This window comes from Leptodactylus fuscus, chromosome 5, assembly GCF_031893055.1.
Source record: "Leptodactylus fuscus isolate aLepFus1 chromosome 5, aLepFus1.hap2, whole genome shotgun sequence".
Classification (NCBI taxonomy): Eukaryota; Metazoa; Chordata; class Amphibia; order Anura; family Leptodactylidae; genus Leptodactylus; species Leptodactylus fuscus.
The window spans coordinates 140802516-141090873 of record NC_134269.1 but is presented as its reverse complement, the minus strand read 5'-3'; the positions used below and the strand labels follow the sequence as shown (position 1 = coordinate 141090873).

Here is a 288358-nt window from a genome sequence, read left to right as displayed (position 1 = left end):
ATTGGCACGCAAAACGTTCTATCATTGGAAAAAGTCATTTTTAACTAAGCACATCCTTGCATAGCCTTTAGAAAGGCTATTCCACACATACCTTTTGTATGTTAATCCCCTCAGTAGTCTTTGAATAAGTCAGTTTTTATTCATGTGTTAAATAACTTCTCCATGCATCGGAAGTGTCTGTGATCACAGTTTGCTCTATGTGTATGTACATCAGAGATGAGTCATTAGCACTAGAGATGAATGAGTAGTATTCGATCGAGTAGGTATTCGATCAAATACTACGGTATTCAAAATACTCGTACTTGATCGAATACTACTCGCTATTCGAATGGAAAAATTCGATACAGAACCAGTGTTGATTGGTCGAATGCTATACAGTCGGCCAATCAACGCTGGTTCTTCTCTTACCTTTAGAAGTCTTCTCCGTGCAACGTCCCCGCGGTGTCTTCCGGCTCTGAGTTCACTCTGCCAGGCATCGGGCCTGGGCAGAGCCAACTGCGCATGCCCGCGCTACAAGAAAATGGCCGCTTTGACTGTAAGTGGCCATTTTCTTGTAGTGCGGGCATGTGCAGTCGGCTCTGCCCAGGCCCGATGCCTGGCGGAGTGAATTCAGAGACGGAAGACGCCGCGGGGACACTGCACGGAGAAGACTTCTCGGAGAATCCAGCCCGACCCTCACTCGTGGACTTGGTAAGTTCAATTTGATCGAATGTTGCCTACCCCTGAAACGAGCATTTTTCCCCCATGGAGTATAATAGGATTCGATATTCGATTCGAGTAGTCGAATATTGAGAGGCTACTCGAAACGAATATCGAATATCGAACATTTTACTGTTCACTCATCTCTAATCAGCACAGAAGCCTCTGCTGTACATACACATAGAGAATAGCAAACAGTGCATACAGACACTTCCAGGGTGCACAGAGAAGCTAATTAGCATATGAATAAAAACGGACTTATTCAAAAACTACTGACGCTAGGTTCACACTAGCGTTCAACTGTCCGTTCTGAGCTTTCCGTCTTCTGCATGCCAGAAGTCGGAAGGCTCAGACCGGGTCCGGCTGTGAGCGGCGGTGAGCGTTTTAGGTTCTCTGCCGCGAAACCGGATTTTTTTTATCCAGACACAGAGTACTGCATGTCCAAATCTGTGTCCGGATTATAAAACCCGGTTTCGCGGCGGAGAGCCTAAAACGCTCACCGCCGCTCACGGCCGGACACATCTCTCACCCATTCAAATGAATGGGTGAGAGAGACTCCTGCAGGTTTCCGTCTCCTGCCTCTGTTTTAGGCAGGAAACGGAAACCTGCAGAACGGAGTTCACAACGCAGATGTGAACGAGCCCTGAGGCGACATACAAAAGGTACATGTGAAATAGTCTTTCTAAAGGCGATGTAAGGATGTGCTTAGCTAAAAATGACGTTTCCCAATGATAGAGCCCGTTTAAAGTCAGGACCATTAACCACCCTAGCTCATCCAATATTGTTTTAGTCTATGTCTTTCGCTCTACAAGTTGCAGCTGTTTGTCTCATGTGTATACTACTATTTTAAGAGAGTTCATGGAGCCCTTTAATACTGCAGAATAAAGAACAATTTTCTTTATTTTTGAATATCAAGATATCAATGTAATGGTCACACAATCACCTCCAATAAGTGTGGGGGGCATCAATATTTATTTTATAGCACTCCAAAGACATACCGAGAGGGAATTTAGACTGATTTTAAGTCCTACTTGGGATAGTCATGACTATATCTGTAAAGCTCTACAGAATATGTTGGTTCTATTTTAGTGAGAAAAATAAATAAATATACTACTCTATAACATATGTTAATATAAATTGTAATATCTAAATATGAAACAATTGTCTAACCCTCAGACATTTAGTAATCCCTCTATGTCAGTTTTTTTTTTTGTGCTAGTATGCGGATGTAACACCTGGAAGCCTAATGAACCACAGGAGGTCTAGGTGTTTTGTCCGTAATATGGGTGCCAAAAAGCACCCATATTGTGCCTGCCCAAAAGCAGTCTTACGTATATTCCAGTCTTCAATTTGCTAAATAAAATGTTAATCGCTAATCCAATCTATATTGGTGAATTCATTACCAATTCAGTTGTATTCCCCATACATGCGTGCTTAAGACTGCTTATCTTCACTGAATATTTTGATATTCAAAGCCAAGGCAAGAAAAAGAGAGAAGTGTTACCATCTGGCAATCATTCAATGGAGTTCTACAAAGAATAACATCCAGTGATGAAGCAATGGGACTTTTCAATTTCAGTGTCTGCTGAGGTATACCAGGCTCATTTATCTTTTCTGCTTAACTCTGCATATTCCTTGTGTAGAGGAAATATCAGGATGCTGCTGTACTCGGCTCGACTCTTCTGGTTTGATACTAATACAACTCAGCAGATTTCTAGGGGCTCACTTTACAAATGCACTTAAAGTACCCAGCAGAGAATCTTTCTTTAATGTGTGATATTTTGCTGATCAGTAGGGGTCCCATGTGTCGGTCCCCCACTGAATTTTTTTTTTTTTTTTATTGATGACCTATTCTGAGGACAACTCCTTTATGTCTTATATCAGCAAAAATTACTAGCAGTAAATTATATAAGACTTATAGCAGAGAGCAAATTAAGGATCTTATGTTCGCTGTTACTTGGTACGTTTTTAAAGCCTATTACTGTTGTCTACACTAACTCAGCACAGCTCACTGACTGGTGAGGAGCAGGTCCCTGTCAGTTCCAGATTTGACACTGATAATGGCAGCCTTGCGTTAGCAGGAAAGTCTCCATGGCTAGAAAGGTTGTAGGATCTGTGATGATGTAATCACCAAGAATTCACAGATCCTTCCCTGCAGCAGTGCAGGTGAAGTTCACACTATTGCTTAGTATCCAATTGGGGATTTTGTTCCCTATTCTGCTTGAAAAATGAAATAATGTTTGTAGGACTTTTCTCTCCGCATCTTTTGGGTGGAGACCCGGCAGACCCCATTATTGTCTATCGGGTCCGCTGGTTTCCATGGGTAACTGTTTTTTAAGTGGATTGGACTTCCGTTTTTGGGGACCTCAAGCGGACCCGAAGAACGGAAACCTGAATGCTGGTGTGAACCTAGCGTAAGCCAGAGACTGAAGGTGCGTGCTTTAATATGGAGGTATCATAAACTGGTACTAGAGGTAGAAGGCTCTTCTCTTATGTCCTCTCTCCTCTCAGTGTGGAATTGGGGAATGATTTGCTGTAAGTGTGGAAGGTTTTATGAGGGAGGAAGTGTGGAAGGTTTTATGAGGGAGAATGCTGCTATCAGTGAACTAGAAGTGGAAAGCTGGGGGACTGCATCTGCAGTCAGGAGAGGGGAAGGTTGGGGTGCAAAGCTGCTACCAGTGATACTGTATTGTGATTTCTGCAGATGTATTTTGTGCTGTACTGTAGCATTTGGTTGTAACTAGTCAGGGTATTATGTAGCTTACCATTCCATTTGTTTGGTACTCTGTGGAAGTATTGTTTTGCCCCAGCATTATTTTTTATACCGGTGAGGCTTGAGTCAAAAAAGTTTGAGAAGCCCTGCTCTAGCTTGTGTAGTCCAGGGACTCAAACTTGTGCTTTACCAGTGGCATTCTGAATGACTGAATCTGGAATCACATACACAAAAACATAGTCTATAAGCAGTCACAGTACTGACGTCCACAGAACCCTACATCAAACCAGTCAATGGCTCACTTATTATTTGCAGCACCCTTCACTTCACTACTGTATGGGAATCTTTTCCCCTTCCCTAGAAGCAGCTAAGCTTTCCCAGATAAGTGTAGTGTTCACAAAACTGCTTCCTGTATAGCACTGCTAGTGTAAGACTGTGCTAGGTTTCTGAAGTAGCATGACACATTGCATTTCTCCCTTACCTGAAATAAGCCAGAGATGTCCCATGTCCCCTGTTTGCCCCCTGCCCAACCCACCCAATTTCTCTCTTGTCCTCTGTCCTAATTATGCACTGCTTTTTAGCTGCTTCTGCACTTCTCTGTCTTTTTTACTCTATCTCTTCCCTGCTCATTTAGTAATGGCTCCCCTTTCCTATTTTCTGGGAAAACGAGCGTGCGTGCGTGTGTCTGTGCGCGCGCGTGATATGCAGTAGCATATATGTGAGTGTGGGTAAATGCATATAAAATGTGTTATTACTGTACATAGTGCATAGTAACATTGTATCTATATATAACATTATATATAGTGTGAGGAAGTTAGCTTGGTAGAAGCAGTGGTGCGGACCCAAACAGTCAAGACAGGGACACAAAATGCAGCAAACTGGATTATTTACAAAAAAAACAGGAAATTAAATAAACCTTGACTTCAGGTACAAAATATGTGAACAAAACAAAATACAGCCTTAACTTCGGTAAAACAAAATAAATACCTGCTCGTCTGAGCCACTAGCTAAACAGTAGGTTAACCTAACTATACGTGTGGCTTACTTCCACCCACACGAACCAAACAAGCGCAATTTTGTCTCGCCAGACTCAGGGTAACAGGATAGAACCATACACCTCCTTTTACTTCATGGAACTGCCATGAACTGCAGTGTCTGCAGCATTTTATGGGTCCGTAATGAGCCCAGGATCTACACCTGGGCTGAGGCCTACTCCAGATCCACCCTGGACCACACACATGTCAGAAACCTGGGGCTGATATATCTGGAGACTCTGTCTATCACCTCCTCACTATATATATACAGTGTATATATATATATATATATATATATATATATATATATATATATATTAGCATTACAGATATTAATAGTCATGGGGGGGGCATGAATAGAGGAGGATTAGTTTTAAGGAGCCTAACTGCTGAATAATTCAGTTGATGAATTTTGATAGCCCTGCCTCAAGAGATGCGTCTTTAGGATGCACTTGAATCTGTAGACGATGATTTTCTGGAGTAAAGCATTTTGGAGGAATCTTGGATATGGGAGTCGGAGGTTCTGATAATAGAGGATGTTAGTTTTAGATCATTGGCCAGAAGGAGAGGACAGGTTGGGTGATAGACAGAGATGAGGGAACTATCAGGAGGTGCAGATCAATGGAAAGTGTTGTGGATGAGGGTGATTCATAATGAATAGGCGGCCAGTGCAGTGACTGCTACAGATCAGAGGCATCAGTGGTAGTGTTTAGAATTTGGCAGATTTGTAGTAGCAATGTGCAGTACATTATTTGTGGATCGGGTTCGCAGACCCCCATCCAGAGATGCCATAAGAATTCCACACAGGAGTATGAGCATGCTGCAGATTTTCCTTTTGGTGTTTTTTTTTTTTCTTGACCAAAAATGGTCCAAACCAACAAATTGAACTTTAAATTATTAATTTAACATAGAAGGATTGCACTACCCAGCAAGTGTGACCCTAAGGGTTGGTTCACACTAGCGCTTGTATTCCGTCCACAAGGAGTCCGCATGGAGACTCCCCGAACGGAATACCAACACTAATGCAAGCATTGTGCAGTTAAGCACATGGAGCCCATAGACTATAATGGGCTCCGTGTGCTTGCCGAGCATTGCCCGCACAATTCATTCGTGTGGGCAGTGCGCGGCAAGCACACGGAGCCCATTATAGTCTATGGGCTCCATGTGCTTTGCAAGCACATCACTTGCAATTGCGATTGCATTCCGTCCGGGGGGATCTCCATGCAGACTCCTTGCGGACGGAATACAAGCGCTAGTGTGAACCAACCCTAAAGCACAGCACCAACAGAATATTAAAAAACATGCATGGTTAATAGAATCCAGATTCCCAAACCATAGCATATATAAGCCAGGAATTTACAAAAATATAAGCCATCACCTAAATTTGGATTTTACCATACAGATGCACACCAGCCATTTTGTATGTTGTAATTGTGATTAGCTGTGAACTGTACAAATGGATAGGAAAAGGAAATCCTGAATCTGGATCAGGTACCTCAAATAACTCACCAGGGTGGAATCAGTCGTATAATGAGGTTGCCCTGTATAATAAATTGGCTACATTATATAGGGGACCATACTATAATGCCCTCATACAGAGTAAACCTAGACATCCCTAGATTCATAACTCAGGACCGCAAGCCTAAACAGATGCCATAGTGACTGGAGCCTGATCCTAGATGTGTTAACCCTAAAAGACTCTCTCACCTAGTGCCTCTTTTGAAATAGTTGACAAAAAAAGCCAGAAAAAGATCTGTATTGGTTAGCATTTTACGCCATTTTAATGTTTTTGGCATTTTTTTTTTTTAATTCACACAATATTTTTTACTATCTCTAAGCAGCCTGTTGTCAACTCTAGCTTGGAGACAAGATGAGATATGGTTGGGCGTGAAGGCATACAGGTTTTGTATTGTATCCTGTGGCACATTTGTTTGCAGATACTGCACACTCCTAGATTGCTGAAGCTGGCATCCTAGCTGGTACCATAAATTGATTGGTGATAAATCTGGAGACTGAACAGACAAGGGAAGTGTTTCAGTCTCTTGAAAATGTGTGCTGGCAAGGTTTTCCTGCTTAAAAAAGGTAGTGTGAACAGAGTCCTGTGAGACATCATATGTGGCCGCAGGTTGCACTGTACATATCACTGAGCTGTTAGTGTCCCTTGTACTAGGGGTGACCGACTGTCGTTTGTGATGGCTCACTATTCCATAACAAAAGCAAGATTGAAATGTTGACCATGAGGCCTCCACACTTGAAACCGACCATCATCAGATACCTGGATTTGTTGCTGAAAATGATATGGTTCTAGATTGTAGCGTTACAGATTTTCCTGTTCACTGCAAAAGAATGCAACTGTGGCTGGCTGTCAATAGTAAAAAACCTAATTGGTGGTATGACACTAAATATCCTTCAGCTAAACACCTGGAAATGGTCTGGGCAGGTATAGGGATATGTGATGTAGGTGGCCCCCCGCCTCCAGACATGGAAACTGTGGGAACTGCTTGTGCTTGTTGACTTCTCTACTGGTGGTCTACTGGTTCATTATGCGTGCATATCTTTATGTAGCCACTGTTACCAATATCTACTAACACCTCGGTCAGAATAACCTAGATGGTGGACAGTTTGCCGAAACAACCACCCTACTTCTCAATCTGAAAATGCACCACTTCTCAAAGTCTGTCAACTGGGCAAAATGTCTTTGAGTTTGGATAAGCACTTTTATGCCCTCTGTGTCTAATAAGACCACATCTGGAATAATTTCCATATCTCCCTGAAACATAACTGCACGCCAGGTTTTATAGAAATCCAACATTTCTGGCTGGGCTTGTTGTTGTTGTTGCTATTATAATTATTATTGTTGTTGTTGTTATTATTATTATTATTATATATTTTTGTTAGTCCTTAATTGTGCAGTTTATTTCCGCTAATAGGAAAGTAATTTTCCTGTAAAACAGAATAACTAAATCATAATATATCAATATGCACAAATGAATGAGTCAGCCTGAGTATTATGATATTAGTATGAATACAGGGGTCTTACACAATATCACTATACCTTTGTCATTATTTATTAATGTTCTCTTTCGGCAGGGGTAGTGATACAAGACCTTTTGGTTGGCACGGTAGTGGAAAACTTTACCGACCAAACTTTTCACATTCGTAGAATAAATTCAAAAGTGTAAATATAATATCGGAATTCAGTGGCCTTGCTGTAAAGTGCAAGCAAGCAACCACATTTCTATTGCTGTGGAAAACTTTGGACTACTCTATGATTACACCAAAAACTGTGTTCCCAAATCTGCTTATGCAAAGAATCCAAGTAGTTTAGGGAAACCGCATTAAAAGGTTTGTTTTCGTCAATTAAGATGGTTTATTCTGGCAAGCTGATAGGATACAACTGTAGAAAACAAGATGAGGGGTCTGGAGTGGTGCTGGCTGGGAAGACGCATATATGTGCCAAAAACTGAATGTCAAACCAACCTTTGTAGAGCTGGGTATTTACATTGTATACGCTGTGTGCAATTGTTACATTATATATGGAGTTTTTCAATTGTTATAACAATGTACAAAAACTTTATTTCCTTGTGTTGCATAATTTTTTTTGAAGAAGTACATTTTGCTTGTCATTCCCTCATCCACTCCACCTGAGCTTGTGATAAGTCAAGGGGAACTAGAATATTAGGTCGAAAAAGTTCTAGATTCCTGTTGGGTACAGAACTCCATCCAGTACCTGGTATATTGGAAGGGTTATGGCCCTGAGGAGCGGACGTGGGTCCCTGGCAAAGACCTTCATGTGCCTTGCCTCATTAAGTTGTTTCACTAACAGAACCCTTCTAAACATGGGTTGTCTGATGAGGATCCAGTGGCCCCCTGGGGCTACTGTTACGTCTGTTCGAACTTCAGCGTCATCATGCTGTGGCGCAGAAGGCGTGTTCAGTTTTGATTCTTTGCTTAAGGTTCTTCTTGTGTTGTCTGAACACTGTCCTATTCCCTCGCCTTGGTAATTGATTTACCACTAGAGATGAGCGAACACTAAAATGTTCGAGGTTCGAAATTCGATTCGAACAGCCGCTCAATGTTCGTGTGTTCGAACGGGTTTCGAACCCCATTATAGTCTATGGGGAACAGATACTCGTTAAGGGGGAAACCCAAATCCGTGTCTGGAGGGTCACCAAGTCCACTATGACACCCCAGGAAATGATGCCAACACCTCTGGAATGACACTGGGACAGCAGGGGAAGCATGTCTGGGGGCATCTAACACACCAAAGACCCTCTATTACCCCAACATCACAGCCTAACAACTACACACTTTACACACTCAATACCACCTCTCTGACAGTAGGAAAACACCTTGAAACATGTGTATTTGGCACTTGCAGTGAGGAGAGCTTGTCACCAGCAGTGAATTTGGCCCTTGTAGTAAGTTGAGGTTGGCACCAACATTTGTTTTGAAAATCAGGGTGGATTGAGCCTCTAACCAGCAGAGTTTGGGCAAATTCATGGTGGAGGGAGCCTCTAAAAACCCCAGTTTGGACCAATTCATGGTGGAGGGAGCCTCTAACCAGCCCAGTTTGGGCAAATTCATGGTGGAGGGAGCCTCTAAAAAACCCAGTTTGGACCAATTCATGGTGGAGGGAGCCTCTAACCAGCCCAGTTTGGGCAAATTCATGGTGGAGGGAGCCTCTAACCAGCCCAGTTTGGACCAATTAATGGTGGAGGGAGCCTCTAACCAGCCCAGTTTGGACCAATTAATGGTGGAGGGAGCCTCTAACCACCCCAGTTTGGACCAATTCATGGTGGAGGGAGCCTCTAAACAGCCCAGTTTGGGCAAATTCATGGTGGAGGGAGCCTCTAAAAAACCCAGTTTGGACCAATTCATGGTGGAGGGAGCCTCTAACCAGCCCAGTTTGGACCAATTAATGGTGGAGGGAGCCTCTAAACAGCCAAGTTTGGACCAATTCATGGTGGAGGGAGCCTCTAAAAACCCCAGTTTGGACCAATTCATGGTGGAGGGAGCCTCTAACCAGCCCAGTTTGGGCAAATTCATGGTGGAGGGAGCCTCTAAACAGCCCAGTTTGGGCAAATTCATGGTGGAGGGAGCCTCTAACCAGCCCAGTTTGGACCAATTAATGGTGGAGGGAGCCTCTAACCAGCCCAGTTTGGACCAATTAATGGTGGAGGGAGCCTCTAACCAGCCCAGTTTGGACCAATTAATGGTGGAGGGAGCCTCTAACCACCCCAGTTTGGACCAATTCATGGTGGAGGGAGCCTCTAACCAGCCCAGTTTGGACCAATTCATGGTGGAGGGAGCCTCTAAAAAACCCAGTTTGGACCAATTCATGGTGGAGGGAGCCTCTAAACAGCCCAGTTTGGGCAAATTCATGGTGGAGGGAGCCTCTAAAAAACCCAGTTTGGACCAATTCATGGTGGAGGGAGCCTCTAACCAGCCCAGTTTGGACCAATTAATGGTGGAGGGAGCCTCTAAACAGCCAAGTTTGGACCAATTCATGGTGGAGGGAGCCTCTAAAAACCCCAGTTTGGACCAATTCATGGTGGAGGGAGCCTCTAACCAGCCCAGTATGGACCAATTAATGGTGGAGGGAGCCTCTAACCAGCCCAGTTTGGACCAATTAATGGTGGAGGGAGCCTCTAACCACCCCAGTTTGGACCAATTCATGGTGGAGGGAGCCTCTAAACAGCCAAGTTTGGACCAATTCATGGTGAAGGGAGCCTCTAAAAACCCGTTTGGACCAATTAATGGTGGAGGGAGCCTCTAACCAGCCCAGTTTGGACCAATTAATGGTGGAGGGAGCCTCTAACCAGCCCAGTTTGGACCAATTAATGGTGGAGGGAGCCTCTAACCACCCCAGTTTGGACCAATTCATGGTGGAGGGAGCCTCTAAACAGCCAAGTTTGGACCAATTCATGGTGGAGGGAGCCTCTAAAAACCCCAGTTTGGACCAATTCATGGTGGAGGGAGCCTCTAACCAGCCCAGTTTGGACCAATTAATGGTGGAGGGAGCCTCTAAACAGCCAAGTTTTGGGAAATTCATGGTGGAGGGAGCCTCTAACCAGCCCAGTTTGGACCAATTCATGGTGGAGGGAGCCTCTAAACAGCCCAGTTTGGGCAAATTCATGGTGGAGGGAGCCTCTAAAAAACCCAGTTTGGACCAATTCATGGTGGAGGGAGCCTCTAACCAGCCCAGTTTGGACCAATTAATGGTGGAGGGAGCCTCTAACCAGCCCAGTTTGGACCAATTAATGGTGGAGGGAGCCTCTAACCACCCCAGTTTGGACCAATTCATGGTGGAGGGAGCCTCTAAACAGCCAAGTTTGGACCAATTCATGGTGGAGGGAGCCTCTAAAAACCCCAGTTTGGACCAATTCATGGTGGAGGGAGCCTCTAACCAGCCCAGTTTGGGCAAATTCATGGTGGAGGGAGCCTCTAAACAGCCCAGTTTGGGCAAATTCATGGTGGAGGGAGCCTCTAAAAAACCCAGTTTGGACCAATTCATGGTGGAGGGAGCCTCTAAACAGCCAAGTTTGGACCAATTCATGGTGAAGGGAGCCTCTAAAAACCCGTTTGGACCAATTCATGGTGGAGGGAGCCTCTAACCAGCCCAGTTTGGGCAAATTCATGGTGGAGGGAGCCTCTAAACAGCCCAGTTTGGGCAAATTCATGGTGGAGGGAGCCTCTAACCAGCCCAGTTTGGACCAATTAATGGTGGAGGGAGCCTCTAACCAGCCCAGTTTGGACCAATTAATGGTGGAGGGAGCCTCTAACCACCCCAGTTTGGACCAATTCATGGTGGAGGGAGCCTCTAAACAGCCAAGTTTGGACCAATTCATGGTGGAGGGAGCCTCTAAAAACCCCAGTTTGGACCAATTCATGGTGGAGGGAGCCTCTAACCAGCCCAGTTTGGACCAATTAATGGTGGAGGGAGCCTCTAAACAGCCAAGTTTTGGGAAATTCATGGTGGAGGGAGCCTCTAACCAGCCCAGTTTGGACCAATTCATGGTGGAGGGAGCCTCTAAACAGCCCAGTTTGGGCAAATTCATGGTGGAGGGAGCCTCTAAAAAACCCAGTTTGGACCAATTCATGGTGGAGGGAGCCTCTAACCAGCCCAGTTTGGACCAATTAATGGTGGAGGGAGCCTCTAACCAGCCCAGTTTGGACCAATTAATGGTGGAGGGAGCCTCTAACCACCCCAGTTTGGACCAATTCATGGTGGAGGGAGCCTCTAAATAGCCAAGTTTGGACCAATTCATGGTGGAGGGAGCCTCTAAAAACCCCAGTTTGGACCAATTCATGGTGGAGGGAGCCTCTAACCAGCCCAGTTTGGGCAAATTCATGGTGGAGGGAGCCTCTAAACAGCCCAGTTTGGGCAAATTCATGGTGGAGGGAGCCTCTAAAAAACCCAGTTTGGACCAATTCATGGTGGAGGGAGCCTCTAACCAGCCCAGTTTGGACCAATTAATGGTGGAGGGAGCCTCTAAACAGCCAAGTTTGGACCAATTCATGGTGGAGGGAGCCTCTAAAAACCCCAGTTTGGACCAATTCATGGTGGAGGGAGCCTCTAACCAGCCCAGTTTGGGCAAATTCATGGTGGAGGGAGCCTCTAAACAGCCCAGTTTGGGCAAATTCATGGTGGAGGGAGCCTCTAACCAGCCCAGTTTGGACCAATTAATGGTGGAGGGAGCCTCTAACCAGCCCAGTTTGGACCAATTAATGGTGGAGGGAGCCTCTAAACAGCCAAGTTTGGACCAATTCATGGTGGAGGGAGCCTCTAAAAACCCCAGTTTGGACCAATTCATGGTGGAGGGAGCCTCTAACCAGCCCAGTTTGGGCAAATTCATGGTGGAGGGAGCCTCTAAACAGCCCAGTTTGGGCAAATTCATGGTGGAGGGAGCCTCTAAAAAACCCAGTTTGGACCAATTCATGGTGGAGGGAGCCTCTAAACAGCCAAGTTTGGACCAATTCATGGTGAAGGGAGCCTCTAAAAACCCGTTTGGACCAATTCATGGTGGAGGGAGCCTCTAACCAGCCCAGTTTGGGCAAATTCATGGTGGAGGGAGCCTCTAAACAGCCCAGTTTGGGCAAATTCATGGTGGAGGGAGCCTCTAACCAGCCCAGTTTGGACCAATTAATGGTGGAGGGAGCCTCTAACCAGCCCAGTTTGGACCAATTAATGGTGGAGGGAGCCTCTAACCACCCCAGTTTGGACCAATTCATGGTGGAGGGAGCCTCTAAACAGCCAAGTTTGGACCAATTCATGGTGGAGGGAGCCTCTAAAAACCCCAGTTTGGACCAATTCATGGTGGAGGGAGCCTCTAACCAGCCCAGTTTGGACCAATTAATGGTGGAGGGAGCCTCTAAACAGCCAAGTTTTGGGAAATTCATGGTGGAGGGAGCCTCTAACCAGCCCAGTTTGGACCAATTCATGGTGGAGGGAGCCTCTAAACAGCCCAGTTTGGGCAAATTCATGGTGGAGGGAGCCTCTAAAAAACCCAGTTTGGACCAATTCATGGTGGAGGGAGCCTCTAACCAGCCCAGTTTGGACCAATTAATGGTGGAGGGAGCCTCTAACCAGCCCAGTTTGGACCAATTAATGGTGGAGGGAGCCTCTAACCACCCCAGTTTGGACCAATTCATGGTGGAGGGAGCCTCTAAACAGCCAAGTTTGGACCAATTCATGGTGGAGGGAGCCTCTAAAAACCCCAGTTTGGACCAATTCATGGTGGAGGGAGCCTCTAACCAGCCCAGTTTGGGCAAATTCATGGTGGAGGGAGCCTCTAAACAGCCCAGTTTGGGCAAATTCATGGTGGAGGGAGCCTCTAAAAAACCCAGTTTGGACCAATTCATGGTGGAGGGAGCCTCTAACCAGCCCAGTTTGGACCAATTAATGGTGGAGGGAGCCTCTAAACAGCCAAGTTTGGACCAATTCATGGTGGAGGGAGCCTCTAAAAACCCCAGTTTGGACCAATTCATGGTGGAGGGAGCCTCTAACCAGCCCAGTTTGGGCAAATTCATGGTGGAGGGAGCCTCTAAACAGCCCAGTTTGGGCAAATTCATGGTGGAGGGAGCCTCTAACCAGCCCAGTTTGGACCAATTAATGGTGGAGGGAGCCTCTAACCAGCCCAGTTTGGACCAATTAATGGTGGAGGGAGCCTCTAACCAGCCCAGTTTGGACCAATTAATGGTGGAGGGAGCCTCTAACCAGCCCAGTTTGGACCAATTAATGGTGGAGGGAGCCTCTAACCACCCCAGTTTGGACCAATTCATGGTGGAGGGAGCCTCTAACCAGCCCAGTTTGGACCAATTCATGGTGGAGGGAGCCTCTAAAAAACCCAGTTTGGACCAATTCATGGTGGAGGGAGCCTCTAAACAGCCCAGTTTGGGCAAATTCATGGTGGAGGGAGCCTCTAAAAAACCCAGTTTGGACCAATTCATGGTGGAGGGAGCCTCTAACCAGCCCAGTTTGGACCAATTAATGGTGGAGGGAGCCTCTAAACAGCCAAGTTTGGACCAATTCATGGTGGAGGGAGCCTCTAAAAACCCCAGTTTGGACCAATTCATGGTGGAGGGAGCCTCTAACCAGCCCAGTTTGGACCAATTAATGGTGGAGGGAGCCTCTAACCAGCCCAGTTTGGACCAATTAATGGTGGAGGGAGCCTCTAACCACCCCAGTTTGGACCAATTCATGGTGGAGGGAGCCTCTAAACAGCCAAGTTTGGACCAATTCATGGTGAAGGGAGCCTCTAAAAACCCGTTTGGACCAATTCATGGTGGAGGGAGCCTCTAACCAGCCCAGTTTGGGCAAATTCATGGTGGAGGGAGCCTCTAAACAGCCCAGTTTGGGCAAATTCATGGTGGAGGGAGCCTCTAACCAGCCCAGTTTGGACCAATTAATGGTGGAGGGAGCCTCTAACCAGCCCAGTTTGGACCAATTAATGGTGGAGGGAGCCTCTAACCACCCCAGTTTGGACCAATTCATGGTGGAGGGAGCCTCTAAACAGCCAAGTTTGGACCAATTCATGGTGGAGGGAGCCTCTAAAAACCCCAGTTTGGACCAATTCATGGTGGAGGGAGCCTCTAACCAGCCCAGTTTGGGCAAATTCATGGTGGAGGGAGCCTCTAAACAGCCCAGTTTGGGCAAATTCATGGTGGAGGGAGCCTCTAACCAGCCCAGTTTGGACCAATTAATGGTGGAGGGAGCCTCTAACCAGCCCAGTTTGGACCAATTAATGGTGGAGGGAGCCTCTAACCAGCCCAGTTTGGACCAATTAATGGTGGAGGGAGCCTCTAACCAGCCCAGTTTGGACCAATTCATGGTGGAGGGAGCCTCTAACCAGCCCAGTTTGGACCAATTCATGGTGGAGGGAGCCTCTAAAAAACCCAGTTTGGACCAATTCATGGTGGAGGGAGCCTCTAAACAGCCCAGTTTGGGCAAATTCATGGTGGAGGGAGCCTCTAAACAGCCCAGTTTGGGCAAATTCATGGTGGAGGGAGCCTCTAACCAGCCCAGTTTGGACCAATTAATGGTGGAGGGAGCCTCTAACCAGCCCAGTTTGGACCAATTCATGGTGGAGGGAGCCTCTAAACAGCCCAGTTTGGGCAAATTCATGGTGGAAGGAGCCTCTAACCAGCAGAGTTGTGGGAAAGCAGGGTGGAGGGAGCCTCTAACCAGCAGAGTTGGTGGAAATCAGGGTGGAGGGAGCCTCTAACCAGCAGAGTTGGGGAAAATCATGTTGGAGGGAGCCTAGTATTAGCAGAATTGTGCAACGCTTATGGTGGATGAGTATGAGGATGCGGAGGAATTGGAGAGGTTGAGTACAGACATGGAGTTTCATGTTGGGGTGTTTTACACAGGTGGGCACAAAAATGAAGGCTCTATCCAGTGGTGGTTCATTTTTATCAAAGTGAGCCGGTCGGCACTCTCAGCTGACAGACGGGTGCGCTTGTCAGTGATGATGCCACCGGCTGCACTGAACACCCTCTCAGATAGGACGCTGGCGGCAGGACAGGACAGCACCTCCAAGGCATATAGGGCAAGTTCAAGCCACAGGTCCAACTTCGACACCCAATACGTGTAGGGCGCAGAGGGGTCGGAGAGGACAGGGCTGTGGTCGGAAAGGTATTCCCGCAACATGCGCCTATACTTCTCACGCCTGGTGACACTAGGACCCTCCGTGGCGGCACTTTGGCGAGGGGGTGCCATCAAGGTGTCCCAGACCTTAGACAGTGTGCCCCTCGTTTGTGTGGACCGGTGAGAACTTGGTTGCCTACTGGAGGAACTGCCCTCCCTGCCGCCAACGTCACATGCTGGAAACATCTCCATCATATTCTGCACCAATTGCCTGTGGCAAGCATTGATGCGATTGGCCCTCCCCTCTACCGGAATAAAAGACGAGATGTTGTTTTTATACCGGGGGTCAAGGATAGCAAAGATCCAGTACTGGTTGTCCTCCATGATTTTGACAATACGCTTGTCGGTTGTAAAGCACCCCAACATGAACTCAGCCATGTCTGCCACAGTGTTAGTTGGCATGACTCCTCTGGCCCCACCGGAAAGTTCAATCTCCATTTCCTCCTCATCCTCCATGTCTACCCATCCGCGCTGCAACAATGGGACGATTCGAAGTTGCCCGGAAGCCTCCTGTATCACCATCACATCATCGGACAACTCTTCTTCCTCCTCCTCCTCCTCCTCCTCCTCCATTAAACGCAGTGAAGCGGACAGATGTGTGGACCTACTCTCCAGCTGTGACGGATCGGATGCTATCCCTAACTCCTCTGTGTGATCTGAGTTATCCCTGATGTCAATCAGGGATTCTCTCAGAACACACAAGAGCGGGATTGTAAGGCTCACCATCGCATCCTCAGAGCTCACCCTCCTTGTGGACTCCTCAAAGACCCGTAGGATGTCACAAAGGTCTCTCATCCATGGCCACTCATGGATGTGAAACTGAGGCAGCTGACTTTGTGGCACCCTAGGGTTTTGTAGCTGGTATTCCATCAAAGGTCTCTGCTGCTCAACCACTCTATTCAACATCTGAAACGTTGAGTTCCAGCGTGTGGGGACGTCGCACAAAAGCCGGTGTTGTGGCACATGCAGGCGTTGCTGGAGAGATTTTAAGCTAGCAGCGGCTACTGTCGACTTGCGAAAGTGGGCGCACATGCGCCGCACTTTCACCAGTAGCTCTGGAACATTGGGGTAGCTCTTTAGGAAACGTTGCACCACTAGGTTGAAGACGTGGGCCAGGCATGGAACATGTTGGAGTCTGGCAAGCTCCAGAGCTGCTACCAGGTTCCGGCCGTTATCACAAACGACCATGCCTGGGCCCAGGTGCAGCGGCTCAAACCATATTGCCGTCTCATCGAGGAGGGCATCCCTCACCTCGGAGGCAGTGTGCTGTCTGTCCCCCAAGCTGATCAGCTTCAGCACAGCCTGCTGACGTCTACCAACGCCAGTGCTGCAACGTTTCCAACTCGTAGCTGGGGTCAATCTAACAGCGGAGGAGGAGGCGGTGGCGGAGGAGGAGGCGGTGGCGGAGGAGGAGGCGGTAGAGGAGGAGGAGGAGGGGGGTGTTCTTCTCGTGTCCCTGCCAGGAATGTTAGGCGGGGAGACGAGGTACACCGGGCCAGTTTGGGAAGCAGTCCCAGCCTCAACTACATTCACCCAGTGTGCCGTCAGTGAAATGTAGCGTCCCTGTCCGCATGCACTTGTCCACGCGTCGGTGGTCAAGTGGACCTTTGTGCAAAGCGCGGAACTAAGGGCCCGCCTGATGTTGAGTGACACGTGCTGGTGCAAGGCGGGGACGGCACACCGGGAGAAGTAGTGACGGCTAGGGACGGCATAGCGAGGTGCCGCAGTTGCCATCAGGTCCAGGAAGGCGGGAGTTTCAACAAGCCGGAACGCCAACATCTCCTGGGCCAGCAGTTTAGCGATGTTGGCGTTCAAGGCTTGCGCGTGTGGGTGGTTAGCAGTGTATTTCTGCCGCCGCTCCAATGTCTGAGAGATGGTGGGTTGTTGTAAAGAAACGCCTGATGGTGCCTTTGATGGTGCAGGAGAAGGAGATAAGACAGGACCAGGGGAGGATGAGGTAGAAGTCAACAAAGTGGCGGAGGCAGATGAAGTGGTGTCCTGGCTCGTCCTCTGGAGTGCATCGCCAGCACAGTCAGCAGTGGCAGTGGCAGAGGCAGAGGCAGTGGCAGAGGCAGTGGCAGTGGCGTGAACGGCAGGCGGCCTTTGTCCTGCCGTTGCTGCCTGCCACTGATTCCAGTGCTTGGATTCCAAATGACGGCGCATTGAAGTGGTGGACAGGTTGCTCTTCTCAGAGCCCCTAATCAATTTCGAGAGGCAAATTGTGCAGACAACACTATATCTGTCCTCGGCGCATTCCTTGAAAAAACTCCACACCTTCGAGAAACGTGCCCTCGAGGTGGGAGTTTTTCGGGGCTGGGTACGAACTGGAACATCTTGGGAGATTCCGGGTGTGGCCTGGCTTCGCCTAAGCTGCTGACCTCTGCCTCTGCCTCTAGCTACCCTTTTTGGTGCTGCACCTGCCTCAACATCCACACTACTTTCCCCGCTTGACATCCCCCCTGTCCAGGTCGGGTCAGTGTCCTCATCATCCACCACTTCCTCTTCCAACTCCTGTCTCATCTCCTCCTCCCGCACAATGCGCCGGTCAACTGGATGCCCTGACGGCAACTGCGTCACATCATCGTCGATGAGGGTGGGTTGCTGGTCATCCACCACCAAATCGAACGGAGATGGAGGAGACTCTAGTGTTTGAGCATCTGGACACAGATGCTCCTCTGTTAGGTTCGTGGAATCGTGACGTGGAGAGGCAGGTTGAGGGACAATGAAAGGAGCGGAGAACAGCTCTGGGGAGCAGGGACAGTTTGGGTTATTGTTCTGTAAAGCTTCGGAATTTTGGGAGGAAGGAAGACAAGACTGTTGGGTAATAGGAGGAGAGGAGGCAGAGTCTGACTGGCTGCTGGACAATGTGCTGTAAGCGTTCTCTGACAGCCATTGCAAGACCTGTTCCTGGTTCTCGGGCCTACTAAGGTTTGTACCCTGCAGTTTAGTTAATGTGGCAAGCAACCCTGGCACTGTGGAGTGGCGCAATGCTTGCTGCCCCACAGGAGTAGGCACGGGACGCCCTGTGGCTTCACTGCTACCTTGCTCCCCAGAACCATTCCCCCGACCTCGCCCACGGCCTCGTCCACGTCCCTTTCCGGGAGCCTTGCGCATTTTGAATTCCTAGTTAGAAATTGGCACTGTATACCAGTAGTAAAAATTGTGGGTGCACGTAACCCCAATATATTCTTTGAATTCCCAGTCAGACACTGGCACTATATGGCAGTAGCAAGAAATGAGGGTATTTGTATTCCCAATATACTCTTTGAATTCCCAGTCAGACAATGGCACTGTATACCAGTAGTAAAAATTGTGGGTGCACGTAACCCCAATATATTCTTTGAATTACCAGTCAGAAACTGGCACTATATGGCAGTAGCAAGAAATGAGGGTATTTATAACCCCAATATATTCTTTGAATTCCCAGTCAGACAATGGCACTGTATACCAGTAGTAAAAATTGTGGGTGCACGTAACCCCAATATATTCTTTGAATTCCCAGTCAGAAACTGGCACTATATGGCAGTAGCAAGAAATGAGGGTATTTGTATTCCCAATATACTCTTTGAATTCCCAGTCAGACAATGGCACTGTATACCAGTAGTAAAAATTGTGGGTGCACGTAACCCCAATATATTCTTTGAATTACCAGTCAGAAACTGGCACTATATGGCAGTAGCAAGAAATGAGGGTATTTATAACCCCAATATATTCTTTGAATTCCCAGTCAGACAATGGCACTGTATACCAGTAGTAAAAATTGTGGGTGCACGTAACCCCAATATATTCTTTGAATTCCCAGTCAGAAACTGGCACTATATGGCAGTAGCAAGAAATGAGGGTATTTGTATTCCCAATATACTCTTTGAATTCCCAGTCAGACAATGGCACTGTATACCAGTAGTAAAAATTGTGGGTGCACGTAACCCCAATATATTCTTTGAATTACCAGTCAGAAACTGGCACTATATGGCAGTAGCAAGAAATGAGGGTATTTATAACCCCAATATATTCTTTGAATTCCCAGTCAGACAATGGCACTGTATACCAGTAGTAAAAATTGTGGGTGCACGTAACCCCAATATATTCTTTGAATTCCCAGTCAGAAACTGGCACTATATGGCAGTAGCAAGAAATGAGGGTATTTGTATTCCCAATATACTCTTTGAATTCCCAGTCAGACAATGGCACTGTATACCAGTAGTAAAAATTGTGGGTGCACGTAACCCCAATATATTCTTTGAATTACCAGTCAGAAACTGGCACTATATGGCAGTAGCAAGAAATGAGGGTATTTATAACCCCAATATATTCTTTGAATTCCCAGTCAGACAATGGCACTGTATACCAGTAGTAAAAATTGTGGGTGCACGTAACCCCAATATATTCTTTGAATTCCCAGTCAGAAACTGGCACTATATGGCAGTAGCAAGAAATGAGGGTATTTGTATTCCCAATATACTCTTTGAATTCCCAGTCAGACAATGGCACTGTATACCAGTAGTAAAAATTGTGGGTGCACGTAACCCCAATATATTCTTTGAATTACCAGTCAGAAACTGGCACTATATGGCAGTAGCAAGAAATGAGGGTATTTATAACCCCAATATATTCTTTGAATTCCCAGTCAGACAATGGCACTGTATACCAGTAGTAAAAATTGTGGGTGCACGTAACCCCAATATATTCTTTGAATTCCCAGTCAGAAACTGGCACTATATGGCAGTAGCAAGAAATGAGGGTATTTGTATTCCCAATATACTCTTTGAATTCCCAGTCAGACAATGGCACTGTATACCAGTAGTAAAAATTGTGGGTGCACGTAACCCCAATATATTCTTTGAATTACCAGTCAGAAACTGGCACTATATGGCAGTAGCAAGAAATGAGGGTATTTATAACCCCAATATATTCTTTGAATTCCCAGTCAGACAATGGCACTGTATACCAGTAGTAAAAATTGTGGGTGCACGTAACCCCAATATATTCTTTGAATTACCAGTCAGAAACTGGCACTATATGGCAGTAGCAAGAAATGAGGGTATTTGTATTCCCAATATACTCTTTGAATTCCCAGTCAGACAATGGCACTGTATACCAGTAGTAAAAATTGTGGGTGCACGTAACCCCAATATATTCTTTGAATTACCAGTCAGAAACTGGCACTATATGGCAGTAGCAAGAAATGAGGGTATTTATAACCCCAATATATTCTTTGAATTCCCAGTCAGACAATGGCACTGTATACCAGTAGTAAAAATTGTGGGTGCACGTAACCCCAATATATTCTTTGAATTACCAGTCAGAAACTGGCACTATATGGCAGTAGCAAGAAATGAGGGTATTTGTATTCCCAATATACTCTTTGAATTCCCAGTCAGACAATGGCACTGTATACCAGTAGTAAAAATTGTGGGTGCACGTAACCCCAATATATTCTTTGAATTACCAGTCAGAAACTGGCACTATATGGCAGTAGCAAGAAATGAGGGTATTTATAACCCCAATATATTCTTTGAATTCCCAGTCAGACAATGGCACTGTATACCAGTAGTAAAAATTGTGGGTGCACGTAACCCCAATATATTCTTTGAATTCCCAGTCAGAAACTGGCACTATATGGCAGTAGCAAGAAATGAGGGTATTTGTATTCCCAATATACTCTTTGAATTCCCAGTCAAACAATGGCACTGTATACCAGTAGTAAAAATTGTGGGTGCACGTAACCCCAATATATTCTTTGAATTACCAGTCAGAAACTGGCACTATATGGCAGTAGCAAGAAATGAGGGTATTTATAACCCCAATATATTCTTTGAATTCCCAGTCAGACAATGGCACTGTATACCAGTAGTAAAAATTGTGGGTGCACGTAACCCCAATATATTCTTTGAATTACCAGTCAGAAACTGGCACTATATGGCAGTAGCAAGAAATGAGGGTATTTGTATTCCCAATATACTCTTTGAATTCCCAGTCAGACAATGGCACTGTATACCAGTAGTAAAAATTGTGGGTGCACGTAACCCCAATATATTCTTTGAATTATCAGTCAGAAACTGGCACTATATGGCAGTAGCAAGAAATGAGGGTATTTGTATTCCCAATATATTCTTTGAATTCCCAGTCAGACAATGGCACTGTATACCAGTAGTAAAAATTGTGGGTGCACGTAACCCCAATATATTCTTTGAATTCCCAGTCAGACACTGGCACTATATGGCAGTAGCAAGAAATGAGGGTATTTGTATTCCCAATATATTCTTTGAATTCCCAGTCAGACAATGGCACTGTATACCAGTAGTAAAAATTGTGGGTGCACGTAACCCCAATATATTCTTTGAATTACCAGTCAGACACTGGCACTATATGGCAGTAGCAAGAAATGAGGGTATTTGTATTCCCAATATATTCTTTGAATTCCCAGTCAGACAATGGCACTGTATACCAGTAGTAAAAATTGTGGGTGCACGTAACCCCAATATATTCTTTGAATTCCCAGTCAGACACTGGCACTATATGGCAGTAGCAAGAAATGAGGGTATTTGTATTCCCAATATATTCTTTGAATTCCCAGTCAGACAATGGCACTGTATACCAGTAGTAAAAATTGTGGGTGCACGTAACCCCAATATATTCTTTGAATTCCCAGTCAGACACTGGCACTATATGGCAGTAGCAAGAAATGAGGGTATTTGTATTCCCAATATATTCTTTGAATTCCCAGTCAGACAATGGCACTGTATACCAGTAGTAAAAATTGTGGGTGCACGTAACCCCAATATATTCTTTGAATTACCAGTCAGAAACTGGCACTATATGGCAGTAGCAAGAAATGAGGGTATTTGTATTCCCAATATATTCTTTGAATTCCCAGTCAGACAATGGCACTGTATACCAGTAGTAAAAATTGTGGGTGCACGTAACCCCAATATATTCTTTGAATTCCCAGTCAGACACTGGCACTATATGGCAGTAGCAAGAAATGAGGGTATTTGTATTCCCAATATATTCTTTGAATTCCCAGTCAGACAATGGCACTGTATACCAGTAGTAAAAATTGTGGGTGCACGTAACCCCAATATATTCTTTGAATTACCAGTCAGACACTGGCACTATATGGCAGTAGCAAGAAATGAGGGTATTTGTATTCCCAATATATTCTTTGAATTCCCAGTCAGACAATGGCACTGTATACCAGTAGTAAAAATTGTGGGTGCACGTAACCCCAATATATTCTTTGAATTCCCAGTCAGACACTGGCACTATATGGCAGTAGCAAGAAATGAGGGTATTTGTATTCCCAATATATTCTTTGAATTCCCAGTCAGACAATGGCACTGTATACCAGTAGTAAAAATTGTGGGTGCACGTAACCCCAATATATTCTTTGAATTCCCAGTCAGACACTGGCACTATATGGCAGTAGCAAGAAATGAGGGTATTTGTATTCCCAATATATTCTTTGAATTCCCAGTCAGACAATGGCACTGTATACCAGTAGTAAAAATTGTGGGTGTATATAGCCCCAATTCTATTGCTAGGGGACTTGCAGGGTATTTCTGGGGTGAAGGTGGGGGGGCACACCGTTGGAACGGGTATCGGGGTATATATCGGGTATACGGGAATACACTGACAGTGTATTCCATTCAGGATCCTGGGAAAGCTGGGTTGCGGCGATTGAGCCCGTCAGTGCCACGTTACACTGACAAGCTTCTCCCTGGAATTTAGCTCTTACAAGAGCTGTTGGTTGTCTTCTCCTTCCTATCCTAGCCTGTCCCTGCCTACCCAGAATCTAAGCCCTAGCTAGCTGGACGGAAACCTCCGTCCTCGGTGAATTGCAAGCTCAGAATGACGCGAAGCTGGGCGGCGCTGTTCTTTTAAATTAGAGGTCACATGTTTTCGGCAGCCAATGGGTTTTGCCTACTTTTTTCAACGTCACCGGCGTCGTAGTTCCTGTCCCACCTACCCTGCGCTGTTATTGGAGCAAAAAAGGCGCCAGGGAAGGTGGGAGGGGAATCGAGTAATGGCGCACTTTACCACGCGGTGTTCGATTCGATTCGAACATGCCGAACAGCCTAATATCCGATCGAACATGAGTTCGATAGAACACTGTTCGCTCATCTCTATTTACCACTACACTCATCTCCTTCACCTTGGTTTCCCTCTGCCCCTCTAAGGCTGCATTCCCACTGGATTTTTTGGTCAGGAAACTGAAATTCCTCCTCCAAAAAATGCCTCACTATACAGTCCTATGGTGAGGCGTATTTAGAAGGAGGAATTTGAGTCAGTTTCCTGACCAAATTTCTGACCACAAAACTCTATGTGAATGCAGCCTAATGGTTAATGTTGGTCTTGCCTGTATGATTTGACAGTCCTTCTTCCTATCAGGTCTGGGATGGGTTCTTCCTTCCTATTTGTTTGCTCACATTAATATTGGTACTGGCTATTGCCTTGTGCGTGCTGGCATTACTCTTGTTTATCTGTTACCTGAACTCTTATTATTAATCTTTAGCTTTACTTTAGACTATACTCTTGGATTACGATTTTGTATTGCGTTTCTGGACTGTTACCTGACCCTTTGCTAGCTGACCTCCCTTTTGTTGTTTGTCTTGTCTGTGTTCTGTGTTGTCACATACATAAGAAGGGCTTGTCGACCAGTTGTCGCCTGTTGCTTAGGACAGGACCAGCAAGCAGGAAGGGACAGTGGGGGGTTTCAGCTTAGGGCTCACTGTCTTGTTGTGCCCCTCCCACCAGGGTTCACCAGCAGCTACTGGGGAGAAGGGCACAGTCTATGGAAAGAATAAAAATGTATGTGATGTGAATACCCCTTTAGTGTTTACATTTTATTTTTTTTTCAGTTTTATTGTTATATATGTTATATATTGTTTATTGTTATATCAATCGCATATACTCTCATTTACTTAGTTATTAATAAAGATGAGCAAGTAGTATTCGATCGAATACCTCCATTGCATAGTTATTGGTGTAAAAAGCTCCAGGGAATGTGGGAGGGGCATCAAATTTTTACTGTGTTTAGCACGTGGTATATAACCAATTACACCAATAACTATGCAGGGGAGGTATTCAAATACTACTCGCTCATCTCTAGTTATTAATTGTACAACATTTAGTAGCTGAATTTGCTTGAGTAATTACTACCCTGCCAAACTTGGTATCCATTCCTGCCGTCAGTCTTTCACTGGCTTCCATCAAGTTAATTTCCGATTGTTTTGGTGGGTTGACATTCCCCTGTACATCTCATTTTACTAATACTCTTTGCACTACAGTAGGCTCATGTTATATCCATGTTACGGAATTCATGCATAGGGCCTCAGTGTAAAATACTCTGAATTCTGTGAGAAAAAAAACAGTGTGTACAAGAGTATACAGAGTACCTGAGAATCTATACTGCTGAGTTACTTTAGCTTAAAGGGGTATTCCCATGACGCTTGTTCTCTAACATGCAGGCTGTTGTGCTCTCTTCACTTCCTGCTTTACTCGGCACATAGGTGGGCAGGGTTTCACTTGTACGGGATTGGTTGTAAATGAATTACCACAGTGTGAAGCTGATGTAGCAGAGCTGGATTTGAGTCAGCTTGCATTACATACAGAGGTAAAGGACTCCCTATCTCTGCCCTTATCAGACAAATTCAATTAAACCGACTGATAAGAGCTCAGAAATCCCTCAGAGCTCTCACCTCCCCTATCTGTGTCATTTAAGTAGCGGAGCTTCTCAAACAGCTCAGAGCTGCTCCCAGCCCCTCCCCCCCCCCCAGAACAGGCAGCTACATCACTTGCCAAAAAAGCAGATAATCCCAAGCGCCATAGAAGCGGAGTGTAAACAATGAAGTGAATAAATTAAGATAGCGGCCAAACAAAGCAGTTTTGATAAAGCAATGCATTTAGGAAAAGTCTTAAATCCACATAAACTAGCAGTATAGATAGGATCCTTGTGATGGGACAACCCCTTTAAGACCGTATTTCATAATTGTATTATAAGATTCATTCTGGCGAAGATGCAACCTTCTCTTTATGTATCATAACCAAATGCTGTTGAACAGAACTTTTGGTGATGCAACATACCACAGTCTCATATTTATAGAGCTAAATGTTCACTGTGAATCATTAACCTTGCTTCTCAAAGGACTTACATTATGTGCCTGAAGCATCACTATGACATTGAAGCAATTCCCATATAAAAGTTCATACATGGCAAATTTGATAGGCCTGGTTCACATATGTGTTCAGTATTCTGTTCAGGGAATCCGTTTGGGGGCTTGGAATACCAAACGCATTAAAAAGTGGTGAGCAATGAAAGCACACGGACCCCATAGACTATAATGTGTTTTCTGCCTGGTGTCAACCCGAAACATGCGGAGAGAAAAGTGCTGCTTGACGTACTTTTCTGTCCGCATTACTTGTGCGGACACTGCGCAGAAAACTCCCGGATTGCATTATAATCTATGGGGTCTGTGTGTATCAATTACTCACCACTATTTAATGCATTCGGTATTCCACTCTGGGGTCCCCAAGCGGACTACCCAAAAAAAAAAAAATACCGAACGCAGATGTGCACTAGGCCTTAAAGAAGTTTCTATGACTTTCCTATTCATCTTAATGGAGCTCGAGCACAAGCGACAGCAACTGAATGTACACCACATAAGCTTGTTCTTGCGACAGAGGGTACTGTTTTATGCAGTCAGACCTACAACTCCCAGTATGCTCTACTAGCAGGTGACTAGGTTCACAACAAATGGAGGTAAACAGGATGCACATAGCTATTCTATACCATACCATATATAAATATATATATCATATCAGATAGGCATCAGGCATCTAAAACTGAAATTAGTGACGCCATCTGATGTGAATAGATACATGCAGAAAATAGAGCAGGTTCCAGAACAGTTCATGTCCTAGGACAGATATAAGATGGATTCAGTGTTTCGTGTCCTTAGGAAAAACTGAAACTGTTGTGTCAGCAAGTTTCATGTCTCTGATTTTAAAAGTAAGAATGTCTGGGTGTGAGATTGCTGTTTAATATCTATAATAATAATATGTATAAATACAGTAAATGGTGATTGAACCTAAGACCTGAACGATCTCTGTTCTGTAAAGTCACCTTCCTGTGTAATTTCAGTCTCTTTATACAGCAGTTTTGTTTGTTCAGGCAGTTTTTATATGCCAATTGTGGTGAATGCTTGGTCTTCTAAAAATGGTAGAAGTTTTCCTTTGAGGTTATCTTTTCATTCATGTTGCCAAAGCCACAACTGATGCACTATTCTTTTGACTTTTGTTCCTAATTTAAAGCTGGAACTTGGAATCTCTTTAGCATAAAACACAAAACACACTCTATTCAGAAGCTGCTTGTCTAGGCTACATGGCAGAAATACTTCTGATATTGACATTGGCATTGCCAACCCTATCAACACTTTGTTTTCCACTATGTCGCCGTTTTTACTATATTGAATGTATGTATTGGAATTACAACCAGAATAGTTCAGCAACCCAGCGTCTATTTATCTGTACTTTAGATACCAAAAGCAATATTATCTAGATTTGTACATCTCCTTACAGAATATATTAGGTTTTCAACAAGTTAACCAATTTTTGTCCAAAGTGAATTCTTGGAATCACTGTTACTTTTATGCCATGTACAGGAACTTACAAATCTGTTAGGTAGGTATATTTTAGATGAAATTCATATGAACATTAAATTACATTTTTACAGTATTGCAGATGAGCCCTGTTCACTTGAATATGACTGAGCTGCTACTGTATCATGTGACCGATGAATGTGACGTAATTGGCTTAGGGAAGAGACCATGATGTTATTAAGCACCAGGGCCTCTTAAACAGGTTATGGATTATGGAGGGTTGTTGAATGGTCACCTATCACATGTTGCTGACCTGTCCTAAGAATAGGTTGTTAATATGTAAGTCTCACAATACCCATTTTTTTAAAAAATATACGTCCAAAAAGTATAATCGAAATGCTGTATCTCTGATATGATGGATACCAACAACCCTAAGAAGAACCCCTAATGGAATCCATTGGATTTCTGTCATGGGGCCAGGCATTTTTCTGGACAAAATAGATCTGCAATATTTTCTTCGGCATTTTTTAAGGAATTTGCAACATAAATGGGAACGTAGTTAAATCGGCCTTTAAGGCTGGGACCCCATGTGGCGAATTCCATCCACACATTACAGAAAAATACATGCAGTGGACACCAAGAGGCACCAGCATAGGTATGCACAGAGGAGTGCCAAGCCACAGTGGAAGGGTCCTAAAAAAGAACATGTAACATGTGCGACCACCTGGGAGAACCGTGCAGGAAGCTGGACGGTGACCTTATAGGCACCAGAACTCCCATGAGAGGTGCACAGGGTAATAGGTAGAGTCAGTTAGATGTGACACCAGTTGGAGTAATGAGACACCCGTCTCACCCGGGCTGAGATGGTGGGTTTGTGTCAATGTTCCCCTCCAACAAAGAGCATTTGCCCAGGGCTTAGCTGCAAGGAAGGCAGTGTCCAGGCCATGATCAGTTGAAGTGCTCACTGCTTTATTGTAACAGGCATCTGCTGGTCACTTGTCCTGTAGCAGTGAGCTGTGGCACAGTGACTTGTAGCTGGCTGACACCTTCCAATGCATTAGCAGAGTCTAAGATGTCTGCAGGTCCAGCTTCTGGTCTCCTGCAGGAGTTCAGTTACCTTGTAGAGGTAGGTGCAGGCTGCCAGGGTTGTAGCTCTGCTTAGCCTGATATAATCCTGTCCTCTTAATGATAGTAATGCAGGGCGCTGTCACAGCTTCTCTGCCCTGCTGCTGCTGTGGCAATCCTCACAGCACATAGTGTCTGAAACACAAAATGGCTACTGCCACACTTCTACTTGTTTCTTCTTCCCTGGCTGCTTACAGAATACTACTTCCTCTCCCTGCTATGACTATTTCCTGTTCCAGCTACAGATCTGCCCACTATAATGGGTGGTGCTATGGAGACCACAACTCACCAGGACAAGTGATACCAGAGAACAGCAGCTTGAAAACATTTCACAAATGAATTCAGTATAAACATGACAACTGTTAGGAGTATTTAGGTTCATTGCTTTCTGTTTTTCTTACCTGGGGAGTTTTTGGCTGCGCGGTGTCTGGGGTGGCATCCTGGTGCTGCGGGGTTGTCCTGTCGTGGGTATTGGTGCACACCTTCTGACTTGCACGCGCGCACTGCTGGTAGGCAGCTTTATTTCCTGGTTGATTAGTCTGTCCTCCCATTTGCACCTGGGAGGAGTGGTCTCTAATCTGTATTTAAACCCATGCCTCCCATGGTTCTGTGCTGAGTGTCTCTTTTACAGTGCTAGGCCTTAGCAGGAGGAGTAGGTGGTGATCTGGGATAGAGGAAGTTCCGTGGTTGGTTTTTGGGAGGTTTGGGTGAACTAGTTGGAGTGTGAGTTTTCCCTTCTGTGTTCACCAATCCTTCCTCTGTGTGTATTGACTGTGTGAGTGAATTGCCTTATCCTTTGATTTCTACTCAGTTTCCCTGTGTTTGTTTCCTAGTGTAAGGTACCTTCCCATATTGGTTTGGGGGAATCCTTTCCCACATTTTTCCTGTGTGCTGCTTGTGTTGTTAGTCAGCGCACACCCTTGTCAGTCCCTGTCAGTAGCAGCTTCACTTGTTCGTTAGGGGTGACCCCCTTTAGTCTCCAGTCCCTAGCGATCTTATAGGGCATTCCTTCTCCCACTTCCCTCTAGGCCTACGGTACCAGTGAGAGAAGAGCCGTCGGGGTCAGGCTTAGCCTGAGAACAGCCGACCCACACCCGTGAGGCAGGGACCGGGATAGCTAGTGGGAGTAGTGCAGGGCGAGATTTCCTACTGCTGTTCCTTAGCCCCGTTGCAGCTACCTGGACTGACATAACAACAACATATACAATCAAACATAACATGTAAGGCACTCTTATGGCTAAATAACAATTAGTAACTCCTGTGAGGGGGTTACACATGTAACAATTAAAGATTAAAAAAACCTATAACACAACATACAAGAACAATACGTCCTACACAGTGGCACATAACACAATATCTCCCTATATTATAAAAATGAATTTCTGTCTGTCTTTGTCTGTCTGTCTGTCTGTGCTCTAATGCGAACCAAACGACTGGACCGATCTTCACCAAATTTGGTACAGAGATACTTCAGATATCCGGGAAGGTTTAAGACGAGACTCCAACTCGCTCGGACGTACCGTTGCTGAGATACAGCATTTTAAACACAGTGCCCCCCCTCCTTAGCCAATACAAACCTGCAAGACTTTCACTCATATTCCAACTGCAATACACACGGTCACTCCACATGCACAATACAACACTGATATCCAAACTGAGATACATGCATCAGAGGATTAGATACACAGATCAGCACACAGTATCACACACCAGAGGATTAGATACACGGGTCTGCACACAGTCCCACAAACCAGAGAATTAAATACGCACTTCTGCACACAGTTCCACACACTGAAGGATTTGATAAACGCGTATGCACACGGTTCCCCATACCGAATTGATTAGATACAGGCGTCTACACACAGTTCCACACTCCAGAGGATTAGATACGCGCGTCTGCACACATTTGTACACACCATAGGATTAGATACACGCGTCTTCACACAGTTCCACACTCCAGAGGATTAGATACGCGCGTCTGCACACAGTTGTACACGCCATAGGATTAGATACACGCGTCTTCACACAGTACCACATGCAGTAGGATTAGATACGTGCGTCTACACACAGTTCCACACGCCGAAGGATTAGATACGCGCCTCTTCACACAATACCACACAGGGAAAGATTAGATACGTGTGTGTGCACACAGTACCACACTTTGGAGGATGAGATACATGCCTCTGCACACAGTACCACAAGCCAGAGAATTAGATACGCGTCTCAGCACACAGTACCACATGGGGAGGATTAGATACGCGCGTCTACACACAGTACCACATGCTGGGGGATTGGATACATGCGTCTACACACAGTTCCACACACTGTAGGATTAGATACGCACCTCTTCACACAATACCACACAGGGGAGGATTAGATACACGTGTCTTCACACAGTTGTACACGCCATAGGATTAGATACACGCATCTTCACACAGTACCACATGCAGTAGGATTAGATACGCGCGTCTACACACAGTTCCACACGCCGAAGGATTAGATACGCGCCTCTTCACACAATACCACACAGGGGAGGATTAGATATGTGTGTGTGCACACAGTACCACACTTTGGAGGATTAGATACATGCCTCTGCACACAGTACCACAAGCCAGAGAATTAGATACGCGTCTCAGCACACAGTATCACATGGGGGAGGATTAGATACGCGTGTCTACACACAGTACCACATGCCGTAGGATTAGATACACACGTCTGCACACAGTACCACATGCCGGGGGATTGGATACATGCTTCTACACACAGTTCCACACACTGAAGGATTAGATACGCACCTCTTCACACAATACCACACAGGGGAGGATTAGATACACGTGTCTTCACACAGTTGTACACGCCATAGGATTAGATACACACGTCTGCATACAGTACCACATGCTGTAGGATTAGATAAACACGTCTACACACAGTACCACATGGGGGAGGATTAGATACGCGCGTCTGCACACAGTACCACATGCCGTAGAATTAGATACGCGCGACTACACACAGTTCCACACTCCAGAGGATCAGATACACGCGTCTGCACACAGTTGTACACGCCATAGGATTAGATACACACGTCTGCACAGAGTACCACATGCCGTAGGATTAGATACACACATCTACACACAGTTCCACACACCAGAGGATTATATACGCACGTCTGCACACAGTTGTACACGCCATAGAATTAGATACACGCGTCTGCACACAGTACCACATGCAGTAGGATTAGATACGCGCCTCTTCACACAGTACCACACAGGGGATGATTAGATACGTGTGTGCACACAGTATCACACTTTGGAGGATTAGATACATGCCTCTGCACACAGTACCACAAGCCAGAGAATTAGATACGCGTCTCAGCACACAGTATCACACGGGGGAGGATTAGATACACGCCTCTTCACACAATACCACACAGGGGAGGATTAGATACGTGTATCTGAACACAGTACCACATGGGAGGATTAGATACAGGCCTCTGCATACAGTACCACATGCCAGAGAATTAGATACGCGTTTCAGCACACAGTTCCACATGGGGGAGGATTAGATATGCGCATCTGCACACAGTACCACACGCCAGAGTCATTAGATACGCGCGTCTGCACACAGTTTCACTTACTGGAGGATTAGCTACGCGCTTCTTCACACAATATCACATGGGGAGGATTAGATATGTGCATCTGCACAAAGTACCACACCAACAAGAATTAGACACTTTCATCTAAACACAGTACTACACGGGGAAGGATTAGATACAGCTTTACTCCAGGTATCCATAAGAACTGATCACAGGTTTTTCACTGACATCCAAAATGAGATACACATAATCACATGACGCTTATGGACATACACACAAACCACATACAAAATACATCAGTGCAAAACTGGACAATTCTTATGGGGCCACTACACAAACATAAAATGTAATATACCCGTGCGAAACCGGGTCCTCCCTCTAGTAATAAAATAAAAACATATAAGCAGTGTCCACTGGGGTGCTGCACAGTTCTCTCAAACCACTGCTATGTAGTGGATGAGGCCACAGCTCTGCTTCTAATACTTGCAGCATAGGCCATCTGTATGAAACAAGCATTAGGAATATCCCTTTTAGCTGAGGCTGTATTTTTTGTGCCTGATTTTCTAGGGGGTTTTTGCACCTAAGGCAGGAGTGGATTTAAGAGAAGAAAGACTTGTATATTTATTTCCCAGCCACTCTTGGCTGTAGCTTAAACACCCCCTCCCCAGCTTTTCTGAAACATGTGGCCTTATCCGAAAGAGAGAATTTTGGGATTAAGTCAACTGTTTCAGCATGGTGGAAACCTGAGTTTTAAACCATCTGCAAGGATGTAATTTCTCCCTGTGTTTGTGTGGAGTTTCCTCTGGGTACTCCGGTTTCCTCCGACACTCCAAAGTAATACTTATAGGAAATTTAGATTGTGAAACCTATATGGGACAGTGATTGACAATGTCTACAAAACACTGTGGTATATGATGACACTATATAAGTAAACAAAATAAACAAACAGATTTTTTTTTTTTTTTTTTTTAATGGCAACAAACCATGCCTTTAACCGCTTTGATAAAAACCCCTCTGTGCTGTTTGCTCTCTGAGATCGTGCACAGTCTTGAACTGTACAAGAAAACGTTTGACTATAAAGATGAAAAGGGTTGACAATACTCTAAACCACTTTCTGTAGCTTAGGAGAGGGTAGCTTTACCATATGCTCTTCATGTTCAGAGTGAGAACTCTCATCAGGATGCGTTTATATTGCAGTGACCCCATTCTCACATCTAGATGAAGAGCTGTCGTTACACTTTAGAGGCCATAAAGCACCTTCATGATTTGTTTTTGTACATTTAGACTCTCCCCATGAACTTGTAAATGATCGCTGTGCCAAGATCAACGTGCAACAAAACTCTGCTGCGTTCTGAAGACTGCCTAATGCAAATGGAGCTATAAATTATCATTAGAACAAACCAATGTTTGTTCTACTTTAGATGAGGTTAATGCCAGGACAGATTGTGTGACAGCATATATTATGAAGTCTGAAAAATGTCTGAACTTGTGGAAGCAGTTGATAGATCTTTATTTTATTATGCGTTTCCTTACTTTTTTTTATTTTTGGTTTAATGTCCATCCAGAAGCCAGTAGAAACATGGATCTTACTGAAAGCTCTGCATACTTAGACATAAGCACATCAAATGTGTACTATTATGTTAAGGTATCGGAGTATTTGTGTTTTAAAATCTAAATTTAAAGTGCTACTATGTTTTTTCGCTTAAAAGGTTTCTAAGGAAGAGCACCTTCATAACATGATATCTGATAATTAATCTCTATGGAAAGTACTTGCTGGATCCTTTGTAAAACCTGTCATTGCCCTGCTTGTGATAGTAATGACATCACTGCAGAGAAGAGATCTCAATAAACAGGAAGTGTCAGAATATTATGCTTAGTGATCAGTGTGAAAATTGCAGTAGTATAGGATTTGAAAAAAAAATTAAAATATGTTGAACAGAGAAACTTAAAGGGGTTGTCCCGTCACAAGGATCCTATCTATAATGCTTGTAAATGTGAATGTAAGACTTTTCCAAAATACATTGCTTCAGCAGAACTCCTTTGTTTGTTCACTATATTATATATACTATATACTATATGACCTAGCTGCTCCTGAGTCAAGTGATGTGTCTGCCTGCTCTCAGGAGGAGGGAGGAGGGGCTAAGTGCAGGGAGCGAGCCTGGAGGGGGGGGTAGTTTACCCTTTGGGGGAAGGGGACGCCAATACACTGTTTAGACGCCGGCACAGGTGAAGCCAGCAACATCTCTATGCTCCTGTCCTGCATGAAGCCAGCAGCAGCGGAGGCGATGCTGTTATTCCGGCCGGGGGGGGGGAGGGGGGGGGCGGAGGAGCGGAATAACAGCATCGCTTCTGCCGCTGCTGGCTTCATGCAGGGCAGAAGGTGAAGCCAGCAACATCGCTATGCTTCTGCCCTGCATGAAGCAAGCAGAAGCGATGCTGTTATTCCGCTCCGGGGTCACATATGCAAAGCCAAGCGGCGAGATGCCGCTGACCCTGCGTGCACGCTCATACACCAGTCTAGCCTTCACAATGCAGACCCGGCACCCTGTCGGGTCTGTACTTGCATTGTGAAGGCTAGACGGTCTAAGAGCACGCACGCAGGGCCGGCGGCATCTCGCCGCTTGGCTTTGCATATGTGACCCCGCCCACCAATGACGAGACAAAGCCGGAAGACAGAAGATTTTAGAGGAACGAAGACTGGTAAGTATGTGACGTGGGAATACCCCTTTAACTTAAATGGTGACTTACTTTTCATACAGCATTGTCTCTTTTAAAGGGTCTCTATCATTTGGAAAAGTAATTTTTAACTAAACATTTACTTGCATAGCCTTTAGAAAGGCTATTCCACACATACATTCAAAAACTACTGAAGTGATTAACATACAAAAGGTATGTGTGGAATAGGCTTTCTAAAGGCTATGCAAGTATATGTTTGGTTAAAAATGATTTTTTCCCAATTATAGAGCCCCTTTAAAAGAGCATGTAGTTCTAGACTAAAATGTAATGCACTTTATTTACAAATGTTGCTGTTTCTGCCTGAAAGCCTCTCTAAAGCTAAGGCCTCATGTGGCGTCCCACAGCAAAAAAGGGCTGTGGGAAAAACCCAGTGTTTTCATTGTCAGGGATATATTTAGATGCATTATACCCTATATTTGCAGTCCAGTTTCCCTGCATCTCCTATATTATGCTCTCTTGGCTTTTGTCAGTTATTTGCTTGCTATTTTACAGTTCTTATTGGTAGAATTACATGTTGATAGACCAGTAGTAGTAGTAATAGGTAAGCAAGAGGACAAACTGCTCCTTATTGTACATATCCACATCCTGAGAGAGAAATATGAAATGTGCTGCAGCCATAATAGGGCTAATAGCAACAGAAGTACACACTTCTCAGAATGATGTTGGAGGTATTTCAACTTCTCATGAAGACTCAAGTACATGTTAAATATTTCCAGTCTATAAATGGTTCAGACGTATTCCTGCAATCCTGAAATACGTTGTGCTTTAATATGTTTGATTTGTGATTTGATACGCTGTGAATACTCCAGAACGAGTCCAGTATAGTGACTGGACACCAAACTGATGCCATAGGTAACCCTGTATTTCATCCAGCATCTTGTATTATGCCAAATGGAATCGAGACTGAAGGGCTGGATATATATGAACACCATCACCTGATCGGGCAGTTGTTAAAGGCGGGATTGTTTGCATAAATGATAAAAAATATCAATGGATATCCATTCAATGTTAATACGCCTGAATATTTCTTTTTCGATTAATATTTGCTGCTCAGTGCTACTGTGCTTATGGAATCTACATGAATACTGAATTAATTTAAAAGTAGAAGAATGTGAAATGACATTATGTTTCATTGCTATTGCTCTTCTGTTTTCCATTGCAATATTTCTTCCAATCATCAAAGCTGCCCTTTACTTATATGGAAAAACATTCTGTATGATTATTACAAAAGTGCAGTAACTCTATTAAACACTTAATACTTTTGTTCTCGGGAATAAGTGATTTTCCATCCGAAGTAGCTCCTGCATTTGACGTGATGGATTCAGTACTATAGCTTCTAGCTTTCATACAATTTTTTTTCCTGCTTTTAGTAGTTCTATTTATTAATAAAGGTTTTTATGTTCATATTTAAGAAATTTGAATTTAATATTTGAAATAGAGTTGTTTTTTTTTTATCACAGGCTGTTTTTTTTTTTTTTTAAAGTTTAATAAGAAAAACTGTATTGCAATTATAAAATGTGTTATTCTGTTATAGCAAGTGTAGTTAATGATGTGGACATATTATGTCAGTACATTATTATTGTATAGTTAACAAATCCGGTAGAGAAAAGAATGAATCAAAAATGCAATGCTGACTGCCAGACTTGGTCCCTTATAAGAGTGGGTTCAGTTCTTGCAGGTCTGCTTCCTCTTAACTATATGACTTCCATACAGTACAGCATGGAGGATAGCTAATTTGGACACCAGGTCTGAAAAGACCAATGACGTTGGATTGTTAAACTAAGAATTTTGGTGTTTTGTTTATCTGAATCTGTTCATCCATTCCAAACATATAAGTCCTTTTAGTATTTATGCAAATTAGAGTATTCTAGTGAATGGTAATACCATATGACAACAGCTCACAGAGACCCACACCCCTACAAAAAAAACACATTGGACTGGCTTTCAGGTCTTTTTTTACTTTGTCACTGACAACTTGGGTGACTTGACAGAGCTGGAGTTAGGTTTTCTTGCACCCAGGGCAAATATTTGGTTTTCTGCTTTAGCCATGTATTCAAATACAAGGCAAAGAGGCTTGATGGCTAATCCTCTAGCACTTAGTACCCAGAGAATTTGTTCATGTTTCCCTCAAACTGCACCACTGGACAGGGGAGTGGCCCCAGTCTCTGAATTACCATCCAAAAACAAAAATTCTGCTTGCAGATGCTACACCCAGCGCTATAAGTAATACTGTGAGTGAGTATCTAAACATTTAATTCTGTATAAGTAAGGATTTTTTTGTATTCTTTTTCCTTTTAAATCATTGATGTGCATTCCCTTTTTGCAGTCCGTAACATAGGGGTGTGCAAAAGGTGTGGTTGCATCCTGACCCAGGAGTCTTCAGGAACTCATAAGGTGTGTTTCCTAATTTGGGGAGACCAGTACTATAAATTATACAATATATTTGGAAGGCATAATTCAGATTTTGTATGGGAACCCAGGAGCTTCCGCTACACCTTTGTACATCTGTAGTTCTAGATAAAAACAGAATAGTTAAGTAATGTAAGGGAGCCTTCACACGAAGTATACGCTCCGCTCATTCTGAATGTAAAACTCGTTCAGAATGAGTGCATAAAAACCAGCTCCCATTGATTTCTGTGCTTGCCGGCATACGTGTGCGCCCCATTGAAATCGATGGGAGGCTTTTTTCCCTATTGCTTTCAATGTGATACGCGCATATGCCGGTATCCATAGAAATCAATGGGATCTAGTTTTTATGCGCTCATTCTGAACGAGTTTTACGTTCAGAATGAGCGGAGCGTAACTCCGTGTGAAGGCTCCCTTAAAAATGTACACATATTTTCTCAAGGTAGATCACAATTTCTATGGAATCAATCCACGTCCAAGGAAATTGTTGACTGATTAAAGTGACTACAAACTATTCCCGTATGTTGTGTATTTTTATTTACCACTTATTTTCCCGTGTTACAACAATGTTGTTTTTTTTTACATGCAACAAAAGACTCTAGTCTTTGAAGTATTTATATAAATGATGGAGGGAAACATAATATACGTAAAAAAGGGTAATTTCTTTTACCCTTTTAGTAAAGCCTGTGTGTGTGTAAATATATTTACAAATATATATTATATGATATAATTTTTGGCAGAACTCAAAATCATTGTAATTGTGCCACACACACTACAACTCTATGTTCCTGTTGGGTCCCTTTTGAATGTAGATACATTCTTTTGTAAGCTAAATATATAGAGTTTTGTACTAAAAAGAAAAAAAATTTGGTTTCAGTGTTTTTTTGTCTGCTAGGCTAAACCTTATTCAGAATTTTGTTTTACTGTACTGTAGTTGCCTGACTTTAAATCTGCAATTTATCATTAGGAAATTTGTTGTAAGAGGACATGACCAAATCTAAAAAACATAGAAATAGAACTGGTATGTTTGTTTTTCTGACATATGATAAATTCTGACACTGATGGTCATCCAGCATTTCCTACAAAATTATGTTTTAAGGCTGTTTTGCTTATATCTCAATTCAAGACATTGTTAGAGCAGGAACCAGTTCCTGCTATAATGATAACCGGTTGTACTCCCATCTCAAGGATCCTATATATTCAGCTAGCATATGTAAATTCAAGAGTTTTTTCTAAATACATTGCTCCAGTAATGCTGCTATGTGTTAGGACTGTGCAACAGGTGCGGCCATGGTATCAGGGTTGCAGCCTCTTCCGCTGCAACTGTGCATTCCAGCATGCATTGGGTTAACCCCCTTGCAGCCGATAGGCGTGGTTGGTCTGCTAACTGACATTGGTGTCATCCTATCAGCATTCGGCTTAAGCACCTGGGCTGGCTGATCGGTCCCGCCTTCCCTCTATTTAAGGAGGCTGATTTGGACGCCCGGCGCTCTAGCCTCAAATCTCATTCCAATGAACTGTACATGCAGTGGACATGCTGTGATTTCCAAAACCATTGCGATTTCCCTATAGGTATAACGGGAGCAGAAAATTTTCCTCTGTGGACTTTCTATGAAAAGCACTGCAAGAAAAACCGTGATGGGTTGCTGCCACATTTTTTCCCATAGTTTTTTTTGCTGCAGCCTGCTACATGGAGCCTTAGCCCTAAAGAGGTTTTAAAGGACTTATAAACTGATGATCTCTCCTTAGCTAAAGTCATCAATTCAAGATCCATGTCAGTCCGACACCTGAGACTCCTACTGATCAGCTTTCTTTTAGTATTCATGTACATACGGCAGTCCTGAAAGTCCAATGAGATTATAAAGATACCTTGTTCAATGGTGATATGGCTGATGGATAGAATCGTAAAACTAATTGAAAAGTAATGCAGCTATAATTTAAAGCCTGATATCTTTTTGTTTAAAGCCTCATGCACATGACTGTAATTTGTACGGAGAACACAGTGAGCCATTCATTTACATGGTCCCATGGACACGACTATGTACTTTGTATGGGAACATGAGCACGGGGCAAAACTCAGGACAGGACAGGTCCTATTCGTGTCCGTTTTCTCAGTGATCTCAGTGAATGGGTCCATGGAAGCACGGGCAGTCCACAGATGTAATCGATGTCCTGCTTAATCATGGCCCGGCGACACACACACGGTAGGGTAAGTGTCCCTTAGTATTGTATCGTTTTTCGAGGATTAGATGTGAAACTTGCTAGAATGACAAATAAGCAACAATAGGAGAAATTTGGAAGGGCGCATAAAGTTTTGCACGTCACTGTACCTTTTTAAAACACTTATTCTTTTTTCAGTCTCCAGGCAGCTCAATATCTAGAAAACTAAAGTGAAAATTTGTTATAAAGAAACGTCTGTTGCTCAGAGAACTCTGAGAACTCAGCTATTAGATCAATACTGTGTGGACCTAGTGTACGTCATTGAGTTGGCTCAATTACATATACAGCTTTGAAGTATAACTAGAGCTAGACATTTACAACTTCATAGGATAAAATCTTGGATAGAAATAAAGCAAGTACTTTGTATTATCCTGAAGAATCTGTTTTACTAACCGTCAGTAAAGCTTACACCAAGAAAACGTACAGTTTCCACGTTATAAAAGTCTGTTTTAATAACACTTGCATCATTTGTACATTTACTGCATGTTGACCTTTGTGATCTCTTATATGGTAATTTTTCAGTTATTCTGTATATACAGTGAATCCTCTTTGAGTTGGCCACCCAAAATTTAAATGAAAGGTGGTCTCCTGGGGGTTTTCTCAAATAAGATGGACCTTATGTTTAGTATTAGAGATGAGCGAACACTATTCGACACAGCCGTTTCGAATTGCACACTCCCATAGAAAGGAATGGAAGCGGCAACCAGTCGCTTAACTCCCCCCCCTCCCCCCCGTGCCAGCTACATCCATTCATTTCTATGGGAGCATGCTATTCGAAATGGCTGTTTCGAATAGTGTTCGCTCATCTCTATTTAGTACATGTTGGAATTGAGAAATTGTTAAAATCTGGTCCTGAGTAAAAGGATGGCCTTTTGGAGTAGTTTCCCTATATTATATTTCAGTGTTCAGCCACTTCTCAGGTCCAGGCTGCTGCCTAGCAAAAAATGAATGTATGCTTTCAACCCTTACAAAAGTCTCCAAAGGTCTCTGGACAGCTAAATCTAAAGGGAACTATTCACTAATTTATCTTTTGATTCTCTCAGCAGCATTTGAGATTGTAAAACTCCAACTCAATATGGTCCACTCTATTGGCCTCAGGGACACCACTCATCCTTGGTTTTCCTCCTATCTTTCTGATCGCTCATATAGTGTATCATTCGCTGGTGCTATTTCTTCTTCTCTTGCTTTTGGGGCTCAATCCTAGGACCCCTCCTCCTCTTCTCTATTTACACAGCCCCTATTAGACAAACCATCAGCAGATTTGGCTTCTGGTACCATCTTTATGCTGATGATACCCAACAATATAATTCATCCTGTGACATCACACCTACACTATACAGAACACCAGTGACTGTCTCTCTGCTGTTTCTAACACAATGTCTTCTCTTTATCTGAAACTGAATCTTTAAAAAAACTGAACTACTTGTGTACCCTCCATCCACAAACCAACATAATCCAAATATCTCAATTTCTTTCTTTTTTTTTTGTGTAGATTGTGAGCCCCACACAGAGCACAATGCACATTTTTCCCTATCAGTACGTCTTTGGAATATGGGATGGAAATCCATGCAAACACGGGGAGAACATACAAACTCCTTACAGATGGTTTTTTGCCCTTGGTGGGATTTGAACATCAGGACTCCAGCACTACAAGGCTGCAGTGCTAACCACTGAGCCACCTTGTGGCCCCCCAAATATCTCAATTTCTGTCTGCGTCTTACTATAAAATGAAAGCAGCAAGCCTGCTCTCTTCGGGTTGTATTTGGCTCAGATCTCACCTTCACCCCACATATTAGATACTTGAACACTTTTGCCATATGCACCTCAAAAACATCTCTAGAATTCAATCTTTTCTCTTTGTGGAAACATCAAAACCCCTCATAGTCTCTCTTATTCTCTCTCGTCTTCAGTATTGGAGTTTCCTTCTAATTGGGCTTCCTCTTACTAAACTTTCTCATATACAATTCAGTAGCCAGACTCCTCTCTATGTCAAATCAGTACCCAGATACATCTACTTTATGCCAGTCACTACACTGGTTGCCCATCGCCCACAGAATACAATAAAAAAGTATTACATTCACCCAAAAATCTATCAATAGCTGTGCACCTCCCTACATCTCCTCCCTTGTCACTACCACCCTAACCATCCTCTTCATTCTGCCAATGACCTTAGACTTGCATCCTCTTTTATCCAGACATCCCACTCCAGTCTCCAAGACTTTTTTTCAAGCTGCATCGGTGCTCTGGAACTCTTTACCCTGGACAATCAGATTAATACCCAACTACAGCAGCTTCAAACATGCCCTAAAGTCACATCTGATTAGTCAGGCTTATCACTTGACCTGATCTCATTGTTCTACACCTTAGCACACTACTTAGCTAACACTTATCCTAAGCTATCCTTCCTACTCCATTCCTCAGAACCTTAAAAGTTTGCTGGACCATTATACCAAACAAGCCATCTCACCTCTTGTCTCCCTATTTCCTCATAGATTGTAAGTTCTCGCGCGCAGGGCCCTCGCTCCTATTGCTTGATATATTAATATCTTTGTCACACTGTAATGTCTAATATTATTTATGTACCCTCTGATTTATAAAGTGCTGTAGAATATGTTGGCGTTAAGTTGTTATTATTATTAGTGACTCATCTGGTATGTCACTATTTTTGCATAGAATTAGTAGTAATACCCCTGCATACAAACCGCCCCTTCCACATCTTGGGTGGCATGGCCAGTTGACAGCAGATATAACGGGTATGGTGGAAGAAGAGGGGGCAGCGAGTGGTCACGAGCATTTTTTGCTGCTTAAAAGCATTTTAGGTGGTTTTTAATTCTTACATTTTTACATATTTTTTCTTCATGTTTTTCCAGTCCTATATTGGACAATGCACAAAAAAGGCCACACCTAAAGTGTGCTTTGAAAAAAATACCAAAAAAGTATACTTTTTGTTCAATGTGGTCAAAAAATGTGAGGCTGAACAGGTTACAAAAAAGGCTTTTTTTTTTTTTTTTTTTTTACAGAATCCGCCCATCGGCTGTCTTATATTGCCGTACATTGTTCTATACTACCACCAATTTTTATTTTACCTGCTGTATTATATAAATGAAGATGAAACATAATGCCAAGAATTGAAACTTCCAATTAAAAAAAAGTTCTGAATTTCCATAAATGTTTAGAAGTTAGAAATGACTTAGAATCATAAACCGTGGCGAAACTTTCCTTACAAACCGAACATCTGTCACTCGTTTCTTAATTTATCAGCTGCAAATAACTTGGGATAATCAAAATACGTTGCTGTTAGCTGTTTTACGTGTTTGCCAGGAAACATTTGCTTGTACGCTGTAAGATAATATCGACATTTATGGATCACTTAAACATAATATAGTGACCTAAATGGTTCTTTCCTTGGAATGCTTGTGTTCCAAGGTAATAAAATAAAGATTTAACCAATATTTAGGTTGGCTTTCTTCTACCTCTCTGTTAAAAAATTAATAGGGCATTTATTAAAGCCAGATTGCGAAGGGGCTTTATTTTAAAGGTTATTAACATATGGGAATAAGTTGGGTGATAATTTCCAATATTTGAAGATCTGATGGTGTGAAGACAAAATGATTTGGCTAAAACAAGTCCTTTTTTGTATCAGTGTTTTGATGGACTGTTTTGTGGTGAGTGTTTTCTGTTAAACAAGATACACACGTTCTTATAAAACTAAATGTTTATGAAGGTCCAGCATCTGGGTGCAATCTGCAGTTACAATTTATGCTTCAGTCATTTGTTCTGCCGGGCTTCTAGATGTGTTTTGTGACATATATGTGGGTCTGCTCATAAATCCTGTTTTATCTTAAAAGTCAGGTATGTAAATAGTTCTGTCATCCACAAAAATAATGGCAAGATAACCATCCACCTACCGTGATGAAAAGGAAAATGCTTGAGCCATGACTTTGAGGACACTGTATAATAGACAAGTCATTATGTCTACATGGAACACAAACAGAACTATTTATATGAATTATGGTTCTTGAAATTCATTGTGTAGTTTATGTATTGAGGCGAGGATACAGAATTCTGTCCAGCTACAAATCAAATTTTTATACTGATGACCAATCCACAGGATAGTTGCCACCCGTCCACTAAAAGCTTCTGGCCTTTAGTGATCCCAGCCGCCACCACCCCCAGCTGCTTTTTATAAGGTTCATTTTAACTTGCCAATCCCAACCCCAGCCCCTGACCACTGCAGCTTTCTCTTCTGCCTTTAGCTTCCAGGGACCCACATATTACATCAGCAGGGATTGGTAAGTTAATAACAGCCACTATCTGCTGGAGTTATGCCGCAGGTAGTGGCCTACAATCACTGTATGGGGTTCCTTACTGTATGCACTCCTGTAAATGGGACACTTATTGCATGGAGGCCAACAAAGGGGCAATATGTTTGGGGGGTCAGGAAAGGGTAATGTTATACAACCTTAATTCTATATGGGTACCAGGAAAGGGGCTTTATTCTGTGTGGTGGGCAGGAAAGGGTGCAATATACCTAGTGGAGCCAGTAAAGGCTGTGTTATATGGTGTGGGGGCAGCTATATCATTGCAGGGAACTGACAGGCCAGAAAAATAAGACAAATCAGAGGCAGAATTCCACCTTATTTCCTCTTCATTTTACACCATCTGAACAAACTCTTACTCTTCCCTGACCCTTTGAGAACTACAACCTTAATCATGCCGAAATCCTCAGGACCTGCTGAGAGTTGTAGTTTTATTATTGCCAATAACTCTATCATTATACTGCTGTGATAGTAATTGCTCTAATGGCTTAGACAGCAATCTTAGCCATTTAACCCCTCAGATGGTGCAGTCAATACAGACTGCGACACTGCTGAGTAATATAGAAAATATAAGGCTATGTTCATGCGGAGTAACGCGCCGCTCATTCTGACGCGTAAACACGTTTCAGAGTGAGCACAGTAAAACAGAATCCCATTGACTTCAATGGGTTTGGTCTTACGCGCACTACCCATTGAACTCAATGGGCTTTTTTCCCATTGCTTTCAATGTGATACACACCAGAATGAGTGGCGTGTTGCTCCATTTGAACGCAGCCTTAGGGCTAATTTATCAACAGTAATGTTTTCCATGTGCCATAGTTTGTGCTTAATTTATTACTTAGGTACATCCTCTGGGGTTCTTGCACCTAAACAGAACTCCACACTAGCTCCTTGCTGGTACAGAATTATGACAACATTTATGCCAGACAACTAGCTTAAATGATGATCAATCTGACGGGGCTAGGAAAGTAGTTACAATCTATTATGGACCATTAATAATATATGGAGTCTGAGTATATAGTATATTTAGCTGTTTTTTATTTCTATAGGCCATGCCCCTTGAAAAGGTCACTCCGACTTTTGGTCACTCAGGTTAGTGCCTCTGTGCCAGACATCTAAGACCTGTCTAGGGGCTTTACAGATGTTAGATTATTGGCAAGCTTCACTGAAAAAAGGTGTGTTTATAAATTTGCAAATGAGGCTCATGTCCATTGGGTGTCCCAAAGCTTGGGTAGGTATGTCTTGGGGTCCTGTGGGATTTCAAGGTCTAATACTCTCCGGAGAAGGTAGAGGACCACCAAGCAAAAGGATTGAACTGCTGAACTTTTTTTTAGTTATTTTGATCTGTGACCCCATGGTAGGCTGTAGAATCACATTGCTGCAATAAAGCTCCAGACAAACCCGTAAGTTATATGCAGCTGTAATGCAGCACTCATTTATGTATACAGGGCCATACGGTTCCTTTTTATGCCTCCATCATTTAATAATACTATGACACAGAGGTTCAATTTACATTGAATGCTTTAGAACAAAAATATTTTACTGAGTAGCATACAGTTCCTTTGTAAGGCTAAACTTCCCATTGCACAAAAACACAGGAAAATCTGCAACAAAAATAAAATATTTTTTCTGCAACATAGGCTCCTTCGCCTAATACAGGATTTTATTACACGTGACACACAGTTCCTTAGTACACAGTTAGATAGCCACAGTTATTCGATCAAGGCATACATTTAGTGGCAAGAGTGAGATTGGAACACAACATTCACGTAAAGTGCCCTTCTTTCATCCAATCTTGTTCTTGGCATAAAATATAGGCTACGAAGGAATGAGAGTCGATACAGTATATCCCTATGTAAATAAGGACACAAAAGGTCCTAGAAAGGTTGTGTTCTGTTTTAGCTGTGATTTGTAAAAGTAACAGGGAAATACATGTATTTTTTGTGTAATTTTTACAAAACGTCGTAAAAGTCATAAATCACAACAATAATAGTATATACCATAAAATAAATGCATAAATAAATAATGTCTTAATGCAAGTGGAACATAGACTGTATTGCTATTTCTTGTAAATCCAGATAAACTGTATATTTTTTCTTTTTTTTTTTTTTCTTATGGTAAAGTTGGAAGGGACCTCAAGGGCCATCGGGTCCAACCCCCTGCAAGTGCAGGTTTTCCTAAATCATCCCAGCTATATGTTTATATGTTTAATAATCTATGCTGCTAATCTTGTGTGAACCACAGTGAAACATGAGAATAGTGCCTCTCTAACCAGGGCCTTAAAGGGAGCCTGTCACCAGAACCTAGCATATCAACCCATCCCTGCAGATACATAAGTTAGGGTCACTTTAATCAAAGTGTTTTCCCCTTGTGAATTGGTGCAGAGATGTTGTTTTTGTGAATATACAAGTGAGCTCTTCAGAGCAAGGAGAACATTACCACTTATTTCTTCAGAGCCACGGCAATGCCCTCTTTTCTCCAAAGAGTTCATTTGCATGTTGACACAAATGGCGATATCTTGACAGTGGAGGCACTGATTCATAAGGGGGCAAACACTGATTCAGGTGACCCTAACCTATCTATCTAAGGTGCTGGAGTGATATGCTAGTTATGGTGACAGACTTCCTTTAACATTGGTAAAAGTGCTTCAAATTACCATGGAGAATTGAGTTAAGGGGTGCTTTATGTGTTCCTGGCAGGCAGACTTTATATGGCACACACACACACACACACACATTATTATTTCTGTTAGATTGAAGGAACAGTTTAAAATGGTCACTAACTTTTCAGATGACTTAGGCATATTAGGCAGAGCATGCGATTTCGGGCTAAAATTTATTGCACTTTATTTACAAATTGTTAATCTTTTCTATCTAAAAACCTCTCTAAAGTTCCTGCAACTAAGTGTCTCTCTTTTAGCTAATCTGTTCACTCCCTGTCACAAGGGAAGTTCCTTCCTTGATTATCTTCAAAAGCAAGACATCTTCACTGTGAGTGGTGTGGGGAGGGACTGGTTTTCTTCACGCTGTGAATGGAGAGGGGAGGGGATCCTTATTGCACATGCCCCAGCCTAAGAGAGAAATGCAAAATGGGTTGCAGTCATAATGGGGCTATTAGCAGCAGAAAAGCTTATAGGACATCATGTATGAAGGTTTATACAACTAGAGAACTGCCCAGCAAGACCCTGCAGATATTTCAGCTTTTCTTTGAAAATTCAGGTACCCTTTAAGTATTTGAATGAAAGAGATTATGACAAAGAGCATGGCAATATGTATGTTAAGGACATAGCATATCTATGTAATCTATATAATTTATAACTGAAGCACTGTGGTTTCTTTTTCTTCTGGTGCTGGGATGACTCTTCATAAATCATGTTCTCTGCATCAGGTAGGGGCTTTATTAAGACTAGCGTGCAATCAGTAACTGTTTCACTGACTTTTATTGTTGTGTTTGTTGCTATGTAATTTGGTCTGCATACCTATTTGTGGGGAGGGGGAATTTATTTAAGGATATCTGTTACTAGCAACCAAGCCCTGCAGATAGAGAGGTTAGGGACATCTAAATAAAGTGCCTTATTCCCATTGTGAATTGGTGACTCCATTGCTGAGATATAGACATTTTTGAAAATATGCAAATGAGCTTTGAGGGCATTGCCACTTACCTCTTTGGAGCCACAACAATGACCATATTGCTCCAAAGAGCTAATTTGCATATTGACAAAATCAGCAATATATTGGCAACAGCGGCACCAAATCACTTCACCTTTCATTTCTCTGGGACAGCCAGAAATAGTTGTGTGCTCTACTTCAGCCATCTCCAGTGGTCTCTTGAAATGAATGTAGTGGAGATGCACTTGTACAGCCAAAGCTCAATTTAGAACTGGGAGCAAACTGCCCCTGTCCTCATGCTCAGATGAACCCACAAGACACTGCAACTCTATGGTTAGGGGGTAAGTTGCGAAAATGGAAAAACTCCACCTACCTATGCACTCCAAAGGCGGTAAGCGGCAGCAGGTAAATTTTAGTTTTCAAGGATGTGCTTCACTAATCTACTTTTCCAAAATATTTGAAACTTTGTGAGGATATAAGGTGATATTTGACAGTCCTCAGTCACATAAGCAGGGGTGGAGAATTACCAGGGGCTATGGGGCACAAAGCAGGGGAGGGGCATTTTTATTTTGCAGTGGGCCTTACAGCTTATACGTCTACAATATTGTGCTGGGAGGGGACTCTATTGGGACAATTTATTCCTCTGCATATACGGATATTATTATTTTATATATGATATAAAATTATTTGAGAAACAGCATGTCTAGCAATGTTTGGCCATTTGCAGTCTTTTTATTATCTGTGCCTCTAAACTATGTATTGCTAGGAAGTAACACACCAAGCAGTTTTAAGAGAGTTTCTTCTGGTTAAACCTTACAATTTATGATGCATTCATGTTTTATTTCCTCCCACTATTTCTAGCAGTCATTGACTGTATATCATCATGTTGTTATTTGCGTGTATGCACACATTGACATCAAAGTGTTTTGCATGTCAGATTTTTTTCCTTGTGTTCCTTATGTTACCAGCCTAGGCCAAAAACCTGCTCTTCATGATAACACCAGATGTTACTCTTTCCTTGAGCCAATGGAAACCTTATGGAATAGTTTGTTTTTTATTTCAGTCCAGTAGAAAATGCCAGTTTAGCCGAGACATTAAAAAATCCTCTTTACTGACCCAAATACAGGTTTCTGCCAGAGGTCTCCGAAGCAATGGTTTCCATTGTAACATGAAAGCATTCATTTGCCACTGAGACCTTGCCAGCGGGTTTATGGAACCTGTTAACATCTTTCCCTCGGTGCAGGCTGTCCTTTTAACACTCAGCAAGTGCTACCCACAGGTTCTGCTGATGAAAAAAAATCATTAACTGCTCTTATAGGTTATATGAATAAGCCCGTACAGTCTGATGGAGAAAATGGGAAGGAAAATGGAAAATCAGGATTTCTTTTTTACAAACTTTACATTTGCCATGTGTTACAGATGGAATTACAGTGCAGCTGCTAAAGGAACTTCTTAAAGGTACAGTGCCTAGTCCTTGCAGCCACATTTCAGCTGTAAAAAGCATCTTTGAGATTTTATTAAATATACTGTACAACAAGAAAGTAAAGAGAACAATGGTAATGGTATAATATTTACATCATGAAAATAATTTCTAAGCGATCTTTTACAGTTTAGAGATATTAATCATTATAAGTAACTGGGCACCTTTTACATTTGCAGTGATATTTATTTCCTTTACATATACAGAAGTCTTATGAGTCAGGTCTGTAAGATTTCCCCCATTTCCCTTCACACCCACACAATAATTATTTTACTCATACCAAGTAATTGCAATGGAGTTGTATCAGTGCCAGTGCCAACCATGGTATTACTAAAGGAAGACCGGATGTACCACAATCCTTGTTTTACAAATGCATCTCCAAAACCATTCCCATACTGACTTACTCAGAAGGCTGCAACATATATGTACTGTGTACATTTGGTTATGCATGGTATTGTATGTATAAATGAGTTTATTTGAGACTTTTATTGACCTGCGTATTTAGGAATTTATTTAAGCAATCCATTGATAAAAAAAAAAGCAGTAAATGCAAATTTCTCAGTTAAGATGCCCTGGCCCTACTAATTTTTAACTCTATCTGGCACTGTTCCTCTGATTTAAAGTCTAATCTTCATTTCTGTAAAATGGCAACCAACTTACCAGACTACAGGTGTACTTTGGTTTTCAGTGACAATTCCTCTTGCTATAAACGGCTGCAACCAAGAGAAGAAGAGAGAGTCTCAGGCTACCCTTTGCACACACTTCTCTTGGAGGGAACAGGTACTTTTGGAGAGAGTGTTCCAGATTACTACTGCATGATATACATAGTTTGAGAAGATAGTGCAAGGGGAATCGGTGTCAGAGGAATGGCACAGGAGAGACAAAATAGAAGGGAATAGGTGCTTTAACTGTGTGTTATGCAAGCATTATGAAATGTGCATTGTGAAACAGAGTCGATTTAAAGGTACCCCAAGGCTTTTTTCATAATGGTGACATATCCACAGTGATGGCAAACTTTTTAGAGACCCAGTGCCCAGAACCCACTAAACTATCACAAAGTACCAACTTGGCAATTTAACCTTATCACTGTGTGGATCCACAACTGTGGATAGTTTCAGACCCACAAATTACAGTGGTGTGAATGGGGCTTTACAGAGCTTCTAATGATACAAACAACTTTGTACTGAAAGGTAAAGGTCTCTGCATTTAGTACTTCTGAACAATTAATGTTCACTATTTTACATCACACAGGATCTGTTTTGTAGTGACCATTCAATGTTATTACAGCCTGTAATAATGTCACATGTCTGCTATAAAACAGATACTGTGTGATTTAAATAGTGAAGGGTCTTCATACAGTACAATCTTCCCCACAGTGCCCCCCAGACAGTATTATATGCTCCATAGTAGTCCCTCCCACACAATATTATATGCTCCACAGTATTATTCGCTCCACGGTACGCTCCCCCATACAATATTATGTGCTCAATAGTTGCCCCCTCCCCACATACACAGTATTATATTTACCTGAAGTCCCATGAAAAGCAGTCAGGCCTTTTCCTTCTTCTGACTGCAAGCGCTGATGACTTATGTCATGGCACCTGTGTTGGGGCAGAGGTGACACTCTACAGTCAGTGTAAGCCATGGTTCGTGGTCTACACTGACAGCTTTCAACTGTATGTGCATTTGCTACTGGCAGTAGCTTCCTGTATTGGGCGTCTACACGTTTGGCATGGTGTCCACCTACACTGGGCATTTACATTGACGCTACTTCTTTATTTCTTTACCCTTAATGATATGGGCAATTGGGGTCTGAGGAAGGTCCTCAACTAGGACCGAAAATGTTTACCGTTTTTATGGATTGCATATTCATGGCTAAATAAAAATTGGATTCACTTGTTGCACAAGACCTTTGAGTGTCTGATATAATTTGTTACTAATTCACGTTGATAGATTTAGATACCTCTACATCTACTTCCTAGACAGCATTATTTATTAGGGTGGATGTTGTGAAGCTGTTTTTCTTCACCATGGAAAAGACTCTATGAATCGTGCACCACTGTTGTCCGTGGATGTCCAGGCCTTTTTAAGTTCCTGAGATCACCAGTGCTGTCTTTTTTTTTTTTTTAATCAGTATGTACAAAAATGTTGATTTGTCTGTTATCTCTTTCATTGTTTTCTGCCTTTTTTTTTTTTTTTTTTTTTTTTTTTTTTTTAGCCTAATGGTGGTCTATTTCATTATCATTGAGAACACCTTTGACCACATGTTGTAGGTTCACATCAACAGCTTCCATATGCAAATGCCACACCTGGATATCAACTCCAGACCTTTTACCTGCTTCATTGATGATTGATTAATGAGAGAATAGCCCATGAAGCCCATTAAATAGCTTTTGAGATAATTGTCCAATCACCTTTGGTCTCTTGAAATAGAGGCTGACACATATTACAGAACTGTGATTCCTAAACCCTTCCTCCAATTATGATGTGAATACCCCCAAATTAAAGCTGAGTCTGCACTTTAAGCCCATATTGATTATATAACTGTATCTTGAATATGTTGTGGCAAACAGCTAAAATGCCAAAACTTGTGTCACTGTCCAAATATTTATGTACCTAACTGGATTTGCATATCCATAAAAAGCTGATTTTCTCTGTAATGCTTCATTGTTAGTGGCCACAAAAGTGTTTTTCTGCACCTGTGAAAGACCCTTACACTTCACTGTTATTGGCTTGGGAGGCATTTTTACTTTTAGCGAGTCCTTGTAACAGATGTATGCTTTGTTTTTCTACTTTCCCAGTGAGAGTGATTCTTGTGCAGTAGCTAGCAGTAAACTGGCTATATTACTAATATGTGCCGCCTCGCATTGTCCTAATTGACTGTATAATATGAACATTTAAAACTGAGGATGAAAAGCATTTCACTAACAAAAGAAAAAAAAAATCATTCTCTTGCCCTAAGAAAAGTAATTTGTAATAAATGCGTATGTAAAGGATGCCAGATCTCTCCCGTCAGAATGATTAAGGAATCCAATTACTCCTGTAAACTGATTAGAAACTAGTTTCTTCTTTTCTCTGACTATAGGGGTTTTAACTACATATAAAGAGAAAAATGGGAATGGACTTGGCTGAAGCCCAAAGGTTATTAAGATTGTAATTCAACATATTTAGGTGATGTACAGACTTGAAAGAAAGTCCCAGGCAGCAATACTTCCTGCTCTGGGATCTCCAGACCCTGATTATTCAGTGAACTGATTTAGTGGTACTTTGCAATGGGGAGAGTATTACGCAAGACCTGTTGTTTTGGTACAGTAATTGTACGTGTAAATCAATTAACATTGGAGACTTATTTATTATAAATATAATGTTTGATTAGGAGACATCTGGACACTCGGAGTATCAGCAGTGTCAAGAATGTCCATGCGTTTATCACAGGGCCTTTCCATTGAACAAGACGTTATCAGAGTAACATCTCTAAATGTTGACTTAGATTCTCTAAGTTGATTAGCACTGGGTAGACTATGGTGTGGAATGTAAGCAGTTTCCTCATTTTCCACCCTTAACTCCTACAAGGAGGACTCTCAAGTTGCAGTTCCCAAAATAATCACTGATTGGGTGGCAGTTATGTTGCGCTAGCATTATCAGGAATGGAACTGGGGTAATTAACAGGGGATTTCTGAGTATCTGATAGGACAGGACAAAGACAGGAGCATAGTCGAGAATGGAGCCAAAAGTAGAACAGCAGGAACCAGGCAAGAACCAAATGTAAGGAACAAGACTGATGACAAGATCAGACCTGATCAGAATTAGTAGCACAATGGCCAAGAGCTGGGATAGGGGATGAGCCATAGTCATAAGTTAGCTCATCCTTTAAAAAGGCCACCCGGCCAACAACTCTTTAGGTGCTGCATGACGTGGCAAGTAACCAAACTAGGCCATTGGTTGTAGCTGCAGTCATGTCCGGGGACTCAACACTAAAACTGGCAAAGGTGAATAAGGGCCTTTTTTAGGCATTGGAAAAAGAAGAGGAATTTGAGGTGGACATCCATCTTGGATTCCTGTTCATTTTCCTCACCAGACCTAACTCCTTATGATGGAATGCTGATGTACAGCATCATCTTTCTGTTGAAGCTTTATGCTGCTGATTAAGCACAGATGAATGGGTCTAATTTGGGCAAACTCTCGCCACAGACCCCGTAGCTGAACCAGCTGCAGAATCTACGGGAAGATCGAACAAGACATTTATTTTTGCCAACCTTTTCCAATCTCTTCCTCCCATTGAAAACAATGGGAGGCAGAATCTGCCACTGATTCTGAGGTAGAATCCACTACAAAATTGGTGGCAGATCCCACTGTGTGAACATGGAATAACAGTTACAGTTTATTAAGCATTGCATTATTCAATACATGAAAGCCCACTGTGCCTGACTGAGTACAGTGCTCCCATCATTCTAGTTATCTGTGGGAGTCTCAGTATCCCTTGCCATTTAGAGATGAGCGAACACTGTTCGGATCAGCCGTTCCGAACAGCACGCTCCCATAGAAATGAATGAACGTAGCCGGCACGCGGAGGGATAAGCGACCAGCCGCCGGCAAAGTGTACGTGCCAGCTGCTTCCATTCATTTCTATGGGAGCGTGCTGTTCGGAACGGCTGATCCGAACAGTGTTCGCTCATCTCTATTGCCATTAATAAAGAAAAAGTTAAATGTTATTTTTGACTTTTATCCTGAGTGTGATTTTCATTGGTCATAATAGAACAACACTCATTGGTCAATAAATTATTGGAGCTCCATCTTGTGTAGCTATTCTTGCGTAGGTTTGGGCATCAAATGGCTAGGGGTGCCCCAGTTACCGGTAACAGCTACTGGTTGCATACCCCAATGTTGGTTTCATCATGCATTTCTGGTAAGCCTTCTAGTTTTTTCCCTATATGGTGACTACCCTTGTATAGTATACAGTAAGTGTGTGCCTTCTGGAGAAACCATGAGTCTCTGTGATTTATTACTTCTCAGTGTCAGTTTTTGTCATTTCCCACGTGTTGTCGGTATTTTTTTCTCTGATACCAAGGCTTTTGTGCCTACGTATGGATTGTCTTCGATCACACAATGAAACATGGCATTCATGAACCCTGCTTTCAAGGTGAGGTTGTTTGCAGGAAAAATAAAATTAGTTCTGAAAATGGAAGGAAACAACAGGAATTAGCAAACAGTTTTGCTGAGTGTGTTTCCGGCAGAGAAGCGTGTTTAACAGCTGCTTGTTTTGGCCACTTGCAATGTCCTGCCTTTTTTCTCTAAAGTGGAAACTGAATTGTGTTCGTGTCAGAAGGAATGCGGCTGCCCGTGTGCGCAGTCAGGAAGAGCTGAACTCTCACTGCTATTTTGACAGTTGCAGTAAGAAATCTCTTCATGCCTTCTCTTTCATTCTGGGAAAGCCCATACTTGAAATGCCTGTAAAGAGGTGGAGAATAAAGCTTAATCCCAGACACAGAGATCTGTGAACGTTACCTTCAAACGCCTCACGCCCCAAAGGAGTGTTAATGTTATACTGCAACCGACTGGCTGAGCAGATTCTGTGAGTGTAAGCTAAAAACCGTTTAAGATGAAGCAAATCCTAGACACATTATGAAAGTGTGTATGGTTTCTAATCCCTAGGAAAACACATGGCTGAGACTTTGCTTTGCTGTACTCTAGCAGCCGAGACGTACTGATTGAAGACTATGGTAGAAGAAGGCTCTACTAACGTGTTTTGATTTTGTCTGTAGAGCTAAAAGTCTTCTAGAAACTATGTCTGTGCTTGGTGTTTCGTCTAAGTTAAGACAGCCAGCTGTAGGATCAAAGCCAATACATACAGCCCTACCTATACCACATGTTGGCAAGACCATGTCACAGCAGTATCCATCAAGGTCCCTGGAGCTGATGAAGCCAGAGAAGTCATTGAATTCTTGTCAGCTCATGTTAAAGCCATCCTGTGATTTTGACGAGAAGAAAACTTTTCAAGGCAGCGTCAGAGAAGCTGAAGAGAGAAAGGTGAGTAAAATTTTCTATAAATCCTATCCTTTCTCCCTGGTCCAAAGGGAATATTGATTTGCTACCTCAATCTCTGCACTTCTCATTCATTCCTTCATTTGTCCTCTTGAAGGATGTTTTCGTCTTTGCTGCTTTATAGCCTTCTTTATTAGGAACATCCCATAGCTCATCGTGAGCGTATCCCTGCTGTGTTGTTTTAGGGGGTTATTGATTGACATGGGATGTCCTGCAATATTATATTTCTGACACTTCCAATAAAATCAGCATTTATTGCAATGCATCACATGAATTTATAATATGAGGGTTGGACGGAAATAGAAATGGCACTGCAGTGAATCGATATATAGAATTGGCGAAAATTTTATTACCAGTATATGACAGCATTAGTTATATTACAATGTGGCTACTGAATGTGGTAAAGAAAGTAGTGGTCGTTCTTACAGTGTAGCCTAATTCCATTCTTTATCTGTACTAACAGAGCAAGGCTGAAGGTTAACTGGTTAATTTTTTTGCATATGAACTCTAAATGAATACAATTATTTTCTTAACGAATAATACATGTGACTATTGAGAGGCCTGCCAGATATATAGTAATATTTTCTAGCTGGACATCAGGTTATCCTGATATTCTGGCACTTATTTCCGACATAGCTCTAACTCATCATTTTACATTTAAGATCAAACTCTGTTCCGTTTACTAAGGGTGAAGACACATGCAGTGGTCTCCAACCCCCAGAAACACGTGTTCAGTACCAAGTACCAACCAATAATCAATAAATTTGTCACCCTGTCAAGTGAAACTCCAGTGGCCCCGCCTGGCGTGCGGCCAGAGCCTCTGTGCGTGTCTTCACCCTCAAATAACCAATTAGGAGACTCTGTTTTATATGACTTCTCTTCCCTTACACATAGAGGGTTTTATAAGCATTCAATAACCTAGAATCTCTTATAATCTGGCACCTGTCAGGTTACAATAACCCAAAGAGAAAGGAATTGTGCTGTGCATTTACAAAACTGATGATAAAATGTATTGCACTTTCCTGTTTTTTTTTTTTTGCATATGTAGCTATTTTGTGGAAACTTGCATGGTCATCAGATGTGGGCATTTTGGAATGACTGCAAAAGTGGTAGATGAACGCAGTGATAAGTGGTATAGAAGAGAGTGTGGTGAACCACTGGGACATTATAGATAGTATCCGGTAATCTGAATCCAACACTATACCTGACATAAATTAGTATAGAAATCTTTGGCGTAATGACTTAGTGGTTAGCACTGTTCTTTAGTGGCACTAGGGGCCCTGGGTTCAAATCTTACCAAGGGCGTTATTTGCATGGAAATTTCTCCCTTTGTGTGCTTGGTTTCCTCTGGGTTCTTTGGTTTGCTTCTACTTTCCACATACATAATGATGGGTTAATTAACTTCTTATGAAATTGGGACTAGTGTGTGACTGTGTCTGAGAAGGGAATTAGATTGTGAGTGCAAGTGGGGACATGGACTGATGTGAATAGTGACTTACCAACATTTATATAGCCTAGATCATGACATTTAAACCCAATTATGGAAACATTTCCATACAGGAGGTTTTGGGTACAGTTTGCATAACTTTTGCAGTCAGCTGGATTGTACCAGCAATAATGAGATAAAATGCTCAAAATTACAAGACTGATACAGAATAATAAATAAAGTAGTACTACCACCTAACATGTGCAAGCGAAGGTGAGATGTCTTTAGCATACATTATGCTATTTTCCATTACCTATGCTTAAAGGGGTTGTCCAGTTAAAAAAAATTATATATATATTTTCATATCTGTTGTCAAGGAATACTATGGGGGATGGGTCATCTGTTCAGGATTTTCATCTCTTGTGAAATGTAGAGAGTGTCTGGACCTATCTTTTCATGCATTAACACAGACAACCTATGATTTGACTGGGCACTGTGCAATTCTTATGTTCCCCTGTGGTGGTGCTGCAGAGAAATATTATATTGTGGAAAAAAGTCAGTGTTAGACAGAGTTATCAGTATTCCCATACTGCCAAATCTTACCCTATAATAAATGGAGTACTAGATCATGTTTAAGGTTCCTGACCAACTCCATTATAACTAGTCTTACTGCTATTTTTGTATGGCCGGGGAAAAAAACTGAAGTCAATTGTATCAATGCCATATGCTGATACTAAATATTAGATACAGGATATAGAATGCCCAAACTAGATACATTTGTACCAAATGCCTAGCAGCAAGAACCATTTTTACCACTCACCGGTATGCACAATTCATTTTGTACCTGCATACATGAATAACTTATAGTAGCCATACGGTCAAAGGTGTCCCAGGTAACATATCTGAAATGTCATGCTTGTTTTATGTGGTATATAACAACAAATGAGGGTCTTAAGCAAGGGACAAAGACAAAGGAAAGCAATTGAAATGTGCACAATGCGAGGAATACTAAAGGTTTGTTTGTGCATATTGTGATGCAGGATAGCAAACTTTGTTATATAATGCCGTATAACTCATAGCTTTATATTGATGTAATACAGTGAAACCTGTTTGAGAAGATCATGCAAAATTGCGTTAAAAAATGGTCTCCTAGCGGGGTGGTCTTCTCAAATAAGATAAGATGGTTAATATGGAAAACTGTAAATCTATCACAGAAAATGTGGTCTAGGTAAGGAGATGACCTTCTCAAAAAGGTGGTATTAACAGACTACAGCTGTGGACTGAGGAATAAACCGACTACTGCTGTCTTAATGCTGTGTAAATAATTTGGTCAGTGACCAGCCTAAAATGTGGTGCTAGTGAGTGTACGCTACACAGTGTACTCTACACAGAATATCCACCCAAGATACTGGTGAGATTTTGGCCAGACATGATATGAGTCACATTATCATTTTTTTCCACACCCTCATGGAGCTTGTGTGACTTGGGATTCCCTCAGCACGGCTCATTTTTCTTATTTCCCAATCCATCTGGCTGCTGCGAAATGTTAAGTTGTAACTGCAGCAGAACATGCTTTTCCCAAATAGAACTTTAGCACACATTTAGAAAACTGCTATGCAATGAATAGCTATTGCACGTATTCTAATATAGTAGCCAGGGCATGTGTGGTGGTCATGGCTGGCAACGTGATATCACAGGGATCTTTTAAGGGCGATGTGTATTGATTCATAATCAGGATGCTCTTAAGATACAATAATATGGAGTTTTGCTATTCAGAAAGTGTCATAGTTTGATTTTATAATCTCCCAGACTGACTTCTCTGACTTAGGCTGAGTTCATGCAGAGTTTTTGGTCCGGATTTTGAGGCCAAATTCGCCTCAAAATCCTGACCAAAAAGATGACTCCAATTGAAATCAATGGGAGCTTGTCAATTCTTTTTTTCCGGCTCCCGGAAAAAAGAACGGACATGCTAATTCTTCAGGCGGAGTGCGCAACTGGATGCCGTTATACTGCACTGGCATCCAGTCGCAGCTACCCATTTTTTTGGGCTCGGAAACTGAGGCAGCCTCCGCCTCAGTTTCTGGATCAAAGAACCCTATGAGAGTCCGGCCTAAGGCTTCATACACACGGCCATGTGCATTGTCAGTGCGCTATCCAGGTTTGTTATGGCTAGCACACTGACTCATTATATTCTATGACTCCATACACTCAACTGTGTATAATCATGAATCTGTGTATGGGGCTATAAGCACAGGGCAAAACTCAGGACAGGTTTTATAGCTGTCTGTTTTGCAACCTAGGCTCACTGAAGAAAGTGAATGGTTTCATGGAGGCATGAGTGGCAAGCAGATCTATATGTGCCTTCTGCGCCATTGAACTACAGTACATGAACATGGGTATGTAGCATTAAGGTTAGCTCTATGTAAATGGATGGCCTACTGTTTGCATCAGTTTCCTTGAACGGGTTGTTGAAGTGAGGGCCAGATGAAGTGCACCGGTGCAAGAAACCGTCCTCCAGACGCTGCTGGTGCCTGTCTCCCACTGCTGTGTGTTATCTGCTGTGGAATAAACCTTTTAACATACGTGGTGAGTGCCCCTTCTTTCTTTCTTCTTTTATTGTTAAAATATGATGTCACAAGTCAGAGCCCAGGGGTATGCCTAGAATAAATTTGTCTACAGATCACTGCTGAAAGTTTCATTTTATATAGTATGCATGAAGTCCAGGTAGAATTTGTGGTGGAAGTAATATTCAGATAAAACGTCTTTTGTATAGTCCATAATATTTGTGCCGCCATAATAATTAATTAAATTGCATAGCAATATAACAAAAGAAATAAGGTTTCATGAAGGTCACAGAGTTGACAGTTGTGCTTGTATTGTGTACTTTTCCATTCCCAGTGCCAGTACATAGCTGTACTGTTATTGTTTTATGATGGTGTAAGATAGTTTGGCGCTGCCTGTGTACGTTGGGCTTTGTGATAGATTCTTTGTGAAGAAAAATACCCTTAGGTTATATGAGCAGGTAGCATGAGACACAGACTGTCACTAAATACAGCAGCATTCCTTACTTGACTGGACTGTCAGGATGTGATGTTTGAGGAAATATGACTCGAAACAATAGCCCATTGACATTTTGTAGGTTTATTAATTTATTTTATAACATTCATTTATACTTGAGCTGTAGATTATTCTGAGCGTGTGAAAGGTTACAGATGAATTACGGATGAATTAATAAAAAAAAAGGATAAAATTATAGCAAATAGGAATTGCCCCTATTTTACATGGGGATGGTCTATAATAAACTGGGTGATGTTGGCAGGAAACAATAGGGACTAGGGAGGTTTACAGTCTGCACACAAAAGGGAAGAGACCACATAGTGTATATCCAAGTGAGCCCTGAATTATGATATGGACTTTTGCCAACCAAGACATAAGAGGCTGTTATTTGCTTCTCCCACAACTTAACTCTCTTTTAGCCCATAGTAGATGTATGGTCTGCCTATTTAATAGTGCTGGGCAATTCATCTCAAAATAACCGAAACCGAATGTCAACCCGGATAAACGAAGTCATATCGTGCATGTCAGTGATTATTCATATCGCTATTGATATTCATGAGGTTCCACCTCTGAATCATAACTGCTATCAAGAGTCTCTTCAGACCCCAGAGTATAATTAATGAAGGACTAGAAGGGTGATCAAACTTTAAAAAAAAACAGTGTTACTTACCTCTCATGGGTCCCGGCGCTTTTCCCTGTTCTCTTTGAGTCTTTTGCTGATGTCCGGGACCGCTGAGGCTGGTAATTAGGCCTCAGTAGTCACTTGGGTCATGCAGTGGTGTGATGCTTGTGTCTATACGTCACCACGCCACGTGATCACTGAGGCCCAACCACAGGCCAAAGAGAGCAGGGTGTTGTGCCGGTCTTCTTCTAAATTATACTCTAGAATCTAAAGAGACATCAGAAAACAATAACCGTTTTGGTTCAGACACATTGGGTCTGTACAAAACCGAGTATAAGGTCGCCCAACACATACTCCTACTTTAAAAGGGGCATGAATTTAATAGGAGTGTGACCTAAATAATCACCATTAATCATAATCAAGGTAAAATGCCCGATTCATCACCAGCCTTAAATGACCTGTATGCTGCTAGTTAAAGGTGTGTTCCAATTCCTATTTTTTTTTAACCTGCAGAGGCTTAAATTAACAAACACTGGGATCCAGTGGAAAGTCTCCATTTGGGCCCCCGGTCTTTGTTGATATTTGAACACTTCTGGCTGTATTGTACAAGCACAGGGCAGAGGTCAGGAACACCTAGAACCTGAACTAAGACTCTCCACAGGAACTCTGGCTATATGAAGAGTTGACTATACAGTGTTTATTTTAAGTCTCTGCAGGGGTTAAAATAAGAACTGGCTGGGACATTACTTTAATCCAGAAGTCATGAGGAAATAACATTATTGTATATTAAGTATTATTCTGTAATTATATTATTGAATTACTCCTGTTTGGGAAGGAAGTGTTTCTGGGTATAGAGCATATAAGGAAATGACCGATCATGGAACTTCCAATATTCATGTGCATAGTGATCTTTATGGAGTCAAAGGTGACTTTGTTGTATAAATGTTATGTCCTTTGCAGCAGAAAAAAACTTACTTCTGCATTGCTCTACTGTGTCCTCAGTCTGGAATAAATATGCATTGTAATAAGTCTCTGGGCCAACTTTAACTTCCCAGAAATGTTCCTTTTCTTGTTCCTTCTTGCCATCTGAATATTTTAAAAGCTTTACTATATAGTGATGTAGTGTACTGTCTATATATGCCTATGGTATGCCTCTCTCTGCTACTTACATTTTTGTCCCATTATATGTAAACATTGTGCTATTCTAGAAAGGGTAGGGATAGACAGAGATTTATGTAAGGTGATCATTCTCATGGTTAAAGCTATAGGAAAGGGATAAAAGAGTAATCTCTCTTTTTAGTACTGTCACTATATAAACACACTTTGTTGTGCAGCTATTGAAATCTACCTGGAATTTGTGCTAGGTGGTGAGCAGTAAGGAATGCTTGTCATATATAACGTATTAAAATGGCTTTATTGTTTGGCTCTTACAGGCATTTCCTGCATAGAATATCATTGGTGGGCAAGTCGTGGTACTGTATATATGCAAGATTTATATACAGTTTATTTCTTTTGATTCCCCCTCCCCCATAACCTTGTTTTTAATATATAGGGCTTAGTGGAATTTATGCAGTGAATGCATTAATATTGTGTGATATCCTCCAAGGAAATTGTGATGATACACTATTAGATTGTCACCAAACATTTATTTAGCTACATTCCTAGCATGCATGGGGTGACAACTACTTATCTTTTTAGCCCTGTCTACTGTGCTATTGTCACTGAATTTCCTGCGCCAATTGCACATCACCCTATGAAGGGCTCTCCTAGGTTGACGTCTCTGCTCTAAGGTCATGATATTTAATTCATCCTGAAACCTTTATAAATAAAATCTAAAATCGTGTTTAGTTGTTATTTTTTGTTTGTGCACGTTTTCATTTCCTTTGTCATAAATGCATATGAGCAAATACAACTGACTGTCAAAGGACATCCACAGACTACAGAAGAACAGGAAATCATCTCATTGCTCATAAGTGACTTATTCAAAGGAATATGTGGAATTGCATGTGTTTATGTGTATTACAGACATAACAATAGGATTTCCTGACAAACAGTCATGTCGGTTACATTTCATAACAGCATAAAGGAGATATTCCATTGTGGAATTATGTGATACAGGCTGATTCATCTATTAAATTATTATCTATGTTAGCTGTGGAATTGTTTTAGCACATAACCCTAGGGGTCTGGAATCTTGTAATAAATACAGTCCTTGGTAACACTGATCGAATATCACTGACTGGCATTCTGTGGATTAGAACTTGCCAGTATACACAGAAATGATTAGAATACCTACAGTAAATGGGAAATAAAATGGCATGTATTTAATGTGGATTTCACCTTGGATTTACCGTAGACTTGGTCACAAAAGAGTAGGTGAAATTTTCAGCACATAAAGAATAAGTGTGCATCAGAATACAGAATGCTCTTAAATCAATTTTCTTTTTTTTTTTAATCATATTTTTGTGAATGTTGCTTTTTTTTCTAACCCCCATTACCTGCATTGTACGGTATTTAGTTGCATACTATGTATTATGGCCTAAATATACTTGTACATGTACTATAAATATGATAACTCAAGCACATCGGCCCACTGTTCCCAAGATGCCTGCCCCACAATTCTAGTAAAAAGTGCATCTTCTTTTTCTGGTACAAATCAGTTTAAGCAATTTTACACAAAATCAGAGCTTTAAAAAGCACCAGATTTACTTCTGATTTACTCTGTGGCATAAAGTAATTGACCGAGGTTCAACAACTAAAAATTGGGTCATAAAGAGGAGCAACCTCTAACTTGATGCAAGCTAGTCCATGTTGACACCATTAGACAGTGTTTGTAACTGTGGGCCAAAGTCTTTAGCTGAGGTCTTAGACCTTTAGGCCTCTTGCAGACAACCATGGTGGAGATCAGTGTGCTATCCGTGTTTTTCCCAGATAGTACACTAACCCATTCATTTCTATGGACTCATACACATGAACAATAATTACAAGGTCACTTATACGGACCGACAGTTCGGGACGCAAAATATAGAACAGTTCCTATTCTTATCCTATTTTGTGGCCCTGCTTCCATGTCTCCTATTCTTTTAATGAAAGGGCCATGGAAGCACGGGTGGCACACAGGTGACATCAGCGTTTCTCCCATGCGATGCCCGAGACTTGCTCTCAGTATCTATGCAATACTGTCCTTTGTACATCTGAAGAAGAAACCAGCTTCTGGTTTCAAAACGCGTTGTGTGTGAGGTAAGCGCGGATCCTTTTATCCATTTGATACTTCTGTAGAAGTTGGTTGGATAGGTCCTTTTCTGTATAGTACCATGCATACGTGTTTTCACAGTTAAGATCTGCCAGCTACTAGCCATTTTGTCTATGAAATGATATTTGAGTGCTGTGATCATTTCACAGCGATTAAAGGTGATTATATGTTGAACAATACTTTGTGGAATCGCTTTAAAAGGGTAATGCACAAGGTGCCGCACGGTGCTCTCTCTTGTGTTTTCTTGCCCGAGACTTTAACTCATAGCAGGCGGTAAGCACAGATGACCATGGCTGTAGTCAGTGTGCTATCTGTGTATTTCACGGATAGCACACTGACCCTTTCTTTTCTATGGGTCCGTACACATGACCATGAATTTCACGGTCCCCTTTGCGGGCCAACAGTCCAGGCCGCAAAAATAGAACAGGTCCTATTTCTGTCCAGTTTTGCAGCCCGTGCTTCCGTGGCTCCTATTCATTTAATGAGAGGAACTGTGGAAGCACAGCCAGTGCAGGGGTGGCACACTGGGAACATCCCCGAGTGCCATCTATGCTTTTAATTCACGGCAGCCCGGTCTTCTGCAATCGGTCTAAGACTTATCTTGCTTCCATTTGCCATGACAGAAAGTTACTGACTGCTACTTTTGTTGGACACAATATTTCACATGGTATTTATTTCTCATTCCAGTAGTAGACTAAAAAGTATCTGGTATCAGAGACTATATGTATATTTGTGCATCATATAGTCCTGACTGTAATGTATATCCTATATAAATTTATATGTTTTCTTCAAAGTAGTTGAAACAAACAAAAAAGGGAAGTGTGGTTTACTAGTTACTGTAAGGTGAAAGTAGCTAGCTTCTCCTCTCTTCTGAAAAGGAAAATACTATTGCTGCCAGCCCCAAACCAAACCACATGAATAATAAAGATAAGATAACAAATGTAACAGTTTAATTGAAAAGACAAGGTATACAGTAGCTTGAGACGTTTTTGTTGAAATCTCAGGAAATACACTTGAACATAAAATACAACCTGATGAAAGTAACATTATAAAATACATAAAGCAACCATTGTTCTCTTGTGTTCCTTATAAACGGGGCAAACTGGATTTGTCACAGCACCAAGCTTTAACAATCTGTCAGCTGTATGAAATCTATCAACAGCTAAAGCTTGTTTTTATCATCTATTCTTTCTTCTTTCTACTATGTCCGGTATTGCATCTATTATTTGTAAGGATCCTCAACACTTCCAGAAACTCACACCCACAGGTGTTTATTTGTACAGCAACTTGATGAAAACTTGACTGTTTCTGTTTTTTATCAGATGTCTTAACATTTGGTATATACACACTCCTATGTAAGGATTATGGGTGAAATTCTTTTTGTTTACCGTGGTAACTGATCTTCAATCTTATCCTGTTGGAGTCATATTGGAAGATCTGTTTTTGGACTGAATTGACAGTCTTAGCATCACTTTATCTACTGTAGTTTTGATACATAAGGTTTTTTGCCAGGAAAATAATTGGGTGTCCTTAACAGGGGTTCTTCAGGACCACAAAACTGATGACTTGTCCTTCTATACCATAGATCAGATTGGTGTGGGTCTGTGTGTTGGCACCTTGGCCAGTCAGATGTTACAAAAGCTGTAATGCTCACTGTTTCCCTTTATTATTTGACAGACACAGCTCCATATATTATATACTGGCTGTGTCTGATGTTACAGCTTGGAGTAGCTCAGTCCCATTCAATTGAGCTCAGCTGAGCTGTTACGGCAGACACAGCCACTACAAAAAGTTGCTTGTTAAACACTAAAGAGAACACCAGCTTTCTGGAATGCCATGGTTTCTTCAATAGACTGATCATGAAAGGTGCTGAAAAACAGAGCTCCAAGATCTGATAATGATGGCCTCTCCTAGGGATAGGGCATCCATTGTACAGTTTCCTATTAAGGAGATAGTTTGGTTTACAAAATCTATTTTCAAAAAACCTTTTTGGGGTGTTTTGAGTTAGTAAAGGGGGATCCCTCATTATAACCCTAGAAATTAGTGCATAATGGAGAGGGGCAACAAAGAGCATCCTTTCTCTGGGTGGCAGAGCATGTCTAGACATTATATAGATCATCCATTAGAATGAAATGTGCAATGCTTCATCCTTTGCGGTGGCACTATAAGATAATGCAATACTTCCTGCCAGGTTCCCTCACAGGCAACATCTCATAATAGGGGGTCTCAATGTCGGGAAAAATAGTCTCCAACATAAAGTGAATGACCAAAGTATAGAACTCTTTAAAGGGAGTTTTTTACTAGCTTAATTTTTGCTTTTCAAAAATTGACTTTCAAATACATGTTGCATGTCTTGGACTGTCTAAAGGTACGATGGTGCTCAGCCCCTACAATGCACTGTGGCTAGTTTGAGAAGTCCAGTGTACTGGTAATATACTCATATTAATTTAAAGGGGTTTTGTGGATTATGATATGGGTGACTTATCCTTAGGACAGACCATTAACATTAGACTGATAAAGTCTGACACCTGGAAGCCCCACCATTGAAAAGCTTACAATGCTTGGGTGAGCTCTAGAGATGAGCGAGTAGTATTCAATCGAGTAGATATTCGATCGAATACTACGGTATTCGAAAAATTCGTACCGATCAAATACTACTCGCTATTCGCAGTAAATATTCGATTCAGAACCAGCGTTGATTGGCCGAATGCTATACAGTGTATAGCATTCAGCAAATCAACACTGGTTCTGCAGGGGGCTCGTCCTTGCTAGTCAGGAAGCTGGCAGCTTGCTGTTACGAGGGAGCTTACTTTTTCTCATAGGAATGCATTGACCAGCGTTGATTGGCCAGTGAACAGCATTCGTCCAAACAACGCTGGTTCTGCCGGAGGCTTGTCTGTGAGGAGGCGGAGTCTAAGATCGGACCACAGCAGCCTCCATTGTGGTCCGATCTTAGACTCCACCTCGTCACAGACGAGCCTCCGGCAGAACCAGCATTGATTGGCCAAATGCTGTACACTAGCCAATCAACGCTGGTCAATGCATTCCTATGAGAAAAAGTGAGCTCCCTAGTAACAGCAAGCTGCCAGCTCTCCCGATTAGCAAGGACGAGCCTGCTGCAGAACCAGCATTGATTTGCCGCAGGCTCGTCTTTGCTGGTCGGGAGAGCTGGCAGCTTGCGGTTACGAGGGAGCTTACTTTTTATTAGCGCAACTGCAAGCTCTGTGCAGTTAAAGCACATGGACCCCATAGACTATAATGGGGTCCGTGCACTTTAACTGCACAGCACTCCTCCTAAACACTCTCCTCCTGCTATTCGTGAACTTGGTGACTCTCCTTTAGTCGAATAGTGGTTTCCCCTGAAAGGAGCATTTTTTTTCCCATAGACTATAATGAGATTTGATATTCGATCTAGTAGTTGAATATTGAGGCTCTACTCGAAACGAATATCGAATCTCGAATATTTCACTACTCGCTCATCTCTAGTGAGCTCCACTTCCTCTTCTCACGTCAATGAGACCATTCAGTGGTCACATGGCCACGCTGAGCGGGCAGTACCTTTCAAGTAATAATACCAAGCACAAAGGTGTCGGACCCCTTCTATTGTAGTAGTGTTGCCGTTTCCTAAGGACAGCTGATCAATATCATAGTTCCTCAGAACTCCTTTAAGGCACATGGTTAATTAAAAATCTGCTGAGAGCGGAGGTAACTGGTTGTCCTTTGTCACTACTCACTACCACTAAAGCATTTCCAATACATGAATAGTTGTGAAGCATTATAGGATTGAAATGTGTTTAGTTCCCATTGTACTTAGTTGTAATGATTTTTACTGCCTGGGATAACATTCTACTTATCTAATGGTAAGTGTCTTTGAATATACAGGAAGTTTTCCAGGAGAGAATTTCCAGAGATGTTGCCTCCTGTTCACTATACTAGAGACAGATTGAGAAATCCCTGTTATCTCACAACTAAGTGTTTTTTTCCATCAGAAAACACAACTGTAAAAGACTGAATTATATATACCATTAGAAGTTGTAATAAGGCCATGACAATAAACACAGATTAACTCTTTACTGCACACAGTTTTCTGCGAAGTGCAAATTTAGCCTGTTTTTCAAGAAGTCTTGAAATAGTCAGATTTATCTCTAAAGTGTGTGGCATTATATTTCTCACCTCCAGTCTTTATAGAATGGTGTATGTGGTTAGCCAACAAATTATACTATATTTGTCAAATTATGTTGCTAAGTTAATTTAGCTTTTTGAAAGTATATATAACAATGCATTGCGGTGGCCATGACAATTGCTTGGACCATGATCATAGAAATATTAAGGATTACGAACAAAGCCCTATTACCCCAGCAGTGAAATTATTAAACTGAAACTTCTTATAGTCCTCCATCTGCACATGAGGAACAAAGCAGGGAAAATGCTTTGTGCTTTTATTACATTCATTTTTGGAATGCTTGTGTCCTGAAATTGGCCTAGGGCTGCATGTGCCAGGTCCATGGTAAAACAGCACGGATGGCATGTGGATGACATCAGTGAAGGATATATCTCCTTCGTTGAACCCAGGCCATAAAACAGACAAATATGGGACCTGTCCTGAAGTTTGCCCTGGACTTCGTAGTGTGTAAGTGGTCGAAGAAAATAATAGGCCAGTATATGGTAACATATGGTAAAGCCAGTATATGGAACACATGGTAAAGTGGGTAGCATGTGATTTCTTAAGATGCTGCTCATTTCATACTATACAAGGCAGTAATAAACAAGTATCCACTGCTAAATTATTTGTGACAAAGTTAAAGTAGAGAATGGTTACTTGTCTCTTTGAGTACTTCCATGTAGTCCTCAACTTTATAACTTGGCCTCTAATATGATACTGTTTGGCAGTAACAGTTAATTGGTTCAATGGTGTATTTGAGAAATACAAGTACAAGATAAGAAATACTGTCTGAATAACATTAATTTGACTCTGCCTTTGAGAACTGCTGCTATATCTCGGTAGTTGATAGAGAAAATCCCAAATAAAGCGTTTTCGGTATACAACAGATTGCATAATATGAGATGGCACGTTGTTTAACATGAATTATTTTTATGTAGGAAGTGTTGACAGAAGTAAAGCAGCAGTTATGCCATAAGTGTGCTCTGGGTGAATACACTTTCTGCAAATGTAATTTATCATACTTGCTTCACTACACTGAAAAAAACCTTGCTGCGTTTCCTCCGCTATTACTTACTAATTTGACCCTGAGCCTGCTTGGGTTCACTGGCACAACCAGTTCTAACCCTTGACATTTTTTCTCAGCTTTGTAGCATTGAAACCATTGCAGTGAGCAAAGTTTGACAGCTGTGACTATAGATAGGTGAGGAAAGCTATCACCCACCTTTGTCTTTATGTAAGTGACCACCAACATCGAAGATTTACTTATGTCAGGTTTAGGCAGGGGCGTAACTACCATAAAGGCAGTGGAGGCGGCTGCCACCGGGCCCGGGCCATTAGGGGGCCCGGTGACAGCCGCTACCGCTGCGTTTTTTTTAAAAAAATTGGCCATTACGGGCCCTATTTACTTGCCAATCCTGGACATAATACTGTGTGCATGGGCCACTATGGGACATAATACTGTGTACAGGGCCACTAAGGGACATAATACTGTGTGCAGGGGCCACTATGGGGTATAATACTGTGTGCAGGGGCCACTATGGGGTATAATACTGTATGCAGGGGCCACTATGGGGGATAATACTGTGTGCAGGGGCCACTAATGGACATAATACTGTGTGCAGGGGCCACTAATGGACATAATACTGTGTGCAGGGCTTACTAAGGGACATAATAGAGTGCGGAGGAAGGGGTCGGTCAAGGTCTTCGGTGTCGGTTGGGGGGGGGGCATGTCAAAAGTTCGCCACGGGGCCCCGCCATTCCTAGTTACGCCACTGGGTTTAGGGATAGTGCACACACCAAAGCCTAGTGCCATGCTGCTAGAGGGCAAAACCTCAGTTTATGTAATGTCCGTTGGAGTTTGGCACAATTTTTTTCTGTTGGATTTGACCTCTGTATGTCTCTCTCCACATCTGGTTGTCCTATTGCAGCTCCACATAGAATGGCTTTAGCCATTAAAAATATATAGGCTCTACACAAAGGGTTCAGGACTCCATGTGTTCCTGAAAACAATGGTTATAGTGATACAGGGGCATAACTTGAGGGGGTGCTGTCACAGCAGGGCCAAGGAGCCTTAGGGGGCCCATAAGTACTGGCATCAGTATTGAGATTGCAGCCTCCATCTTGCCCATAAGCCAAGGAGAGCCACAGATTACCCTAATCACACTAAGGTTTATTAAACTCCTTAGCACCCGTAACCACCTCTATCAAGAATTCGCTGTAGGGATGAGGTAGGGGGCCCCATACAAAAAATTGCACCAGGGCCCACAAGACTTTAGTTACAGCACTGTGATATAAATATTTTGCACATATAAAAAAAAATAGATGGCTGCCACATATGATTCCATGCGGAAACCAAAATCTATCAGTTAATCAGTACTACCCCTTTAAATCGTAGTCTCATCCATCTGCTGCACCCTAAATCAGGATTTAATGTGCCAGGTTGTTAATGCCGCCTTGAAGAGAGTAATTAAACAAAATGACTTGCACGCAGTTCAGCGAGCGCTGACATTTTTCCAATTACTGTAGGCTTACAGTATCTTGGCCTGATGTTGCTTTGGTCATTTGGAGAAAGCATTAAAGCAAATTGTACAATATTTAATTATTTTGCCTATTTTCCTGATGTGAAACATTAGACAGCAGGTTCATATTATAATGGCTAAAAAATGCAGATCATTCAACACTGACCTAGTAATAGGCACTATTTTATGTAGTTCTAGTTTCTAGTCATGGTACAAAGCAGCACTGAGATTATTGTAATTTATCATAATATAACCAAATGTCCTAATCATTAGAGAGAATCCTTGGTATGAGGATACATAGGTGAATATACAGTACAGTACTAGGGTGGCTGTGTTATATGTTAATTGAGCTGCAGTATTCTTCCTACTGACCTCGAAGGTGTCTCATTACTTACTGGAGTTGGTTTAGACCGCACAGGTTTAGTACTGTTATAAGGAAAGATCTTGACTATACAGTTACACTACAGTTAGAAAATGTGGGAAGTTAGGACTACACACTGCTGTTATGGACTACATAGCTACATTGCTGTTGTAGAAGAAGGCTCACAATTGACACAACTGACTGCTGTTCTAGGAGGTCCAGACTACACTGCAAGACTCCTGTAAAAGAAGGAGGTCCAGATATCAAAATTGGACTACGGTCACAAGAAGAGCTCCAGACTACACGACAGGACTGCTGTTATAGATGGTCAATACTTCACAGCAAGACTGCTGTTATTGGTGAAGGTCTAGGCTAATCGACCAGACTGTTGTTATAAGAAGAGGTCGAGACTACACAGCCATACTACAGTTATTGATGGAAGTCCAGACTACATCCCCTATGTACCCAGGCTGCACAGTCATTCTACTGTTAAAGGCAAAGGTCCGGACTTTCAAGTTGCATTGCTGTTAGAATAGCATATTCAAACCTGACTCCACAACTATTCATATTGTAGTGTCCCACTGGGCTATATTTATGTGTATGACATATGGATGTTCTCCTGGGGGAACCACTACTATTATTATCAGACACCCCCCCCCCCCACCACCACCTGCATTGCACCAGCCTAGGAGTGTCAGAGGATCTGCTAACTGACCACAATGACTGCTATCCACTGTCCTTGCTCCCTTCCAGGCTGCTGCACTATGGAAGTTAAATACTCTGCCTATATTACCTGACTGTGATAGGAGATAAGGCTTCTGTTATAGGAGATATTCCAGTCTACAAAACCTGGGCAAAAACTCAGTAAATATTAAATAATATACGTTACAAATTTGGCATCTTTAAATATCAAAATGTCGGTCAACTAGTCAGGGAGTAGTTAGTGCAGTCAGGAGGTAGTTAGTGCAGTCAGGGGGTAGGTAGTACAGTCAGGGGGTATTTAGTGCAGTCAGGAGGTAGTTAGTACAGTCAGGGGGTAATTAGTGCAGTCAGGAGGTAGTTAGTGCAGTCAGGGGTATTTAGATAAGACGGGGTAGTTAGTACAGTCCGGAGGTAGTTAGGGAAGTCAGGGTGTAGTTAGTACAGTCAGGGGGTATTTAGTTCAGTCAGGAGGTAGTTGGTGCAGTCAGGGGTATGTAGTACAGTCAGGGGTAGTTAGTGAAAACAGGGGGTAGTTAGTACAGTCAGGGGGTATTTAGTGCAGTCAGGAGGTAGTTGGTGCAGTCAGGAGGTAGTTGGTGCAGTCAGGGGTATGTAGTACAGTCAGGGGTAGTTAGTGAAAACAGGGGGTAGTTAGTACAGTCAGGGGGTATTTAGTGCAGTCAGGAAGTAGTTGGTGCAGTCAGGGGTAGTTAGTGAAGACAGGGGGTAGTTAGTACAGTCAGGAGGTAGTTAGTGAAGTCAGGAGGTAGTTAGTGCAGTCAGGGGGTAATTGGTACAGACATGGGGTAGTTAGTGCAGTCAGGGTGTAGTTAGTGCAATCAGCAGGTAGTTAGTGCAGTCAGGGGGTACTTAATGCAGTCAGTCAGTAGTCAGTGCTTGACTCTCTAATTTTAATCTGCACTGCATTCTTCTCTATGCCAGTTATTGTTTATTGCAACATGCTGAGAAATCCTAGTGATATTGGATGTTTATTGTTTTTTCTGACCCAGCTTCTTTTTTGACCTTTTGTCTCAAAAGCTTAATGTCATTTGGATCCAGGACTTCATGAATCTTAATTTATCTCCTGTTGTAAGACTTTTAGTTTTGGAATTTGACTCCATCCTTGACCATGATATTGGTTTCTTTTTGAGCTTGATGATTTTGCCATGGTTTACCTGTATTAACCCTTGTTACGTATGGCTAAGTTCCACCCTGTTTGCTCTGTTGGCTGGCAGCTACTCTGCAGATGAAGCCTGGGGATTTGCAGCAGTGGAGTACAGATCTCAGCACAGAGGTTAAAGGGTAAAAAAAAAACTCGCAGTCCCTTTGATTCTGCTAACCAGAGTGGCTTTAGCCAACTTTGATAGAAATAAGCTCTGTTATATTGCCGAAAGGCTGAGCATTTCATAGAGACTGAAAAAAAATATTTTCAGATGCTTCCCAGAAAGATTGAAAATAAATAAATTCAGAAACTTATCCTTCCATTTATAATTCATATGATTCATTAAATTAATAACTAAAAATCCCTATGCATTTAGTGAAGTCGTTCCATTTGTAGAATAATCAATGTCTTCTCTCATTGATAAAGATTTCAGGCGTCTCGAATACGCCGTAGGCCCAATGCCAAGCTTGCTTCTGACTTTCTTGCTGAAGGGAAAGGTGCAAAGTTCAGGATAGTCCAAGCTATTCACCGCTGATGTTATCTTAAATCATCTGTAGCCTCTTCCTGAATAGACAATGTGATGTGAACTGTAGAAGAGGAACACTGGGAAAACGAGTATAGCCAGCTGTGCATGTCTTAAGGCCAAATGAAACTGTTGGCAAGTTGTCATTAAAAATATTGTATATTTTGTACAGCAGAGTGTAATGGAGCATAATAAAACGCCTTTTAAGAGCTCAAAGACTATACATCTGTTAAAATCTATAGACTGTATTCAAAAGGGCTTTATTTTCCTGTGTCTTTCTACTAACTATGATAAGAGGCTGAAATTCACAGTACTAGTGATTTGATCCAATACAGCTGAGACCGTATTAGTTATGAAGACATAAAAATCTGCAATTTGAGCCCTATAATTAAGTTTGACAGCCTGCAATGAACTATAGTGATGGTAACTGGTACTGAAATGGTGATATTCTGGTCATGATAGACTTGGCACTGACTTCAGCTTTACTTTCTGGCTCCTCTGGGAATCAAAGAAATTCTTCACTCATCTTGGTATTAGTTGCGATCGCTCCTCAGCCTCAACTGGTGAGGAGGACAGGGAAGAACTTTCACTTTGGTTTCAACACAGAAAGAAAATTGCCCCCCCCCTTTCCTTGGTGTCATATGACCATTGATGTGCTCGAAGGGTGTTTGCTGGCAATACCAGACACAGCCAGAGGACAAGAGTATGAGTAGCTAGAAAATCCCTTTAAGAAAGGGCTGCATGTCATATAAACAGAGTTCTAACCTCATTAAGATGTTTCGTCCTGTTTAGTTTAATTAAACTGAGATATAAGCCCGCAATCATTAAAAGGGTTTTCTGGACAAAAAAGGTTGTTGTTTTTTTAAAAAATTTCTGACAGTGCTACTAATGGGTTGAGTGATTTCTGGGTGTCGCTGGGAACTCCTGGTATCTCCTGCTTTTGTTTCTAAGGTTCTGCTTCCTGCTATGTAACTTCCTTACTATGCCCTCTCACCTTACTCCCACCTCCTTCCTCAATCCCCCCTAACATACACCCCCTCCCTGTGTCTCTAGCTATCCCACCCTTCCCTACCTACTCAGCCCAACCCCCGACCCATATTATATGCTTACCCTTCACGCTTCTTCCTGTGAGACGGCCCCTCTTCCTCCTGCACTGATTCAGTCTGTGCGAGCTCTTCCCCAGCAATGATCCACCTCTACTGTGGATGTGCAGTAGAGGTGAATTACCGCAGCAGTGTGCACATTGCTTGGAGAAAAAGAGAAGAGCACGCACCCTGCAGAATCTGTACTGAAGGAGGAGCCGCCTTGTTGGAAGAGTGGATGGTAAGTATAATGGAATGCACTGGAAGGGGGAGGGGGGTAGTAGTGATGTCCATTTCTGGAAATGGGGAAATAGATTGTCACCAGATAATCAGAAAATGTCCCTGGGGCGGTCACAATTTTGATTACTAATGTTAATTAGAAAGTAGGAGGGGGGAGAGTATATAGACTAGCGTAGGGATTTCAAGTTATCCTGGACAACTCCTTTAAGTATAATTGAGTGGAGGGTAATTTTTCCAGCTCTAGTATAGGTAATAACACATGTCGAAATCTGACTTTAAAAGTTCTCCTTTTGCCCTGGCATCCAACAATCTTTGTATGTAGGGAAAGACCCGTCAATCATAGTAAGCATCCGCAGGATAATGGAGCTGTCCAGAGGACACTTCTCCTTGAACCTGGCACATAACACAGGCCATGATCCAATGCTAAAGCTACAGTATGTTTTCTCTCAAGAGTTAGCGCTTTAGAGTTAAACATAGCTTATTAGGATTGTCAGACCAGTCACTAAGCCATGCTTCCTGCAGCACACAAGACTTATACACACATAATCTCTATCCTACAATAAATATACACTCAAGTGACATGCTATCTCTTAACATATTGTTGAAATATTTTGTTACTTGGCCAACGTACAGTAGGTCAGTTTAGCTAAATTTTATCCTATGTCCATGGAGATCCATGAGGATATAACATCTGGAGAATCCTCCAAAGACTGATAACTAATTCTTTATTGTATTCCACAGACAACATTTCAGAAACTAACAAAGTTCTACTTCCTTTGTTAAGAATTAGACTATACCACACTCATTTTTGTCCATGAAAGATTATGAGGACAGTTTGCATATTTCTAATCCCCTTTTTGTGCCTCCTGGATTTTAGAGTTACTGTAGGTGGGAAGTTTAGTAGACTATGTATATGTGACAAAAATCATTCCTTTAATTCTGTGCAAAGTTTTTGTAGTCAGTTGTGGGAAGCTTTAGTCCAATATGAAAAAATAAATCTGTGGTTGTTTAGTTTGGCTTTCTTTTCCAGTACAGAAGAAAGAATTTGAAAGGCAATTTGAAATTCTTTTTAAAATATGGATTATACTAAGAACAGCAAGGACACAGCACAATCAGAGGAAGTATGCTAAAGCGTGCAGTCTTAATGTCTTGTTTCCTTTACTTATTTTTTGGTGATATACAGTACCGGTTGCAATACTGTTTCAAAGAAAAACAACAATATTTACCTGTGCAACTTCATTCATGAATGGATGTTTTTTACTGTGGCTTTTGGCAGTCTACACAAATGTAACACAATGAACTTTGTAAGAAAAACAGTGTGTCGTGACAAGCCATTGATTGATACAATTAATTTAGTGATCCGTTTTTGTTTTTCTTATGTTTAAGGTGTGTATGTTAAGGTGTGTATGCTAAAGTGCAGTTTCATCGTTATTTCAATCAGGTTGAATCATTTTTGCAAATAAGTAAAATATTTGCAAAAATTTAAACCTAACTTAGTGCAACAGTTTTATTAAGGTCATACATTAGTAATTAATATAATGTCACAATATAGCATATATAACCTAGTGACTGATACAAGAATTATGGGATGTAGCCTGTAAAGCACACGGGCACCTATGTTGATGACAAAAGCTATGAGACGAGGCCCAGAGCTGGAACTAAATACTATATCTGTACTTCTTTTGTCTAGTTAGTTAGTTTTGATACCTGATGTGCTATGCAAGCTCTGTAATGTCAGAAGGGCAGTGTCAGGCAGGGGTGTGTGATTCAGAGCTCCAATCAGAGGCACCCAGTGCCAGATCTCAGAATCACCCCCTTTGTCTGCTCCTGCCTGACACTGCCCACCTGACAGTACAGAGGCTAAATAGTACATGAGGTACCTCAGCTAACAGCATTGATTGCTCGGGAACGGTGGGGGCTAGAGAAAAAATTCCAATTGCACCAGAATAAGTAGAGCAGCACCTATTAATTAACATTAAGAGCTTGAATTGGTGGAGATGGTGATGGGTCCTCTTTAAGCTACAAGTGTAAATATGACCCTAGAGATGGAAAAACCCCTTTAATGTTGCCATATTTTCAAAAGTATATTATGTAACACACATAATAATTTGGCCAGGCATGTAAATTAGAACAGGCTGTTAATAATGAAGGCTTCACATTTCACTGGCTTGTCATATCTGTATTCTGTAGACTTTTCTTTTTGTATTGTACTAAAGATACATATATATTTGACTTCTACTATAATTAGAATGACATTCAAAGAGATCTACATTAATCCACATACAGCTTTATTATATAATCAATATATTGATATGATATGTAATAGATTAAGTTATGTACTGGATGTAATAATTGAAAAGTCAACATCTGGAAATATATCATTGTTTACAGATGTGGCTCAGTGACCTTTGTCTGGCTTTTTTCACTTTCTCAGACTTATTACTGCGAATACTCAATTTTCTCAGACTGGGAACTCTACAGTGGAATAGAAATTGGGTGTAAATATTTTATGCACAGGCCAGTCGTTTTGGCACAGTGAGTTCTAACTGAATACAGGCCGTTTGCACAGCATTTGTCTGGCAGAAGGACCAAGAGTTTTCAGCTTTTCAACTCGGATGTCAGATGACCTTTATTCCCTATTGTTCATGTATTTTTCACATTGAGCAATCGACATTTTCAAATCTAACATTTGCTGGCAAAAAGCGGGCAGAAAGTTAGAATATAAAAAAAAAATCAAAGTGAAAATATTACACCATCTTTGCTCATAATCAAAAACAGATTTATAAAATGTTTTTGTATGCACTAATAGAGAAAGCCCATGCTTGAATTCATATTAAGTATTAAAATAATAACTTGTGTATGATAGTGTAGACATTACAAAACCACACTGAACTAATCATATGATTGTTTGACTGGTGATAACTATGCCATTATAATGAGCACCACAGTCTTTTGTCTGTAACTAGGGTTGAGCGATTGGGATAGGAAAAGACCGGATTCTGATCGACGATCGAGTAAATTTCGCGATCGGAATTCCGATCACAATCTTTTTAGGTGGGATCGAGGTCGGAGGTTATTTCCCACAATGCTTTGCTACTGGCCAAGCATTTTGGGAAAAGCTAACAATGTTAGCTACTAGAGATGAGCGAGTACTATTCGAAACCTCCGTTTCGAATAGCACGCTCCCACAGGAAAGAATGGATGCAGCCAGCACACAGCCTGTGCCAGCGTCTGGCCGCTTAACCCCCTGCGCGCCGGCTGCATTCATTCATTCCTACGGCATAGCAGGGAGGAAACAGAAGAGTAGATAGACAAGTCAATGTACAGTAATGCAGATGTAGCAGAGTCCAGTCTACAGCACACAGAGAGGTAACAGAATAGTAGATACTATCTACTCTTCTGTTTCCTCCCTGCTATGCCGTAGGAAAGAATAGACGCAGCCGGCGTGCAGGGGGTTAAGCGGGTGGACACTGGCACAGGCTGTGTGCCGGCTGCATCCATTCATTCCTATGGGATATCCACTAGAAATAGAATAGTCCACTTACCTGCACAGATCCGCTGCTGCTGTCGCTCCCTGTTCTTCTTGGTCTGTGCACGCCCCTAGCTCCCAGGTTAGTGTTACAGATCTAGGAAGAAGGCGGAGCTTGTGGCTTAGGAGAGTGTGGGCGGATACTGGGAGGGGAGACGTGAGTGATGCACTCATGTCTCCCCACCCTGTATCTGCCCACACCCTCCTAAGCCACAACAATCCCCACCTACTCCCAGCATCAGTAACTCTAGCCTGGGAGGCGGGGGCACATACGGTGCTCTGCAGACATGCGAAGCAGAAAAAAGAGGAGCGAGAGCACCGTGGAGCGGTAGGGGCAGCGCTTCTGTGCAGGTAAGTGGACAGTAGGGGGATTTAAGTAGCAAAGGGATTTTTTTAATCACTACACAGCTTGGAGTCTAAAAATTAAAGCGTTCAATTTTTAGACTCCATGCTGTGTAGTGAATAGGATCGTTTTTAAAATCCGATCTTCGATTATTAAAAAAATTGCATTGGGATCAGGTTCGAATGGAAAATGATCGGAAATTGAATTTTAAAAATGATCCTGGAATCTCAAGATCGGCTCAACCTTATCTGTAGCTACTTTAATAGACTCTTTAAAGAGAAACCATACAGAGTTTTTCTTTATAATTAACTGGAAAACATATGTTCATGGGAATTGAGAAAGTAGGTTTGAATGGGATAAGTCTAGTAACTTTAAAGTCCTCAAGAAAGTGCAGTTTTATATACCAATGTCGGCTTTCCTGATGTGTTTTTGCACCGATATCTCCCCATTGTCACAAGGGCTTTCTCCACAGCTTAGCTCATCGCTGGCCGGTAAGGAACGCCCTCTTCTCACAGTACAAAGCTTTGTTAGGGTACTGTCAGGAGGGAGATGGGAGGGGGGCATTCCTCACAGCTTAGTGATGACCTGTACTGTGAGGAAAGCCCTTGTGACAGTGGGGAGTTATCGGTGTTGAAACTAACAACAGCAATATCTCCACCCCTGGGGCACATACCGGGAAAGCTGACAGTGTGCTGAATTCAGTGCACTGTTGGCTTTCTATCAGTATATAAAACCTTATTTTATGAGGACATGGAAGGTCGTTTTTAAGAATCCTAGACTGTGGAACCTCTTCTGCCCTACAGATCATTAAAAAAAAACAACTAGGGGATATTTATATTATCAAATAGCAGAGTATAATGCCTAGGGAAAAGATTGTTTGCCATCTTGCTCATGTATGTAAGTACCCTGATCAAGGAATAGTGGTTTATTGTTAGGCCATACTATGTAAAATCCTAGACTCAAACCATCTTACCAACTTTCCCCAGCTTTTCTATGTGACAGGGAATAGGCATATCTGAACATGTCCAGCCAAGAGGACAGATAGAGGATGACACATGTATGTTCCTGAACACTGGAATATCCACAATTTGGTTCAATTTATATTGAAGGGCCTGTATGTTGCTTCATTTTATTCAAAAAATGTACAGTGGGGAGAACTTGCACAATTGGTGGCTGACTAAATGCTTTTTTTTTGCTCACTGTATACTTACAAAAATAATATTGTATATAGAAATTTCTGATGTAATGCCATCAAGTAAGATTTTTTTTTATGTTTTTTTTTTTAATGTTCCGCCTCATTGTATAAAAACTTTTAAGGTAAATAGAACATGCCCTTTTTTAGTAAGTGTTCATTATCATCTAGTAAACTAAGCTTGGCCAGCTAGGCTGCAGCATAAACTCAGCATTATTGATTATCCCCATTCATGTGTAAAGCAATAGATGGAATGTAAAAGTTTATGTTGCCACTTTGGAAGTCCATCAGCACTCCATATTAAACTAATATATTGCTTGCATTATGCTATCAGAGTTTGATGGACTTTCATAAATATGTATTACAGTATGTGCCCAGTCTATCATGTTTAGTGTAACACTCATAGGCCATATCTTGGATCTGTATATGGGAGTCTTCACACTTGTTTAGTAATATATTGGCATGCGCTTTCATATTACTTTAGTCCTCCTAACAATGACTTACGACTTGTTACTGCTGTCATGAACTTACTTTCAGATAGAAAAGTGAAAGGCTGAGCTTGTTTGGCAATGAGTGCATGACCTTTCAGCTTTATAGAGACAGTGGATGCATTACGTTTATCCAGTCCCAATAGGTTGATTGAATAATTTACAGTATTTCTATTTGACAGGCGTGGATATCTATAAAGGTCAATTACTTCCATGTGGTCTTTTTCTATTCTAATTTTCTGGAATTGTAACCAATGAAAAAATGTTGGTTCTTTTGTCAGTTTGGATTCTTAAAACTACATGTGTACTGCAGGGTGATATAGGTCTGTGTGTGTGGAGATATATATATATATATATATATATATATATATATATATATATATATATATATATATACACTCACCGGCCACTTTATTAGGTACACCTGTCCAAATGCTTGTTAACACTTAATTTCTAATCAGCCAATCACATGGCGGCAACTCAGTGCATTTAGGCATGTAGACATGGTCAAGACAATCTCCTGCAGTTCAAACCGAGCATCAGTATGGGGAAGAAAGGTGATTTGAGTGCCTTTGAACGTGGCATGGTTGTTGGTGCCAGAAGGGCTGGTCTGAGTATTTCAGAAACTGCTGATCTACTGGGATTTTCACGCACAACCATCTCTAGGGTTTACAGAGAATGGTCCGAAAAAGAAAAAACATCCAGTGAGCGGCAGTTCTGTGGGCGGAAATGCGTTGTTGATGCCAGAGGTCAGAGGAGAATGGCCAGACTGGTTCGAGCTGATAGAAAGGCAACAGTGACTCAAATAGCCACCCGTTACAACCAAGGTAGCCAGAAGAGCATCTCTGAACGCACAGTACGTCGAACTTTGAGGCAGATGGGCTACAGCAGCAGAAGACCACACCGGGTGCCACTCCTTTCAACTAAGAACAGGAAACTGAGGCTACAATTTGCACAAGCTCATCGAAATTGGACAATTGAAGATTGGAAAAACGTTGCCTGGTCTGATGAGTCTCAATTTCTGCTGCGACATTCGGATGGTAGGGTCAGAATTTGGCGTCAACAACATGAAAGCATGGATCCATCCTGCCTTGTATCAACGGTTCAGGCTGGTGGTGGTGGTGTCATGGTGTGGGGAATATTTTCTTGGCACTCTTTGGGCCCCTTGGTACCAATTGAGCATCGTTGCAACGCCAAAGCCTACCTGAGTATTGTTGCTGACCATGTCCATCCCTTTATGACCACAATGTACCCAACATCTGATGGCTACTTTCAGCAGGATAATGCGCCATGTCATAAAGCTGGAATCATCTCAGACTGGTTTCTTGAACATGACAATGAGTTCACTGTACTCCAATGGCCTCCACAGTCACCAGATCTCAATCCAATAGAGCATCTTTGGGATGTGGTGGAACGGGAGATTCGCATCATGGATGTGCAGCCGACAAATCTGCGACAACTGTGTGATGCCATCATGTCAATATGGACCAAAATCTCTGAGGAATGCTTCCAGCACCTTGTGAATCTATGCCACGAAGAATTGAGGCAGTTCTGAAGGCAAAAGGGGGTCCAACCCGTTACTAGCATGGTGTACCTAATAAAGTGGCCGGTGAGTGTGTGTGTATATATATATATATATATATATATATATATATATATATATATATACAGTCCTATGAAAAAGTTTGGGCACCCCTATTAATCTTAATCATTTTTAGTTCTAAATATTTTGGTGTTTATAACAGCCATTTCAGTTTGATATATCTAATAACTGATGGACACAGTAATATTTCAGGATTGAAATGAGGTTTATTGTACTAACAGAAAATGTGCAATATGCATTAAACCAAAATTTTACCGGTGCAAAAGTATGGGCACCTCAACAGAAAAGTGACATTAATATTTAGTACATCCTCCTTTTGCAAAGATAACAGCCTCTAGTCGCTTCCTGTAGCTTTTAATCAGTTCCTGGATCCTGGATAAAGGTATTTTGGACAAACAATTCAAGTTCAGTTAAGTTAGATGGTCGCCGAGCATGGACAGCCCGCTTCAAATCATCCCACAGATGTTCAATGATATTCAGGTCTGGGGACTGGGATGGCCATTCCAGAACATTGTAATTGTTCCTCTGCATGAATGCCTGAGGATTTGGAGCGGTGTTTTGGATCATTGTCTTGCTGAAATATCCATCCCCGGCGTAACTTCAACTTCGTCACTGATTCTTGAACATTATTCTCAAGAATCTGCTGATACTGAGTGGAATCCATGCGACTCTCAACTTTAACAAGATTCCCGGTGCCGGCATTGGCCACACAGCCCCAAAGCATGATGGAACCTCCACCAAATTTTACAGTGGGTAGCATGTGTTTTTCTTGGAATGCTGTTTCTTTTTGGACGCCATGCATAACGCCTTTTTTTATAACCAAACAACTCAATTTTTGTTTCCAAAATGAAGCTGCCTTGTCCAAATGTGCTTTTGCATACCTCAGGCAACTCTATTTGTGGCGTACGTGCAGAAACGGCTTCTTTCTCATCACTCTCCCATACAGCTTCTATTTGTGCAAAGTGCGCTGTATAGTTGACCGATGCACAGTGACACCATCTGCAGCAAGATGATGCTGCAGCTCTTTGGAGGTGGTCTGTGGATTGTCCTTGACTGTTCTCACCATTCTTCTTCTCTGCCTTTCTGATATTTTTCTTGGCCTGCCACTTCTGGGCTTAACAAGAACTGTCCCTGTGGTCTTCCATTTCCTTACTATGTTCCTCACAGTGGAAACTGACAGGTTAAATCTCTGAGACAACTTTTTGTATCCTTCCCCTGAACAACTATGTTGAACAATCTTTGTTTTCAGATCATTTGAGAGTTGTTTTGAGTAGCCCATGATGCCACTCTTCAGAGGAGATTCAAATAGGAGATCAACTTGCAATTGGCCACCTTAAATACCTTTTCTTATGATTGGATACATCTGGCTATGAAGTTCAAAGCTCACTGAGGTTACAAAACCAATTTTGTGCTTCAGTAAGTCAGTAAAAAGTAGTTAGGGGAATTCAAATCAATAAAATGATAAGGGTGCCCATACTTTTGCACCGGTCAAATTTTGGTTTAATGCATATTGCACATTTTCTGTTAGTACAATAAACCTCATTTCAATCCTGAAATATTACTGTGTCCATCAGTTATTAGATATATCAAACTGAAATGGCTGTTGCAAACACCAAAATATTTAGAACAAAAAATGATTAAGATTAATAGGGGTGCCCAAACTTTTTCATAGGACTGTATATATATATATATATATATATATATATATATATATATATATATATATATATATATATATACACACACACAGTATATCGAGAGAGGGAGGCCAAGAAATAAAAACAGATATGCATGACCAAATTATTGTTAAGTCGATGTTGCCATGGTTTTGCCTTAGTTTTATCAACTTGGCATAAATAACATGTTAATTCTGTCCTTGAGGCTGAAGTCTCATATTGCAGAAATGCAGCATTTTCCCCACTGCAGAAATGCTGCAGGAAAAAACGCTGCATTTTATAGCACGAGCCCAGTGAATTCTAGCTAATCCCATCCACACATTGCAGAAAAAAAATGCTGTGGAAAAGCTGCACGGAAAACACATGCATGTCAATTTCCCATTCATTTTCCCCAGGTTTGATAAAGGAAAAAATCTGCAGAGAAAAACTTAAGGCTAAGGCCCCACAGGATGATTTGCAGCTATAAAGCGCTGCGGGAAAAAACGTGGTGGGAAAGCATCGCTTTTCTTCCCCCAGTGCTTTGAACAGAAAGTTCGTGGAGTTTTCCTCCACAGATTTTTTGTTACCATTATATCTATGGGGAAGTTGCCGGCGTTTCCGTAGATATAATTGACATGCTGCAATTTCCAAAACCGTGCCGGTTTTGGATATCACAGTGTGTCCGCACTGCGGTTTTAAACGCAAAGTGGGCATGGGATTTGCATGAATCCCATCCACTTTGAAGTTACTGTAAAACTCCGCGTTTTTTCCAGTGGCGTTTCCACCGCGGGCAAATTGCGGCATTTCCAGCCTGTCAGGCCCCGGCCTAAAAGTCCAGTGGGTGGTCCTACTAAGTGATAAATGGCCTTCCTTGTATGATTGTGTATATAGAGCTAGGGAAGTAAGCCAAGTAATAGGATTGTTGCTGCAGTGTTGCTTCTATTACTTGAATAGGAGAGGTGCTGCATGTGCTCCCTGTCCTTTTGCAGATTCTTGCACCTAGATGCTGCTGGAACAGCTGATCTGTGCGGGGTAAGAAAAATCAATCTGAGGCCAGACAACCTCTTTAACTCCAAGATGCCTCCTAATATCTTATCACTTGTAGTAGTTGGATGCAAATATAAAGAATGCACAATAAACATATGTCCAGAAGGTCATAAATCTGAACTTTATCTCAGTTTTCCATCATAAAATCACTTTATATATGTATAACTTGCCTTGTTGCATTATTTTCATTTATTTTGTGTTACTGCGCCAGTATCTTCCAGGGTTTAACCGAAACTCCTTACATGGAAGTGCTGCATCCGCATACATGGCTCACAAATAATGAAAATTACCATAGGACAAAGACTTCTCTAATTGTGTTCACTAAATGAATCTGCTCCATTCTTCTAAAGCCAAGATTTCTTCTGCCTTACCAATATTATTTCAGCAAATATTTGTTTTAATTTCCATTAGAGACAATGCACAATTGTTTTCATCATTTTGTGAAAATTGATCCTAACCACAATAACTGAATTAGTTTTTGTCATTGTGTGACAGCGAACACTTGCAAGCTGGGAAAATGTTTAGAATAAATATTTGAGTATTATTCTCTTTCTGTGCTTGGATAATGTAGAACTTTATTTTGCAATGAACAATGTAGGGGAGCTTGAGCCCTTTCCCAGAATTGCTAATTCTCCAAAAACAAATACACTTGACCTGTTTAACCTTCCAGGTTATTGCTTTGCTCCTGGCGCGTATTTAAATAACAGTAATACTATGTTATATTTTCTATAAGGTATAGATGAAGTAGATGACACATTGTGGTGACTGGTTACTTTACATGAACCTGGAGTCACGAGAGAGCTATACTATGTCATGAGGCTGCAGTCTAGTCTCTTGTTCTCTGTTGTCATATTTTCCATATTTTTTACATTTCTAGATCTCATATTACGTTGTATACAATCAGATTAAGAGCTCTTCTCTTGTGATATCCCTTTGGTTTTCTGCCGGGTAAAGCCTGCCATGTGCATGGTTATGTACAGTTCTTAAGGGCACACGGGGCAAGTTGGCAGCGGATTTTGACGCGGAATCCGCCTCAAAATCCGCTGCTCCCATTGACTTCAATGGGAGCCACTGGCTTCTTTTTTCCGCTAGCTAGTAGTGGAAAAAAGAAGTGAGCTGCCCTATCTTGCCGCGGATTCCTTGGCTGAATCAGCCACGGCGCGAGGCTCCTGCCCATTTATTTGGGCCTAATCCATCTCGGAATGCCGTGACGGGATGCCGATGCACTGTGAACTTGCCCTAATACTATACTGACATGTGGCATCTTTAGTATAGTACTTCAGTAGTTTCCTCATATGCAGCAGAGAGACCCCTGCATTTGTGGTTTAACATGTGCAAAAACAAGAGCATAACCTACATCGAAGTAATAACCTCACAACAACTCAAATTATTGCAGGAAAATTTTGTTCTATATTGACCTAATTTTTGGCAGGCCTACACAAAAACTACTATGGCAGTGTCTGCAAATATTATTAGAAGGGACAGCCTACTTGTGTGTAGATGGAGAGAGATACAAATCTATCTATCTATCTATCTATCTACTTGGTATATGCATCCACGCTTTTTTCCCCATTTGCTGGAGGTCCTCTTTAAACGTGGTTTTCTCATGTAGACTAATGCGTATGTTAAGATATAGCCTACAATTGGAAACTTCACATGGAGTACTGATTCTGCCACGATTGCTTGCGGCATCAGCGCTGATAAAAAGACTCCCATTGACTTCAATGGGTTCCATTTAACACGTGGAACACATTGAAATCAGTGGGTTAAAAAGCCTCCCATTAATTTCAGTGTGTTCCGCGCGTCAATGGGACTCTTTTTATCAGTGCTGATTCTGTTGCGAGTTATGGTGGAAGAATCAGTGCCACTTTATTCCCTGTGAATGCCCCCTTACCGCAATTGCACTTGCTCAGCACTTGCTCAGGCAAGCAACTCTGTAGCTTGAAAAGAGGCAGCCGTATTAGTACATGGTCTCTTCACTGCATACAAATCACAGTGCCTTTCATTGTATAGTGACCGTACTCAGTATTGTAGCCCAGTCCTTGCATTTGAATCGAATAGGCCATGTGAGGTCACAGTCTTGGGAAGACAAAAGTGCACTCACTTACCAATTCAAACTGATGTCAATGACCTATACTAAGACTACGTCATGAATATAAAACTCCTAGAAAACCCCTTTAGGCTAGGGCCCCATGTGGCATAAACTCTGCGATTTGTGTGCGGCGTTTTACAGTCAGGGCAAAGTGGATGGCATTCTAGTGAATCCCATACCCACTTTGCGGTAAAAACCACGGTGTGGACACGCCACAGTTTCCAAAAGCGGCATTGTTTTGGAAATTGCAGCATGTCAATTATAACTACGAAAACGCAGGCGGCATACCCATAGGTATAATTGAAACAGTCCACATAGGAAACAAAAAAAAAGCTGCGTTCCCACAATGTGAGGCCTTAGCCTTAATGTTACTATCAGTGAAGGTATATTACTTTATTTATATTTTTATTTATTTTTCTGACACTAGAGTTAATATACAGTATATAGCTTAGCTGTTTCTACTAGGAAACCTGAAGAAAGCGAACTGCTGTACTTCCTTTCCTACCCTTAAGTGAAAGAGCAGCACTTAAAGTGTCTGTGTGGAAACCCTTAGAGGAGCTTTAGCTTCTGGCTGCCGTTTGCCCCAAGTGTTGATAATGAACCTGCCGGTGCTTTGCTGCTGCTTTATTCATGGCAGGTACATCTGTAAAATTGTCTCATGGAAAAAGTGAAGTTCTTCATTAACCTGCAAAATGCATTTCATATAGAGAGGATTGTCATTACCACAATTCAGATCAAGTTTTACAACCTAGTTATAAAATACATGCTGTGCTATTTTGCTGTAGTTTGATCTGATTCTATATAGAGTTAGGTCCTGTGCCATACTTCTGGTTTTATCATTAATATGGTTTCCACTCTGCTTTGAAATCCAAAACCTTTTGGGTATATTTTGGTGTCTTATGGCACATCTAAAACATATGTTGTTGGCCCAGAGGTCCAGCGAACCCTATAAAGAATATTGCAGTAATCCTTTATTATTAACTTCTAGGTTATAGTATAGTCATTCATATCTGTAATGTTACAGTACATTAAGCCAATCCTATTGCATTAAATTGTATACTTTATAATACTGGGTCTTTTCTTGACAAGGTTGTCCCTTAGATTTGCTGGCAAGCGTCATAGTTTATCTACGTTCAGTAACAGACCATGCAGACTGATATATGTATAAATCCATATTACGTATGTGGCTATATATTATATGGCGTAGTGGATATGTGACTAATACAATTGCCTAATGTGCAAGCATAAGGTTACCAAAACTGAATCTATGCTAATAATATCTATGTGGCATTTATTCATATTGGTCTTTCAACTATGATAATTGGAAAAGCCAGATTAAAGATGAAATCTTTGAACTACATTGATTTACATTACTGGAGATTAAAGCTAATATTTATTTGGGGGTTGGGTGGAGGTCTCCCTTACTCAAGTTTTCACATCTCTGTGAAATCACTGCGTAAAATAAATATTTTTGGTACAATAGTTAAACATTATTGTTGTTGTTTTTAAGAGCCCATTTTGTAGTCTTGTTCTGTTTTATATTACTTATGTATAACTTTGCAGAACCTGGCAGCCTACATAAATGTCTGCTATAGCAGAATGGACTCAGGAGGTCCTGGAGGAGGAAGGAGGTCCTGGAATCAATTCTCAGCTCTGCTACTCATTATAGTGTGTTATTAAGATTGATCGAATTGGTCAAGTGCAGTCTGACAAATAAACTATGAAGCAGTTACTTTAATTCATTTTAAGGTTGACTGCTATAGCATAGGAGAACAGTCACTGTAGTTGTAGCTTGTAGCCATCCTTCTGCATACCTTTTGAATATGCACATTTTCTCTCTCCATGCTTACTTAAAGCTCTTCCTTGTGTGATTCCTAGTCACTCAGATGTCTCCTCACTTTTGCGTCCTTTCCTGCGTATATCATAGGACACAGAGGCTGTTGTGTCTCCATCTCCATCTATGGCTAGCTACAGATGGGCATATGAGCTAGGAACCAAACTCCAAAAATCATAGTCATTTATGATGCTGGGAATCCCTGCGTCCAACTCTCCGGAAACTACTGTCCCCTACTATAATCATGTTATCAGTTCAGGTCAGCAGCCCTACAAGGAGATTAGTTGATGCTTGGAATTTCAGTGATAGATCTAGGATATACAGCTGACCCCTGTTCCCTCTGGTCCATGGACTACAGTGACGTCTTTGGTACCCAACATGTGACTGTTCAGGCCATTGACTGAGTGCAGCACCACCTGACCCTCTAAACTCAGCCCTGGCAGTCAAGGGGGCTAGATAAGTATAATTTCTTTTTCATTTTACACCATACCCAACCATAACTGAGTTTTTTATTTAACCCAGTAACCCCCTTTATTATCAAGGTGCTTTACATATGAAAAGGGTTTACATACATAATGCAAAAACTAGAACAGTATAATAGACTAGCTAAGGCTTAAAATCTACTGTAGAAGAGGGTGTCTGTCTGTCTACATATCTATCTGTCTATACATATAGAAAGCTATAGAGGTATATATCCCAAGTATATGGCCAGAAGTATATTGATATTGTTCTTAGTGTTATTAACCACCCTTTAGTAAGTAGGGCAGCATGAGGACACATGGCTAGTACTGTTGCCTTGTAGCATGGGTGTACTAAGCTCATTCATTACATAACATGGGGTTTCTATGTTCCCCCTGTGTTTTCTTGGGTTTTCTCTTTCTGCTAGGTTTTCTTGCACACTCCAAAAACATACTCATAAGTCAGGCCCAGTTCACTTCTGCACATGGGTTTCCATTTGGGGAGTCTGCTTGGGGGACCCTCTGAACGGAAAACTGATCCGCATAAAAAGGTGTTAACTCAGGAAACCCGCGGAACCCCATAGATTATATAGGCATTCGTGTGGTTTCCGCACAAAAAATGCAGACATAAAAATGCTGCTTACCTTTTTCATGCAGAGAGGGGAACAGAATGACCCGAACGCAGATGTGAACCGGGCCTTAATTGGCTTCCAATTAAATTGTTCCTAGTATTTGTCTGATGTAGAGTATATAGATTAGAAGCTCCAGTGGTGACATATTATCACTCCTATACAGATTATGGGGATAACATCTATCCTTAGAGAGAGACCACCTTCTCAGGTGTGTGGAGACTTATACAGCCATAGTTGCTCCACTGCAAGGGAACATGTGAAGAATATGCAAATCTGTCTTCCAAGATGTAAACAGGGAGACAGTGCCTCTGTTATGCTGCCCTCTATAGCAAGCACCCTGAACATCATGCCCGACTTTCCCAGAAGTCTTTACTGCATAATGCAGGGTTATAACCAAATCAATTTCTTAGCTACGGACGGCACCATTTCTGTCTGGTTGGACTTCATCAGCGCAGCCTAGAGAGAATTGATTTGGTAGAAGTGAGAGGCTGAGAGACCAGATTATGGGGATAACATCTATCCTTAGGGAGAGACCACCTTCTCAGATGTGTGGAGACTTATACAGCCATAGTTGCTCCACTGCAAAGGAACATGGGAAGAATATGCAAATCTGTCTCCGTAGCTGAGAAATTGATTTGGTAAGGAGTTACAGTAGTCAAGGCGAGAGTGAATCAGAGTAACAATAAGTCTCTTTAATGTATCACTGGTATTCTGGAGATGGTTTTTGAAGTATGGATGACAGGAGCGTGCGAGTGATTGAATATGGGGATTGAAGGAAAGGTCTGTATCAAACACAACCCCGAGGCAGTGGGCATGCTGCCTTGGAGCTATAGTAATGTTTTGCTTTCCACAGACATTTCTATTCTGAACTGCCCCAGTAACTAATTATGTTGGATTTGTCTTCATCCACAAGGCTTTGGTTAGGGAAGAGTAGAGGCCAGCAATAGCTCTGCTACAACTCAGTTGTAATCTATAGTAAACAAATTAGTACTCTATTCCTAGCAAGAAGCCAGAAAGTAGACTCTGATCTTGGAACAGCATAATGGGAAGACGCGTGAATGAAATTTGGCTGTGAAATTCTTTCCAGCTAGCTATTTACTATGGATTTTGTGCATGGTGTTCTTTCCCTTTTAAGGCTATGATGTTTTTTTTTATCAGTTCCTAGATGATATAGTCTTAGATTTTTGCTTTTTTGTGTATTTGATTGTTGTATGTAAGTGTAAGTTTAAGTCTAATAAACTCTTATCATATTCACCTGCACCTACTTATTTTGAAACATGAAATTGTTTTAAGATAATGATTGCGCCAATAGTTGGTATTGCTTTCTGATATGAATTTGTTTTAGATTCCTATAATCAGATTTTCTTCACATAATATGTTAATAGTAAAACCCCCTATCCATGAGTGTAAAATGCTTCTCTGTTTCAGTGTATAGTGATCTCTGTGTCCCTCTAGTGGAGTACAGTGAAACTATCAGTTTCTGGATTTTCTGTTACCTACTAAACTATCCATTCTGCAAATGATTCAGTTACATGTTTATTACTAAATATAGAGCATGGCCTAAAACATCAGCTAGTCTTCACCAAAAAAAAAAAAAAAAAAATCAAATCAGGGCTAAAACTTTGCAAGATTTAGATTTTAACTGACGTTTTTTTCATTCTTGCAAAGGTGTTCAGTTGAAGCAAAAATTTTAATTTGTATATTTTTTATGCCTTCTTATCCTGATGTCTTTTGGAATTTTATGGATCTTCTAGTAATAGGTGGGAACTAATCTGTGGAAAGACAGTTGCATTCATTTTTGTCTCTCTGCCAGCATTTTATTAAATACAGTCTTACTTATGTTTTTCAGTACTATACAGATTTTTTACACATGTAATGTTGAACTGAGTAAAATTAAAGAAAAAGCCTAATGCCAAGCTGCTCATGGTTTAGACTAGAATATATTTGCTCTGATTTTCTGTAAGTTTTGGGATTCTCTGCAAAAAGACAGTATTTGATAATTGTAATGTCAGCCACACAATGAGTGTGCAGTTGTATCACAGATAGTAGTACACTGTAGGCTCCTCCTCTTGTCACTTGTCCAGTTTATGATACAATGAGACAAGGGTTCTCAGCTAGTGTGTTCCTTGGTTTGAGTATAAAATTAATTTTGACCCCCAAAAAGTCTCTAGAATTAATTCAAAAAGGTAATTTCATGTCCTCTAATATTGCGCTAAATTCAGTACACTGTCCATTTTGCCACTGTCTGCCCTTTAATTTTGGCACCGATATCACTGCACTGCCAGAGGGTTGACCTTTACAGCTCAGCATGATCATTGGGTATTAAGCAACACTTTCTGAATAAGACCTGTTCTTAGTTTTGCTCCCAGGTCATGGTCCCATACACTGGACTGTAAAAATCAGGGCCGGCGTTAGGGGCGGCAAAACAGGCAATTGCCCCTTGCCCCATCCCCAAAGCGGTCCCCTGGTATATGGAGCTTGATGCCTCTGGATCTCGGAGTCAGGCCTGGCAACATCGATAACAGAAAGGGGCCCGGCATTATGTGCCACAGGGTCTTTCCAATAGAAGCATGACCAGGGAAGGTCTGTAAGAATAACAAAATTTTTACTCAACTCTCTAGGGCCTCCGTCATTTCTAGCCTGCAGCTGAAGTCATGCGTTCCATGCCCAGAATGCATGACATCAGCCGCAGAGAAGCCAGTGGGAACAGTGGAGAAGCGAGAGAATACCCAGGAGAAGTGAGTATAGCTGTTTATTATTTTCCCTCACCTCCCCTGGGCCTCCAATTATTATACTCTGGGGTCCCCCCCCAGTACAGTAGGCACCCCACAGTAGCCCCTGACAGTATAATATGCTCCCCAGAGGGCCCTTCTAATATAATTCTGCACAGTGTCCCTCTAGTATAATGCTGCACACTGGCCCCACACAATATGATATGCTCTCCAGTATCCAATATGAGCTTCCCCAGTATAATGGCCCCACATAGTATAGTATACTCCCCAGGACCTTGAGCTGCTTCAAATGAACTCCTTGAAATTGGTTTTGAATATTCCCTTTAGGCCCCAGAGCATAATAATAGTACTGAAGAATATAGCAAGGCAGAATATTATATTGTATGGGGCCACTGTGGAGTGTTATACTGTGTGGAACCACTGTTGATTGTTACACCATGTAGGACCACTGTAGAGCATTATATAGTGGGGAGCCTATTATACTGTGAGATTTATTTTTCTGTGCTGTGTGGAGCATATTATATTGTGTCGGGCCACTGTGGAGCATATTATACTCTGTGGGGCCATTGTGGTGCTTAATATTGGAAGGTGCACTGTGGTGAACATATTATACTGTGTGGGACCACTGTGGAGAATTATACTGGAGGACACTGTGGGGAGCCTTTTATACGGCGAGGGCATATTATATTGTGAAAGGCTGCTGGGGAGCATATTATACTGTACAGGGCCACTGTGGAGCATTAAACTTTGTCAGGGATTTAGGGAGCACATTATACTGTTTGGACCGTTATGTACCATTCATATAGGGACACTATGGGGTGCCTAGGGGAGCATTTTATATTGTGTTGGGCCACTGTGGAGCATTATATAACATGTGGAGTATTATACTGTGGGGAGGGGCTCAAAATCCCTGCTGGCAGCCCAATGTGCTATTTTTGCATCCCAGCTGTCTGACTAGAATCTTGCTCATACTAATGCTCCATGTCCATATAGTACTGTGCATAAACCAGCCATGGATCTATTGAGGTCTGCACAGTACCATAGGCGATAATGATGCAGGACACATACCCCATAAAACCGGACTGTTAGCATATATGTAAGATGTCAGTGAAGGAAACACGGGGTAGGCTATTAGCTTTTGGCTGGGCCCACAGAACAAGTTTGTCTGGTAGACTCTAGGCCCTTCAGTCCGACATTGTATACAGGGAAACAATTATAAATAAGGGAAATTATATATGGAGGGGCGATTATTAGGGTGAATTATTATTTATAAGGTGAGGTACTATTTATGAGGCCAATAAAAAGGGGTAAAGTATTATATATAAGGCATCTATTATAAGGGAGATCTATTATTTATAAGATGGGGACTATTTATAAGGGGGTATAATTAACTTATTTATAAGGGTAACTATTATTTATGAGAGTGCTATAGAAAGTTGAAATATGTGCAGGGTCTTGCTTAGGCAGTCTTTTCTATGACTGCACAACTTTCATACATAATGTCCTATCAGTTTTTCTGCTGCTAACAATCACTTTATGGCTGAAACACAGTTTACATTTCTCTCTCAGGGTGTGGGCATGTACAATAAGGAAAAGTCTCCCCCCTCCCCTATCCATTACGGATACTGTTCTGCCATTCTCCCAGGAATAACTGTACAATAGCAAACGAATAGCTGGAAAAGAACCTGAGTGACCTTAAAGGGGCTCTATCATTGGAAAACTCGTTTTTAATTAATCACATCCTTGCATAGGCTTTAGAAAGGCTATTCCCCATATAGCTTTTGTATGTAAATTGCCTCAGATTTATCATTCCACAGATTACTGCTCCATATTCAAGTGCTTCACACCAATCTTTTCCTGGATTGGTGTGAAGCACTGGAATATGGAGCAGTAATCTGTGCAATGATAAATCTACATTTGTGAAATGTCAGGTGAATGCTACCTACTGGAATGTATATTCTTTACTATAAAACTTGGTGGATGAGGGATAGGTATACGGCTGGTTTTCTTATTTCCAAAGAATTGTAACAGTTTTGCTTCATTCTACATCCAAAGACATGTTATACAATTCTATGCTTTCAGACGTAATGTATGGTGCAGTTCAAATGACAGCTGGATGTGTGCTCCATCTATAGAAATAGATGTCATGAAAGAGAATTTGATTGATACTAATGCCAAAATATGATGTGAATAGAGTGTAATAGTGTAATGTTTTCCACTGAAACTATAATTAAATTATATATCCACAAGTATTTGCAGTATGCATCCCCACGATATTCAGTTATAGTTCTGCAAGCAATGAACATTGATCAAACCAAGACTTATGAAAAATTGAATTTTGAAGAGATGCAAATAAAGGATTATACCATCTACATCATTAGAACTACCTGCCTGATACTGTGTAGATAACCTTTTTGCCACCAAAACAGCTCAGATGTGTCAATGCATGGATGCCACAAGCACCTCTATTGATTGGTCTTGTTTTTCTAGCAAAACCCATAGATGCATGCCCGGATTTGGGATATGAGAAATCTGAGCCAAGTCAATACCTCAAACTGTTTATTATTTTCCTCAAACCATTCCGGAGCAATTTTTTTTGTGTGATTTGCGTTTAGAAAATACCGGTGATTAAAACGGGTGATATCAGTACATGGGTTTCTTATTTATCTCCCTTACGTGTATATCACCATCATATTCTGCAGCACTATACAGCTGTTGTCAGTCACTGTCACATATAGGGATCACAATCTAAATTCCCTATCAGTATGCCTATGGGGGGAGGGGGGAAACCAGAGCACCCTGAGAAAACCCACAGAAGCACAGGAGATACATACAAACTCCTGGTTGATGTTAGCCTAGGATTCCAACTCTGCAAGGCAACAGTGCTAACCATTGGGGCAAATGTCAAAGTAAGATCCACACAAGGAATCAAGGTTTTCGATCCAATTACTTGACAGTGCATGTTGGTGCCATCTTTACCCAGACAAACAATATACACATACCTATCTTCCATTGTGTCATTTTCCAGTTCTCACGCTCACATGCCTACTGTAGGTGTTCTTGGCAGTGGACAGAGCTCGCCAGCTACATACACCCCCTGTGAAGCAAGCTTTCTTGAGCCAGAAAGGCCGACTTTCTCTCTATTCACCTTGTTGCCATTTCATCAGTAATTCCTCCTTGTACATCTTTTCGTTGGTATTAACCACTTCATAACAGGATTACCTCACAAGACCTGGAGTTTTTGAAGGTGCTTTGACTGAGCTGTCTAGCCATCACAGTTTGGTTCTTGTCATATCAGTTATAAAAACGTCTTTATTAAAGATGAGCGAGTAGTGAAATATTCGAGATTCAATATTCGTTCCGAGTACAGCCTCAATATTCGACTACGCGATTGAATATCGAATCCCATTATAGTCTATGGGAATAAAATGCTCATTTCAGGGGAAACCACGATTCGACTAATGGAGAGTCACTAAGTTTAGGAGGAGCAAAGTGCAGTTGAGGAGTGTTGAGGAGGAGTGCTGTGCAGTTAAGCGCATGGACCCCATAGACTATAACGGGGTCCGTGTGCTTGCAGCGCACTGCCCGCACGAATGATTCATGCGGGCAGTGTGCAGCAAGCACATGGACCCCGTTATAGTCTATGGGGTCCGTGCGCTTTAACTGCACAGCACTTGCAGTTGCGCTTGTATTCCGTCCGGGGGGGGGGGGGGGTCCTCATGTGGACTCCTTCTGGATGGAACACATAAGCTAGTGTGAACCGACCCTAAGCTAGTGTGAACTGACCCAAAGAACCGTACAGAGCAGGACACGGCGCATGGATAGTATTTTACCTTTGAGTAGCAATCCCCGCATCCGTCCTGCAGAACCAATGTTGATTGGCTGAATCCTATACAGTGTATAGGATTCAGCCAATCAATGTTGGTTCTGCAGGAGGCTCATCTTTGAGGAGGTGGAGTCTAAGATCAGACCACAATGTAGACTGCATATTTAAAATTAGAACAGTCTACATTGTGGTCCAATCTTAGACTCCGCCTCCTCAAAGACGAGCCTCCAGCAGAACCAGCGTTGATTGGCTGAATGCTATACACTGTATAGGATTCAGCCAATCAACGCTGGTTCTGCAGGAGGGACGCTGCAATACTATCTTGCAGGTCTATCATTCTCCCTGCATTGTGTCCTACTCCTTCCACTTTGCTTTTACTCGTCCTGCAGAACCAGCATTGATTGGCCAAATGCTGTACACTGGCCAATCAACACTGTTCAATGCATTCATATGAGAAAAAGTCAGCTTCCTCGTAACAGCAAGCTGCCAGCTCTCCCGACTAGCAAGGACGAGTCTGCTGCAGAACCAGTGTTGATTTGCCGAATGCTATACACTGTATAAAGAGTAGCATATAGATTGCTTGGAAAAATACTGCATGTTCTCAAAGCACCCTGCAATGGGCATGTACAAATTCTAATATTGTACCCAGTAATATATTACATACTATATAATGTATATAAGGCTCCATTCACACAGAGGAATGTTGGCATTTTTTGTGCTTATTTTGGCACATAGCACCGCGTTTGCGCCGTTCAATGCGACCGCAAAATAGCGCGGTGCAAACACGGCATATACGTGGCGTTTACGCGGCGCTATGTGCCAAAATAAGCACAAAATAAGCACAAAAAATGCCAACGTTACTCTGTGTGAATGGAGCCTAATGGTGCTATATAGTGTTGGAACAGAAGCCCCATATAAATGATGTCATACACTGACTGCTCATTGCTGTGGGACTTTAATCTCCAGCAGCCCCATAGCAGTGAATGCAGCATCAGACGAGCAAGTGGGAGAATGCAGGACGACTTTGTCTACTGTTCTCGTAATCGCTGGGGGCACCCAAAGGTAGGACCCCTATGATGTTCCACTTATCATCTATTTTATGGGTAGGGAAAACGTGTCTCTAATGGGACATCCTCTTTAAGTGTAGAACCGCCATGATGTGAATAGTAAAGCTAATTGTTCTGACTGTAATTCTGTATGTAACTATCAGAAAAATATTGCTGTTTTTCATAAAAAGCAAATACATAATTCATTTCTTATCTGGGGGCAGTGGGGAGCATCTCAGTTTTCTCCCAGATTCTGGCTTAATGTGTTTATTAATAAATGACAACTGTTTCATCAAAATTATGTGAAGAGCATTAAAGGGAATTTGCTCCCAATTTTGTGCTCCTCCCCCCATTCCTCAGTAAAAGTTTTAGCACTTCTAGCACCGCAGTGAAAACACACATCTAAAGATATCTGTTTTGCTGATCATACTTGTTACAGAACTGGAAAAATAAAATTTTAATTATGTACTCGGTGAGAAGCCAAATTTCCGGTGGGCAGGGAGGTGATCTGACTTCCCTTTCTACTTTCTCCCCTATGTTAGTGCTACTAGCAGTCTCCTGCATCATAATAGATATAGCCATCACTGCGGAGCCCAGTGGGCAGGCCAGGACACTTCCCTGTCTGCTGGACACTCGGCACTCTCCCAGTTATACGATATTTATGCTTGAAATTGGATTTACTTCACCTACCCAGTTGTATTAGAGCGTTGGGTGGAGTCAAAACTGGTGAAAGATTTGCTTGAATGTAATTTATTGCAGCTTTCTTAAACAATAATAGCTGTTAATACATGTACAATCCTGTTATTTATTAGATAATTGGAATAATTTAGAAATTTAGCTTGCAAATGTAATTACGTAAACTGACATATTCTAAAACTGCACACGATGCTTCCACCACATGTTCTGAAAATATAATAAAGGAACTGGGATACATTTACTCTAACAGGGGTCCCTGGAAAATCTCCTAGAATCGGTTTGTGTAGTAGACAATAAATTAGCCACCCATATAAGTCTGTGTTGAATGCGCACACTTCATTTACATTAGTAGAAAGTCGCATGTTAAGAATGAAAAGGCTAATTAAATAAATTGAATCCGATTATAGCATGTGAAATTTCATGAAAGCTCAGCAATTTTTCATCGGGATAAAAGTCACACAATAAAATCTTGTATAAACTGGACCATAACAGATCTGTATGTAAACTATTAGACTGTTAGATCATTTGTTTCCCATTAATTCCCTGGTATGTTTTACTTTCTGTTGTACTTCCAAATATTACTTCAAAGCAGATGGTGAATCCTCAGCGCTCTGAAATTCATAAAATGCTACATATTCACATAACCTGTCCGAAAAGTAGTTGACTAGCTTGTAAGTTGTGCACAGTGTAGATTGTATAAGTCTAGCTTCACTTTTTTGCAGTATTTTGATTATTAAAGATGATTAGAGATGAGCGAACAGTAAAATGTTCGAGGTTCGATATTCGTTTCGAGTAGCCCCTTAATATTCGACTACTCGAATTGAATATCGAACCCTATTATAGTCTATGGGGGGAAAATGCTCGTTTCAGGGGTAGGCAACGTTCGATCAAATTACACTTACCAAGTCCACGAGTGAGGGTCGGGCTGGATCCTCCGAGAAGTCTTCTCCTTGCAGTGTCCCCGCGGCATCTTCCGGCTCTGAATTCACTCTGCCAGGCATCGGGCCTGGACAGAGCCGACTGCACATGCCCTTACTAAAAGCAGACATGCGCAGTCGGCTCTGCCCAGGCCAGATGCCTGGCAGAGTGAATTCAGAGCTGGAAGACGCCGCGGGGAAGCTGCATGGAGAAGACTTCTAAAGGTAGGAGAAGAACCAGCGTTGATTGGCCGACTGTATAGCATTCGGCCAATCAATGCTGGTTCTGCATCGAACTTTTCCATTCGAATAGCGAGTGGTACTCGATCGAGTACGAGTATTTCAAATACCATAGTATTCGATCGAATACCTACTCGATCGAGTACTACTCACTCATCTCTAAAGATGATCTGTCTTTTTATCGTGATTTTTATATACTCGTTTTTAATCAGGATTTTTACATAAAGAATAATAAACAGTGACATGATAATATTATGCTAACACGGTATACTAAGACAATTACACTTGTTTTATGACTAAATATTATGTTTATCTATTACATCATGCAATTCAATATATATTTTTTTTAATTTAAAGGGAACCACACATAATAATACAGTCTAGTCTACTGGAGGCATGTTACAGAGCAGGTGGATCTGCACAAACTGATACAGATGTGTGGGAACAAACGCTGTAGACCATGGACATAATACATATATATCTGCTTATTGTGTGTTTAGGACAACACTGGCAATTTTTTGTATTCACAGTCGTACAGAAAACTTTCCATACAACTTTATTTGACTGCTCTGGTCCTCATGCCTGCAGATTGCACTGCATTTTCAGTGAGCATAAAATGAAAGAATATCAGGGACGCCATAACAAGTAGTAATAACAGTATCTAGACCAGGGGTCCTCAAACTGCGGCCCGAGGGCCACATGCGGCCCGTCAAGCACTTCTGTCTGGCCCCGCCGACAACGCTGACAGGCGTGCATTTATAATGAAGCTCCTGGGGAGCTCGGGCCAGGCCATGGAGTGCACTTCACTTTACCTATTGGAGGTCAACGCTCCCGTTGTCTGTGCGACCTGCTCTGCCTCTGGCCCACTGTTTAAAAAGATTGAGGACCCCTGATCTAGACACTGGAGCTTTGTAACATTTTCATTTGGCAGAAAAAAAGAGATTCTGCATACAGTACTTTACTAAAAAGGTCATTACACATACATACAGGTCATAAGATGGGGCTAATCTTTGCATTTTACACCCAAAATACATGACAAACCATTTTTCGACCACAGAGTTTTGCCCTGCTGTACTGCAATAAATTTGCACAAAAAGTGTTTGGAGAAACTTTATTTGTATAAATATGGAGTTTCATGGGGATTTTGTCGCAGAATACTTGCTGAAATACACAAAAAATTTCATTGTGTAATTCTGCCCTAAGACAATATATGATTCTAAATTTCTATCCAGTATAGGTAAATAATTTGGAACTGATCTTTAGGCTATTTAATGTGTATTTACTGTTACTTTCATGCCTTATAATGTTATCAAATCTGCATATTTCAGCTTTAATTTGTGTTTCATTAACTCAGTGTTTGCCAATCTTGTCCTTAAGGAACTCCAAGGCCACTAAAAATCTAATGACACTATTGTAATCCGTGACCTAGTGGGGTTTTCTTGAAGCTTAGTTTAGAAGACAAGACTGTTTGCTTGGTTGGATCATAGGTTTCTCCTTCTTTGGGAAAGGGCACCTGAAAGGGAAAGGGCACCCGAAAGGGAAAGGGCATCATAGGACCGTAAAATCTTTCAGTTTTATATTGCTCTTATAACCACTGAATGATAAACTAATGCACAGATTCCCCAATGAGACAATCTGCCACTGCAGGAGTCCTTCCTAGGCCGTATACCATTTTGTCACTTTTTTATACCTTAGTCCAATTTCAACCACAATAGAAAATGAGCCACCATAGAAAATCAGATCTACAAAACAGTAATGAGAAAAAAACATTGCTTATTAATTCTACAACATCCTCATACTGAGACATCAGGTAGAGCACTTGTGCACCTTACATGCCTCCTATTAGGCCACTTTAAGATGACCGCATGAATCGCACACAACATTTTCTATGCTCCGATACACACGGCCGTGAATTCCACAGTCCCATGTGTGGGCCGACGCTCCGGGCTGTAAAATATAGAACTATAGGTCCTAGTCCTGTCCTATTTTGCGGCCCTTCCTTCCGTGGCTCCTATTCATTTAATCAAAAGAGCCACAGAAGCATGGCCCATGCACATCGCGGCACACAGAGCACATATCTGTGTGCTGTCTATAGTTTTAATTCATGGCTGGCCAGTTGCAGCTGGGTCATCTGCAACCGGCCTTACTGTTAAGAACAAGGCTCTCAAACTAGTTCCCCACTTTCCTTGTAAGAGTATGTAGAGTATGTGGTTTTATCAAAAGGTGAATGTGGCTTCATTGTGAGGGGGGACATGGCTTAAATTGGGTCAGAATTTAACTTCCAAATTTGGTGCAAAGTAAGAGAACTGAAAGGTAGTGTTGGAGACATTAGGCAGTGTGGTGCATTTTCAGACTGCCTATCTAACTTTTAGCAAATATGGCTCAGTATGTTTTTCAATATAGTTGTGTGAAGTTTACCCATAAAACAAAAGAATCAACACTGCAGGACATCACCCTGAAGTGCCAGCAACACAAACTGATGGGACCCACTGCTCTGCAATGGAGGAGTCATGAAAAGTTGGCAAATCCTCATCATATTGTACTTACCGCAAATAAATTGTATTATAACAAACTTTCCTCATAGCCAAAATTTTCCATACCCCCTGTTAATTTAGTTGGCTTTCTCAGTACTTTCTCCACTTGAATGAAATCTTGATGTATAAAATAAAACTGTATTTGCACCCTATTGTTTTAATAACTGATAAAATAAGATTTTTTGCTTAGGCCTTAGCAATATCCTGTTGGCTCTAGACGCAGCAGATTGGCATTGTGTGCTATAATTTCAATTGACATTTAATCCATTTTAGGTCCATCCCATTTTTACTTTCTTAAAGTCTGTATTTTGGCTAAGAATGTGTAATGTTATATTTACCAACCGTGAATATCATCTGCCACTTTGGTGCTCTTTCCAATATACCTATGTCTAACTGTGCAGTACATATACAACAATAAGGAACAGAGAGAGCACTATAATTTACATCTTCTAAATCAATTACAAAAAAGCTAGGCTCTAAGACAGACCATGGGATATTTCATCATTGATCCAGGACAGTATTATGCATTTTCCATTATTCATATAATAGCAACTGTGGGGAAGTTAGCTCAGTAGAAGCAGTGTTGTTGACCCAAACAGCCAAGACAGGGACACAAAATTATGCAGCAGTAGGGGCCACACAGTAGCTCAGTGGTTAGCACTGCAGCCCTGCAGCGCTGAAGCCCTGTGTTCGAATCCCCCCAAGGGCAAAAAAAACATCTGCAAGGAGTTTGTATGTTCTCCCCATGTTTGCGTGGATTTCCATCCCATACTCCAAAAGACATACTGATAGGGAAAAATGTACATTGTGATCCCTATATGGGGCTCACAATCTACATTAAAAAAAATAAAAAATTATGCAGCAAACTGGTTTATTTAGAAAAAACTGAAAAATAAATAAACCTTCACTTCAAGTGCAAATGAGCAAAAACAAAATACAGGCTTAACCTCAGGCAAAAATAAAACAAATTCCTGATCGTCCGAGTGACTAACTAAACAGAAGTAATAACCTAACCATAAATGTGGCCTACTACCAGTCACACAAAAAACAAGAACAAACTGGTCTCGCTGGACTCAATGTTACTGGACAGACCCAGCCACCTCCTCACTTCCTGGATCTGTCCAAAAGTGCAGGCTCTGCAACCTTTTATGGGCCAGAAACAAACCCACACCTGGGGTTGAAACCTATTCCAGACCCGCACTGGACAACATATTCCTGTCACCTTCTCACACAACATATAGCCCTATGCATTGTACACTGTCTGTAATCATTCATACAAGTCCCTCTTCCCAACAGGGAAAGGGGGGCACAATCTGATTTAGCCTAAATTTACATTGAGTTTTAGCTTCCACAAAACTACTTAAAGGAATCTATCTTTGGCTCTAGTGATTTTTAACTAGGCATATATTTGCGTAGCCTTTAGAAAGGCTATTCTAGACATACCTTTTATTCATTAATCATCCCAGCCATTTTTTAATTAGCCCACTTTTATTGATATGCTTATTAGCCACCTCAGAGCACTTCACTGAGCACTGTGTGCTATGTGTAAACAGGGGGAGACTGCTGCTGCTTATGATGATGATAACTCATCAGTGCTCTGAGGTGGCTAATTAGCATATCAATAAAAGCGGGCTAATTCAAAAATGGCTGGGAGGATTAATGAATAAAAGTTATGTCTAGAATAGCCTTTCTAGATGAGGACATCCAGGACCTTCGTGTATCAGTAAGGTGCTTATCCAGTGCAGTGAATGCACTCTAATGTATTTAAAGAGGTTATATGGGGAAAAATAAAGCTCACCACTACACTTCCTGCACTGGATAAGCTTTATTTGTAATATATAATTAGGTTCTCCAGAGCCCTCTTTATTACCTTGGCAGAGCACAGCAAGGGAGGCCGTAGGTCTTGTTCCTATACCTCTCCTGCTGTGGCTCCCACTCTGTCACATGATTGACTCTGCTCTACTTCATGGACTTGTAGACAGAGTGAATGGAGTTGGTGACATTACATCAGCTGGCGCGGTAGCGGGAAGACATCCGATGCACCCAGCTTCTCTCTACAAATGTAATAATTAGGGCTAGGGGGGACCTGGCTACATATTAGTAATAAAGTTTATATAGTTCAGGTAACTTTATTTTCCCCTGGATAACCCATTTCATCTCCCCACATAACCCCTTTAAGTTGTGCACCCAGAGGAAACCTGTAAAACCTAAGGTGCACATACACATTAGATTGTCAGCTGAACTCTTGGTTTTGACATGACTTGCCATCATCTTGTGTGTCTGGAGGGAGGGAGGTCATTTGACTCTTCCTTAAAACATAATAACAGCAGGGAATAAAAGATCTACAACCTTAAATTTCAATGCCTGATCTTTTTAGGCGGGAGATATGCCGTCGCCAGAGGTGTATGACAGCAGCTTTGTCATCTCGCCCTATTCACAACATACAGTATACATGCTCAGTTGCACTGATGGGGGTGTAGGGCAAGACAGCTGTTGTCTGGACAAGCATTCAGCCAACCGCCATACAATATAATGTGTGCCCTAAGTATAAAGCAACTTTATAATCACTGCAGTACTGTAGCCAATAATACATATGCTATTATTTTATATATGAAATGAAGAGAAGTAACACTAAGAAGGGTTAACAAATAAAGAAGGCGAATTCCAGAGAAATACTGAATACTTTCTGAGGCAAAAGTAAAATCTGTATTGAAATGCAGAAAGTGTAAAACAATAATTATTTGTGTCATGAGTAGTGCTACAATGTCTGCTGTCAGGTTGGTAGCGGTTTTGTTGAAAGATGTTCATTAAGATTAACTTGCAGCTGCCATACACTTTCATATGTGAGGTATTTGGAGCCAGCCTTGATCAGATTTGCAGATAAAATGTCAGTAAAAGAATATACAACGCATTTCTTAGTACATATAGTCAGTACACAGAGATAAGATTCTTCTAGACGAATAACAGCTTAAAGCATTATTACTCAGCTCATTGGAGCGCAAATGAAGGAATACAGTTATAAGGGTCAAGATCATCACATGTAGGAAGTTTAGTAATGTAGTCTCGCTTATTATGGGAACTTTATAGAAAAAAATTCTGCATATACATAAATCTTATTTGCACATATTTCTTCTCTAAGGACACCTGTGGTTATAGACACTAAGGTGAGAGATGCATAATATATTGGAACATTTTCTGGGTTCCTAGTGCTCTGTTACATATTGATAGCTCTCTAAAGTGAGGCCGGGGCTAGAGGGTTTGTGCTTGTTTATACCGTACACACATGTCTATGTCCTCACTGTAATGAATATAGGTATCCTCTGCAGGTGTATATACAGTACAGTACAATCTAGTCATACATATATGTAAACATTTCCAAAAAGCCTTAAATTCCAATTTGAACTGGATATAAATTCCAGACTGTCAGCGCCATGAGCACTGGAGCGGATGATAACTATTTTCTAATCCTAGACAATCCCTTTAAATAAATTGTGGTCTTATAAAACCGCCTTCAATAGTTTAAGCTGTACTGAGGCTTTTTTATGAAGAAGAGTAGTTTACATTGCAATCTTAATCACAATAATGATTTTTTAATGGCTTTTTCACATTACAATGTATATTTATAAGTATCGGCCATGATCCTAGCGACCATACACATTAGTGCCTACTGTGAATGTAGGAAAATATCAATCTTTTTATTGTTTCCATTCATCTCTATTGATGATACTGGAATAACAGCTAGTCTGAGTCTTGATGCCACCCATCAGGCTGGGAACAAAGATAAGCGACGTAGTGATGGAAATGTCCATTAGATCTTTGGCAACAGTGTTTCAGATACAGGATTGTGTATTGATAGCTTGAGAAATTGTTAATAAAGGGGCTTTAAGTGTCATATTAACTTATATATTATAGTATTATATGGAAAATAATGAGAGTTGTTCACGTTACATAAAGAAATTGATGGGGTTTTAGCTGTGGGATGTGCTATTGGATATATGTTTTGTTTTGTAGTTTTATTACTTTATTACATTCATCTTTGGATAAGAGGAAATTATCTTTATTAAATGAGTTATCCAAATATCAAAACTTACCACCCATCCATAGGATAGATAATATGTGTCTGTCCACACAGACCCCAAGTACCATGTCCTTGTTTGAATGGAGTAATGGTCCTGCATGCTCAGTGTCTTTCCATTTAAGACCTATATAACTACAGAATGAATGGAGCAGCATACATATGTTACGGTTTGTACATTCAATGAAGGGACAAAGGCCGTATTCTTGTTGTCTGTGGGGGTCCCAGTGGTGGGACTCCCAGTGATTACACACTTACTTATTACCTATCTAGTGAACAAGTACTGAGTACTACTAAACTAGTTGAGAATCCGCTGCCATACCAAACAAACCCACAGATGTATGTTACGCTATGACTAATTTAAGTGATTGCTACAATACTAAACTGAACCGAAAATGAAGGGTGTAGAGAAAAAAAAGCCAGTTCCACCTTGTAATCCGGGATAATCCTTTTAAATCTACAAGGGTCTTTTACACAAATGTATTGTTAGATAGAGGAAAAAAGTGGTGCATTAAAGACATTGTCCAACTCATATTTTGCTATCAAATAGTGCTGCTGAGGGTCCCTTAAACATATCAAACCAGTATTATTTCCCTCTTCTTGAGACCTGATTTCCAGCTGTATACAGGTTTCCTGACTGATGTCACCAGTGATGCCCATTTGGGCTAGGAGACTGCTGCCAACCAGTCACAAGGCTCAACTGTGACCTCTTTACAGACGACACGTGACTGCAGTGATTTCAGGTGACCACTGAACCCAACACCTGGTACAAACAGCCCCAGACTGGTATATACACTAATGGAACTGCTAGAACTGGAAATGAAAGCCCAGGGAGAGGTTAGTATTGGTTTATTATATTATTGGGACTCTGAGCAGCAGTATTAAACAATAAAAGGCAGACAACCCCTTTAATATCAGTCCAACAATGAAGTACGTCTAGGAATAGCTGTCATTCCATGGTTACCACTAATAGACCAAATATAACATGTCAAAGATGGCTTAGATGCTAAGCATTCCAGCAAGTGTTTCCCCCATCATGCCACACAGTCCATTCATGTACAAACCATAATCATAATCTGTAGTAATTTATAGAGAATGTCAGATGATTTCTTTTTAGAGACTCTCTGCAGAATGAACAAAAGATTTTTTTTCTCTCTCTCCATTCATTCAGAGGCTTTTGCCAGGTCTTGTCATGAAAATCTCTCTGTATTTATCTATTAGAACTCTGGAGAGTCTCTTGATGGAGCGCATAACTATATTTGGATGTGATACATTGACGGGTTAATGGCTACAGCCATAAAAAGCTATTCGCTTGTAACTCGAGACTACAGCATGAGGTTCCGGATTTTAATGCTCTGTTAAGTAGAAGGAGCTTCGTTTAGTAACCACAAACTGATTGAAAAAGTGAAATAAGAGTTTAGAGAAAGCTAGCTGGGACTGTGCAAGGGGAGCTGGTCTTTGAAGAGTCCACAGATAATGCTCTTCTTATACATGTATCATGGGTGTATGTGTCAGTAGATAAAGTGAAAGCATTTGCAAGGAAATGACTAAGTGTAAGTCACAGTCATTCCGGTTACAGTGAGTAAGACCTAGATAAAATCAGACTATGATGAATTATAGCAGCTCTAACCCTAAACTGTGAGATGTCAGGATAATAACATTGCTGTATATCGCAGTTAAATGAAAAACTCCTCTCCCTTTCTATGTGTGTATATATATATATATATATATATATATATATATATATATATATATATATATATATGCGTGTCTCAATAATATAATAACAAAAGAGGTGGCACTGCAAGTTTGGTGAAAAGTAGGAGTACTTTATTCACCCAGAAACCACAAATCTTGCAGCAGAACCCCGTTTATTTAAAAAAACAGCAAAATAAATCTTTGTCAGGCACAGGATAAGCAAAATAAAATGCAACCTTAACTTCAGACAAAAAGGCAAAACAAAACCTGCTTGTCTGAGTGCTAACTAAACAGATAATACTATCTGTATATGGGGCTTACTACCACCCACGCGACTCAACCAAAACAGTAGCACAGTATCTTCTCCCAGACTCTCAGGGTTCCAAGACAGCCCTGGGCACTTACTCTCCTCCCAGGATCTGCCCTGAAGTGCAAGCTCTGCAGCCTTTTATGGCCTTGTAATGAATCTGGGACCTACACCTGGGCTACAGTTATTAAAGATCCACACTGGACCACACATATGTATATGTTTAGGTACTGTAAATGCTAGTGAATAGGTTCTTTTTATGTCATATGAAAAGTTCAGCTGGAGTGGGTCTTTGATATTGATCACCTATCCTACATTAGGATAGCTTGGCAATATACAGATTGGTGAGTGACCAGCATTAGTCACATAATTATTTTCTAGTATGGGTGTGGGCTAGTGTTTATGTGTGTGTTAATAAAGGCCATTTAAGGGTGTGTTCTTCCTTACGTTTCCTTTTGGCTCATCATACCCACAGATGAGTGGTAAGAAATCGGGATACTCTGCTGGGATATGTGTATGCCATATGTTTCTATATATAGCTACACAGTGATTAATGTATCTTGTCGCTTGTAAATTCGTATTTTTAGAAATTGGACTTTGCATTGGACACATTTTTATCTGCCACCCTGACAACAGAACTGTAAACCTGTGTCACCTTTATCAGAATCTGCTTCCCATTACTACAAACTCAGAGCAGTGTGCAGGTTATTAGGTTATTTTATCCGGTCCTAGTTTATCATCTCTATGTTTCAGTTAATTATTAAGGAGTGAACAATGAACATAGTTTGGTTTGGTCCCAAATACTGTATATTTTATCATCATGAGTTTTATTAGTAGTGTAGCTTAACGCATCCCTCCAGTTCTAAATAACTTTCAATGAATAGGCATTTAAATATTAGAAATTTTGTAATATATCATATTAAGAAGATCTGTTTCCCTTACCACTTATTAAGCTATTCTTCTGCTCCTTATGCTCAGTCTGACTACTTGTTTACATTGTGTCTGTTTCCGTTCTGTGTACTCCTACTTGCTTGTCTACAACCTAGAAGTGCTAAAAAAAGCAATGAATAGCAGAGTATAGCAGTAATAATTTAAGCATCTATTCTATCCCCCCCTTAAATACACTGATATGGAAAGTAACTGGCTGAAAAGTGGAGATTAATAGGTTATAGTACAAAGTTTGATATGTTAACCTGTACTAATTAATTTCTGAAAAGCTGTTCATAACTAGAGGTACACTTTAGGGAAGTGGTAAGCTTTATGTTAATATTTAAAGTGGAAAAATATCCTTTTTGTCCTGTTTAAAGTAATCATATTTTTACTGACATGAGATAGTAGAGTCATACATTTAAAACAACGGGAACTACTGCATAACTTCCTCTGCCAATCCGCAGCTGTCGAACCTTGTCTATATCTCTCCAGTACACTGGGTCCTCACCTGCTCTGCTGGCTTCATTCAGCTGTTACTTAGCCTTAGGACCAGACACTTAATATCCAGGACAGTTATGGTACAGTAAATATCTTTATTCCCAAGTGAAGTTGACTCTTTAATGTATCATATATTGAAGATTTATGTAAATTTACATGGAGCGAGGGTCATCTTTTACAGATGATATAAGTTGGTATATGATCTGTTTCATCTTCAGAAGATCCATATATAAAGTGATCCACATGCATTGACAAGTACACTTGCAGTATGATTTAATGTGGCACAGGAAGATACCGTTACACTTAGGCCCAGGAGCCTTAAGAGGGCCATAAAGTGTTTTTTCCCCAATATGAAGAGACCAGCACTATTAAAAATACATTATAATTGGGGGAACCTGGTATAGATTTTGCATTTGGGTCCAGGAACTTCATGTTCCACCTCTGCACCATGTGTAGCATGGGCAATGCCTAACGTCATTAGGCCAGATCATGGAAGAGTAACAAACTTTTCCTGTGGCGCATACTACTTCAAGATGTGGCACACTAATGCTGATTTCACACAGAGTTTTTTTGGACTGGATTTTGATGCGGAAGCCGCCTCAGAATCTGCCTCCATTGAACGCCTCCTGTGCATTGGCACCCAGTCACGGTATTCCGCTCCAGATTAGGCCCAAATGAATGGGCCTAGTTAGGAGGGAGTCTCGCGCCTCGGATATCATGGCGGACTCAGCCACGGAATCTCTGTCAAGATAGGGCAGCTCGCTTCTTTTTTCTGTGAGCGGGAAAAAAACACTAGTAGAAAAATGAAGTGGACGGCTCCCATTGAAGTCAATGGGAGGCGTGTTTTGGAGGTGGATTCTGAGGCGGCTTCTGCGTCAAAATCCGATCCAAAAAATGCTGTGTGAACTCAGCATTAGTCTCCTAACACTGTGCTCTTGCCACACTCCCTGACTCAGAGGTTTAACCATTCCCAGTGTAATGAACTGTACCACCTTGCAGGATGGTGTCTGGGACATTAGGTGGACATTATACTGTGTGGGGGTACTATACTGCGTGGAGAACACAGAGGAGGCTTCATCACTATATGTTACACAGCAAAGGCCAGTAGATGGAATTTACTGGGGTCAAAGGGAGCACGGGTGGACTGGGCCGGGTTAGATGGTCTTCTAAAACAGGTGGTCTTTTTGGTGGAGGCCCCAGGTTGCCAAAACACAGGGTTTTTTGCTGCAGATTTTTAAGCCAAAACAAAGAATGGCTAAGAAAGGAATGGAAAATATCCAGTGTATCCTATCCACACAATGCAGAAAAATGTGCGCAGCAGAAATGCTGCGATTTCCAAAATCATCACAGTTTTGGAAATCGCAGCATCTGAATTATACCTACAGAAACGTTGTCAGTTTCTCTGTAGGTATAATGACAGCCTTTGTGGGCTTTCTGTGAAAAGCAATGTGGGAAAATAATGCAATGTGTTTTTGCCAAACTTTGGATAGGATGGGCCTCAGAGAATGTCTGCCCTGAATCCTGATATTGTTTTGCCGCATTAACTTGAGTATTTATCGAAAAATGTTCACAATAAAGTCTTGTAAACAATAAAAACAAGAAGTGGCTGCTTGGTATAGATAATTTAATACAAATGTGGATACCACAACTACCACATTAACCATGAAGCTATTTTCTATTCTATATTATCTCACCTACAGCACCTATTGTATTAATATACAGCATACAAAGATCATGATAAAAAGCTAAAGGACCACTATATAGTTAAACGGGATTGTCAGGCATTGCTCATGTCAGTCATGTAACAAATCTGATGCTTCCTTTATTTTCGTTGTGAATGAAGTCTAATAGGACAAGACTTTTTTTATCTTCTATATGAATTCCCTCATAAATGTGAAGTGTGCACTTAATCTAAATACAGGAAGCTCGTGAGTTATTGACAGCCCAAACCTTAACATCATCATCATCACCTGTCCAGCTTGTCATTGAGCATGTTTAGTCTTCGCTCCTGGCAGTAGATGACTGTGTGCTGCTTGTGTTATGTTGACAGCTAAATGTGCGACTATGCTTCCACTCCTGGTCTATAATAGCAGTACTCCAGAATTGTAATAATAATAATCTTCAGTAAAGTACATGTGAAGATGTTGTCATGTCATAAAGATGTTTGTATTTTACTAGGTTATGTAGGAAGAACAATGCGTGTTATGCCCATACAGCATTTGGAGACAGGCTCCCTCTGAACAGCTTTTGACAGAAAGAATACTAAGTTCTAGGTTTTCCTGTTTTCTTACAGGCTTTTATATTTATTATAATCCTTTTGTATGATTGAGATATCCACTTGTCTGTTTCTGTGTCTGTACCCACAGTTATGATTTCATTTTTTTGAGACTGATCATTGTATTAAAAAAGAAAAGTTTCAAAACAAAACGTTATTTCCTAGTATTATCCAAACTGGTCTGGACTACTCACAGCCTGACACTGGTTTAGAAAAGCTGTACTCCCCCTTTCTCTATTTGCTACTGTATTGTTCTTAAAGGGACATGAAAACTCGAAACAAATAAAAAATAAATAGTAAACATGAGACGATATTGCCTCCACTATCAATATGGCCATTTTCTTAAAGTACACATATTGTAGAAATTGAGCAAAGAGCACAGTGCCCTGCTGATCTGTTCACATTTTATCTAAGGAGAGATGTGGCTAAGCTATCTAGCTATAAACATACCAGAGAGGGAGAGGCTCCTGCTGCAGCCAGTTGAGTCACAATCAGGCTCAGGAGAGTGAAGAGGAAGGACATAGCTGAACTCTTGTGACACACAAAAAGGTCTGTTTTATTTTAATATAAGACAGAATAAGATCAAACGGAACAAGTAGAATAAGGGAGGAACTGCTGGGATTATTATTGCAATTCCTTTACTTAAAAGTGGACCTGTCACCAAGCATATAAGCCCAGTGACCTACATAATGGTGTTGTCACCCTGAGTATTTTGGTCTTTTGTGTATTTAAATCCTTTCAGCCATCATTCCTTTAGTGTTGATAGAACTTGTTGGTAGACTGAGGACTCTTTCTGATATATGTCATATCATGACAGCATCTATCAGATGAGGTATGTCATTGGCCTTTTCAGACCTGCCAACAGGTTCTTTACAGACATTGTCCAGGATAAAAAAACAAGCAAAACCATTTTCATATTAGGCTGAGGAAGGTGCAAGTAGGACTTTTCTCTTTGTATTTTTCGGGCAGAAACTGGGGAAAAATCAATAAAGTCAATGGTTTCCACAGGTAACTGTTATTTTGGTAGGCTATTTTTCCACTTTTCAGGTCCCCAAGCGGACATGAAGAACGGAAAGTCGAATGCTAGAGTGAACCTACTGTACGGGGAACAGTGAAATACAGGAACCTGAAATGTAAAAACTTATACTTCACAAAATAATAAAATTTAAATTGGGAGTCTGTCTTTTTAAAAAAAAAAAAAAAAAAAAAAAAAAGCAAACCTCCGTCCTTATACCCTATTAGCAGTAAGTGTACACCTTGGGCTGTATATACAGTTCGTTTGACGACAGACACAATGATGGAAATTGTTGGACAGCAAATAACCAAGGAAACTGTAGAAACACCTCCGCAAGGTACTGGGATTAGGTTTATAAGGACTTTTATTTTGGTCCTGAAAAAAAACGCTTCCTAATTAGGAAGCAGTTTTTTGACCTTGAGGCATTTTTTGGAGGGTTTTCTGGAGCAGTTTTTGGTAAAAACTGCTACAGAAAATGCCAGGTGGTCTTCCCCTCCCCTAAAGTGAATGGACTGTAAAAACGCTAGGTGTTTTCAGTCGCGTGTTTAGCCTCCCATTCACTTCTATTGCTTTCCTCAGGAGGAATCTGCCTGAAGAAAGGTCACGTTGCTTCTTTTTTCTGCTAGCAGCATAAAACTGCTAGCAGAAAAAGAAAAAGCTAGCAGTCTCCATAGACCACCATTGTATGGAGGCAGAATTTGAGGCGACATCTTCTCTCAAAATCTGCCTCATTACCCCCGTTGTGAACTAACTGTAACCAATATACTGCTGATAGTCTCTCAGATGCAAAACTGTGTACACATGTAGCAATGGTAACCTATAGGTACATTCACATAAATTCAACAATAAGGTTACATGCAGTCCTAAAGAAAACAACTGATATCAATGTGAGTTGAGCAAAATAAGAGCCTGAGATCTACAGCTACATCTGTATATTGGCTGCTTTTTTTTTACTCAAGATGTCTGTTTCTTTCATATACTGTAGCTCTTCCAGTCTGCCAACAATGGGCCTAGTTAAAAGATTCTGTTTTACGGTATACACTGATTTATAGTTCTCCAAGATCAACATTATCAAGTGGTGAGAGGAAGGATCTTTGTATGTTAATCAGACAGACATCAAACCTTACATGTGATCCTAGTTGCTGTCTCTCCATCTGTTGTATGTTATGTCTATGAGAACTAAACCTTGGGAAGCTATAAAGACTAGGAAATGGTGATAAACATTACCCTTAAGAATTGTAACATTATACATAATATTCCAGGCAAAACACCTGGATTGCTAGCACTTCATTAGTGAGAGCTGAGTCATGGATCCCAGGATATTGCATCTGCTAACCATAAAGAGGGGGTAACGCTGACTATTTGGGAACTCTATTACCCTTGTATATATTGTTAATAGATCATGGCTAAATTTATCAGAGAAAAAAGAATGCACGACCGTACTTTAATCAACTAGAGAAAAAAGGAACCTTCTGGCTGTCACAATCCGATCCAGATTTCAACACAGTATAAATGCTGAATTATGATTTCTGTTATCCAGGGAGATCAGAAATGTGCAAGGTAAATAAGAAAGTCTGCTGAGAGCTGCAACATGTTTGCCAAAGCACAGCTAGGTACCGAAAACTCATAATATCATTTTATATTCCTCTCCAATATTCCCTTCTAACTACAGGTCCATGACCCAGCAGCCACCACATCCAGACGCGTTCCTGCCAACGGTTAACTGTATTTGTTATGCATTACAGACTGAGCTATCTGGAGGGACATTACACACTTACCTCCACCTTACTGCTCATGTGGACACCATGTGTAGTATGCATTGCGTGACTTGCTGATCAAGAAGCTGTACAATATGCTCTGGAAAGGATAGTATTGTCTGGGTTAAATGGAGTGAGGTGAATGAGACTGTACTGTATGTCTGAGCACCAGAAAGTTGTATTGTCTTAAAGGGACAATTGTAAATTAGTAGACAATTATAAGTGAAATATTGCTGCAAATATAAATAATCCAAAATGTAGCAGAGCTTTACAGATTGTCCTGCGTTCATGGTTGTATCCATTGGCAGCCCGTTAAGACAAGAGTGTCACCGAAAAGATGGTTTGAGAAAATCTTGAAAAATTCAGCAACGTTTTTAAAATATTTATGTTTACAAATGTTTTAATTGTCTATAAATTCAAGTATAGTTACATTATATCTATAATTATTTCATTATTCGAAGCAGAGTGTGGGAAACTAGTTATATAAAATATCATTACATAAGGACTTTACTTTAAGGTATGCCTCACTTTTTGTCTGCACACAATATAAAGTTTACATATAGTGGCATGATTGTTTCACACCTTAGTTTTAACCTTTCTGTGGTACTATTGTATATAGTGGGTTGGCCTAGCCCACCATTAGGAGCGATCAGACCTCTAAATGAATAGGCCACACATAGTATTACTGATGCCACATGTGCCATCCATGGGGGTTTACATAAGTGCTATACCTCAGGAAGTCCAATTAGGACACCTCCAAATGCAGTGTGAATGCATCCTAACACTTACAGCACTTGTACTTATCTACATACAACTTTCAGTTTCTTACAACATCACAAAACCTCATTGTTTTTTATTATGCAAGGAAAGTTGCAAGACTTTACAACATAAAGAAACATTAATTCATACCTCTCAACTTTCAAAGGAAAGAAAGAGAGACAGAATGTGTGGCGCACATAGTGCTTTGTGCCAACTTTATCCTCACCCACTTCTATGTTGACTCCACCCATTCCCATCCATTTCTCCTTGTGCCCCCACACAGTATAATGCTGTTAAAGTCACCCTACCATTATATTACCCCATATTATAATGTTCTCCTCCAATTGCTCTCACACTATAGAGTCCCTCTCCTGTTGCACCCACAGTTTAATGTTACCCTCCAGCTGCCCCTGTTTATTGACACTCTCCAGTTACCCCCACAGTTTCAGGAAAATGGATCAAAATAGAACTCGTTCTGATGTTTTTTTCCACTTCAGTCTGTATGGTGCCATTGAGTTCAATGGGTCTGTGTTCAGGTCATTAGATTCAGAATGCAGAATAGTCATTAAAATCGGGCAATACTTGGTTATCTGCAAGAATCCTTAGTATTGGAGCAGTGAATTTCCATAGGTATTACCTCTGTGGAATATCCTACAATCCTAGCTTATGGGGGGAACTTGAAAACTGGAGTTAACTTGTCTTGGGGAAAAGGTTTGGCTGAAATTAAGATCTAGGTAAGACGCTGGCTGAGAGCCTGTAGGGGTACTAGGTGTAATAGGTGGACAATTCTTTGTGGTCATTGAACCTTGTTTTGTGTAATAATGCTTATGCTTATTTTGTGCAAATTCTCTTCACAATCACCATTGGTTAAATTTCATACCAGAAACTGTTGTTAGAGAGATCTATTTGGGCAAGTTCCCGCTCTTGTGTTTAGCAGATGCAGTTGGTATTTCACCTAGAAAGGAATTTCTAAGCCTTTATTTTAACTTACATTATGTTTATGTGTAGCAAACGTTCTTTGGAAACATACGCCAAGTTTCTATATTATGGGGTAAGGAGGGGGCAAAGTATTAACTGCTGGCTGTAACATATATTTACTTTGATTTTCAAAGCCATTCCATGTATATAAAGTAAATCTAAAATGTGACATAACTTAGGATAGTTTTTTTTCTTGTTCTTTAATGTCCCCTTTATTGTTCCCAGCAGTATACTTCCTCTTTTACTGACCTCCTCACAGTGTAATGCCCCATTATCTCACCCCCAAACAAAATATTTCCTCCTTTTATGGCTCCCACATAGTACATTACCCCCTTTTATGGCTCCCACACAGTACATTACCCCCTTTTATGGCTCCCACATGTTACATTGCCCTCTCTTATGGCTCCTACACAGTGTAATATTGGTCTATATGGCCTCTGCATGTTATTTTGCCCTCTTTTATGGCTTCCACACAGTATAACCCCACATTAGGATTAGAGATGAGCGAGTATATTCGATCGAATACCTCCCCTGCACAGGTTGTTATTGTTAAAAAAAAAAAAAAAAAAAAAAAAAAAGCGCCAGGGAAGGCAGGAGGGGAATCGAATAGTTACCGCATGGTATTCGACCGAGTACACCAATAACTATGCAAAGGGAGGTATTCGATTGAATACTACTATTCGATCAAATACTATTTGCTCATCTCTAATTAGGACATTACCTGTTGGATTATTCAGTCAACAATACCTGTACAGTGACTCCTCTGCTTTGGCCTCCAGGGGGCACCATGCACTGTACCTGGATGCTAACCACCGTTAGGAAATGATGTCCAGATGTTGATGTAGTAACATCCTGGAGAACGAAGTGGATTGGCGATGATCGAGTACAATAGCAGCTGCTGTCTGCTGGAGTAACCCAATAGTTAGCAGACGATTAAATAACAAAAACAAAAAACACATAATACAACCCACTGTGTGGCCCTCTTCCTTATCCACAGGACCACAGGCAATTATGTGGGTTCCTTTATGACCAAATAAATCCCATTGTGATTCGGAGAGGCTTTCTTAAACATCACACTCAAATTGCACACTGATATGATGAATCAACCTTATTTTATTCATATATCCTCACATTTAATGGTGGGTCCTTGGGTTTCTCACATTTTGTGTTTTAGGGCTGTTTGTCCTTTCTTTTATGTCTTTTGAATTATTGTTCTTAGTGGACATTTCCAGTGTTTGTCCTACTACCTACAAGCGTCACTTCAAATTTTGCATCAACTGCTGGATTTCATCCTTGATTACATCATCACACGATGAAGGCTGAAAGCTGTGCGATGATGTAATCAGCAGTGGAATCCAGTAATTGACATGATATTCAGCACGAAGCTTTCATGTAGCAGTACAAGACAAAAATACCTAAATGTCCACAAAGTCAAATTATATAAACCAACTGTAAGTTTATGGGTAGGACTATGGGGAAGATTTACTAATAGTGGCTAGCACCAGATTTATCAAAGTGTCCTGATGCTGTTTGATAAATATGGCATATTGCTAGATTGTCTAGTCTAACATTATACTACTTATTAGATGGCTTAAAAGTTCCTTTTTTTTTGCTAATTTTTGGAGAACAATGTTGCAACTTAGCCCACACCCCTCCCTTGATAGTCTATGCCCTTTCTCGTACAAGTTCAAAGGCCCCACATAGCGGGCTGAATTGAAAAAAGCACTGGTTTTAGAAATTAGAGTATTTCTGCTACTTGTGTTTTTCTGCAATGGTCTTCACTAGAATTCCACTTACTTTGTAGGGACTGTAAAGCGCCAAACTATGGTGTTTATGCTACTCGGGGTCCCAGCCTAAAAGTCTCTAAAACTGTTATCTCTTTCTTATAAATATATATATATATATTTATATATATATATATATATATATATATATATATATATATATATATATATATATATATATATATGAGTTTCTGCCTGCTTGTCCTTTTATGTGTGACCATGGGAGGCAGAAATCGCAACCGGACAAAGAAAAAAGAAGAATCCTGCTTGGTCTTACTGCTGATTCCACAACTGATTCAGCTGCGGGGTCTGCAGCTCCAGACTCCCTCCTGTTAAGGCCCATTAATCCAGGCTTACTCAGGAGTGGGTGTCAGGACCTGAGTAGTTTGTAAAAATATGTGTGTTTTCTGGTGGTGTTTGGCTGGGGATCTGAGCCGGTGTTCTGTGGCTCTCTGGTTGTTTTCTTGCCACTGAGCTATTCATATGGGTGTTGAGTATCTGCCTTTAGTGTACACTAGAGGTCTCTTTGATGTGAACAGGTGTTTGTCATACTCATCAACCTATCAGATTGTTCCGGGGTCTGTATAAGGCAGAGGGCTGGCTTCAGTCTTTGCCGGTTTTCATTCTTACCAATCTGAATTCTTGGCCCAGTTAGGAGGAGTTACTTGTGGAAGTTGCACAGTCTCAGGAGCTGATTTGGAAGGAGTGTGAGTGTTACCTTGTGTGAGAGTCTGTTTTTCCCTCTACATTTCTACTCAACCCCTGTCCTACATTTTCTGGTTGCATGACACTGCCTTGGTATTAGTGAGGTTGTGAGGTTTTGTTTAGGGTTTCAGGTTTATTTTGCCCCTGTCCTGTGTAACCCTTTCCTGACTATTCCACTTTTCCTTCCCTCATGCTCCTGTTGTGCGTTTTTGTCGTGCTGGGTGTTTGTTTTCCAGCACATCCCGTCCTAGCTGTTTCTGTTTGCAGCTGCACCTATTTTTCGTTAGAGGTGACCACTTTTAGTATCCCATTCCCTAGCCTCTTTCAGCTCTCTCCCTACCTATCGTTAGGTCTTCATGTTTAGAGAGCCAGAAGTTGTCAAGGCCAAGCTTAGCTTGGGAACAGCTGACTCTTGCAGGGCCTAGTCAGCTGTTGTAGTGCCAGGGAGAGTTTCCTACCCCATTCCAATAGAGGTGCATGCAGCATTCAGTATTTGGATGCTTGGGCATAGACACAATCGTGGCAGTGGGATACCGCAACGGAATGCTGATGCACTGCATTGGCATCCCATCATGGCTAAACCGTGGCGAAAATGCCGGCGGTGGAAAATGTACAGGAATTCCTCTTCATTTCTGCCATGTAAAAGGGGCAGAGCGCTGTTGATGATGCTTACAAACAGCTGATGATGCTTACACACAGCTTTTCCAGGTTTCCATAACAACCAATCACAGGTTTTTCACTGATATCCAAACTGAGATACACATGAGCACATGATGCTTATGGACCAATGGAAACTTGCAGGTTCTTAAGTCTTCACATGCACACAACTTTACACCAGGTTTCCATAGCAACCAACCTATTCTTATGGCGCCATTACACAAACAAAAAAATAAACTATACCTTTGCAACGCCATGTCATTGTGCTTGTACTTGATAAATGTGGTGAACAGCATGCTACAGTTTTTTGGTGCAAATCACTTCAGAATTCTTGCACATTTTACTAAATAAATCTCCCCCAAAGTATCAGAAACCATTTATTTAGTAGTAAGCGTCTCCAAAGCACATGGAGCCCATAGACTATAATGGGCACCGTGTGCTTGCCGCGCACTGCCCGCACGAATGAATTGTGCGGGCAGTCCGCGGTAAGCACACGGAGCCCATTATAGTCTATGGGCTCCGTGTGCTTAACTGCAAAGCGCTTGCATTAGCATTGGTATTCTGTCCGGGGGGGGGGGGGGGTCTCCATGCGGACTCCTTGCGGACGGAATGCAAGTGCTAGTGTGAACCAACCCTCAGAAATCCTATCTGGATGACAGGTGTAGTTGTACATACAACTCCCCTCATACAAGCAGGTTATTACATTAAGTAAATTGACTATGCTATTTTGCTCCTTATTTTTGCACTAATTGGATGTGATTTACAATCGGGATCGAAGATGTTTGATGCGGGAGTAGGATTGTAGCGAGAGGACGATTTAAGGCTGTACTCTATATAGTCTGGTAGGAAACTGCCGCCCACAGAATTTGTGGCTTGTTGCTATCTTTTTCTTAAATTTTGGCTGTTTTTTTATACAGAGATACCGTTGAGGAAGGTTTTGGTTTTTTTCTAATTTATTCTGGGCTGGATTAGGTTGTTATTGCTATTACTTTACACTGATACCTATGGTAACATCTTTGGAAACTATAGCTATAAGATATATGAGCAAAACAAGTTGGCATTGTAGCTGTAGAATTTGTCTAATCCCTGGTACTTTGAGACTGATAAATCAATTGGTCTTAGTCATTAAGGAGGAAGCAAAGTGACTGATTTGTGACAGCAGTTTCCTTGACATCCATGAAGTGAGAGTGCATTTCTTGTGTGGCCAAAGAACTACGGCGACCCTCATAAAAAAAAAAAAAAAAAAGTGAGTCATTAGAGCTGGGAATAGGAAAGAAATAGTTTCAATAATAGCAGCATAACGGTTTGCTTTTGAGCTGTGACTTCCCCGCTTGGAATGCATTTCTGAATACTTCTGCTATTGAAGTCAAATGCCTTTCTGAATAATTTTTATTATCTTCTCTCTCCCTTATCCCTCCCTCTTCCCTATGTCTTATAGATTTACACTGACTGGGCAAATCACTACCTAGCAAAGTCTGGTCACAAGAGGCTGATAAAGGATTTACAACAAGACGTCGCTGATGGTGTCCTGCTGGCAGAGATCATTCAGATCATTGGTAAGTCTGGGGTCCCAGCTGTGCTATAGAGGAGGAAGTAGGTTAGTTGTAGGATGGCTTTGGACTTGAAAAGGTTAAGTTCGCCATGTGTCTGCCTGCCCTGCACTTACTGACTCCAGAGCTCAGACTTTTGTGTGAATGCTGTGAAAGTATATTTGTATATAAAAGCTGGGAAGTATCAGCCCAACCGTTATATTACAACGGCTTAAAGTGTATCTTCCACATGCTGCAGTGTCAGAGATGAAGACTTGATCAAGCCATATGTCTCCCATGTGTGCATTTTGTTTGCTGGAGGGATCATTCTTTCTAGGATGCCTTGAAACACTATCCATGTCCATGCAGAGACAATTGGGGAGGATTTCATGTCAGCAGTTACTTGGCAGGGGCTGGGAAATTAGCAGTAGATCACATTCACACTTCCACTCCAGTAGGATTGTGTATGTTATATGGTGTGCCTGCTAGCTAGGAGGAGTGGTAGTAGTACTGTAGGTGAGTAAATAAACTATGTCTTAAGTTTCACTTGTATCTTTCTTCATCTTGACTTACACATCTTTTTTTTTTTTGTAAAGCAAATGAGAAAGTGGAAGACATCAATGGCTGTCCAAAGAGCCAGACCCAGATGGTAAGTAAAGTCTTTATTGAAGTGTGTTATATGTTGCATGTTGTTATTTTATTTTTCGTATTGTATAGTTATATGAAGTTTCTTAATGCACGGTATATGTATTATGCTTACTGATATATAATAAAGTGACACAAGTGGGTGAAATGAGGCTGGTGTATATATAGAGCCTTTTTTTTCAGACAAAGGGGCACAATTACCACTACAATAATGTAGTTCTGGGTTAACTAAAGGAAAATGAATTTTATTGCCATATATTTGAAGATCATCACCACTTTTTTGGTACCTATGATGTTTTAACAGTTGTCAAACAAAATGGTTCACGCTTGGTCTATGCTTGAGCTACATGGCGACGTTGGCCAATATTTCCATCATGGGACTAAGGATTGCAGAGTTGCCCTTTGACATTTTCACTAATGTAAGTGAATGGAGTTGCAAGTCGCGTTGTGACTAGTCGCAAGAAATACAGCATTGCTTGATCATTTTGCAACTACAACTCCCAGTCACAGCACCTGCTAACACAGTGTGACTCCATTTACTTACATTAATGTAAAAGTTGTAGGACGACCTGGGGATCTTTGGTTTTGTGACGGTAGGCACAGCAAAATCACTATCTAGTCCGAGCTTAAGTCTTATTCTGTGGGAATTACTTTCTTACCACAATGTAGAAAAATCTATGTGAACCAAGTTAAATCTGTTGGTTTATTATTAAGCATGCCAGCTGTTAATAGATGTATGGTCCTTCCAAATGGAGCTATATCAGTCTGTCCTATTTTAGTGACCTAAAGTGTATGACATCACCCTGGCCATTTTAAATATATACACATTACACGTGTATATTGCCTTCGCAGTCACGTGCAGCCAAGCGGACATTAGGTTTATATTCTGTTCATAGTTGGCCATTTAGGATTGGGTGCTGTGTTTATTTGCTTTTATACAGTTTGCATGTGCAGTACATTAATCTGTAATCCATAGGTATGCCCTTATGTTTATTATTCACATGCAGTGCTGTACAGAGTGTACTCCTTCACATCAGTCTCTGTCCTCTTGTACCACACACAAACACCTCAAGGTGCCAGCTTACCTGGAGTCATACTCTAGAAAGTTTTTATTTTTTTATTTACTCTATTTAATAGGGCAATAAAATTCTCCCCTTGATTTGTGGCTGGAGACTTATATTGAATTTATTGACATGTATTTATGCATACACGTGTTTGAAGCCTACACAAATCTATTGGTATATCATCATATACAGTACTATAAGAATATGAGCTATTGGACTTTATCACATAAGTGTGTCCCTCTTACCTAGGATGTTATAAGTGGATATAATGTTGTGTTGTAGGATATATGTACATATATAGGGGCAGTTCACACGGCGTAACGTGCAGCGCATTTAGGCACGTATACACGTGTCAGACCGTGGCGCTTCAAAACAGATCCCATTCATTTCAATGTGTGTCAAATCAATGGGTTACAAAGCCTCCCATATACACTGTACATATAGTGAGGCACTCATTTTTATAGAAGAAAAGCTGTGCCCTATATGATTATATTGTTCAATTGGTATAGTTGAAGCTGTCTGATCTGCATGCTTCATGTTATAGAACATCAGGAGCTGAGAAGATTGATATACAGGTGATATAACGTTCCATTTATTGATATCATATATTGCTATTTTTGGACTTGGAATCCAGTGGGCCGTGCCACTTAGTGATAGGCAATCCCTATGTAAGTGTGCCTAGCAGAGTAGGACCACCCTCTGGACTCCCAAGTCCAGAAAGAGTAGACTTTTACATCAATATAAGTCAATTAATACAAAATATTTTCCCACAAAACTACCGTATATATCAGTTCTGCTGTCTAACATGCTGCAGAGAAGCATATGGCAGGTTCCCTTTATATTGTAGTGGTCTGTGGGCTTCTGCCATTGTGGCCTAATAGCATGAGCATGAAGCCTTCATACCTAAGATCATGGCTTGAGGACATAGGTTTGATCTCATTCAAACTGAAAGTTTTTGTTGTAAAATTCTACAGTTATAGACCTCTTATAAACATGGAGACTTATTTTGGAAATGAGCCCATGTTCAAGCACAAAAAAGGTACCAGTGCTGAACATTTTTCATATATTTACTTATTCGCCTTAGGAAATAGTATTATTATAGAGGGTAAATCAATAAGTAATTTTATTTGAAGTAAAAAAAAAAAAAAAAAAAACTTTTAGTGTTTAATAGTATATGAACTGTTGCTATATGTACGAGTGTATGCTGTAAGTAATGAAATGGATCACTGCACAGTTATAGTAGATTTTACCAATGGTAAGATAGTTTGCTGTAAACAATGACACCTGCTCATGTGTAAATCTATACAGAGCCATGGGAAATGTTCTTGTTCAGTGGCTGACACTGTGACCTCTGTGGTTAGAATTAACAGGATTACATCAAGGGCACAGCTCAGGAAGCTACTCAAGTTGACCTAGTCATTAAGATGTGAGTATGACATCAGTGCTTGAGTTGACTCATCAGTTACCTTCCATTGTAGAGGCATCTTGAGAGTGATCTCAGATACAGTGATGATAATAGTGGAACAGTAACATACTATATAAAGCAAAATGATCATCTCTATATAACAGTCTTACGCACTGTATTTCTAATACTATGGGTATGTTTCTCAAAGGGGTCATATAAAGTAATAGAATATCACTAGGATATGTATCATTTTATGATTGATGTGGGAGTTCTAAACCACACCATTCTTGAGAATGAAGGGGACACAGTGCTGCATTGGGCTCTGCTGCATAACAGTGTTCCCAGTGACTTAGCTTTGAAGTGAACTATAGCTGGCTACATTAAAGGGGTTGTCTGGGACAAACTTAAATCCCTACAATAATCTAAACACCCTCCACCATGTACTCTTTAAATAATATAATTTATCAAAAATGTATATTTACCCATATCCTTGGGGCGGTTTCATGGTTATCAGATGAAGATCCATTTCCCCGTTTCCAGAAACGGAATGTTACTACTATTCCCCCTCCCCCCATCCACTCCATCATACTTACCTCTCTTCCTTCCAGGCTTCTTCTTGCAGGACAGCTCCTTCCTGTTTTCTGACTGCCGGTGCGTGCTATAGTCCCAGCGCTGCTCTGTGCTCTGCAGCCGTTAATACACCTCTACTGCACAGGAATGGGAGCAGCATCAGAGACCTGCACAGTAGAGGTGGATCGTCGGGTACAGAGCAGGGCTGGGTCTATAGCATGAGTCGGCAGTCTGAAAAGAAGGATGGTCCGCCCTGGAAGAAGAGTGGAAGAAGTATGTATGACAATGGGGGGAGAGGGCTGAGTTAGTTGGGAAGAGCTATTATTGGGTGGGATATCTAGAGAGACAGGGTGGGAGGGTGATAGAAAAGGAGGGGGGTGAGGTGAGAGGGATTAATGTGGAAGGTACATATCAGGAAGCTGAACCAGGTAAACAAATGCATAAGATACCAGGAGCTCCCAGAGACATGCAGAAATCACTCAAAACACTGCAAAAGGAGGTATTTGGGTGCATGGATTAACTTTTTGCCCATAACATCCCTTTAACTTTAAATGGGCTAGACTATAGTTCCCTGCATAGTGGGTGAGTACAGCTGTGTAGCGGAAAGGAAGAGAAAGGCATGCAGCACTATATCAGTGATGCATCCCCTTTATTCTCAGTTTCAATGTGGGTCCCAGAATTTGATGGCATATTCTAGCATATATTGAGGCCCCCACTGATTCAGAATTGATGGCATAGTTTCATAATATTCCATTACTTAGGGACCCCTGCCGATCTAAAAGTGATGGAATATTCTAGTAATCTGCCTTCACTTATATCGAAAAATCCCATATGTTGCTAAATGACTAAGATCACATGTAGATATTAGTATAGGTGCGTGGATCATATTGTCTGACAAAGTGATGTCCTATTTTAGTCAGCAGAGATTTCCCAGGAAGATGACCCTGCGGACTTGCTGTATCTACGCTTTAAGATCTCTAAATTAAACAATAAATGTAATGGTAGTTTTATAGGATATTCTTGTTGTAATAAGTTACAAGAAACATTCTGTAGCAAGGCAGTGTCTATGTAAGGGAAATGGCAAAGCATTTCATGGACATTTAGGTCAAGTTATTTGACAACTGCATTATAAAAATAGAAGGTCAAACTCTGGGCACTCACAAATAGCACAGGCGGCATGATTCGGGTTTTCCATGTTTATTACATTTATTAAATTGCTAACACATATTTAAAGCTCCTTGTTAATATTCATTAAATATTTAGTTACGTCATATTATACATCTGTACAAGAGCCATACCAAATATGATGAATCTTATAATCTTTTTTATTAGGTGTCCTATTGGATCCTATTACCTTACATTGGGTCTGTTAGGTTTCCTGTTCTTTTCTTGAATAGTATTAGGAAGCTTATTATTTTATTCTGGTTGTCAAATATTATTCTGGCTAGCAAACGGACAGCAAAGAACTAATTACCATAGGAAGAAATGTTAGGCATGTCCCTTGCAGTATCACACGTGAGTTTCTTCCTGATGAAGGTGCAGTGTATGGGAGAAGCCATCACCCATTTCTGGGCATTGTTAGAGTTGATGGATATAAGGCCAGAATTAAGCCTGCCTGCTCGGTCAGTTTGATCCATACCTCCCGGGGACCAGGAGATATAGTCCGTGCAATAGAGAGCATCACCTGTGGTAACTGGAGTGATGCCTATCCCCTTGTGGAAAATCTGGGTGATTGAAGTTGTGTGTGAAGAGTGTTGCAATGTTGTGTAAGTTGTATTTTATTTTGTATTTCTACAATCAAGCCCTGTAAAGTTTTGGTTCCAATAAATGAACGTCTGGTGATTTTAATTTAGGACACAACTTCACTACGTCAACAATTTTGTGTGCGGCATATGGTCAGCAGGATGTATCTGGCATGAGTATTACTACTTGTCGAATGTCACTAGGATACCAGAAACTAGCAACTTGGAGAAGCTGCTGTTTATTTGGGTAATAGCAGAGGCACATAGGTCCTAGAGAGAGCACACTACTGGGACAAATGCAACATGGTGCAGGGCTATGTCATTGGTTGTTGATCAGTCTGAGAGAGCTTTGGAAACCCCTGGGGTTCTCAAGGCCTGAGTTTAGTATTACCGGGTTGTAGAGAAGAGAAGTGCCAGAGGTAGAAATAGAGGTAAAGTACAAGTCCAGAGAAGATACCTTGTGGGTCATGTTAGCACATGCCCGTGATAAGTTGCTGAATGGCCCCTGGTTGAGGAAAAGAAGTGTGCAGAGCAACTGAATTGTGACTATGATCCCATTCACTACTCTCATTGAGCCCACACCTGTTCTGAGCTTTGCCCCGGCTCACAAACTGATAATATATATGGGGTCATAGAAATGAATGAGTCGGTATCTGTGAAAAAACATGGTTATTACATTGACAATATGCATAGTCATGCTTGACGCCTTAATGGAAATTTACATGTAGCAGATTTTTTACTGAGTAGTACCATCTTAGTAAGGTGATCTCCACTTAGTAGGAGAGTTGTTAATAGACTGTGCAAATGTTTTTTTTAATTCCCTAATTATTAATAATTCATTTGACAAAAGTTCCCTAAATATCAGAATAACAAAACAAAAACATAACTTGGTGAGACTTCTGGCAAGTACCTAAGGAAGTGAGATGGTGGCTTACTATAATTATTTGGTTTATTTAACAGTAGGTACTTTACACTTCCTAACCCTTTGTCTCTATTGTATTCTAAGCAGTGGCTCTAATATGTTAAGGCTTTGATTCTCAGCTGATTCCTCTTCAAGAGAGTAACATGGATTTGTGCCCTCCTACAAGACATCTGGCTATATTAGGGTGGTTTGACGCACATAATTTCTTGGAAAATGTTTCAGCTGTATGAAGGTTTACATGCAGTTTTTTTGAGCAGAAGCCAGAAGTAGATTCAGAGGAGATGGAAACTATAGAGGAAGAACTAATACTTCTCCTTTGTGCTGGGTTCAAAAACTACAGTGGTATTTTTCTAAAAAAAAGAACCAACCAACCAACCAAACAAACAAACAAACCCATAAGTGAAACCAACCTTAAGGTCCCCCATGCAAATGTGGATGGGATTATGGCTAATCTCATCCACACATTGCGATACAATAGGCACAGAAAATCTGCAGAGGAAAACTCTGCGGACTTTCTGTGAAAAGCACTGTGAACAAAGACGCGAAATGTTTCCACCACGGTCTTTTCCGCCGCGCTTTTTGGTTGTGGCTTGTTATGTGGGTCCTTAGCCCAAAGGAGCATTCTCCTAATCATATTTCAATTTGTAGACAATTAAAAGTTAAACATTTTTGCAAATATAAATTATTTTAAAAAATTGCAGTATTGGAATGGTTGCCAATGGATACAACTATGAATGCTGGAACTTTCTACGGTCTGGGATTCGTCAAAAACCCAGCCGTGATGACCTTATTGGAGTTTGGGTATCAGCCAGGGATACTACATGTATGGGGTGATAACGCTCCACTATAACTGGCAAGTTTCCAAAAAGTCCTAGACCATAGGAAGTTGCAGCATCCATGGTCCTATCCATTGGCAGCTTATCAACACAAGAGATTGTCACGACTTAGATGGTTAGAGAAAATTTCATAACTTCTAATTACTTATATTTTCAAGAATGTTTAACTATTAATTGGCAACAAATTTAAATGTGGTTATGTTTGTGGGAAAACCCTTCAAGGCCTTAGTCAAAGGACATTGATATCAGTTTGTCTATTCATATGTCAGTTTTTTACTGATTGTTTTTCACAGCCTTCAAAAATAAATTACATGCTCTATTCTGTCTGTTTTTACAGACATATGGAACTGATGGAAATCATTAGATCCATTTTAATTGATGTAAAACTGATTGACATCTGCTTTACGCCTGTTATAAAAAGATCAGTTGGTTGGATAGTTAAAGAGGACCTTTCATTTCCTCGGGCACACACAGTTTTGTATACTGCTAGAAAGCCAGCAGTGCGATTCTTATGAAACTGGCCTGGACAGAAATGATGGTACCCTGAAAATAATGTTACCAAAGGGACATGTTAAATTAAGGTGTGCCCACTAATTCGCATCATAGGTGTCTACAATTTTGTAATCAGACAGTGGCCTGTATATAGGACTACAGATAGTTACTGTGCTGTTTGGTGACACGGTGTGTACCACACTCAACATGGATCAGAGGAAGTGAAGGAAAGAGTTGTCTCAGGAGCTTAGAAAGAAAATTATAGACAGGCGTGTTAAAGGTAAAGGTTATAAGACCATCTCCAAGCAGCTTGATGTTCCTGTGACTACAGTTGCACATATTATTCATATGATGCGGAGTTTATTGCCAAATTAGTATTTCTATCCCAAAAGGAACAGATTCCCAGAATCTGTTCCTTTTGGGATAGAAATACTAATTTGGCAATAAACTCCGCATCATGTTAGTAGGCTTATTAACTGAGTCATGCATGATGTTAAGGGGGCTGCCCTCTAGAGAGCAGCATACAGAGGCACTGTTCTCCTAATTACCTCCTGGAGAATAGATTTGCATATTTTTTACCCAGAATCCCTAGCGGAGCAGGAATGACTTGTAAGTCTCCATACACCTGTCTAGGCACACACTCTCCCTAATGTGTATGATTATCCCCTGACCCATATTATTCAGAAATTTAAGATCCATGGGACTGTAGCCAACCTTCCCGGACGTGGCCGCAGGAGGAAAATTGAGGACAAATCAAAGAGACGGATAATATGAATGGTAACAAAAGAGCCCAGAAAAACTTCTAAAGAGAATAAAGGTGAACTTCAAGCTCAAGGAACATCAGTGTCAGTACGCACCATCCATCATTGTTTGAGCCAAAGTGGACTTCATGGGAGTCGACCATGGGAGACGACCATTGTTGAAAACAAATCATCAAAAAGCCAACACAAAGCTTCTGAGAGAATGTCCTATGGACAGATGAGACAAAAATCTAACTTTTTGGTAAGGCACAACAGCTCTATGTTCACAGGCGGAAAAATTAAGCATGTCTTGAAAAGAACACTGTCCCTACTGTGAAACATGGAGGAGGCTCTGTTATCTTCTAGGGCTGCTTTGCTGCATCTGGCACATGGTGTCTTGAATCTGTGCAGGGTACAATGAAATCTCAAGACTATCAAGGGATTGTAGAGAGAAATGTCCTGACCATTGTCAGAAAGCTTGGTCTCAGTCGCAGGTCATGGGTCTTGCAACAGGATAATGACCCAAAACACACAGCTATAAACACCCAAGAATGGCTAAGAGGAAAACATTGGACTATTCTGAAGCAGCCATCTATGAGCCCTCACCTAAATCCTATTGAACACCTTTGGAAGGAGCTGAAATACACTCACCGGCCACTTTATTAGGTACACCATGCTAGTAACGGGTTGGACCCCCTTTTGCCTTCAGAACTGCCTCAATTCTTCGTGGCATAGATTCAACAAGGTGCTGGAAGCATTCCTCAGAGATTTTGGTCCATATTGACATGATGGCATCACACAGTTGCCGCAGATTTGTCGGCTGCACATCCATGATGCGAATCTCCCGTTCCACCACATCCCAAAGATGCTCTATTGGATTGAGATCTGGTGACTGTGGAGGCCATTGGAGTACAGTGAACTCATTGTCATGTTCAAGAAACCAGTCTGAGATGATTCCAGCTTTATGACATGGCGCATTATCCTGCTGAAAGTAGCCATCAGATGTTGGGTACATTGTGGTCATAAAGGGATGGACATGGTCAGCAACAATACTCAGGTAGGCTTTGGTGTTGCAACGATGCTCAATTGGTACCAAGGGCCCAAAGAGTGCCAAGAAAATATTCCCCACACCATGACACCACCACCACCAGCCTGAACCGTTGATACAAGGCAGGATGGATCCATGCTTTCATGTTGTTGACGCCAAATTCTGACCCTACCATCCGAATGTCGCAGCAGAAATCGAGACTTATCAGACCAGGCAATGTTTTTCCAATCTTCAATTGTCCAATTTCGATGAGCTTGTGCAAATTGTAGCCTCAGTTTCCTGTTCTTAGCTGAAAGGAGTGGCACCCGGTGTGGTCTTCTGCTGCTGTAGCCCATCTGCCTCAAAGTTCGACGTACTGTGCGTTCAGAGATGCTCTTCTGGCTACCTTGGTTCTAACGGGTGGCTATTTGAGTCACTGTTGCCTTTCTATCAGCTCGAACCAGTCTGGCCATTCTCCTCTGACCTCTGGCATCAACAATGCATTTCCGCCCACAGAACTGCCGCTCACTGGATGTTTTTTCTTTTTCGGACCATTCTCTGTAAACCCTAGAGATGGTTGTGCGTGAAAATCCCAGTAGATCAGCAGTTTCTGAAATACTCAGACCAGCCCTTCTGGCACCAACAACCATGCCACGTTCAAAGGCACTCAAATCACCTTTCTTCCCCATACTGATGCTCGGTTTGAACTGCAGGAGATTGTCTTGACCATGTCTACATGCCTAAATGCACTGAGTTGCCGCCATGTGATTGGCTGATTAGAAATTAAGTGTTAACGAGCAGTTGGACAGGTGTACCTAATAAAGTGGCCGGTGAGTGTATATCGTCTAGATAAGGCACCCTTCAAACCCGAGACAACTGGAGCAGTTTGCTTATGAGGAGTGGGCCAAAATACCTGTTGAGAAGTGAAGAAGTCTCATTGAAAGTTACAGGAATCGTTTGATTGCAGCGATTGCCTCAAAGGTTGTGCAACAAAATATTAAGTTATGGAAACCATCATTTCTGTCCAGGCCTGTTTGATGAGTTTTATTTAAAAAAAAAAAAAAGTTTTGTTGTAGTGAAAAGCAATGTCTGACTTTCATTTGTTCATTTTCATTGAATTTTTACTTTTATCAGATTCAAGGGTACTATTCCGTTATCGGGCCAGCAGCAGCGCATTTCAGCACCAGCTTTCGGGACAGCAGTTCAGTTCAGCAGCGGGAATTACAATGACATCCGAGGACTGCTGGCCCGATGCTTGTGCCCAGTAGCCAGTACATCAATGACCCCCCCTCCATCTCCTCCTCCTTCCAGTGCTGCCCCCCAGCTCTCCTTACATCTACCCCGTACCCTCTCCCCGCCACATGACTAAGCCGATGCTGGCCCGATGATAGAGGCCGTGCTTGTGTGTAGTAGGCAGTACATCGATCGATGCCCTCATCCTCCTCTTCCTTCCAGTGCTGCCCCCCAGCTCTTCTTACATCTGCCCCGTACCCTCTCCCTGTAATAGGCCTCACCGTAAATCTTGAGCAATGAATGCTACTAGATAGCCGCCGGACGCTGCAGAAAGTTTGTCCCTCCGGCTCGCTGTAGCTCACCGTTCCTATAGTCGGCGTGTTTCTTGTCAGGGCCTGGATTGAGCCCCGGTGTCTTTCCTTTCGGTCTCGGTACTAGCGCTGAGGTGAGGCCTAGTCGTGTGGCGGGGAGAGGGTACGGGGAAGATGTAAGGAGAGCTGGGGGGCAGCACTGGCAGGAGGAGAAGGATGGGGGAGGGGGGTCATCGATGTACTGGTTACTGGGCACAAGCATCGGGCCAGCAGTCCTCGGATGTCATTGTAATTCCCGCTGCTGAACTGCTGTCCCGAAAGCTGCTGCTGAACTGCGCTGCTGCTGGCCCGATAACGGAATAGTACCGATTCAAGTTATTCCTGTGGCCATTGCAGGTTTTTATTCCATTAAACAAGGGGTACCAACAATTTTGTCCACGTGTGTGTGTGTGTGTATATATATATATATATATGCGCCTAGTGACTCGTATCGTGTATTTACTATAATGTGCAAAAGCAGGCAGGTGTGAGGGAAAATGCTACTTAACAATGCTTTTAGAAATAGTTTACTTTTTATCAATTAACGAAATACAAAGTAAATAAATAAAAGAAAAATCAAATCAAAACAGTATTTGCTGTGTCCATTTTTGCCTAAAAGGACAGTATCAGTTCTTCTAGGTATACATGCACATAGTTTTTGAAGGAACTCGGAAAGATAACCACAGATCTTCTGTGGATGTAGGTTCACTCAAATCCTTTTGTCTTTTCATGTAATCACACATCGACTCGATGACATTGAGGTCAGGACTCTGTGGGGGCCATATCATCATTTTTGTTAATTGACAAAAGATACTAAACACTTCAGTTTTTGAAAGCAGCATTACTTTGTAAGGCATGGAAAACATGCTGCATAGTACTAGGCTTCAGGTCTGCCTTCAGAAAAGTCCCATTGAGTTGGACATTTCAATTCCTGCTTTTTAAGATGACTTGAATGAAGTTTTGAAAGCCCCATGAGAAATGCAGTGGGTGCAGAGAGGTTGCAAAATACTGCACCTGTTCAATTAGAAATAGATGGTGTTTTTAAGGAAATTGTATGTAAAATACAAGCACCAGTTGAGATTTACTTTTGCAGGCCCCAACATGTTTAATACTAACTTGCACACCATGCTACATATACTATGGGAATATCCTGAATGCTCGAGAGTATTCCTGATGTAACAGATGTGACATATATTGAACCTCATTTTATTACTCTCTCAGGGAAATTGTGGCCTTCTTGTATATAGTCACTGATCAAGCTCCATGTTTCATTAACTGGTTTCATGACAGCTGTTTGGTTGATCTGAACAACAAGATTATCTGTCTATAATACTGTATTATTATACAGTGTGTCCCACTTGGTCAAAACATACATTACACAATGAAACTGGGTGTGTCCTCTGTTTGCTCATGGACTCAACATATGAGGGGTTCCTGACTCTCATTCATTAAAGTGGTTATCCAATCATTTCTACGATTGATGGCCTTTCCTATGGGGGATCCGACACCTGAAACCCCACAAATCACTGGATTTGAAGCAGCACTGGAAAGTTACTCTCCATACAAATTGTAGCAGCAAGTGCAGGCACTGCAGAGTTGCCCCAATGAAGTCTATGGACTCATTTGATAATCCCTTTAATGCAATGTAATGTTTTGACAAACTTTCATTAATTAGTGTTCCTTACTAGAGATGAGCGAACAGCGTTCGATCGAGTACATGTTTGATCAGATATCAGGCTGTTCAAGATGTTCGATTCGAGTCGAACACCAGGTGGCAAACTCACTAAAAATTCGATTCACAGGAACTATGACAACGTAGGTATCGAAAAAAAAATCGGAAAAAGTAATTGGCTGGCTAATTCAGGTGACCTCCAATTTATACGAACAGTGGATTTAATATCTGGTTCATAAGAGACTGTTAACTATGTGACTGTGAGACAGGGATAGATTTACTGGCAGGGTTAGCTAGGGATTACCTTTATTTAGGTGAGAATGTTACTCAATCAGCTCTTTGGGGCGCTATCTGGTCGGGATCCCTGTCAGCTTGCAATATGCATGAGCTGACTTTTTCCCATAGGAATGCATTGACCAGAATACGGCATTCAGCCAATCAACGCTGGTCAATGCATTTCTATGGGAAAAAGTCAGCTTGCGCATATTGCAAGCTGACGGGGATCCCAACATAATACAGTGACTTGGGTATGTTAGATGCCCCCAGACATGCTTCCCCTGCTGTCCCAGTTGCATTCCAGAGGTGTTGGCATCATTTCCTGGGGTGTCATCGTGGACTTGGTGACCCTCCTGAGTTGAACAGTGGTTTACCCCTAAACAAGTATTTATTCCCCACAGACCATAATGGGGTTTGATGTTCGATCAAACAGTCAAGTATTGAGCGGCTACTCAAATCGAACTTCGAGCATTTCACTGTTCACTCATCTCTATTCCTTACTCTTGGTGTTTTAGCTGATTTTGTTCAGGCCTTAAGCAAGTGTGGAAACCTTGCATTATAAATGATAAAAATAACAATATGTATGTTTTCAAGAGTGTAAGCAATTCTGATCTATTCTACATATCCCAAACTAACAGGCTGCCTGAGTAGCAGCAGTGGAAATAATGAGTGGCCCCTGATATTATTAGACAGAATGTTTCCAACAGATAATAAACAGGCTAGCACCACCCTATGAGACTGTTTGTTTATATCAATGAAAAAGTCCAGTTATCTGAAAACAAGCAGTATGTTCCACCAATGTACCTGTGAACATGTCAAATGTTCACTTTGGGGCCCAGCCATTCCTAGTTACGCCACTGCCTAAGAAATACTGGTTGCTACCGTAAACAAAAATGTGGAATAATTCAGAGTATGTGACTGTATCCAGCTGTGTGTATAAACAATAAAAAAAAAGTTATGATACGGAAGATTTAGATATAAAAAAGCATAGAACAAAACCATTAGTGCATCCAACATCAAACCCATACCAAATGAAAATAGATATAGTCAATATCACCAAGTGAGAACTTCTGCAAGAACAGAATTGTTCAGTAATGTTTCCGTTACTACAATTCTTTGTGTCTTTCTGAATCTTTTAAAAGATATACAATAGATAATGGTTTACCATGAAGCTTCTTAGACATATGTCATTACAGTCCATTGTTTTGATCCACATTAGAGGATCAGAACAATGGGCTGTAAAGTTGACAAAATGCTTGATACAAAGTTAACCCTTTTTGCTATTTGTATCTGTGATCCCTTTTCTTGCTTTCAGCTTTCATACTGTGTTTATTCTTCAGATGAAGGTACCTTCTCTCAGTGATGACAGATACTATAGAAAAGTATTCAATGTATTGATCATTCTGACAGGTTACAGCCCAGTGTTCTGATCTTCTGATGGATCAAATGAACGTACTATAAAACTGCAGTGTAAAGCTATCTTAAAGGGGCTCTATTATTGGGAAAATTCATTTTTAGCTAAACACATTCTTACATAGCCTTTAGAAAGGCTATTTCATATATACCTTTTGTATGTAAATTGCCTCAGTAGTTTTTGAATAAGTCTGTTTTTATTCATATGCTAATTAGTCTCCTCCGTGCACAGGAAGTTCTCAGCCAGCTCTCCTCTCCCTGCTGTGTGCTGTGTGTGAGATCAGGGAGGAGGAGTCAGCAGCCTGTGCTGTATACACAGAAGAAAGTGCACAAAGAGACTTCCGGGGTGCACAGAGAAGGCTAATTAGCATGTGAATAAAAAAGGTCTCATTCAAAAACTACTGAGGTTATTTATATACAAAAGGTACGTGTGGAATAGTCCTTCTAAAGGCTATGCAAGTATGTGCTTAGCTAAAAATGACTTTTTTTTCTAATGATAGAGCCCCTTTAATAGACTGAAAAGGGAGATTTTCTTAATCTGCTCTGTCCAATTGCATTCTAGTTTACATTCTGTTTTAGAGTCACTTTTTGTTTTTCCTAATCTATATCTTAAGCCATAGAATGCACCTTTGAAAGAACTTTTAGATTTCAATTAAATGTAGTTATGTATGCTTTATACTATAGTCAGATGTTTGGAAGGGTAAGTGGTAAGTCAGTCAATATTCCCAAGTTAATCATTCACTGTCGATAAATGTGCAGATTCCTTTGTGTTTTACGGGGTGAATACCCTTATTTTTCTCTACCTGACTGTTAACATAATATTGAGTCATTTGGTTTTGACGACAGGAATGCAGTTTAGCTCACGAGCAGCAAATCTGTATACCTTGTGATGTCTAATGTATACCTTGTGATGTCTAATGTATACCTTGTGAGTGATGTCTAATTCCTGCTAACACCAGTTAGACTCCTTTATGTAGGGGTATGGTAATATAAAGACACACTGTTGCTTATAGTCTCTTGTATAATGAGAGGACAAAAAACATAGCTGGATATTTTCCAAGGACTGCAGCTGCTGTTCCCTACTGTTCCCTGATGCTTTATAACTCCTAAACATAAATTCTGAAATCCCGTGTGGTGCTGAGCTTTGAATAGGGAACCTGCAAATCTGTGGAATAATAAAATTTCAATTTCTTCTTCATAAAAGAGCAATAATACATACAAATGCAAGATATATGAAGAAGTCTTGGACATGTCCCTATGTAATATTTTTTGCAAAGATGTACGTTATTTTGTGTTTCGGCATACTATGTCTCCTTTCGAAGGTGCTCTTTAGTACTTATGTGTTTTCTTTGTTGTTTTTGTATGACAATATACAAGAATAACTGCCTTTTTTGCCCATTGCAAACCAATCCCAGGAAAGCTTGTATTCCTAATATTAAATTAAATTCTTGAAAAATGAAGGCTGCACTAACAGCGGCTACCTTGCTCCGTTGGTGTCCTGGGCTCGAATCCGACCAATGGCAACATCTGCATGGTTTCATCTGGGTACTCTGGTTTCATAATAAGTATCCTGATGGGTAAATAGGCTAAAACAGCTGACCCTGTGGGTGTTGGAGATGAGTACCTACTCCACAACATTCCCTGCACTTTCACTCCCTTGTGTGAGAATAGCACATTACAAATGTTTTTTTTCTTGTCATTGTTTCTTAAATAGCCCCCCATTATGTTTTCTGTACTATATAGCATGTGATGTAATGCTACTTGGAAACTCCCCTGATTTCAGAGCGGGGATGAGAGCCCATAGGAAGCCTAGAATGGGGAGGTAGACTATACAAATCCCTATTGATGAAGCTGCTTAAAGAACTAATGGCATTATACTACAATCAGGGGTGTAACTTGAAGGGGTGCAGTGGTACCTGGGCACAGGAGCCTTAGAGAGCCAATATGGTTCCTGTTTCCTATATTAGGAGAGCAGTACCATAACTGATGCAATATAGTTGGGGGGGAGGTGACTGGTACTGACTTTGCATTGGGGTCAGGAACTTCATTTTATGCCACTGCTTACAGTCAGTAAGAAGTGATCCCTTACATAGATTGTAGTGATGGCAAAAGTTTTCATTAATGGGCCTATATGACTTCTGAGACCTGATATAGAACACTATTTTCCGTTACTGCTGGAAGTTAGCTGGGTTCAAACTCACAGATTGCCTGTCTGACATGTAAGAATATCACTTTTGGTATGGCTGTTCAATCCCAATCTGGGTCAGTGTTTAGGAATTGATTATTCAGGCATAGCTGGGACCTTTCATCCAAGGGTAAAGACTCTGTTCTGACTACTCTCGGACGACAGTATTATACGACTGTACTATATATCTTCAGACTCTTGATTTTTCATTTTGTTTATAGGTAGATCAGTAAATGTTTTTCTCAAAGTTTTTAGGTGTTGGGTCAGTGGTTCTCAGTAGTTGGAAGAATGAACTATATGAATGTAACGGCGCGTGAGCATACAAGCTGCCACTACAATAAGGGACTGCTAAAGATAGACTATCACTACACTCTTCAGCAGTTCCTTACAAATGAATGGAGTGATTATTTTGTGTATAGGTGATGAAGTAAATTAAAAACTTGGCACAACTACTTTAAATTAACACAAAAAACGTGATATTAAATATTAGTTAACTTGAAGGTCTAAGCAAGTTTTAGAACTGTGGGCTATTAGTCCTGCCTTTCAGAGGTTCGTGGACATGTAGTCACACCAAAAATGAGATTTACGAATTAAATACTTGTAATCTGAACTGAATGTGGTATGCTTTTATATATATACAGGGGTTATGTCCTAAAATATGTGAAGAAAGTCTTTTGAGGTATATCCTGTAAAATGAAAGCCAATGTGTTTCTCATTAAAAATTAGTATTATATCAGCATATATAGGGAGTACATTCATTCCCTGTGCTAATGCAGTGTAGAGTAATTTATGACTATGCACATTCATTCCTATTTCTCATGGAAACCCATTGACCTACCAGTATGTTTTTTGTATTACTGGGGGAGCACAAAAGGACAACCTGTAAACCCTATAAAGCTATTGCCTTCATGGCCATATGTTGTAAAGCATACAAGTAATTTCACTTCCTCCATCCAGGAATTTCTCTGAGTTTGGTGCTATGTGTATATACTGTATGTAGAGTACATTCTTATTATCACAATTTACATTTGGTCCAGGGTAAAGCAGATAAGTTAATGTGAACTGAAATCCTGTATGGCACTTCTGAATTTACCAGGCAGTGGTTGGGAACTTGAATATTACTTTTTAAAGAGTGGCATTTCATATATTTTCATAACTCAATAGTGCACACTACTGTAAGGACTTTGTAGTATATTTTAGTTGTGAAACATGTTTTTTTCCCTCCATTCACCATTTCCTCTTCTACTCCTAAACTGCACAATTCACTGTTATAATCTGTTATTAGTAAAGACAGACTGCAGCCTGTAGAAGTCTATGGAGTGGTAAGGAGAGAGAGAACCAAGTGTAAGGGGCCTACCACAGATAATTTGTTGTGTATGTCCTCAGAGTGATATATTCACATCAATAGTTAGTACTGTTAAAACTGCTAAAACGGATTAGCAGCAGCGGCATGTCTGTGTGTGTCTCTCAGCAACTCCTCCTTTCTCCATAGACTTACACGGGATGTTGCCTGTCTTCCAGGAGGCAGATTTGAGCAATTTAGAAGGGAGGAGAGGAAGAATAAAGGAGTTTGATAATTGGAGAAAAAAAACATCTTTTCTAACAGGGTATTTCCTCAAGAAGCCCCCACATAATGCTCCCATTTAATCAATATAGAAAACGCATTGGAAAAAAAAGCCCTATTTCCTCCACAAGAGTTGCCTGCAGGATCTGGTTGTAGTAATGTCTCCAGCTTGCACTCATTGCACCTCCCTGCTGCAGACATAATCAGCAGAAGACTGACTGGTGAAGCATGGTGCTGAGAGCTTCTTGCTCTACCAATGTATTAAACTTTATCTACATCCTAAGGAAATAAAGTTGAAGTGGCTACCTGACATCTGGAACAGCTGGATAGCACCCAAAATTAAGCACTGTCGTGCTTAATCAAGCTTGGCCCAAGGGATCCCTACTGCCATAGATCAGGTGTAGATGGATGCCCTGTTTGCCCTTTGGTTAAAGACAACCTTTCATGTCCTCCTGCCCATGCGGTGTTATATACTGCTAGAAAGTCAACAGTGCGATAAATTCAGCACACCGTCAGCTTTCCAGTTAGTTGCCAAGGGCTGAAGATATTGGTGCCGTTAGTTTCGACACCAATCTCTGCCCACCGTCAGAAAGGCGTTCCTGACAGTCTAGCTGGACTGTGGGGAACGCCTCTCCTGACAGTACTCATCCATAGCCCTGTACAGTCAGAGGGGGCATTCCTTACCACCCAGGAATGACGCTGAGAGGTGAGGAACGCTCCCCTCCCCCTCCCAGTACAAGTCCATAGACAAGTACAGTCAGGAAGGATGTTCCTCACAGCCCAGCTAGACTGTCAGGAATGCCTTTCTGAGGCGTAGGCAGAGATCGTTGCTGAAACTAGCGGCACTGATTTCTCCAGCCCGGGAAAGCTTTCTAGCGGTATATAAAACCGTATTTGCAGGAGGACACGAAAGGTCTTCCTTAAAGCAGCCCTGCACTACTACTTAGCATCAGAGCACACTGAATTTTTTGGCGCTGAGTTTGATACGGAATCCACCTCAAAATCAGTCTCCAAAAATGCCTTCCAATAGAACTCAGTGCAAAAAATCTCAGTGTGCACTGACCCTTAGGTTGTATCTGGTATTGCAGCTCAGATCCTTTGCAGTTGGTGGGATAACCTATGGACATGGTGGATCTGTTTTTGAAATAATGTAGCCATGCTTTCTATTCCTGGACAATCCCTCCATAAAAAACATTAAAGTTAAACCATAAAGGATAAGTTAAAGTTTGCTGCAACTGTTCATTTACTGTTACATTGTGTATGATGCTAAAGTTTGCTACCTCTACACTAGACAGTTTCTGTATTCACGTGTATCCCTCCCACTTTTACATGGCAAATATCTAGTATCTAGCAGTAATTGTTCATTCATACTCTTAATATGTCCATTTTATTTGTTTCATACATCTCATGTAACTCTGTATATGAAGCAAATCTAAAAAATCTTATTCTCATAGAATTCTCAGAAATAATCATTTTTACCATGTTCTTTTTTTATTGGTTCTGGTAAATTTTTTGAATATTTTGGAAAGAAGTGAAAAGCAGTGTTGTATCACATTGTCAATAACATAATAAAACCCCTACATTGTCACTAGGATACATTTTGCATTGGCACACTTCTCATGCAGAGCTGTTCAGAGTGGTCTTTCATTGCAAGTCATGATCTCTTCCCAGCATACACACACACAGTGTTAGGTCCTCTATGGATGCTTTCATAGCTTTCTTGTGCTGTGTAAAACTTGGTTTTATATTAAGTAGGTGGACTGCTGATCTGCCGGCATGCCATTCTGGATCTGGCCTTTATGAATTGTTTTATAAGCCCTACAGCTGACAATAAAAGCTTTATTAGTGTTTCCCAATTAGCAGCCATCGCGTCTGCAAAACACTGAGGATGACTGTGGTGAATGTGAAGTATTCATTGCTTTTGTAACGTAAATTGCAGGCTGGCACATTGTGTAAAGCAACACTAAGTGACTTGTTATTTTCCTTCATGTTGCAGACTGAGAATGTTGATATCTGTCTGAACTTTCTGGCAGCCCGGGGAGTTAATGTACAAGGCCTCTCTGCAGAAGGTAAGACAATCCACAATCCACTAGCATGGTCTCCAGGCTCCATTCCCTCACATTGATAATTTAAAAAGCAGATAATCTACATTTCTAAGCATTGATATTTATCATTTGAAGTAGTATAATTTCATGTTCCTTGAAATCTATACTGGCTTTAACATCAATAATTTAACTTACGTTCTGAAATCTAGACAAGCTGAACTATTAAAATAACCCAGACCTTGGATGACCTTGGAATTCCATTGTTAAAGTTGCCTGAATTAGGTTGTGTTGGCGCTAAACACTGCCAGGTCTTTCACTGTAAACACGGTCTAGGAAGGCGAGGAACATGGCTTTCATTCAGTCCTTTGATAAAATAATCCTTTAATGGTCCCACCGTGGGTATATATGCTGATTATAGGTAAGATAACTTATATGTTTACTGAGCATATACCAATATAAGATGACTACCCAAAGCAATTGTGTATGTGGAAGTTAGCAATATACAAACGTATTAAACCCTTTTCTTGGGTAGAAAATTTCCTACCTAAAATATCATCGTACTGTTAGGTCTGTTGTAAATAGCATGTCCAAGGTGAACAAGTCTACCCCTTCTAAATAATGTCTGTAAAAAGTGTTTCACAGTAGTCAGCACTACATGTACTGTGAATGTTATGTAGGTTCTTTTGACTCGGCCGAGTAGCTGAGAAGTCTCAGGGTAAGTTTTTTTGCAGGTGGGTTTTGAGGCGGAATCCAATTCATAAAATGCCTCCCATACTTTCCCATTCTTTTCCTTAGAAGTCAGTGGTAGATTTTTTTTTGCTAGCTTATTCTTTCAGCCAGATAAAAAAAAAAAAAGTATCATTACCTATCTTCAGGCAGATTTTCAGGCAAAACCCAATGTACTGAAAGAGAGGGAGAAAAAAATGCGATGCCGTTTTTGATGGTTTAGGCACATTTTTTTCTGCCTTCAGTTCAGTTCAATGGGCTTTGCGGGGTGAAATCATCCTATAGATTGGTCATCTGCTATGGACTCCCATTGAGTTAAATGGGAGGTTGCATACTCTGTACCCCCTCAAGCTACACCCCTGCTTAAAGGGGTTGTCCAGAAATTACTTTTTTATGGCTTTCCTGTAGGGGGGCCACTTCCCTAATTCATACTATATAAAACAAGGGACCAAAGCAGTTGGCATGAGTTCTTGTATAGTGGTTGGGCACCATTACTGCAGCTCAGCATCTATTTAAGTCAATAGGAACAGAACTGAAGTATCAGCACGCAACCACTACAGAGAACACAGAGCCAACTGTTCTGCGTGAAGCGTTCCCCTACAGCTGAGCGTCATTGAGAATAAAAGTAGAGATGGGTATAGCTATAAGGGGTGCAGAGTTATCAGTCACTGCTGGGCCCTGGATCCTGAGAGGGCCCCAAAGGTCTCTCTGCCACATAAAATATACCACTATTCTAAAGCAGCCCTATTACAGATTTAGCATTGAAGCACCGCAACACTAAGTTATGCATCCGGGTTAACTCAGGTAGAATAACTTTAAGCCCCTTGGCACCAATACACAATCCCCAATTCTTCACTTCAGCTGCCTTTTAGGGACATTTGCGTCCCCTTATGCACCAGAGTCAAGGAGCAAAGGCTATATCTGAACCTGCTATAATATAGCTATACCTCTGCCAATAGCATAGAATGTGAAACAGAAAAACAAAGCTCAAGATACAAGTTGACATCCACCAGCCTGGTGCCAAATGCTCAGCTGCTGTAAACCAGAGGGTGTGGATACAATTCCCCAAAGACACCAAAGATATGCGATGTAAATGTTTGGCTTCCTAGTGTTTACTAGAATGGGGTTTGGAGTTGTACGTGTGTGAATTTTTCATGATATTTGCAGAGGGGTCCTGCTGTCTTTAGAATGCTGGTATTCAGAGACATACAGTACAATTCAATACATAGAGCAATTGCAAACCATGTGTAATTTAAGATGTGAAAATGCTGTTCACTATTTTTATAGCACGTTGCTATGTTTGTAATACATATGCTAAACAACAATGCTGATTCGGATAGTCAAATATATAGAGAAGTGCCAGTCATTTCTTTAAAATTGTACAGCAACAGCTGCATCTATACGGTGGAGGGGACAGTGGATGTGGCTGTGTTTTCCTTGTGTAGTACCTTTAGCATATACCGGTATTTACTCTGTTGTTGTGATGCAAATACTTGTCTCTTACATAACCCATGCTGATGATATTATTGTAGACATGCTGCACAGTAACAGATGCTAGAATGGACTGATTAGAAGTTGGTTCTCCTTGGTCTGGTGTGGATCCAGTAAGTGGTGCTGTCTCAGTTCAGCCATGTTCCATACCTCTCAAAGAGAGGGAAACGTCTTGTCCACCGTACAAACAATTGATTAAGATTTGTTTGCATATATTTATTCTTGAATAGTTTTTTAAATAAAATATTAGCACAGGCAATAATTGAATATAGACATCTCAAGGTCTATAAAATGCAACAAGTTATGACATATGATATAAATCGGGCTCTAATACATATCTAGGGACCAGCTAGATAGTCTCTGGAACAATATGGTTAAGTTTGTTAATGCACATCTATTTACAATATCAAAAAGAAGAACATTTATAAAACAGGACAGAGTCTCAGATCAAAAGTAGGAATTTTCTGTCCAAAAGAGGGATGTTTGGCAAGTAAGCGTAGACTCCTGTGTCCACATCACGTCCAGTGACTGTTAATATTAGGCACCATCCTGCTGTATCCATGTCAAACCAAGCAGGTTATGGTTGGAGTTGCATTTAGAAAAGGCATATCCACTTTCTGTGACTTCGATCAAATCTGAGGTAGAGGGTATGTTAGCTGTGATATATGAAGCCCACCAGACCACACAACTAACGCACCTTGAGCCAAGGCAGCGCCGTCTACTAGATCCACCCCAGGCGTATGTCTAACCACTCCATTCTACCATTATCCCTGCTCTGTGGCTTGTGTGTCCCAAGTGAAGGCTAGTTTAATTCTCCCATATTGTCTGAATACTGCCACAAAACAGAAACCTGTAATAAAAATAACTAGCAAGACATTTGTTTTAGTATATGTTTCCATTGTAACTCCCTGTCACTTGGATATTAGCCAGTGTAGATAGTTGGCTTGATTAACAGACATAACCTATAGACTGTATCTTGTAATATCTGAAAACTGTGCCCTCAGCAGTCTGTGCCCCACTCTCTGATTCAGAGGACTGTCCAGTTAACTGTTTCATTGCTGCTCTCCTCCTCCTTCTTGGCCCCTGCATGTTAGATCTATATTGGACTGTGCTATACATTTCTCATTTGCCAATGGGGAGAGGAAAATGGAAGGGAAAATGCATGTTCCTGGTGGACCATTCCAGGCCTCAGTCTGCTCACGAATCTGTGGCGAAGACCTTGGAGGCCTTGGACGTAGACCCCCCTCTCCTTCTCTCCAATGGTATTACATATTCAATCTAATGTGGCTAAAAAATTATAGCAGTCCTCCAGACTTCCAGATCCCCTTTGCAATGACTCATGGTGGTCCTCTGTGTCACTCCTTGATGATTCGCCATCTCATCCCTGACTACTTTCTCCTAGAAGTCATCAACCTCACCTCCTACTTTTGATCATTGCTGCAATTAGCTCTTGTCAGTATATGTTTGCTAAATACTGGATCTTGTTTTGTTATTTGTCCAGCATTATGACTTATTGTCCCAGATTTACTATTGTGGCTATAACTGGACACTGATGTAAACCTGACACATCTTTGCAATATCTTTGGCTCATCTAGTTTGGGCTCAATTTTTTTTCTACTTGCTAAAGATGTGGGTGTGGATTTTTAGAGAAATGGGAAGTGGGTTAAATGCACCAGGGTGTATAAAAAATTAGCAAAAAATTTTACATTTTAGGCAACTAAAAAGCGTCATACACATGGACTAGGCAGTTTAAAAATCCACCAGGTTTATCATCCAGCATCACCGTCTGTGATAAATCTGGTGCCAGGTCTCGGTCTGCCTAAGTTTACATTGCCGAACCATTAGCAAATCTGGACCATTGTCTTTGTGAATGCCTTATTCTATTTGCACAAAAGTTTCAAACCACATTTGTCTAAACAAAGATCCCGGAGATTGACATATGATTTACCCATTTGAAGAGAAAAGATAACTCTCATCTGTGGACCAGATGATGGGCCTAAGGACTTCACCACAAACTTTTCATGTGAACATTATAGACCACAAAGCATACTTTAACAATGTCCATGTATATAATATTTGTGTTTGACATAACAGTTTTCATGTGTTAGATTTTTAGATCCCTTCTTTAAACAAAACAGAATAGTAGCAGTGTTATTTATCAATGTTTTACATAAAAAAAACTTTTGATGCTAAACTAATCTTTGTGATGTTTCTCTTGGATAAGAGCCTTGCTGCAATATGTGCTGGAAGGATAACAGAAATCTATGCAATCCCCAATGTGAACTTTTATCTGTACACTACGTAACATAGGAGTGCAGTGAATGGTAGTCGGCGGCTTTTTCTGAAACCTGTTCACCTTCTTTCCAGTCTTTGCTATTGTCTGTTATTGCATTAACTCCGAACTAAAACATAGCAGAGGGATAATAGAATACAATATCAAATCTGACAGCTTTATAGAGCAGTAATGTAGCTGCTAACCTTTCTAGGAAAATGTTCCTACTAGAAAAGTGAATTGCTTTTTTTCTCTGAGGTAAAGGGAGTTTATCTACATGCAGCTGACTTCATGGAGTTTGCAGAAATTCGTGAAGAGGTTAAACAAATATTTCATATAAGTGTACAGTATAGAATGACTTTTGCAGTTGAACTAGTTTCTGTGACCAATACGCATCATGTGAACATACCCTAAGAAGATTTTTTTCTATAAACCGCTCATTGACCCAAAAGTTTACCAATGTGAGGTACTTTAAGTTTTCATGATTTAAAGACGTGGTCTGCTGCTTAGACCTCTCTGGCCTCACCGGATATTACAGCCTCAGGCGCTCTGTGTTCTATATCTCTGTATGATACTTCAGTGTATAGTGTAGGACTACGCATAAAGGAATTAAAAATAGACAAATTAGAATATAATCAAGATCTGTCGCTTTTCCCAACATATCTGATTTCAGAAATACTTTAAGGAATTTTTTCAGCTCTGGAATATCTTTTTAGTGATATAGAGTTTTTAGCATATATATCATTTTTTAACAAATTGATAACTGGTGTTACTAACTGATGTGTCCGCCGGGACCAGGGAGAAGAGTAAACGGGGAAAGTTGAGTAATAGTTTTTTTTTTTTTCTTTGATTATATACAGTGGAGGACGAGAAACTGTGGAAGCAATCTGGGGGGATGGGGAGCATACTGTGGGGGCAACCTGAATGATATATGACACTGTGGGTAGACATAATGCTGGGGGGCAATCTGACAGTGTGGGGGAACATACTGTGGGGCGACCTGAGAGGGACATGATACTGTGGGGGTAACCTGAGTGGAAATATGACACCATGGGAGCAACCCGACATGGACATGACTATGTGAGGGCAGCTTGAGAGGGGGGTACATGACAATGTGGGGGTAACCAGAGGGGTGGGGATATGAATTTGAGAGGGTAGACATGTAAAAGTGTAGGTAACCTGGAAGGTAACCATTCTGAGGGCATAATTGGACCATTAGGGAGGCATTAGCCACTAAGGGGCATTATACTATGTGGAGGCCATCAAGGGGGCGTTCGAATCTGTGCAGGTCACGTATTTCAAGATGGTGGTGATGGTGGGGGCCCACTTATGAAACACTTGCACAAGGCCCACCAATGTGTTAAAACAGCCCTGGCTATACCCCTTAAACTGGAAAATTATGCCATGTGAACACCCTTTTTTTGTATATTGTTTTTTACTGTAGACCCTCTACTGTCTTGCATCACCACAGAGTGCCATGTCCCTTTTTCCTGGCCTCAGCATAATATGTTTAGTCTGGGATGTTTCTAGAATAACATTTCACTCCCATTTGTCAATGCTCTTCAATCAGCGGATAAGCAGGATATACCAGGAATCGGACCTCACCAAACTGAATTTCGCATTCGATCAGTATTGTAGTCTCAGAGAGAGATCAGATCTGACCCTATCTATAAAACTAATGTGGTACAATAGAAGAGATCTGAGTGCTCACTTTTCTTAATGGTAAAGCTAGTATATGATGTCTGCAGTAGTCACAACCGGAAGAAGAAAATTACCCTAATGTTTTTCTTCATATTTATTGCACTTGAACCTCTGCCATAAGGAACATCTATTTCATTCATCTGTGGTCGTTAGTGATGCCAAATAAACTTTAAAGGCTAAAGACACTTCCTTTAAGGACATTCATTTTATAAGGCAGCAGTGCAACAAAATGTTATTCACATATGTGTGTAATATCACATGTGAAAGCATTGCCTTTTCTTTGGCTATTCTTCAAGATGTTGTGAAACGTATCAGCCCCATAGATTGTATGAAAATGTGATCTTTAATCTCATGAGATAATCGGTTTTCACATTTTCAAGTAGTAGAAATTTTTAACCCTTGCAATTGACTGGGTTTCTACAGAACTCTGGACACATGCCACAGTTTCTTTTAAAATGTTCTAGCATTACAGACTTACACTATGGAATATTCCCTTAAAAGAAAAAGGCTGGTATGAAAAAATGTCCTAAGAGGCAGCATACAGAGGCACTGTTTTCCTAATTATATCATGGGAACAGATTTGCATATTCCCTATAATCCCCTAATGGAGTGAAAATGGCTTTTCAAGTTTCCATACGCCTGCAAAGGTGAGCACTCCTCAAGGAGAGTTATTATCCCCTGACCCTAGTCTAAAGTCTCTCAACCAGCCAAACCAGTTTCCCTACGCTGTGCTGATGAGATCCAACCAGATCGAAACAGTGCTGTCCACAGCTGGGAATCTGTTCCTTTTGGACTAGATATACTAGTCTGGCAATAACTCTGCATCATGGTATTAGGCTTATTGAAAAAGTCATGCATGATGTTAAGGGGGCTGTCCTAAGAGGCAGTGTACAGAGGCACTGTTTTCCTAATTACATCCTAGGAAACAGATTTGCATATACCCCATGAAAAAAATGTGTCATAGGACTGGGTTATTCAGTTTAAAGGGGTTGTCCCATCACAAGGATCCTATCTATACTGCTTGTTAATGTGGATGTAAGACTTTTCCTAAATACACTGCTTCAGCAAAACTGCTTTGTTTGTCCACTATCTTACTTTATTCAATTCTTTGTGGCCACAGCCCTGACTTAGCTGCTCATGAGTCAAGTGATGTATCTGCTGCTCTCAGGGGGGAGGGAGGAGGGGCTAAGTGCAGGGAGCGAGCCTATGTATCTAGCTATTCCTGTGTCTACACCACATGACCTAGCTTCCTGCTATCAGATAGAGGAGAGGAGCTGCTTTCATTTCTTCTGTTCTCCCAGTTATCAGGCTAGCTAATTCAATTGTGTTCATTATGGCAGAGACAGGCAGTCTCTGTATGTAACACAGAATGGAGTGGCTCCTGCCTGTACTTCATATTCCAATATGGGTGGGCGGAGCTACATGTGAATTTGGGGGCGGAGCTAAACGGCAGGTTGCATGTGAAACCCCACCCACCAAATGATGCAAGAAACCAGGAAGAAAGAAGATTTTACAGCAGTAAAGACTGATGAGTATGTGAGGTGGGAATACCCCTTTAACTAAAGCCTAGCATGTCTCAGCAGGAGTTTACAGCATACTTGACAGCAATGCCGTGCATCATGCCGCCGTAATCTTGTAGTCAAAATGACAGTATCCTGGCACATATTCACTAGTAAATCTCCCTCAGTATGTCTTTGTACGAATTCAGTGGCATTCAGAGGTACCATGGACCCCTAGATTTCTGTTGTTGCTGCATCATTTGCCTATACAACACATTCATAATACATCTTTGCACATGAGCCTGTGATGCCAGGAATATTTGTAGGTCTTCCTTTATTTCTTTGAGAGGTAAGGAGTTAGTCATTCAGCCATAATGTGCCTGCTTTATTCTCATCTCTTCCCGTCTGTGGTTCTGTCCCAGACTAGCTGTACCGTAGATTCATCCCTGAGATTCAGCTGGTCCACTGCTGGGATTGGATTGTAGCCGTAATACAGCCTGTTCAATACTTCTCTATTCTCTATTCTAGTCCTTAGAGGGAGAACAACATTACCACTTTAGAGAAAAAAAAAACTATTTGAAACCGGTAAATGTAGTAGAAACTTTGGTTGATGCTTTTATCTTTAGTGAGTTTCTATATCTATTATAGTAGAAAATTGACTTTGGAAAAAGGAAGCAAAGCTATATCTCTCCTTACTGGCTTCTATTTCGCAGCTTTGGCCATACAGCATTGTATTGGTATTTATTTAGGCTCAGAGTGCGCCTTCGCTTGTGTTCTCATTGTGATTGAACGGTTCTAAGTGCATAACTGAGGTAGAGGTCTGTTAGGGATTAGAAGTGTTCTGTTCCAAAGTAATGTTTAGATAAAAAGAATAAACGGCGAGTACCTTCACACACCGCTTATTACAGGTCATGTGTGGACAACAGGAGTTCTCCAGAGGATAGACAGTAAACTAATGGGGATATAAGGCCATACAAAGACCTGGAAGAAAAGCAGCTGCAGACAAGACCGGCAGTCTTTTTCTTTTTCCTTATTTTTGCGGAGACTGTTCATTCTCCAAATATTTTGAATATAAATTAGACTCCAATGTGACCCTTCCATAGAGAAGGAGGAGAGAACTTTCTGTTTGATTCGCAGGATGCCTGTTCTTTATCCTGGCCTTTGGCGAGGCTTGATATAAGTATGTTGCTGTCTGGGTTGGAAATTAAATTGACACTTTTCGTACTACACATCTGAACCATATTGCCTTTTTTATTTGAACAGATCTCAGATTCTGTTGTCTATTGGCAGCAATACATGGCAAGCAAGCTTCATTAAGGCTAGGTTCACACTGTGCTTTTTCGTCTGTTGTTATGTGTTTTTTAAATTACTATAATGGCTAGCACATTTTAGGGTGGTGCCACATGGTGTACTTTTGATGTGGCTCAGTATGCCTAAAATTTTTGGAGTCCATAAGCAGGAAAGCTACGGTGCTTGTAGGAGATAAGTACCACTGCCCTCTGGGAACTCTGGAGAGCATGGCAAAGATCATAGAGGGGTGGAGGGATTAGCAATGGCTGGATTGTGAGGGGGTTGAGTTGTGTCTATGACTCATCGAAGCAGAGCTTTATCAGATGTATCCAAGCACAGACATACTAATTATAAGGCGTGGATCTGTCATGTCAAGGTTTATTACTGTAGCTTCTATACCTACTAGGATGCACTGAAATAAGTGCATTGCCCGACTTGCGGCATACAGAGCCTCATCAAAAATAGTCATTTTCAATTAGATGGCCATTAGCTTTCAGGTGAAATACATAGTAACATGAGCAAATGTGTAAAAGAAGCAACATGTAACCCAGCCTGAGATGTTCTTTGCATTATAATGATGAATGTTCTCTCATGATTCTGATGATGGTCCACCTAGTCTGCCCTTATATTATTTTACCTTTGGATATAGATATGTGCCCCAGGTATATTTAAAGGGTCACCAACTGAACAACTTGAACAACTGTAGTGTGAAGGAGCCCAAATGGAATTGTGTTTGAAACAAACTTTTCTGGTGATAAAACATGCATTGCCACCCTCAAGTCATGATTTTGTTTCTCCTCTTTTTCTACAGAAATAAGAAATGGAAATCTGAAAGCCATTTTGGGACTGTTTTTCAGTTTGTCACGCTTCAAACAGCAGCAACATCAGCAGCAGCAGTATTATCAGTCGCTGGTGGAGCTCCAGCAACAAGTGACACATTCCCCTCCACCTGCTGAAGGCGGTCACTCCAAAACGCAAGATATGCAGTCTAGGTGAGCAACTGTTAATCCACTTTGCATGGTCTCTAACAAAATACATTACTGTACGGTCAAGGAGCCTATAACAATAGAACTGTACACCTCTATGGATAGTAGGAGTGCTTGAAAATGTTCTAGGTTGCAGATGAGTATATATACTGTGTTACAGGTGCAACACTTACAGGCAAAGATGAGTGGAAACCATATGTAGTAAGCTTTTAAATATATGTTTACAGGGTATTACTGGGCTATAACATTGATGTCCTATTTGTACAACCGGTATTTAGTAAGGTTGTAATCCATCAGAAATTGCTGGACTGAAAAGTTCTACAAGTCTGACTGTTTTGTATGGCAATTTCAGATAAAAAGGATGGACACTCGACAGACCCCATTATAGTCAATTGGTCCCTTGGGCTAGGTTTGTGTCCATCATAAAACATATCAGTTTTTGTCTGTTTTTCAGTTCTTATGGTTCTCCAACAGAAATACAGATTCAGGTGTGAACAATGGGTAATCTGTGTGCGATTAGTGTAATGAAGGAGACCTGTACTACAGACATTACAAAGGTCCAATCTTTATGCCGATCAGGGGTTGGACATGCACCAGTACTTTAAAGGGACCTATCACATTGAGCATTCAGTCTGATCTGCCAGCATCTTATAACAGAACAGGATTTATTAAGCAGATTAATAAAGTTTTTTTTTTTTCAAAAGACCTTGTATTTTAAATATTTTTAAGAGGTGTGTGATGACCTATCCTTAGGATAGGTTATCAATGAGAGATCAGTGGGGATTCAATAGCTGGTACCCCCGCTGATCAGCTGTGGCAAACTTATGATCACTGTGACCGCTTTCACTGTTTATACCACATGCCATATGTTTCATAGCAGATGCGTGATATAATTACAGTCACTTCCTATAATCTTTTCATGCAAAACCTGCTCAACTCCTGCTGCTCTGTAACTTGCTACCAGAGATTATATTCAATGTAAAGACAAAGAGGACAGCACCAAACGGATCTTTGTGTATTACCTCTGGATATAGCAAATATTAGAAGGGCGAATAGCTTCTCACCTGGTGTGGTTATGAATGCGTCACAACAAGCCTTGATGCATAGAACACTTATATGGTGAGGGGACAGGGCAGCTGCTGTAGACACGCCACGAAGATGTCAGATCAATGAAACAATATGGACCAGTCACCTTGGAAGAGTCGGCAACAGACTGCGCCTACCCAGAGGTAACAGAAAATGCTTTAATGAAGAGTACACACAATGCATTTTGGGTCGTTTAGACCCTTTCCAAGTGTGGGTATTCCTTCCACAGTGGGCTAAAGCATGACCCGAAACGCGTTGTGTGTACTGTTCATTAAAGCATTTTCTGTTACCTTTGGGTGGGCGCAGTGCGTTGCCGAAACTTCCGTGGAGGCTGGTCCATATTGTTCCATTATATTCAAAGTGACAGCTTCCCTACTGGAATCAATGTTATATTCCCAAAAAATGTTATATGGTTTGTCTGGTAATCTTCATTAATGGCCGATCCATAGAAAAGGGTCATATATAGTTGATCTAAAGAGTTGGAAATGTGCAGCAAAATAAGCTATAAAACTTAAGTTTAATGTGGTTTCCTATATTGTATCATGTGCAAAACATCATATTTAACAGAATAAAAAACCCATAAAGGTTTGTTAGAGATGTAAAAATATGGCAAATAATTCATGTGGTTTACTTAATAACTCATTTATTAAAGATGTCAACATTTGTATTGGATGTAGACAGAACCTAAATTGGAAATTGGAGTAAACATTTGCATCATGTATCACTTGTGCCATACAATAATACAGATACATTATTAATATGACAGTGATACGGATGTAGTACCTGTGAAAGGCTCCTAAATGGTTTGGGATTCTGTCACTTTGCATAGTTCATGCTTCATAATAACTATGCAAGTTATGTTTTTCTACCATTGACAAGTCTTCATTGAAACCCCATTCCCAGCCACATGGTTCACTGTTAATGGGAAATATGCCATGGGTAACACTGAGTACAAAACACTAGTACTGTGTAAAACACAAACAAGTCTGCTACGTGGGAGAAATATTTAGTGCAGTCATTTACATTTTGTGCTTTAGAATCCACAAAGACATATTGTAGTGTGTTTTCCTCAGAACGCAGGCTAAAAATGATATTGATTGTAAGATAAAAGCTTGTCACGTGTGTTTGCTGTAGGCTGCGGCTCCACAGCGACTTAGGAAAAAAAGTAGCATGACAATGACTATAGTGGCTATAACTATTAGCACAAGTTGTGACTTTTCCTCAACCATGTGCTACCATGAAAGCCGCGCTATAATCACACAAAAAAAGATGAAAACAAGTCCATGCTAACCGTCAAATTATTTAAGACGTTAAGCAAATTAGATTTATATCTTTTTCTAATCTTCATCAGACTGTGTAATACTATCCATGCTGTGACAGAGAGCCTACGCAGGTTGTATGGCTCACTAGTTCAGAGCTGCATGGCCTCCATGTGTTGCCCATACAAATCTAGTTTTTATGGTAGAATCAGATGGAATCTTTCAAGTTTTTATACAAATACAGGGTAAAGGAAAGTTTTCGCACAGTGACATAACTAGAAGAATAGTTAACTACAAAGCTGATATTGTCATGTCTGAGAGATTACTGATCACATGACAATCTTTATTTCTTATCTTATCTATATGGAAACTAAACCGTTGTCTGGCTTTTTTCAGTTCAGCGAGATAGTTCTAAATACAAATAACTCCTTCACTTCCATAAAATTGTATCTAATGTGTTATTTGGGGAGATTCAGCTAGCTAGGGTTAACTTTCACCCATGTTTTTTGGTATAGTTCATATAAATATAGGTATATAGAGATTTAATCAAAATTGATGGCCCCTTTACATGACATAACTTTAACCATCAATGGCTTGTTGTGGTTTGACATGTCAGGATCTGATGGTTCTGGTCATCTTGTTGCTAGAGGTAAGAACATATGAAAGTCTTACGCTGGGTTCACACCTGCGTCTGGGTCTCCGTACTATGGTTTCCGTCTTCTGCATGGCAGAAGACGGAAACCATAGATCGGGTCCGGCCGTGCGCGGCGGTGAGCGTTTTAGGCTCTCCGCCGCGAAACCGGATTTTTTTATCCGGACACAGAGTAGTGCATGTCCGACTCTGTGTCCGGATTATAAAACCCGGTTTCGCGGCGGAGAGCGCAAAATGCTCACTGCCGCGCACGGCCGGACAGCTTTCTCACCCATTCAAATGAATGGGTGAGAAAGTCTCCTGCAGGCTTCCGTCTCCTGCATCTGTCTTATGCAGGAAACGGAAACCTGCAATAAGGACCGACGACGCAGATGTGAACGAGCCGTTAGGAGTATTTTTATTGCTTAGCAGCAGCTGTCATGGGATCTACGCCTTAGGGTGCATGCACACTACGTAACGCCGGGCGTGTATGAGAGCCGTACACGCCGGCGTTACAGCAGGGCTGCCGAACACTTCCCATTCACTTCAATGGGAGCGCTCGTAAACGCCGCTGTTACGAGCGCTCCCATTGAAGTGAATGGGAAGTGTTCGGCAGTCTGCTGTAATGCCGGCGTGTACAGCTCTCATACACGCCCGGCGTTACGTAGTGTGCATGCACCCTTAGGCAGTTATGCCTATTGTATATGCTAATATTGCTACCAGGTGGACTGCCAATGGCAATGTTCTTTGGTTTTTTTGAAATGTGAAAGCCAAAGTTAGTTAGCATGAAGTACCTATACAGTGAATGGCAATGAAGAAACAAAGAAGCTAAAAGATTCAGCAGCACCCTGTATGCAGAAAGTAACTTTTTTTTTAATTATTATTATTATTTTTCATTTATTTTCAAATGATTACACTTCTGTATTTGAAGTTTTAAGTGCACATTGTGATCAAATTGTGGTAAACCCTTGTGCAGTGACACATGAATACAATAAGATGTGTCCCTACACTACGCTTAGGACATTACCTTTTTCTGGAGCATCAAAAAATTGATCCTGTGAATAGACCCCATTCACATACAGTGAGTAAGGATGAGCTGATCTTGAGATTTCAGGATCGATTTTAAAATCCGATTTCTGATCATTTTCCCGCCAATCTCGATTGTGAAATTTGCTCGATCGCCAATTGGGATCCGTTCTTTCCCAATCGCTCAACCCTAATTGTATATTATATATACATTGGGGTTGAGCCGATCTTGAGATTTCAAAATCTGATTTCCGATCATTTTCCGTTTGGGAAGTTTGCTTGGAAACCCCTCGAACGGAATACCAAACACATTAAAAAGTGGCGAGCAATGAAACCACACGGACCTTATAGACTATAATGGGGTCCATGTGTTTTCCGCACGGTGTCCGACAAATCTTGTGGAGACTAAAGTGCTGTTGTAGTGCTTCTGAAGTGTTGGAATAAAATGTTATACGATCAAAACAGAAGCAGCACCACTCTTGACCATTGCCTGTGTCTGGTGTTGCAGCTAAAGATCTAGTATTTTACCAGGTACAGCCCATGAACAGTTCTGGTGCTGTTTCCTAGATTAAAAATCATTAGTCCTTGTAATAAAAGGGAGCTGTTCTATCCATGAGCCCAGGATCAGTATGCATGGCACGTTCATTCCAAATGTCTGCATACAGCAAGTCAAAATGTCTAGCTAAGCTAAAGTTTGTTATCAAGTGTGAACATTGTAATACCTATTGTCTTATCCATTTCTTACTGTTCATACAAACATAAGAAGGATAAGCGGTAAAAAAAAAAAATTTTTATTCAAGAAAAAAAAAAATAGGGCAGTAGTTTTGTGTTCTGGAAACATTATGATAAAAACCAGCAGCCACAGAAGGCGCTGACTGTATGTACATTAGTATTCTTACACATTGAATGAACTGACAAGAAATGTTTCCTACAAGATAAGGGGAAGTCTTTTCTTTACTGCTGTAAGGTTCTTGCTAGTCTAGAAGGAGCTCTTAGTCTTTAGTATAGGGCACTGCTTCCCTGGCATTCGTGTTGTGCAAGATCAGAAAAAAAAGATATTTTTAAAAGAAAATGCCAATTTGTAAGTGCAGAAGCCAATAGAAAATGGTGGGGTTTTATGTGAGAAAAAATTATTTGTTTTTTAATTCTAATCTCATAGTCCAACTTAAAGAGACCTTTCACCATATCTGGGCACATGCAGTGTTATATACTGCCAGAAAGCTGACAGTGCGCTGAATTCAGCACACTGTCGGCTTTCCCGATCTGTGCCCGGTGTGAAGAGCTTACGGTCCGGTACCGTAGCTCTTCTATGGTCAGAAGGGCGTTTCTGACCATTAGCCAGAGACGTCCTTCTGCCTCGCGGCGCCAATCGCGCTGTGCTGTGGAGCCGGGAGGAACGCCCCCTCCCTCTCCTGATAATGCTCGTCTACGGACAAGCTGTGTGAGCAGAGGGAGGGGGTGTTCCTCCCGGCTCCACAGCACAGCGCGATTGGCGCCGCGAGGCAGAAGGACGTCTCTGGCTAATGGTCAGAAACGCCCTTCTGACCATAGAAGAGCTACGGTACCGGACCTTAAGCTCTTCACACCGGGCACAGATCGGGAAAGCCGACAGTGTGCTGAATTCAGCGCACTGTCAGCTTTCTGGCAGTATATAACACTGCATGTACCCAGATATGGTGAAAGGTCCTCTTTAAAGGGATAGTCTAAGACCGGCATATTTATGGCCATCAGTATCAGATTGGTGAGGGTCTAATTTGCTTCTCCTACTGAACAGCTGTTTTATGGGGCTTCTGCATTCAAGGCCTCTCTATTGTAAATTCACAAGGAACTTTTTCTAGTTCGTTCTGTTAGGTTAAGGTCCCACGTAGCGGGCAGCAGCAATAAAACTCTGCGGGAATAACCATGGAGGTTTTCTCTGCAGGCTTTCTGCATTCATTATACCTATGGGGAAACCGCTAGGTATAATTGACATGCTTCAATTTCCAAAACTGCAACGGTTTTGGAAATCAGTTTGTCTGCTGCGCGTATTTTTCCGCAATGTCTGGATGGGATTCACTGTGCAGGATCTGTGAAACATCAAATTTTTTTCCCTCAACCTCAAAGGGGTTTTTTGGTAGCTGACTGTGTATTAGCCCCCTCATTGATCAGATATAGATAAGTCATCCCCTCTAAGGTAGGACTGGGCTCCTGTGTGACTGCACATGCTGCACATATTAGCGCAGATTCATTTTTATGTCTAAAAATCCCCCAAAACTGTCTTTGTTACCAATAGCAACCAATTACATCACAGCTTTTATTCCTCAAATGCAAAATATGAAGTGAAAGTTGGTTGCTATGGGCAATAAGACAGTTTTTGGGTTTTTTTTTAAGATATAATAATAGATGTTCCCCATTGTGTGGTATATCCACACCTATATCTGCCATTGTCCTTTCCTTCACAATTGGAGGTTTTTTCATGTTTCAATGACAGACCTGCTTCTCAATAGATAGATGGACCCAAAAGCTACAGATACCACTTTATTGCAGCAGCAGCCCAAATGCTCATGTATCTCACTGAATAATAAGAGGTTATTCACTTTTGTAAATCTTTGTGTTTCCAGAGAAAAGGTACCGAATATAAAGAGGGACTTTTGGTTACATGGTGACTCATAAAAGAAAGAAGTAAAACTGTAGTTTGCAGAACAAAACCTATGTATTATTCATTATTAAAATGGTGGTAATACACACATCTGAGGAAGTCGGTATGCAGGGTTTTAAAGACTCTGTGCATAGGGAATAGCACTGAACAGAAAAGCTGTCCATATTGCCCATATAAACCAGAACTCCGCTTTGCTTTCTTAAATAGAATCTGTCATCACTCTGACATGTCTAGTTTAGTGTATACGTGCGTCCCCCATGAAATAACACTTTTTCTTAAAGCTGTGCATGGTGTTATTCCTGTCTTGTTCCTCCTGCAAATGAGTAAGTACATTGAAAACTGATAAATAGCCTTCCCAGTAGGATGTATCCCTATATAGTCTAAATGCAGTGAGTGTTCATTGGACACGGTTAGTGTCATTTAATAAAACGGACATGTCACAAACTTGTCTTCTAGCAAGGGTGTGTGTCACCAGTACTCAGCCCTGCAGATAGATAAAGAACAAGACAAAGTAGTAATAGGATTTCTAGTAATAGCACAACTACCTAAGACATTTGTAAGAAAGCCTCTTTCTGCTCCTATCAGGCAGTTTTGCAGCTTTCCTTCCCTCTGCCTAAAATAGCTTACACAATGGAAATCCCTGCTTTATCCATTGTGTGAGCAGCTGTAGGTCACATGACTCAGACTACCAAAATCTGTATAAGATTATAAAGAGAGGAAGGCGAGGGGTGAGCAGGAAAGCAGAAGATAAGAGAAGAAAGCCAGGCTAATGCTGGTGCTAAACAGGAGCTTTTATATCACAACCAATGTACTGGTCAGTACTTTGCTATATATGTTCTGAATGATGTACTAGAACTGTTTCTGAGTGAGACAGAGAGAGAGTTATATATTGTAGATTCTTCTACACTTACTGTGTGCAGTGTATGACAGTTAGTCTCCACCCACCAGCTCAGAGAGAACTGCAAACTACAGATACAATATACAGATGGGAAAACTACAAAAAAGTGCATAATATAAGTCATATTATCACTAGAAACAGTCTTACTCCTCATGTATACACACACAAAAGCATATCCTGAAGAGTCAAATAAAATGGCAGGTACACTTTAAGTAAAATGTTTATTATTCCCTGGGTATGAACAGTTTTGAACCCCCCTTCCCTGTCTCTGTACAGTGTGTTATAACAGCCTATTATTTTATTTGGCACTATTGTGTTTACTGTACTGTAGGTCAATCATACTATATGCCAGGGGTAGGCAACCTCCGGCATGCCAGCTGTTGTACAACTACAACTACCAGCGTGCATACTTGCTCTGGTTTTCTTGGAATTGTCAACGAAGTGAATAGAGTATGTTGGTAGTTGTAGTTTCACAGTAGCTGGAGTGCTGAAGGTTGCTGATCCCTGTTATATACAAACATCACTAATTCATGTTTTCTCACATCCTAACTATGCACAAGTAAATATTTCTCATATCAACAGTACATGTAGCTTGCATGTGTTCATACACCCAAATGGACTTTTTCATTGTAATGTATGTTAACTTGTGACTTTTCAGCATATCGCCTTTACTTTATGTCTATTGTACTGTACATTGACTTTACAACGTGTTAGCTCACTGTTATTCCATTGTAACTGGATGTTCATTTCTTGCAGACACTGCCTTTAATAATGTTACCATAGTGTTTGTTGTGTACATTGTTCTGGTCATCCATCTGTCTAGTCGGTGTTAAGTTTTGTGCATGCTGTTCCAATGCTTTTATTTAATTGTTCTGTTTCTTCTCACAGTCTGGCAGCCAGATATGCAACTCAGTCTAATCACAGTGGGATTGCAACAAGTCAAAAAAAGACTACTAGGTCAGTCGACACCTCGGATATATTGTGTTCTAATGATGGCCATGTATATTGTGTCCTATTCCACAGACACATCAGAAATTTAGGAAATCCATCATCTTTAACATAAACTGAGCTGCCAGATAGCATTCTTCACAATGACAAATCATGAGCAGTATTACTCTTGTCACTTATTATTGCAACAATCTATGGCGTATATAATACACTTGATTATATTTCATATATTGCACAAATATTTTAGCATTATGTTTACTGATTTGCATGTATTTATCTCATATATAGAATGTAAGCTATAGTTCTGCACTACTTCTCCTGGTTTACCAGTTTGTATGTCATGGGCAAGTGCTTACTCCTCACGTCTCTGTTGCTTGTGACAGCAGTAATACGGTACATTAATTCCTGCTGTTGCATGGACTTGGCAGCATGCCTCACAGTGGTTGTTTTAAAGCTCTCCGTTTTGGGCAAAAGATTGTTTGCTTGTGTTCAAAGGACTTTAAATGGACACACATATTAGAAGTAAGTAGACCTATTTGTCAGCCTGCAAAATTTTATGTAATTTTGAACAAATACATGGAGATCATAATCGAGATGCCTTTCCTTTGGGGTCTTTCTATCTTTCTTTAGAACATCTAAAGGTGCTAACCAAAGATTAAAGTACTATTGTTTTCTTGCCTGGTCTCCTGGTCTGGACTGCAGATAGATCTGTGTGTGAATGTGTCCGTTGCAGTTTGCATACTGTATCTCATCTAAACACAAAGCAATATGCCATGGGTGATCAGCTGTGTTCCCTTCCCCTCCTTAAGGTAAGTTCACTCAGGGTTTTTTGGTCAGGATTTTGACGCCGTATCCGCCTCAAAATCCTGACCAAAAAGACGGCTCCCATTGAAATCAATGGGAGCCGGTCAGTTCTTTTTCCTGGGAGCCGTTTGTTCCGGCTTACTGAAAAAAGAAGTGACATGCTCATTCTTTCAGGCGGATTCGCCTCGCGACATCCGCCTGAAGACACTCCCTTTCGACTAGGCCCATTGATTTGGGCCTAATTCGGAGCGGAGTGCACGACTGGAGTGCACTGCATTGGCATCCAGTTTCAGCCACCCGTATTTTGCACCAGAATCTGTGGCGGCCTCCGCCTTAGGTTCCGGTCCAAAAAACCCCATGTAAACTTACCCTTACGGTTCTGGGACTGGCTGTAAAACAACGTATTGGAGCAGTACCCTCCCTCCTCTGTTCTGTCTGAAAAAGGACAAAAAGATTGATAAGGCTTGGTTCATGTAATGTTTGTGAAGTACGTGTATTACATATGGTGCAGAAGTTTTCGCCATATGCAATACCCGTCTGTCCATAGGGTTTAATTAGCAAGATGGAAGCCCAAAGATGCTCCTCTGGCTAGCACATCAGTATACTGCAAAGAGAACATTTGAAATGACGTATTGGACTGCTTCATTTCATACTACAGTATTCAGTGGGAAAAAAAGACTATAAAATACTCAAGTTTTTATAATTGTGCTCTAACAGTGACCAATGCCATGCACTTCAAAGACACCTATTTAGCATATATAGTGGTGCTTTAATATTTTTTAACCCTTTTCTGTATTTTTACATAAAATTGAGCTAAAATGACATCAGATTTTAACTCTAGTCCTAAAACTAGATAAAGAGAACCAATTCAAACAAATGGGTTTGTATTATTCATTTATGAAAAGTTGTTTTATAATTGGAAATACTCTTTAAGTTGAACTTTTGACATGCCACCCCCCCAAGAGGGGTACATGGGCGTGCAGGCTGTATGTGACAAGAGGGTGACGTGGGGTGCAGGCTATGTATGAGCAAGAGGGGAAATGGGGGTGCGAGCAAGAGGGGGGAATGGGGTGCAAGCTGTGTGTGAGCAAGAGGGTGCTCACCCTCAGCCTACACCACCCATTCCCCCTTCTTTCTCACATACAGCCTGCACCCCCACATCACCCTCTTTGCTCACACATAGCCTGCACACCCATGAGCAAGAGGAGGGAATGGGGGGTGCAGACTGTGAGCAAGAGGGGTACATGGGTGTTCAGGCTGTGTGTGAGAAAATCTGCACCCCCAATCCCCCCTTCCTCACACACAGCCTACACACGTACCCCTCTTGCTCACACACAGCCTGCACCACTCATTACCTCCTCTTGCTCACATAGGGTGAGTCGGAGGTGCAGACTGTGAGCAAGAGGAGGGAATGGGGGGTGCAGACTGTGAGCAAGAGGGGTACGTGTGTAGGCTGTGTGTGAGGAAGGGGGGATTGTGGGTGCAGACTTTCTCACACACAGCCTGCACAGCCATGTACCCCTCTTGCTCACAGTCTGCACCCCCCGTTCCCTCCTCTTGCTCACAGGCAGTCTGCAACCAATTCCCCCCATTGTACACTGGACTGTACAAATTGTATAGCTCTGCCCACACAAGACTCTGATTCTATCTTAGTAGGTTAAAGGACCTTTGATTATGTCATGACACAGGTCCTGTAACTTACTAAGATAGATGCTGGCACAATGTATCAGGGCTTGGGGGCAGTGGGCAGGAGATAGAAGTTGCTCCTGCCCGCTGTCACCATGCAAGTGCTGGGATGCAGGGGCCCAGACAGCATGCGGCCCTTGCTTAGTTACCATAGTTACGCCCCTGATAAGTACCCTTAGGTATCTACAACATATCCACACATTTACTGTCTTGCATATAATATCTATAACATAAATAATATCTTTGTTAGCGTAAAAGCTTTTCCACATATATATATATATTCATGCATAGAACATTATACAAAGTAGAAAATGGCTATAGTGAACAGCAAAATAGGAAACATGCTTCTGGTATGTGGCCATGACCAACTAAAACTCAATTCTGAAACAAACTTCTTAATCTTTTACAATCTTTGTTGGACATAATGCTGTCTGAAAATCCCTTTGAATTAGGGTACAGGTTTTTATTATCATTGTAGAACTGGAGCTCCGCTCATAACATCTAGAGTCACCTTTTATGGTGCATCATACTGTACTTGCAGACCATTTTACATTATCTACGAGTCCCCTAGCCTAAAAAGGAATGATCTCCCTGTTTCCCTGAAGAACAGATAAAGGATCTTTCTGTCTGTAGCAGTCATTATTATGACTGTTATTTTGTATATCATTATTGTATCTTATGGTGCATCTTTTTACATGGCCTATGGTGTGATGCGGAGCTGTGAGATGTGGGTTATGTCTCATATGTTTGCAGTGGTATCGTGAACTAGAAATCTAGACTGCTATAGAGTGGAACCTTACAGTGTTTAGTGACAAATCCAGGTTCCGTTTGAGATCTGGCGGCAATTGGGTTTGATTATGGAGGCCTCATGGTGACCGTTTCAATCCTGCCTTTGCTGTGGTGGGACAGACTGCCTCAACTGCCAGTATAATGATCTGGAAAGCTATCACACGAAACAGTCGATCACCCCTAGTAATGAGCCAAGGGATGCAACAACTCAGCCCTACGTGGAAACCTCGTGTTGTTTCTCATAGCAGGGCTTCCATCCATTCCAGCAGGGCGCATACACAGCAAGTGATTTCCAAGAATCTCTCACCAGTTTATAACACTTTCTTGGCCCGAATGGATGTCATATTTACCACTGATGAAGCATTCATGGCACCAACTGGGATTCCAGCTTGGACTCCCTACTAGTGTTTTACAGGCCGAGCTGCAACATCTGTGGGCAAATGTCCCTATGGATACCATACAGAACCTGTATGCCTCCGTGCCCAATCATATCGTATATTGTATCAGGCTAGAAGGGGCCCAATAGAGTCCTAGAGCCTCCATTCAGTTCTATGGTTTTCCCCAATAAACGTATTTGTTAAATCATCCGGTCTAATGTTGTAATCGCTTATAAATATCAACATTGCTTTCACACATATAAAATTTCTTTTGGTGCCAACAGTTCTTTTTTGATGTTATTTTTTTTTCCTGCCGATGAGTGCATTTTGTATATGATTATTGCACCTTACACCATATAACATGCACTATGGTGTGATGTCTACTTGTACTTTTGACTGTTTTCCATAATAAACAATAAGTAGATGTTTATTGATAAGTGTTCATTGGAAGGGTGTGATCTCATATACTAGTAAATGTGTGATTTGTATTATTGGTGAGAGTTTTAGACATTGTGTATATATGAGAAGAAGTCAGATTAGGCACTCTGTGTTTTAATATGGTGTATAGAGACAGAAGGAGGAGTACCGTGCTGGATTTATTGTCAAGTTATACATCAGTCAGGTACCATATTTCAAGGTGCCAGTTACATGTAGCTGGAGTTATAAACCCTACAGTTATTAATGGTATAAAATTGTCGTCAATATTAACTTGACAGTGTTAATTTTTTTTGTATAGTGATTCTATATGTGAAATGGTTATCAGCGGCTCTGTGTGTCTCACTGAACCTGCTTTGTTCTCCCAATTTTGCCTCTCCTGTGTTTGAGCATACCGAAGAGGTTGTCTGGTTTCCAAAAAAAAGTACTAAAACTGTGTGATGAGTTTCTGTGAATAATTAGGCCTTAGAGCCAAGATCATTGGGATTTCTGGGATAAATTAATGTCATTTATGGGAGCTGGAGAGACTGTTTCTCAGTAATATTATACCTTACATACTGCACATTCACATCAATAAATAAAACTATATGGAGCTTCAACCTCAATGACCTCCCTTTCTATTGCCTTTGTGTAAGGCACTTTTATATTCCATTATTTCTTTTGCAGCGAGAGTCTCTAATTCCAGTGTAATATGACTGGTTGATATTAGGTTACATGTTATTATCTGTCATAGAATGACAAAGCAGTGGTTTGCAAAATCAGAAGAACATAAAATTACATTGGGAAAGTTTTGGTTACGGTATCTGACATTTAGTGCTATTAATCACAAAGATGTATCCGTTCCAAAAAACTTAATAAGCACACATCAGAGATGAAATCTGTATAAAAGGAAGTTAAAAGACTAACAACTTTTTCCCATGTAGAACTTCTGAAAGTGTTAAGAATGTTGCCTCTCTGAACTTCCAAGGGCTCATTGTTTCACATCTATGACTGGCAACATCTTAAAGTATTTTGTAGTTGTAAACCACTCACCCGGTTGTCATGATCTGTGGAGGAGATGACTTATTGGATTAAGAACGGATAAGTGGTGAGTGCAGAAATGGCTTATCACTGTGCAACTCTCTAGCCTAGCTGCAATTATTATTATTATTATTATTATTATTATTATTATTATTATTATTATTATTATTATTTTAAGCATGTTCCATCTTTATCATTAACTTTACCTATTATATCAGAACCATGAGGCATGTATACGTCTCACTGCGTGTGACTGTCCTCTGTTAAGTAGACAATTCTGCCAGATTTTACACAAATATAGGAAGTTGAACATCATTAATAAAAAGAACTGAAACACATATATCAAATAAATAAATAGAATTCCTTAGTCTTTCGGACTAACCTCCTAAAGGGGCTCTATCATTGGGAAAAGTCATTTTTAACTAAGCAAATACTTGCATAACCTTTAGAAATGCTATTCCACACATACGTTTTGTATGTTAATCCCCTCAGTAGTTTTTGAATGAGACTGTTTTTATTCATATGCTAATTAGCCTCCAGCGAGCACTCTCTCCTGTATGTACAGCACAGGCTGCTGCTGCTCACTCATCTCCCTGCTCTCGCACACATAGCAGACAGTGCTCACTGAGACTTCCGGAGTGCTCGCCAGAAGCTAATTAGCATATGAATAAAAACGGGCTCATGCAAAACCTACTGAAGCAATTTACATACAAAAGGTAAGCATGGAATAGTCTTTCTAAAGGCTATGCAAGTATATGTTTAGTTAAAAATGACTTTTCCCAATGATAGTGATCCTTTAATTCCTATGTCGCAGTCCTGAAGTACTAGTGGCATGTATCCATAAACACCACTGGTTGTTCTATTGCAAATAGAGCAGAACCATCAAATGCGCACAGTATGGAGATCCAAGCAAGTCATCCACTAACAACCAGGTCCATTACTAAGTAACAGCGCACACATATGTATTTAGATCATTGTATAACAAACAAAAATGAAAAAAATAAAACTTCCATTTATATATACTTTAATAAACACATTAAATGGGAAACTCCAGTAGTATCTTAGATTTTCTTTTATCTTTATGTGTTTTCTGTTGGGCACACATATTAAACTAATTCTAAAGCTAATTTTTAGTAAAGTCTGTTTATCATTAACTGTAAGAGTGACCCATAGATTTGCTCAATTGATTGAAACTGGTTGAGGTATGTAGCTCCAGTCAATCATTACATCGCATTTACTCACCAAGAGAAGAGACACACGGTTACATAGCTTTCCATCAGGTACAGAAGTATACTTATTTCTCTTACTAGAACTATTTTATACTTTGATCTTTAATATTCCAAGTTTATTGTATGAGAATAGTTAAATTAGACAGTTTATGACTCTTCCTGCTCATTGTATTAGGATGGTTATATGGTCAGCATAGTCTACAGCACAATATATTGGAGGGAATTTACTAATCCTGCTATATGAGGTAACTGGTGTGGATGGGAATAGTGGTGATGCATCTTTGGCACACAGGTCTTTTTTTGCCCTAAAGATGCTCCACTTCCCTTTGTCTGTACTTGCTCATCATATTTATTCTATACTTTTCCTGGCTACTACAAACCATGTACTATATGGAACCATGCTATTTCTGTTTCAATGCAGTTAGGAAGACAGTTCATCAGTGGAGGTGCTGGGAGTTGAAACCTCGCTGATCTGCTATTGATAACCTGTCCTAAGGAAGGGAAAGAGTTGGCTGTTTTATGTATAGCTAATGGAAGTGCGGATACATGACTACAGTCAACTTACCTACTTTTTGAAGTTCAGGGTCATTTTCTCTTCCCATAAAGCCATGTCCCTTTGTTAGCTTTCCCTCTTCATCACACAGTATGGTCACAAACAGAGCGACATGTATTTTGGACAGAATACTAGTACATATCCAGCACTACAGTTAACTATTTGTAAAGCTGTTCTCCGCTGGGAATGATTCATAGCTGATGGAGCATTACCGGTACATAATATGGAATCATATGGTGATACAGTAGATACAATACTCCCAGCTATAAAACATTGGTTACTAAACCTGTAATTGTGTAATGGCTACGGCTCTATGACACAGTGATGCAGACCATAAACCTGTAACAACTCTATTTAGTGACTATTCAGCTGACCACTAAACTATTCCACTGGGGCCTTTTGGGTATGGGAAAACTGATTGCATTAAAAAAAATATTTATATATATATTTTTAGATGTATTTCATATCAAAATGTAGAGATTTATTATCTGATCAGTTTTCAGGCATAGAGATCATAGACTAGCTGTGCTCGCAGATACAATTATACGTTTCTACTTTCCATTCATAATTTGTTCCTAGTTAAATATTTACTTTGGTTTTTCCATTACAGCAGGACTTTCCCACAGTGCTTTGGCAAGTCAAGTCATTGATCTTACAACTCCTCTTTAATTTGTGGTCTGATATAAAGTGTTGGTGTAGGTCAAGGCCATTGTGGTGAACAGAAGGCTTGTGGCTGGAGATTACATTTTTGTTTGGCTCCACTCTTATAAGTGAGATACTATTATGTTCAGGACATAGATAGCTTACGAGCTCAGATTTGATTCATGGCACAAATTACATAAGATGTTTTTTGCCATATGAAATATATTTCCTAATACGTGTCTTAGGTTAGTATTGCATGTAAACTGCTGAGCTATTTGTATTTAAGACTGCAGTTTCTTAATAGAGATATATGACATAATTCCTAATATTACTTGCTGTATAAGTCTGTCTGGTTTTATATTCATTTCAGTCTGTAAGCTTACATAGTGTTTTTATTGCATTTATGGCTATATCATCATAATGCCTAAAGAGTACCTATAAATTTTTTTCCATTTTTAATTCATGTTGCCTTGATAACCATTGTGTTTTTGGGTGAGTAAGTATGGGTTTAGGAAAGAGGTCAGGCAGTAGAGAGTTAGCCTTCTAAATAAGGCTTTCCTGTATTATTTCTTGCTTGCAATGGCTGGCAGTACCCTAGAGAAGAAGCCAGACAGCACCGTTTCCATTGTTTAATTGCGATAGGCAATCGATCTTCAGCACATCATAAGACATGTTGTTTTTTCTTCGGATACAAATGATTAATAAATACAGTTGGTGTGGAATCAGCAGATCTGGTTGGTTAGTTAGTTTATGACTGAATGTATTAGCAATTCTTTAATGGATTATCGTTGAACTTTATATTGGTCTAAGCAGATGAAACTTTTCTATGGTTTATCTACAGGATCAACAATGTGCTGTAATATAAATTTGGAAATGTCTTGACAAAACATGACTTTTATGTCTGTTTATTAGATAACACATGGACACAGTGTAGTCCTCTAACCCTTCTGTTATCAATCCCAATTGTTTGTGTTGTAGGATTGATCGTATATGCTTAGGATGTGTATATCTGATGGAGATGTGTGATGGATGCCATACAGTGGCTTTCAACTCCCATGTGGTCCCTTTGTAATATATATATTTATTACATATATTATAATATACTTATTTTTGCAGCGACCCTCTGTGTAGGATAACACATTCTGCTGAGCTTTCTAAAATTGTTTAAAAAAATATTACCAATAATTATTGACCAGATGGAGGCTAAATGGACACTTTTGGCCTCTTCCTTGTACCCTGGGCTTATAGAGATCTTAATTTATATTCCATACTTTTTTTTTTATATACTTCTCTTCTTGAGTTCTTGTCAACATTGAGCAGAAAAATAAATTACTTTTTTGACATGTATAAAGCAAACAAAGTTACATTAAAAATAGTGATGAGGTCTAAGTAATATTTACTACAGTTTTTTGTAATTTTCACATTTCTTTTAAATGGCTTGTGTTGTGCCCTGCAGAGTAACTTTTCTGTTCCTATAAAGAAAAGCATTTATTGCAAAACTGTCAGTACCACGAAACACTTGGCATCAGTGCTCTGCTCAGCCGATTTAACTTGGGCAATAACATCATTTTTGTGTGTACCCTAGACTTCCAGGACCTTCCAGGGTGCCAGCTGCAGGCAGCAGTACCAAGGTTCAGGGAACAGCTAATCTAAATAGAAGAAGTCAGAGCTTTAACAGCATTGACAAAAACAAACCACCTCAATATGCAAATGGAAATGAAAAAGGTAAGTGCCAGAAATGATTGATTGAATGGAGGACTGAAGATGCCGAGAGATGTATCACAAACGATCTTTATATGTTTGTCGTTATTTGTTTTGTAACCTACCTTACCTTCTCTTCTGTATAGTGTTTATAATACTTATTTATAACGTATACTATACATAATAGATATCTACATTGTCTAATATGATACTTGGTATTCTTTTGTCATATATTTATATATACTGTGTGTATCTCTCTCATATCTATCTATCTATCTATCTATCTATCTATCTATCTATCTATCTATCTATCTATCTATCTATCTATCTATACGACTTAAAGGCAGTCCTGAATGTTTATTCTACTGCAGATTTATTCCACTGTTAACTATCATATTTATTTTTACTGTTACACCCCTTACAGTGTATAGTCACTGTCTATAAGTTGGTCACTGACTATACTTTTTATGGTCACTGACTGTACTTAGTATTATATTTGACATAACATAATCTATATATAATACCCACAGATTTATTATTACTTTCAAAGATTCTAACATTGATCAAGCATTATTACTATCTCAGAAAATACTTAAATGGTGCCAGCCCTTAGTCCAATGTATTTATATTATATATCTGTATATCTGATACCAATAATTGTGCAATCTGCTTTTCTAACACTGCTTTTCTGTTGAGAACGTTTCACTCTCTGCCAATTGCAATAATCACCTAGCTGGCCACCAGATGGGGACAGTGTATAGGAAACATATTTTCTGGGCTTAGCTTTAGTGCACAGCTTTCTCCTTCACTTTCTTGGGAATTGAAGCTGATAACCATTGTCCTTAACTGTACAGAATTATTTGCATTATGGCCTATAAGTGCTACATGTAAATGATTAGACCCTTGTGACAAAATAAAGCTGTATATTTGACAGCTCCTATAGGTTAATATATAAACAGTGCAGCGTCATGTTGAGGAAATTGATTCAAGTTGCTTTGTTTCTTTCAAGGAGTATGGAATGAAGCATCATCAATCTATACTGGTGCCCTCTTATTGAACAGCAGCAGGCAAAACCCATGCTGATATTCCAGGCACTGTTCTGTATTAGTACAGAAATGACTGCAGAACATGCTGCGTCTTAGGTGATTGCTTCTGCATAGGTTATTTTGTCTAGTTCAGCCATTGTTAGTGCTTTATATTTTCTTGTGATTAATTGATGTAATGTTACAGGATTGCATCTTAACGAGCTCCCATACATTTTACTTATGAATGTCTAATGAGAGCTGTACATGTATTGACAGAGTTGGCTCTACACTTGGTGCAGCTGTAGGCATTAACTGTGAATGTGCCCTGAATAAGTAATATTACTCTCAAAGTACCATACTACAGAAGATATCATGTACTAGAAAAGTATATTAAAAAATATTAAATTCAGACTTTAAACTTTCTTTACTTTTCTAGGCCAATTTATGAGCCAATTTTGGCGGACACAGTAAAGCTATTGATTTGCACAATATGCCCTCTATTCTTAGGCACTTTTATGAACTCTATCTTTTATGAACTCTCTATCTTTAGTTATTTTAAGGAACAGAATAAAAGATAACGCGGAGCAACACAGTGGCTCAGTGGTTAGCACTGCAGCCTTGCAGCTCTGGAGTCCTGGGTTCAAATCCTGCCAGGAACAACATCTGCAAGAAGTTTGTATGTTCTCCCTGTGTTTGTGTGGATTTCCTCCCATACTTCAATGCTCTATATGGGGCTCACAATCTACAAAAAAAAAAAAAAAGTAGAAGTTTCAGGGGCCACAGTGAGCCCTGCAACCTCTATAAAAAAAAGAATAAAAGGTAATGCTAGATGTATTATACAATGCCAATTATCCATTTATTTAGAAGTAGTAATGAGAGAACTGAATTTTAATTAAACAGAATACAGAGCACTATCAACCTATTATAGAAATAAGTTTAAAACACTATACACCATATCCTGTCAAACAATCGTAGACCACAACAAAGATATACAGTCATGACAGTAAGTGTTGGCACCCCTGAAAATTTTCCAGAAAATGAAGTATTTCTCCCAGAAAAGTATCATAAGCAATTACACATATTTTGCTAAATACATGTTTATTTCCTTTGTGTGTATTGGAGCAACACATAAAGAAATGCAAATCGGACATAATTTCACACAAAACCCCAAAAATGGGCTAGTCAAAATTGTTGTCACATTTTCAAAATTGTGGGTAAATCACTTTGTTTCAATCATGAGATGCTCCTTCAAACTCACCTGTGGAAAGTAACAGGTGTGAGCAAGATAAAACATCTTGTGGTCATAGGAGACCAATATAGAGCTATTTGGTAAAGCATATTATTCTACTGTTTACAAAAAACAGAATGATGCCTACAAAGAAAAGAACACAGCACCAACAGTCAAATATGGTGGAGGTTTAAAGATGTTTTGGGGTTGTTTTGCTGCCTTTGGCACTGGATGCCTTAACTGTGTGCAAGGCATCATGAAATCTGAAGATTACTAAAGGATTTTCGGTCGCAGTGACAGAAAGCTAGGTTTGCATCCCAAGTCATGGGTTACCCAGCAGGACAATGACACCCCCAAAAAATACCCAGAAATAGATGGAAACAAAGCACTGGAGAACTGAAGTGGCCAGCAATAAGTCCAGGTCTAAATCCTATTGAACAACTATGGAGAGATCTTAAAATTGCTATTGGAGAAGGCACCCTTCAAATATGAGAGACATGGAGCATTCTGTAATAGAAGAGTGGTCCAAAATTCCATTTGAGAGGTGTAAGGAGCTTGTTGATGGTTATAGGAAGCGATTGATTTCAGTTATTTTTTCTAAAGAGTGTGCAACAAAATAGTAAGTTGATGGTGTCAGTAATTTTGTCCGGTACTTTTTGTGTGAAATTATATAATTTTTGGCTTTCTTTCCTGTTTTTTTTTTTTTTGTGCCGTTCCAATACACATAAATTAAATAAACATTTGTACAGCAAAACATGTAATTGAAATAATTTTCTGGGGGAAGAACTTAATTTTCTGTAAAATTGACAGGGGTGCCAACACCATCTCACATGTTAAAAAGGCAATTTTTAGATTTTTACTACATTGCGAGCGAATGCTTTCCAGAACTCATGTAATGCTGGCACCTTGTGCTTGCTGGCATGGTACCTTTCTCAGTGGACCTTGCTGCCAGGTTACTATTGCATGCATTCCTGTTTCTTGAAAAGATTATTCCCGTCTCAGCATCTTGCCACCGAGATGAGAAAAACTGCTCTCCAATTCCAATGTCTAGGTTGGGACCCATGAGAAAAGTCAAGTTCCCATAAAAGAGAATGGAAGCTAAAGATACAGTATAGCACAGTTGAACTACTTTTTTTCTGTAGTGTCCCATTTATTGAAACCGCATTGCTAAATGTGCTATAACTGTTTCTGTAGCTCCCATTCTCTTTAGGGATTACATGAACAGAATCGGCTGTTCTGGTAAGTCCTGTTGTAGGGGCTAGGATTGGGGAGCAATTATTCCTATCTTGGGAACTTCTCCCAAATTCCAACCCCTACGATACTTTAATTATTAGTGTTTTCATCTGCATGCTTGCATTTGTCAGTGTCCGTCTGTCTGTATTAAAGTTTGTGTCTCTTGCTACCCCATGCCTGGCATAGTAATGCTCTAGTTTTTGCCTCTATTCATGTGTGCCTGCATGTCCGTCTGTCTGTATTCCAGAGTCTTGCTCTTGTTTCTGCTTTTATTCGCGTGAGGACATATGTCCTTCTGTTTGCAATCTTATATGTCTTGGCCTCATGTTTGGATTTATGTCCTTCTGTGTGTATACCTGAGCAATGCTGTCCTTCTGTCAGTATGTTTGAGCAATGTTCCTGTTTTACTGTGTACCATGACCCGCTGTTTGGATGTTCATGTCTTTCTGTCTATATTCCTGTGTGAATACAAATGCCCTTTGGCATGGATTCCTTTGTGTTATGATCTCTTTTTACTATGTACCATGGCATGTCCTTAGGGCACAATTTATGCTTTAATGCATGTCTTTTTGTCTGTATGCTTGAGCCCTAAAAATCTGTGGTGTCCCATAGTCCTGGACTTTGGCCTAAATGCTGTCCTGTGAATTTCACCTATGTATGCTCTCTTAGGGCTTGCAGTTGGTCATTTATCTTAACCTTTGTTTCCATTGTCTTGAGGTCTAGAGTTGGGCCAATATCTTCAACCATATATCCCTTACCCTGGAGTCTGTGTCCTTGGTGCCACAGTTCTTGCTATAATCTTGGCTTGTCTCTGCTATTATTTCCGCTTTATTTTCTTGCTTGTCTTGGCCTTCTACTGTGGTCTGATACAATTTGTACCTCGGCTACTTGTCCTGGCCTCTGGGTCTTTTGCTATTCACTTCTTATTTAGTATGCATCTCCATTTTTGTTGGAGGACTACTGTAAACCCTGGCCTCTGCTACCTGTATGACCCAACCTGTTCCTTTTTCAGAATCTTTTGGACTCCTGAACTACTGTTTGCTTATTCTCTCTGCATGATTGCTTTCTGCTCTGATCTTTCTCTGTATACACACCCTGCATTTACCTGATTCTTTGGTGCACTGCATCATAGTCCCTGGCTTGCCTGGTTTGCTGTCACCAACACCAGGACTACTCCAAGAGGTAGTGACCTGGTGATCTCTTTGCAGCATAGTCTAGATCCCCATAGAAGAGTTAAAGGGTCAATACTGGTGGGATCATTTAAACAATATCCTTAGTCAAACCAGTTTGGTGACACAGTGGGTTGATAACTTCTTGTCCATTTTTATTGCAATGCTCCTGTGCTTTTACATATGTTATTGTGCGTTCTGATGCCCTTTTGATTACCTTGCAAAATGTCCATCTAATGCATTGAACGCTGAAGAGAAAAAGTCATATCTAAGAGACTGATTCTTATTTGCTGTCCTAAAGAATAGCAGAAAATACACTGCTCTCTGTGTATAAAAGGACCAAGATAATCTGGGTAAGCTACTGGGCATGTACATATTCAGAAATGAAAAGTACACCAGGGGGTGCCATAACTATATGACAGCTATATCTAGAAACTGAAGCATATTTTTAAATGATTTCAGTTGAAAGCAATTGGTTTGCTTGTAGCAAAAGAGTAAAATCATATTTTTGTATTATATTTATTCTATTATTCAGAGTAATGTTTAGGTAGCATGATTAGGGTGTGGTATTGATAACCACTTCCGGACCGCCCATAGACTTTATACGTCTGGATAGTGGTTGCTTTGTTCTGACAGGATGTGATGGGACGTCCTGTCAGAACACAGCAGCTGCACGAGATTGTGCAGCTGCTGATACTTGGAGGCGGCTGTAATTTCAGCCGCAGCTCCCAGAGAGATGGCAGGGAAGGTTTATTACCTTCCCTGCTTTCTCGATCGCTGTATATACAGCACTCAATGAGTGCTGTATACACAGCTATGCGTGCCGCCATGATAGGGCCGCCCTCTGACCCGGCGGTCACGTGATCCACCGGGCTCAGTGTCTTGCAAGAGCTGCTGGTTACTACAGATTAGCTCTACAAGGTGTATTTACAACGTGTAGGAGGTTGTATTCCTCCTGCAACTGGGGCTAATGTACTAGCTCCAGTTGCAGGGGAAATCAGTCTCTAATACAAAAAAAGTGATCTGATGTCCCCAAAGGTCTCTTATGACCTTATGGGGACACCATCAGAAAAAAAAATATAAAAAAATTAATAAAAAAGTAAAAAAAAAAAAAAAAAAAAAAAATGTTTTGAATAAAATAATTTAAAAAATAAGTAAAATAATATGCCAATAAAATTCTGTTACTAAAGGTTATAGCCCCACCCCCGACAACACCATACAAAATAAAAATTACCATAATGGAGAGTGGGAAGAATATGCAAATCTGTCTCCCAAGATGTAAACGGGAGACAGTGCCTCTGTTATGCCGCCCTCTATGGGAAGCACCCTGACCATCATGCCTGACTTTCCCAGAAGTCCACTGCATAATGCATAACCCCGCATTATGCAGTAAAGACTTCTGGGAAAGTCGGGCATTTTGTTCAGGGTGCTTCCCATAGAGGCACTGTCTCCCTGTTTACATCTTGGGAGACAGATTTGCATATTCTTCCCATGTTCCCTTGCAGTGGAGCAACTATTTTTGTATAAGTCTCCACACACCTGAAAAGGTGGTCTCTCCCTAAGGATAGACGTTATCCACATAACAGAGAGAAAAAACTATTTTATAAAGTTTTTCAGTGGCACTTTGTGTTATTAAAAGAAAAAAGAAAAGTGAAAACCAGACACAATTTCCCTCCTATTTTGTTCGTTTTCCCAGATATATTTTTTTTTTTTTAAACACATTTGAAAATAAAAACAACATAGAAATAAAGCCCTATGTGTCCCCGAAAAAAAGACGCAAAAATTAGTTGAATGAGACGTATGAGATAAATGTTACAGCCCTCTAAACTGCACATACAAAATAAACCTAAAACGTGTCTGGCCCTGGACCACAAATTGTCTCGGTACTGAAGTGGTTAATGGGAAATGTCTAAGGCCCCACTTTACAAAATGCTCCAGAAAAAATGCAGTGAAAATGCATTTTTTTTTTTTTTTTTTGAATTTTTGTTGCATTTTTCTCATTTTTTGACTTCAATGGGTTCCTTTTTCTGCTTCAAAGTCAATGGGAGGCTTTTTTTTCAGCGCTGAAATTCCACATCAAATTCCTCACCATTTTCCTTCATGTGAATGAACCCTTAGGGCGTATTTACACATCCAGGTTTTTGCATGCAGTTTTTGAAGCCCAAACTAGAAGTGTACAGAAAAGAAAAGGAAAACAATCTGTCATATAAACTCTTGTCCATTATGATCCAGACCTAGCTTTGGCTTAAAAAAAAAACTGCATGCAAACCTGAAGGTGTAAATGCATCCTAAGGCATGAAGTTGCTGATGCCTATAGGCTTTTGAGACATGAGTTTGCTTCTAATGATATAATATTCACATGACTGAAATTGCTGCCAACAAGAGCAAAAAATGTCTAGACATGTTACATTTAATAGAGTTTGCATTTCTTTTCTGTAATAGTCTTAACTGTGATACACATTAAGTAAAAGTCTTACAGAAAGGTCCTTTATATACAAATGTTATCTGCATAGAACCAGTTCACAAGGAAAGAGTGAAAGCCTGAGATACTAAGATTTAGCTCTGTTGCGAAAATGTAAATGTGAATCCTAATCTCAAAGTGTCACAGGCAGAGAAATTATTACCAAATCCTGACTATACGTGATATTCACAAAGGACAAATAGGACACATTGACATAGTTTCTCAAAGTATACTAAAATGTTATGGGGGTAAATAGAATGAGCGGGTCTTGCTGAGGTATGGAAGAGATTACATTTATCTTTTTAGGTAAAATACCAGACATGGGTGTAAGTAAAGGATACACCATAATGAATTTGTAATATAAGAATGGTAAGAAATTCTGCCATGAAGTGGTTCATTGTCCCACTCATATTATGTTTGTCTTCCGCAGAATCACCAAAAGGCCCTCAACAGTCTGCAGGCATGAATGGAAATGTGCAATACCCCACTAGCTCTGGTCAGCAAGTGGTTTCTGCTATACCCTCTCCAAATGCCAGTAAGCCTTGGCGCAGTAAATCTATGAATGTTAAACATAGTGCCACTACTACCATGCTGACTGTAAAGCAGCCTAGCCCTGCAACCTCTCCTACTCCCTCCCCTGATAGACTTAAACCCCCATTGTCAGAAGGAATTAAAACGACTTCTGGCCAAAAATCAATGCTTGAAAAATTTAAACTAGTCAATACTAGAGGTGTCTTGAGATCTCAATCTTCACCATCAAATGAGGTCATTATTGAGGATGACTCCTTATCAGAATGTGGAGAAAATGAAGTCGGTTCTGCCTTGAACAGCCCTAAAGTGTCACCCAAATTGGCTCCTCCAAAGGCTGGAAGCAAAAATCTCAGCAATAAAAAGGGGTTGCCGCAGCCAAAGGACAAAGAAGAGAAGGGGAAAGATAAAAATAAGTCAAATATTGAGAAAACTGCTAAGGAAGAAAAAGAACAGACATCGGAAGTATCAAAAAAGAACTCCAAGATTGCAAGCTTGATCCCCAAAGGAAACAAATCTGCTCCAGTCAAAAAGGAAAGCTTGATTCCTCAGTCAAGTGGAATCCCTAAACCTGGGTCAAAAACGCCAGCAACAAAGCAAACCACCTCCCCAGGTAGTGCCCCCATGAAAGAGCCTGAAAAAAGTAGGACTACTAAAGGCAGTCAGACTATATCAACACAGAAATCTACAAGCAGTGATAAAGTAGCTACACCCACTGAAGGGAAGGTCTCTGGTTCTTCCAATACTCACCTGGCCTCGACAGGCTCATCTGGTGCTGGGGTCCAGTTCACAGGAAATGGGGCTGTACAGCTTCCTCAGCAACAGTACTCGCACCCTAATACTGCAACTGTGGCGCCATTCATTTACAGGTAATGGAAATAATACTGCTGCTTTAGTGAATGATAATTTACTGGTAATAATGCTAATTCTATAGTCCTACTATGTACGACTGGTCATTATATGGTAATCCTTGTAATGGATATCTTATAATAATAGGGATCAATTGCTAACCAGCTTATGGTGAATTAGTGTATTTGACCCTGAAATGTATTGTAAGTGCATGTTCGTTCATAATACATCATGAGACTTTCTGTACACTAATACATGTCTGTCTGTCTGCCAACCTAACTAGCTAGATATCTGGCATGCCCAGATTTGAAATAACAAATATTTTCACTTTGTATAAGTGGAGGTACTATGTTCTTGTAACATGCTAGTGCCATACTAGTTATACAGTTGTAAATGACTCTGCTACCCATCATTTAGCACCTTTATATGTTGTAGTAAACAGTGGCTGTGACATCTTAGGAGATAGAAGTCCCCGATATCTCTCACCCAATAGGCAGTCTTCGATGCATTTGTGCCATGTGTATGTGTATAATAGGTTGCTTGTCAGTAAAGTACTGATAGGCAATAAAATAGTGCAATATAGGAGTATCACAATGCAATGTATAAGTGATCAGAGAGTCTGAAAAAAAATAAAGTTACTAATATATATTAAAAAATAAGGAGGTGAAATCTGAAAATATCAATAAAATTAATTTTCCCCATGAAAAATTCACATATTGTATAGTATAAAATATACATAGTTTGTATTGCTGCATTGGTGACAACCTGTGTAATAAGGGTGAACTGGTTAAAGGTATACAATGTTAGGCCGGGGCTTCACGTGGTGTTTTCCTGCTGTAGAAAAAAATCCAGTGTTCCATAGTCATTGAATTGTGTGGGAAAATATGTGCTGCGGACATTCTGCGATTCTGGAAATCACAGTATGTCAAGTATACCTACGGAAACGCCAGTGGTTTCCTTATAAGTATGATGGAAGCAGAAAGTCTGCACAGGTAAAAGTGCTGTCGGAAAAACCATGATGCATTGCTGCCACATTTTTTCCTGCAGAAAACGCTACGTGGGGCCTTAGCCATAAAATGGTTTTGGTGGTGGTAGGCTCCATTCAAGTGCATCCTTTAAAGGGAGTCCATTGCCAGCAATAAAATCTATACCTTCTTTTATCTGCCATGGGTTTAAGTCATCATTTACACCAGAAAACTGGCATAAATGATAAGTTTGTAAAAAAAAAAAAAAAAAAAAAAATCCCAAAGACAATTCATGGAAGTGTACCAGTACAATGTAGACTGCTCTAATGTTAAATATGCAGTCTTCATTGTGGTCCGATCTTAGACTCCGCCTCGTCAAAGACGAGCCTCCTGCAGAACCAGCATTGATTGGCCGAATGCTATACAGTGTAGTCTGTGTACAGTGTATAGCATTCGACCAATTAGTGCTGGTTCTGCAGGAGGCTCGTCTTTGACAAGGCGGAGTCTAAGATCGGACCACAATGAAGACTGCTCTAATGTTAAATATGCAGTCTACATTGTGGTCCGATCTTAGACTTACACCACCAAGTACCCATGCCTGAAGTCTACAGGTGAGCTGACTACCTGCTTCAGGTAAGTTCTCCGCTTCAAGTAAAATGGCTGGCGGCTGTCCGGGAACCACTGGTGTGCAGGTCTCTACACATGGAGGATTAACCCTTCTATGGCCTTGGCATTTCTGTAGGTTTGTCATTGATGCTGAAGTTCTGACTGTCAAAGACGAGCCTCCTGTAGAACCAGCGTTGATTGGCTGAACGCTATACACTGTATAGCATTCAGCCAATCAACGCTGGTTCTGCAGGAGGGATGCTGAAGATTGCTACTCAAAGGTACTATCCTGCGGGTCTATCATTCTCCCCACGCCGCGTCCTGCTCTGTACGGTTCTCTCTCTGTATGTGGGCCCAGACTCCTTCTGCTTTTACTCGTTCTGCAGAACCAGCGTTGATTGGCCGAATGCTATACACTGTATAGCATTTGCCCAATAAACGCTGGTTCTGAATGGAATTTTTACTGCGAATAGCGAGCGGTACCCTAGTATTCGATCGAATACCTACTCGAGCGAATACACCTCATCTCTAGTAGACAACCTGATACAGACTCCAAGCAGTGAAGAGAAATCCATTAGATAATCTTCTTGTCACTCCAAGCTGCTTTAAAAAAGCTACAGGGAGTCAGTGTCTTCCAGACCCAATAAAGACTCTATAAGATATTTGTACTATCGCTATATGAAATTTGCCTAATACATCTAGTTTTTGCTTGTTCATTTGTCTTATTTCTTGTGACCCAGATAGAGTTGAATTTAATTTAAAATGCACAAGAAAACGCCCAATCACATTGTCATTTTTATCAAGTCTAAGCCCACTAGAAGTACTGTATATGGCCGGCATCACTCAGGCAATAATCTGCAAGCTTCCCAATCCATGAAAATGATATTTTTATATTAACAGGGCTACTTAATAGTTCAGCCCTTATGAGGTTCCTCTGAGAGGCAATATTCTTTGATGGTAAATACAGTAGTTGTCTGCATGAGCTGATTATAAACATCATAAGAGACATAACATTGAAGTAATGATTTTCAAGTAGTTTGGTGCATTTGTGAGATAACAGTGTAATCTCCAGGGTGTTATATCTCGTCTAGCAACATGACTTTCCTTTTGCATAATTTATGAAAATATTGTCTCAAATTAGTGCTCTTGTTTAATGTGCGGCCATCAACCGATGGATATCCTGTATGAACTGGGGAGAGAATGTTTTTAATTTAACACATTAATTAGCGAGTATATTGATATGAAAGATTATATAAGAATAAGATTGTAGATAAAGATGAGTAATCTCCTTCATTGCAGAACACTCTCGGAAAATGAGACCACTTCCTTACCATCTACTGATTCCTGTACAAGCCCAACTAAAAGTGAGTCATTGTATAGTAAGACAGCCAAACAGTGCCTGGAGGAAATTTCTGGTGAGTATTTCAATCGACAACTAAGTACATGGAATAAAAGTATTAATGGTTAACATGACCTTCCAGCCAGGAGCTGAGATTCATAAGTACTGTACATGATTACCCTCTAGTTATTTTTACCGAGATCTTGCTGCAATCCCCCAGTCTGAACCAATGAGGAAACAAGGGTGGGTCTTAAACTACCACTAACTCTCTATAGGCACTATAGCGAAACTGTACTTACAAACCATAATTCTGCCCTAAAGAGGACCTTCTACCACCTCCTCCAGTTCTTAGCATCTGTTAATAGACATTCATGAACTGATTCCAGCATAGCTGGAAATTTTTTTCTAGCCACCACCACTCCTGAGCAATCAGTGCAGTTAATTTTGAAGACTGATATGCTACTTGGGCTCTCTAGTGTCAGTGGGCAGTAAGGGTGGGTTCACACTTGCACCCGGTCTCCACTTTAGCCAATCCGGCGGGTTTTCATCTTCTGCCCTGAGAAACTGTACTGGGGATGGAAACCCAGCGGTCAGTTTTCAAACCCATTCACTTGAATGGGTTTGCAAAGTGACCGCCTGTGTGCGTTTTATGCCTCTCCGCAGCTAAACAGTTTTTTTTTAACCAGACAAAAAAGTCTGGTTAAAAAAGAACAGTTTCGATGCGAAGAGGCAGAAGACGCACACGGGCAGTCACTTTGCAAACCCATTCAAGTGAATGGGTTTGAAAACTGACTGTCAGGTTTACATCCCGTATCCAGTTTCTTGGGGCAGAATACGGAAACCCGCCGGATTGGCTAAAGTGGAGACCGGGTGCAGGTATGAACCCGCCCTAACAGATATGTATGTGCTATTCAGAGGTCCAATCAGAGGCAGCCAGTGTCAGAGCTCAGAATCCGATACCTTGTCTGCTGCTGCCTGACACTGCCCTTCTGACAGTACAGAGTCTAAATCGCATATCAAGCACCAAAACGAACTGCATTGATTGTTCAAGAATGGTGAGTGCTAGACAAGAAATTCCAACTGTACCAGAATCAGTGGAGCAGCATCTATACAAAGAGCTGGACTTGGCAAAGGTGATGAGAGGTCCTCTTTAATGAAACTGAGCTAAAAAAAACAGCCAGAAAAGAAATCTCAGAAAATTAAATAGCAGGTAAGCATCCCCCTGTGGGTGTTAAATGATATATCACCGTTGACTCCTCCTGGCTAGAGGGTTACATTAAGTGAAATATTGCATGTTAAATGTTGCATTACAATTCCATCAGGTTATCAGCACTGGAAAATATTTTCCTTGCTTGTTTTAAGGGTAAGTTCACACTACTGATACGCTGCCTGATTCTGAACGTTAAAACACGTTCAGAATCAGCACGCATAAAGCAGTTCCATTCATTTCTATGGGAGCCGGCATACGAGCGCTCCCCATAGAAATGAATGGGCTGCTTTTTTCACTACGAGCGCTCCCATTGAAGTGAATGGGATGTGCTCACGTGTACGGCTAGCTCTGCTCATGCCGAGCTGTACACGTGAGTGCTTCCCATTCACTTCAATGGGAGCGCTCGTAGTGAAAAAAGCAGCCCATTCATTTCAATGGGGAGCACTCGTATGCCGGCTCCCATTGAAATGAATGGGAACTGCTTTATACGCACTGATTCTGAACGTGTTTTAACGTTCAGAATCAGGCAGCGTATCAGTAGTGTGAACTTACCCTAAGACTGGGTTTCCCCTGGGTTCTGGGCCGCATGATTCTTAGTCTGTGTTTAGACAGGGTTTTTTGGTCAGGATTTTGATGAAGAATCTGCGTCAAAATTCTGACCAAAAAACCGCCTCCCATTGAAATCAATGGGTGCCGGTCATTTCCTTTTTCCATGAGCGGTTTGTTTCCGCTCACGGAATAAAGAAGCGACATGCCCTTTCTGCAGGAAGATTCCGCGGCCGATTCAGCAGCAGACATCCACCTGAAGACACTCCCTCCTGACTAGGCCCATTCATTTGGGCCTAATCCGGAGCAGAACGCCGCAACTGGATGCCGCTACACTGCATTGGCATCCAATCACGGCTACCCATTTTTTGGTACGGAATCTGAAACAGCCTCCGCGTCAAATTCTGGACCAAAAAACTCCATCTGAATTCAGCCTTAGAGATAACCACCGTTCTATATAGAACAAATGCATATTGACTTTTAAATGCATGATGATATACGGTATATATTTCTGGTAGTCTTAAATTATTGAAAAAGTGTATGTAACTTGAAGTTACAGATAGGCACTTGTATAATTTTTTTTCCCTAAAATTACATGGCAATGAAATTCACCTACCAAAGCTTTTGTAAACTAGAACCATACTGAAGAAATCCTTGTGTCCTGACTTGTTTGGGTTGTTTGTCATTTCATTGGAAGAACAAAGAAAATCAAAGAATTTGACTCAGAATTAATTCTTAAGCCTAACTTAAAGTTTAATTTTTTTTGTCCTGTAAATTAGTTAATATTCATTAATAACAAGGTGATTTATTTAGAATAGTTTTTGAACTTTGATTCTGATGAAAGTATCATATATATTTCCAAGCCTTTTATATTTTGCACTGTGCCAAAATACTAATCAGGCTTTCATGTCTGAATCAGAAACATGTGGTTTCTCAAACTCTCAGCAAAAGGGAAACAGATGGTGAGAAACACAGATTTTGAAATATAGCCCATTATCTAAAAATTAAGACTGAATACAAGCTGAACACTGTGGGGCTAAAAATTGTACATATAATTTGGCAGTAATAAATCAAACATGCTTAGTACAAAAAGTTACACAAAGAACACAGAAAAATCTGCATACAAATTGTACACGATTCCATATCTTAGAGGGAGTCTGTCAGCAGTAAATTTGTTATAACCTAATCACAGAACCTTGAGGTCTTTCAACATTTTCCAAGTATCTGTTGTTCAGGTTTGGAGCCCTGTTTTCGTGTAAATTACTACTTTATTAATAAGTAAATGAGGGAAAAATACTTAGGAGACATGCCTTTGCTTGTCCAGGCTTTGGTTTCAGATATAGAGTCCCAGGCAAAGCACTTTCCTTCATATGAATAAAACTGTGATTTACATGAAATTGTAAATTAATTTTTTTTTAAATTTGTGTTACTTATGGTTCCCTTTAGGTGAGTTAAAACCTATATGTATTGTAATATACTGTATTATAAAACCCATTGCCAATAGCAGCCTTCAATAGAAGCTCAGGAGTGACAGGCCTAAGAGCTTTCAATAGGTAATGGTTCACCATCCCTGAATCTTACTCCGGAGGATGGTGGTGTTTCTCAAAATGGTGGTTGCCCCACAGGCATTTGAAAAGCCTCAATGCAGGCAGTACCACCTGGTCTTCCCTGTTTAGAATAGATGCAGGCTCCTGATTAGGTCGGTAGTACAGGTACAGTCAATAAACCCGTAAAGCATGTTTCTCCGTACATATTTGTAGATGGCATAAAGTAACCCACTGTATGTACATTATGTTATCAAAGAAGTGATACCTCAGTGGTTGAGTGTACTGAAGCCTTACCAAGAAAGGGAAGCTCTATTTTCTTATGAATTGTACAAAAAAGAAGATTTACACTTCCTTTTCAGGTTAATAGCTTGGTAGTTGTTATATTGGCAAAACAAACAACAAAAAGTGATTAGTATTACATCGTTGCAGCGCTGGAGTTCTGGGTTTGAAGCCTGCTGAGGGCAACATCTGCAAGGAGTTTGTATGTTCTTCCCATGATTGCATGGATTTCCGCCCATACTCCAAAGACATACTGATAAGGATAAAAAAAAAAACAACTTAGATAATCCAATAAGGATATTCATGCCAGTTTTCAGGTGTAACAGCAGCACATCTTACGTCCATGGATCTGATTTGCACCTAAGATGCACAGTATCAGCAGATTTTTTTCCCCACTCAACACTTTTTAAAAAGGAGCTGTCACCAGAACCAACCAAATCAGCAACATAGGTTCACAAATTAGGGGCACCTAGGGGAAGCCAATGTTCTTTTCTCCTTCCTCCTCTTTTCTACACTGTCTGATCCTCTCTCGTAGCCAAAGAGGTGGGGGCAGGATGTTGAAAGGCATTGCTCTTTGGCATACTGAGAGCAATGGTGACCCTCATTGCTCCAAATAACTCATTTCCATAGTTGGAAAATCTCTGATATAGAGGCACCAATCAAGAAGGGGAAACAATCTTGTCAGCAGGTGACCCTAAGATATCTAACTGTAGTGCTGTTTTTATAGCGATGGTTTTGGTGACAGACTCCTTTTAAGACAAAAAACAGCAGTGTGTTATATTTGAACTCTACACCAGTTCCTGACTGACATAGATTTCAGTTCAGGCACATCGAACCTTCAGAGATGTGCCAAAATTATTAAGAGGTGCATCTTGCACCAGTGGGGAAAATTATTAAGACTGGTGTAGGAAATACGATCCTTAAAGGGGTTGTCCCATTACAAGGATCCTATCTATACTGCTTATTAATGTGAATGTAAGACTTTTCCTAAATACATTGCTTCAGCAAAACTCCTTTGTTTGTCCGCTATATCACTTTATTCATTTTTTTGTGGCCACAGCCCTGACCTAGCTGCTCCTGAGTCAAGTGATGTATCTGCTGCTCTCAGGGGGGAGGGAGGAGGGGCTAAGTGCACGGGAGTGAGCCTGGAGGGGGGGGGGGTAGTTTACCCATTGGGGGAAGAGGCCGCCAATACAGGGTTAGACGCCGGCACAGGTAAAGCCAGCAACATCGCTATGCTTCTGCCCTGCATGAAGCCAGCAGCGGCAGAAGAGATGCTGCTATTCCGGGGGTGGGGGGAGGAGCGGAATAACAGCATCGCTTCTGCCGCTGCTGGCTTCATGCAGGGCAGAAGCATAGCGATGTTGCTGGCTTTACCTGTGCCGGCGTCTAACACTCCCCGGCATCTGTGATAGAGAGGCGGATGCTGGGGAGTGTTAGAGAGACGGAGCTCAGGGTAGGAGGAGGATGAAAACGAAGCCGATCAGTCCCGAGGTAACAGGACGCTGCCAGGGCACAGACAGATAGATGGCCGCCACCATAAAGAGATGCAGCCACCAATACTTATCTGTATGGGAATGTACTGACCTGAACCTCACAACTACCTCACCTCACACACTCCTGCTAGACGCCAGAAAGTCATAATTCCCTATAGGAAGTACATGGGGGTCACATATGCAAAGCCAAGCGGCGAGATGCCGCCGGCCCTGCGCGCACGCTCATAGGCCAGTCTAACCTTCACAATGCGAATACAGAACCGGCACCCTGTCGGGTCTGTATTCGCGTTGTGAAGGCTAGACTGGTCTATGAGCGTGCACGCAGGGCCAGCGGCATCTCGCTGCTTGGCTTTGCATATGTGACCCCGCCCACCAATGACGCAACAAAGCCGGAAGACAGAAGATTTCACAGAAACGAAGACTGGTGAGTATGCGACGTGGGACAACCTTTTTAAAGGGATTCTATTATTGGGAAAACTCATTTTTAACTAAGCATATATTTGCAAAGCCTTTAGAAAGGCTATTCCAGACATACCTTTAGTTTGTAAATTCTCTCAGCCCTTTTTTAATTAGCCTGCTTTTATTGATATGCTAACTAGGCTAATTAGTATATCAATAAAAGCGGGCTAATTAAAAAACGGCTGAGAGAATTTACAAACGAAAGGTACATGTGGAATAGCTAAAGGCTAAGGCTAAAGGCTTTGCAAATATATGCTTAGTTAAAAATTAGTTTTCCCAATGATAGAATCCCTTCAATAAATTCCTTCCAATGTGTGATAGGTATAGGAAGTACTGCAAAAGTAGACAGAACAAATGCTCATAGCAACCAGCCAGGTAAGGTAACTTTATTTTAAACTCTTCAACATTCCTTAGGAGAATGAGGCTACTTTTTACTTCATTGGCGCAGACAACTGTTCCACTTCTTTCTACACAGCTTTTTTTTTTATACATGGGGACCAGTTATCAGTAATACCATTCACAAGTCAATATACAGTAGTGTCTTATAGCAGACCACTCCTATTGCAGTTTACTTGAACTTATTTTCCTTGCATATGACATTGAAGACCCATTCTCCTTTTAGAAAACAAAGCTCAATATTCTTCTGCTCTTGGACTGTTCTGTAAACTTGTGATGTGAATGCATTGCCTTAGGCAGTGACACTACAGTGAACTTCTCCTCCTCAGCACACATTTATTTTTGGACTGTGCAGATGCTATAGGGAAGAAAAATGTTAACTTGTTTATGAATCAAGGCATTAAATTCCTGGACCAAAAATGCATATCTATGTCTCGGCAGTATATACATGTACATATTAGGGATACATCACATGGATGTCCTGTGCTAAAGATCTTTTAATACACAGTAGCAGATAATAGTCTGCTCAAATTTCAGAAATACGTATTAAAGCTCCATGCTAGTGTCAGCATCAGATTCTCTTATATTGGTGACAACACATGTCATTTGAATGCTGACTGCTATTTAACATGCATAGACACAACAGATTGTTTCAACTTTAACCTGTGAGTAGACGACCTGTCGCATTGTGCTCTGGACAGCAGCTTGGTCTGATCTGGAGGCTGTCCGCTGCCATGGCAGCTAGCAGCATGTACTGCAGTGCACGGGAAGAGTCAAATCTCAGGATGCAGGTTGAATACTAAATGTTTGCAGACGACTTGTGCAGAGCTGGGCTTCACTTGTATCGAGCTCTGACGTTAGCACACTGTACTTGCAGCATCGTGACAGATAAAGTGTTGGGGATCTGTCTTTAGAGACATCATCTTGAGAAGGCAAAGAAAACGCAAGGAGAACAGGTTTCTTAACAGGCTTTTTTTTGGAGATTTTGCCACGATGAAGATATTGTTTTTGAAGACCTCTGGGTGTGTGACGGAGAGAGAGAAATGGGTTATACTCTTAGGCTGGACTGGTGTGCTGAAGAAGCATGCATTACATCGATTTCTTAAGGATTTCTAACAGCGTTCCTATCACCTCTGCAGCTGTGGCACAGAGATGGGTCTGGTGTTTAACACTGCAAAATATAGCACATGCCTGCAAGGTGGAGCCTACATTTTCACTCGTCGTCTTCATGTAAATCTCAGCAATATCAACCTTTATTGAAAGATGCAACGCCCTACTGAATTACCACTTGTCAAGAAGAAGGATGTCCGAAGAGATGCTTGTCTCAGGAAACAGAAGTCTATGACAAATCTGTCATTTATCAGTGAAAGCACAGAAAATGGCATGCTCTTCTCGTACCAGGCAAGTTGGCATGGAGAGGCCTCCAACTCCCAACTTCACTTCATCAGGAGGGAAAAGAAAGTTCAAGAGGCTACTGGCTGTCTGTCAAAGGTGTTCTCCCAGTCTGTGCACACTCTTCTTCCGGGTGCATCATGGGAAACCAAAAATGAGACTTCCAATTGTAGCCTAACGTCGCACCGGAGGGCATCATATCATTTTACAGGGAATAAAGATGTATTGATGCTTTCAGTGGCAGAATGTTCACAACATGTGGAAAGCCAGTATAATACTAATTTATGTGACTTTCGCAAGAGCTGGTCCGAGGAAGATGAGGATAACTGCTTGCGGGAAGGAACTGCTTATTTGGATGAGGAAGTCATCATGACCATGCTGGTTGATTTAGAACAGGCATTGTACTGTGAATCACTTGGTGAGTTAAAAGCGTATCCCTATTAAACCCTGAGCATATAGGTCCATTTTCATATAATGTCATTTAATACTCTCTTCTGCAATTTCTGAATTATTTTGGCTTATGTGGTGTTGGATTTTTTTGGAAGGTGACTGACATGAATAGTATAGTGTACGTGATAGATGCCGAACAGCTTTCCGCGTATCCTGAATTCGTCACTTTTTGCAAATTCTGGTGTTCTGACATTATAAAGTAGAATAGGATGATCATGAACAGAATTGTGAGAGATTATTGTAATATGAGATTGTAGTTAGTAAGTTATGTATCATCTGTAGTTACAATATAAGGATAACTTTATAATGGTTTGTTGAGGGATATAGTAGATTATGCAAGTTTCTATGGTGTTTGTTGTGGCTTGTGTCATACTGCGCATATACTGGAAATGACTACTTTGTGAGGTATCGGCCAATATATTGGTTACATTTATTAATCCTCAAAGTTTAAGATGACCTCCTCTCCGTATACAGCAGCTGCGAGATGGTGGTTGGGGACCCTCTTTCTCAAAATATGTTCAGGTCACACATTTACAGTATGGCATATGCATCCAAACAGCAGTTTACATCTTGAGCTCTATAATTCACAGTATATTCACTGATATCCAGTTTGGTTAAGGATTCCAACTTCTAATGAAACCACTTCAACACAATATCATGAAGGGTTAAGACTGCAATTCACAACTACCTCCCAAGCTGAGCGGTCAACATAGCTATATATAGTTGTGTATCACAATCACATTCAAGTTGTTTTTAGTAAAACTGCTGAAATTGTGATACACATTTCTAGACAGGTAAGGGTGGACACTTCTGTAAATCTGATCCTTCTAAGACAAGGTATGGATGTAATTATGTATTATGCTTACTTATATAGCGCCATCATATTCCGCAGCGCTTTACAAATATTGGATATAATGAAATAACATCCTGCTACATCATCACCATATTGCAAAACTCGTGTATTTCTATTTTTGTTGAGCTTTTGTGGTTGTAAATGGAAAACATTCTTGTATTGAAAATCTAATAAAAAAAATCACGTCAGTACACACAATTCTTGCAAGGTAGTAATGATGTGGCTTTCTGCTTCTTCATTACTGTCATGGACATTATTGCAGAAAGTGTTTTTTATTGTATTTCATTGGCTATAATCTCCTCTATAGTAATAACTACACACACACACACACACACACACACACACACACACACACTCTCTCTCTCTCTCTCTCTCTCTCTCTCTCTCTCTCTCTCTCTCATATGAAATCATGTATATATTGAGAAATTGCTTGGAACTGCTGTTTCTCTCACCTTAAAAAGGCTTATGTATGAGTGACACTAATGAAAATACTATTTGCTGTGTCCCTGAGTGAAGCATATACTGAGTATCATTTATATTGGAATAGAAGTCTGTCTGCTCCTCCTTGGTCTAATCTTAGCGCCATTATTTCCCTACACTTTAGTGTAAGTGCCAGTTACCAGTAAATTACCTCTGGCCAAGTTCCCAAATGTTTTGCTCTGTCAGCTGTTCTACCTCATGCCTATATGTGCAAATATTATATAGCACAGTATTCATCTCACTATGGAAAACCACAAAAATGCTAAAGATACCGTATTTCTCTTCTGTTTGTGTTGTACAAACTGGTGTACATTCTTATTTCATTTGTAGCTACTATATTGTCATTGTCATGATTGTCGTTGTCATTATTAGGTGAAGATCCAGAAACGCGGAGAATGAGAACTGTGAAGAATATAGCAGATCTTAGGCAAAACCTAGAAGAAACCATGTCAAGTTTACGTGGAACTCAAATAAGTCACAGGTATGGATGACCACAATTGTTCATTTGAAGGTCAAGTGTCTAAATGGAGGCATTGATAAATAATCCAGGTGAGACTGTGTCGGACTGGGGTATCTAAGTAAGTTAGGTAGTTAAGAGGGCCTTATTTACTTACCGATCCTGGCAGGGACCGGGATCGGTAAGTAACACCGTGGGCCCCACAAGCACTATTATTATACTCAGGGGTCTTTTCAGACCCCCAAGTATAATGATCGGAGGCTCCACAAAGGTAAAGGAACATAATAACTGTGTTACTAACCTTTCCATGCTCCAGGCAGGCTTCGGGCCTAGTTGTGTGGCGTCCCTGACGTCAAATGACCGGGGCCTGCGTCCCGTGTCATGTGATGTGAGTATGTCATTAAAGAAGGCCGACACCGTTGAAGACTGCAGCGGAACGGGAGATAGGTGAGTAACAGTGTTTTTTATGTTTGCATGCCCCCCGGGTCTCCGATTATTATACTCTGGGGTCTGAAAAGACCCCAGAGTATAATAATTGTTCATGGGTGTCCATTATGGGGCATAATACTGTGTGCAGGGGCCACTATGGGACATAATATCGTGTGCAGGGGACACTATGGGGATAATACTGTGTGCAGAGGCCACTATGGGGCACAATAGAGAGCACAGGAATGCGGCAGGGGGGTCAGTCGGTCGAGGTCTTCGGTGTCGGTCAGGAAGGGGGGGGGCATGTTAAAAGTTTGCCATGGGGCCTCACCATTCCTAGTTACGCTACTTTTGTTGTCTATAACTATAAGTATTCTTCCCACATGTGGGCACATAGCTTGTACAACACTTATCTGTATGTAGTGTACTGTGACATACACCGCTCATGCAGGGTCAGGGGTCCACCCACAAATTCACCTGCACCCCTGTGGGCTATTCCAAGCCCGAGCTGAGACCTTGTTTTCAAAAATGACTATGAGAAGCTGCCAAATCTGCATTAAGTTCTACACAGCCTGAGAAGGCGTTACATTTCTTGCGGCTTTGTTTCAGTAGCTGCAGTAGAATCAATGCCTCAGACATATGTATCGAAACACTAAACAGCTGGTACTTACACATGTATCTGCAGAGGTACTCAACAAACAATACTGAAAACATACTACAATGAAACAATTTCTATGTTGCAATGGGATTCAAAAAGCTCAAGCATGAAATAACATATAGTAATGAAAGAGAACATCCAATACCATATTGGTTTCATAGGTACCCTTAGTCTTTTTGTACTGCTATTATTTATTATTATTTGTCATTGCGGTTTGGGTGGTTACACGCTAACATGGATATCTGTTATGATAGTGTCTGTTAAAAAAACAAAAAAAAGGACTCCTATCATAGCAGACATTAAGGCAGGGTTCACACTACCGTATTGATTCTGTTATGATGGTGTCTGTTAAAAAAAACAACAAACAGACATCGATCATAACAGACAGTAACGGTCACTAATCGATGTTAATGTGTACTTTTTTTTTACCTGATCCATTTAATGTATCAGTTAAAAAAAAAAAACGGAAATATTAGCATCAGTTAGTGTCCGTTTTTTTTAAAACTGTTTGTTTTTTGGGGGATTTTTTTGAGCAAGTGCAGAAAAAAATGGACACAAAATAACAGACAGTTATAAGTCCGTTATATGACTGTCACCCATAGACTTCAATGTTAAAAAAAAATAATGTCCACCTGACTTGCGTCATGAATCCGATTTTTTTAACAGACACAAAAGTCCTGCACATAGAATTTTTTGTCCATGAAGAAAACCTGACATCTGATGGACTGGGTGTATAATGGACTGGGTGTATAATAGTCACCAATGAACACAAGATAAATCCTATTGAAATGAATGGAAATTTTAACATATTTGCGATGGTTCTGCTAGAGTCTGTTGCTAAAATCTTGTAATGGACAATAGCTACGGACACTACTAATGGTCACCAGAGGTAGTGTCAATGACTCCTTTGTAGTATTAAACGCTACACTGTAGTGTTTCATAAGAACTCTACCTGTGGAAAATATTGTTCTTAATGTGTGCACAACTAATGTTTTACACTAATTTTGTAATGTTACTGTGCTTTTTAACTTCAGTTTTGGTTCATCTAATGTTTGTAAGGAGGGGGAATCCCCTCAGCAATTTCTAGACATATTGGAGGAATTTAGTTATAAAACTAGCTCCACCCTCCGAGTCAGTTCAGACTTAAGAGTTGTAGTAGTGAGTTCTAACTGTAGAGTGGCAAAGATCCCTGAAACTGGGTACTCTAAACAGTCAGGCCCAAAGGATTGCAGAAGATAATTTTTGACAGAGAACATTGAAAACATTGCCTCTGGTTGGCCTATCCTTTGGATAGGTCATCAGTATAAAAAAATCAGTTTGGGGTCGAAAAATCCCTTTAAGATTTCCCTTCATTAAAACAAAAGGGCCAAGTCGGACCCCTGAAAAGCATCCTAATAGCATTATCCCTCCTCCTCTAGTCTTTATAGTTTACACCTACCGCTTGGTACTAATCTCCTGGCATTCACCAAACCCAGAGTCATTCGTGAGAACACCAGACAGAGAAATTTGATAGGTCATTCCCAAGAACACATTTCCACTGCTGCAGAGTCCAGTGGTGGTGTGCTTTACATCACCTGGCATTGAGTCTGGAGATGTAATGCTTGCATACTGTTGTTTAGCCATGAAAACCAATGCCAGAAAGCTCCTTGTACACAGTTGTTGTTCTGATGTTATGGCCAGTGGAGATTTGGAACTTTGCAGTTATTGAGCCAGCAGAGCATTGGGGACTTTTATACACCATGCGCCTCAGCCTTTGGTGCCCCTGCTCTCTAACTTTACGTGGTCTGTCACTTTGTCCCTGCATGCTTGGTTCCTTAATGCATTCATTTTTCAACAATACCACTCAAAGCTAATGGTGAAATATCTAAGATGAACGAAATTTCATGTTGTGATGGTGGCATCCTATTACAGTAAATGCTGGAATGCTGGAATTTAGTAAGTTCTCAAACCCATTCTCTAACAAATGTTTTATAAGAAGCAGACTACATGGCCGGGTGCTGGATTTTATACTCCTGTGGAGAAGGAACTGAATGAAACCCCTGAATACAATGATTAAGAGTGTTGTCCAAATATCTTTGTTTATATAGAGTAAGTAGACCAGGGACTAAGTGGTACCTCCATCTTCTATGGACATTCAAGCGAACAACTGGTCCCTAATGACTTCCACTACATCAACCTTTGTATTTATTCCTATCAAGTGCACTCCAATTCCATACTATCAGAAAGGAGACTAGACCTGGTGAGCCCAACCAAACCCTTCTTCCATTGCACCCCCTTGGAACTTCACTACTGCACACACTATCTTATGGTGTAGGCATTATAGTAGAGATGAGCGAGTAGTGAAATATTCGAGATTCGATATTCGTTTCGAGTAGAGCCTCAATATTCAACTACTCGAATATCGAATACCATTATAGTCTATGGGAAAAAATGCTCGTTTCAGGGGAAACCACTATTTGACTAAAGGAGAGTCACCAAGTCCATGAGTAGCAGAACCCCCCTCCCCAACAGAATATCAGCGCAACTGCAATCGCTGGACAGTTAAGCACACAGACCCCATAGCATTTGTGCGGGCAGTGCGCTGCAAGCACACAGAGCCCATTATATGCTATGGGATCCGTGTGCTTAACTGTCCAACACTTGCAGTTGCGCTGATATTCCATTTGGGGGGGGGGGGGGGGTTTGTCCTCCTGTGGACTCCTTCCGGACGGGAGGCAAGCGCTAATGTGAAACAGCCCTTACTCGTCCTGCAGAACCAGCAATGATTGGCTGAATGCTATACACTGTATAGCATTCTGCCAATCAACGCTGGTTCTGAATCTAATCTATACTGCAAATAGCTAGTAGTATTCGATCGAGTAGGAGTATTTCGAATACCGTAGTATTTGATAGAATACCTACTCGATCGAATACTACTCGCTCATCTTTACATTATAGATATTCATAAAGCTCTAGTCACTAAACATGGCCAAAAAAGTGCCCTCATGGCTTCTGCAGGTCAGTGTAAGAACTCCCCTAAAAGTTACAAATGAGAAAAAAGTTGTGTAAAAAAGTGTCAGGATTTTAGCACAGTGTGAAAATAAATGGCAGATTTTTTACAAAGGAGGCTAATTTGGTGTTAAAGCTGATCAATAAATTGAAGCCACATTTCATAAATGTTGGCCATAGTTTTTGTATTTGATTTAGTATTATTATGCTTAAATGCTGCCAGGATTTACAGTATAGGGAACGCCTGCCAATACTGCTTTCTCCAGTCACATGGATATTCTAGTCAATGTTTATACACTGTCAGTTGTGTTTACCAGGGTAGACAGGACAGGTTTTCTCAATGGGCCTATCAGGATTGAAAGAGATTTTTTACTTGGAAATATTAAATGATATACAGTAACTGCAAACTATATATCCCTGAGCTAAGTATATATCCCTCTTATCCTATGCTTTTTCTTACATATAGTTTACATTTATAACATCGGAAGAAGCTATTTAAATATGTAGTGTCTACTTTAATCAGTATACCCCCACATGTTATGTTATAGTTCTTCTAAGATTTGTCACTAGTGTTTTGTTTGTGTTTGCACTTGCATTTGTAACAATTTATGATCTTGGCTTCGTCAAACTTTGTTTTTTTTGTGCAGCACACTTGAAACAACTTTCGATAGCACAGTAACAACTGAAGTAAGTGGGAGAAGTATGCCAAGTTTGACAGGTCGATCCTCGGCAGTGACATGGAGACTAGGACAGGCTAGCCCAAGGCTTCAAGCAGGTGATGCCCCCTCTTTTGTTGGTGCTTATCCCAGAAGTAATACTGGACGCTTCATCCACACAGACCCATCACGCTTTATGTATACTACGCCTCTTCGGCGTGCTGCTGTTTCACGCCTTGGAAATCTATCACAAGTTGACATCTGCGAGAAGGGAAACCATGACCTTGACATGTCTTCAGATGTGGATGTAGGAGGCTATATGAGCGATGGTGACATTCTTGGAAAGAGCCTGAGATCAGATGATATTAACAGCGGGTGAGTAAATTGTTTAGATTCTGGAAGATGGTTTCTCATTAATAATTATTTGTTGTATAGTCAAATACTGAACAAATATGTATATTCTGATGTATCTCTTACTGTTAAATAGGTGTGGACATTTACAGGTATTGTAAATATAAGATTTCATGTATTTTACATACATACAATTTCGTGTACAGAATGTATCAATTATGTAGATCAGTAGATAAAAAGGTAGAAATCCTATTAATATTATAAATGTGAAAGTTTGTGGGTTTGTGAGTTTGGATGTTCGGATGTTTGTTCCTCAATCACGGAAAAACCGCTCCACCGATTTGGCTGAAATTTTCCACAAACATAGTTAATACACCCGATTGCGCAATAGGCTACTTTTTATCACAATAGCGCACATACGTTTGTGCCAGGACCCCCACAAAACCCAAACTCACACCACCATCTCTGCAATCTCACACACTTTGGACCATAGCAAGCCACAAAATTCATATTGCCCTCTTCAGCCTCGCCCCTAACCCCACACAATCTCATATACATATACTTTACCACTTTGCCCCTCACCTTACCGATACTCCAGGAGGCTCTCTTTAACGCTCTGGAGCAGCCATGTTTGCTGACCCCCACCGCTCTGACAATCCGCGACACCGCCCACCCATGTCAATACCCCTAGGCGGTCTAATAAATGCAAAAAAAAAAGTTTACAAAAAGTAAAAAAAATATAAAAAAAATAAATAAAAAGGATTAAAAATTCAAATCACCCCCCTTTCCCTAGAACACATATAAAAGTAGTTAAATACTGTGAAACACATACATGTTAGGTATCCCCACGTCCGAAATCGCCCGCTCTACAAAGATATACAAATATTTTTCCTGTTCGGTAAACGCCGTAGCGGGAAAAATGGTCAAAAGTGCCAAACCGCCATTTTTTCACTGTTTTGATTCTGATAAAAAATTGAATAAAAAGTGATCAAAGCAATAACATTTCCCGAAAATGGTAGATATACAAAGTACACCCGGTCCCGCAAAAAAAGACGCCCTATACATCCCCGTACACACATGTATAAAAAAGTTACGGCTGTCAGAATATGGCGACTTTTCAAAAAATTATTTTTTAACACAGTTTGGGATTTTTTTAAGGGGTCAAAATGTAAATAAAACCATATAAATTTGGTATCCCTGGAACCGTACCAAAACACAGAATACAGGGGATATGTCATTTTGGTTGCACAGTGAACGCCGTAAAACCAAAGCCCGTAAGAAAGTCGCAGAACTGCATTTTTTCTTCAAATGCACCCCATTCAGAATTTTTTCTCTGCTTCCCAGTACATTATATAGAATAAATAATGGTGGCATCATGAGGAAAAATTTGTCCCAGGAAAAATTAAGACCTCATATGGCTCTGGGAGCGGAGAAATAAAAAAGTTATGGGGTTTAGAAGGAGGGGAGTCAAAAACGAAAATCAAAAAATGCCATCGGCGGGAAAGGGTTAACTTAAAATACTTCTGTCCCAAAGTCACTATGTAAAGTTTCTCACAACACCGTATATATAGCAGCTCAAATACAAAGTAACTTCAACACAAAAGTCTCACGTATTCTCTGAATTACAGCAACAAGATACAAAGTTACATTTCATATCCCATCCCTTATACACACTACGAAAACCTTACCCGCGCCTGTATATACCCACTCCTACAATCACCGCAGACGAAGTCGCGGGTACCAGCTAGTATGTACATACTTCCAACCAAAAATGGAGAAATTTTCTCTCCTCTAGGCTTAGAGGATGTCCCATTGTCACGGTCACTGACCTAGGAGTAAAATGTGAGAGTCTTCAGTAGTTAATGGCTAACTAATAATGATGACAGATTACAACGTTTCAAAGCTCTCGGCTTCTTCTTCAGGTATATCTAAAAACAATTTCTGAAGGATGCATATTTACGTACAGAGGGAGACTCAGGAATAGAATTCTAGGAGGGAGGGTAGAAGAAAGTTATTGGTATATACTGCAAAAAGACAGCCGTCGGAATTTCATTTTTCTAGACCTCCCTCTCCTGTGCTATAGACAGCCACCAAATCTCAGGAATATGGTGATTAGCAGTTCACTGTCACCTCCAACTAACACGGAAACATTTCCATGCGGACAGAAAAGGTGCAAAACCTGCCCTCACATACTGACCACTGACAGGATAGAGATACAAAACTCTAACAGGGAATATAAAATCCCAGGTACGTTCACCTGTAACACACCTAATGTAGTGTATTTAATAATGTGCACCAAATGTTGCACTGAAAATTTGTATGTTTGAGAGATGGGCCAAAAGCTTAGAATGTGGATGATCTCACACCGTCATACAATTAGAGAACAAAGAATGGACCTTTCCATGTTAAAATATTTCAGCAATGAAGATCATAATATCACCAATGACATGAACATTTTAGTTTTAAGAGGGAATTTTAAATCAAGGAAAGAGAGATGGATTTATGAGTACAAATGCATGACCTTGTTTGACACTATCCAGAAAGGGATGAATCTGTCACATGGGTTCATGGCATCCTACAGAAATCACTGAACTGAGAAAACCATAAGACATTCTCTGAAATGATAAGAACATTGCAAACTGATGAACTGTTTATTTGCATATACCAATAACTTTCTTCTACCCTCCCTCCTAGAATTCTATTCCTTAGTGTCCCTCTGTACATAAATATGCATCCTTCAGAAATTGTTTTTAGATATACCTGAAGAAGAAGCCGAGAGCTTCGAAACATTGTAATCTGTCCTCATTATTAGTTAGCCATTAAAAAAGGTATCAACTACTGAAAACTCTCAAGTTTTTTGTTTTTTATATTTCCTACCCCCTGGCTAACACGGTACACAAACAAACATTTTCCTTAATCTTTTACAGACACATAATATAGTGGTAGATTTACCAGTACTTTCTTTTAGACAGTGCAAACTCCTTTATGTTTACATGGAGGATTTTGATCAGGCAGAAAAAAGCTGCCTCAGGAATTTAAAAGCTGATTTTGATGTGTTTTCTGAAAATCTGCTTCATAGAAACATTCCAAAATCAGCATTCCCATTCTTTTCAATGGGAATTCCCAACAGCAGTTCAACATCAACGAAGATTCTGCCCTTATTCTGCCTCCCATTCTTTTCCATGGGAGGCAGAGATTGAAGCTGGACAGTGAGAACAACAAGCGTCCTTCTCGATCTTCCCATGGATTCCGCAGCTGATTCAGTTTTGAGCCTATGGCTACAATCTCCCGAATGATTATACCCATTTGTCTGAGCCTAATCCACAGTGGAAAGCCATGGGGAGGTGGAACATGAAAAGGAATCTGAAGAGGATGATGGTGTCACTTTCCTCTTCATCTTCCACCATCTGAACTAAGCCTTAGACTACACAATCTCAAACTGTATTAAATTTATCAAAGTATTTACCCTGATAATGCTGCAGATTGGGCGCATGTATGTCGTTGCATAACCCGAGCCTAAATGTTATTTCTTACGAACCACGTAATGTACAGAATGCCATAGAAACAATTATACTGGAACCTTGAAATTGGACTTTTTCCAAAGAAGAAACCCTAATAAATGCTAGTTAATGCTACTGACTATGAAAATAGAAGTAAAAGATATTCACCGAGTAAAGAAAAACATTGCTGATGTCAATGGCTTCTTTCAAACGAAGACTCCTGGCATGATGCTTAGTTAATCTCCCTTGACTGTAATGTTTCCCTGGACACCACAATAAATGCCTCTTATTTATACATTTTTCTGGCATTACTGCATATTTTTTTTAGACATTTTTGACAAGTGTTTAGAGTGGTAAAGGGGAATTATCATACTTTATATGCTCATCCTCTTTCATTTGCCGTTCCACATTGGCCCTCATTCTGGTTTTAATTCCTCCACATATTTATATTATCATTTAATTAAAACAATTTTCAGGCTGCTTTAATGTGATAAACACAGAGGATTTGGCTTCCAAATACTGTGCCTCAATTCCATTCTGGATTATTCTGGTAGTTTTGTAGTGCAATAACTGATTTAGAAAGAATTAAGTTCTTATACAACTGTAAAAAAGACAATTAAAGAAACACTGCATGCTGGTAGTAAATTGTAAAAGAATATATTACGTGCACTGTAAGGGCTAGTTCACACGGGGGAATTTGGCAGCGGATTTTGAGGCGGAATCTGCCTCAAAATCCGCTTCCAAAAATGGCTCCCATTGACTTCAATGGGAGCCGCTCACTTCTTTTATCCACTACCTAGTAGCGGAAAAAAGAAGCGAGCTGCCCTATCTTGCCGCAGATTCCACGCTGAATCAACCGCGGCGTGAGGCTCCGGTCCATTCATTTGGGCCTAATCCGTAGCAGAATGCCGCAACGGGATGCCAGTGCACTGCGGAATGTGAGGAGTTCATTTAACTTAGTGTGAACTAGCTGAAGTCAGTGTGTGTGTACAAAAACCAAACTGGCAACGTAGGATCATAGTTAGGGCGGGTTCACAGCTGCGCCCTGTCTCCACTTTGTGGGTTTCCATCTTCTACCAACAGGAGATGGAAACCCAGCAGTCAGTGTCCGCACATGATTGTCTTCTGGTCTCCATGGCAAAACCCATTTGTTTTTAGTCGGAAATGCAGGACTTTCTGTCCGGTTAAAAAAAACTATGTCGCCGCGGAGAGGCAGAAGACGCTCACAGGCGCTAACGGGCGAACACTTTGTTTGAATACTGATGGCCGGTTTCCATCTCCTTTCCAGTTTCTCAGGCAGAAACCTGAAAGCGGAGACCGGGCGCTTGTGTGAACCCACCCTTAACAGTAAGAAATTCGAGAGACCCATCAGGAGATTGGAGCTGGGGTTGGCTAGGATTGTATACATGGAGCATGTGTCAGCTAAAAGTCAAGGCAGTAGAAAAACCAGTTCAATCCATCCTGGACTGTAGCATGGGTTCCATATATTGAGATTAAAGTCATTGGCACTTTAAAAATGTTATTCTCTTTTGATTCTCTAACTGCATACCAAAGGATTCAGGTTCCCAAAAAGCATTTCCTTACATTAATGGGTTTTTCCTCCTATTTGCATTGAAGAGGCTGGGACATAACAAAATGAGCAGTATTGTACGTCACAGTAGAAATAACAGAAAATAAATACTCTGCAGCATAGTAACCTGAACCCATGAAAATCAATTATTAGCCAATCTCAAGTGTGATTTTCTGCTGTGTTTTCTCCAAGTTGTTAGTCACTCCTGGTGACCTTGATTATTATGACTTTCTTGTTTTTTTGTTTTTTTTTTCTTTAAAGCTAAATATAGTGCGTTTTGTCTTTGCATTAGGTATTTAACGGATGGTGGACTAAACTTATACACCAGAAGTCTTAATCGGATACCTGATCTTACAACATCTCGTGATGTCATTCATAGAGGGGTGCATGATATTGCTGTTGATGCAGACAGGTAAGAAATGAGAAGTTGTGCAAATATGTATTTGTATCCAGGTACAAGAAAATGGAAAAAAGAAATATGTGCAGGATCTTGCTGGGCAGTTTATTCTATGACTGTATAAATCTATATACAGTACCAAGTCAAGCCTTGGTGTCTTATCCATTTTTCTGCTGCTAGTAGTCACATTATGTCTGCAGCACATTTTATATTTGTGTTTAAGGCTGTGGTCTTGTACAATTAGGATCAGTCTGCCCCTTCCTTTATCCATTGTAACTAGTTTAGTTTGTTTACATATCATTCTGCCATGGGTAACTGTGCAATAGCAAACAAATAGCTGAGAAAAGCCCAAGTGACCATCATATAGGAGAACCAGGAACACTGGACTGCAAATACATGAATACATGACAGGAAAAGAGCAATGTATGAGCACAGTTAATAAAACTGCTTGCTGTCTGTGAGTAATATCCCAACTGTACCGTCATTACTTTGATTAAGGTTTTCCTGATGACAGACTCCCTTTAAAAGCAATTATATATATATATATATATATATATATATATATATATATATACACACACACACACACACACACTAGCAGGAGGACCTGGCTTCACATGGGTATATTTCATTTTTTGTTTGTGTGGTGGCCCCAAAGGAATTGCCCAGTTTTGCACTGGTGTATTTTGTATGGCGTTTGTGTGTGTGTCCATGACCGTCATGTGATCATCATGTGTATCTCAGTTTGGATATCAGTGAAAAGCCTGTGATTGATTGTTATGGATACCTGGAGTAAAGCTGTGTGTATGTGACCTTGTGTAACAGTGTTATCCACAGCGCCCTGCCTATTTAAATCTGACATACAGCAGTGAAGAAAATGGCTGGGTTTCTATGGAAACCTGAAGTAAAGCTCTGTGTGGTAATGTGTGCAAAAACATGTATCTAATCCTCTGGCGTGTGGTATTATTTGCAGAGGAGCATATCTAATACTCGAGCATGTGGTACTATGTGCAGAGCCACATATCTAATCCTCTGGCATGTGATATTGTGTGCTGAGGAGAATATCTAATCCTCCGGCATGTGGTACTGTGTGCAGAGGCACGTATCTAATCCTCCATGTGGTACTGTGTGCAGAGGCACGTATCTAATCCTCCATGTGGTACTGTGTGCAGAGGCATGTATTTAATCGCGCATATCTAATGGAGTGACCGCGTGTATGGCAGTTGGAATATGAGTGAAAGACTTGCAGGTTTGTATTGGCTAATGGGGGTCATTGTTTTGGGAATACTGTATCTCTGGAACAGTATGTCCGAGAAAGTTGAGGCCGTGCCTTAAACCTTCCTGGACACCTGATGTATCTGTGTGCCAAATTTGGTGAAAATCGATCGAGTTGTTGGTGATGCATAATTAACAGACAGGCAGAAACAGACAGACAGAAACTCATTTTTATATATATAAGAGGAACATATTTTTTAATTAGAACCTAGTAAGTATATAAATTCTTCTCTGGCATGCATACTTGTCGTAAAGAGAAAATAATAATTCAAGATTCAGTTCTTGGCTTAAGAAAATATGAGATAGACCAATAATATTTTATGTTGGGTAATTCTTACCTAAAATATAATGGCACAAGGTTTTATATGTATGTTCATGTCATGTTAGGATTGTGATGGAAGCATGGTAGTGCCCTGTGAAATCTTATTACGTGATTTTCTCAGTGTTTGCTCTGTCGTATAAAGAACAAATAACATACATTTACTGTAGTTATTTCTGAGATGGTTCAGTTCCTGGTGGAAAAGCATATTGGGGGGGGGGGAATTAATCATCTAGCTATCATAGATTTGAGGTTCTGACACATTGAGGGCAGGAGATGTACCAAATTGAATAAGAAGCATAAGTCCGCCCTCAAGTGCTATAGAGGTAAAGACTGCCATAGAAACACAAGTCTCCCCCCCCCAATTGTTCTATTTTACATTCCATTATTAGCTATAAAGTCATAGATTTATTAAATAATATAATAACTGATCAGTGATATTCAGTGTGTAGGAATCATTTCATTTCTACAGCAGTCACGCAAAGTCATTAATATTTCATATAAACTGTACTATTTCCTTCAGTTGTGCTGTCGCTGCAGTCTTATTCCTGGCTCGGCAGACTGTGCTGTATTTGCAATGGATTGCTTTATCTATCCAGTGGTTTCTTACTTATATGGGAAAATAAATAGGCATTTTATTGAACCTCCTGAAGCAGCTTTCGCAAAATATAGGGCAATGTTAAGGTGGTGGGAAGTTGGTGTTTGAGTTTTCATCTGTAACTGTGTGTGTGCAGCGGATTTTGGAGAGCACAGCTAGTGCAATGTGTATGGGATAGTTGTCATAGTTCCCTAAAATCTGCAAAGCTTTTCATCTACCACCAGACACTAAAATTACTAGCTCACTCAGCAAACACTCCCTCCCTGATGTGCATTGAAACTAAATAGGGAACATTTTCTAGGTGATGCTGTTCTAGCAGCAGGCGAGGCGCGTGTCATTGCTTTCCACTTCCACTACCCACCAATTCTTTAGGGTAGAGAGTGTTTCATCATATCCAGGGTAGATTCTGGATTTTATTGCTGCCTGAGGCATGCAGTTATGTAAGGCAGATATGTAAATGATTTCAGATGTAGTGACAAGAGGGCATAAAAGTGTTTCCTTCGCTGTCCTATAAAAATGCTCTCAGATGCTACATTTGGGTAGTGTACCCTTTGGTGACAGATCACAGTATGAGGCACTTTTGCCTGCCATCTAGACCGTACTGACTTACCTGTTAGGAGGTGTCAGCAGCAGTGGTTATGTGAAGGCTCGCACGTGCAGCGAACATATTCAGAATGGCCCAGAAAAACCACCAGTAGAGAGGATCACCTCTCTTGAACACCTTCATTACACACCCGTGTCTCTGTCCAGACCATTTCCATGCATTTGTGGCGTCACATTATGTGTCCTATCATTAACAGCCAGCCATTGATGCTTTCATCTTCAGCGGTGTTGTAAATGAACAATCTGATTGTTACAAACTGGAACCTTATTGTCTTTAGTAACTAATCCAGATTCTGTTTTGGATCCAACAGTAGTTGAGTTTGAGATGGAGGCCTCCCTTCGCTGTGGAGTGACACACTGCCCCGACTGCTGGTGTTGTGAGCTGGAGAGCCACACATTCATAGTAGTGATATGAGGGCCAATAACAGCTCAGCAATATGTGGCAGGGCTTCCATGGCTTTCAGCAGGATAATGACTGCCCACATGGAGAAAGAGTTTCCCAGGTTATGACACTTTCTTGGCCTGCCCAGTTGCTAGATTTACTGCCAGCAGTGACCAGCTGGGACCCCAAACTATGAGTGTTCAGGATCTAGTCCCGGAGCCTCCTTTCAGTTGTACAGTGTTCCTCAATAACCTTTTCTAAAATTGTACTCATTTACATTTATCATCAATACATTCACACAGAGAAAGTTTTATTATATTCCAACATCATCTTTTTGATGCATTTTGTTTTGTTAATGAGTGTATATGATGGAGTCAATTACCATTAATGTGATACACATTGAGTTATTGAATTCATAACCGCCATGTGCGTCATATTAATATTAAGTAACTCATCACTGCTCCAAGATGCTTTCTAATAATTGTACAGTGGGCAGAGGTCATGCAACATTTTTTCCGAAAGAGTAATATTTTGTGTACGGGAAGTGATAGGGAATTCTGCTTTAACTACTTCAGATAGTCCAGTGGCCATCCCTAATTGAGTTTTGGGCTTCTGACTGCAGCCCTCCATGTACCTGTAAATCTGTAGTGTGTTGCATGGTGACACAGGGGTAGCTGCATACAGTCCAAACTATTAATTACCATAATGATCACACTGTATATAATTGAGCGGTCATTGACAGCTGCATGTAGTTATTGGTATGCACCCTAAGCGATAAAGTACAGAATGAGACTATGTACGCTAGACAAACATTGGCACAAGTTCTTACAGTCTCCTGACTATTAAACAGGTATTGATGTAACTTTTGTTGCATATGTTCATATTAAGAGGCGTATATCCAATAGAAAGCTGTCACTCTTGGCCAGGAGAAGGATGGGTTATTATAGCTTGGCTGGTGAGAATACATCGCTTCCTTATACTGTGGTTGACTGAAAAAAACGATTTCTTTTGGACGGAAGAGCATAGTTAATTTGTTCAATCTGTTCTGAAGCTGAGATAGCATTCAGCCATTTATCATATAACCAGTAGCTTTGAAAGCAGTCGATCTCTTATTTTGAGGCCAATCAGTGAGTTTATACTTAGTTATCAGGTTCTGGTTGAAATAATGTTTACGTTTTTCTGGTTTATCATAAGATTTCTAGTTCATTTATTAATGCTTAAGTGATGAACCGATCGAATATATTCTGCCATTAGGTCCTTGAATAGAGAATGGCTTTCATGTCACAGGGCTGCTTCATATTTCTAGCTTTCTTTACAATCATTTCAATCCCATCATCATTAGAGACGAGTACGAGCCATTCATTCAGCTGTATTTATTGGGAACTTAAGCCGTAACAGGGAAAGAGCCAGACCACAATAAAGGATTTCCCAACAATCCAATCTAATGTTCATCTATATCTGGGCCTTTGCCCACACATGAATATTTGTGTTTGATGTGATGTCCAAAGTTTTAGTGGTTTGTTTTTTTTGTGAATATATATCTTAGATGACTAGGTTACGTACAATGTGTGTGGTGGTGATATGTTTGGATACAGTCCGTGTTTCATCTACAAAATCAAAAGGGGAATTTACAGTGGGATGGAGAAATAAACAAAGGTCGTTTTTAGGGAATAGTCTGAAACTATGTGACTTTTCCTTTTGAAAATATTTAAAGGATTACTAATGTAAACTACACAATGCTTTTACATAAATGACATGACCGTAATATCCAGAAATCTGAAAAATAGGGAGTTATACCTTTTCTAGAGTTACAGATGCATCTATATCTATCTATCTATCTATCTATCTATCTATCTATCTATCTATCTCTATATCTATCTGAAGTACCTACAATATTGGTCTTTCTACCTAGACAAGTTTTGAGTTTAAAAACACCAGTAACCTACTAGATCTAATAATAACATGGAGTAAGCTGTGAATGAAGCAGTTCAGTGCATGGGAGTCCATATAGCAAGTTATCTAGACACGATCTCTGTATCTGAAGAACAGCTGGCAAGATATTTGTTTCTTCTATCAACTAGCAAATGAGAGGAATAAATTGCGGGTGAACTTTTTATGTTCTGTACACAGATCCAAGATGTAAAATTTCTATGTACATCTGTACACTGTAGGAGCCAAGTAAATATTTATGAAAGCTCTGAGTATGTTATTTACATTGTATCTCTGTCCTCATGAAGTATATATACGAAGATGCAATGAAGTAGAATATGATGTTTGGCTGTACTTCAGGAATATTGTATGTATCATTTCTGAGTCTTCAAAGAAAGATAAATGATTATTGATAGGTTAAAAGCACTCCAGATAGACAGAAAAATACATATTAATATATTAATACAAAGTAATGGCAAAAGATAGAAACTGTGAATATGTTGTATTATTTACTTTATTGTGATCCTGATTTATACCAGCTGTCTGTATTATAGCCCAGGGATACATTCACAATTCCATTGGTAGTTATTGGAAATAGCAAATTGATTATTTAGATAAACGTCTATACTGTATTTAGACAGTTGTGTAGGCAGTAAATGGCTGATTCAACAACTGGGCTACGTAGATGACCTGTACTGTGCACGTGTGTGATATACAGACATGTGCACAGCTCTTTACCAGGTAGATGTCTGATTGCTGTGCTGTGACTATAATGAGCTGTGCACCTGTGTGTCCATCACATGACCATGGACTGTATATCACATGACCATGGACTGTATATCACATGAGCATAGAATGTATATCACATGACCACGGACTGATTTTTATCCAATGAGAGTAAGTAGAATACATGGCTGCAAGCAGAGACCTAGAAAGCTGTGGAATTGATGGAGGAAATATATTGGAAAATGTTAAAGCTTTTCATTGTATAAACTATAATACTTGTCTCTCAATAATAGTCTGAAAGTGGCCAACCCCTTAAAATGCAAACTTTACAATGTGTATTAATTTGATTTAGAGGTGTCTGGTCACCTCATGGAGTTGTATATAGTATACATGATTCCAGCTACACTGCATTGTATATCCCCTTTGGTCTGTCCACTGTGTTATAGGGGTGTTCTGGTAATGGTGATAATCTTCAACCCTGGAGGACCTGTCCGCTGATTAAACAATTCTGGAAATCTCTCTATCAACTAATACACCATGTTCTAGATCCTCCTATTCAATTTTCAGCTTCCATCCCAAGCTACAGACCGCAGGGGCTGTGTCCGGCGACATACAAATTATTGCAATTTATTGTTATGTCAGCACATATACTGTACATGTTGCAGCCAGATGGCAAACTTGCAGCTTTTGGAGATTGAGTTGGGTGAACAGGATCATGTTGTATGAAAAGATTAATGCCACAAAAGAACAGTGTGATAAAGTATGGGTTTTTTATGGTTTCATAATTCCTATGCCCCAGCCCTCGCTTACTGCTTATAACTGTAATATCTGAGTATAATTAAACATTATGTCCCCCATTTCCCTGTTCCCCCCAGAAGGTAGTGTACCTTGCTCTACTGTTCCCTTTCTAGTCAAATTTTCTTCTGTTGAGCACAATGTTATGTACCTTGACTTACCTGAGATGTTATTTGTACTCCTAGTTGAATTGTATCCCATTACTGCAAGATCGGATATGCCAGTTTCACACCATGTTGTTCCTTTTCTTTTTTTACCTTCACATAATAAATAGCTTTGAAACTAAAAGAAACTAGTCCTGAGAGGACTCATAGGAGAGAGAGTATGAGTCCTGCTTATCCAAAGTGATTGACAGCCTCCTGCGTATACATACACATTGTTCACATTGTTATTCTCTGTTTGTCCAGCATCTTGGAGACCTTAGGATATGTGACTTACTGGATAGAACATATTTATCAATGTAGGACAGAAATAGAGTTCTATCTATCTATCTATCTATCTATCTATCTATCTATCTATCTATCTATCTATCATCTACCCATCTATTTCTTTTAGTGTCACTTGAATTAGTGTCAGATTTTCTCCAAGAATGCTATTGATGAATCTGTCTCTAAATATTTAATGTTTATAACGATGACTAAATGCAGTGTCGGACTGGGGTGTCTAGGGCCCACCAGTGGAATTATTTCTAGGGGCCCACCATCAGGATCCCTGCAAACCAGCAATACCAAGACAGGGCGGTTGAAGGTAATAACATATCAGGAGCCATGCTGCTCTCCCGCCATACGATGTGCAACACTGCACTACCTAAACTTATTGCCACATACTGTATGGAAAGTGAACAGCGTGGCTCCTAGAAATGTTAGCATTACTTATAGCTGCGCTGTCCTGGAACAGCTGATCTGCAGAGGTCCAGGCTGTTGTGTCATCACAGATGTAATATTGATGGTCTATCCCAAGGACAGACCATCAATATTACAAAGATGGATAAACCCTTTAAAGATTTGTCCAGGAATTGGAGCGACCCATGTGCTGGGAGGGAGGTGTAAAATAAAAAATAAAAAGCACCTTCACCTGTTCCTGTTGCTCCGTTGTCCGCTGCCAGTGTCCATTCAGTCTCGCGCCGGTGCCTCCATGCTGGGAGTCCTGCACCTCATGGGACCACTGAAACCAATTAGGTCTCATTTCTGGAAATCCTGTATCTAACAGACACAGGCGGGGACAGCGGAGTGCTGGGGACAAAAGCTCAATGAAAAACACTGTGGAAAAAAATATATTGAGATTCACTGCAATTTTTTCCCACAATGTTTTTTTAGCTGCATCTCGCTGTTGTGCCTAATCCTTAAAGAAGACCTTTCACCATCTGGGGCACATGAGGTTTAATACACCGCTAGAAAGCCAAGAGTGCCCTGAATTCAGCGCACTATTGGCTTTCACGTTCTGTGCCGCTACCGTAGATCTTCATCGTCAGAAGTGCGTTATGACAGTCAGTCAGGAACGCCCTTCCTCACGGTAGCATCTATAGCGCTGTACTGTGAGAGGGGTCGTTGCTTACCAGCCAGCGATGACGCTGAGCGCCTATAGCGCTCTCACAGTACAGCACTATAGGCGCTGCTGTGAGGAAGGGCGTCCGGACTGACTGTCAGAAACGCCTTTCTGACAGTGAAGAGCTACGGACTGATAGCTCCTCACCTGGGGCACAGAATGGGAAAGCTGAAAGTACGCTGAAATCATCACACTGTCAGCTCTCTATCAGTGTATTAAACCGCACCTGCCCCAGGTGGTGAGAGCTCCTCTTTACCATCTCAACATACTGCACACCACACTATAAGGATAAGGCCTAACACAGCGTCCCACAGCAAAAAAAACGCTGCGGGAAAACCCCCGGCACCGACACATCTGTTTTTCCTGCATTGCTTTTTGCAGAACTCCACAGAGGTTTCCGTTTCCGTGCTCGTTTTGTACACGACACAGGACTGGGAGCAGAAAGCTTCATCCACTGTATAGTTGCCTGGCAGATTCACTGCAGCTCAGCTCCCACTGACTTCAATAAGTGCCGAGATGCAGAGAAGGTGCCGGCTGATATACAGTGGACAGAGCTTTCTGCTTCAGGCTCCGTATTGTGTACAGGACCGGTGCCAGAAGTGGCTCCATACAGCTGATCGGTCTGAGTGCTGGGTGTCGCCCCCTACAGATCAGGCATTTATAGCCTATTCTGACGATAAACCATAGAAAATTATGCCTGGACAAACCCTTTAATTTTCCCCCAAAATGACCCACACTTTAAAGAGGTTGTCCAGCAGAATTTTTTTTTTTTTGTTTATAATTAGTCCTGGAAGGTGAAAAACAAATTACACATAAAAAACCCCACACTCATCTGTTCCCAGTGCTCCGGTCCTGCAGTTCTGCTGCTAGTTACATGCCGGACTGGACCGCACTGGGAGACACTGAGACAGGCAGACTTCCCCCTGCACACTCCGATCGGCAGTGTGCTTAAAAAAATAGAAAGTGTTTTTAAGGGCTCGTTCACATCTGCGCCTGGGGTCTCTGCCCTGCAGGCATTTTTCACACCCATTCAAATGAATGGGTTTGAAAAGTGTGCGTCCGTAAGCTCCTGTGAGCGTTTTGTGCTCACCGCGGCTAAACGTTTTTTTTTTTTAACCAGACACAGAGTCGGACATGCAGGACTGTGTGTCTGGTTTTAAAAAAAAAAAACTGTTTTGCCGCAGAGAGCATAAAACACTCACCGGCGCTCACGGCTAGACTCGAACCGATAGGTTTCCGTCTTCTACATGCAGAAGATGGAAACCTCAGAATGGAGACCAGACGCTGGTGTGAACCTAGTGTTAACTGTGTTTTGCTCAGTAGGGCCTAATCCTTAGTGGCCCCTGCACACAGTATTATCCCCCATAGTGGCCCCTGCACACAGTATTATCCCCCATAGTGGCCCCTGCACACAGTATTATGCCCCATAGTGGCCTCTGTACACAGTATTATGCCCCATAGTGGCCCCTGCACACAGTATTATGCCCCATAGTGGCCTCTGTACACAGTATTATGCCCCATAGTGGCCCCTGCACACAGTATTATGCCCCATAGTGGCCCCTGTAAACAGTATTATGTCCCTCAGTGGCCTCTGTACACAGTATTATGCCCCATAGTGGCCCCTGCACACAGTATTATGCCCCATAGTGGCCCCTGCACACAGTATTATGCCCCATAGTGGCCCCTGCACACAGTATTATACCCCATAGTGTCCCCTGCATACAGTATTATGTCCCATAGTGGCCCCTGCACACAGTATTATACCCCATAGTGTCCCCTGCACACAGTATTATGTCCCATAGTGTCCCCTGCACACAGTATTATACCCCATAGTGGCCCCTGCACACAGTATTATACCCCATAGTGGCCCCTGCACACAGTATTATGCCCCATAGTGACCCTTGCACACAGTATTATGTCCCATAGTGTCCCCTGCACACAGTATCATACCCCACAGTGGCCCCTGCACACAGTATTATACCCCATAGTGGCCCCTGCACACAGTATTATACCCCATAGTGGCCCCTGCACACAGTATTATGTCCCTTAGTGGCCCCTGCACACAGTATTATACCCCATAGTGGCCCCTGCACACAGTATTATGCCCCATAGTGACCCTTGCACACAGTATTATGTCCCATAGTGGCCCCTGCACACAGTATTATCCCCTATAGTGGCCCCTGCACACAGTATTATCCCCAATAGTGTCCCCTGCACACAGTATTATGCCCCATAGTGTCCCCTGCACACAGTATTATACCCCATAGTGGCCCCTGCACACAGTATTATACCCCATAGTGACCCCTGCACACAGTATTATGTCCCATAGTGACCCTTGCACACAGTATTATACCCCACAGTGGCCCCTGCACACAGTATTATACCCCATAGTGGCCCCTGCATACAGTATTATGTCCCTTAGTGGCCCCTGCACAGTATTATACCCCACAGTGGCCCCTGCACACAGTAGTATACCCCATAGTGGCCCCTGCACACAGTATTATGCCCCATAGTGACCCTTGCACACTGTATTATGTCCCATAGTGGCCCATGCACACAGTATTATGTCCCATAGTGACCCCTGCACATAGTATTATACCCCACAGTGGCCCCTGCACACAGTATTATACCCCATAGTGACCCCTGCACACAGTATTATGCCCCATAGTGACCCCTGCACACAGTAGTATTCCCCATAGTGGCCCCTGCACACAGTAGTATTCCCCATAGTGGCCCCTGCACACAGTATTATACCCCAGAGTGGCCCCTGCACACAATATTATGTGCCATAGTGACCCCTGCATACTGTATTATTCCCCAAGGTGGACTTCCCGAAAAGGGAAGATGTGAACCAGGCCTAATACATATAATATACATTTACACACATACATTCATATACATACACACACACCTATCTACAAATATACAGGACTCACACAGTATATCAGACACTTTACACAAATATACACACATTAAATATACATATTTTACCCAAAAAATGTACTTACATTTGGCTGTGTCCTGTCTGTCCTGTCTGGCTGTGGTGAAAGCTCTGTTTACAGCAGCCGGCAGACTTCCCCCTGCACACTCCGATCTGTGTGGGGGAGGGGCAGCACAGCTCCTGCTAGTGACGGCAGTGTGCAGTGCAGGGAGCAGAGACACACTCCCAGCGATTGGTACAGGGGCCCATTTTGGCACGGTCAGGATCCCGATCGGGCCCCTGAAGATCCCGATCGGGCCCCTGACAAGTGCATTTAGATAAAATTAATAGTCAGGCTCGGGGGCCCACCGGGGAATCCCCCGGTGCTCCGGCGGGCCAGTCCGACCCTGACTAAATGGAAGAATTGCATCATTTTGGCTACATTATACCAATTCTGTTCTACAGTAAGCGTGCATGTTGCCAAGATGGCCTTGCTTTATGTAGTTTGTAACTTAACCTTTCGGCTTCAAATCTTGTTCCTGACAAGACATTTTCTAAGCTGTGCTATAGGACTTAATGAACCTTAGCATTAGCTCATTAAATAATTCTCAGCTACTGAAGTTTAATTTAGTCCGACCTGATTTATATACTCCAGCCCACAACTATCACTTTGGGATATGTTGCCACATTGACTGTGATAAATGAATGGTATATATCTCGTGTTGTGCATTTGATTTCTGTTTATTTTTCATTGATAATAATTTCAGTGTGACTTTATATGCTTTATGCTATATCTCAGGGATTTTAAGACATGATAAAGCTTGAAAGCAGTATTCTGTTTCTTTGACACTGCATTAAAGGGTTTCCCAGGATTTTTCCAATGGCCTATTCATCAGTATCTGATCAGTGGGGGCTGTTTTCACATACTGTATTTTGGCGCTAATTTTGAGGCAGATTCTATCTCAAAATCATTGCCAAGTTCAGTCCTCAATCTGCCTCCCATTGAAAGCAAGATTGAATGACACAGAAAAATAAGCATTCAGATTCAACCACAGAACCTGCGGCATGAGACTCTCTTCTGTTAGGTGTATTAAGCCGAAGTGGAAAGCTGTGGGGACAGAATATAAAGAGGAATGAAAGCAGAAAGTCACCTCAAATTCCTCAAATGTTCTGCTGTGTGAACATACCCTTACTATACAGTGTATGGAGCAGAAAGCAGTAGGCTCCATACATGGAAGTGTGGCCAATCACACTTTTACAGCTCGGCAAACATTCACTTTGATGGGTGGTGAGCCACAGTAATATCACAAGGCCACTATACAATGTACAGAACCCTATGCTTTTGGCTCAGTACACTGTATAATACCATAGCAAACATCTGACTGGTGCAGGAGCCAGGTGTCTGCCGCCTACCTATCAGATATTAATAGTCCATAAAAAAAAAGTCTAGAAATAAATTTAAATGTAAGCAATTTTGAAAACTTATACAGTATTTCAGAATGGCAATATAGTGACCCATTGAGCATTGTACTGTCCAAAAGCATACAAATATATATATATATATATATATATATATATATATATATATATATATCAGATACCCTTTGTAGCCATTATATGAACTTTCATGAGCTTAGTTTGTGGAGGGGATCAGTTGGATACAAGTTATTGGAAACTGTCCACAAAAATAAGGAAATTCTAATAAATTCACAATATTTCTAATAGCATGCAGTGTATTTATGAAATGGAATCCATCAGTAAGATATACTGTAGGTGATGGTAGCCAGTACACAGTGTTGGTGCATGGAGGAAGTAACCATTGTTCTAATTGCACCAAAGAGCTATATTTTCCACCCCCAGTCTCTCCCTCTTTACTTGCTGTAATATACATGTATACATGTCTGGCCCTGTCAGTCATAGCAAAGAGGTAGCTCTTCAGTGCAATGAGAGCAATGGTGATGCCCTCATTGCACCAAACAGCTCAACAGCATATCAGAATAGGAGCTAATATCTCAGCAATAGGGGCACTGATTGAGAAGCAGATTATAACAATTTATTCTTGTGAATCCCAGCTATCTGACTGTGCTTACGGTTCAGTGGGGACCATTCTAGTGACAGACTACCCATTCTCATTTGTCAGCACATTATTGGTTCCTTTTTCCTTATAGTATATCTGACTGATGGATTCCATTTCCCCAGTAGCTCACCAATTTGTCAGTGAGATGAATGCTATCTCATTTCAAGAGACCTTGACGACAATATAAATGGTTGCTGTACATATTCAGAGGGTTTGATTCATGTAGGCAATTTAGAAATAGTCTTGAAAGTGATCAGGTTTTTATTCTGCATTTCTTGCTTTTATGTAAGAATGAATGTATAAAGGGGTCTGTAGATGTAATGCTCCTGAGAAACATACTCCTGGTTCTGGTCGAATTAAGACATCCATAGTCAGAAACCCCTGTCGCATAAGCTATGTTGTTTTGTGGGCTTTCTAAGCAGAGCGTTAAGGAGTGAATTCAGGGTAAACTTTGTATTTTTCATGAATGTAATTTCACAGCTGGTAAACCATTGCTGAATATATCTTCCAAGGATATCTAGTGTGTGGTTGCCAAGGGATATAAATGGCTGCACATTCTGCAACAAGAGGCAGCTTCTCAAGGACAATCTTTCTATGCATATACTTCTTCCTTATGCTTTAGGTGAAGTGACATGGACAAGATATGACATGTGACGCTTATTTTGTGTTCTTGTTAGCAGTTCTCATTTAGTGATGGTTGTGATGATGTGATGGAGTGCACTGTTAACACAAAGTGACAGCTTTGCTGTAGTACAGCACTAACTACATGTACTTTCTTTGTAGCTGGGATGACAGCAGTTCTGCTAGCAGTGGCCTTAGTGACACACTTGATAACCTCAGCACTGATGACCTGAATACATCCTCTATTGGTTCCTGTTCCAATGCAGTATCTCCTAGGAAAACCAATCATACAGCAGTAAGTCTTGACCTGCAATTGATGACTGCATTATACTTGGTCATACCCTATGTGTTATTTCAGTCAAGGTTTACAATTACTATGCATTTCATTGTAAGGGTCACTGCACACCACAATGAAAGCAATGCTACATGAAGCATGAAGGTACATGTTCCTTTTACATTTTATCACATATTTTGGAAAGCAAAATTAAGTAGGATATTAGATGGAATATAGATGTATTTATATATGGATGTGATTTACATTAGTATATAAGACAAAAGGATATTTTTTCTAAAAGGCATCCTCCACATTAGTGCCTATATAGCGTATAGTAGTATACATTCCAACCCCCAACCCCCCCTTTCCTCCATGCATACTCTCTGCATGGTTGTACAGGTTCTGTATAACAAGAAAACATGATATATGTACTGCAAATACAATGGCTTGAAATAGTATTCATACCCCTTGATCTTTTACATATTTTGTCACCTTATAACCACAGACTTAAATGTATTTTATTAAAATTTTAAGTGATAGACCAACACAAAGTAGCACATAATGATGAAGTGGGGTGAAAATTATTCAAGGTTTTCCAAATTTTGATCAAATAAGAATGTGAAAAGTGTGACGTGCAAAAGTATTCCGCCCCTTGTACTCTGATACAACTTAATAAAATCCAGTGCACACAATTGCCTTCAGAAGTCACTTGATTATTTAATAAAGTCCTGTTGTGTGTAATTTAGTGTCAGTATAAATACACCTGTTCTGTGAAGACTTCAGTGATTTGTTAGAGAACAATAGTGAACAAATAGCATCATGAAGACCAAGGAACCCACCAGACAGGCTAGAGATAAAGTTGTGGAGACATTTAAAGCAGCAACTGTGGCAAGACATGAAAAATTCTGTTCACAGACACTCTACATTCGATCTGGTTGAACTTGAGCTATTTTGCAAAACAGAATGGGCAAAAATGTCATTCTCTTCAAATCCCAGTCTCAGCAAACCTGGTATAGACATAAACCGAAAGACTTGCAGCTGTAATTGCAGTGAAAGGTTGCTCTACAAAGTATTGTTATAGGGGGCTGCATACTATTGAACGTCACACTTTTCAGATTTTTATTTGATTAAAATTTTGAAAACCATGTATCATTTTTATTTCACTTCCCAACTAGCTGCTACTTTGTGTTGGTCTATCACTTAAACTCTCAATAAAACACATTTAAGTTTGTGGACGTAAGGTGACAAAATGTGTAAAAGTTCAAGGGGTATGAATAGTTTTGCAAGGCACAGTAAGAAGAATTGTGAGCCATTATGTAACACAGGCTCCGGTATAAATAATCACATGTGTATAAGACACTGCACCTCAAATTCAGTTCAATAGCTTAACTACAATATAATCTAATATAGCCAGAAAAAAGAGAAAAACCGCTCTACCCTAAAATTAAACCAGGAACAGCACTATATAATGGGGGATGCACGGAAGTCCCAGACTGATAGGACATAGAGTATATGCAAAAAGTTTTTTTAAAAAAAAAACATCCAGCACACCCAAATCTTAAAAAAAAAAAGATAAAATGTAACTTTTACTTCATATAAAGATAAAAATCTTACAGCATGGATCCAGTAGATAAGATAAGAAAGCCTACGCGTTTGAAGACCTACATTCTGGTCTCTTAGTCATAGCTATGACTAAGAGACCAGAATGTAGGTCTTGAAACGCGTAGGCTTTCTTATCTTATTTACTGGATTCATGCTGTAATATTTTTATCTTTATATGTAGTAAAAGTTACATTTTATCTTTTTTTTAGAAGATTTGGGTGTGCTGGATGTTTTTTTAAAAAAACTTTTTGCATATAATCTAATATAGTATGAAACAGACTGGTGTGTAATCTGGTTTATTGTTAGTGTTAATTATTTTTTTCGGGCTAATTCAGTGCTTTGGCCCCTTCACTGTTTTTCATGTATAACAATGATGACAGTTCCCTGGCTGTGCAGGGTTCAGCAGTTGACACTTTTTTGACTTGACAGGACCTGTGCTGTATCTTCCCTGCATAGCGGGTGTCTAGATATATCTGTGGAGGTCTTACGCTAGGTTGACACCTGTGCTTGGGTTTCTGTTCTTTGGGTCCACTTGGGGACCCGAGAAATGTAAACCTTATCCGCTTAAAAAGCGCTTAGTCGCAGAAACCCTTGGACCCCATAGACTATAATAGACTATAATGGGGTCCAAGGGTTTATGAGACTGAAATACCTTTTTAATTAATGTTTTTATTTTAATATTGTACTGTAGATTTAATGTGTAGTATGAGTTTTTACAAAAACAATGTTAGGGTGCGTTCACACGGAGTAACGCCGGGCTTGTAAAAATCCTCATTCACAGTCGTACACGCGAGCGCTGCGGAAGGCTCTCAAACACTTCCCATTCACTTCAATGGGAGCGCTCGTAACGCTGGCTTTACGAGTGCTCCCATTGAAGTGAATGGGAAGTGTTCAGGAGCCTTCTGCAGCACTCGCGTGTACGGCTGTGAATGAGGATTTTTACAAGCCCGGCGTTATTCCGTGTGAAGGCAGCCTAAGTTTAGTATTTTTTCCTTTTTTTGCATCCCTTTCCTGAGTGTAATATGTGGTATATATTCTAGTATAAAACATACTGTACTGTACTGTACTGTCACAAATTTTACTCTTTTCCTGGAAACAGTGCCATCTGCTGGCCATATAGATTCCCATTATCTTCGAGTAAAAGTCTAATGACTATCTAGCCACTGTACACACAACATAAATTTAAGATTGATATTTTAGAGAGTACCATAGTGTTGTCTTTAGCAATATGTTACTTAAGAACAATATGCAATCCCTATAGATATGCTTATTAGACATTTCTATACTGCAGCTAAAGACAGAATCGGAAAAGAATTGGTGCAATGATGACCTGAAGAAACAAGATGATGAATATGACTTCAGTATAGAGAGTGGTAAATGGAAAGGGCTTTCATCTGGGCTGTCTGAGGACTCTGATAAAGGAGGCCAGAAATCTCTGTCCATCTCTCAGACTGGATCATGGAGAAGAGGAATGACTGCCCAAATAGGAACTACATCATCCAGGCACAAATCTGGGAGCGGCTCACTGAAAGGGCCAGGTATAGACCATTGAAAAACTAGTCTTATGTCCTACAGTTTTTTTAATGCGTGCATTAGACGTTTTTTTTATACCAGTGTCTTACTATATGTTTCTGTCTATCGTTATACTTTAATATACTTTACTTTTTCATGATTTTTTTTCAGGAAAAACAGATGATGTAAAAGCTTCTGAAAAAGTTAAAGCACCTCTTAAAGGTGGCCCATTGCAGCGCTCTCCCTCAGATGCAGGAAAGAGCAGTGGGGATGAAGGTAAAAAGCCACCTTCTGGAATTGCACGACCAACAGCCACTGGGTCATTTGGCTTTAAGAAGGCTGGAGTTAGTTCACCCACCATAACAGGGAGTGGAGCTACTATTACTAGCGGATCAGCTACACTAGGGAAAATGCCCAAGTCATCAGGAATTGGAGGAAAAGGTGCTGGTAGGAAGACAAGTCTTGATGGCTCACAAAATCAAGATGATGGAGTGTTACTGGCCAATTCCAAAGCCACCCTGCAGTATCGCAGCTTACCTCGACCTTCGAAGTCCAGCACAAGTAGTATTCCAGGAAGAGGAGGACACAGGTCAAGTACAAGTAGCATTGACTCCAATGTCAGCAGTAAATCAGCCGGAGCAGCAGGCACAAAACTAAGAGAACCATCAAAAATCTCAGAGCGCTCCAGTCCTGTCAATATCAATCAAACAGACAAGGACAAGGAAAAGGTGTCAGACTCGGAAAGTGTCTCTTTATCAAGTTCTCCTAAATCAAGTCCTACATCAGCCAGTGCCTGCGGTACTCAAGGTCTAAGGCAACCCGGATCAAAATATCCTGATATTGCGTCTCCAACTTTTCGAAGGTAAGACCTGTTTATTTTTAATATGCGTTTTCTGCAAGATCTATGTATCTCATCATGGTTTTACATAGGACTGCAGTAAAGCTATGACATTGAGCCTCATGTATGAATTTCATGAGTGAGAACTTATGGCAGACAAATGTTTATGGCTTTTCCTCTTAGATATCATGCACAGCCCTGCTCATTGTATCCAGTTCAAGACTAGGCCATTTCCCCTAGTTAATGGCCTGGCATAGATCCATCTTCTTTAGTACAAGAGCGTTTATAAAGCAAGTGTTTTCTTGTTCAGATATTGAAATAATAGTTGTTATGGTTGGTGTTGTAGGTGTAGTTTGTGCTACCGGTAGTTTTCTGTTTAATAATTCTTCTACTTAATAATTATTTTTGTATTTTTTTTTAGTGTGTGGATATATATATATATATATATATATATATATATATATATGTGTGTGGTTTTTCTTTTATTGCTGATTGCAACTATAACCATATTCCCTCCAGTAAAGATCTCCTACAGACTTTCCTCTATTTCAAGTTGCAATAAAGTTCTGAGCAGGTCTACAACATGTCTATTAATAATGTGTGGGTTCATGTTTTTTTTTAATTTTTAATGTAGATTGTGAGTCCCACATAGGGCTCACAATGTAAATTTTTCCCTATCAGTATGTCTTTGAGGTATGGGATGGAAATCCACGCAAACATGGGGAGAACATACAAACTCCTTGCAGATGGTTTTTTTGCCCTTGGCAGGATTCGAACCAAGGACTCCAGCCCTGCAAGGCTGCAGTGCTAACCACTGAGCCACCGTGTGGCCTCTAGGGTTCATGTTCTTGACCATATGTTAAATGGATCTGTGTGGGACCTGTTTTTCTTGTAGGCACATTCACATCAATGGGCTAATAGGTTTTGTGAAAACGGATCTGAAAGTCTGATCTGATAGTAGCACTTTCAATATTTTTTCTTGCATCCTAGACAACACACAGCCAAAAAATGTGTTTGTGTGAATAAAGGACATCTACAATAAAGCTGAAGGCGTCATGCACATTACCGAGCATGCCAGTAGGCAATCCATGTGCCATAGTATTGTGACTCTACCTACCACAGTATTATAGGCATTCTCCCTTACAGAAATGTCCAATAAATGCTCAAAATAAATGATTTTATTACTGTTGAATAAATTAATAGGAAACATTATCGCATTTTCAGGTAAAAGGCTGAATCTTATTATGAAATGATAATTCATATCCTTCCGAGGATTCTTAGATAAAAGTCTTTAATAAAAGAACAGGAACGGTACATTTCTGATTAGATGCAGAAGTTATTACGTGTAATATCTTTAATCAGCGGTGCAAACCTCATCTCTTAAAAATGTCACTGTCGTCCATATTTTTAATGAAAGCTTATATTGTCCACATAGTGTAATACAGAGAATGTGAATTTCGATGTTGAAATACGTTTATAGAGCTCACTGTCAAAATTTATTTGGCGTGTATAACTATGTCCCTCTAGTGGACAAAATAGAAATTACAGTATCAATACTCGTATGCGAAGACTTTGTATATGGATTATGATAAATTGTTCTACTCTTTTAATAGTAACATCTTTATTTAATGCTATTAGATGTGGATCTCTTATTTTACGACTCCAGGTTTGCTATTTCTAAGCTGCCATGTGACAAGGACATGTAGTCACTGTACAGCACTGTGTTTCTTATGATGTTCAGATAGTGGTGGAGGTAATGTACAGCATATAAGTAAATCTATAGTGGACTTTGCATAACCATACACAAAGTAGTTTCTGCTAATCCTGGAGACGGATGGATTTCAAAGACCCCTCTGATGTATAAAAAGACACCAGTGTTATTAATAGCACATAGTGAAAGAGGACGGGGCTGTTATAGATTTCACATTGAGGCCATGTAGCCTCAGATTATACAAGGCAAATCCTACTGTACGAAAGCAATAGATTTTGTACCATTTTCTTCCAAGCACAGTCATCTCCACTATATCGGTCCATGTGCTCTATATATAATTTGTCTGCTCTAGTACATTAAAAGATGATGTCATGATACATTTATACCATTTTCTATTATTTTTCAGATTATTTGGCACAAAAGCAGGAAATAAACCTTCTTCCCCTGTCAGTGGTGATGCTGCGAAGTCTGCATCAGTCATGTCCAGTCCCAGCAGTACATCCTTGGCTAGACAAGGCAGTTTGGATTCTCCATCCTCTGGTACAGGTAGCATGGGAAGCGTTGGAGGACAGAGTGGAAGCAGCAGCCCCTTGTTCAGCAAGCCCAATGAATTAACCCCTGATGTAATAAGCTTAGGACATTCTTTGGCCTCTAGCCCAGCATCAGTTCATTCATTTACATCAGGTGGCCAAGTGTGGACAACAAATTTGAGCAGTTCATCTGCTGGTAGTAAAGATACTCCTAGCTACCAATCTATGACAAGCCTTCATACCAGCTCCGAGTCCATAGATTTACCTCTCAGTCATCATGGATCACTATCTGGATTGACAACATGTACCCAAGAACTACAAAGTATGCTCATGCGGACTGGAAGTGTGAGATCAACCCTCTCAGAAAGGTGAGGACATTTACCAATAAGAAGTGGTATCATTATTGTTATGTATTTATTTATTTCCTGTTGCTTATAAAGTGGCAACATGTACTGCAGCACTTCTCAGTGATGATTACCATTGACTTCAGCCATTGTCCCCAGTGGGGGTAACAATCTAAAGTTCACATCTCCAGCATGCACTAGAGCAGTGGCGTAACTAGGAATGGCGGGGCCCCGTGGCGAACTTTTGACATGGGGCCCCCCCGACACCGAAGATCTCGACCGAGTCCCTCCTACGCATTCCTGCGCGCTCTATCATGTTCCATAGTGGCCCCTGCACACAGTATTATACCCAATAGTGGCCCCTGCACACAGTATTATACCCAATAGTGGCCCCTACAGGACTAAATACTGTCACGTCACCCGCTGACCGCTATACCAGGACAAATTGTGGATAAAAAATCTGGTCATGTGCATTACAATTTAGTAACTCCATGTGCCTCATATTAATAGCAGTTAACCCCATCATCTCCCTCACATTAACCCCTGTAAGCCTCACCATAAGAGTTACTGATATGTGAGAGACATGGAGGTAATAATAAAGTATCTTCATTATTATTACCCCCATATGTCTCACATATCAGTAACTCTTATGGTGAGGCACACAGGGGTTAATGTGAGGGAGATGATGGGGTTAACTGCTATTAATATGAGGCACATGGAGTTACTAAAACACAAGTAATCACCCCATATGCCTGACATTAATAAGTAACCCCAGTACATACCTGTGTAGCTTTAGTTTCACTTTCCTTATTCCTTTCTTCCTTCAGTGCAGGACGGCAGAAGCTCGGCAGGGATAAGCCCCGCCTCCTCCTCTCATTGGTGGGCAGAGGACAGCAGAGAAAGGGAGGGGGGAGAGAGGGAGCGTCCTGAAGTGCTGACAGGAGCCAGAGCTGCAGCTCCTGTGTCTCAGCCGTTGCTGCAGCTTCGGGGCCCCCTGTTGGTGGAAAGTATTCCACCAACAGGGGGCCCCGATCATTATACTCGGGGGTCCGAAAAGACCTCCAAGAATAATGATAGCAGCGGTAGCAGCTGTCACCGGGCCCCTAATGTCCCGGGCCCTGTGGCAGCTGCTACCGCTGCTATGGTGGTAGTTACGCCACTGCACTAGAGCCAGTTTATAGAAAATGTTTAGGTTTTTAATTTATAATGTTTGAGAAGGAACCCATACAAACACAAAGGGAGAACATAGAAAGTCCATGCAGGTGTTCCTCTAAGGCCTGCTTCACATCTGCGTTCGGTATTCTGTTCAGGGAGTCCGCTTTGGGACCCCCTGAATGGAATACTGGACCCATTAAAAAAACGATTAGCCTTAGAAACCATATAAACCCCATGGACTATAATGGGGTCCGTGTGTTTTCTGTGCGGGGTCCGTATGATTCATGCGGAGAGGAAAGCACTTCTTGCAGCACTTTTCTCTCTGCATGATTTGTGTGGACACCGCACAGAAAACACAGACCCCATTATAGTCTATAGCAGGAGTCCTCAAACTTTTCAAACAGGGGGTCAGTTCACTCTCCCTCAGACTATTGGAGGGCCGAAATATAGTAAATGTATGATTATATGTTCCACAGTAGCTCCCCCCACAGTATTATATGCACCACAGCAGGTCCACCCACAGTATTATATGCTCCACAGTACTCCCCCACACACAGTATTATCTGCTCCTTAGTACGCCCCTCCATGCTGTATTATATGCTCCTAAGTACACCCCCCCACACACATACACAGTATTATATGCTTCTCAGTATGCCCCTCCACTGTATTATATGCTCCTCAGTACGCCCCTTCCCACAGTATTATATGCTCTTCAGTACGCACCTACACATACCTACATAGATGCACACACACACACACACACACACACACACACACACACACAGTTAAACTTACACACTGATACTTACCCGTGAAGAGCTGCTGCGCGTCCTCCTCCTTCAGACTGCAGGCGCGATAATTCAATGTCATTGCGCCTGCGTCAGGGCAGAGGTCACACTGTGCAGTCAGTGTAGTTCACGTGCACTGCGGCCTACACTGACAGCTTTCAGTTGTATGTGCATTTGCCGTTAGTGAGCGATCCAGGTGACGGCGCACAGGCCGGACAAATGTCCACAGTGGGCTGCAGTTTGTCCCATAATCTATAGTCTATGGGGTCTGTATGGTCTCTATGGTTTCTTTGCTACCTCAAGCATACTCCCCCAAACACAGATGTGAACTGGGCTCAAGTTGGGTTTGAACCCAGGATCCTAGTGCTTTAACAGTGCAAACCACTCAGCCTCTTTGCTGCACATATACAAATAATATGCAAGGATTTTAGTATGGGGGCACTCGTCCACATTAGGGAGAGTGTTCGCCTACATAGGCAGTACGGAGACTTACAAGTCATTCCTGCTCCGCTAGGGATTATGGGTAAAGAATATGCAAATCTAATCTCCTGGATGGAATTAGGAGAACAGAGTGCACTCTGTACACCACCCTATAGAGGGCAGCATCCTTAACATCATGAACGACTCAATTATAAAGTCTTTTAATCATAATGTGGATTTAATTGCTAAATCAGTATTTCTGTCCCAAAAGGAACAGATTCCCAACTATGGACAGCGCTGTTTCAGCCTATTGGGCCATCCTCAGCATAGTGTAGGGATACTGATTTAGCAGAGTGAGAGACTATAGACCAGGGTATGGGGGCACTCGTCCACATTAGGGAGAGTGTTCGCCTACATAGGCAGTACGGAGACTTACAAGTCATTCCTGCTCCGCTAGGGATTATGGGTAAAAAATATGCAAATGCCTCTATAGGGTGGTGTACAGAGTGCACTCTGTTCTCCTAATTCCATCCAGGAGATTAGATTTGCATATTTTTTGCAAGGATTTTAGTCAGACAAATCACACTGAAATCTATTAATTTGTAAATATAGATGCCATCTCTGTCCAGCAATATTTTTTATAAGAACTGGTCAGTAGATTGATGCCATAACCATGGGTAGCTACCACATTATGAACAACTAGATTTTACTTTGTTTTTCCTGAAATTATTCTGCATTTCATAGTTGTGAAATGAGCCAGGCCTGGAGAGAAGTGGTAACTATTAGAGATGAGCGAACACTAAAATGTTCGAGGTTCGAAATTCGATTCGAACAGCCGCTCACTGTTCGAGTGTTCGAACGGGTTTCGAACCCCATTATAGTCTATGGGGAACATATACTTGTTAAGGGGGAAACCCAAATCCGTGTCTGGAGGGTCACCAAGTCCACTATGACACCCCAGGAAATGATACCAACACCCTGGAATGACACTGGGACAGCAGGGGAAGCATGTCTGCGGGCATAAAAGTCACTTTATTTCATGGAAATCCCTGTCAGCTTGCGATTTTCGCAAGCTAACTTTTCCCCATAGGAATGCATTGGCCAGCGCTGATTGGCCAGAGTACGGAATTCGACCAATCAGCGCTGGCTCTGCTGAAGGAGGCGGAGTCTAAGATCGCTCCACACCAGTCTCCATTCAGGTCCGACCTTAGACTCCGCCTCCTCCGGCAGAGCCAGCGCTGATTGGCCGAAGGCTGGCCAATGCATTCCTATGGGAATGCAGAGACTTAGCAGTGCTGAGCCAGTTCTGCTCAACTACACCGTGTACCGGTCAGCCCATCTGAGTGTGCACACTCGGCTCTGCTATATCAGATGGGCTGACCGGCACACGGTGTAGTTGAGCAGAACTGGCTCAGCACTGCTAAGATGGGCTGACCGGCACACGGTGTAGTTGAGCAGAACTGGCTCAGCACTGCGACATCTGATGTAGCAGAGCCGAGTGTGACGGTCAGCCCATCTGATATAGCAGAGCCGAGTGTGCACACTCGACTCTGCTACATCAGATGTAGCAGAACCGAGTGTGCCGGTCAGCCCATCTGATATAGCAGAGCCGAGTGTGCACACTCGGCTCTGCTACATCAGATGTAGCAGAGCCGAGTGTGCACACTCGGCTCTGCTATATCAGATGGGCTGACCGGCACATCAGATGTAGCAGAGCCGAATGTGCACACTCGGCTCTGCTACATCAGATGTAGCAGAACCGAGTGTGCACACTCGGCTCTGCTACATCAGATGTGCACACTCGGCTCTGCTATATCATATGGGCTGACCGGCACATCAGATGTAGCAGAGCCGAGTGTGCACACTCGGCTCTGCTGCATCTGATGTAGCAGAGCCGAGTGTGGATATAGGAATCCATAGGAATGCATTGGCCAGCGCTGATTGGCCAGAGTACGGAATTCGACCAATCAGCGCTGGCTCTGCTGGAGGAGGCGGGGTCTAAGATCACTCCACACCAGTTTCCATTCAGGTCCGACCTTAGACTCCGCCTCCACCGGCAGAACCAGCGCTGATTGGCCGAAGGCAGGCCAAGGCAGAGCCGAGTGTGCACACTTGGCTCTGCTACATCAGATGTGCACACTCGGCTCTGCTATATCAGATGGGCTGACCGGCACATCAGATGTAGGACAGCCGAGTGTGCACACTCGACTCTGCTACATCTGATGTAGCAGAGCCGAGTGTGGATATAGGAATGCATTGGCCAGCGCTGATTGGCCAGAGTACGGAATTCGACCAATCAGTCTAAGATCGCTCCACACCAGTCTCCATTCAGGTCCGACCTTAGACTCCGCCTCCACCGGCAGAGCCAGCGCTGATTGGTCGAATTCCGTACTCTGGCCAATCAGCGCTGGCTCTGCTGGAGGAGGCGGATTCTAAGATCGCTCCACACCAGTCTCCATTCAGGTCCGACCTTAGACTCCGCCTCCTCCGGCAGAGCCAGCGCTGATTGGTCGAAGGCTGGCCAAGGCAGAGCCATCTGATGTAGCAGAGCCGAGTGTGCACACTCGGCTCTGCTATATCAGATGGGCTGACCGGCACACGGTGTAGTTGAGCAGAACTGGCTCAGCACTGCTAAGTCTCTGCATTCCCATAGGAATGCATTGGCCAGCCTTCAGCCAATCAGCGCTGGCTCTGCCGGAGGAGGCGGAGTCTAAGGTCGGACCTGAATGGAGACTGGTGTGGAGCGATCTTAGACTCCGCCTCCTCCAGCAGAGCCAGCGCTGATTGGCCAGAGTACGGAATTCGACCAATCAGCGCTGGCTCTGCCGGAGGAGGCGGAGTCTAAGGTTGGACCTGAATGGAGACTGGTGTGGAGCGATCTTAGACTCTGCCTCCTCCAGCAGAGCCAGCGCTGATTGGTCGAATTCCGTACTCTGGCCAATCAGCGCTGTCCAATGCATTCCTATGGGAAAAAGTTTATGTCACAAAAAATCACAATTACACACCTGATAGAGCCCCAAAAAGTAATTTTTAATAACATTCCTACCTAAATAAAGGTTATCCCTAGCTATCCCTGCCTGTACAGCTATCCCTGTCTCTTAGTCACAAAGTTCACATTCTCATATGACCCGGATTTGAAATCCACTATTCGTCTAAAATGGAGGTCACCTGATTTCGGCAGCCAATGACTTTTTCCGATTTTTTTCGATGCCTCCGGTGTCGTAGTTCCTGTCCCACCTCCCCTGCGCTGTTATTGGTGCAAAAAAAGCGCCAGGGAAGGTGGGAGGGGAATCAAATTTTTTTGGATTTTGCCACGTGATGTTCGATTCGAATCGAACGCATCGAACAGCCTGATATCCGATCGAACATGTGTTCGATAGAACACTGTTCGCTCATCTCTAGTAACTATGTGCTTACTTCTGGCTTCCCTCCATGCGACTTGAGACATCAGTTTCTCCCTGTATGCAGAATCCTTATAAATTCAAGATCTATAGAAATATGAAGGTACACAAAATATATACGAAGGTTACATAAAGGGGTATAGCAGATTTTTGATATTGGTAACCGAACCTTACCTTTTTCAGAAGATTTTATAGGAGGTGTTAATATTCATTTGACATGGACTCTTGTCCTCTAACATCATTTTACCATTGCATTGCTCTCTACACTGTGGCCTTAGCATAAACATAAGACTTCAGTGCAGGAAACTATGGAGAGAAGTGAGAATATACTAACCTGTAGTAGACATCTGCAGGTTTTCTACCAGTTTATAATGTGAATACTAATTTTTAGTAACAATAATTCCTTTTTTTGTTTTGCCGCTAATGCTTTTGTCTTATTTGTAGGGGTTATCTTTATCTTAACAGTTTGCAACTTGACCGAAACACCCTGCCCAAAAAGGGACTGAGGTACAAACACTCCTTAAGCATGACTGCTGCCTTGGTACACTTTGGGCGTCTTTTGCTTTCTGTCAGTCTATTTGGTTCCTCACTCTGTTTGGTGCTGATCAATCTCTGTTTCATCAGAAATATACTGCCTATTTCTTCAATAACATGTATAAGTTCACAGAACCATGGTTGAGAAATAACAGCTGACAACAAAACTTAGGAAAAGAATGATGTGTAATTTTATTAGGCCATAAGCGTCTTGGCTATAGGAATCATTGGGCTTACATCTGCCAGCAGCCAGGGCTCTGCCATGTATCCTCCAGCAGAGATTATGTGTCACAGGACAAGTTCAAGAATCTCTAACCTCAAAATCACACATTAAAGTGTATTACAGTGGGTTACAATGTGAACAGATAGTACACTTATAACTAAGAATATGGTGAAATTTCAGATGCTGCCATGTTATAGCTAGACTGTCTTGTTTCTCCTGATAACTGCTAACATTTCTTGACTTCTTTGACTCCTTGTTGGCTGCCTTTATTTCGTTCTTATTGATCTATGTCTCTTTATCTCAAGTCCTTTGTTTTACAGCTTTATGTACTGCTCTAAATGTTGTCTGTATAATATAAAAATATGTTGCTCATAAGTGCCTATGTTACACTGGGGAAAAAGCTACAATGTCCCTATTATGACAGGCTACAGTAAAGAGAAGCTAAACATGTCCATCTCTACTGCTTACTGTAGCATATCATTTCTGGCTGTTTTCTGGCCAGGTTTAATGGTGTGCAGCTAGTCAGTGAAGCGCTGGCCTCCAGCATATAATTATTACTTAGTGGCTAGCGGATACATCAACATTCAGCTGCTACTTTTTGAATGCGTCAAAACAGCTGTTAATGGTTCCCAGGCCAGAGATGTTCTGCGGCGAAGCGCACATCCCATTATCAAATACAGCCAATTTACAACCTAGACAAATACTTATGCTGCCTAGTTAGGTTTTATTATGTATAGAATATCTTTTCCTTTATATTCTAGAGCAATTTACTTATGAAAAACACAAATGCCCAAAACATTACTTGGCCAACATAATCCCATATCCCATAGGAACCCATCCGTCAGGTTTGAAGACTCAGACCCAGTTATTTTTTTTAGACAAAGCAAAGTAACCCCAATCTTTGGCACTTATAGCCAGTTTTCTCTTTCCTAAGTAAAACAGGACCTTCATGACTCCAAAAATTAGAGGGAGAAAAACCCAGGATAAAATCATTATTTTGTTTCTTTCATTTGTATCAGTTTGCTATTAGTGTTAACATATATTTTCTCTCCTCTTTCATTACAGTTACCTTGTTTACCATGTAATATCTATAATACTGGGGTCTGCTTATGTTCTTTAGAAGCCTTTGGGGCCCTTGAGGTTCCAGGGCTCAGGAGAGATTGGTACTTCTGTACCCCCTATAGTTAGGCTCTTGGTTACTCTGTTAATTTCTTCATTTTGTAGTGGTAGGTTAGGTTCAACAGGTTAGCTACTATACAACTAGCGCCATCCCATACTCATAAAACCATTGTCTATTCTCTATAGTAGAGTGCCATTTATGGTCCCTGTCTGACCTGCAGTATTAATTTTTTTATGTAATTTTTTGTGCACTTCTTTACTTACCAATGGAGTCATGACAAAGTGAATTTGTCCCGCTGCCACCCAACAAATTGCAATCATGGCTGAATAGATTAGAAACGCTGACTGCGAATAAGTAATTGTTTTTGTCTTGGTACTTACATTTCTTCCCAGAAAGGATCCACTTAGGTGTCCTGGTTGTACGTTCACATATAGTCAATGACGATCTAGCCAATGTCAGTGACTACGAAGAGAAGAAAGTATATATTTGGAATTAGCATCTTTTCAGCTATTCATCTGTTAGATTTCCCTTTAACACCTTTTTTCTATTATGGTGTAGTACATATTAAAGAGGCTCTATCAGCAAAATCATGCTGATAGAGCCCCACATATGCATGAATAGCCTTTAAAAAGGCTATTCAGGCACCGTAAATGTTATAGTAAACTACCCCCCCCCGTTTTAAAATAAAACCCTAAAACAGAATGTCATCTACTTACCCATCGTGCACTGTGGGCGGGCATTCAGGGTCTGCCGTCTTCTTCAGCCACGCCTCCTCTTCCTGCGATGTCCTCGGGTCCCGTCTTACTCGCGAACTGACATTGATAAAAAATGGCATGGGCGCATGCGCAGTAGCATGCTGCTTCTACTACGGCTACTGCGCATGCGCCCATGCCATTTTTTATCAATGTCAGTTCGTGAGTAAGACGGGACCCGAGGACATCGCAGGAAGAGGAGGCGTGGCTGAAGAAGACGGCGGACCCTGAATGCCCGCCCACTGTGCACGATGGGTAGGTAGATCACATTCTGTTTTAGGGTTTTATTTTAAAAGGGGGGGGTAGTTTAATATAACATTTATGGTGCCTGAATAGCCTTTTTAAAGGCTATTCACGCATATGTGGGGCTCTATGAGCATGATTTTGCTGATAGAGCCCCTTTAAAGATTTGGCTGACAAGCAATATAAAATATAATTACTCTTGGAATCCTAGGTATGGTGAAAAGTACTGAGCTTTTTTTAAAGCCTCTAACTTTGAATATACAAGATTACTCTTTAGTTGTTGACCTTCAATATCCTAATTAGAACTGCTAAGATTAGTGATTCTAATATCTCTATGTTCAATACTGGTGTATTTCATAAAGGTGAGACAATCTTTCATAGACAACATGATTTATAAATCCACCATCTAGTCGATAATAAAAGGCAGTTCATCACCAGGAAACTCAATACCAACCCAGCCAGAGAGCATTGTGGGGAACATTTCGTAGAGCAACATCATAGCTGTACATAGTCCAATAGATACATTATATCTCAGGTTTTCAAATCTGAATACAGAGCTCTTAGAGACTCAGGCATGCCTCATTGTACTTGCAGTTGCATATTGCTAAAATGCGCCTTGTCAAGGATATAATGCATCTTTTGTATTATCAAAAGGTATGATAGTGGTCAGTATAAGGCTAGGATCACACGGGGGTTTTGGTCCGGAAACTGAGGTGGAGGCAGTCCGCTCTGTATTAGGCCCAATGAATGGGCCTCACGAATCCGCCTGAAGAATGAGCATGTTGCTCCCGGAAAAAAGAACTGACCAGCTCTCATTGATTTCAATGGGAGCTGTCTTTTTGGTCAGGATTTTGGTCAGGATTTTGAGTGTGAACTCAGCCTAATGTCCACTGGAGTGCAATGACTGATTTGCCTGGTGACAAACTTCCGTAAAGGTATTTCAGTAGAGTTCTGGAAACTTTATGAAAACAGAAAAGTTAGGTTTTCTTCCTAGGATCACCCACTAATAACCTAGAATTCCTTATATTTGTAAAATTTTTATAATCTTTTCACATTGGGCTACTCTATGTCCTTTACTCAGTTTAGCTAATATGACTATTATCATAAAGTATGGTAAATGCTACAAATCCTACTCATATGATGTCACTGTATCTAGTCACATGTTCAGTATCCTCTCATTAGAGTTGTCATCAAACTAAACTTCTTAATGCTAACCTTTATATTGTTTAGGTAAGGTTTCCAATTACTCATACTTCACCCACAAACAAATGTTTCCATACAAATGTCTTTGTTTTTCATGTTCCAGGTACACTCCATCATCTCGACAGACCAATCAGGAGGAGGGGAAAGAGTGGTTGCGATCTCACTCCACTGGAGGTCTCCAAGACACTGGCAGCCAGTCCCCACTTGTCTCCCCATCAGGCATGTCCTCCTCTACCAGTGGGAAATACCACTATTCTAATTTAGGTAAGAAATCTTGGGGAGGCAGCGCAATAGTGTAAAATTACAATAGACCAGGGTACACACAAACAGTGGGCCCTTCTTACTGTATCAATATAAACCTAGAAAAAAGGAAAGGTTTTGTTGTACATGAAGATATTGCAGGGAGAAGAGGAGCTACCACATTAGGAAGAATTCCAAAATTATGGGTTGTTAATATTGTATATTATTACTGAAATATCAAAAATACTGTATATGAACAGCTCCAAAGTTTTGTATCACACAAGTAGTGCATTGCCCCAGCCTGATTCATCATCATTTCCACCAGTTTTTTTATTCCAGAGACACTGCTCGGTCCAGTTTAGAATACGCCTGATTTATAACCAAGCCTGAGCCTTGTTATAAATCATGTTAATACTCTGGTGGTGTAGGGGTTATTAAGAAAAGTGTATGATATGCCAGTCTTGATGAATCTTCCCTATTTTATTTTTGCAGACAGAAGTCTGCTGTTGTCCATTGTAACAATTGTCCGATATCAGCAGATTGTTATGTATGGTCAGCGTTAGAACTTTAATTGCGGGCATGGTGTTTAGTTTCTTCCATGTAATTTCTTCTCTGGTATCCTCTTTTGCAGTAAGTCCCACCAACCTCTCACAGTTTACAATTCCTGGACCAAACATGATGCGGTCAAATAGCATTCCAGCACAAGATGCTTCCTTTGATTTATATGAAGATTCACAATTGGGAGGAAGTGCTACCTCACTGGAGGACCGACCAAGAGCCATTAGCCATTCTGGCTCCTTCCGGGACAGTATGGAAGAAGGTACATAAGTGTTTCAACCATGATAAATGTCTATCCACTATGTATTGTGTATTCATAAATATGCTTGACAGTGCTGATACTACATTGTGTATGTCAAAGTAATATGACTGTCATTTTCTGATGTCTTCTCAGTACATGGCTCGTCTTTATCGCTTGTTTCCAGCACATCATCTCTGTATTCCACTGTAAGTATTATTTGTCTACAATAGAAAAGTTAGAACAAGACTGGAAATGTTGTCATTTACCTATTAGGGCAGGAAATCTATCGACTGCATATATGGCAGGATGTGAATTTTATTCTTCACAAAGCAAATTGAATCGTACAGGTTTTGGTCTCTGTATAAGAAAGGATAGGACGGTGTTTACCAGATGCCTTTCTGTACAGAGTATAAATGAGGGCTTGGATGAAGGAAGTCAGAAAAACGCAGTAGTCTGTATATAGACTTGCCATGCAGAGTTAACTATTTCAGTCCTATATAGCATTACTTAATGGTTGGCGCCTACACTTTATTGCAAAGCTAAAGTTGCTCCACTTCTCAATTTTACTGTTAATCTGTAAGAACAAATAATTGTAATCATACCAAAGAAGAAGATTTGGTGCCATTATAAGGCTGGGTTTTACACGCTAATGCGGCTGAATCCTGTAGACACATAGACTTTTTAGGGTTTTGCCTAAACAGTGTGACTACGAACACATATTTGTTAGTGGTTTTGTGGGTAAATCTGCAGGAATACCAGTAAAATCAAATTTTAGCTCCTACCTTACGAGAATTGGCCTAACATAGTTGTGTTGTATGCATGGGCTTTTCGAAATGATGTTCACTATTATGTTGCTTATTGTGGAAAATCATGTTTCATAGACAGTGACTCATAATGCTATTTCCTGGGGCAACACGGTGGCTCAGTGGTTAGCACTGCAGCCTTGCAGCACTGAAGTCCTGGGTTCTAATCTTGCCAGGAACAACGTCTGCAAGGAGTTTGTATGTTCTCCCCGTGCTTGCATGGATTTCCTCTCATTCCACAAAGACATTCTGATAGGGGTGGGAAAAAATGTATATTGTGATCCCTACATGGGGCTCACAATCTACATTTACAAAAAATAAAAAAAATAAGGCTATTTCCTAATGTATATTAAAGTGGCTGCAAAGTTAGAGCATCGCTTATGAATATGCACTTCATATGCGTCACATTATGTCTGTTATGGCAGGACTTTTCCAATCCATGTGCCGAAACTAAGCCCCAAACTGAGTGTTAACAAAGCCTTAGCTTTCCTGTATATAGCCTTGTCTAGTTACATAGTTAGACATGTAGACCTACATATTTATATATTAAGTTGAATAAAGTTAGCATACCATGTTTCTTATGAATTCACTCCTCTGGAGCTTAATTGAGTAAGCTGATGTTTGTGTGTCACAATGATGCACTTACTAATGTTATATTGGATTAGTTATAGTCTGAGGTTTACTTTTTATGTCTGTATTAATTCCAGAGATTTATAAATGTACATTGCAAGCATTATAGTCAGCAGATGTCAGTAGTGAATCAGCTGTCTCGGTATGTCATCTGTAGAGAGCGGCCAATATGCTTATCGCTGAATAATATTGCTCCAGCCATCATTATTTCAGTTATTGCTCGCACCTCTATTGTTCTATTGTTCAGAATGTTCACAGCGGAATAACAAAACTAAGCGTGGGTGTAATAAATTGTAGGTAATGGCCAGAAGACAGACAGGGCATTTTTTAGTTAAATGAGTTACTAAAATAAATGCTGTAAAAGGTTTACATTGCATGTTAGCATTTTCTCATTGTGAACCTCATGAACTAGCTGACATACATAGACGAGATTGGTCCCTATAACAAAAGTGGCTCCTCTTTTGTTAGGGTAGATTCACACTATCAGTATTTTAAGGGATTTTCTGGCCTCAAGTGGGTGTATATACATCTATGGGTGATAGGTATGTGATATGTGGGGGTGCAGCAGATGAATGGCTCTGGCATCCTCCAGGTGCAGTGGCCGCAGTACTTGCAGGATTTGAAAAGTAAACATGGAAGAAAGCTCCATCATCGTATTTGTATCAGAGTGAATATAGACGGCTGGTGCTCCATCTGCATCACTCTCTAGCGGCGTTTAAGTCTGTTGCTCTATTCTTATGTCAGACAAGAGCAGTAGACTTAAAGGGATTCTATCATTAAAACAACATTTTTTTCTCGATAACACATAGGAATAGCCTTAAGAAAGGCAATTCTTCTCCTATCTTTAGATGTCTTCTCCGCACCGCTATTAGGTAGAAATCCCGGTTTTCTTCGGTATGCCATTGAGTTCTCTTGCAGCACTGGGGGCGGTCCTCAGTGCTCAAACAGCACGGGAGGCATCCCCAATGCTGTGAGAGAACTCTCCAGCGACGCCTCCATCTTTTTCAGGAATGGCCTCTCCCTGCGTCTTCTTCCGGGGCTGGTGGTCAAACTTCTAGGCATGCGCAGTCAACTCTTCTGATGTCTGGCAGTCCAAATATCATGAATCCTTACAGTATCCCCAGTTTATTCAGATTTATAATACACAGTCATATCTCAGTCATGCTTCCTACCTTGTCAGAAGTAGAACCTTTAACTTAAAAAAGCAGCTGTAGGTCAGAATTCGGGGCAGGCCATATGTTTTTTCAGGGGTATCAGAATCTAGAATAACCTTCTTTTTAATGGCACAATTTCATGTACTGTGGTAGGCTATGCCAGGTATTACAGCTCAGCCTCTTTGTCTTACGTATAGCAGATGACTGTTTATTTATTGTAATTGTTCTTCTAAAACAGACTACAGTATTGATATGCTCGGTACTCTGAACTTGTATTACATATTAATATACCTGTCTCTTTCATATAGGCTGAAGAAAAGGCACATTCAGAGGTAACTTTTTCTTTATAAGTATTTATGGGGATTTGGGTATTAAAGACATTTAACTTGGGTATTAAGAGCTTAAAAATGAAAGGCTGAAATGTGGGGGCTGCCGAGACTTTAATCTCCATCAGACCCCATAGCCCTATTGAAGTGAATGGAGTTCCAGTCATTCAGGCACACTAGCGCTCCATTCCCTAGAAGGCTTTAGGAGTTTTGGTCCCCTGTAAACCTGATCACTGGGAGACCTGGCGATCATATACTTATCTGCTATCCTGTGGAAAGGGGATAAGTGTTCATAACAGGACAACCCCTTTACGTCAGCATTACTTATCTGTAAATGAAAGGCAACAAATTACATTTATTTGACTTCCACAGGTTCATGATCTTGATAATCTTCTGTACACCATATATTTTGAATGATCGGCCATCACCTTTTGCTCACTTGTTAAAGTGTTTATCAAGACCAGGAAATTGAATTTTTTTCTTTTCTGTTTTCAAGAAGTCCAGTTCTCCTCCTGTCTTGTGACTATTACTTTCCTAACATCGGAGCAACCTGACCTGTCTAGTAATTGCCAGATTCCTATCTTCCAATCATTTTGTGAATGGCATTTCATATCCTGAAACCCTATTAAATTTAGGTACCAGTCCTAGTAACGTTCAAGATATCACTTAGTAAGCCTTTCAATCTTCTTTCCTATACATTTAGCTTAGTGACAATACAACGCTTTACACCCAATGTTCTATTATAGTCATTTGTGCCATGAGCCATAGAATAGTTATTTTCTATCTATATCAGTGGAAATATTACTCCGTTCAGGTAAACATTGGTGCAGCACTGACATTATAATATTTAGTATATTCTGCTCATTAGTTATTAAGTTTCGCAATGAAAAATGAGAAGTATTAAAATGTATTCTTTAAATGTTTTTATTTAGCAGATACAAAAATTACGTAGGGAACTGATAGCATCACAAGAAAAAGTTGCTACTTTAACATCTCAGCTATCTGCCAATGTGAGTATGATGCTTCACAAGGCATGCTACATTTGCTTATTGCGTGCGAATCACATTCTTTGCAGAAAGTGGGTAATGTGATTGTATTGTGGTACAACTCTTTAAGATTATGGGATCCTTCACATGCTTTAGGGGGGAGATTTATCAACACCAAAGGCCAGAATAAAACAAGTTTCAAACCATAGGTCTACAACTTGGTAAATGGCATTTGTACAAATGCTTTTGTTTTTTTTAATCACTCTTGTCACCCACCTTTTTGAGAAGGGGACATGGCACGGGCAGGGTCATCAAGCCCAGCAGATTTATTGTCATTTACATCAGTTTTGCGGCTTAAATGAGTGAGTGAATACTCTGCCAGTTTGGACTCCGAAGCATGCACAGGGGATATTAAGATTGGTGTCGAAAATGCCGGTCTTGATAAATCTCCCTTATTATCTGTATAGTGTCTTTAGAGTAAGTTTTATAGGAAATACTACCTATAGAAACTTCTAACAGAGTAATGACCCAGTATGTACCAACCATGGCTCCTCTGACCTGTATTCACAGCATTTATGAAACTATAGTCTCAGTACCTACTATGAATCTACTGTTCTGAACTCAAATGATGCTTTGTTCAGGGAGTTCAGGAACTCACAGCATAAAACAGCAAGGCTAAGGCCCCACTTTGCGAAAATGCAATTTTTTTTTGTTGCACTTTTTTGAGAATGACTACAAATTAATGTGAAATATATAGGGATTACTTCTACCATTTTCTCATTCTACTCTTTGGTTTGGCTCAAAAAAAGAACAAAATCTGCAACAAAAAAAGTTGAGTTTCCGCAACGTGGGCCTCAGCCTAAAACAGTTGCAGTCAGTCTAGGAAATACAGTCATCACAAAAAACAGTATTTTTCGAACAGAACTCTGTAAGTGAATGTGCTGTTGTATAGCTAATGGGGAGAGCAATATTAACTTCATATGCATGATCATGCTTCTTACATGACCGAGAAATACAAGTTTCCAAGCTCATAGCATTAATATTACACGTACAATGGTTGATATGTTTAATATAGATAGTAAGATTTCCTATAAGAATGTAAGGTCCTTTCCACACCATGTTTTGTCATTATTGAATGTGGTGTAAATTCTAAAACAAGATGTGAAAAGTGTTTATTATATGCCAAACTTTTTATAAGTGTTTCTACAGACATTTTTATATACCGTAATTTTCAAAAATGTCCTTCCTCCCCCTCTCTTATTTGTATATACGAAAGGCTACATTAACAGAGCCACATAGTTAGGCTGTACAAGACTATTTTTACATTATTCCTTTTTATCATCTGTCAGAGAATCAGAACAATAGACATTAAAGTTGCTAGATCAATGGATCCAAAGGAACGCTAAGAATCCAACATAATTGACTGCTATGTTAAATAAAAACAAAAAGTCTCTTCCATTAGTTTTCTATTGTGTTGCAACTTTTTTCTGTCTAAAGTTAAATGGAATGCAAAGTCGATGGAAGATACCATCCACTCTTAGCTTCACATTGAAGTCACCAATGATGGCTACAACTGGAAAGTTGTCCATTAGTATTTGTCATGCCTGTTGTTTTTAGATAGACAGACATAAACCGGTAGTGTGAAAGTAGCTGAAGTAGTACAGTATTGATGTTTAAAAGGGAGTCAGATTCAGTTGACACCCAATTTAACCATCTGTGAAGCTGGGCTGATATGCTGAGTACTGGTGACAAACTGTGTTTTCCAGATGCGTAGCTATAGGGGATACAGAGGTAGCAGTTGCTACTGGCCCCTGGACCCCAAAGGTTCCACTAACAAATAAAATATACGACTAAATTGTACAATGTAAGTAGGGGCCCTATTATAGATATTGCATTGAGGCCAACAAGCTTGAAGTAATGCCTCTGGTGTTTTTTCCCTTAATAATCTGTGCATCCATTAACAAGTTATTGCTATGTTCGTCAATGTGCAAATGAGCTGTTTGAGGCAATAGTGTATGCAGTGTTATGTGGTAAAATGCAATAAAAAGGGATGCTGATTGTCCTGCTCAATTTGTCAAAATAACGGAAAAAAAACACAAAAAATGCTGCACAGTCTTCTTTATTATTGTGTAGCATATAGGAGAATATTTAAGAACTATATAGTTAGAGACGTAAGCAGTAAAGCATGATGTTGTTGTGGGTGTTTTGTTTTTTTTTTCTTTTTTTTTGCAATTTCCAGGTGAAATGCAGTAAAGATAAGTCCTTATCTTTCCACCGAGGATTTTATTTTTTCGAGCGTTTTAAATTGACCAAAATGGAGGAGAAGCAAAATAAATGTGACTTATCTGTACAAGCTGATTTATGTGCCTTTAGTGTGAGCAGTTGATACAATTTTGATGATTTTCTTTTTTGCTTCATTTCCAGTCTCATTTAGTGGCGGCTTTTGAGAAGAGCTTAGGAAATATGACTGGCCGACTCCAAAGCCTTACAATGACAGCTGAACAAAAGGTGACCTAAAAAGCCTAAAGACATCTGCACATTACAGCTTAGGAAGTGATGAAATGTTTAAGATTATAGGAGACATCATACTGAGGTCAATTTTTCCTCTGTTTTGATTTTATTTCATAGATTATTCAGCAACATCTAAAATGGCTCTCCTGGAAGTTCCATGTGTTCTCAAGCTTCTCCCATCCTGCACCTCTATTTATATAGATGACATTTTTGACACGCTTATTGTCAGCATTTTTTGGGTGTCAATGTGTCAATTGTATTTCCATGGCACATGTGAATAAAATATATAGTATCATATATTATGGTCCTGTAAGCGTCAGCTCTACTGTCCTGTACTCACCTGATGCTGTGAATGCAGTACTGTATAGCCGCAATATTTCTGAGGCTCACAGAATCATAAATCAATTTGGTGTCGTAAGATCAGTTCAAAGGAGCTGCAGTTGTACTGGGAAATATATCCAATTCATGGACTTTACCGACTTTATGGGAGTGAATACGTTTATTCTATGGCTATGTGTGGGTAGATACATTATGAAAGGAACCAGCGTCTACTGTTGAGCTTATAAACAAGAGAATGTTCATACTTGTAGTCACACTTTAATTAAATCTATAAGTTCTAATTTTTTTCAGATATGGTCTCCATATCAAATTGATCATTAAATCTAATCTTAGGATATGAGATGCAATGTAAATTGGCCATGTCCTTTTCACATTATGAAGGCATCATATATTATGAAGTGTTTTTATAGATAGAGTTCACTATTCATAAATATGTAAAGTCAATGTAATGTTTTTAGGGTTATTACCAGGTGAACCTCAATTATAAAGTGAACACCAATGTTAATAATATTAGTGAAATTCAATCTATGTTAGGCCCGGTTCACATCTGCATTCGGCTTTTCGTTTGGGGAGTCCACTTTGGGCTCCCTGAACGGAAACCTATATGCATTAAAAAGCGGTGTGCTAAGAAATCACACAGACCCTATAGACTATAATGGGTTCCATGTGGCTTCTGCTCAGTGTCCGCACAAATCATGCGGAGAGAAAAGTACTTCAAGCATACATGTTGAGATATGAGAGATGTTTCATGCGGAAACTACACAGACCCCATTATAGTCTGAGGTCCGTGTGGTTTCTCTGCTAACCGCTTTTTAATACGTATAGGATTCCGTTCGGGGGTCCCCAAGCGGACTTCTGGAATGAAGTACTAAACACAGATGGGAATTGCGCCTTACAGTAGTTGTAAAGGGAAAGATATTCGGAATAGTTCGTCCTCTCTGTCACAGTCTATCAAACCTTTTTCATGGGACCATTAGGTTGACACACACACAGCATTAGTTAACTAAAGATGATTACACAGACTTGTATGACAAATAATGGATAACATGACAGTACATCCTCCCTGTCTATATATTTATGGTGTCTTACATTATTTAGGGGACTATAGAGATAAGGATAGCTACACTGTCAGCAGGCAGAGATGTCACTGGCTCTATCTGACCCCTATGTGTGCTGAGATATTGTGGAAATGAAAGCAGAATAAAGACAAAGTGAAATCTAAAAATTAAGGTGGTGCCAGGCCAAAAATGGAAAGGAGGTTAAACTGCAGATAAATGAGTGCCGTTTTACTTGAATTGCTTTTTTATATTGTTTAAGGCTGGAGACACAGAGCGCGTATGTTGCTTTTTATACAAATCTTTAGCCAAAGCCAGCAGTGGATTTAGCAGAAAGGAGTGGTATAAATCCGTCCTTTATAATTCCCATTCTTTATTAAACCACCCCTGGCTGTGACTCAAATAACTGCGCAAAATCTGTATAAAGAAAACAAACATCTCCATGTTTGTCTTCCGCCTTAAGGTGTTACATATATGAAAAATCATGAAAGCAGTCCAAGTAAACAGTATGCACATAATCCATCACCAATCCATATCCTGGTCTACTGCCATGTTTTTTTGTAGGTTCCAGTAGTGATTATATCCATTGTTCTATTCTATGTGGGTCTTGAAAATGTACTTTTTTTTTTTGCTTCTAGGAATCAGAGCTTATTGAGCTTAGAGAAACAATAGAGATGCTGAAGGCTCAGAACGCAGCGGCGCAAGCTGCTATACAAGGAGCACTGAATGGTTCAGATCACCATAGTAAAGGTAGACTTTTATTATTTCAGCATTGCCTATTGCTATTGAAGAAATCTGACTGACTTACAACATCCAATTCCTTTGTTAAGTGTTTAATGTATATTTTCTCCAAAGAGCATAAATGTTTATAGTCTTCTAAACACATACTATTATAGCATTTAGGTTGGTTTGTAATGTCTGTGGGATAATTTATGGGAATTTTATGTGTATTAGTGATGACATACTGTAGTACGTTATTATGGTAAAATCTAATAGAAATGGCTACTTACAGTTTTCTCCAGATATTAAAATAACAAAAAAATACTTCTCTATGCGCAATATATTATAATTATTATTTTTTTATTATTATTGTTTATTTATATAGCACCATTAATTCCATGGTGCTTTACATTTGGGGTTTACATACAATACAAAAAATATACAGGTAGATATAATACTAACAGTGACTGACTGGCACAGCGGGGTAGAGGTCCCTGCCCGCGAGGGCTTACAATCTATGAGGGAAGGGGGCATAGAGACAGTATTCATTGGAAGAGATTCATTAATAAACCCGCTTTCCACTCCTTTTGAACCACATTGTATGAATATGGGCTGGACGGGAATGAGCAGGGGCACTTCTGCCCAATATATTCATTATAGCTCCCAACTATTTTTTTTTAATTTTTTTATGTAGATTGTGAAAAATGACAGGGGTCACACTGTACGTTTTTTTCCTATCAGTATGAATGGGAGGAAATCCACACAAACACAGGGAGAACATACAAACTCCTTGCAGATGTTATTCCTGGTGGGATTCAAACCCAGGACCCAGTGCTGCAAGGCTGCAGTGCTAACCACTGAGCCACCGTGTTCCTACTCCACACAATTTTTTTTTACATGAGTTGTAATGGATATGTACGCCAGTCAGAATGCATGACAGTAGTAGGAAGATGCAAAATATCAGGCCATCTCCTAGACTGACATTTTCTTTAGACATCAGGAAAGCTAATGGCATGGCTGTTATATATACAATCACATTATTTTACATGTCTGACATTTTCATTATAATAATACCTTAGTCATTTTCTTGTGTTTTGATTCTTTTACCAATTTTGGTTTAGATGTTTCCCTAAAAGTAGTATTACCTCTGAATATACTTTCTTGAAATAAGTCAATGCAAATTAGACTCTTGGGAATTATATAATTTAGTTAAGCAACTTGTAGAGTTTTGCAAAGCTCTTGCTGATTCAGATGTGATTTTTTTTTCTTAAATCTAAGCAGAAATACCAGTCTATTTTTGTACACAACTTATGTAACCCTCCAAATATGTCCATGTATTTATATCACCATTAAATACTGGCTGTACAGAACAATGTGTCCTGTTAAAGAGGTTCATTTGTAACTTAAAGAGGACCTTTCACCACTTTGCAACCTGTGCAGCTTTCTGCCCCATGTTATAGATGCAGCTGCATAGACTGTAGTGCACTTTGAATTACCTCCCTAGCCCCCCTCGTTTTGGAGCTGTGAGCCCCGTAAATTTTGGCGCCCTGTATGGTAATTAAGGCTTTAGTGTCAGAAGGGCGTTTCTGACGATAAAAAGAAAAGCTACGTCAGTCTGACACTGTCCAATTAGCAGTGGACAGTGTCGGAGCTGCTTCTCCTGCCTAATCTCGTGAGTTCTCGTGAGATCAGGCAAACGTCTCTTCACAGGGCTGCACAGAAGACCCGGAGAAGCGATCCAGGCTGAGCACTGAAGTGGATGAAGGAGAACTTCACTGACATTACTACAGGTAAATGAAAAAACCCCTAAGCAATGAGCATAACTGCCCTGTACACCCTGTGGTCCTAGGTCTAGCCCCTATACAACGAGCATTAACCCCTATAGCCCCCTAGGCAATGAGCATTAACCCCTATAGCCCCTAGGCAATGAGCATTAACCCCTAGGGGGCAATGCTCATTGCCTAGGGGGCTATAGGGGTTAATGCTCATTGCCTAGGGGGCTATAGGGGTTAATGCTCATTGCTAGGGGGCTATAGGGGTTAATGCTCATTGCCTAGGGGGCTATAGGGGTTAATGCTCATTGCTAGGGGGCTATAGGGATTAATGCTCGTTGTATAGGGGCTAGACCTAGGACCACAGGGTGTACAGGGCAGTTATGCTCATTGCTTAGGGGTTTTTTCATTTACCTGTAGTAATGTCAGAGAAGTTCTCCTTCATCCACTTCAGTGCTCAGCCTGGATCGCTTCTCCGGGTCTTCTGTGCAGCCCTGTGAAGAGACGTTTGCCTGATCTCACGAGAACTCACGAGATTAGGCAGGAGAAGCAGCTCCGACACTGTCCACTGCTAATTGGACAGTGTCAGACTGACGTAGCTTTTCTTTTTATCGTCAGAAACGCCCTTCTGACACTAAAGCCTTAATTACCATACAGGGCGCCAAAATTTACGGGGCTCACAGCTCCAAAACGAGGGGGGCTAGGGAGATAATTCAAAGTGCACTACAGTCTATGCAGCTGCATCTATAACATGGGGCAGAAAGCTGCACAGGTTGCAAAGTGGTGAAAGGTCCTCTTTAAAGTCCAAACACAGAGCTTGAATTACAGGTGGACTTGGTGGTGGTTGCTAAATTTTAGTCTGTACGTAATGTATCTCCTGTTTGTGAAGATTTACTACAAATTCCTACAAATCTTTATATTCTGATCTCGATAAAGTAATACAGATGTACTACCACAGCTCTATAGTATCACTGATAACAAAAACCAAGGTTAGAGAGATATACTAGTTCTAGTGCAAAAGGCATTGGGCTCTCTGGCCAAAACATTTTAGGTGGCCTACCATTACTTTATGCAGATAATTACCATTCACTAATGGGTCCCAAAGACCTTTCTACAATATAAGAAGGCACCAGATTTATAGATAACATCTGATACATGGGGCCCCCATTTCATACCTTACATTCGGGCCCCGACAGCTTTAAGTTATGCCTCTACACATGTTGAAGACATTAGACTGAGGAGTGAAGCAGAGGTGTTGCAGAAATACTTTCCTGAATTTTTTATGGCACCCCTAATCCTTGGTTAGGTTTTGTCAGATCACGAACAGCTAATTTAATACGAATTGCCTTGCTGAGGCAATTTACATACAAAAGGTATGTGTGGAATAGACTTTCTAAAGGCTATGCAAGTATGTGCTTAGCTAAAAATGACCTTTCCCAATGATAGAGCCCCTTTAAAGACGTATTATTGTCTCAGAACCTGCACTCATCAGAGAATCCTCTGGTACAATATTAGGCCAGTCCAATCCTGGACCTATTTCTTCAGTCACTGTAGTCTGGAACATTATATACTACTCTGTACAGTATAACCAAGGCTAAGAGCTTAACAAACAATTACAGGCTTTTTATTTATTTTTTTATTCTTTTTAAAGCGGACATGCGGATTAGAAGACAGCACTCCTCTGAAAGCGTATCCAGCATCAACAGTGCTACAAGTCATTCCAGCATTGGTAGTGCCAACGATGTTGATTCCAAGAAAAAGAAAAAGAAAAATTGGGTAAGTTTTTATTGTTGAAATGTTCATGTTTTCTATAAGTAATAAGTGCTTAGCAAACCTTATGTATGAATACAAAGTGAAAACAAAAACATTTTCTTAATGCTTGTGTTTATTGAGTCTGTATTGTAGATTGAATGCCTTAGTCTACATTGCATACATTAGTTCATTCAGGACAGTTGATTGTCTACGTGTGTGTATGTTGCGGGCTCCTGCATATGGAGTCCAACAAATAGTTTTTGTTACTTTGTCCTTGTCATATTGACATGGTGGCCATGGAACTCAAAATACATTTGTATATACAGGTATGCATTAGGTCCTGCTGAGTGATAGGGGGACCTTTGTATGACCTACAGCTAGCCAAACATATGGAAAATAATTATTTGGAAATACTAACCCCTATATATGTGAATTTCAGGTCACAAATAATAGTCTATTTATCTCATGAACTAAACACACCTATTTATTCTAGTTTTTGTCATAACAAGTCATTCCAACCTTGTGGTACTCTATCCCTTATCTCTCTCTAGTACATAGTATATAGGGTTATGTTTATCTGCATTGTATATTATTGTTTCCATTTGCCACACGCTGCCTTAAAAGTTACATGATATAAGTTTTATTGTATGCGACTATGTTCATACTTAAAGGGAATCTGTCACCTGCTTATACTGCCCTCTCTGAGCACAATATTCAGTAGTGCCAGGCACACTAATATCAACTGTGAGTTTGTTATCCATGAATATACTGTAGTTAGGTGACGCAGAGAGCTATAAGCGAGGAGTTTGTCCTCCTGCTGCTGGTTGAAAGCTTTCTTCCTATTATGCAGTACAGGGAGAAACCTGTCAATCAGCAGTAGGTGGTCAGGCGAGTCAAAAGTTCATGAGTATGTCAGTTTCCTCGCTCATAGATAACAGGCACACAGTTGAAATCATGTAATAGTAGAAAAAAACGGCACTCACCCTCTGCGTTAAAAGTCCAAACTTTATTGTAGAAGTCCATATAAAAATACACGGGAGGAGGCATGCTCGATGAGAGAGAGACTCCTCTCTTGCTCTCTCTCATTGAGTATGCCTTATTCCGTGTATTTTTATATCGACTTCTACAATAAAGTTTGGACTTTTAACGCAGAGGTTGAGTGCCAAGTTTTTTCTACTATTACGTTATTTGGACTTTTCTTTTCTACTTAGAGCAACACCCTCATATAGCGTTTTTTTATCACCCCTATCCAGGCTACTGTTTGTTTGAATAGTGCCACCTTACTCCACGTATACACAGTTGAAATCAGCATGCCTATCACTACAACAAGCGCTAAGGAAGGACAGAGAGAAGTGACAGGTTCCCTTTAATGCAGAATTAAAATTCACACATTTCATATATACTAAAATAATACTGCTTAAATGAGGAAGAAATATCTGTACCATGGCGGAAAATGCTCATTGTGTCCCAGAGGGGATATTACTATGCAATGTAATCAGGCAAATCGAGAAGCTAGACTCAGTGTGATAAATGAGCGGTCCGCAAATCTACTGCAGTTCCCCACTAACCTGCTGTCATTCCATTTCATTTATTTCCATTTCTCACAAGGTGAACTTCAATACAAGTGAGGTGAATATAGAACCTTGACTGCTCTGGCATGTTAAATACTCCTTTAGCATGGCTGCCGCAATTTTGCAAATTTTTTTGGACGCTAGGCAAATAATTCATTGCATGTAATTAAATGAATAAAAATACATGCATTTGCTGCTATAGAATGCGCCGTATATATCTATATATTTATATTTATGAAACAATAACATCAGTGTGAAGGAGACATCCTTAAAATGCTGTTCAAATGAGCACATGGAGACAGGCAATGCACTAGGTAAACCAGCCCAAATACATATTACTGCTTTCACAGCCTGTAAAGGGTTGGTCAGCTTTTCAATAAACATTTGGGTGCTGCAAACACAGACTAGTAAACATTAACTTGACAGGGATAGCCTCCAATGGATTGATAATGGACTTATCTATGTGATAAATGCCAAAAAAGGCAAATAATATATTTGTTACATGGTGATGGTCTTGTGGTTCCTCACCAGTCTGACTGGCAGCAGTCTACAACATGTGACAGCTGGAGCCAAACATTTTCCGCAATGGTCACAGGCTATAGATGTGACATTATTGCCGCAGCCATTGAGTAGAAGCCGTGGCCATGTGTCACCGGACTGGTGAGCAACAAGAAACTCCAGCACCGATGGTTTTGTTATTTTATCACAGACTGTATAGTCCTGCCCAATCTTTTTACGAAGCCGAACAAACCTGTTAAGGATATATATATATATATATATATATATATATATATATATATATATATATATATATATATATATTATTGTTGATTTTTGTTTTCAAGCCAAACCAGAATTGTGTTGAAAAGTGATGTGTACTGGTAAGTTACATTCTATGCAAGGTAGTCACGAAAGTAGATTCTAAATCTGCTATTACTGCAAAGCTTGTAGTATGCACCTACCAGGACAATACACTGTGAGGATGAGGGCTGCTCAAGTCGTGAAATATCCTAAAAGATAACATTGAGTAAGGTAATGGGGGCATAGTGACTTGACAGAGGAGAGATCTATGGGCAGTATGTTTGAGACGGGGCTGTAGGTGGTAAATTATATGAGAGACGGGAACTATAGGAACAGATGTGAAAGAGGTCTATATAATTACATTATATGTGAAGGGGACTGTAGGGAGCAGATTATATGAGACATGGGGGCTATAAGAACAGAATATGTTAAAGGCAAAGGAGGAGCAGGGAGGTATTTTCACAGATCTAGGACAGAATAACAGGAGGTAGGACTTTGATGAATTTGAGGTCATGTGGTAGCTCTCAATAGTATCAGCAGAGAAGGACCTACCGTTTACACAGCAACCCATGCTAGAAAAAAAGAGGTCACACTGTGATTATGTAACATGAAGAAGGTGGACTCAACATAAGGAAACTAGGCTTCTATTAGTATTAAGAGGTTTAAAACCCAGCTCATATAGCCATACATATTGGAAGGATACAGGAACACCAGCATGGCTGCACGGGTCTCTACCCTCCAATCACAGGCAAACAATCCAGGCAAAAAGGAAAGAAAAATTGGGGATCCAGCAATCCAACAGTATTCATGGATAAAGTTAAAACATAACTTTTTTATTTTTCCATACAAAAAAATAAATTGAAAAATACACAATTCAGTTCACATCATCATACTAAGGGACATTAAGTTACAAAACGCATCAGCTTTAGACTCCCACCACAAGGGTGATGTGAACTGCATTGTGTATTTTTTAATTAATTTTTTCTATGGAAAAATAAAAGTTATGTTTTAACTTTTTCCATGAATACCATTGGATTGCTGGATCTCCATTTTTTCCTTTTAGCCTGGATTACTATTAAGAGGATGGGCTTTCAAACATACCACTGGAGTATCCCCTTAAATCAGGGGTAGGGAACCTTCGGCTCTCCATCTGCTGTGAAACTACAACTCCCAACATGCTCCATTCACTTCCATGGGAGTTCCAAGAACAGCAGAGCAATCCAAGCGCTGTGTATAGTATTTGTACTGCGTCACTGATCCTGCTAACAAGCAACACTGATACAAATATAACGCAATAAAATCTGCGATCAACAATGAACAGTTATCATGTAAAATCTACATTAAATACAGTGACCTTGTAAATTATCGCATAGATTTTATATCCCATACCTGCATTTACAATTTTGCATTTAGACCTGAAATCTCATAGCATCCTATGCTGGCGCAATGTCTACACAGTACTTGCTGTACTATTTTGCATTATAAAAAGAGTCATCAGAAAATGTATGATGATCGGTTTTAGGGGAAAAGAATCTGTCATCTACATTATAGAAGCTCAGCTAATGTCTCTGGGTTTTTATGTGACAAGCTTGATGATTGCTTCAGATGGCAGCCAGCAGAATTGTGAATACAGATCTGGGCTATAACAGTGCAAGATATGACATGCACTGTATGTATTGTACAGTATAATCCAAGTTATCACTGTACACAATTTATACAGTAGCTTTTATATATTGGCGAATGTTTAGTTGCATCTTGCTTTTTGCTCTATAGTTGCTTTTTGTTTTGCTCCTCTTCTTCTGCAGTCTTGGTTTATTTAGTACATATCTGACATTTAAAAAGAAATCTAGACTATGGCAATAACATTACACTTAGAGTTTAACATTACAAATGGCCTTAGGCATATGGGATTATGTTCATGTTATCAGTTCAGGTGAGTTGTGTGTCCATTTGCAATGAAAATATACAATTTATTGTGTGAACCAATTCTGTTTTTTTGTTTGGAGTACAGGAAAACCATCATACACTGGTATCTAAATGCTTTTGTTAATTGATAATTATTTATGTTCTTTTAGTTTTTGTATGTCCTCCAGTGGTATCATAGACTGGGCATCAGGACATAAATAGGTTATTGCAATACTATGTTTGAAACTATACCACCAACACTATAGTTTTAGTTAAAGGGAGTCTGTCAGCACAAAATTGAGATATAAACTAATCACAGTACCTTGTAGGGGTGTCAGCACAGTTTACAATGGTGGATTTTATATTTATGACCACTGCTCCATTCTTGTAAAAGTCCTCATTTTATCCCTATGCAAATAACACTGGGCAGTGAGGAACATCCCCCTGATGATACACTTCAATAGACATGTGCTGTGAAGGGGGATGTTCCTCTTACAGTGCAGTGATATCGGTACCTGAAACAGCATTGATATCTCTGGAATCAGGGAAAGGTACCTGCAAAACTGCAAGTGTGCTGAATTCTGCACATTGCCACTTTTCATTGGTATGTAACATGCCATATCTGAAGACATTGCTAAGACTGTCTAGTCTAAGTTTGCACCCTCTATGTGTATGGTTTACATTAAATGTTCCTGACAGACTCCCTTTGAGAAAGTATATACAGTCCTATGAAAAAGTTTGGGCACCCCTATTAATCTTAATCATTTTTAGTTCTAAATATTTTGGTGTTTGCAACAGCCATTTCAGTTTGATATATCTAATAACTGATGGACACAGTAATATTTCAGGATTGAAATGAGGTTTATTGTACTAACAGAAAATGCGCAATATGCATTAAACCAAAATTTGACCGGTGCAAAAGTATGGGCACCCTTATCATTTTATTGATTTGAATACTCCTAACTACTTTTTACTGACTTACTGAAGCACAAAATTGGTTTTGTAACCTCAGTGAGCTTTGAACTTCATAGCCAGGTGTATCCAATCATGAAAAAAGGTATTTAAGGTGGCCAATTGCAAGTTGTTCTACTATTTGAATCTCCTCTGAAGAGTGGCATCATGGGCTACTCAAAATAACTCTCAAATGATCTGAAAACAAAGATTGTTCAACATAGTTGTTCAGGGGAAGGATACAAAAAGCTGTCTCAGAGATTTAACCTGTCAGTTTCCACTGTGAGGAACATAGTAAGGAAATGGAAGACCACAGGGACAGTTCTTGTTAAGCCCAGAAGTGGCAGGCCAAGAAAAATATCAGAAAGGCAGAGAAGAAGAATGGTGAGAACAGTCAAGGACAATCCACAGACCACCTCCAAAGAGCTGCAGCATCATCTTGCTGCAGATGGTGTCACTGTGCATCGGTCAACTATACAGCGCACTTTGCACAAATAGAAGCTGTATGGGAGAGTGATGAGAAAGAAGCCGTTTCTGCACGTACGCCACAAATAGAGTTGCCTGAGTTATGAAAAAGCACATTTGGACAAGGCAGCTTCATTTTGGAAACAAAAATTGAGTTGTTTGGTTATAAAAAAAAGGCGTTATGCATGGCGTCCAAAAAGAAACAGCATTCCAAGAAAAACACATGCTACCCACTGTAAAATTTGGTGGAGGTTCCATCATGCTTTGGGGCTGTGTGGCCAATGCCGGCATCGGGAATCTTGTTAAAGTTGAGGGTCACATGGATTCCACTCAGTATCAGCAGATTCTTGAGAATAATGTTCAAGAATCAGTGACGAAGTTGAAGTTACGCCGGGGATGGATATTTCAGCAAGACAATGATCCAAAACACCGCTCCAAATCCTCAGGCATTCATGCAGAGGAACAATTACAATGTTCTGGAATGGCCATCCCAGTCCCCAGACCTGAATATCATTGAACATCTGTGGGATAATTTGAAGCGGGCTGTCCATGCTCGGCCACCATCTAACTTAACTGAACTTGAATTGTTTGTCCAAAATACCTTTATCCAGGATCCAGGAACTGATTAAAAGCTACAGGAAGCGACTAGAGGCTGTTATCTTTGCAAAAGGAGGATGTACTAAATATTAATGTCACTTTTCTGTTGAGGTGCCCATACTTTTGCACCGGTCAAATTTTGGTTTAATGCATATTGCGCATTTTCTGTTAGTACAATAAACCTCATTTCAATCCTGAAATATTACTGTGTCCATCAGTTATTAGATATATCAAACTGAAATGGCTGTTGCAAATACCAAAATATTTAGAACTAAAAATGATTAAGATTAATAGGGGTGCCCAAACTTTTTCATAGGACTGTATAACCAAAAGATTTTATGCCATTAAGATTATGCACACATTAGATTATGTATAGGTTCACACTACCATTATTAATGTCTGTTGCTAGCATCCATAATAGGATAAGAGAAACGGACATTAATAGCAGTATAGATAGAGACAGTTCCCCCCCATCTGGCGTTTGTCTGCCTTCACTGTAATGTGAAAAAATTGCAGATGTATCTGTCACTCTATTGTTGTTAATGCCAATTGCTCTCATCCTATGATGGTAATGGACGTTCATAATGGTAGTGGGAATATTCCCTTAATTTAGTTTTGCTCACTCTTAAAGGGATCTGTGGTTTAAAATGTTGAAGTCCTATCAGGGGCGTAACTACCATAGAGGCAGCGGAGGCGGCTGCCACAGGGCCCGGGCCATTAGGGGGCCGGTGACAGCCACTACCACAGCGTTTTTTTTTTTTTTAAATAGGCTGTTACGGCCCCTATTCACTTGCCGATCCTGGCTGGGCTGGAATCGGCAAGTGACACCGCGGGCCCCACAAACACTATCATTATACTCGGGGTCTTTGCAGACCCCTGAGTATAATGATCGGCGGATCGGGAAAGGTAAGAAACATAACAAACAGTGTTAATTACTAGAGATGAGCGAACAGTGTTCTATCGAACACATGTTCGATCGGATATCAGGGTGTTCGCCATGTTCGAATCGAATCGAACACCACGTGGTAAAGTGCGCCAAAATTCGATTCCCCTCCCACCTTCCCTGGCGCCTTTTTTGCACCAATAACAGCGCAGGGGAGGTGGGACAGGAACTACGACACTGGGGGCATTGAAAAAAATTGGAAAAAGTCATTGGCTGCCGAAATCAGGTGACCTCCATTTTAGACGAATAGTGGATTTCAAATCCGGGTCATATGAGAATGTGAACTTTGTGACTATGAGACAGGGATAGCTGTACAGGCAGGGATAGCTAGGGATAACCTTTATTTAGGGGGGAATGTTATTAAAAATAACTTTTTGGGGCTCTATCGGGTGTGTAATTGTGATTTTTGTGAGATAAACTTTTTCCCATAGGGATGCATTGGCCAGCGCTGATTGGCCGAATTCCGTACTCTGGCCAATCAGTGCTGGCCAATGCATTCTATTAGCTTGATGAAGCAGAGTGTGCACAAGGGTTCAAGCGCACCCTCGGCTCTGATGTAGCAGAGCCGAGGCTGCACAAGGGTTCAAGCGCACCCTCGGCTCTGATGTAGGAGAGCCGAGGGTGCACTTGAACCCTTGTGCACCCTCAGCTCTGCTACATCAGAGCCGAGGGTGCGCTTGAACCCTTGTGCACACTCTGCTTCATCAAGCTAATAGAATGCATTGGCCAGCGCTGATTGGCCAATGTATTCTATTAGCCTGATGAAGTAGAGCTGAATGTGTGTGCTAAGCACACACATTCAGCTCTACTTCATCGGGCTAATAGAATGCATTGGCCAGCGCTGATTGGCCAGAGTACGGAACTCGACCAATCAGCGCTGGCTCTGCTGGAGGAGGCGGAGTCTAAGATCGCTCCACACCAGTCTCCATTCAGGTCCGACCTTAGACTCCGCCTCCTCCGGCAGAGCCAGCGCTGATTGGCCGAAGGCTGGCCAATGCATTCCTATGCGAATGCAGAGACTTAGCAGTGCTGAGTCAGTTTTGCTCAACTACACATCTGATGCACACTCGGCACTGCTACATCAGATGTAGCAATCTGATGTAGCAGAGCCGAGGGTGCACTAGAACCCCTGTGCAAACTCAGTTCACGCTAATAGAATGCATTGGCCAGCGCTGATTGGCCAATGCATTCTATTAGCCCGATGAAGTAGAGCTGAATGTGTGTGCTAAGCACACACATTCAGCACTGCTTCATCAAGCCAATACAATGCATTAGCCAGTGCTGATTGGCCAGAGTACGGAATTCGGCCAATCAGCGCTGGCTCTGCTGGAGGAGGCGGAGTCTAAGGTCGGACCTGAATGGAGACTGGTGTGGAGCGATCTTAGACTCCGCCTCCTCCAGCAGAGCCAGCGCTGATTGGTCGAGTTCCGTACTCTGGCCAATCAGCGCTGGCCAATGCATTCTATTAGCCCGATGAAGTAGAGCTGAATGTGTGTGCTTAGCACACACATTCAGCTCTACTTCATCAGGCTAATAGAATACATTGGCCAATCAGCGCTGGCCAATGCATTCTATTAGCTTGATGAAGCAGAGTGTGCACAAGGGTTCAAGCGCACCCTCGGCTCTGATGTAGCAGAGCTGAGGGTGCACAAGGGTTCAAGTGCACCCTCGGCTCTCCTACATCAGAGCCGAGGGTGCGCTTGAACCCTTGTGCACACTCTGCTTCATCAAGCTAATAGAATGCATTGGCCAGCACTGATTGGCCAGAGTACGGAATTCGGCCAATCAGCGCTGGCCAATGCATTCTATTAGCCCGATGAAGTAGAGCTGAATGTGTGTGCTAAGCACACACATTCAGCACTGCTTCATCACGCCAATACAATGCATTAGCCAGTGCTGATTGGCCAGAGTACGGAATTCGGCCAATCAGCGCTGGCTCTGCTGGAGGAGGCGGAGTCTAAGATCGCTCCACACCAGTCTCCATTCAGGTCCGACCTTAGACTCCGCCTCCTCCAGCAGAGCCAGCGCTGATTGGTCGAGTTCCGTACTCTGGCCAATCAGCGCTGGCCAATGCATTCTATTAGCCCGATGAAGTAGAGCTGAATGTGTGTGCTTAGCACACACATTCAGCTCTACTTCATCGGGCTAATAGAATGCATTGGCCAGCGCTGATTGGCCGAATTCCGTACTCTGGCCAATCAGCACTGGCTAATGCATTGTATTGGCTTGATGAAGCAGTGCTGAATGTGTGTGCTTAGCACACACATTCAGCTCTACTTCATCGGGCTAATAGAATGCATTGGCCAATCAGCGCTGGCCAATGCATTCTATTAGCGTGAACTGAGTTTGCACAGGGGTTCTAGTGCACCCTCGGCTCTGCTACATCAGATTGCTACATCTGATGTAGCAGTGCCGAGTGTGCATCAGATGTGTAGTTGAGCAAAACTGACTCAGCACTGCTAAGTCTGCATTCGCATAGGAATGCATTGGCCAGCCTTCGGCCAATCAGCGCTGGCTCTGCCGGAGGAGGCGGAGTCTAAGGTCGGACCTGAATGGAGACTGGTGTGGAGCGACCTTAGACTCCGCCTCCTCCAGCAGAGCCAGCGCTGATTGGCCGAATTCCGTACTCTGGCCAATCAGCACTGGCTAATGCATTGTATTGGCTTGATGAAGCAGTGCTGAATGTGTGTGCTTAGCACACACATTCAGCTCTACTTCATCGGGCTAATAGAATGCATTGGCCAATCAGCGCTGGCCAATGCATTCTATTAGCGTGAACTGAGTTTGCACAGGGGTTCTAGTGCACCCTCGGCTCTGCTACATCAGATTGCTACATCTGATGTAGCAGTGCCGAGTGTGCATCAGATGTGTAGTTGAGCAAAACTGACTCAGCACTGCTAAGTCTGCATTCGCATAGGAATGCATTGGCCAGCCTTCGGCCAATCAGCGCTGGCTCTGCCGGAGGAGGCGGAGTCTAAGGTCGGACCTGAATGGAGACTGGTGTGGAGCTATCTTAGACTCCGCCTCCTCCAGCAGAGCCAGCGCTGATTGGTCGAGTTCCGTACTCTGGCCAATCAGCACTGGCCAATGCATTTCTATGGGGAAAAGTTAGCTTGCGAAAATCGCAAACTGACAGGGATTTCCATGAAATAAAGTGACTTTTATGCCCCCAGACATGCTTCCCCTGCTGTCCCAGTGTCATTCCAGGGTGTTGGTATCATTTCCTGGGGTGTCATAGTGGACTTGGTGACCCTCCAGACACGAATTTGGGTTTCCCCCTTAACGAGTTTATGTTCCCCATAGACTATAATGGGGTTCGAAACCCATTCGAACACTCGAACAGTGAGCGGCTGTTCGAATCGAATTTCGAACCTCGAACATTTTAGTGTTCGCTCATCTCTATTAATTACCACTCCACGATCCTGCCAGGCCTTCTTTCAGACGTCTCTGACGTCACATGAACCCGGCCTGCATCCAGGTCATGTGACGTCTGACGTCATTTCATAAGAACGCCAGCGGAGAAGACAGCATAGGAGCCGGAGACAGGTAAGAAACAGTAATTTTTTATGTTTTTATTTCCCCGGGTCTCCTATTATTATACTCTGGGGTCTGAAAAGACCCCAGAGTATAATAATTGTCTATGGGTGTCCACAGTGGGACATATGGGGACACTTTGGGGTATAATACTGTGTGCAGGGGCCAGTAAGGGACATAATACTGTGTGCAGGGGCCACTATGGGACATAATACAGAGTGCAGGGCTTACTAAAGGACATAATAGAGTGCGGAGGAGGGGGTCGGTCGAGGTCTTCGACATCGGTGTCAGTTGGGGAGGGGGGGCCATGTCAAAAGTTCGCCACGGGGCCCCGCCATTCCTAGTTACGCCACTGAGTCCTATTCTAAAGATAAGTCATTAATATCAGATTGGTGAGGGTCTGACATCCAGCACCTCCATCAATTATCTGATCTCTGTAACTGATACATAGATAATAGAACAGATTATCCTCTGTGCAATGGTAAACAGAGATACTGCAGCTTAGATACCATTAAAGTCAATGGGAGCAGATCTGTTGTACTTGGTCCGGCCACTACACAGAACAAAGAGCTGTCTGAATCGCGCTCCATTCTCTGAATATCAGCTACTGAGCACAGTAGGGGATGTCAGGTGTTGAATCCCCTCTAATCTGATATCGATTACCTAGTCTTAAGATAGGTCATCGATATTTTCAGGATAGAAAACAGCTATAGAGTCCTTAACCAAATTAGAAACAATTTCTGATAATATACAAAATAAATATAGTGATATCCAACCCCTTGGAAGGGAGCAGCTAGCATATAGGAACGTAAATTACCTTGTGATTGAATATTGCAAAAAGTTGTTATTTGGGTCACACTTATCTGAACATGTCCATCCAAGAGGAGAATTAAGGAGGGACACATTTGCATTATTGTTTTGATAAATTGTGTTTATATGCAGTAGGTATATAAACTGTATTTTTTTGTAGTTAAGAAGTTCCTTCAAGCAAGCCTTTGGTAAGAAGAAGTCCAACAAACCACCATCTTCCCATTCAGATATTGAAGAACTTACAGATTCCTCTGTACCGTCCTCTCCAAAATTGCAACATAACTCTGGAGATTCCAGCTCTTCTACAATGAAACAGTCACCGTCCAACTCAGAGTAAGTTCCTCGGTTTTTCTGTGAAGTGCTATTTTGTTTTTCTATAAATACAGTATATAGAGCTTGGTGGGTAATGCATATTGTAAATCACTAAACAACTGGGTCCTAGCATCTCCTATACAGCAGGTCTTGTGGGTACTAACTACATAAAGTTGGATTATAACATAATATACAGAATTGTAGATATGAAAGACAGAATATAGATATGGCAACCCTTACTAGGCCTGTTTGCCGTCTCCTGTTTGTCAGGGAGTTTCCGTTCACACGGAGTAAAATGGTGAGGAATTTGGTAGTTCTGCTAGCTAGTAGAAAAAGGAACCCATTGAAGTCAATAGGAGGCTTTTTTCCAGTGCTGAAATTCCACACCAAATTCCTACCATTTTCCTCCGTGTGAATGGACCCTTATGTGGTTTTTATGATATGTAATTCCTGTGTTTTTTGTTTGCTTTATTGGTTATAAATAAACAATTTGTAAAAATAAATAAAAATACTTGGAAATTTCACGTAGTTTGACATAGCACAATCATTTTGGGATATTTGTAGAAAGTTCTAAAGTTTGCCTTCTTAAGATAGATGATTAGCAAAAAAAATAAAAATAAAAAATTGTTTTAAGTCAACTTCAAGACACTATATAACACTGAATGTTGCCTGTTGTATACATTAGAAAATAATAATGAAGCTAGAGAATTTCTCGAATAAGAATTAGTCAGTGCAGTACAGTGAGAGTTGGTGAAGGTCAGATAAACTGATTTGGACCTGGATGAAATCATTTTTGTACATGCTTTTTTGTGTTCAGTATTTATAAACTATGTTATTTTAGTAAATCTGCATTTTTATGTTATGTGAATTCAGGTCTGCTTTAATTTGGCCACCAAAGAAAAAGCAAACTGGCCTTGTGAGCTACAAGCATGGGTCACGGTAAAACACATAAGACAGTGTGGTGCATGTGACTGAGCCCTATTTACTGGAATTCCAAATCTGCATGTACTAAAATCGAGTGACAATTCACAAACACATTGAAATTCCTAATCTTTTAGAAAATCTGAAGTACAGTAACTTTAATGAAGTGGACTGTATCCTTATAAGTGTGTGCACAGAGGAAAAAGCTTGTATTTGGGTATGAGAACGGGTTCTTGTCTGCACCCTGGTCTCCATTATGTAGTTTTCCGTTTCCTGCTCGAAACTGTACAGGAGACGGAAACCTGCAGTCATTTTTCAAACCCATTTATTTTGAATGGGTTTGGAAAGTGCCCGGCCGTGAATGCCTGTGAGCGTTTTGTGCTCTCCGCGGCGAAACCATTTTTTTTTTTTAACCGGGCACAAAGTTGGACAAAAACGGTTTTGCCGCAGAGAGCACAAAACGCTCATGGCGGACACTGTGTGCCAGGTTTCCGTCTTCTGTCGGCAGAAGATGGAAACCTGAAAACGGAGTTCGGGCGCTGATGTGAACCCGCCCTAACTCTGACGCAGAACAAGATTTAGAAACTAACAACATGTTCTAGAAATGCATCAGTTTTTGAAGTTGGGTTTCCAGAATCTGTGATGATTTGCTGCTTGGTATAATTAATGCACATTATAGTCTTTAAGTGTCTGTTCTGTCAGCATTAATTTTTTAGTATTTATCAATAACAAGCCTCTGCCCATGATTTCGTCTGCGTGTTTTTGGCGTTGATGATCCGCCTATATTCAGCAAATTGCTGCCGTCGATGATCCACCTACTCTGGCATTTCAGCAGCTGCTGAACTTGTTCCTCGCGCTGTGCCAGTGATTGTTGCAGCATCTTAGCAGTTCACTGGGCCACCAGATAGATTGGCATCAGTTAGCAGATTTTTACACAGCCAGATGTATGGGGTGGGGATGAACGGGCATTTGTATTACCCCATACATAGTTTGTTAGCTGACTACATAGGTCAGTTTTCTTAGTCGTACTTGTTTGACCAATTATCAGCTCATGTTAAAGGACCTTTAGCTTGGCAATCTTTGCAAGTGCAAATTCTGCAAGCTAAAAAGACAAAGGCCCTTCAAGTTCTTCCTAAGCACTTTAATTCTCATCATTGTGAAATACCATTCTCCAACTGCTAAAAACTGAATGTCTTTTGACATGTCAGAATTTTTTTTAAAACCACACAGTAACTTATTTTAGGGTATGAAGGTTGCTTTTTGTGCTGACATTCTTTGCACATCTTAAAAACAATTTATTGATGATAATCTTTAATCGAACGGGGACATAAAAAGTGAGAACGCTGCTGCAAAATATAACATTAGTTCCATTTTCTATAACAAAAGTTTGGGCAATACAGGGCTCAACCACAACTCAGTCTAATGAAGAAATAATATTGGTTTACTTCTCGGGATAAAAATCTTTATCTGTGCACAACTTAGATCTTTGGTAGTAACTAACCCCACTTCACCCTAGTGTTTTTGCACCAATTGTGACCCAGAAAAAATGTTCAGATGTTCCATACTAACTGCAAATGAATAGCTCTGAATGTGTTAAACCTATCTATTTAATGGAGTATACTGTTTTGGCGGATTCTTTTTGTTAGAAGTATTTCTCAAAACTGAACACCTGGTATCTTAATGCTACAATCCCCAGCTTAAGTGGGCATGGCAGCAAGTGTTTTACGTCCTCCTGTAGCACCTTTACAGGAGCTGTGGAGCAGTACACATTGGGCTCTCCATGTAATACATGAACCTGCTGAATCCTTTAAAGGGATTCTGTCATTAGAATCCCTTTTTAAACTAAATAAACTTAGGAATAGTCTTCAGAAAGGCTATTCTTCTCTTAACTTTATTATTCTGATCCACGCTGCTCTTCCTGAGAAATATCTTCTTTCTTCATTAAGTAAATGAGTTTTCTCGCAGCATGGGGGGCGTTCCCATTGCTGCTTGAAAACTCTCCAGCGATGCCACTGTCTTCTTCTCCGGACCGACTCTTCTCTTGCACTCCCATTGCGTCTCCTTCCAAAAGTGCCGACTGCGCATGTCCGTCGGCCATTTTCCTGTGGTCTCTCCCGTTTGGCCACAGGAAAATGGCCAATGGACATGCGCAGTCAGCGCTTTGGGACGTAGACGCAATGGGAGCGACAGAGAAGAGAGGTCCAGAGAAGAAGACAGTGGCGTCGCTTGAGAGTTTTCAAGCAGCACTGGGGAGTGCTCATTTACATAAGGAAGAAAAGATATTTCTCAGAAACGGCGGCGCATGTCAGAATAATAAAGGTAAGAGAAGAGTAGCCTTTCTTAAGAGTATTCCTACCTGTATTTAGTTTAAAGGGATTCTATCATTAGAATACCCCATTTAAAGGAAAAGAAGCCCACTGTAGCCATTGTGTGCCCAAATTAATTAAAGAATATTATGTACGAGGGGCCTCTACTACAGTAACCCAGTATGCTCTGTCTGGGTATTTATTTTCTAAACAAAGTATTTTAATTCTAGTCAGTAATTGAAATAATTGAAAAAAATGAACTTTAAAATAAAATAGGAGAACACCCTTTTATGTTAAATATTACAGTTTTTAAATAAAATTGTGTTTTGCCGAATACAACTCTTACACTGAGATCACAAAATTAATTCTTAGTTCATGCACAAATAACTAAGAGCAAATGGTCATTTTTCTTTTAAGGATCTGTGAATGTACTGAAGCGGAAACTGAGATTATTGTACAGCTCAAAGGTGAACTTCGGGAAAAAGAGCTAAAGTTAACAGACATACGCCTGGAAGCCCTCAGTTCTGCACATCACCTTGACCAAATCAGAGAAGCAATGAACCGTATGCAGGTAAGTGATTAAACATTGAACTTCTATAATAGTGACTATTCAATTATCCCATAAACCATTGTACAAGACACAAGGCCTCCATTATTTATGGAGAGAAAGTTTCCAATGTTATATTATTATTTGACAAGTGCAGCAGAAAATAGTTCTGGTTGATTTCTCACTAGTTTGTGTCTCATTGACATTGGATGAGTTAACCGAGCAAAATAATTTCTTTGTACATGGTGCATAATCCATTCCATCATCCCTGCACCAACTGAACAGCACCCTGGGTAACAGAAGGAGGCGCCAAACAGCAAGTCTATTGTAGAAAACCCCCTATAAAGTAAAATGTTACTTTGACTAAAAAGGAAATATCTATTAAACACATGAACAGCACAAATATTATTGATAATTTGGGGGCAACATGGTGGCTCAGTGGTTAGACATACTGATAGGGGAAAAAATGTACATTGTGAGCCCTATATGGGGCTCACAGTCTACATTTAAAAAAATATATATATATATATATATATTATTGATAATTTCATGGATACTAGCAATACATTAAAGTATATTGAATCAACCAGAATAGAATCAACTACTGACTGCTGTTTCTAAGGAGCATGCACGGAAATGATAGAAAAGAAAAACGGTTCCTTAAGATACCATACTGTATTCCTTTTTTTCTTTAATGTAGATTGTGATCCCCACATAGGGCTCACAATGTACATTTTTCCCTATCAGTTTGTGTTTGGAGTATGGGAGGAAATCCACGCAAACATAGGGAGAACATACACACTCCTTGCAGATATTATCCTTGGTAGGATTCGAACCCAGGACTCTAAGACTGTAGTGCTAACCACTGAGCCACCATTTTGCCCCTCCATATGGTATTCCAGTCAGTATTTTGTAAGTGAAAACTTGGAGTAGATTGTAAACAGAGAAAATATAAGTAGGCACGTCTTTTTTGCTCTGGACAAAAACTACTGTAAAATACAGATGCGTTCACCCTTACCTTTAAATAGATTTGGTTATGGTCTCCAGTTTTTCATTAAATCAATGTAATACAATATCACAACATGGCAGCAAAACCTTTCACATGCTCCATTTTACAACACAAACATTAGGTGTCTGCACATGTAACATATCACTTTGTGACAGAGTATCACAATACTGTCATGTTTGATAAGATGGCCATCTGGTGACATTTCTGAACATATTCAGCCAAAAGGTAAGGTGAGGAACGACACCTCTACAGCCATGTGAAAGTGTCCTTCAATAATCCATTGAAGTAAGTATCTAATCAGATAGAACAGACAGAAGTCTACAAATGAGAATTCATTGCACAGCTCAGTTTCTTTTGAAAAATGAATTATTGCATTTGTTTAATGTGACATCTGTCATGGCAGATTTTCATTAGCACCTTTTGGGTTTAGAATGTATCTTTTGTTTGATGATTGAGGTGTTAAAACTTGTGTCAGTGAAATTTGAAGCTTTCTGTTTCCCGATTTTAGTTTTTAATTTAGTTTTTAGATAGATTAAATTTGTTTTGCCAATGTTTAATGTATATGGAGCTGAAACTTTAACTTGATGTTGTATATTACAGAATGAAATTGAAATACTCAAAGCTGAGAATGACAGGCTAAAGGCCGAGACGAACCCACCAGGAAAACCAGGACATCCGTCTTCAGAATCATCGAGTTGTGCATCATCTTCCTCTTCTCGGCAGTCTTTAGGTCTGTCGTTAAATAATCTAAATATAACAGAAACCATAGCAACAGGTATGCATAATGTAGTTATACGGAGGTATTCCGCACTTAGTGCTTTATGTGTACATTAAGTTCACACTGTTGTTGTTCTGTCCATTGTTCGGTTCACTGGACTTTACAACAATAACAAACAAGACAGAAGAAAGTGTCTTATCTCTTTTAATGTTAGAGTGAATGGTGGAGGATGTAAATGGAAGGCGATCTGTTGGCATCCTTCATTCTATAAATGTTTCAGTCCATTGTTTTGATCTTATGATGGCTGAACAGCAGAATAAATATAGGATAAGCTGAATACACAATACTGTTATGGATACAGAATTGTAATAAGACATAAAGTAAGCTGAAATAGTAGAGCCTCCTAAATATGTAGTATAAGAATCACTCGATTCTTTAGTACTATAGTACCAAAAAGTAAAAAAAAAGAGGGGTTTGAGAGGTCCCTGGACTTATAGGGAACAAACAGCAATAGAGGCAGATACTTGGAAGAAGATGAAGATTGCAGCACTCCAGGGTCTTCAGTTAATTAAATCCTTTATTCACGCATCATTTTAAAAACAAAAAAAGTACACATACCAAAAGTGCAAAAGTTAGAAAAAACACATGTGAGCTAAAAAAACGCTGACGCGTTTCGGGGCTCAGGGTCCCCTTAACGCTATGATTAAGGGGACCCTGAGCCCCGAAACGCATCGGCGTTTTTTAGCTCACATGTGTTTTTTCTAACTTTTTCACTTTTGGTATGTGTACCGTATTTTTCGGACTATAAGACGCACTTTTTTCCCCCCAAATTTTGGGGGAAAAGAAGGGTGCGTCTTATAGACCGAATGTGGCGCCTGGCACCCGCCATAATAGAGAGGCGGATGCCGGCAAGGGATAGATGCCGGGGCCTGAGACATCGCTACGCTCCTCTGCCCTGCATGAAGCCAGCAGCGGGAGGAGTGATGCTATTCCGCTCCTCCGTCCCCCCCGCCGCTGGCTTCATGCAGGGCAGAGGAGCGTAGCGATGTCTCAGGCCCCGGCACCTGTGATGGCATCTATCCCTTGCCGCCATCCGCCTCTCTAGTACAGCGGATGCCGGGTCAGTATCGGTGGCCCCTTCTCCCCCGGGGCCGGTCCCCACCGGTCCCGTACCTGTGAAATTGCAGGCCGGCTCCTGCGCGGCGATATCGCAGGAGCCGACCTGTTCGGGTGACAGCCGGGAGCCTAATGAAGGCTCCCAGGCCTGTCACGGCTATATTAGTATTGCGGCTGGGTCTATGACCAGCCGTAATACTAATAGACAGAATGTCCCATAGACGGCAATACAGTTGTATTGCCGTCTATGGGACTTGCAATCAAGTGACCGCAGGTTCAAGCCCCTGGGGGGGAATAAAATAGTAAAAAAAAAAAAAAAAAAAAAAAGCTTTAAAAATATATAATAAAAATATGAAATAAATAAAAGTTCTAAATCACCTCCTGTCCCTAGAATATATATATAAAAGTAGAAAATCATATATCATAAACCACCAGGTTTTTTTTTCAATACAAGGTGATCTAAGCAATAGATATTCCCCAAAATGGTATAACTAAAAAGTACTTCTGGCCCCGCAAAAAAAAACACTCTATGCGTCCCCGTACAGCTGCAGGGTCACCTGTCAATGTGGCCTTGCAGCTGTTGCAAAACTACAACTCCCATATATTAAATATTTTACCATTTTTTGCTTCAAAATTTTTTTTCCCTATTTTCCTCCTCTAAAACCTATGTGCGTCTTATAGTCCAGTGCGTCTTATAGTCCGAAAAATACGGTACTTTTTTTGTTTTTAAAATGATGCGTGAATAAAGGATTTAATTAACTGAAGACCCTGGAGTGCTGCAATCTTCATCTTTTTCCAAGTATCTGCCTCTATTACTATAGTACCAAAACAACAATGTGTCTTATTTGTGACCATCATCGTAATATGACAGGTTTTTTTTTGTTTTTCTTACAACAGATATTTTATTAGATGATGCTAAAGATGCTAGAAATGGAACTTGTCACAAAGAAGGAAGAAGTGTCAAAATTTTAGTATCTATTAACAGAGGATTTGGACACACCAAGGTAATTATTTCGACACTAGAGGAGCAAGCTGAATCTTTGTCTTTGATGCCTGTAAGCTTAACCATTAATCAAATTATTGCAAATATTAAGCTTGGTATATGATGAAGCTGTATATGTCTCGTGTAACCTGTTTTAAAATTATACAAGCTATAGATGTAACAGTCATTAAACATTTGTTGCACAATATACAGTACAAACGTGGACAAAATTACTTTTGTCAGATTCAAGTCATTTCTGTGACCATTGTAGATTTTTCTTTCATTAAATGAGGGAACCAACAATTTTGTCCACGTGTGTATTTGATGCGATGAAATATTTGCTACGAATGAATTAACATTCATTTAGAGGGTTTATCCAGAAATATTGATATTATGGCCTATCTTTAGGATAGCCCATGAAATATCGTGAGGGCAAACAGATCAGCTGTATGGGGCTTTATCTGTTGCTCATATATACAACACTGGACCAGAGTCAGTTGGCTTTGTGCACTGTGCAGTGACCAGGCATCAGCGAGGCAGCTTAGCTCCCATTTACGAAAACATTATGGGCCATTACGGCTGTGATTTTTCTGCTAAAGAACTGATGTAAATGATAATAAATGTGACTGGGCTGATTCTGTAGCCACACCCCTCACCTTGCCCCCTTTCAGGAAATTGGTACTGGTGACAAGCAGGACTGTTTTTCTATGCCACAAAAATGGTGTACGACCATAATAAATGTGCCCCCTTGACTGCAGTCTGTGTCCCATCATTTCCAACAGAAGCATGGCTTTAATACAATGCTTCAGTCCATATTTGCTACATTATCAGTAGTGGAGGATCTGCTCCTGTATACTGCTTTATATAATGCACATGTTCTGTATCTCAGAGCTCGTTCACATATATGCCCGGGGTCTCCGTTCTGCAGGTTTCCGTTTCCTGCACGAAACTGGGCAGGACACGGAAACCTGCAGTCATGTTTCAAACCCATTCATTTGAGCGCCGGTGAGCGTTTTATGCTCTCCACGGCGAAACCGGGCACAGGGTCGGACATGCAGGACTTTGTATCCGGTTTAAAAAAAAACGTTTCGCAACGGAGAGCATAAAACACTCACCAGCGCTCACGGCCGGACACGGTCTGACAGGTTTCCGTCTTCTGCTGGCAGAAGACAGAAACCTAATACGGAGACCCGAACGCTGGTGTGAACCCAGCGTAAATAAGTTTAATTATTTGTGAATCTCCTGCTCAACCTTTTTTTTCAAAATCCTCAAATTTGTAAACAATGATATAAAGTATTAGCGCTCACTCCAACTCATTTTTAGGCCTCTGTTCATTAACTAGAAGGCTAAAGAAATGTATGTTCACTTCATAAATTTTATGATTATGAATGCTATGTGAATTTTTTTTTTTTTTATAGGATGCAAAAAGTCATCAATATTTAATAGGCTCTATTGGTGTGAGTGGAAAAACCAAATGGGATGTTCTAGACGCAGTTATTAGACGCCTCTTTAAGGTATATTCAGATTTTGTTGGGTTTGATCTTAAGATTTTCTATGATGTTGCCTAACACATTGTGTTATTGTATTTTGCACGTCTAACACAGTTAAGTAGTATACTGCACTTATTTGCTATAGAGATGAGTCTGTTCCTAACAATTTATCATAAAACAGAATTATCAGTATTAGAGCCACTCAGGACATTACATTTTTGCTATTTCAGTGCACTCCACCTATATGAAATGAATGCTTAGTCCTTCATTATCTTCATGGGTTTATATCATACTGTGAAAATAGTCATATAATTGCTCCCTATATTGATCGCAGATTTAAGAAGCTTTCAATTGGAATTAATGTGTATGTACTGCCACACCACAGTCTAGAAGGGTATTAATTTCATATTATGACGGGGGGAGGACTGGAAAAAGTAGAACTGGAATTCCTCTCCAATATTCATCGCATATCTCTGCTTGTTGTCATTCATTTTGTCAAAATCTGTCCTGGCATTGTGATCATCACATAAATGGACAGTTTGCGTCAAAACCAGTTTACAGAGTCTTGTGCTCATCACATGACTAGGACAGATTTTCTTCTACTGGAAGTTGAAGGCAAGGGGTAGTATCTCAGGTTTTTTAAACTATATACAGTGCGGTTATTGTGAAATGTTTCTTTAGTTTGCTTTACTTTGTTCAATCCTTGCATTATATTTTACACAGTGTAATCTTTTAATTTGTTCACTTTTAGGAATATGTATACCGTTTGGATCCAGCTTCTAGTTTAGGCTTATCCTCAGATGCCATCACTAGTTATAGTATTGGTGATGTAGTTAGATCAAATAACACAGAAGTGCCTGAAATGCTACCTTGTGGATATCTGGTTGGAGATAATATCATCACTGTGAACTTAAAAGGTACGGTAAATATATTAAATCATTTTAATTGACTTTATCTGAGATTGTCTAGAAGCAACAAAAGAAAAGAATATATGGGTGTGCTTGCTGTCTTTAACCAATGAGCTGTAGGTATGTAACTGTAGAGTATTTGCAATAAAAAAAAATATTTTTTTTTTTTTATTTTTCCACTGACCAGTTAAAGCAATTTAAAATTAATGGTTGCAAAATTTTTCTAGCATGTGATATATAAAGTGTATATTAAAAGGGGTTGTCCCGTCTCAAGGATCCTATCTATACTGGTAGCTTATTTAAATTGAAGACTTTTCCTAAATATATTGCTTTAGAAATGGTGCTTTGTATTCCTGCTATGTGAACTTATTCCTCCCATTGTTTACACAGTGTTACCATAATCATGGACCTGTGTGGTAGGACAAGTGACGTCACTCACTGCTCTGCTGGCAGGACAATCAGTTCAGCTAATTGCAGTTTGCTGATAAAGCCCGGTCTGTTATCTCTCTATGATAACACCGAGTTTGTTCTCTGCAAGCATGTGCATATTAGGTGATCTACATAAGTATTGTGATACTTCATAGTGTCCCGTTCAGTAAGCTTAGGGGGAGGGGGAAAAACATACAGGAAGTGAGAAGAGACAGCAGGTAATCTGCTGAAACAGTGAGATGGGAAAACCCCTTTAAACGTATTTTATTTGTAGACATAAATGAGACTGCATATACATTTTTAAATAAATGTATATAGACTTTAGTTCTGCAAAATCTGACTTTGTATTCGCACAGTGTAATTATTTTCCTGGAGTGTAACATTACTTGCTTTCAAGCTTGTGTATACTACCATATATTCTGATGATTGATATACCATATGTACCAACACTAGTAAACATAACTTCAATTTGCACAGATAGATGACAGTCAACTGTGATTTTCTTCTCTTCCTAGGTGTAGGTGAAAACAGCCTGGACAGTTTTGTGTTTGATACCCTTATTCCTAAACCAATTACTCAGCGTTACTTTAATTTATTGATGGAGCATCGCAGAATTATTTTATCTGGACCCAGTGGAACAGGAAAGACATATCTGGCTAACAAACTTGCAGAATATGTTGTAAATAAAAGTGGCAGAAAGAAAATTGAGGAAGCCATTGCAACCTTTAATGTCGATCACAAATCAAGTAAAGTGAGTAAGCAAAAGCACTTTTATGAATCCCTTCAAAAGGCTCCAGAACAAGAAAAACATATCATTTTTGACCAAACTATCACAAATCAACAATGTATTATTCAAAACAGAATATTTTAGATTGAATCCATTGTGTGAACAAAATAAAGATCACATTAACATTACAGTATTTGGATTCTATGGTCTTACATATCAGGTCATAATAAAATAAAACATCTGGTCTGAAGATAGTCTTAAAATAAGGGAAATACAACCTGAGATGAGCAACAGAATACAACAAATTACACCATTTCTTATTTAGCAGATACGAAGCCCACAGACCTCAATGAACCTCAATGTAAAGTATAGTGGGACTAAAGTCCTTCAGAATAATGGGAAAGTCATACAGAAAACTAATATATTCAAGAAAATTCTGCTAAAGGTAGTTCTTACAGGCCTCATGGTTCATGGGGTGTACTTAGGTTTTTCACAAATTGCTTTTGCATTTTTCCCTAGTTTTTGTTAAATAATAAAATAGTGTCATTTGCCATGTATTGTTGATCTGATCTTCTATGTGCCTAATTTTAAGACATTAAAAAAAACAAAAACATTTTTTATTATGTCCTGATAAACCATAAATTTCAAAGAGGGTGGACTTTGTTTCTAGTATGATTGTATATATGAAGGAGTTAATATGCTAATGATGCATTTGTCTATGTAACGCTATTTGTAATATAAATTATACATTATAGTTACTGCTATATTACCATAATGAAAAATGGGAAAGTGCACTTAAAATATAACTTTTATTAATAAACCTAAAAGCCTAAATAACCACATGATAAAATGGTCAACTGAATTAGGGCTAAATGGGATCTGTGTGTGAATAGCCAAGCTACCCCAATCAACCACTTATGTGTGAGTCCTCAGTTCACTAGGGCAGGTCCCCCATAGAGTAATACTCAAATACTTGTTTCCTCCAAAGATTCTCTATATAAGGAACCCCCCAGCTGATTGATTAAATAACCCACACATTCATGGGCATAGCTTTCCTATACTGGATCCGCAGCTGCCGGATCCAGCACTAAAATAGTTAAACCAGAGATGGCGCTTAACTGGTTAACCTCACTGCTATATTACCATGCAACTATTGCATGACATAGTTTAACAGTATTTAAATGGGTTGTGCCATGATTGACACTTAAAGAGGACCTTTCACCATTTGGGGCACATGTGGTTTAATACATTGCTAGAAAGCCGACAGTGCGCTGAATTCTGCTTTCCCTTTCTGTGCCCCCATGAAGAGCTATTGATGCCGGTACCGTAGCTCTTCACAATCAGAAGGGCGTTTCTGCCAGTCAGTCAGGAATGCCCTTCCTCACAGTAGCACCTATTGTGCTGTACTGTGAGACCGGGAAGGAACGCCCCATCCCTCTCCTCACAGTACTTGTCCATAGACGAGTACTGGGGGGCGTTCCTCACCGCTCAGCATCATCGTTCGGTGGTAAGGAATTCCCCCTCTCACAGTACAGCACAATAGACGCTACTGTAAGGAAGGGCATTCCTGACTGTTAGATACGCCCTTCTGACCGTGAAGAGCTATGGTACTTGCACCGATAGCTCTTCAGCAGGGGCACAGAATGGGAAAGCCGATAGTGTGCTGAATTCAGCACACTGTTGACTTTCTCGTGGTGTATTACACCGCATGTGCCCAAAATGGTGAAAGGTCCTCTGTAACAAGTGTTAGAGTATTGGAGGTCCCACTTCTCCAATCACCATTAATCACAAGAACTGGACAGACCCTGAAATTGTAAGATAGATACTATGGTAGGTTCTCTTCACACTTGGGCCTTGGCTTATGTTTTTATACAAATTATAACTATACTCATGCATTTATATGCAAGAATTCCCTGAAGTTGCAGTTGTCATAACTGATGCCATTTAATTTAGACATTACGGGGCAGACTTAGATATAATACTGCTGTTGCAACAGAATTCCAGAAAAAGTTGTGGCATAATTTTGGTGCAAACCAATTAAAAAACAAAACAACACAGTTGTACATACCTTCCTCTCACAAACATCTAGAAAAGTGAATGTAAATAAGTTGACCGTCTGTTGTAGTTCTATGGCTGTGCTGTTACTAACATTTTGTCTCTTACTTTTTAAGGAGTTGCGCCAATATCTCGCCAACCTTGCAGATCAGTGCAGTGCTGATAATGATACTGATACCCCACTGGTGATAATCCTGGATAATCTTCATCATATAGGATCTCTAAGTGATATCTTCAATGGATTCCTAAACTGTAAATACAACAAATGGTAATAATTTTATTAAGAAAACTATTTGATGAATCTTATTTGTATTACTAAATGATGAAAATGTAAACATTTATGAGTAAATAAAAAGTGGTTGTTTTGTTTGGCATAAACAGCACCACCATTGTCTTTGGGCTTTGTCTGGTATTGCAGATTAGCCCAATTCAACTGAAGGGTTGCTAAGATCCCGTTCTTAATAGGTGATCAATAGGCCATCCCTATCGTGATCCTGGAAAACTTCTTTGAAAACTAGAGGGACAACATAGCAAATCATAGGATATATAATAGAAAAGAGTACGGTAAATTGTATAGCAAATATAGAGGACTTTGTAGTATCATCACGGCGTATTTTGCGTATTTGCAATAGCACCATCAATGATTTTCTTTCAGTAACAATATTGTAGACTTTTTCCCTTATACATGCATTCTGTATAGACTAAAGTTTGATAAATATCATTCATTACAGAGGCTAGAACTAGATGTGTGGGTTACTGTGTTGCTGAGCTTAATATCTTGTGAAGTTCCGCTTATAAATATTGTTTTCTTGCCGTCTACAGTAGAATCAGTGTATGTCAGGATCATGGTTTATGATACGGTTTCTGTAGACTTTGAAATTAAAAAAGGACTCCAGTATACAATGACTTGTTTGTCTGTTATCATACACATGTACTACATGAGGATATATTTATTTTACACTAGAATTGCCATTTATTGCTATATAAAATCTAAAACTGATAACATTTGTATATACAATACAATATAAGCAATCCATAAGTAGGTACCAGACATACAGTATTGTATAATGAACCTAGTCCTCATCTGCAGGGAGCCCTTCCAATAAAATGGCATATGTGTACACCATAGTGATCATGGGGGCACAGTAGCTGTGACTGACACATGGGCTCCCTCTGTAATGGCTGGGATCAGAGATGAGCCCAGTCCTGGTTGCTTAATCTTCTAGATACCAAGGTCATTGGTGTCAGGGACATACAAAGAAAGAGGGCTCACACACTGCAATGATTGTGGGGTGCTGTGAGTTGCCTGTATGGTGAAAAATATATATAAAAAAAGCAAGAATATTGCTGTTTTGCTTATCCCTTTACCACAATGAAACTGAATAAAAAGCTTTCAAAACGTTGTATGTGCCCCAAAATCTTACCTACCAATGAAATCTACAACTTGTCCCATAAAAAAACAATTGTCCCCATAGCTCTGTTGTTTAGCAAAAAAAAAAAGTTAAACATTTGTTGTGTATTAAAGTAATCTAATATAAGAAACAATATCATTTGGTGTTACCCTAAACAGCATTACATTTGCATTTAAACAGTTTTTGTAAATATATATGTATATGATCTATCTTCTCTATGTTTTTAATGTACAGTATGTTGTTTCCCTGTAAGGGGGTGTTCACACTACCGTCTGTGTCCGATAGGTAGTGTCCGCTCAAAATCTGGCACGGACATTAGGAGCGGACACTAGCTGTGTCCGTGACACCTGTCATTTATTTACGGGTGCGTTCTTTTGCACTCCGTGCCCGTCCTTCCCTGTCCGCATGTAAAGATGTCCGACTTTTCAAGCGGACAGAAAAACCCTGCATGTCGGACACAGACGGTAGTGTGAACGCTCCTAACTAGCGTTACTTAATAAAGTACCTATCCTTTTTTTCTTTCAGTCCATACATTATTGGAACCATGAATCAAAGTATTTTGTCTTCGCCAAATTTAGAATTACATCACAATTTCAGGTAGGTGTGTTGTGTGAAATATATTTATATGTATTTTTACCTATAAGTAAAGAAACTATTAAAATACCACAGTTTAATACAACTCAGCTTGCTGTCATTCATTCTGTTACTAGCAGTGGATAAAAATCAGTCTATGGTCATGTGATGGACACACAAGTGCACATTGTTACAGTCACAGCCAGTAATCAGACATTTGCCTGGTAATGAGCTGTGTACCTGCGTGCCCATCACAATTTATTTATTTTTTGCGCTGTTGTGTCAGGGGTGTTTGGTTTGGTGGATATTTTTGTAATATACTGTCTAACTTCCTTTTTATTATAAAACAGGCTGTAATATTCTGAGCTGCTTCTAGGGAAAGTCCACACACAATTGTATTGTAAATATGCAGTATGAATGCAGGGGATGGTCACTTCAAATGGCTGTATCTCCGGTTTTACACCACTTAGAAAAAACATTGAACAGTGCATATAAAGTTATATTTCCAGCTGTGTTCCTAACTAGAGGTATCCCAGGTTCTGTTATGGGTAGTATTTCATCTCAGCTTTCATGTGATACCAGAACCATTTTTCTAGGTGGTATAAAACCAGAGATGCAGCTATTTTAACTGACCACCTCTCCTTGGGTAAATGTTTCAGCTCTACATACTACATTAAGTACATGTGTACGGACAGTATCCTGGCAATGCTTAGTTAGAGCATTGCTATTTTCTATTAAAATAGACGTTTGATATTATAAAAATGTTCACGGCCAAATCCCTCTGTCACCCCGACACAATAGGAAAATACAATAAAATGGGAGTTACACTTTAATATTTAGGAATCCAGATTCATTCTAGGATTATACATTAGTGACCTGAGTATTTTATATGGACAAGTGAGATATTTATGCTGTTTTTGTATATCATATTCATTTTAGGTGGGTGCTATATGCTAACCACATGGATCCAGTGAAAGGTTTTCTTGGAAGATACTTGAGAAGGAAACTTATTGAAATGGAAATAGAAAAAAGTTTGAGAAACAACGATCTCATAAAGATAATTGAATGGATTCCTAAGGCATGGCATCACCTCAACAGCTTCCTGGAGACACACAGTTCCTCTGATGTCACAATAGGTAATACATTTTTCTGAAGATCACACATTTGTGTAATGCCCATTACATCATGTTATATTTCATTTAAGAATGTTGTTTGATGCAGCAAATGAGAGATTCTTGACCAAGCAAGTCATAATGGGATGTATATATACTGAAACCAATGTTTTCTGGGATCAATTTTTTTCTACCGTGTTTCCCCGAAAATAAGACAGTGTCTTATATTAAATTGTCGGCCTAAATACAGGACCTGTCTTATTTTCGGGGGATCTCTTATTACAACCGTCAGTCATGCTGGCACTTCCTTAGCGGAGGGCCGGCATGACTGCCGGTTGTAGGTAGTGTAGGGGAGGGGGGGAGGTATCCAACTTACCTTTCCCATCTTCCTAGCAGCGCTGGTGCTGCTGTTCATCCCGGCAGAGGTGGGCGGGGCTTCGCAGAGCTTTTGTGGGTGGGGTTTAGCGATCCCCACTTCACTGACACAGCAGCCGTGCTCTGTGTGCACAGCAAAGCCGGCTTCTGTCTCTTCTGTATGCTGGATGCTGCCCCTACAGCAGCAGGGACAGTGGACAAAACAGCAGAGGCAGCAGCCGCCATACAGAAGAGACAGCAGCCGGCTTTGCTGTGCACACGGAGCACAGCACGGCTGCTGTGTCAGTGAAGTGGGAATCGCTAATCCCCGCCCACAAAAGCTCTGCTAATCCCAGCCCCCCAAGCCCCGCCCACCACTGCCAGGCATGTCTTATTTTCGGGGGTGCCTTATATTAGGCAAATCAACAGAACACCCCCCCCCCCCCATGCCTTACTTTCGGGGGTGTCCTACTTTCGGGGAAACACGGTAGTTATAGCCCACCTGTTCTCTAGTGGAGCATTAAAAACTAATTCATTTTTTTTTGTATATTGATTTGCACCCCAGATGGCAATTTTTCAAAAAGTGTGTGCATTTGGGTGGGCATATTCAAAGGAGGTGGAGCCTCTTTCAAACTGGTAAATTTACTAACCTGGGACAAATTATAGATAAAGTCCACTGCAGTTCATGGCTGACATAGATGTGATATTCTGGCTCACAGTGAGTCAGCAGTCCACCTAATTTATGACGAGGTACATCTCTCCCCATGGGGTATTCCAGTACACTTTGCACATAGGATATAATAGTACACTCTGCCCATGGGGTATACCTGTACACCTCTCCCCATGGGGTATGCCAGTACACCTCTGCCCATGGAGCATTCTAGTACACTTTGCATATAGGATATACCAGTATACTCTGCCCATGGGGTATACCTGTACACCTCTGCCCATGGGGCATTCCAGTACACTCTGCACATAGAATATACCAGTACACTCTGCCCATGAGGCATTCCAGTACACTCTGCCCATGGGGTATGCCAGTATTAATAAATTCCCAATTGTATTTGGAATTGACAATTTTTTAAATGTAAGAGGCTGATGGTTTCATCATCAGCTTGTGAAGACATTCAGACTCTGTTGTGCATTGTAGCAGTGTTTAGAATATATTAGGCTGCATATTTCTCTATAACATGCAGTGTAACCCATGAATCCTGTAAAATTATTTGATACAAAGAATATTATATATAGTACACAAATAACATTAATAGTAAAACAAAATACAATGCCTTTAGGCCTGATGTATGTTAGTAAAGCATATAGTCCACATTTCCTGGACTGAGAGTGACCTAGAGCATATGACACTCAGAGTCCCTGCTTTCGTGAGTCTACTGTTCCATACTATATACTATACGGAACAGTGGAACTGTGGGGGGGCCGAGGCTCTGGCATCACTATGCTGATCACTATGATGCAGGTATTTGGACCAGAATCAGTCCAAGAAATGCAGGAATTATACAGCCCAGGGGCTTTATTGTGCATCAGCACCAGACACTGGATTTCAAGTAAATCTAGAGCAATGGTCTCTAACAACTATCTCTGCTGTTGTCGAGAAACTACAACTCCCAGCAAGCCTAAACAGTCACTCTGCTTGAAACTGACAAGATGGAGATTACTCATCTGCAATCTTCTGTGAGCAGGATAGATAATAAAGTGATTTTTCTGGTACCAACAACATGCCATCAATATGTGTTCCATGAAAACCCTTTTACACTCAGTACAGAACAGATACTCAAATAAACGACACTAAAACCTTGTAGTATTACACAGTATATGCTAGTTCTTTGGAAATACAAATGTTCAGTACATTATATATCTTTGTTCTCCATTATGTGTCTCCAACGTGAAAAATGCACTCATGAGGTTTTCTCTAATCCCCTTTTATCCTTAACCTGCTATTACGGAGTGTCTTAAACGCTTTAAATGACAGTTTTGTGTTGGCATACTATGTCTATGTATTTAGTTTTGCACTTTAGACCTTTTACATCCTTTATGTCAAAGTTCTAGTCGTATAATTGCTTTTATAATCCTAATCTTTGCATTTTGTATCTGCTTTTTTCCAATTGGGTTATATAATGGCCATTATAATGGGGGTTATTTTTACCATTAGGGATTCATATGCATGTAATATCATATACATTAGTATTAGAATGTCGCCACAATTAAATTTACTTTGCTTTTAAGACAGACTTAATTTTGTCAAGGAGTTCACTTTAGTTTCTCTTCCTTATCTTTTTGTCTTATCTGCCCTTATCTGTTCAACCACCTTACAATCCAATATGAAAGACTGGAACTTGTTCAATTTTTTTTATGTGAGACACATGGAAGGTTGCTGAAATCTAGATAAGCTGCATCTACTGCTCCACACTGATCTATTACCTTAATCGTCCAGTCAAAAAAAAATCAATTTCAAGGTTTCAGTAATATGATCTCTCCTTGCTGCAAGTCACTGGACTTTGGATCTTAAACAATTCTTTCTTTCAAGTGTTCTTTATTTTATTTACACTTCTGAAAACAAGGTCACTGGTTTATGGTTTGTGCCTTGTCTTTTACTGAGATTATTTACACCTTGAGGGTCTCATCAGATCAAGTTTTGAACAGGAAAATCCTGCTTTGACCCACTTACGTATTTCTGGCTGTAAAAGAATTTTCTTCATCTGTCAACGTAAAGTCAGGGGTGCGCTCTCAACCTTATATGTATTTTGGATCTCCTGTACATAAGAGAATACCTGTGCTGGTTAGAATAGTAGAAATCTATCAATTTGTTTTACACACATGAAAAAATGAACACATTTTGGCACAGAAAGTTGACCCTTTCAGCCTCTTAGCACCTGCTATACCTACTATATGGTTAATGGCTGTACTTAGAACCATCTTTCTTGTGTGATGAGTAGGTCTGTTCCAATTTAGCTATCGGTTAGCCTTAGACTGTTCCTATTAGGTTAAAGAAGCCGTCTCTAAATTTTGACGGTAAATCTCAGGTACAGGTATCAACTTCAAAACCATGCAGTCATTGGTCATTGTGTGTGTGCGGGGTTTCAGCTGCATATGGCAGGAGGTGGATGTGAACGCACCCTTATGATGCTCATTGGAACTATTTGTCTCATTCCTATACCTGCCTTTGTTATGCCAATTTCAATTACCCTTTATAATTTCAAAGATTTATCGTATACCAATGCAACTTTGTGGTGTGGGATGCAATGCAGATGGAGGGTACTTCAAAGGGTACTTAAAAGGGTTTTTCACACCATAGACATCTATTACATATCCAGAGGTTAGATGATACATTTCTGAATGTTGAATCCCAATTGCTGGGATCTTTATCACTAGAATAAAGGTCCAGACCTCCCCCATACTTCACTGCAAAGCCATAGTGCAGAGGAGTGTAAATGGAGCAGCAGTTGGACATGCGAGTCTTTATCGCCATTCAAAGCCTATGGGACTGCTTGAGACTGCAGAGCAAATGTCTCAGCTTTTTCATAGCCTCAAAGACATACAATAAAGCACATGCTCAACCACCCCTCCATTCAAACTCCTTCTCGTTGTCGTCAAGTGAGGTCACAGAGGCTAAAAGGGGGGGCTTGAGCCCCCATCAATCAGATGTTTGTTATCTATCCTGTGAATAGGTGATGAATTGGATCTGTGGTGAGAAAACACTGTACTATTTCAGGGTAACAGTATATTATACTGGAAGTCTCCATTTTAGCAGCTGTAATACATACAGCACAATATCTTTATTGTTGTGATCAGCTGACTGTGCCTATTATTACATTCCTTAAATAGGGCAGTATTATATCCACATGACCAATATGCTTTGAGCAAGTGAATCTTATTTCATACATAATTGTTGACGATTTGTACTGTATCCACACTTGGCATACTGGGGATGTTTTAGCATAGTCCTATAATAAGTATGCTAATATTTAGAAACTCGTATCAATGTACAGAAGGTAAACTAATCAAGATCTATCTGTTTTGCTAGGTCCTCGCCTTTTCCTTTCCTGCCCAATGGATGTGGATGGGTCCAGAATATGGTACACAGACCTTTGGAACTATTCTGTAATACCGTATCTACTAGAAGCCGTGAGAGAGGGACTGCAGGTATTGCTAAAAGTTACAGTGGACTTAAGAAAGTTAGAGCAGTACAATGTATTGGTTGTACAGCCTTTCATTTAAAGTATAACCATGGCATACCATGGTTATATTTTTTACTTTCATAAAATGTTTGATCTTGTAGAAGTCAGAAGTTTTGATCACTGGGGCTTTAAGATTTTGAGATTGCTAAAACAAAGCGGCAGAAGCATGGAGCATAGCATCATCTTTCCATAGAATTTTTATAAGCCTGTCTTAAGTTACCAAGGAGAAACAATTCTCTTTAGTGATCAGTGGGGGTTTCGGAATAAGAACCCCTACCTATCAAACATTCTCATATGTCAAACTTTTGTGAAAGTAGAGTTAAAATTTTACTTGCTTGTGTGCACTGAATTAACTGACTATTAACATTAGCTGAATATATATATATATATATATATATATATATATATATATATATATATATATATAAATTATTATTGATCTCACTGGCTTCTCAATGTATGTATTGAAATTACAGATGTATGGTAAACGTGCCCCTTGGGAAGACCCATCAAGATGGATAAGAGATACATTCCCTTGGAATTCTATTTCCTCTCAGCATGAATGTCCAGCTTTACTACAGCTACGGCCAGAAGATGTAGGTTATGATGGGTATGTCACTGCCAAAGAGGGGACCACCTCCAAAAATGTGCCAGAGTGTGACAAGGATGGAGATCCACTGGTATGTTTAATGCATGTATTATAGTTCAATGATAGATGTCTGTGTATTGTATAATAATCCTAATAATAAGTAATGAGGTGGAGAAATATCTGACGATACAATTCAAAAGAATATAATACAGAATTTCATAGTAAAAATAGGGTCAGGGGATAATCGTACACATTAGGGAGAGTGTGTGCCTACATAGGCAGTATGGAGACTTAGAAGTCATTCCTGCTCCGCTAGGGATTCTGGGTAAAAAAATATGCAAATCTATTCTCCAGGATGTAATTAGGAGAACAGTGCACTCTGTGTGCCGCCCTCTAGAGGGCAGCCTCCTTAACATCATGCATGACTCAGTTAAAAAGTCTACTATCATGATGCGGATTTAATTGCCAAATTAGTATTTCTATTCCAAAAGGAACAGATTCCCAGCTATGGACAGCGCTGTTTCGGTCTTTTAGATCTCCTCAGCATAGCGCAGGGATACTGATTTGGCAGAGGGAGAGACTATAGACCAGGGTCAGGGGATAATCGTACACATTAGGGAGAGTGTGTGCCTACATAGGCAGTACAGAGACTTACAAGTCATTCCTGCTCTGCTAGGGATTCTGGGTAAAACATATGCAAATCTATTCTCCAGGATGTAATTAGGAGAACAGTGCTTCTCTAGAGGGCGGCATACAGAGGCACTGTTCTTCTAATTACATCCTGGAGAATAGATTTGCATGTTTTATAGTAAAAATATTGCTAGTTTTAACATTTTCCTTTTTTGTGAAGGATATGGACATACTGAGCAAGTTATAGAAGTGGCAGCATCTTAGTGTAGAAAGCAGAAACTATACTTTTAAAAACAACACCGCTGAACTTTTATAATATGAAAACACAATTTTTTTTTTAATTTTTGGCTGGAGTTCCCTTTTCTGATACTGTATTGCTAGGTATAGGCACAATAAATGGAGCCTGTATTATGCTGAAGAGTATAACAGGTAATATAGAACCTATCCTCATGAAACCCCCTTACTGAAGTAATAGTGTGTGGGTAGCCAAAGAGAACCACATTCCAATGATGTCATTATCACTGAACTCCTTTCCATTCTCCTACACTATGCCAACAAGTAGTCTGTGCTCTACATTGTAATCTATGTCTTGGCCTCTTGGAACGTAAACCCTGCAATTTGGCTTCGGTGTTTTACAGTACCTGCAAAGTGGATGGGATTTTGGCTTGTCCCATACACACATTGCAGAAAAAAATCTTTAGTAGAAATGCTGTGGTTTAAAAAAAAATCATGTATTTTCATTGTGGTTTTTCCTATAGCACTTTTTGGCTGTGTGGGCCTTAGCCTTAAGCTCGGAGAACTAATACAGCGGAGTCCGATATGCTTCAGACTTCCAGAGCATGTGCCATTTACAGGATTACTGCAGGGGAGTAAAATTGAGAGTGAAGATAATAAATATGTCTTTGAAATCTGGGTCTCTTCAGCTAGCCACACATTATGATGCTTCAAGGGATTTTGATAGGGATAGATTTTCTTTAAAGATGTCCAGTTTTCACAGGCTCTTCTTCTTAGAAGGCTTCCCTAAAATTAATGTTATTGGGGATTAAAGGGTCTCTATCATTGGCAAAAGTCATTTTTAACTAATCACATCCTTGCACAGCCTTTAGAAAGTCTAATCCATACATACCTTCTGTATGTAAATTACCTCAGTAGTGTTTGAATAAGTCTGTTTTTATTCATATGCTAGTTAGCCTCCTCAGTGCACAGGAAGTATCAGCCAGCTTTCCTCTCTCTGCTGTGTGCCATGTATGAGAGCAGGGAGGAGTCGTCAGCAGCAGCAGCAGCAGTAGCCTGTGCTGTATATACAGAAGACAGTGCACAAAGAGACTTCCGGGGTGCACGGAGAAGCTAATAAGCATATGAATAAAAACAGACTTATTCAAAATCTACTGAGGCAATTTGCATGCAAAAGGTATGTATGAAATAGCCGTTCTAAAGGCTATGCAAGGATTTGATTAGTTACAAATGACTTTTTCCAATGATAGAGCCTCATTAATAAACAAAGGACTATACATTCCCCGCAATTTCACTATATAGAAAATCAAAGAATTTGCAAGGTAAAGTGTTTGATGTGGGTCCTGCTAGTATGTTGGAAAATAAGTTTTCTCAATCAGACACCCCTTTTCAATGTAAGTGTATTAATGTATATATTAAGTATTTTTCACCAATGGTTGCAGTATTTTCCAGCCTGCTATGTGCATCTTATGCTTTGACTACAGAATACAATTATATATAGGTTAAATGAATGCACATTTGGTGTTCAGATGGTTTCCATGCTGTGTAGTCGGTAGTTTCGAATCCCACCAGAAGTTCTGGGAAATAGCTGCTAAGGGACAGCAGATGGCAGTGCTGTATATTTCTTTCTAATGATGCATTTTGCATTTGTGCTGCAATACAAGTGTATTATTTTCTCCAATAAATTGGGCATCTTCTAAAAGGAACTGAACTACCTCATCCAGCATGTTCCACCAAGGATTCCTTCATCCAATTAAAATGATACTTTTATGCCAGATGCCTGGCTCTGATTGTATGATCGTTCTTCATGTGAACGGGTTTTATCTCTTTCAATAGAAGAAATAGACATGCAGCTCCTTTGAAGGGATAATGCATTATGAACAGTCACATGGGTGTCCTAGATTTGAATCTAGAACAGCCAGCATGTTATCACAATCAGCTTTGATTTCTCTTCATAATTTCTATGCACCGTGCACTGGAATCCAATGACTGTTTCCATAGGGTATAATCCTTTACATGGCTGAATGCCATTGACAAGTGTGCCATAACATCCACCTAATATTAACATTCATTCATTTACACTTGAAATAAAAGAACATGGCATGATGCGCTGTTTAAGCTGAAATACGTTTCTTTTCTGGTGACTCATCCCAAGTGTATTGATCTATATTCTCTACACTGCTTGGAATCGTGATTGAAAATGTCTTTGTATTTCTACAGTATTCTGTACGTCCTGTCAAGTATTGGTCATGTGCTCCATCTGAAACTGCTTCTTATATACATAGCCTTATATGTCATTGAAAGTAGAAAAAAATTCAATGAGAAGCTTAATAAATATATTAGTCTCTAGAGATGTAAAGAGATTTATATCCAAGTATTCATTACAAAATACATAAGTGCAGTGTATGTCTATAAAAAGTGTTGGATATTAGCTTCTATTTCATTCTTGTCAGGGCTGTTAAAAGAGAAATATAATATTCTTATACGCCCTAACCACATGTAGAAAGATCACACTGGTCACGCCAGTGGTTTTGGACCCCACTGCATACACCAGTCATTGCCATAGAGCAGGAATAGGGAACGTACGGCTCTCCAGCTGTTGCAAACCTACAACTCCCAGCATGCATACTGGCTCTGCTGTTCTTAGAACTCCCATGGAAGTGAATGGAGCATGTTGGGAGTTGTAGTTTCACAGCAGCTGGAGAGCTGAAAGTTCCCTACCCCTGCCATAGAGGAAAGCACAGCACATTGTGCTTTCCTATGCAGTGGGCCGCCTAAGAAGTTTTACGCCATAAATTGGCACGATGATAAATGGTGATTCTTTTTAAAGCCACATACTGTATGTCTATATATACTCTGTGTGTGTATAGATATATATACACGCAAACCATGAAAATGTAGGACAGGACTCGCTGGGGCTCATTTATGAAAACTAATGTCCTAGAAAAATGACAGCTGGAATCCCATTACTTTGTATACGTATACAGTGTCCCCGAGGGGAGGGGGGAGAGATGCATTTCTGCCATTTCATTCATATTTGCATAGTTTATTATTACATTGCTAAACCCATTATTATATCTATTACTATTATGTCTCCTAAGAAATAGCATATAATTCCCTCATTATTTTCATAAGGGATTGGGCTATAGATTAACTTTCAGCAGAAGAAAATTGATGTTTTTATTGTTATTGGGAAGCAGGAATCATCTAACCTTGCTGCATTTCACATTTATCCTTGCTGAATACTTTGTATTTCATGCGAATCTTTCCTAATACTTTGCTGTCACACTGTAATACTTCAAACAAGAAATACTCGTCCTGAAAACCATACAAGTCTCATATCAACCTTGTCCTTTGAACCTCTATTCCTGCTACAGAGAAAAACAAAGTTTAGACTGAATGCACATTCATCTGCTCCTTTGTTGTATTAGGCGATGTAAACGGCTAATAAATCATTATTAATTAACATGCTGCATCCAGTTTATTAATATAAAGAACACTGGAAGTTGCGCTCATCTTTTCATAGATGAATAAGCTCTTAACTAAGATGGATTGCTGTAGCTGTGTTCCTTTCTTGTTGCAATGTTATATAACACTTGTTGATTGATTAAGTAAATGAATTGGGGGTCTGTGGGTTACTTCCTACTGAAAGAACTGTTTTATGGTGTATCATATCCAGTTGGCAAGTACAAAGTAACGTGATTTTTTTTTTTTTTAATTAACAGATGAGTATGCTGATGCGTCTTCAAGAAGCAGCCAGTTTCTCAAGTGGACAAAGCTGTGATAGTGATGGTGCAAGCCACCACAATGAAAGTTTAGATCCTTCTGTTGAATCAACCCTCTAAGAAGTCACCTCTAGCTGGTGGATTGTTATAGAGAATGGTTTGGTCCAATAGATCACTGCCATTGCAGAAGCAGCACACTGCAACACCTACACTAGGATAATGTGCTGGTAGGCAGATGACTTAGCTCTGAAGAAATTGAAGTGGATAGATTGAATTTGCTTCATTTCAAGGTATTTGAATATGAATGGAGCAATGGGAATCTCCATTAGTAAACTGGAAAAGGCCCAAGATCGAGGGCAAATAAGCAGATTGCACATTTGTTAGCCAAACTGGAATGGTTTAGTTCTTTGAAAGGTTTACAGCACAGATGTTTGTGTATAATGTGTGTTCTTGTTTTTTGACATTATGTATCACTTGTGCAGTGTTTTTAATCCACTTCAAACCTCTGATGTAAGACAATGTGCCGGTCACATGACTACATTAGTGCGATTGTTGTGTACTGCCTCCAAACTAGATGACGCTCCTCAGAAAAGCACAAAATGTATTTGTGCAGCTAGAAGAAAATTTACTGTGATATACTGGATAAGTGCCAATTGTAAATCTGAACTGCCATGCTCACAATTCTGAATTCCCTAGCGTTGAGTCACTTGCTTCAAATTGTCCTCATCGAAACGACGGTGTTTTTGTAGCCACCTGCTGCCCGCTTAAAAGATTTTATACAAATTACTAAGGCTTCCCTGGAGATGCTTTTATGTGAGCATTGTGAGTGAAGAAAGGAGGACAGGAAAATAAAAAAAAGAACAAAAAGTCATATGGTGCTGTCTCATTGCCTTAAAAATGTATCTTAATAGTCTTACAGTCAGAGTTCAGAATCCGCTGATGTGTCCTGCAGTGTTTCCTCTCCCTGATAACTTTGAAATATTATTTGGTGCTGAGCCCGAGCCTGAGAACCAGTAATGACTGCACACTCTGAAATACAGGTGAACAATAGCACATGTCTGCCATCACAAACGTGGAAGCGGTGGTTTGAAATCTTAAAAATAAAGTTGTTGTTTTTTTTTTAATTTACTTGTATAGGAGACAATTTGAATGAACTCCCAGCAGAGCTGGGGGCTCTCCATGAAGCATGAGCACAAATGGATTTTTTTGCCCCCTTTCTCATATAGTCCTAAGCATGTTTGAGTTACTCCTGTTTAAAGTTGGGTTCTCAATGTCAAGTAAGACTGAGGTGGTGTAAAATTTTTAATATAACTGGGTTGGTTTTGCACAGTGTTTTGGGTGGGTGATGTATATAGATATCATAACAATTACAATGCCTTGCACCATGCAAACAAAACCAGTTTCTACTTTAATTTGTTAGTGTGTTTCACGAATTAATACCTATGTTGTAAACAAATCCAGAATGCAACTGTTCAGGCTGTTCTTTCCCAATGTGCTTGTCCTGTACTTATGGTTACTATAACTATGCAGGAGATACAATGTTACATCAGCATGTTCTAAAGGAGCCCAATATATTATATCGAAATAACAGACTTAGAACAGAGCTCTCTAGAACTGAATAATAACAATACAATTGGCAATGCAATAAATTGACACAATAAGACGTAATTATATAAGGGCTATGGCATTGTGTAGAAAACATACAACAAAAGCTACCTTCACTATTGATAACTGGTGCTACACAATACTCGTGGCCACCATATTGGTCATCTACTGTAATTCTTAATAAAGAATAAAGCTATATAGCGCTTTTCTAAGGCAAGCTTTCCCTACACGGTGCTATTGGCCCATTGTACAATTTTAATTATGTCGTGCATGTGCAAACGCCACGTTAAACTTACCTACGGTATAGAAAGACAAGGCTCCAGATATCTTGTCTTAGCTCATGTCACCTGGACAAGACTGCAAATCTTTTCCTGACATCTCCGACATGCACGCCAGACATAACCATGCATAGAACTTCCTGCAATACATCTCAGTGAGTACATGTAGTTTACAACAAAGAAGAAAAAATAATGTTTGTGAAACATTTGTCTGTATACATTTTATATTTTGTACATTTTTGATGTAACATATCATGTAAATAGACAGAAGCAGTGAAATAATTCATCTGAAAAGTTTTGTAGTCTTTGTAAAGCCCTTACAATACGTTTTGGTGTAATCAAAATCAATTGAATGATGTATTTTCTATAAGTTCATTGTTCTCCTAGCTTGTAAACCAGCTTGCATCTATTTTTTGCAGATGTGCGCAGTGTAACTGTCTAAATTATTACTTTGCCATTAAAGTGGAATTATTTATTGAATTGTAACATTGTCGTCTTTTCCATAATAAAGAGAAAAATAAGTTGTTACTGTTCTGAGCAGCTCCTTCCTGAGTTCATTCTTATAAGAGATGTGAGAGATCCAGTGGGGAGAAATACAGTACCTACCAAGACGGAATCGGTACACAATGTAGTAACAATGTCATATTCATACGTATTATTTATAAAATGGCAGTTGCTTTAAAATAAAGTGATATTCCAGGCTTACCCTTACTAAAAACCATATTACAAAGGCAAGAACAAGAGGTAATGGATGGTGAAACATGTCAATGGCACGTATTGCCATTTTTACACAATGTAAACTGTATGAGTAAGGTCAGGGCCCTACGGAACGGAAATGCTGCAATTTGCCCGTGGCGGAAACCCCGTGGGAAAAAATTGTGGCGTCATACACTACAGACAAAGTGGGTGGTACTCACGCGAATCCCATGCCCACTTTGTGTTTACAAATGCAGTGCGGACACACTGCGATTTCCAAAAATGGCACGTTTTTGGAAATCGCAGCATGTCAATTATATCTACGGAAATGCCGACGGCTTACCTGTAGATATAATAGTAACAAAGTCTGCAGAGGAAAACTTTTTTTTTTCTTTTAAATGTAGATTGTGAGCCCCACATAGAGCTCACAATGTACATTTTTCCCTATCAGTATGTCTTTTTGGAAAATGGGATGGAAATCCATACAAACACGGGGAGAACATACAAACTCCTTGCAGATGTTTTTTTTTTGCCCTTGGCGGGATTTGAACACCAGGACCCAGCGCTGCAAGGCTGCAGTGCTAACCACTGAGCCACCGTGTGGCCCCCAGAGGACAACTCTGTGACCTTTCTGTTCAAAGTGCTGCGGAAAAACCGTGATGCATTCCGGCCACAGTTCCGGCCCGTGGGGCCTTAGCCTAAGGAATTACTTCCTTTTTACATCCCTGTTCACAAATGGCACCATGCTACTAAAAAACCTTTTTCTGTGCCACATAACAGAAGACCTGCTTTTTTACACAGACTAGTTACTGGAAAAGAGTGTTCCTACAATTCCCGATATTTGGCCAACTACTGTGTAATGAGCTATAAGACTTATTCCTCTCAATATTTCTCTCTTGCTAAAGTTCAGACCACTATAGCAGTACAATCTAACTGACGCTGGGTTCACACCAGCGTTCGGGTCTCCGCTTTCAGTTTCCATCTTCTGCATGCAGAAGACGGAAACCTTTCATGCCGAGTCCGGCCGTGAGCGCTGGTGAGCTGTGAGTTTCAAGCTTACAGTCACACTTGCATTGTAATCTCTGTACGAGTTTCTTATTTACAAATACTTACCAAATATGTTATGATAATTTAAGAGTCCTCAGATGGTAAAACTTCTAAAACAATTCACTCATTGCATCATCCAGTGGGATTGTACCAAGAGCTGCTCTGATTTTCATGACTGTTTTTGTTATTTTTTGGAAATTGTATTGACATACCAGGTTGAGCTCCTTGGCATACTTAGTTTTATCAAAGAATATTATAGTGAGCATGTTAGCTTCCTTTAAGGTCTTCTGCTGGTTCTGGTTACCCAGCTGGACTGCTACATATAATACATTTTGGACTATTGAAAACAACTACAAATAGATAAGGGAACTAGCATAGTCTATCAGTTTTGTAGCAGTCGGTACAACCCAATGTCACGATTGCTACATTTTACTACATCTTAGACTTTGCCGCTTTGCCTCATTGCAACCACATACTATGTACAGTGTGATATTGAAAAATAATCCTGTACTGCTAATACTACATATTGTGCTAGGGCATTTCATTGACTACTTTGAATCTATCGTATTATAGATTACTGTATACTTTAAAGTATCTCCTTAGTATATCCTGTACATACTGTCTACAGCTAGTGTTAGTGCAGACAGGCTCCTTAGCCTGCCTTTACAGTCTATGCTCTCCTTACATTAGTTTTTAGTGGTAATAAGCCTAAACTATCTTTTTTTTTATGTCCCTACATACCTGTATTGAGCAATAAATTGATTTTCCATTGTTACCATTTTCATTTTTTCTATGGAAGTTTTCTGGCCTTTTCTTGTGCCACAACCAGCATTCTAATCTCTACTCACCACATTGTGTGCAAAGGGCCAGGGCTAGGCCAATTTTCTGCCATGAGTTACAATGGAGATCTATGCCCCCTACACAATAATAAAAATACTTGTATAGATCCCTTTCCTATATGCATTACGCATCCATTTTAAAGGTGGAATTACTTTGTTGTAATTAAAATTGATAACAAGCTACCTAATGAATGATTTACATTAAGTATCTGAAAAATGTCAATAGAAATATCGATAGAAATTTAATTTGTGTAAGGAATCGATTATTAAAAGAAGAAACTTTACAGGCCTTTATTCTAAGAACTTCTGACTTCTCCTAAACAGTGTAGGTTTAAGAAAATGATTACTGCTTGTTCCGCCTGAGGTTCTGAAATGAAATTGCCACAATAACATATCTTCCAGCTTTCTCCCTGAATACATCACTTTTAGAATTAAGTAATTAAATACATTAAAGTCAAATTGGATCTGACTGTACCTCTCTACCCTGAGGGTTTAGTTGCAGCTAAACCTTTGGCATGATTAAGAAAACTCTTCAGAACATTTAGCAGTAACTTAATTAACTGCAGAGCAAGATGGAAACATCTGATCCACTCCGAACAGCTGAGCTGGAAAAGAGAAGCAGCATCTTATATGAACTTTAATAAAATACCTTGCCAAAGAAAGTTCTCAAAGGGTCAGGTTAGACTATTAATTAGAAACAATTTACCAGGTTGGATTTTACTCCCAATTTCTTACTTTCTTTTTCAAACCCGCTTACTCCCTTTTCTATTGACAATATTATAGGTGCAGCAGGTGCCCAGGATTTCCCATGAGCATAACCATATTTACATGTGTAGACAATTGAAAGTTAAACATTTATGCAAATATAAATAATCAAAAATTTTGCAAAGTTTTAAAGATTGTCTTAAACCATATTAGTGGTGACAGTCTGTTTTCTTGATTGGTTTCTAGCGGATACAACCATGAATGCAGGAACTTTGTAGGGTCTGACACATGATTTCTTTATTAGGGGGCAATCACATGGAGTAAAGTGGTGCTGATTCACAATAACTCCCGGCAGAATCGGCGCTGATAAAAAGACTCTCATTGACTTCAATGGGTGCCATTTAACACAAGGAACACATTGAAATCAATGGGAGGCTTTTTAACCAATTGATTTCAATGTGTTCTGTGCATTAAACGGAACCCATTGAAGTCAATGGGAGTCTTTTTATCAGCGCTGATTCTGCCGCAAGTTATCATGGCAGAATCAGAGCCACTTTACTCTGTGTGAATGCCCACTTATGGCAAGTTATAATGCAGGGACACTACATGCATGAGAAGATAACCCGGACACAAAACGAAGGACATGGCTGGGTTTCTGACTAGTGTCAGCCTATAGAAAGTTTCTGCATTTAAATATGTTTAATGTTCTTGAGAAAATCTCTTTAATTTTTTAAAACTGAAATGCTTAAAGAGGACCTTTCATGCCCTCCTGCACATGCAAATTCAGCACACTGTCAGCTTTCCCATTATGTGCCCCAGGGATGGAGATATCAGTGCCGTTAGTTTTGGTACAGGTCTCTGCTCACCGTCAGAAGGGTGCTCCGGACAGTATAGTTGGGCTATGAGGAACGCCCCTTTTGATAGTACTCCTGTACAGGAAGGTGTTCCTCACAGCTCAGCATCATCACTGGGCGGTAAGGAATGCCCCCTATGACAGTATAGAGCTATGGACGAGTACTGTCAGAAGGTACTTTCCTAAAACCCCGCTAGACTGTCAGAAACACCCTTTTGGGCTGAGATCGGTGCCGACACTAACAGCACAGATATCTCCAGCCCAGAAGCACATAACGGGAAAGCCAAAAATGCGTTGAATCAAGCGCACTGTCAGCTTTCTAGCAATATATAAAATTGCGTGTGCCTAAGGACACGAAATGTCATCAACAGCTAGGAGAAAAAAGAGTTGTGGTTTTGGGGGAATAGCTTAACTCTTTGATTTGCCTTCTACTTTATATATATATAAAAAAAGATACTAACTGGCTCCATTGGATCTTCAGACAGTCAACAGGAGCCAATTGCCTGAGCTGCGGAAGACCCTTGAGGAAACACAAGTGTCAATAATAGTTGCCTATAGACGGCTCCAGTAATGCTAGTGCCCTGCGATACTAATTCCAAAATCATATTGTAACTCTACAAGAAAAAAAACAAAACATATTGCTGGGTTATTATGGATAGCTTAGGATACATTGCATGTCACAATATATGAATTTGGTATTGCCAACTGTCCTTTCTTGCAAGCCTGGGGACACCTTACTAGTCTGACCAGCAATACAATATTGGCAAGAATGAAACCAGCAATATCAAGGGTTCATATTCCCTCACTTACGGTGGATGTAAGCAAAGTCATCCATGCAAGGCAACAAAACTAGTTCAAGCCAACACAAGCTGGATGGCCTAGTCAGGGGGAAGAAGAGTGATGTGGAAGAGATGTATGTGAAAGGGTTCTTTCGCAAAATCATATTTCGGCAGAAAAATATGGTTCATGCATCTGCTGCATTTCTTCGATCAGTTGCAATGCCTCTACACTAATCTTTCTGCATCATACTGATTTGTGATGTTGTAAGCATCTGCACTTCTGTGACTCAAATGCCTTTATAACAGTAGGAGTTTAGCTCCTAGAGGTATAACCTGAAGCTCCTGGGCCCAAATGTAAGGTATGAAACAGGGCTCCAACTTACCATGTGCTATCTATACTACTAGTGTCTACTAACATTGTTGAAGGGCCTTTGAGCCCCTGAAGCTCTACCTTTGCACCCTCTTTACCCACGTCCCTGGCTGCTCACCCAACCAAGCACCAAAAAGTCAAAGGAGGAGTTGTTGATGTCAATCTAGAAGGGGCATGCTGTTACAAGCTTTGACCAATATAAACATATAGTAAGAAAACTATTTTGGATTGATATAGATTTAAATCACAGTCACGCTATATTAAAGGGGAATAGGGAATAACCCTGAAAGTGTCATATGCTAAATCTATACAGCAGATGGTGTTACAGAAGCCACTATCTGAGCTACAGTACATACTACAGTGTGCCTTCTGGCATTTCTCTTTAGCTGCCAATACAGTTTTTCCTTAATGTGTAGGAGGTTTATACAGTATTATTGTTGAGATTTACATAATTTACTTTTCATGCTCTTACCAAACCAACAGTAAAGGTGTTTCCACGTTGCGTTACAATTGTTGTCATTGCCATACTAAGTATTGTGGCTGCTGGTTCTTATTAGTGAAACACCAATAAAGTACAATTAAGGACGAACCGTTTCACATTATTACCAATGTGGTTTTGCAGCAATGGGAATATTACTGTATTCGGAGTTTTACTTATAAGTTAGCAGCCCCAGCACGGAGTATGGCTATGACCA

At 40.7% G+C, this 288358-nt stretch overlaps 1 protein-coding gene across 2 annotated transcripts; it reads left to right on the top strand.

The window, feature by feature from the left end:
* Positions 1-54137: 54137 nt before the first annotated feature.
* NAV3 (neuron navigator 3) lies at positions 54138-282854 on the top strand. Of its 2 annotated transcripts, XM_075274312.1 has the most exons (39): positions 54138-54708; positions 119573-119690; positions 120260-120312; positions 139796-139868; positions 149635-149815; positions 158236-158304; positions 167416-167555; positions 175078-176044; positions 178895-179010; positions 188415-188523; positions 193219-193602; positions 198941-199060; positions 212998-213130; positions 216003-216249; positions 216395-217085; positions 219179-219670; positions 225855-225917; positions 229589-229749; positions 230357-230545; positions 230678-230730; positions 233420-233443; positions 234370-234447; positions 236848-236931; positions 238967-239078; positions 242472-242596; positions 254310-254482; positions 255335-255400; positions 258106-258259; positions 259845-260019; positions 261976-262082; positions 263479-263574; positions 264302-264467; positions 265403-265638; positions 267786-267937; positions 269607-269678; positions 270594-270790; positions 275160-275278; positions 275790-275993; positions 280492-282854. In XM_075274312.1, the coding sequence occupies exons 1-39, from the start codon at positions 54466-54468 to the stop codon at positions 280609-280611; spliced, it is 7062 nt and encodes a 2353-aa protein (XP_075130413.1). In that variant the 5' UTR covers positions 54138-54465; the 3' UTR covers positions 280612-282854. The 2 variants fall into 2 exon arrangements, with proteins under 2 accessions (XP_075130413.1, XP_075130412.1); XM_075274311.1 differs by lacking the exon at positions 255335-255400.
* Positions 282855-288358: the final 5504 nt, after the last annotated feature.

Bases quoted from the DNA above. Each gene is read 5' to 3' on its own strand.
- NAV3 (XM_075274312.1), top strand. From the start codon at position 54,466: ATGTCTGTGCTTGGTGTTTCGTCTAAGTTAAGACAGCCAGCTGTAGGA. The intron at 188,524-193,218 runs GTATGGATGACC...TTTTTTGTGCAG, and splicing joins GGAACTCAAATAAGTCACAG to CACACTTGAAACAACTTTCG. The intron at 239,079-242,471 runs GTAGACTTTTAT...TTCTTTTTAAAG, and splicing joins TTCAGATCACCATAGTAAAG to CGGACATGCGGATTAGAAGA.